At 43.6% G+C, this 279,667-nt stretch overlaps 1 protein-coding gene and 4 long non-coding RNA genes across 7 annotated transcripts; 3 read left to right on the top strand and 2 right to left on the bottom strand.

Annotated features, from left to right (window-relative positions):
• The first annotated feature begins 84,753 nt into the window (after positions 1-84,753).
• Positions 84,754-99,780, top strand: LOC138750268 (uncharacterized). The gene is made up of 3 exons (XR_011349215.1): positions 84,754-84,887; positions 89,917-89,983; positions 99,117-99,780. It is a non-coding gene; the product is annotated as an uncharacterized lncRNA (long non-coding RNA).
• Positions 99,781-125,819: 26,039 nt separating this feature from the next.
• On the bottom strand, positions 125,820-136,416 carry LOC138750277 (uncharacterized). The gene is made up of 3 exons (XR_011349224.1): positions 136,219-136,416; positions 135,635-135,935; positions 125,820-125,906 (listed from the first exon to the last, which is right to left on the bottom strand). It is a non-coding gene; the product is annotated as an uncharacterized lncRNA (long non-coding RNA).
• Positions 136,417-137,706: 1,290 nt separating this feature from the next.
• On the top strand, positions 137,707-190,502 carry LOC138750267 (uncharacterized). Its single transcript, XR_011349214.1, has 3 exons — positions 137,707-138,044; positions 164,654-164,774; positions 190,197-190,502. It is a non-coding gene; the product is annotated as an uncharacterized lncRNA (long non-coding RNA).
• Positions 190,503-205,559: 15,057 nt separating this feature from the next.
• On the bottom strand, positions 205,560-244,014 carry LOC138750279 (uncharacterized). Of its 2 annotated transcripts, none has more exons than XR_011349225.1 (3): positions 243,945-244,014; positions 233,851-233,970; positions 205,560-208,792 (listed from the first exon to the last, which is right to left on the bottom strand). It is a non-coding gene; the product is annotated as an uncharacterized lncRNA (long non-coding RNA). The 2 variants fall into 2 exon arrangements; XR_011349226.1 differs by lacking the exon at positions 243,945-244,014 and adding an exon at positions 243,849-243,900.
• LOC138750269 (ice nucleation protein-like) lies at positions 226,012-233,199 on the top strand. Of its 2 annotated transcripts, XM_069912376.1 has the most exons (3): positions 226,012-226,164; positions 227,899-228,174; positions 229,804-233,199. In XM_069912376.1, exon 3 carries the CDS (start codon positions 229,920-229,922, stop codon positions 230,910-230,912), a length of 993 nt encoding a protein of 330 aa, XP_069768477.1. In that variant the 5' UTR covers positions 226,012-226,164; positions 227,899-228,174; positions 229,804-229,919; the 3' UTR covers positions 230,913-233,199. The 2 variants fall into 2 exon arrangements, with proteins under 2 accessions (XP_069768477.1, XP_069768478.1); XM_069912377.1 differs by lacking the exon at positions 227,899-228,174.
• Positions 244,015-279,667: the final 35,653 nt, after the last annotated feature.

Below are 279,667 nucleotides of genomic sequence, written 5' to 3'. Positions count from 1 at the left end.
CTATTGCCATATCAGCTTCCTGAGGAGGTTTTCACATCCAACAGCCTGAGTCACCTGACTCCAGGTGCAGGATTCAGATAAAATCCTTGCTGACATCTGCTACATGACTGATGTAAAAACAATTATACTGAACTAATTTATATCTTGCATTGAGAGCCTTATATGGATCTCCCCATATTTGCCAATCAATTACAATATTCAGATCCATTTCCCACCTTTGTCTCAACTTATGAACTTCTCATTTAAAAGTTCCTACTTGTAATAAAGAGGACATCATCAAATAATTTTTTTAACAATTCCTCTTATAAGGAATTTCTATTTCAGTACAACATGGTTGGTCCTAACTTATCCTTCAAATATGCTCTTAGTTGGAAATAGCAAAAAAAAATTGCGATGAGTTATACGTTATTTATTTCTCAGTTGTTCAAATAACATTAATTGACCCCTTTCATAACAATCTTCAACATTTATAATCCCCTTACGAAACCCGCTATCCAGAAATTGATGATCCTTTGAAAAAATATATGAGGATTTTGAATCAAAGCCATTCTGTTTCAACAATTGTGTATCTTTATCACCAACCATTAATTTTGATTCCCACTTGTACATAAATTTTTGTGCTTTTCACTCTCCTATTTTATTTTATTTTATTTTTTTTAGTTTTTTATTTTTCACACCATAAATCACATTAACCATGACACACACTTTTTCCTGTTCACACATATACAGTGCCATTTTTTCCTCCCTCCTCCCATCCCACCCTCCCTACCTCCCCCCTCCCATCCATTTAAGGTATACAATCTAGGATACATTAAACCAGTCAGACAATGTTGTCATTCAAGAAAAATACACCAGAAATTCTACTGAGTCCATTCTTTTCATTTCCTTTTCCTTCCGTTAACTTAGGTAATGATTGTCCCCACTAGGTTTTCGCTATTGTATTTAATGTAAGGCTCCCATATTGTTCAAATATTTCAATATTATTTCTTGAACTATATGTTATTTTTTCTAATGGAATACATTTATTCATTTCTATATACCATTGTTGTATTTTCAAATTATCTTCCAATTTCCAGGTTGACATAATACATTTTTTTGATACGGCAAGAGCTATCTTAACAAATCTTTTTTGTGCATCCTCCAAATCAATTCCAAATTCTTTGTTTTTTATGTACTCTCCTATTTTATTTGATTCTATTTTAACCCTTTCAAAAAAGGAAGCAATAATTCTCATTTGAGCTGCTCCATAACAATTTTTAAAATGAGGAAGCTTCAGTCCTCTCAATGCAGAATTTGCATTGGGTCACTTGTAACATGGGATTCAATTGGAAATGGGTTCATGTGACATAAAACCATGATGCAGAATGTTTTCTAAGAATGGAATACATGAGGAGGGTTGTCTAGGTCTCCAGCAGGATATAGATCACAAGATATAGGAGCAGAAGTAGGCCCATCGAGTCTGCTCCACCATTCTTCCACTCACCCCCACTCCCCAGCTCTCTCCCCATTACCCTTAATTTCTTGATGTATCAAATACCTGTTAATCTCTGCCCTAAATACACCCAATGACCCACTGACAAAATCAATTTTTCCACATTTGTTTTAAATTGACACCCTTTTATCCTGAAATTATGCTCTCCTGTCCTAGAATCCCCTACCATGGGAAACATCTTTGCCATATGTACTCTGTCCAAGCCTTCCAGCATTTGAAATGCCTCTGAGGTCCCCCTTATCCTTCTGTACTCCAACTAGTACAGTCGAAGAGTCGACAATTGTTCCTCATACACTAACCCTTTCATTCCTGATATCATTCCAGTAAATCATCTCTGACCTTCTCCAACACCAACACATCTTTTCTCAAATACGGCACCAAAAACTCTAATTCTGATTGAATGGAAAGAGAATTCTCCAACGACACAAACACAACGGTTACATGATATTATGTCTTGTTGATATTTACCACTCGGGAAGGTTCTTGTTGGTTTTCAGATAGAGGTGTGTTGTTCAGGGAATCATTGGTGTTTTGGTGACTCAACGTACCAGCATCTGAAGTCCGTTATCTCTTCAGAAAAGCTCTGATAGCTTTAGCATAGAGCAGAGCTGAGCCACGACTTTGCAGGTATTTAAGGGAGTGTGTGGGCAGGGTTTGTTCTGGACCAACAATCTCACCAAATGACTCTGCTTGAAATCAAGATTCAAACCATTTTGAGGAATACAACAGGAAATGTTCAACAAGAGCCTGATGTTCCCTGAGGAGTTTTCTTTCAATAGTGGAAATGTTTTTTTTTAAAGCCCGTTAATATTCCTGATACATATCTTTGTATTTAACTTTCAGGTTGCTATCTGTTGTTAACTTGGAGGCCTTTAATGGGGTGACTGGGTGGAATCTTTGCTTTAACCAAGCAGTTCTCTTGCAATTTTCCAGCTGTAGGATGCGATTCAGTTGCTTGCAAGTTTAGCAAGTGGGATTTTGATGTGAAATTGCAAATCACAGTGTCATTTTTGTGTTTGAAAATGCCAATGTGAAAATTTTAACTTTAGTCTTCTTGGTTTGCTTAAGTTTACAGAGGAGACGTTGGGTAAAGTTGAGAAGACAGAGTGCCCATTTGGTGAATCGGCTGGGCAAAGCATAAAGCACAAAATGAGGGTCTGAAAAAATAATGAAGGAGACTGAAGTGCCGTTGAACCAAACCTAGGTTAAGAATTTAATTTTGTGCTATGTACTTAAGAGACCAAACGATTTGGGCTTTTAGTGGTGACGTATTAAAATGAACAAAATCTGATAAGAATAGAAGTTTTATGGAATGTTTGGAAGTTGTCACAAAAAAACGGAGATATAAATTAGATGTTGTAATTAAGATAAATGAACAATACAATGAGCTTGGTGTCACAGTATCTGCCTCCCTCTACCGTACATCACCGTTAAACCTTCTCCCCAATATGAACCTGATGTCAAAGTATCTGACACTGTTAATCGTACATCAATGTTAAACCTTCTCACGAATGTGAATCCTGTCTCAAAGTTTCTGCCTCAGTCTATCGTACATCAACGTTAAACTTTTTCCCCCTGTGAGCCTGGTGTAATAGAATCTGCCTCAGTCTACCGTCCATCACCGTTAAACCTTCTCCCTACTATGAACATGGTGTCTTGGTATATATCTCAATTTACCGTACATCACCGTTAAACCTTCTCACTACTGTGAACTTGGTGTCACAGTATTGGTCTCAGTCTACCGTACATCACTGATAAACCTCCTCCCCACTGTGCACCCAGTGTCACGGTATCCATTTCAATTTACCGTACATCACTGTTAAACGTTCTCCCCAATATGAACATGGTGTCACAGTATCTGACACAGTTTATAGTAAATCACTGTTAAACCTTCTTACTACTGTGGAATCCATCTCACATTTTCGGCCTCAGTCTACCGTTCATAAACATTAAACCTTTTCCTCCTGTGAACCTGGTGTTAAAGTACCTGCCTCAGTTTAACGCACATCACCATTAAGCCTTCTTACTGCCCTGAACTCAGCGTCACAGAATATGCCAAAGTCTACTGTACTCTACCGTTAAAACATCTCCCCACTCTAAAACTGGTGTCGCAGTATCTCACACAGTCTATCGTACATGACTGTTAAACCTTGTTAATGTTGTGAACCCATTGTCTCAGTATCTCTTATCAGTCTACCATACATCATCGTTAAATCTTTACACATCTGTGAATGGGTGTCACTGTATCTGACACAGTTTATGGTACATCACTGTTAAACCTTCTCCCCACTGCAAACCTGGTCTCACTGTATCTGACACAGTTCATCATAGATTACTGTTAAACCTTTTCACTGCTGTGAATCCAGCGTCACAGTAACTGTCTCAGTCTCCCATACATAATCGTTGAACCTTATCCCCACTGTGCACCTGGTGTCACATTATCTACCTCAACATACCGTACATCACCGTTAAACCTTCTCCCCATGTGAACCTGGTGTCACAGTATCTGACACAGTTTATCGTACATTACTGTTAAACCTTCTCCCCACTGTGAACCTGGTGTCACTGTATCTGACACAGTTTATCGTACATGACTGTTAAACCTTCTCCCCACTGTGAAACTGGTGTCACTGTATCTGACACAGTTTATCATACATTACTGTTAAACCTTCTCCCCACTGTGAACCTGGTGTCACATTATCTACCTCAACATACCGTACATCACCGTTAAACCTTCTCCCCATGTGAACCTGGTGTCACAGTATCTGACACAGTTTATCGTACATTACTGTTAAACCTTCTCCCCACTGTGAACCTGGTGTCACTGTATCTGACACAGTTTATCGTACATGACTGTTAAACCTTCTCCCCACTGTGAACCTGGTGTCACAGTATCTGACACAGTTTATCGTACATTACTGTTAAACCTTCTCCCCACTGTGAACCTGGTGTCACTGTATCTGACACAGTTTATCGTACATTACTGTTAAACCTTCTCACTGCTGTGAAGCCAATGTCACAGTAACGATCTCAGTCGTTCATACATCAGCATTAAAACACTCTCCACTGTGAATCTGGTGTCACTTTGCCTGCCACATTTTATTTTACATCACCGTTAAACCTTATTCCCATTGTGAACCTGGTGTCACAGTATCTGCCACAGTTTATTTTACATCACCGTTAAATCTTATTCAAATTGTGAACCTGGTGTCAGAGTATCTGACACAGTTTATCGGACATTACTGTTAAACATTCTCCCCAATGTGAACCTGGTGTCACAGTATCTGCTACAGTTTATTGTACATCATGTTAAACATTCTCCCCACTGTGAACCTGGAGTCACAGTATCTGACACAGTTTATCGTACATTACTGTTAAACATTCTCCCCACTATGAACCTGGTGTCACAGCATCTGACACAGTTTATTGTACATTACTGTTAAACCTTCTGACGACTGTGAATCTTGTCTCACAGTTTCTGCCTCAGTCGAGTGTACATCACGTTAAACATTCTCCCCAATGTGAACAATTTGTTTCTGTTTCTGCCACAGTTTATCGTACATCACAGTTAAACCTTCTCCCGACTGTGAACTCGGTTTTACTTTATCTCCAACAGTTTACCGTTAACCACCGTTAAACCTTTTCCCAATGTGAAAGTGGTTTTCACAGTATCTGACACAGTTTATAGAACATCACTGTTAAACCTTCTCATGACTGTGAATCCTGTCTCACAGTTTCTGCCTCAGTCAAGTGTATCAATTACCAAAACTAATATTGACGCAAAATAAGTTACTCCCTTTTACAATAGATAACCTTTCCTTTAGAGAATGGGAAAAAAAAGGGATTAAAAGAATAGAAAATTGTTTTTCAGGAAGTAGATTCATATCCTTTGAACAAATGAGAGATAAGTACAATATAACTGGAGATACAGCGCTGGCATATTACCAATTGAGATCCTACTTGAAGGATAAATTAAGAAGCAGTTTGAGTTTGCCAGAGGGAAGTAACCTTGAATATGTGATTACAGATACAATGTTAATCAAAAGATTTATAACAAATATGTATATTAAACTGCAAGAAAAGGAAAATGAGGAAACAAATGGTAAAACTAAACAAAAATGGGAACAAGATTTAAATATAAAGATAAAAAAGGAAACATGGGAGAAATTATGTTCTGGAATGATGAGAAATACAATAAATACGAGGCTACGTTTGATACAATATAACTGGTTACACAGACTATACATTATACCTCAAAAGTTAAATAAATGGGACCCAACAGTATCTGATAGATGTTTTCGATGTAAAAAAGAAATGGGAACAACAATTCATGCAAGCTGGACATGTGAGAAAGTAGAAAAATTTTGGGAAGATCTCAATCAGATATTAAATAAAATAACAGAAAACAATATACCAAAGAATCCAGAGATCTTTCTCCTAAGTAACATAAAGAACAAAGAATTTGGAATTGATTTGGAGGATGCACAAAAAAGATTTGTTAAGATAGCTCTAGCCGTAGCAAAAAAATGTATTATGTCAACCTGGAAATTGGAAGATAATCTGAAAATACAACAATGGTATATAGAAATGAATAAATGTATTCCATTAGAAAAAATTACATATAGTTTAAGAAATAATATTGAAATATTCGAACAAATATGGGAGCATTACATTAAATACAATAGCAAAAACCTACCGGGGACAATCATTACCTAAGTTGATGGAAGGAGAAGGAAAGAAAAGAATGGACTCAGTAGAATTTCTGGTGTATTTTTGTTGAATGACATTGTCTGACTGGTTTAATGTAACCTAGATTGTTTTCCTTAAATGGATGGGAGGGGGGGGGGGGTGGGGGGATGGGTTGGGAGGAGGGAGGGGGGGGGAGAAAATGTCACTGTGTATGTGTGAAAAGGAAAAAGTGTGTATCATGGCTAATGTGATTTATGGTGTGAAAAATAAAAAAATTAAAAAAAACATTAAACTTTCTCTTCCCTGTGAACCTGGTGTTACTTTCTTTCTTTGGCTTGGCTTCGCAGATGAAGATTTATGGAGGGGTAAATGTCCACGTCAGCTGCAAGCTCGTTGGTGATTGACAAGTCCGATGCGGGACAGGCAGGCATGGTTGCAGCGGTTGCAAGGGAAAATTGGTTGGTTGGGGTTGGGTGTTGGGTTTTTCCTCCTTTGTTTTTTGTCAGTGAGGTGGACTCTGCGGTCTTCTTCAAAGGAGGTTGCTGCCCGCCGAACTGTGAGGCACCAAGATGCACGGTTTGAGGCGATATCAGCCCACTGGCGGTGGTCAATGTCGCAGGCACCAAGAGATTTCTTTAGGCAGTCCTTGTACCTTTTCTTTGGTGCACCTCTGTCACGGTGGCCAGTGGAGAGCTCGCCATATAACACGATCTTGGGAAGGCGATGGTCCTCCATTCTGGAGACGTGACCCACCCAGTGCAGTTGGGTCTTCAGCAGCGTGGATTCGATGCTTGCAGACTCTGCCAGCTCGAGTAATTCGATATTGGTGATGAAGTCACTCCAATGAATGTTGAGGATGGAGCGGAGACAGCACTGATGGAAGCGTTCTAGGAGCTGTGGGTGATGCCGGTGTAGTACCCATGAATTGGAGCCGAACAGGAGCATGTGTATGACAACGGCTCTGTACACACTGATCTTTGTGTGCTTCTTCAGATGGTTGTTTTTCCAGACTCTTTTGTGTGGTCTTCCAAAGGTGCTATTTGCCTTGGCAAGTCTGTTGTCTATCTCGTTGTCGATCCTTGCATCAGATGAAATGGTGCAGCCGAGGTAGGTAAACTGGTTGAACGTTTTGAGTTCTGTGTGCCCGATGGAGATGTGGGGGGGGGGGGGGTGGGGGGCTGGTAGCCATGGTGGGCATCTGGCTGATGGAGGACCTCAGTTTTCTTCAGGCTGACTTCCAGGCCAAACATTTTGGCAGTTTCCGCAAAACAGGACGTCAAGCGCTGAAGAGCTGGCTCTGAATGGGCAACTAAAGCAGCATTATCTGCAAAGAATAGTTCACGGACAAGTTGCTTTTGTGTCTTGGTGTGAGCTTTCAGGCGCCTCAGATTGAAGAGACTGCCATCCGTGCGGTACCGGATGTAAACAGCGTCTTCATTGTTGAAGTCTTTCATGGCTTCTTTCAGCATCATGCTGAAGAAGATAGTAAAGATGATTTAACGATGATGTACGGTAAATTGAGATAGATACTGTGACATCTGGTGCACAGTGGGGAATAAGGTTTAATAGTGATGTACGGTAGACTGAGGCAGATACTGTGACACTGGTGTTACAGTACCTACCTAAGTCAACTGTTCATCACCGTTAAACATTCTCCCCACTGTGAACCTGGTGTCACAGTATTTGACACAGTTTATCGTATATTACTGTTAAACATTCTCACCAATGTGAACCTGGTGTCACAGTATCTGACACAGTTTATCGTACATTAAGTTAAATCTTCTCCCCCCTGTGAACCCGGTGTCACAGTACCTACCATAGTTCATTGAACCTCACTATTAAACTGTCTCACTAATGTGTACCCGGTTTCACAGTATCCATCACAGTCCACCGTACATCGCCGTTAAACCTTCTCACAACTGTGAACTCATTGTCACAATATCTGCCATATCTACCATACATTAAGTTAAACGTTCTCCCCAATGTGAACCATTTGTCACTGCTTCTGCCATAGTTTATCGTACATCACAGTTAAACCTTTTCACTGCTGTGAACCCATTGTCTCAGTATCTATCTCATTATCATTAAACCTTCTCCCGACTGTGAACTTGCTGTCACTTTATCTGACACAGTTTATCGTACATTAGTGTTAAACCTTCTCACTGCTGTTAACCCAGTGTCACAGTGTTTGTGACAGTTTTTCGTACATCTCTGTGAAACATTCTCCCCACTGTGAAGCTGGGGTCAGTTTACCTGCCTCAGACTGCCAGATACAGCACCAATTGCTCTCAGCCAAAGGTGCTGTAGTTGAGTCCGTGTGGCCAGAGGTGTCTGCTCAAGAAGGCCAGGGGCTGCCATTGCCCTTCAATGAATTGCTCCATTGCGCCCCCTACTGCTGTGCTGGAAGCACCTACTGTGAGAGTGGTGGGTGTCTCTGGCCTGGTGTCTACCAGAAGGATTGTGTTGGCCAGTGCATCTTTGGCCCTCTGGAACACCTCCAAATCCTCATTGTCCCAGGTAATGTCTTTACCTTTCTCCGCATGATGTGGGCCACTACTGGTATGAATTGGTTATAAAAATTAATTGTACTGGTGAATTTATGGTGTGTTTGGGTAAGCACTGAACAGCCTCTACCTTTTCAAGCAGGGGCTTAGTTCCGTGCCGGTTGATTTGATGCCCCAGGAAATCAAACATTTCCAGACTGAACTGGCACTAAGTAAGGTTTATAGTAAGTCCAAATTCCTGCAGCCGGGCGCACAGTTGCCTTAGGTGGTCTCTGTTTAGCTTCATTGCCACCAGCTTGATATCTTGTGGTTACTGCTACCCTCTGCTGTTGGAGAATATATTTCTTGGTCAATGTGACTAAGAGCCCCTTAAATGCCCTTAATGTTTTGGCCTTCACTCCTGGCAAGGCATTCCTGGCACCCACAACTCTGTGTAAAAACAAATACCTCTCATATTGCCCTAATCCTTCCTCCCTTTGCTTTTGTCAGATGCCTTCTAGTGTTTGCAACTCCCATTTGGGTTTCAGGCAGACCGAAGGACATCTTTCACTGAGTTTCTGGCCTTCCAGCAGTTCTGGATGTCTGTGTCTGGATGCTCTGCTCCGTGGACCACCCCGCAGTATCCCATCAAGTCCTGGAGTCTCTGTGTCAGCAATGCTCTGCTGACCACTGCCTGACAGCCTTGTGGTCAAAAGTATTTGTCTATGAAACCATTCCCAGGAAGGTAATGGGGCAAAGTCCTGCTGACTGGGTCATTGAGAGGCACCACAGCCAGACCAATCTTTTGCAATACCTGAGCCAGGTAGAATCTCAGCACATAGCACCATTTGGTGCCCTTGCACTTTGGTTTCACGCACAGCCACACACAATGATGGCCATGCTGGTTACACCCTTGCCCCCAGTGATTGACCACGTACGTGGTCCTTCTCCAGACTCTATCCATTTTGGACCCCTGCATGAATTCCCCTGGGAATTGCCAGGGTGGAGGTGTGGGGATGGGCCACACCTGCCCCACGTGCAGCAGTACTGAGAGTTCCTTGCACCTTTCAACTGATGATCAGGTTTTATCCGATTGACCCCTGATTGCATCTCTGAGTTTCTCCCTGTCTCCTGGATCTGGGGGATTCGGTACTGCTCCCCATCTCCTTGAGTTGGTGCTTTGTTCTCCACCAGCCCCACAAGACAACCAAGACCTTTGGATGGAGGGCAGAGGTGCAGAGAGATCAGTGAGAACACGGGTAGGGGTCCATCCAGGTGCCTGATAACAGGAGGAAACCAAGGGGGAAGGAGGATGCAGGACATTCATTAGCAGGACATTGCGAGAGAGTGGATTCTTCGAACTCTTGAGGGGAGAAGGTGCTGATCGATCCATCGGTTTAGGTGGGGCAGGGTATAGACATGGCAGCTGACTGGAATTGTCAGCGGGATACTGAGACTTGGGAGAGGAGGGGAGGGTGCAGTAGTGTTCTGACGAGAGAGTGCTGAGGGAGAGGCAACATGGGTGGAACCTCAAGGTAAGGGACCCCTGATTGTTTGCAGGGATGGGATTTGTAAATAGACTCATAGATATCCAGCACAGAGCATCTTTGTCCCCCTGCCATCAGGAAGGAGATATGGAGGTATAAAAGCCAGACAGCTTCTTCCCACAGGCCATGAGATTGACAAGGCAACATGAGCTGGCTGGGAGCAAAGAATGAAAAGGGGGAAAGGAATATGGACTGATTACAACAGCTCAGCCAGCAGGAGAGAGGGGCCAAAGGGCCAGTTTCTGTGTTGTCTATCTGGACCAGCCTTTTGAGTTCAAGCTTAAAAAAACCCAACCATTTTTTAATTTAATAATAACGGTACAGAATTAATCAAGAGACAAGATGTCTGTCCAGCAGCGAGCATCGAAGGCTCTTCCTGAAACGGAGGTTCTGAAACCACAGGGAGGTTCTGGCCGGAATGAGGCCCGACTTCTGCTAGAAGGAGGAGAGGAGAAGCAGGGATAATGTAGGGGAAGGGGTGGGGAAGGGAGGGTGTAGAGATACCTTCCTCCATTCACCTCCCCTTTTCTCCACCCCGTTCTCTGTCCTGGGTAAACTTGTACCTCTCTTTGTTCATTTTAGATTGGTCACAGTGTTCGAGCTACCAAAAGAAAATAGACACCCACACTGAGAGCAGTTCAGTTTAAACTAATTTTTATTACAAATTCAAAAGCTGATTTCAAACTACAATATGCAAACCCTTCCCAATTATACTTATCAACGCCTGCACTGGCCCCAAGTGCCAAAGCAAGGCAATGACTGCACACTTGTAATAGGTTGTCGGGGCGCCGGTTGCAGTTTCTCCACCTCCCTGACTGGGACATTAGCTGGACTCTAGAAGTTCTTCTTGCTGAAAGATGTTGCCACCTCTCGGAGAGTCTCAAACTTCAGCAGCGGGACCATGGCTTATATTACCCAAAAACTGCTTACCCAAGCATCTATTCCCAGCACAGTAAGAAAGATAAGCAAGCAAGCTAGCATGTTAGGCTTCTAACATAATTTTCAGCTTATCACTTTGAATACAATGGTTATTTTGCATCAAGGCTAGGCCTCTGACAGTCTGTGACCAAAACAAGCAGGAAGATTAAATGTTCTTGGTACACAGATGTCCTTTTGTCAGATAACTGCATCTCTGGCCCCTCAGTGGAATTTAGCTTAAGTATGCAGATTCTTAAAAAAACAAGCAGGTTCTCAGCCTTGCAGAAGCAAAGATTGCAAAAGTAAAAAAAAACACGGTTTAAATCTTCCATTACATTCCCCTCCCCATTCGCCTGCCCATTACCCTCCCCATTTCCTTCCCCCGCTCGCCTCCCGGTTCCCCTCCCCCTTCCCATTCCCCTACTCCTAACTCTAACCCCTAACAAACCCTAACCTTAACACTACCAATACCCCCATCAATACTCCACGTCCCCTAACTCTATCCCTATCCCATCCCCTAACTCTATCTCTACCCCTACGCCGTCCCCTAACCCCAACCCAAATACTACCCATCTTCCTCTAACCCAAACACTCACCCCACCTCTATCTCCTACTCCTACCCCCTTCCACTAAACCTAATACAAACCCACTTCCCCAAACTCTAAACCTAACCCTAACCTAGACCTAATTCTAGCCCATGTCTCCTAACCCTAACCTTGATGTTATCTCTATCCCCGCCCTAACCATTACTCTCACCCAACCCAAGCCTAAACCCTACCCCTATCCCCTACACATATCCCCTTCCCGAAACCATACCCCTTACCCCTATCCCATACCCACACCCCCAAGCCTACCCCTTACTCACCCCGCTTCCATTACCCCCTTTCTCCTATCCCCCTTCCCCTACCACTCCTTCCCCTAGGTTAGGGTAGGAAGGGGAAAGGGGGAGGGGGAAGGGGAGGTGAAGGGAGGAGGGCTGGGGTTAGGGCATAGGTGTGAGGTAAGGGGGTTGGGATGGAGGAGGTGTGGGAGAGAAAGGGGGCATGGAAGATGCAGGGAATGGGGTTGGCAGGGCCAGAGGGAGAAGAAGGGGAGAGATTCAGGCCATCATGATGTTGTCCATCCTCTGTTCAGCTGGGATGCGAGGTTCTTCAGTACTCGTGTCTTGTCTCTGAGATCACTCCTTCTGGGAAGAGAAATACGAGTGATAGAGATGCTGTCTCCGAGGCCTGATCATAATGATTTTGGAGGGTCCCAACTCTTCCCACATCACCACCCTCCCTACCCCTACACACTAGGGCCTTTCCACTTCCTCTGCTTTACCTGAGGAAGTGTGTTTTTGAGAAAAGCACAATCTATCTGTGCAGAGCTCAGAGCACCGTGTCCCCATCAGGCAACACCCTGGTTCACCACTACATGGCAGCAAGATGCTGGACAAATCATGGATGGATCAGTCGAGTCCCTTCAGCTGACCCATCTGAACCAACCCCACAACAATATTACCCTTCCCTCCCTCACACGAGTACCCTCTATTTTTCTTTTATTCCTGTCCCCATATTAAAATGTTTTATATGCCTTTTTTGGACCAGCCTTCTTTAAATCAAATATTATAACAATTAATATCAAATCACAATGTTACAGTGTTTACAAATATATGTTGATAACATATAAAAAAGAAAAGAAAGGAAAAGAAACTAAGATACGACTGTCGTGGTGGCTACTCTGTTTCTGAATGACCTCACAACCAGACGGGTTGAGTACAGTGAGCAAAAACTCCTTTATTCAGGTCTGCCTGGCTGGTCTTATGCTCCCATCCTGGACCTGGCTGAGAAGCACACCGGGGGCCCTGACTTCGTTGGGGGGTCATGTGGGCCGCAGGTTGCGGGCTTCTGAGTCTGGTGCCGAGGTCGGGGAGAATCCCCTGACAGTGCCATTTTGGCTGGCTGCCCCGCCATGTGCGTGACATGAGGGGCTAGATCGCCTGCTTCATGGCTTGCCGCCACACAGCCCCCCCAGAACCGGCGCCAATGGCCTTTTTTTGCCGGGCGGCCTCGCTTCTTGGGTTGAGCCGTGACCACTGGCTCGTTGGGTCGAGGTGTGCTGTCTTTAATCTGTTCACAGTAAACAGTTCCCTCTTACCACTGATGTCTGGTGTGAAGGTGGATCCGGAATGCTAGATGACTCTGTACGGCCCTTCATTTGGTCTTTGAAGGAGTGCTGTGGAAGGGCCTCATCTGATAAATACATCCTCTGCGGAATACAGCTCACTGAGGATGTAAGAGGCATGTGTGCCATGTCTGGGCGGTGATGAAGGTGTGAAGGAGTCCAACTGGGCCCGGAGGCGGAGAAGTAAACTGTGCAGTGACTGTTGCAGGTTGTTAGGTTCATTGATAAACTCACCAGGCAGGGCTAGTGGTTTACCGTAGACCAGATCAGCAGATGACATCTGCAGGTCTTCTTTGGGTGTCGAGCAGATTCCCAGGAGTACACAAGGCAGCTCATCCACCGAGTTGGGGCCGGTGAGGCAGGCCATAAGTGCCGACTTAAGGTGGCTCTGCAATCGTTCGACCAGTCCATTGGCAAGTGGGTGATAGGCCGTTGTGTGATGCAGCCCAATTCCCAGTCTGTTGGTGAGCTGTGCCCAGAGTGCAGAGGTGAACTGCGTGCCACATTCGCTGGTGAGGTGGGCCAGGACGCCGAACCAGGTAACCCAACTGACCAAAAGTGCTTGGGAGTAGGAGTCCGTAGAGGCATCTGGCATCAAGATCACCTCAGGCCAACGAGTGGTGCAGTCTACCACTGTGAAAAGGTAACAGTTACTTCAGGAAACGGGTAAGGGGCTGGCAATGTCCACATGTATGTGGCTGAAACGTTCTCGGACGTGTTCAAAATCCTGCACGGGCATTCTGGTGTGGCTGTGTGCCTTGGAAAGCTGGCAATGGGTGCAGGTTCTGGCCCAGTCCACAATCTCCTTTCGAAGCCCGTGCCAAACGAAGTATTCTGCCACCATATGAACCTTGGAGCTGATGGAAGGGTGGAAAAGGTCATGGATATGGTGAAGATTTGCCTGCGCCACTGCTGGGGAACCACTGGACGCAGGGTACTCATCACTGAGAGGATTCGGGAGGATCTGGAACCGCAGGCCCAAGATGGCAGTCCTGAAGGCCTGCATCTCCTCGTCGGACTTCTGATCTGGGCCAAGCAGGTCGTAGTCTAGGCTGGGTATCAGCGAGCAAATGGCCGGTTGGGAGACGGCTTCAGTGACCACATTGTCTTTCCCTGCCTTGTGCTGAATGTGGGTGGTGAACTCCGATACAAAGGACAGGTGATGGTGTAAGTGGGCCAACCAGGGATCTCTAGCTATAGCGACAGCTTGAGTGAGGGGCTTGTGGTCGGTATAAATGGTGAAAGGCTTTCTGGGAGGGGAAATGAGGCACAGCAAGGTACATGCCCAGCAACTCACGGTTGAAAGCACTATACTTGCGGTCTTGCGGATGAAGAAGTTGGCTAAAGAATTCCAGTGGTTTCCACTGTCCATTAACCTGCTGCTCCAAGACAGTACCAATGGCAGTGGCAGAGGCATCGATGGAGAGCACCATAGGAAGGTCGGTACGTGGGTGGAGGAGCAGGGTAGCCTTCACGAGGGCAACCTTCGTGGCTTTGAATGCCCTGGAGTCCAGGCGAGTATCTTGTCCTTGGCGAAGAGTGGCTGCATGATGTGTGCAGCTCCTGGAATGAATCGGTTATAGAAGTTGACCATACCTGCGAACTCTTGTAGCCCCTTGAGGTTGTCCGGGCAAGGACAATCACTGATTGCAGTGACCTTCATAGCAGTTGGTGTAACTCCTTCGGCCATGATGATGTGGGCCTGAAACTGCATGGACTGTTTCCGGAACTGGCATTTGGCCAGGTTGATTGTTAGGCCAGATTCGGCCAGTCGGGAGAAGAGGGTGTGCAGGTGAGACTTGATTTGTGCCCAGTCTCTGCTGGTGACAAGAATGTCATCCAGATAAATGAACATGAAATTCAAATCCCTGCGCACCGTATTCATGACGTGCTGGAAGGTCTGGGTGATGTTCTTGAGCTCGAAAGGCATGCGTAGAAATTTGAACTAGCTGAAGGGGGATGTCCTCAGGCTACGATGGGATTTGATGAAATATGCGCACCAGATCGACCTTGGAGAATACGCTCGCGCCATGCAGATTGGCCGTAAAATCCTGAATGAGAAGGATGGGGTGATGGTCAGGTACTGTCATGTCATTAAGCCATCGATAATCTCTGTAAGGGCACCAGCCACCAGAGGCTCTGGACCAGGTGGAGTGGCGAGGCCCCAGTTCCTGTAGATGCGAGAACTCCTCTTTCGCTATCTGGAGCTTATCCGGCAGGTTTAACAGTAATGTACAATAAGCTGTATCAGATATTATGACACGAGGTTCACAATGGGGAGAATATTTAACAGTGATATACGTTAGACTTTGGCAGATACTGTGACATCAAGTTCACAGTAGTAAGAAGGTGTAACAGTAGTGCACAATAAGCTGTGGTAGATACCGTGATACCAGGTACACAGTTAGAAGAAGGTTTTAAGGTGATGAAATATTAACTGTGGCAGATAAAGTGACACCAGGTTCACATTGGGGAGAAGTTTATGGTGATGTATGGAAGACTGACGCAGATACGGTGACACCACATTAACAATGAGGAGAAGGTATATCAGTGATGTACAAAAAACTGTGGAATATACTGTGACTCCAAGTTTACAGTGGGGAGAAGGTTGAACTCTGATGTACGATAAATGGTGGGAAAAACAGTGAAAAATTGGTCAACATGGGGAGAATGTTTAACGGTGATGTACAATCGACATTGGCAGATACTGTGACACCGTGTTCACAGTATTGAGAAGGGTTAACAGAGATGTGTGGTAGAATAAGGCAGATAATATAACTCCTGGTTTACAGTGGTGAGAAGGTTTTAAAATTATGTACAATAAACTGTGGCAGATACTGTGAAATCTGGTTCACAATGGGGAGGGGGTTAATGGTGATGTACGGGAGACTACATAGATACGTTGATACTGGGCTCAGAGTGGGAAAAGAAGGTTTATTGGTGATGTATGGGAAATTGAGGCAGTTACTGTGACACTGGGTTCATAGTGGGGAACTTTGGCAAACACAGTGACACCAGGTTCACATGGGGGAAAATGCTTAACGGTGATGTACAATAAATTGTGGCAGATACAATAACACCAGGCTCACATTGGGAAGAAGGTTTACTGATGATGTACAGTAGACTTTGGCAGGCTCTGTAACACCAAGTTCACAGTAGTGAGAAGGTATAATAGTTATTTACGATAAACTATGGCAGATACAGTTAAAACGGTCTCACACTGGGGAGAAGGTTTAATGGTGATGTGTCGTAAACTTAGGCTGATACTTTAACACCAAGTTAACAGGGGGAGAATGTTTAATGTTGATTAAAGGTAGACTGAGGCAGAAACTGAGAGACAGCATTCACAGTAATGTGAAGGTTTAACAGTGATATACTATAAACTGTGTCAGATACTGTGACAAGATGGCGCAGAGGGTAGACGTGTGGTTCGACCCTTCCCCAGTTAGACTATTAAATGCTCAATTTAAAAAGTTGTAAAAGTGATTAAAAATACTGTTTATAGACTTTTGAATAGTGGAGGATTGAAATAGCTGCAAATGTGAAAAAAAGTGAAAACTCAGTTACAGAAGAAATTACCTTACAAAAGTGTTGAAGAATCGAGGCCAAGTTCAAGTTGAAGCAATGGAGTCGTTGACTGGAGTCCCCAAACCACAGAAGACTCCTGCCCGGCTTAGTATTACAGCACCGCCATCTTGTGAAATCGCAAGATGGTGCAGGCTCAGCGATGACTTTGGCCGGTTTCAACTCATACACTCGTTAACTCGGGCATGAGGGCGGGCCAGCTGAGTGAGGACAGGCCTGCGTGCCTGCAGCTTTGCCTGGTGGTCCGGGGGTGCGCAGTGTAGCGTCGGAAGATGCACCTGCGCGGTGGGTGGCCCGACCAGGCATGCGCCATGCGTCGAAGGTCCACGAACCTTTGGAGAAGGTGTGGGCTATGGGGGAACCCGAACGATGGCCAGTTGACGAGGTAGGCATGCTGTTGTCGGGTGTCCAGACCCACAGCCGCACTGGAAGAGGACCTACGGCTTTGGAGGAAGAAGAGAGCTCAACTTCATTAGAGTTTGAAGAACTGGGGACTGAGGCAAAAGTCGGTCGGCCTCAAAGGGAGGTGATGGATCCTGGACTGGATTCTGTGTTTCCAATTCTGGAAGGGATTGCTCAGCTCATGGAAGATATGGCAAATAAATCAATGCAGATGACTCATCAGATGACTCAAGGATTTCTGGAAATGAAAACTCAAATGAACACTGTGTGTGAAGAAATAACTTTTATGAAGGAAGATATTAATGTCGTTAAGAGTGATGTTACAAGATGGACACGATCAGTGGATACTGTGCAAGATCATTTTAAAAAGATTGACGAGGCATTCTTTAATGCAAGAGTCAAGTGGAGCGTAATAGAGAAAAAATGGAAATAGTGGATGATCCTTTTGTAGATTGGGGGATTCAGAAGAAGGAATTATTGAAGAAGTTTGACTCATTAGAAAACTAAAGTCATAGAAATAATGTTAAGATAGTAGGTCTTCCGGAAGATATGCAAGGTTCGGATCCGGTGAAGGTTTTGAAGAAATGATTCCCAGAAGTGTTGGGCAGGTAATTCATTCCAGATGGACTGGAATTAGATCGAGCGAACAGAGCATTAAGGAAGAAACCGTTTCCAGGCCAATTACCACGAGCAGGTTTGATTCGCTGTTTTAAATATCAAGACAGAGAGATGATCCTCCGATTGGTGGTGCAGAAAACATGGCAAAATCGGGCTCCACTGATGGTTCAAAATAATAGGGTTTTTTAAAATGCAGATCTGAGTCAAGAAATTATCAGAAGAGACCGAGAATTTAATTCAGCCTAAGAAGTATTGTGGCAAAAGGGATATAAATTTGCTTTTCGTTATTCGGCAGTATTGAAAGATTTTTATGGGAATTTTTAATCTCAGTTTTTTGAAAATGACCATGATGCTTTAATATTTGCTAATTCATTGCCAGATGTACAAGGAAATGGGCGATCGTCACCATTGTCACCGAAGAGAAGGGTCAATGGGAATGGGATTGGAAAATATAGAAAGAATGAGAAAAAAGTTGAATTGATGCAAAGTCTTCTCGATATTGAAGATCCGGAACAATAATTGGGACTGGAATCATTGGGTTGAATGTTTTTGTTTCAGTACTTTGTGAAAGTCTGACGGGGTGGGTGACACTGAGTCCTTTAGTCACTTGTGGACTTCACCACACCCAGATTTTTAGGGGGATACTACTTTTGAGTAGCTTGTTTTGGGATTGATTTTTCTCTTTTTTTTTGGAATTTTTAAAATAGGTGGGGATTCGAATACAGCGAGACTTAGAAGGGAAGCATTATTTTATAGTAGGATTCACATTCGTGAGAAGGTTTAACAGTGATATACTATGAACTGTGTCAGATATTGTGACACCAGGTTCACAGGGGGATCAGATTTAACGGTGATGTATGGTATGTTGAGGGAGATAATGTGACTCCAGGTGCACAGTGTACACCTAGAATCAGGTGACTCACGCAGTTGGATATGAAAAGCACTCTAGGAAGCTGATTTGGCAATAGAGATCACCTGATCCAGGGGAGATGTATTAATTCACTTCAACTCAGCGGTCTGGAACTATTGACCAGAGTTCCACGCTGCAGCAGTGAGGAAGGAATTCACAACTAGTTTTTCTTCTACAGTTACTTCTTACACTAGAGAAATTGATTAGAATAAAATCAGAATTATCAGATCAATGTTTAAGGTGTGGTGAAGATGTAGCAACTTTCTTGCATTCAACTTATCTTTGTCCTAATGTAAGATCTTTTTAGGGAGAATTATAAATTTTTTGGAACAAGCCACAGGAGTTGTTTTTCTGCAAAATCAAACTTTATTTTTATTAGAAAATATTGAAGGAACAAGGCCCAAATTAAATCTATTAGTATATCAACTGAAATTTGTTAAATTAGCCTTAGTGGTGATGAGGAAATGTATTGCACTTACTTGGAAATCAGATATATTTTTAGGGATGCCAAGATGACATGCAAACATTCAAAGTTGTATTCTTTTGGAAAAAATTACGTATATCTTGAGAAATATATACTCTATGCTTTTGAAAATTTGGCACATGAATATTCAAATATTAGGCTTCAATTTCTAATAATGCCCTTTCCATCCCTCTAGACATGGGAGATTCTCCTCTAAGTTGTAAAATTTTAATTTAGATGTGTTAAATTTCCTCGGCACCGCAAACTCTAGGGAAGCGCAGGACTAGCGCAGGGCACCAGAAAACAAGAAGACCAAACCCCATCAACATCTTAGAAGCAGAGGAGTCAATCCACAGGTCAGTGACAATGGAATCAGACCAATGAGGGGTTCTGCAGCTGAAGGACCCACACAGGTGACAGGCTGTTGGTGACTTGAGGAGAGGAACCCATGCAGGCTGTGGGCTTCTGGATAAAGCAGTCAAGGAACTCACACCAGGCCGTGGATTCCTAGAGACTAGTTCAAGACTGGCTAAAAGGGTGTCAGACCTGGGATATGAGTGCTGAAGGGTTCCTAATCGTGTCAGAGTTTCAAAACTGGAGCTCGTATTACCAATGGCTTGGATTGGTCTGTGAGCATTGAAAGAGAATCCACAGACCCTCAGTGACTTGGCCCAGGATTCGGGATGGTGGGGGTGGGGGAGAGTGACTCTCTTTTCCTTCCTTCTCTGACTGCAAGAGGCATTTCAGGCAATTTCTGCCAATGGCGAATCTGTCTGTCTTTCAGCAAGAAAAAAGCAATTTTTTAATTGACACATTTTAAATACATGACAGTAAATTGTCTCCTGAAATAGAGAGAGAGGTTCAAGTTTCTAACTATTACAAACTCCACTCACCAGTTCTACCTGGATTATACCGCTTCCCACTTATTTTTTTGCAAGGACACCATTGATTTTATCACAACTCCTCTGCTGCATCTGTCCTGTGACAGATTATCTATATGTTATATTGTATGTAGATATGTTTTTGAAGGATAGATTGTAGGAGTCGTGTAGGTCAGAAACAAATACAAACACTTTGCAAAACAGCTCTTACTTAAAATGCAAGAGCTTTGCCAAGAGTGAGTCATGCAGGCGCCGAGAGCCGTCGAGAGCCTTTGCAAAGTCTGTTTTGCTAAATAATTTCAAAAGCAGGTGCAAAATGGAATATTGTTTTTAAAACAACATATTATTGTACTCAGAAGTTTACTGTTCTAAGAAGGTCATCTGCTTTTGCAGGCAGAGAGGAGACACCAAATAGGCTTTTTGCTAAAAGAGAGAGAGAGAGAGATGGCAAGCTGGCATCTTGTTGAAACCCCATTTTGAAGACGGGTTGTGAGTTCTCAGTTCAGCCTGTTGAAAAACCTTGTTCTACATACAAGAGGAAATGGCTGGCTAGAAATGGTGTTTCACCTGAAATAAGGGAAACAAAAGGAACTCAATGGTGACCTGCAGAAGAGGTTATCATTTGGAAAACTCTGATGGTGAAAGTTTCTTTGGCAAGACACCAAAGTGGCTGATCAGAGGGAATCAGTTTTTACTTGTCCAATGAGCAAGAAATCCCTCTCTGAAACCAACAAGAGCCTTCCTGGAGGGTAACCATTTACTTTTAAGCACCAGAGCTTGGTGAAAAGTCATAAATGTTGAATTCTGTGCAAAGTATAAGAATTGATAGATACCGGTAAACTTGTAGGAGTGTCAAAGAACTTTATACACATTAAATACACCTGTGCTTAGAATTAGAAAGGGTTAATGTTAGGCAGTTACATTAATAGTGATAGTTTAAAGTTTGATCCTGTTTTTTTGTTTCAAGGAAATTAAAAAGACATTTGTTGAAGTATCCATTTATCTTGGTGATTTTCTATTGCTGCTAGGTTTTGGGGTCCTCTGGGCCTGTAACAACCCCAAGTTTAGGTCCTCATACGAGGATACCCAAAATGTCTTATTTCTTCAATAATTGCTGATTCCCCCATACTGTCATTGATAAAACCTGCACCCATATCTCCAATTCTCTTTCTGCCTTTAACCCACCTCCTTTCCGGCAGAACACGGACAGAATCCCTCAGGTTTCTCACTTACCACCCATCAGCTGCCACATCTGACACGTTATCCTTGGACACTTCCAACTTCAGCACCATCCTCTAACCTGCTACATCTAACCCGCTCCACTCATATCCTTTTTTCATAGGTGCACGTCTTTCTGTGACTCCCTCAACGGCACTTCCCTCTCCACCCACCACCACCTAACGCACTCCCCATTGGAACTGCAGAAATTGCCAAACTTGTTCCTACATCTCCTCTCACTTCCATCCAAGGCCACAATCAGGCCTTCCAGGTGAGGCAGAGCTTCACGTGCACCCCATCCAACCTAATCTAATACATTTAGTAGACTCAGTTGACCTCAATATCAGCAAGACCAAATACAGACTGGGTGGCCATTTTGCTAAATACATGTGCTCTGTGGATCTAAACTTGAGCATCCTGTGACCTACCATATCAATTCTCGAACCCTTCCAGCAACATGTCTGTTGGCCCCATCCTTCGCCAGGGTGAGGGCAAACAAACTTATAGAAAACACATTATATTCCTCCTGGGCAGCCTTAAACTCTACAGCATGAACACGAATGTTTCTAATTTAAGCAGCCACTCACCTCTGTCTGATTTCACTGTTTCCATCTCTTGATCTACTGCCCATTTCAATATATTTACTCCTTTAAGGCGGAAGAGTTGACAGTGGTGTTTTCCCCATATAGCTTACATAGATACATAGAAGATAGGAGCAGGAGTGGGTCATTCAGCCCTTCGAGCCTGCTCCGCCGTTCAACGAGATCATGGCTGATCTTAAAGTTCAGTACCCCGTCCCTGCATTCTCTCCGAAACCTTTAATACCCTTATACTGAAGAAATATATCTAATTCCCTCTTAAATATATTCAATGAACCTGCCTCTACTGCCCTCTGTGGCAATGAATTCCACAGATTCACCACCCTCTTGGTAAATAAATTCCTTCTCATCTCGGTCATAAATGGTTTGCCTATTATCCTCGAACCATGGCCCCGGGTTCTGGGCTCCCCCACCATTTGAAACATCCCTTCCGCATCCATTCTGTCCAGTCCTGCCAGAATTTTATATGTCTCTATGAGATCCCCTCTCAATCTTCTAAACTCCAGCGAGTACAATCCCAAATTGCGCAATCTTTCCTCATAAGTTATTCCTGCCATTCCAGGTATCAGCCTGGTGAATCGCCTCTGCACTCCCTCCATTGCAAGAACATCCTTCCTTAGATAAGGTGACCAAAACTGCACACAATACTCCAGGTGCTGTCTCACCAAGGCTCTGTACAGCTGCAGTATGGTATCCTTATTCCTATACTCAAACCCTCTTGATAGGAAGGCCAACATACCATTTGCCTTTTTAACCACCTGCTGTACCTGCATGCTCACCTTCAGTGACTGGTGCACAAGAACCCCTAGGTCTCTCTGCACTTCCCCATCTCCCAATCTATTGCCATTCAAATAGTAATCTGCCCTCCGGTTTGTATTACCAAAGTGGATAACCTCACATTTATCCACATTGTAGTGCATTTCCCATGTAACTGCCCAGTCCCCAATTAATCCAAATCACACTGGAGCTTCCTGACCCCCTCTTCAGTGCACACTAGCTTGGAGTCGTCTGCAAATTTGGAGATATTACATCCAATCCCCTCATCTAGATCATTAATGTAAATTGTGAACAGTTGGGGTCCCAATACAGATCCCTGTGGCACCCCACTGGTCACCACCTGCCACTCAGAAAATGAGCCATTTATCCCAACTCTCTGTCTTCTATCTGCCAGCCAGTTCTCACTCCACATCAATACCTTTCCCCTAATCCCATGAGGCTTGATATTGCATGCCAGACATTTATGTGGGACCTTATCGAAGGCCTTTTGGAAGTCCAGGTACACCACATCCACTGGCTCTCCCCCATCTATATTACCTGTCACCATCTCAAAGAATTCCAATAGATTTGTCAAGCACGATTTACCTTTTGTAAATCCATGTTGATTCTGTCCGATCCCTTCTCTGCTAGTCATATGCTCCGCTATTACATCCTTAATAATGGATTCCATCATTTTGCCCACTACTGATGTAAGCCTCACTGGCCTATAATTCCCTGCTTTTTCTCTACCCCTCTTTTTAAATAGTGGGGTAACATTAGCTACCCTCCAATCCATGGGTACTGATCCTGAGTCTTCTGAGTTCTGTAAAATAATTCTTAAAGCATCTGCTATCTGAATGTCCACTTCCTTAAGAACCCTAGGATGTAGATTATCAGGCCCTTGGAATTTATCGGCCTTCAATCCCTTCAATTTCCCCAAGACCATGTCCTTAGAGATATTGATTTCTTTCAGCTCCTCCCTTCCTTCAGCTCTATGTTTCCCAACATCCTTGGGAGGTTATTTGTATCCTCTCTTGTGAAAACAGAACTAAAGTAAGAATTTAATTGGTCTGCCATTTCCTTATTCCCCATTATATATTCCCCTGATTCTGATTGCAAGGGACCTACTCTGGATTTCACCAATCTTTTCCTCTTGACATATCTATAAAAGCTTTTGCAGTTGGTTTTTATGTTTGCCGCAAGCTTACTTTCGTAATTTATTTTTGCCCTCTTGATTAATCCCTTTGTCCCCCTTTGCTGCATCTTGAACTGTTCCCAGTCTTCGGATTTGGTACTTTTTTGGCCAATTGATATGCTCTCTCTTTGGACCTAATGCTGTCTCTAATTTCCCTTGTTATACACGGTTGAGTCACCTTTTTTGGTTTATTTTTATGCCAAACTGGTATAAACGATTTCTGCAATTCTTCCATTAGATCTGTGAATGCTTTCCATTGTCTATCCACCGTCAATCCCCCCCCCCCCCCCCCAAAAACACCACCTAATCAATCTTACTCAACTCCCATCACATACCATCATAATTCCCTTTATTTAAATTCAGGACCTTAGTCTCGGTTTTAATTTCTTCACTCTCCATGTCGAGTGTGAATTCGATCATATTGTGATCGCTCCTACCCAAAGGACCTCGTACAACAAGATTGCTGATTAGCCCCTTTTCATTGCATAATACCCAGTCTAAAATGGCCTGCTCCCGAGCTGGTTCCTCGACATATTGGTCTAGATAACCGTCCCGTAAACATTCAAGGAACTCCTCCTCCTCAGTATTTTTACAAATTTGGCTAGTCCAATCAATATGTAAATTAAAGTCTCCGACAGCTGTTCCCTTATCTAATTTCTCTTTTTATGCCTTCCCTCACCTCTACATTACTATTTGGAGGCCTATATACCACCCTCACCAACGTTTTCCGCCCCTTGCTATTCCTCAGTTCTACCCATATAGATTCGGTATCTTCCGAGTTAATATCCTTTCTGTCAATCGTGTCGGTCCCTTCTCTCACCATCAATGCTACCCCACTCCCTTTTCTTTCTTGCCGATCCCTCCTAAATATTGTATACCCCGGGATGTTAAGTTCCCAGGCTTGCCCACCTTGCAGCCATGTTTTTGTAATCCCAATCAAATCGTATTTGTTTGTCTCAATTTCCACAGCCAATTCATCTACCTTGTTCCGAATGCTTCTTGAATTAAGAAATAAAGCCTTCAAATTTACTTTTTTTACCTTCCCTGCTCTTTCTGATATTTTTACTTTCACTGCCCAACCTAACTTTTCCTATTTTATCTTTCCTGTCCTTTGCCCTATCATACAGGTTCCCATCCCCCTGCCAAATTAGTTTAAACCACATCCGATGGCTGTACCAAACCTAGCTGCCAATATATTGACCCCTTTTGGGTTTAGGTGTAGCCCATCCTTCTTGTAAAGGTCATGCCTTCCCCAAAAGAGATCCCAATGATCCAAGAAGCCAAAACCCTGTCTTTTACACCAGCCCCTCAGCCACACATTCATTTATCTTAACCTTCCATTTTTGTCCTCAGTTGCACTTGACACAGGTAGCAATCCAGAGATCACCACCCTGGCATTCCTTTTTCTTAGGTTCCGTCCCAGCTTGCTGTAATCCTTTTTTAGTACCTCCTCCCTCTTTTTATCTATGTCATTGGTACCCAATGAGGCATGTACCAAGACATCAGGCTGCTTACCCTCTCCTTTCAGAATACTCTGGACCCGATTTGAGATATTCCCGTACCCTTGCACCAGGGAGGCAGCATGCCATGCGGGTATACCTATCTGGCTCACAGAATCTCTTGTCTATACCTCTGACAATGGAGTCCCCAATGACCACTGCATTCCTCCTCACCTTTTATCACCTTGATCCTGAATGTTGAATGTGTATGTTCATGTAATTTCCCCGTCTCTGTCGGTTTCTCCCTCCTAATTAGAAGTGTAGAGGCTTGCCTAACATATCAACCCTGTTGTCCTGTTTCCATCCCCGAAATAAATGTGTGCTTTGTACCTCCGCTTTGGTCTGGTTCTTAATCTGTGGGACCCACACGAATGTGACAACAATGGAGGAGGGGAAGCAAAGTATGTCAAAATGTGTTATTGCCGATGAACAGAGGCAATAAAATATTAAATTTATGTTATACAGAATATAAGGTATTTTGAAGTCGCTACATGGAAGAAATTCTTCAAACAATTAAACACAAATACAAAGAGGCAAGTGGGACCTTCTTCTGTTTTCTCCTGCTTAGATCATTCTTAAGAGAAAGATAGGGACCAACATTGACTGCACCTAAAATTAGTGAAATGGAACAAAGAGTTGGATGGGAAATACACCCAAAGTTATCAATGAAATGTACGATGCTCTCCAGAGAGAAAATCCAAAACCAGGATAGCAGAGATCAGGAAAAAGATGGGAGTCGGGCTTGGATGTGACGATTTCAGAAAGAAGCTGTTCAGAGTGGTGTGAAGATTGAAATATACAAATTCAATAAGAAATAGGGTCAGGATTGTGTCAAGAGTGTTACAAATATGATTAATGCCAGATATAAAAATTAAAATCTCCACATCAATTCTGCTATACTACATATAAATTAAATGGACTTATCTCCAATTATTCCGAGAAATGTTTTCAATGTAATCAGGTGATTGAGACTTTTCTTTCCATTCGGTTTGGACCTGTGTAAAAGTGGAAGAATTTCAGTATATTATTAGGACAAATTATGAAGATTAAAATACAAAAGGATGTGAGAATATTTCTGCTTGGTCAGAGATATGAAACAGATACAAAACTGAAGTTGAATAAATATCAAACACACTTTCTAAGTCCAGCCATAACAGCAGTGAAGAAATGTGCAGCATGAATGTGGAGAGCAGAGAGTTGTGTAACGAGAGATGGGACATTGAAATTAAAACTGTGTCACCATGTAACCATATAACCATTTACAGAGTGGAAACAGGCCATGTCGGCCTTTTGAGACCACTAGCTCAATCCTCCCGATTTCCGCCAATATCCCTCCAACCCCCTCACCTCCATGTACACATCCAACCTTCTCGTAAATGACAGGAGGGACCACTAGCTCAATCCTCCCGATTTCCGCCAATATCCCTCCAACCCCCTCACCTCCATGCACACAACCAACCTTCTCGTAAATGACAGGAGGGACCCTGCCGCAACTAGCTCATTTGGAAGATCATTCCATTCTGCCTCCACTCTCTGAGTGAAGAAGCATCCTCTAAAATTTCTCCAGAAGTTTTTCCTCCTTACCATTAACTCATGGCCTCTTGTTCCAACCTTCCCTTCCCTCACGGGAAAGTGTCTGTCCCTGTCTCGTCTATCTATTCCTTTCATAATTTTAAATACCTGTATTGTCCTCTCTCATTCGTCTATGTCCCAATGAATAAAGTCCCAGTCTCCTTAATCTCTCCCTGTAATCTAGATGCTGTAAGCCAGGCAACATTCTTATAAATCTTCTCTGCACCTTCTCCACCTTATCTATATTCTTCCTATAATTTGGAGACCAGAACGGAACACAATGCTTTAAAAAGCTGCACTCTAGCCTATGCTATGATTTATGAAGGCCAGCATGTCATATGCCTTCTTAACTACCCTGTCTACCTGGGAACCCACCTTCAGTGAACTCTGTACCATAACCCCAAGATCTCTTCATTCCTCGATCCCCTCCCCTTAACTGCATATGTTCTATTTATATTATTTTTTCCAGAATGCAGCACCTCACACTTGTCAACATTAAATTCCATCTGCCATGTTGACTCTGTCCCTTTTAAAATCTTGAACACCTCCATCAATCCCCCCTTCAATCTTCTATGCTCCAGAGAAAAAAGCCTCAGGCTGCTCAACCTTTCTCTGTAACTCAAACCCTGACATCCTGTCAACATTCTCGTGAACCTTCTCTGCACTCTCTCTATTTTGTTTATATCCTTCCTATAATTTGGTGACCAAAACTGCACACAGTATTCCAAACTTGGCCTCACCAATGCTTTGTACAATTTCATCATAACTTCCTAACTCTTGAATTCAATACTCCAATTTATGAAGGCCAACATTCCAAATGCCTTCTTCACCACTCTATCTACCCGAGTATCAACTTTGAGGGTACTATTTATCATAACTCCTAAATCCCTTTGTTGCTCTGCTCTCCTCAATTGTCTACCATTCAATGTATATGACCTATTTAGATTTGCCTTTCCAAAATGCAACACTTCACACTTATCTGTATTAAATTCCATCAGCCATTTCTCAGCTCATTCCTCTAGCTTTCCTACATCTCTTTTTAAGCTATGGTAATCTTCCTCACTGTCCACAATACCACTAATCTTTATATCATCTGCAAACTTACTTAGCCAATTCACCACCCCTCTTCCAGATCTTTAATATATATAACAAACAATAGTGGACCCAGGACCGATGCCTGAGGAACTCCACTAGTCACCGGCCTCCAATTTGACAAACAATTTTCTACCACTACTCTATGACACTTCCCATCCAACCATTGCTGAATCCATTTCACTACCTCCTTATTTATACCTAATGCCTCTACCTTTTCACCTAACCTCCTGTGGGGAACTTTGTCAAAAGCATTACTAAAGTCTAAGTAGACAACATCCACAGCTTTCCCTTCATCAACCTTTTTTGTAAGCCCCTAGAAAAACTCTATAAGGTTTGTTAAGCATGATCTACCCCTGTCAAAACCATGCTGACTACTACCTATCAATCCCTGTTTTTCCAAATATTTGTAAATGCCATCCCTCAGAACACTTACCATTAACTTACCCACCACAGACGTCAGAACTAAGTGGGAAGGAGGATGCAGGGCATTCGATAGCAGGACATTGTGAGAGAATGGATTCCTCGAACTCTTGAGGGGAGAAGGTGCGGATCGATCCATCAGTTTAGGTGGGGCAGGGTATAGACATGGCAGCTGACTGGAATTGTCAGCGGGTTACTGAGACCTGGGAGAGGAGGGGAAGGAGGGTGCAGTAGTATTCTGACGAGAGAGTGCTGAGGAAGAGGCAACATGGGTGGAACCTCAAGGCAAGGGACCCTTGATTGTTTGCAAGGATGGGATTTGTAAATAGATATCCAGCACAGAGCCTCTTTGTCCCCCTGCCATCAGGAAGGAGATATGGAGGAATAAAATCGGGACAGCCAGGCAGCTTCCTCCCACAGGCCATGAGATTGACAAGGCAACATGAGCTGGCTGGGAGCAAAGAATGAAAAGGGGGAGAGGAATATGGACTGATTACAACAGCTCAGCCAGCAGGAGAGAGGGGCTGAAGGGCCTGTTTCTGTGTTGTCTATCTGGACCAGCATTTTGAGTTCAAGCTTAAAAAACCCAACCATTTTTTAATTTAATAATAATGGTACAGAATGAATCAAGAGACAAGATGTCTGTCCAGCAGCAAGCATCGAAGGCACTTTCTGAAACGGAGGCTCTGAAACCACAGGGAGATTCTGGCTGGAATGAGGCCCGACTTCTGCTAGAAGGAGGAGAGGAGAAACAGGGATAATGTAGGGGAAGGGGTGGGGAAGGGAGGGGGTAGAGATACCTTCCTCCATTCACCTCCCCTTTCCTCCACCCTGTTCCCTGTCCTGGGTAAACTTGTACCTCTCACTTTGTTCGTTTGAGATTGGTCACAGTGTTTGAGCTACCATAAGAAAATAGACACCCACACTGAGAGCAGTTCAGTTTAAACAAATGTTTATTACAAATTCAAAAGCTGATTTCAAACTAAATTATGCAAGCCCTTCCCAATTATACTTATCAACGCCTGGACTGGTCCCAACTGCCGAAGCAAGGCAATGACTGCACACGTGTCATAGGTTGTCGGGGAACCGATAGCAGCTTCTCCACCTCCCTCGACCGGGACGTTAGCTGGACTCTAGAAGTTCTTCTTGCTGAAAGATGTTGCCACCTCTCGGAGAGTCTCTCTCTTCAGCAGCGGGACCATGGCTTATATTACCCAAAAACTGCTTACCCAAGCACCTATTCCCAGCACAGTAAGAAAGATAAGCGAGCAAGCTAGCATGCTAGGCTTCTAGCAAATAACATAATTTTCAGCTTATCACTTTGAATACAATGGTTATTTTGCATCAAGGCTAGGCCTCTGACAGTCTGTGACCAAAACAAGCAGGAAGATTAAATGTTCTTGGTCTACAGATGTCCTTTTGTCAGATAACTGCATCTCTGGCCCCTCGGTGGAATTTAGCTTAAGTCTGCTGATTCTAAAAAACAAGCAGGTTCTCAGTCTTGCAGAAGCAAAGGTTGCAAAAGTAAAAAAAAAAACACGGTTTAAATCTTCCATTACATTCCCCTCCCAATTCCCCTCCCCATTTCCTTCCCCCGCTCACCTCCCGGTTCCTCTCCCTCTTCCCATTCTCCTACTCCTAACTCTAACCCCTAACAAACCCTAACCTTAACACTACCGATACCCCCTATCACTACTCCACGTCCCTTAACTCTACCCCTACCCCGTCCCCTAACTCTATCTCTACCCCTACTCCGTCCCCTAACCCCAACCCTAATACTACCCACCTTCCTCTACCCCAAACACTCACCCCACCTCTACCTCCTACTCCTACCCCCTTCCCCTAAACCTAATACAAACCCACTTCCCTGAACTCTAAACCTAACCCTAAACCTAGACCTAATCCTAGCCCATGTCTCCTAACCCTAACCATGATGTTGTTAGAAATAGAAGTACCTTAACAGAAATTGCTCGAGACAAAAATTGAGAACAAAGAACATTTATTATAACAACAATGCAAAGTTGTGTGCTTCCCCTTATCCTGGGAATACACACACACACTGGGGCTCACCCAACTTTTATACAGTGAATTTCAGTATAGGAATACCCTCCCCCTTACATTCTTCTGCCCCCTGGATGGGTTTGGCATAAGGCAATCCTGCCTGCCTACGTGCTGTTTCTGTGCACTTGGAGTATCCTGTCAGTGTCTCATCATGTTATTGTCCTTATTCACACCTTCCTGATTCTCGGAGCTACAGTCCCTTCATATGCAGAGTTCGCTAATCCTGTCTAGGGTTGACTAATTTAATATGTATAACTTTGTAAATCTATGTAAGGTTAACTAATTATATATGTAGAACTTGGTACTTCTGTCTAGGGCTAGGAGACCCTTATCTCATCCAGACGACCTCTACTTCCTACATTCTATTATTCCTTACCTCTCCTTATCTTATTCATACGGTGGGCTCACTGATCCTGTCGAAAAGACTAGAAGATTCTTATCTGACAGAGGCTGACTCTGCTTCCTGCATTCTAATTTCCATGCTTAGCCTGTTCATACTGGTTTAATCCATCACTCCACATGTCTGCACTAGTTTCCCCATCTTTCATATTTTATGTCAAGTTTCCTCATCTCTCACAATGTTACCTCTATCCCGGTCCTTGCCCTTACTCTCATCCAACCCAAGCCTAAACCCTACCCCTATCCCCTACACCTAACTCCTTCCTCAAAACATACCCCTTACCCCTATCCCATACCCACACCCCCAAGCCTACCCCTTACTCACCCCACTTCCATTACCCCCTTTCTCCTACCCCCATTCCCCTACCACTCCTTCCCCTAGGTTAGGGTAGTGTGAGAGATGGGAAAATTGATCTAAAATTATGAACATGGAAGAAACTAAAATTCATCAGTTAATGGCTGTAACCAGTACAAACAGGATAAGCTTGGGGGTTAGGATGCAGGAAAGCAGAGTCAGCACGATTAACATAAGAATCTTCTAGTCTTTGTGACAAGAGCCACCATAAGACTAAGAAAAGGAGTGGTAAGGAACAATAGAATGTAGGAAGTTGAGGTAGTCTGGATCAGATAAAGGTCTCCTAGCCCTGGACAGAAGTACCAAGTCCTACATATCTAATTAGCTAACCATACACAGATTTATACATATGAAATTAGCCAACCCTAGATAGAATGAGTCAACTCCGCATACCAAGAGATTGTAGCCCCGAGAATCAGGAAGGTGTGAATAAGGACAATGACATGATGGGGCACCCACAGGATACCCCCTGGTCCTCCAAGTGTACTGAAACTGCACGTAGGCAGGAAGGATTACTTATGCCAAACCCATCCAGGGGGCAGAAGAATGTAAGGGGGAGGGCACTCTGATACTGAAATTGACTGTATAAAAGTTGGGTGAGCCCCAGTATGTGTGTGTATTCCCAGGGTAAGGGGAAGCACCCAACTTTGCATTGTTGTTGTAATAAATGTTCTTTGTTCTCAATTTTTGTCTCGAGCAATTTCTTTAAAGGTACTTTAATTTCTAACAAATGGGGGCTCGTCCGGGATCACACTCCCTCCACTGACAGAGTACCCCGACGACGAGAGTAGGTGCACCCCGGCTGATTCAGCTGGACTCACGGGCGACGGGTGGCTGGTCAGTGGAAGAAGCGAGTGATATCCGAGAAGAGGCATTGAGAACAAACGACGGAAGGAAGCGCGCTAGAGCATTGCTACTGGAACACGGTAAGAATAATTTTACTTGTTTATAAGTATGGGAATAATGAGTAGCAAGGAAGAGAGTCCTGGTTCAGGATGTGAACACCAGATAGCTACGTATAGACCGCTTGGGTTGATGTTATCTGAGTGGGGCACGGGAAAGACCCGTGGGAAAGACAAACTGACAATGGTCGGGTATTGTTGTATTGAATGGGTTAAATACCCGGTTAAAGGGAGCTCCGTGTACTGGCCAAAGTTCGGATCCGAGGATGAATGGATGCGTCAAGCTTTGAACATCTGGCTCTATCAAAACCAGAAAGACAATGTTGAGAGCAGGGAATATGCAGCCTGCTGGCTCAAGGGACCCATTGAACAACTGGTTTTGAATGAGAAAGAATTCATGGATAAGAGAGAGGAGGAACCTTTTGTCCCTGAATCACAGGGTTGGGATGTGTTACATTCCCTCCCTCCACCTTATGTTCCTCCTATGCCGGCTCCTATCTTTCCTTCCCCTCCTATGACCTACCCTTCTGCACCTCCCCCTCCTCCCCCACCACTAGAGAAGAAAGAGGAGAACCGGAGTGGTATGGTGACTCGCTCACAAAGCGCTCGATTACCACCTCCGTTGACAGTAGAGGTAGAACATTGTAATTCAGAACAGCGTGAGATCCCTCAGGAAGAAGTGGCAGAACCCTGCGATTCACTTCTCAGGGAACAGGAACACAAATCTAAGAAACCAGAAATTAGCTGGATGCGACCCCTGCGGGAGGTTCCCGTGGGAGAAGGTCTGGGGTTCGTAAATGTGCCCCTGACCAGCACTGAAGTACGTAATTTCAAGAAAGAATTAATCTCCCTGATAGAAGATCCCCAGGGGTGTGCCGAACAGTTAGACCAATTTTTGGGACCAAATATATATATAATATGGGGGTCTCGACATAGAATCCCCAGCAGGGGAACAATTGGTACTAACAGGTTTTGTTACCAACTCAGCCCCAGACATTAGGAGAAAATTACAAAAGACAGAAAATTGGCATGAGCAGGGAATAACCCAGCTTCTACAGATCACACAAAAAGCATTTGTCCAGACATCTGAGGATAAGCAGAAAGCAAAGGCTAACATTTTGATGCAAGCAGTTAAAGGAATAGTAGATGAGTAACATGAAAAAGGCAGGGACTGTGTGCCAGCTCCTCAATGTTGGGAGAAGCGTCGGGAGTGGGAGAGTAGAGACCAGAGATAATTTCATAAATCACGACTTCCCACTTCAGTCACTGACCAATATTGATTAAAATTCATGCTAAAAATTAAATGTCATAAATGATCGTTTTTCAATAGTGTAGAATTAGCGAATTTAACTACCAGTTAATTCCAATTTATGAAATAAATTGTATTCAAATGTGATTTTGCACAGGGAGTACCTGAGAGTTGAGTGATGTTATAACATTTGCAGGGAGAAATGTTTGCACAAATAGGATGAGTTCTATACATCTTAACTTTAAGTGTATGTGAGATAAAGAAAGGATCTGATGTGTAAAGTGGCTGGATCAGCCAGTTGAAGGGGGAGTGTGCATGTCCCTTTAAGTGCACTGTGGCACTTGAAACTGAGGCTCCAGGCTCTTGTCTTGCAGTTAGAGGTATTTCTTCTACACATTCAGCAGTCAAGGTCCGTGAGTTTAAAGATCACCCACCTCTGGAGAATAAAGATACCTCTGGGGATTCCTATGGGGATTCCTATAAGTTTAATCATTCATTTCTCTGGTGCATTTTCCTCCGGAGTGAAATTAATGCCTCAGCACAATTTCTCTGTATTGCCGCTGTTATTTAATTCATGATAACTTTCCCCATTCATCAGGTTTATATTTAAATCCGGTAGTGCGGAAGTTACATTGTAAATAATCACGGAGGTAAACCCTGCGCGACTGGATTCAGCTTAATGGAGAAATAAACCTGCGAACTGGTCTATGGTGGTGTGTGAGTACTGCAATAGGTGGAATATGATTTACATTGGTGGCATCGTTCAGAACAATTGGGCGCATAGGAATAATAATAGCATTAATTACTCACAGATCTTGTACCTGATACTATTCACTACGTCCCGGCTTCAGGACTGGGAAATTGGCATGGTACAGAGAAATTGGCATGGCACCAATATTTCTTGATTCACTAATGACTCCACAAGCTCCAGGATTCATGCAGCTAAACTTTAAGTGCAATATTATAGAAACTAGCCGGTACTTAAATGATTGTGTGTGCAATCAACATTGCAAAAATATGAAAGGTAATACAGGTGCTCCCCTACTTATGATTTTACGATGACACAATAGCATGACTGTCATTTACTTTCATATAATGTGTTAAAGGTCATCACAAGCATCATTGATTTTTCCAATAAACTTTGATAATTTCTCTAAGGTGAATTTTTCGTAGCCTCGTTGGTTAATCACATTTTCGGAAAGCTTACAGGGACTGTTGGGAGAGAGCAGGGTAGTGAGATCAGTATGAGGACTGATACAGTGCTGTTAATGTTAGACAAGGTACGTCTCCAATTAAGATTTTTTTTCAACTTAAGCTGGGTCTGCTGGAACGCAACCCTATCGTAAATTGAGGAGCACCTGTGATGTTCTTCTATCTACAGCCAGCTTTAGATAAACTCTTATCATTCTGACAAATCCAGGTCTAAGTCTAATTTTCCTCCAGCCTTTGAGCAAGCGCTTCCACTGCTGCATCTTACTGATCACCTCCTCACCAATGAATCAGGAGACCATGGTGTATGGCACTCACTGCACAAGCAGTCTGAAAATGTGTACAAGCCTGTTCAACTTCATTTTACAAAATCAACAATCGGTTCCAGGCTCCCCAATGCTCTCTGTGGAGAGAAAATTGCCAGATTTTTACCCTTTTAATGCCCTTGGTTATGTTTGCCTCTTCTCAAAGATTACATGGCTGCACAGAGGAGCAAGGCTGAAAATGCCTTGAAGTAATCTGTTGGCTGCACTTGTGACCTTTAGTCAGAAAATGCATGGGCTCTTGTCTCACTTTGGGTAGTGCAGCGGTTAGTTCAACTATATTACAGTGGCAGTGATGAGTAGATGGATGTGAGGGGGTTGGAGGGTTATGGTCAGGGAGTAGGTAGGTGGAACTAGTTGGAGTTTCATGTAAATCGGTGCGGACTAGAAGGGCCAATATGGCCTGTTTCCGTACTGTTATTGCTATATGGTTATTATATGGAATATGGTTGTGAGCTGTGGCACAAGGCATTTTACTTAAGGCAGAACTGAAGGTTGAATATGTTTCAAGTTCTCTTGCAGAGGCTCTTGTGCTACAATGTCTGTTATGTACTCTAACAAATTGGAGGGTTGTGCCCCATACAGACAAGCAGCTCCAACTGCATTTTAATAAGGTCTAACATATTCAAAACCCATGCAAATATGGTTTGTGTTTCATTTTACAATTTTTACACTAACACAAAGGAAAGTCAGATTGTTATTCATTTTATTAAAATCTAGTGATTGGTTATATGTAAAAGCATGGCAAGAGGATCAACTAAAACCTGCCTGGGATGGTCCCTTCTGTGTACTTTTAATTACAGACACCGCAGTACGAACAAGAGAAAAAGGCTGGACCCACATTCAAAGAATTAAACCAGCTTCTGAACCACAACATCACGACACACAGATTCAACCCTCAACCTGGCGTGCAGTTCCTCATCCTTCAGACCTGAAACTTACACTGCGCCGTGACAAAGTGCCGTAATGTTACATTTATTGTTGTATTTTTTTTAACTGTTTATACATTTATTGTTGTATTTTTAACTGTTTATTTTTTTAACTGTTTATTCATTTATTAGGGTATTGTTTGTTAACTGTTTATGTCACTTCATTACTCGCTATGTTTTAAGTCCTCCTGGAATAGGGGCAGCAGAGGTTACAATTGTGCTCCTTTAGAATGTAGACAGAGCATAGATTTAATGTATAGTCATAATGGGATATGGGTTAACAAGGGATTCCAATACGGACCAGGGGAACTGAACAGCTTTAGTGGAGTACATCTAATTTGTATCTTAGCCTACACAGGTATTAAAGACAGGAGTTTTAAAGCGATAGCACAAAGGACATGGTGGGACAAAGACAGACAGAATGGTAGTCAGGATTGTACATGTCGCAGAGAGAGAGAGTTAATACATATGCTAATGTTAGCAGACAAGCTGCAACACACAGTTAAATCACAAGAAACAATCCCCCCCCCCAGCTTGGTCTCTTTTCATCATCCCGTGAAGGGGAGCACCAGTTACCAACAACGTGAGCTGCTTGACACTTTAATATCAGGCTCCAGACAGCCTTCGGAGATCGGTGGCCCTAGGGTTCGGGGCTGAAGAGGACATCAGATACTAGCCACAATTCAACGGAACCGCCTGACTACTCGTTCGCTGCTGAAGGCAGCGTCTCTCACAGACTTCGTCAGGACAATGCTTACAAAAGTCGGGTGGTTAAAAGACACTGCTTCAATGTTTCAACGTGAATCTGCCCATGCCCATGTTCAGACGTGGCAACTTCGGACTGATGTGGGATGGACTAGACTCTTTACTGAGAACTGCAGCCTGATACTCGCAACCCTAATAAGCAGCTGGACTCGCTACTCTGACCTTCATGGTGCTCCCCTACCTAAAGACTTTACACAGGTATTACAATTCGGTTATTGACCAGCTGGGTAAAACTACACCTTACACTTGAAAGATCAGTATTACTGATCTAAAAGAAAAGTGAGGATTGTGAGAGATGGGAAAATTGATCTAAAATTATGAACATGGAAGAAACTAAAGTTCATCAGTTAATGGCTGTAACCAGTACAAACAGGATGAACTTGGGGATTAGGATGCAGGAAAGCAGAGTCAGCACGATTAACATAAGAATCTTCTAGTCTTTGTGACAAGACCATAAGACTAAGATAAGGAGTGGTAAGGAACAATAGAATGTAGGAAGTTGAGGTAGTCTGGATCAGATAAAGGTCTCCTAGCCCTGGACAGAAGTACCAAGTCCTACATATCTAATTAGCTAACCATACACAGATTTATACATATGAAATTAGCCAACCCTAGATAGAATGAGTCAACTCCGCATACCAAGAGATTGTGGCCCCGAGAATCAGGAAGGTGTGAATAAGGACAATGACATGATGGGACACCCACAGGATACCCCCTGGTCCTCCAAGTATACTGAAACTGCACGTAGGCAGGAAGGATTACCTATGCCAAACCCATCCAGGGGGCAGAAGAATGTAAGGGGGAGGGCACTCTGATACTGAAATTGACTGTATAAAAGTTGGGTGAGCCCCAGTGTATGTGTGTATTCCCAGGGTAAGGGGAAGCACCCAACTTTGCATTGTTGTTGTAATAAATGTTCTTTGTTCTCAATTTTTGTCTCGAGCAATTTCTTTAAAGGTACTTTAATTTCTAACAGTTTGAACAACCGAAAGAAAATAGACACCCACACCAAGAGCAGTTCAGATTATACAAAGGTTTATTACAAATTCAAAAGCTGATTTCACACTACAATATACAAGCCCTTCCCAACTATACTTATCAACGCCTAGACTGGTCCCAACTGCTGAAGCGAGGCAACGTCTGCACACTTGTAGTAGGTTGTCAGGACGCCGGTAGCAGCTTCTCCACCTCCCCTGACTGGGACGTTGGCTGGACTCCAGAAGTTCTTCTTCTTGCTGAGAGATGTTGCCACCTCTCGGAGAGTCTCAAACTTCAGCAGTGGGACCATGGCTTATATTAAACAAAAACTGCTTACCCAAGCACCTATTCCCAGCACAGCAAGAAAGATAAGCGAGTAAGCTAGCATGTTAGGTTAATTAACGAATAACATAATTTTCAGCTTATCATTTGTAATACAATGGTTTATTCTACATCAAGGCTAGGCCTCTGACAGTCTGTGACCAAAACAAACAGGAAGATTAAATGTTCTTGGTACACAGATGTCCTTTCTTCAGATAACAGCATCTCTGGCCCCTCGGTGGAATTTTGCTTATGTCTGCTGAGTCTAAAAACAATTAGGTTCTCAGCCTTGCAGAACCCAAAGCTGCAAGTTTTTAAAAAAAGGTTCTCAGCTCTGCAGAACCAAGAGCTGGAAATTAAGAAAAAAACAGGTTAAAAAATAGGTTAGAATCTTCCATTACAGTCCCATCATGTCATTGTCCTTATTCACACCTTCCCAACCCTCAGGGCTTACTAACTCTTATATGCAGAACTTGCTAATTCTGTCTAAGGCTTACTAATTACATATGCGGAACTTGCTGACTCTCTCTCAGGCTAGAAGACCCTTACCTTATTCAGACTAACTTTACTTCCCTACATTCTATTATCTACCCTTATCCTATTCATCCTGGCTTTATTCATTACACATATATCCATACTAGCTTTCTTCATCTCTCATATTTTCATATTAATTTTACTCATCTCTCACACGATGGTGAACCAGAGCTCCAAAGGTGGTCGCCGACCTCTGGGTCCATTCCCAATATTGTCCCCTGTCACCCACCAGGCCTATCCTCAAAGCCCCCATTTCCCACTAGGCCTGTCCCCAAACTCCTCCCCTGTTGAGATAATCTCCAAAACCCTGTTCACCGGGCCTGCCAAAAAAGACCCTGTTCACCGGGCCTGCCAAAAAAGACCCTCTCCCCCACCAATCCCATCCCCATAGCCTCTGTCCCCCACTGGGCCCTTCCCCAATGCTCTGCCCATTGCTTGGACCATCCCAAGAGCTCCTGCCTCCCACCAGGGTGTTCAACAAGCCCCTCTCCCCCAACATGCCCAGCCCAATGTCCCTGTCCGCACCCCCACCCCAATTGGCCTATACCCAAAGGCCCATCCCCATCAGGTCTGTCCTCTCACCAGACCCGCTCCCTCACTGGGACCCTCTCCAATCTATCACCCATCACAACTACTGTTGGAACCAAGGGGTTAAGTAGAAAATATGCCTATGTACTATTTGTTGTGTATTCATTAATCTAGTACTATGTAACAATTTACTATTTACTTCAATTTTTCTGTTTAAGGGAATTATTAATGCAATTAAGTAACAGCCACAGTATGTAGAAAAGTTGGCTGATTATAGTATGTGTAGAATTTGCTGCCTCCAAATACAAAGAGAGAAAATGTATGAACCAATTTAGAAGGAATGCTAAGACATGAGGAGGTGTTGAGTAGAAGAGAAGACGATGACCAGACAAGAACAAAGAAATAATTAGAAATATCTGGGGTATGAATTGATTTCTGATCAAGCCATCAGGATGTTCTGGCCTTGAGGATTAAGATGGGAGGTCTACACAATCGATAATTGCAGAGCAGGAAATTGGTTGAGATAAATCTTATGCAAGGAGACTATCAAAGAAAGCCAACTTTTTTTCAGTGTAATAATGTTGATCTATATAAACAGAAGAGACTGGACAGTAGGGGTCAGTCTTGGGGAATAGCTCACTGTGCAGGCGATCTATGAACTAACAACTGAACCAGAGCTCTGTTAAGCTTTATTCTTGTGCTGTGTAATAAACTGATTGTTGAACCAAATACCTTTTCCTACCACTTCATTTAACAAACACGTTGGACTCAGACGACACATAGACTAAATTAAGGGTAGGGTAAAGCCAGAGTCCGACACTACCCCACCTCGGTTCTTGAACCTCCCCTTACCCCACCTAAAGGCCTTGGAATCTGAGCTGCTCCTGGGACCCCCAGACAGTGGAGAAGTGGGGAGGGCAGTGGTCCATCTCCTTCCCGGTGGCAGTGTCCCATACCTTCACCAAGCTAGGGAATCCCCTGACCCTTGGCACAGGGATATCTGTCCCATCTGAGCCAGTCCTCTCTCTTCCCCCACCCCGGAGAATGTAGCCCAGTTCAGCTGGTTGCTACAGTACACACTGCCTTTCATCTCTTGCCCCAGGACTCCTGCTCCCACGTCCTTCAACGAGCTATGTGACCACAGCCAGGAGCTGCCCCCTCCTCATTCCCCTTGGCCCTGTGGATGAGTGGGTGGACATGACAAGGGGTTTTATTAGGTGGTGGAATTGGGGTATTAAAATTTGGGTGAGACCTGGGAAAGAGAGCGGTGATGATCCGGCCAGGGAGATGCACTGGGGACAGAGTCACTGGGCAGGGGTCAGAGCCTCAGGGAAACAAGGGCACTGGTATTGGAAGCAATCACAGCTCATGGAGAGTAGGATGAAGAACCCTGGGAATCATTGAGAGTGGCGAGGTTAGTGCCGCGGTTAGAACAACGCTGTTAAGGGGCCAGCGAGCCGGGTTCAAATTTGACACTGTTTGTGGGGAATTGTACGTTATTCCCATGTCTGCGTGGGTTTCCACCAGGTGCTCCTGGTCCTTCCACCATTTAAAACGTACCGGGGGTTGTAGGTCATTGGTGTAATTGAGTGGTTGTGGCTCAGAGGCTGAAAGGGCCTGTTCCCGGGCTGCATGTGTCAATCTAAAATCTCCATCTAAAATAATAGTCCAGCCTGTCATGAATTTTTTTAAGGATTCAAATCAAAAGTGTGGTCCAGATAGACAAGTCCAAAACAGTCCTTTCGGCCCTTCTTTTCTGATGGCCAAACTGCTTGCAAACAGTCCATATCCCTCTCAACCTTTTCATTCCAAGGACCCATTCAACTCACATTACATTGTCAATCTCACGGCCTGTGGGAAGAAGTTATTTCCCTGTCTGGCAGCCTGATTTTGTTCCTCCATATCTCCTTCCTGATGGTACTGGGTCAAAGATGCTGTGTGCTGGATGTCTGCGGGTCTATTTACAGGCCCCATCCCTGGACAATCAGAAGCCCCTTGTCTCGAAGTCCCATCCATGTGGCCCCTCACTCAGCAATCCCTCGTCGGAACACAAGTACCCCCTCCTTACCTACCTCTACCAGCCCTTAGTATCCTCAGCACCTGTTCCAGGCACCTGTTAAGTTGACCCTAGATGACCTGCGCCAGCTCTGATTTGGACCCTGCCTCACCTAAAATATTGGAATAACCAGCGCCTTCTACCCTCGAGAGCCCGAGGGAATCCGCACCCTCAGCAATGTCCTACTGGTGCACCATCGAATGCCCTCCATCCCCCTTCCACGGGTTCCCTGCTGTTATCAGGCTCCTGTATGGACCCCACCCTGACAAAACTACCCATATTTTCACTGATCCCTCTGTACCTCTACATTTCGTCCAAGTGTCATGGTTGTGTTGTGGGACTGGTAGAGAACAAAGCAGCAATATCAGGAGACAGGGAGCAGTGTAGAGACCCACAGCTCTGCGAGATGGGGAACAGTGCAGAGACCCCCAGCTCCAGGAGACATGGACCAGCACAGAGACCCCTAGTTCTTGGAGAACGGCTGAGTTGAACACAAGTCTGGAAGTGGCTGGGCCCGGAAGTATACAATGCTATGTTCCAGGGTAAACTGGAACAAAAGCGAGGAATGCACTTTGGTAAATCAGTCCGCTGTCCTCTTCACAGTCAGATCTGACTACCTGAAGGTGTCGGGGATCTGGCTTGGAGAGGTCGAGGCATGCAACAAAAAAATGGTCAGAGCCGATTGTAAAGGTCCACCAGAAACTGGGTCTGTGGGAATGACATTCCCTCTCAGTAATGGGGAAGAACCTGGTCATCAGGGGCAAGGTGCTCTCGGTACTGCTGCGTGTGATGCAGGCGTGGCCCATCCCACACACCTCTGCCCTGGCTATTACCAGAGCAGTTTCCCTCTTCATGTGGGGATCCAAAATGGATGGAGTGAGAAGGAGGTTCATGTACGTCACCAGACTATGGTGTTATGAGCCCAAAGGACCCCAAAACCCAGCAGCAATAGACATTCACCAGGACGAGTAGTTATATAAAGATAAGTTGTTTTTAATTATCTTTAAACATGAAAACAGAATGAAACTTTAACTTATCTCTATTAACTTAACTAACCTTAATCCCCTTCTAAGTCTAAGTGCACGTATATGATGTGTGTGTAAGTTTAAGAAAAGTTTTTTGGTTCACAGTTCAATCTCACTTCTCATTCTTCCAAATTCATTGGTTGTAGGCAATTGTGATACTGTGCGTGGAATTGAACATGTATAAAGTTCACCAGGCTTTGCCACTCAGGAAAGTTTTGTAGGGTTTGCAGAGAGAGATTTGTTGTTCCAGGATTTTCACAACTGAGCTACCACCATTAGTCAGCTCAATGTGTCGCTGATAAAACTTGGCCCATCAGGGTTCTCCAGATGATAACTTCTTTCTTTCAGGCTAGCATTGTGGTCCTTCCTGTTTCACTTATTCCGAGAGTAACATCAGGCAGCTAGCTCTTCCAGCGAGCACCTAGGATTAGGTGGAGGTTAAACATGTGGCTCAAGGGGTGGAGTCAGAGACTGGGTTTTAATTCTTGGACAACTGGGACCTTTTTTGGGGAAGCTGGGACCTATACCATAATGATGGGTGACATCTTAATCCCAGAGGGACCAGTCTCCTGGCGGGGGCATTTGCTAGGGCTGTCAGGAGGGGTTTAAACTAGTATGGTTGGGGACAGGGTTTCAAGTTAGGCAGGATGGTAGGGTGAGGGTTAGTAGGATAAGGAAAGAGACAAGTTTAGATAATTTGAGGGAGGAAAAGCAGGAAGTAGTAAACAGATACTGCAGTGAAAATTGTGAGAATGGTAGATAGGAGGATATGCAGAAGGTAGGATGTAGGAGATCCCTGAGTTGTATTTATTTTAATGCGAGGATTAATGTGGATTGACATGTGGCATTATGATGTGTGGCCATTAGCGAGACATGGTTGAAAGTAGGTTGTGACTGGCAGTTGAATGTTCCACGATTTTGCTGCTTCAGATGTGACAGAGTTGGTGGATTAAGAGGGGGAGGTGTGGCATTACATGTCAGGGAGGATATTACAGCAGTGCTGAGGCAAGATAGACTGGAGGGCTCGTCAAGAGAGGCAGTGCGGCTAGAGCTGAAAAATAAGAAGTCATGAGGATACTAAGGGCTGGTAGAGGTAGGTAAGGAGGGGGTAGTTGTGTTCCGACAAGGGATTGCTGAGTTTGAGGTTACTATTATGGGGGTATATTATAGGCCTCCAAATGGGGAAAGGGAACGAGGAGAGCAAATGTGCAAGGAAATAAGTGAGATATGCAGGTGAAATAGGGTGGTGTTGGTTGAGAATTTCAATTTTCCAAATATTGATTGGGAAAGTCAGTAAAATGGCAGGATGGCTTAGTATTTATGCATTGTGTTCAGGATTGCTTTTCGCTTCGATATGTTGAGACGCCAACTAGAGTGGGACCAGCGTTCGATCTGTTGTTTGGGAATGCAATGGAGCAGGTGACAGAGGTGAGCGTTAGGGAGAACTTCGGATCCAGTGATCATTTTGACATACTCTTAAGAACTTGAAGAGGGAAATTAGAAAGGCAAAAAGAAGGGATGACGTGTCCATAGCTAATAAGGCAAAGGTGAATCCTCAGGGTTTTTTCAGATATTTGAACTGAAAAAGGAAGGTTAAACATAGAATAGGTCCACTGGATGATGGGACTAGTGAACTATTTCAGGAACCGTATGAGATGGAGAAATATTGAACAATTTTTTCTCGTCTGTATTCACGAGGGAAAGGGACATTGGGCTGTACAAGATAAGAGAGGCAAAGGGCTTAGTTACAGAAAGGATAGGGATTAGTAAAGTGAGAGGTTTGGAGTTTCTTGGGTCAATTAAAGTGGATAAGTCTCCTGATCCTGATGGGATTTTTCCCAGGAATTTAAGGGAGGTCAGGGAACAAATAGCGGGGGCAGTGACAGCGATTTTTCAAAGATCACTGGAGGAGGGTGTGATGCCGTGGGATTGGAAGGTTGCAAATGTAGTTCTGTTGGTCAAAAAAGGCAGTAGGTGTAGGGCAAGTAATTATCGGCCAGTAAGTTTGACTTCCGAGTGGGGAAGATTATGGATGGTATACTTCGAGATAGTATCTGGATCGGCAGGGATAGATCAGTGACACCCAGCATGGGTTTGTGAAGGGAAAGTCATGTTTGACGAAACATGTTGATTTCTTTGAAGAGTTGACAAGAAAAGTGGATGAAAATAGGGTGGTTGATGAGATCTATTTGAATTTTAGTAAGGCTTTTGATAAGGTTCTGCATGTAAGGTTATTTAGGAAGGTTCAGTCATTAGGGATTAATAGATAGTGAGATGGGTTCAGAAGTGGCTGGGAGATAGACAGCAGAGAGTCATGGTGGACAACTATATGTCATGTTGGAAGCCTGTGACAAGTGAAGTGCCTCAGGGATCGATGCTGGGTCCCTTGTTGTTTATCATTAATATTTACAGGAGGGTGTGGTTAACTGGGTAAGCAAATATGCAAACGATACGAAAATAGGGGGAGAGGTGGATAGTGACGTAGATTTTCTTGGAATAAAGGATTTGGTTTGTTTGGAAAAGATGGCAGATGGAATTTAATGTTGACAAGTGTGAGGTGCTGCATTCCGGAAAAAATAATATAAATAGAACATATGCAGTTAACAGGAGGGGTTCGAGGAATGAAGAGGAACAGAGGGATCTTGGAGTTATGGTACAGAGTTTACTGAAGGTGGGTTCCCAGGTAGACAGGGTAGTTAAGAAGGCATATGACATGCTGGCCTTCATAAATCATAGCTTAGGCTAGAGAGTAGCTGTTTAAGGCATTGGTGAGGCCATGTTTGGAGAATTGTGTTCAGTTCTGGGCTCCAAATTATACGAAGAATATAGATAAGGTGGAGAAGGTGCAGAGAAGATTTATAAGAATGTTTCCTGGATTACATCATCTGGATTAGAGGGAGAGATTAAGGAGACTGGGACTTTATTCATTGGGACGTAGACGAATGAGAGGGGACGATATAGGTATTTAAAATTATGAAAGGAATAGATAGACGAGACATTGACAGACACTTTCCCATGAGGGAAGGGAAGGATGGAACAAGAGGCCATGAGTTAATGGTAAGGAGGCAAAACTTCTGGAGAAATTTTAGAAGATGCTTCTTCACTCAGAGAGTGGAGGAAGAATGGAATGATCTTCCAAATGAGATAGTGGCAGCAGGGTCCCTTCTGTCATTTAAGAGAAGGTTGGATATGTACATGGAAGTGAGAGAGTTGGAGGTATATTGGCGGAAATCAGGAGGATTGAGCTAGTGGAGTTGTTCTAGTGAACCGGTGCAGTCTCAAAAGGCCGGCATGGCCTGTTTCCGCTCTGTGAATGGTTATATGGTTACATGGTGACACAGTTTTCATTTCAATGTCCCATCTCTCGTTACACAACTCTCTGCTCTCCACGTTCATGCTGCACATTTCTTCACTGCTGTTATGGCTGGACACAGAAAGTGTATTTGATATTTATTCAACTTCAGTTTTGTATCTGCTTCATATCTCTGACCAAGCACAAATATTCTCACATCCTTTTGTATTTTAATCTTCATAATTTGTCCTAATAATAGACTGAAATCCTTCCACTTTTACACAGGTCCAAACCGAATGGAAAGAAAAGTCTCAATCACCTGATTACATTGAAAACATTTCTCGGAATAATTGGAGATAAGTCCATTTAATTTATATGTAGTATAGCAGAATTGATGTGGAGATTTTAATTTTTATATCTGGCATTAATTATATTTGTAACACTCTTGACACAATTCTGACCCTATTTCTTCTTGAATTTGTATATTTCAATCTTCACACCACTCTGAACAGCTTCTTTCTGAAATCGTCACATCCAAGCCCGACTCCCATCTTTCTCCTGACCTCTGCTATCCTGGTTTTGGATTTTCTCTCTGGAGAGCATCGTACATTTCATTGATAACTTTGGGTGTATTTCCCATCCAATTCTTTGTTCCGTTTCACTAATTTTAGGTGGAGTCAATGTTGGTCCCTATCTTTCTCTTAAGAATGATCTAAGCGGGAGAAAACAGAAGAAGGTCCCACTTGCCTCTCCGTATTTGTGTTTAATTGTTTGAAGAATTTCTCCATGTAGCATCTTCAAAATATCTTATACTATGTCATAACATAAATTTAATATTCTATTGCCTCTGTTCATAGGCAATAACACATTTTGACATACTTTGCTTTCCCTCCTCCATTGTTGTCAGATTCGTGTGGGTCCCACAGATTAAGAACCAGACCAAAGCGGAGGTACAAAGCACACATTTATTTCGGGGATGGAAACAGGACAACAGGGTTGATATGTTAGGCAAGCCTCTACACTTCTAATTAGGAGGGAGAAACCGACAGAGACGGGGAAATTACATGAACATACACATTCAACATTCAGGATCAAGGTGATAAAATGTGAAGAGGAATGCAGTGGTCATTGGGGACTCCATTGTCAGAGGTACAGACAAGAGATTCTGTGAGCCAGATAGGTATGCCCGCATGGTGTGCTGCCTCCCTGGTGCAAGGGTGCGGGATATCACAAATCGGGTCCAGGGTATTCTAAAAGGGGAAGGCGAACAGCCTAATGTCTTGGTACATGTGGGTACCAATGACATAGATAAAAAGAAGGAGGAAGTACTGAAAAAGGATTACAGAGAGCTAGGACAGAAACTAAGAAATAGGACAGCCAGGGTGGTGATCTCTGGTTTGCTACCTGTGCCAAGTGCAACTGAGGACAAAAATGGAAGGTTAAGACAAATGAATGTGTGGCTGAGGGGCTGGTGTAAAAGACAGGGTTTTGTCTTCTTGGATCATTGGGATCTCTTTTGGGGAAGGCATGACCTTTACAAGAAGGATGGGTTACACCTAGACCCAAAAGGGGTCAATATATTGGCAGCTAGGTTTGGTACAGCCGTCGGATGCGGTTTAAACTAACTTGGCAGGGGGATGGGAACCTGTATGATAGGGCAAAGGACAGGAAAGATAAAATAGGAAAAGTTAGGTTGGGCAGCGAAAGTAAAAAAATCAGAAATAGCAGGGAAGGTAAAAAAAGTAAATTTGAAGGCTTTATATCTTAATTTAAGAAGCATTCGGAACAAGGTAGATGAATTAGCTGTGGAAATTGAGACAAACAAATACGATTTGATTGGGATTACAGAAACATGGCTGTAAGGTGGGCAAGCCTGGGAATTTAACATCCCGGGGTATACAATATTTAGGAGGGATCGGCAAGAAAGAAAAGGGGGTGGGGTAGCATTGATGGTGAGAGAAAGGACCGACACAATTGACAGAAAGGATATTAACTCGGAAGATACCGAATCTATATGGGTAGAACTGAGGAATAGCAAGGGGCAGAAAACGTTAGTGGGGGTGGTATATAGGCCTCCAAATAGTAATGTAGAGGTGAGGGAAGGCATAAAAAGAGAAATTAGAGAAGTGTGCAATAAAGGAACAGCTGTCGGAGACTTTAATTTACATATTGATTGGACTAGCCAAATTTGTAAAAATACTGAGGAGGAGGAATTCCTTGAATATTAACGGGACGGTTATCTCGACCAATATGTCGAGGAACCAACTTGGGAGCAGGCCATTTTAGACTGGGTATTATGCAATGAAAAGGGGCTAATCAGCAATTTTGTTGTACGAGGTCCTTTGGGTAGCAGCGATCACAATATGATCGAATTCACACTCGACATGGAGAGTGAAGAAATTAAAACCGAGACTAAGGTCCTGAATTTAAATAAAGGGGATAATGATGGTATGTGATGGGAGTTGATTAAGATTTATTGGGTGGTGTTTATTGGGGGGGGGGGTTGACGGTGGATAGACAATGGAAAACATTCACAGATCTAATGGAAGAATTGCAGAAATTGTTTATACCTGTTTGGCATAAAAATAAACCAAAAAAGGTGACTCAACCGTGTATAACAAGGGAAATTTGAGACAGCATTAGGTCCAAAGAGAGAGCATATCAATTGGCCAAAAAAGTACCAAATCCGAAGACTGGGAACAGTTCAAGATGCAGCAAAGGAGGACAAAGGGATTAATCAAGAGGGTAAAAATAAATTACGAGAGTAAGCTTGCGGCAAACATAAAAACCAACTGCAAAAGCTTTTATAGATATGTCAAGAGGAAAAGATTGGTGAAATCCAGAGTAGGTCCCTTGCAGTCAGAATCAGGGGAATATATAATGGGGAATAAGGAAATGGCAGACCAATTAAATTCTTACTTTCGTTCTGTTTTCACAAGAGAGGATACAAATAACCTCCCAAGGATGTTGGGAAACATAGAGACTAATGTAAGGGAGGAGCTGAAAGAAATCAGTATCTCTAAGGACATGGTCTTGGGGAAATTGAAGGGATTGAAGGCCGATAAATTCCAAGGGCCTGATAATCTACATCGTAGGGTACTTAAGGAAGTGGACATTCAGATAGCAGATGCTTTAAGAATTATTTTCAGAACTCGATAGACTCAGGATCAGTACCCATGGATTGGAGGGTAGCTAATGTTACCTCACTATTTAAAAAGTGGGGTAGAGAAAAAGCAGGGAATTATAGGCCGGTGAGCCTTACATCAGTAGTGGGCAAAATGATGGAATCCATTATTAAGGATGTAATAGCGGAGCATATGACTAGCAGAGAAGGGATCGGACAGAGTCAACATGGATTTACAAAAGGAAAATCGTGCTTGACAAATCTATTGGAATTCTTTGAGATGGTGACAGGTAATATAGATGGGGTAGAGCCAGTGGATGTGGTGTACCTGGACTTCCAAAAGGCCTTCGATAAGGTCCCACATAAATGTCTGGCATGCAAAATCAAGGCTCATGGGATTAGGGGCAAGGTATTGATGTGGATTGGGAACTGGCTGGCAGATAGAAGACAGAGAGTTGGGATAAATGGCTCATTTTCTGAGTGGCAGGCGGTGACCAGTGGGGTGCCACAGGGATCTGTATTGGGACCCCAACTGTTCACAATTTACATTAATGATCTAGATGAGGGGATTGGATGTAATATCTCCAAATTTGCAGACGACACTAAGCTAGTGTGCACTGAAGAGGGGGTCAGGAAGCTCCAGTGTGATTTGAATAAATTGGGGGACTGGGCAGATACATGGCAAATGCACTACAATGTGGATAAATGTGAGGTTATCCACTTTGGTAATACAAACCGGAGGGCAGATTACTATTTGAATGGCAATAGATTGGGAGATGGGGAAGTGCAGAGAGACCTAGGGGTACTTGTACACCAGTCTCTGAAGGTGAGCATGCAGGTACAGCAGGCGGTTAAAAAGGCAAATGGTATGTTGACCTTCATATCAAGAGGGTTTGAGTATAGGAATAAGGAAACCTTACTGCAGCTGTACAGAGCCTTGGTGAGACCACACCTGGAGTATTGTGTGGAGTTTTGGTCACCTTATCTAAGGAAGGATGTTCTTGCAATGGAGGGAGTGCAGAGGCAATTCACCAGGCTGATACCTGGAATGGCAGGAATGACTTATGAGGAAAGATTGCACAAATTGGGATTGTACTCGCTGGAGTTTAGAAGATTGAGAGGGGATCTCATAGAGACATATAAAATTCTGGCAGGACTGGACAGAATGGATGCAGATGGGATTTTTCCAATGGTGGGAAAATCCAGAACCCAGGGCCATGGTTTGAGGATAATAGGCAAATCATTTAGGACCGAGATGAGGAGGAATTTCTTTACCCAGAGGGTGGTGAATCTGTGGAATTCATTGCCACAGAGGGCAGTAGAGACATGTTCATTAATTATATTTAAGAGGGAATTAGATATATTTCTTCAGTATTAGGGAATTAGGGGTTACGGAGATAAGGCGGGAACGGGGTACTGAACTTTAAGATCAGCCATGATCTCATTGAATGGCGGAGCAGGCTCGAAGGGTCGAATGACCTACTCCTGCTCCTAACTTCTATGTATCTATGTAAACTATATGGGGAAAACACCACTGTCAACTCTTCTGCCTTAAAGGAGTAATTATATTCAAATGGGCAGTAGATCAAGAGATGGAAACAGTGAAATCAGACAGAGGTGAGTGGCTGCTTGAATTAGAAACATTCGTGTTCATGCTATAGAGTTTAAGGCTGCCCAGGAGGAATATAATGTGTTTTCTTTAAGATTGTTTGCCCTCACCTTGGCGAAGGATGGGGCCAACAGACATGTTGCTGGAAGGGTTCGAGAATTGATATGGTAGGCCACAGGAAGCTCAAGTTTAGATCCATAGAGCGCATGTGTTTAGCAAAATGGCCACCCAGTCTGTATTTGGTCTTGCTGATATCGAGGTCAACTGAGTCTACCAAATGTATTAGATTAGGTTGGATGGGGGGCACGTGAAGCTCTGCCTCACCTGGAAGGCCTGATTGTGGCCTTGGATGGAGGTGAGAGGAGATGTAGGGACAAGTTTGTCAATTTCTGCAGTTCCAATGGGGAATGCGTCAGGTGGTGGTGGGTGGAGAGGGTAGTGCCATCGAGGGAATCACAGAAAGACGTGCGCCTATGAAAAAAGCATATGTGTGGAGTGGGTTAGATGTAACAGGTTAGAGGATGGTGCTGAAGTTGGAAGTGTCCAAGGATAACGTGTCAGATGTGGCAGCTGATGGGTGGTAAGTGAGAAATCTGCGGGATTCTGTCCGTGTTCTGCCGGAAGGGAGGTGGGGTAAAGGCAGAAAGATAATTGGAGATATGGGTGCAGGCTTTATCAATGACAGTATGGGGGAATCGGAAATTATTGAAGAAATAAGACATTTTGGGTATCCTGGTATGAGGACCTGAACTTGGGGTTGTTACAGGCCCAGAGGACCCCAAAACCTAGCAGCAATAGAAAATCACCAAGACAAATGGATACTTCAACAAATGTCTTTTTAATATCCTTGAAACAAAAAAAAACAGGATCAAACTTTAAACTATAACTATTAATGTAACTGCCTAACATTATCCCTTTCTAATTCTAAGCACAAGTGTATTTAATGTGTATAAAGTTCTTTGACACTCCTACAAGTTCACCGGTATCTATCAATTCTTATACTGTGCACAGAATTCAACATTTATGACTTTTCACCAAGCTCTGGTGCTTAAAAGTAAATGTTTACCCTCCAGGAAGGCTCTTGTTGGTTTCAGAGAGGGATTTCTTGCTCATTGGACACACAAAAACTGATTCCCTCTGATCAGCCACTTTGGTGTCTTGCCAAAGAAACTTTCACCATCAGAGTTTTCCAAATGATAACCTCTTCTGCAGGTCACCATTGAGTTCCTTTTGTTTCCCTTATTTCAGGTGAAACACCATTTCTAGCCAGCCATTTCCTCTTGTATGTAGAACAAGGTTTTTCAACAGGCTGAACTGAGAACTCACAACCCGTCTTCAAAATGGAGTTTCAACAGGATGCCAGCTTGCCATCTCTCTCTCTTTTAGCAAAAAAGCCTATTTGGTGTCTCCTCTCTGCTTGCAAAAGCACATGACCTTCTTAGAACAGTAAACTTATGAGTCCAATAACATGTTGTTTTAAAAACAATATTCCATTTTGCACCTGCTTTTGAAATAATTTAGTAAAACAGTCTTTGCAAAGGCTCTCGGCGGCTCTCAGCGCCTGCATGACTCACTCTCGGCAAAGCTCTTGCATTTTAAGTAAGAGCTGTTTTGCAAAGTGTTTGTATTTGTTTGTGACCTACACGACTCCTACAATCTATCCTTCAAAAACATAACGACATACAATATAAAATATAGATAATCTGTCACAGGACAGATGCAGCAGAGGAGTTGTGATAAAATCAATGGTGTCCTTGCAAAAAAATAAGTGGGAAGAGGTATAATCCAGGTAGCTCTAGTGAGTGGAGTTTATAATAGTTTGAAACTTGAACCTCTCTCTCTATTTCAGGAGACAATTTACTGTCATGTATTTAAAATGTGTCATATCACACAAAATTGCTATTTTCTTGCTGAAAGACAGACAGATTCGCCATTGGCAGAAATTGCCTGAAATGCCTCTTGCAGTCAGAGAAGGAAGGAAAAGAGAGTCACTCTCCCCCACTCCCACCATCCCGAATCCTGGGCCAAGTCACTGAGGGTCTGTGGATTCTCTTTCAATGCTCACAGACCAATCCAAGCCATTGGTAATGCGAGCTCCAGTTTTGAAACTCTGACACGATTAGGAACCCTTCAGCACTCATATCCCAGGTCTGACACCCTTTTAGCCAGTCTTGAACCAGTCTCTAGGAATCCACGGCCTGGTGTGAGTTCCTTGACTGCTTTATCCAGAAGCCCACAGCCTGCATGGGTTCCTCTCCTCAAGTCACCAACAGCCTGTCACCTGTGTGGGTCCTTCAGCTGCAGAACCCCTCATTGGTCTGATTCCATTGTCACTGACCTGTGGATTGACTCCTCTGCTTCTAAGATGTTGATGGGGTTTGGTCTTCTTGTTTTCTGGTGCCCTGCGCAAGTCCTGCGCTTCCCTAGAGTTTGCGGTGCCGAGCAAATTTAACACATCTAAATTAAAATTTTACAACTTAGAGGAGAATCTCCCATGTCTAGAGGGATGGAAAGGGCATTATTAGAAATTGAAGCCTAATATTTGAATATTCATGTGCCAAATTTTCAAAAGCATAGAGAATATATTTCTCAAGCTATATGTAATTTTTTCCAAAAGAATACAACTTTGAATGTTTGCATGTCATCTTGGCATCCCTAAAAATATATCTGATTTCCAAGTAAGTGCAATACATTTCCTCATCACCACTAAGGCTAATTTAACAAATTTCAGTTGATATACGAATAGATTTAATTTGGGCCTTGTTCCTTCAATATTTCCTAATAAAAATAAAGTTCGATTATGCAGAAAAACATCTCCTGTAACTTGTTCCAAAAAATTTATAATTCTCCCTAAAAAGATCTTACATTAGGACAAAGATAAGTTGAATGCAAAAAAGTTGCTACATCTTCACCACACCTAAAACATTGATCTGATAATTCTGATTCTATTCTAATCAATTTCTCTAGTGTAAGAAGTAACTAGAAAAAAAACTAGTTGTGAATTCCTTCCTCACTGCTGCAGCGTGGAACTCTGGTCAATAGTTCCAGACTGCTGAGTTGAAGTGAATTAATACATCTCCCCTGGATCAAGTGATCTCTATTGCCAAATCAGCTTCCTACAGTCCTTTTCATATCCAACTGCATGACTTACCTGATTCTAGGTGTAGCCTTCAGATAAAATTCTTGCTGACATCTGCTCCATGACTGATGTAAAAACAACTATACTGAACTAATTTATATCATACATTACTACAACATTCAAAACCATTTCCCACATTTGTCTAGACTTATGAACTCCTCATTTAAAAGTTCCTACTTGTAATAAAGAATACATTATCGAAGTAAACATTTTAACAATTCCTCTTTATAAGGAATTTCTATTTCAGTACAACATGGTTGGTCCTAACTTATCCTTCAAATATGTCCTTAGTTAGAAATAGCAAAAAAGATTGCGATGAGTTATACAATATTTATTTCTCAGTTGCTCAAATGACATTATTTGACCCCTTTCATAACAATCTTCAACATTTATAATCCCCTGACGAAACCAGCTATTCAGAAATTGACGATCCTTCGAAAAAGAGACGAGGATTTGTATATCCACTTACACCAATTTTATCATTAATTTTATTCCATATATTAATCAAATGTTTCAACAATGGTTTATCTTTATCACCAACCATTAATTTCAATTCCCACTTGGATATAAATTCTTCTGCTTTTCCTCTCTCCTATTTTATTCGATTCAATTTTTTCCCTTTCAAAAAAAGAAGCAAGAAATCTCATTTGAGCTGCTCGATACTAATTTTTAAAATGTTGAAGCTGTAGTCCTGTCAATGTAGAATTTGCATTAAGACAAACGCAGCTGTCTTTAGCTATCTTATTGAATTGGCTAAAATGGCATAACATGAGAACAAATGTCCCGGAGGAGTGTTGGTCACTTGTAACATGGGATTCAATCGGAAATGGTTTCCCATGACATAAACTCATGATGCAGACTGTTTTCTAAGAATGGAATACAAGAGGAAGGTTGTCTAGGTCTCCAGCAGGATATAGACCACAAGATATAGGAGCAGAAGTAGGCCCTTCGAGTCTGTTCCACTATTCTTCCACTCAGACCCACTGCCCAGCTCTCTCTCCATAACCCTTGATTTCTTAACTAATCAAATACCTGTCAATCTCTGTCTTAAATACATCCAATTACCTCAGTTCCACGGATTCATGACCCACTGACAAAATAATTTGTTCCACATTTGTTTTAAATTGACACCCTTATATCCTGAAATTATGTTCTCCTGTCCAAGAATCCCCTACCATGGGAAACATCTTTGCCATATGTACTCTGTCCAAGCCTTCCATTATTTGAAATGCCTCTGAGGTCCCCCTTATCCTTCTGTACCCCAACTAGTACAGTCAAAGAGTCGACAATTGTTTCAGAGAGAGGTGTGTTGTTCAGTGAAGTATTAGGGTGTTTTTTACTCAACATACCAGCATCTGAAGTCCGTTATCTGTTCAGAAAAACTCTGATAGCTTTAACATGGAGCAGAGCTGAGCCAGAACTTTGCAGGTATTTAAGGCAGTGTGTGGGCAGGGTTTGTTCTGGACCAACAATCTCACCAAATTACTCTGCTTGAAATCAAGATTCAAACCATTTTGAGGAATACAACAGGAATTGTTCAACAAGAGCCTGGTGTTCCCTGAGGAGTTTTCTTTCAATAGTGGAAATTATTTTATTTTAAAGTCCATTAATCTTGGGGGCGAGGCAAGATGGCGTAAGGATCAGACGTGCCTTCCAGTCTTCTCCTGACTCTATCTTATTGTTTTGTCTAGAAATGTCCGTTAAAACTCTTTAAAGGTTTAGATAATTTCAGTGCTGTTAATTTAACTTATGCTGGTACAATTGGTGGAAAAGAGCAAAAAAAAAAATGACAACAGATCATCAAAAAACTACATTTTCCAAAAGTTCAAGTTTTGGAGCCTATCTACAGGAAAGACACCGGGACTCAGCATGAAATGGATCCCAGGAGAAAGGTACAGTGTTCGGATGTAGAGCTCTCTGTTACATCGGTAGAGCCCCCTATAGAGGGCGCCAAACATCCTTTAGAACAAAGAGTTACTCAAAGGCATTTGTCAACTGTAGAGGTGGCGCTGCAAACTGCATCTTTTGAAATAGAAGAACCTATACAACTTGATGTTCTGGGAGAACTTAACACATTATGGACTGGGGAAAACCCCGGCCAGCGTCCTCCAGTCATTGCTGGAGAGGCTGTGGCTGGGGTTTCCACACGCAGTCATACTATAAGGAGGGCAACCAGAATGAAGGAAGGAACAGAAGATCCTTTGGTTATGCAGAAGAAGCAGGAATCTGTTGAGCCAAAATCTCTTCCAATTGAAAAGATTTTTGTGAATCATGAATCTAAATTATCTTATACAATGCAGGGATTATCCAAGATTATGAATGAACTTGGTACTAGGTTTAATACTCTGGTGAAAATACATTCTCAACAGATGGCTGAGTTTGGAGCTTTTAAGCTTGAAGTGAGAGATAAATTTAATTCGTGTGAAGAAGATGTAGACGAAATACGGGATTAAGTTTTTGATGTGACCAAAATGGTCGAAGACTTACAAACTCAAAATAAAAATTTGGTGAAAAAGATTGATTATTTGGAAAACCAATCCAGACGGAACAATATAAAGATTATTGGTTTGCCAGAAGGTATGGAGGGACCAGACCTAAGAAAATTTTTTACTGAATGGATTCCGCAGGTGCTGGGTCAAGAACATTTCCCGGAAGGTATAATACTGGAACGTGCTCACAGAGCCTTGCGTAGAAGATCTTTTTCAGGTCAAAGTCCAAGACCTGTTTTGGTTCGTTGCTTGAATTATTACGACAGAGAAATAATTTTACGAGTGGCTATTAGAAATGCACAACAGAGAAAATCACCCTTGATGATTCAAAATAATCGAGTTTTCTTCTATGCGGATTTGAGTCAAGAAGTTATGTTCCAACGACGGGAATTCAATCCTGCTAAAGAGTTGTTGTGGAAGAAAGGTTACAAGGCAACCTTTAGATATCCAGCTGTTTTGAAGGTTTTCCAAGATGTTTGCCAACCAAAGTTCTTTGATTCTCCAAAGGAAGCTATAGCATTTGCTCAAGAGCTGTCAATTACTCAGTTTCAACAGAGACGTAGTCGCCGCGATCTCTAAGGAGACAAGAGATGGAAGAAAAGAGCCGTGCTCCAAGAAGGAATGGTTGTAATGGTGACTCGGCAGTTGGAGCTGATTAAAAGAAGAGTTGTCCTTTTTTTCTAATTTTTTTTTAGAAAAGGGGATATTAAATAATGATGATGTTAGTTTAAGATGAAGTGAGAGTTGGGGGAGAGAACTGGATGGGCACTATTTCCTGAAAGTCATCTGCTACATGTGAGTTATCTCACACCCATTTTTTTTTGGGAGTTACCGCATTGCGCGGATTAGAAGGGAGGGGGTATTTTTAACCTCCTACCCATTTTTTTTTCCTTTTTTTGTATTATTAGATTAAAGAGTGAAGGGTTTTTTTTGTTTAAATATTAAAAAAAGCATAAGAAAGTATTTGATTGTTTAAAAAACTAAAAATTGATGTTGTTTTTTTTGTAAAGTTTATTCAGTAGATAAGGAATATTTGAAATTTAAATGTGAATGGGATGGATAAGGTTTTTTTAAATAATTTTTCTTTAACTTTAAGGTGAAAGGAGTGGTAATTCTGGTGTATATTATTTTGCTATTTTAGTTATAGAATGAAGGGAATAATGGTGAAAGTTATAAATTGAATTGTACAATTCTTAACGAGGCTTGAATTTTGTTTGTGGTTTATGCTCCATTTGTTGAAGATATAGATTTCATTGTAGATGTGTTTTTATTATTTGGATATCTGAATTTTAACGTAATGATTGGGGATATTTAAATGTGGTATTGGAGCTTTTATTGGATAACTATTCAAGAGTAAAATGGAAAAATGGTGGAAGAGTACTAAAATTGAATTGTACAATGTTTAATGAGGTTTGAATTTTGTTTTAAGATGGTGGTTTATGTGACTAATATGATGATAGATGTGAAGTTAGTTGATAGTTGGTGAAGGTTTATCTCTATAGAGAAAGATTTTTTTTCATCTTTTTTTTCCATGCTACAATTTTTTTTAAGGATTGATTATTGTTTAAGAATTTTTGATAGATAATGTTACTAACTTTACTAATTTTTTATATTAAGTTTGAGTTAAATATATGTTTCATCTTAACTCCATTTGTTAAATATATGCATTTAAGTTTGATTTAAATATGTTTTTTAAGTCTGATATCTTAGTATTAATTACTTTTCTTTTTGTTAGTATTTTAATCAGTTATGTTTTTGTTTTTTTTTGTAAGTGGGTTTTTTTCTCACATATATTATTAACTTTATTAATTCTTCACTCTTTATTTTGGGGGGAAAGGGGTGGTTGGACTAATTTGAGTTGGGTTATTAATGTGTAATAATTATTGGGGAGGGTATACTTTATTTCGATTACAGATACTGTATTGTAATTTTATTATTTTATTCTTAATTTTTTTAAATGTAATCCTATATGTTATTCATGTTATAAAATCTTAAATAAAGTTTTAAAAAAAAGTCCATTAATCTTCCTGATGCAGATCTTTGTATTTAACTTTCAGGTTGCTATCTGTTGTTAACTTGGAGGCCTTTAATGGGTGACTGGGTGGAATCTTTGCTTTAACCAAGCAGTTTGCTTGCAATTTTCCAGCTGTAGGATGCGGTGTAGTTGCTTGCAAGTTTAGCAAGTGGGATTATGATGTGAAACTGCAAGTCACAGCGTCAATTTTGTTTTTGAAAATGCCAAGGTGAAAATTTTAACTTTAGTCTTCTTGGTTTGCTTAAGTTTACAGAGGAGATGTTGGGTCAAGCTGAGAAGACAGAGTTGGATGCCCATTTGGCGAATCGGCTGGGCAAAGCAGAAAGCACAAAACGAGGGGCTGAAAAATTAATGAAGCAAACTGAAGTGCCGTTGAACCCAAACCCAGGTAAAGAATTTAATTTTGTGCAGCGTACAAGAGACCAAACGATTTGGGGTTTTAGTGGTGACCTATTTAAATGAACAAAATCTGATTAGAATTGAAGTTCATGGAATGTTTAGAAATTGCCTCAAAAAAAAATGAAGCATGTAAATTAGATGTTGTAATTAAGATAAATTTACAATACAATGAGCCTGGTGTTACAGTATCTGCCTCACGACCATACATCACCATTAAACCTTCTCCCCAATATGAACCTGATGTCAAAGTATATGCCAGAATTTATTGTGCATCACTGTTAAACCTTCTCACTACAGTGAATCCAGTGTTAGAAATATCTGTCTAAGTTAACCGTACATCACCTTCAACATTCTTCCCACTCTGAACCTGGGGTCACAGTATCTAACAGAGTTTATCGTACAACACTGATAAACCTTATTACCTCTGTGAACCTGGGGTCACAGTATCTTCCACAATTTATCGTACATCACTGCTAAACCTACTCCCCACTGTGAACCTGGGGTTACAGTATCTTCTACAGTTTAGCATACATCACTGATAAACCTTCTCCCCATTGTGAATTTGGTGTCACAGTATCTGCTTCAGTTTTCCGTACATCACCATTAAACCTCTCCCCAATGTGAACCTGATGTCACTTTATCTGCCACATTTTATTTTACATCACCGTTAAACCTTCTTCTTACTGTGAAACTTCTGTCACTTTATCCGCCACAGTTTATTTTTTTTATCACCGTTAAACCTTATTCCCATAGTAAACCTGCTTTCACAGTATCTGTCACAGTTTATTGTACATAACTTTTAAACCTTCTCACTACTGAAAACCCGGAGTAACAATATCTGACTCAGTCTACCGTACATCATCGTTAAACCTTATACCCACTGTGCACCTGGCGTCACAGTATCTGACACAGTTTATAGTACATCACTGTTAAACTTCTCACAAATGTGAATCCTGTCTCACAGTTTCTGCCTCAGTCTACCGTACATCACCTTAAAACATTATCCCCACTGTGAACCTGCTGTCACAGTATCTTCCACGGTTTATCATACATCAGTGATCAACCTCCCCCCATTGTGAACCATGTGTCAAAGTATCTGCCACAGCCTTCCATACATCACTGTTAAACCTGATTCCCACTGTGAATCTGGTGTCTCGTTAACTGACACAGTTTATTGTACATCACAGTTAAACCTTCTTACTTCTGTAAACTCGGTGTCACAGTATCTGCCAAAGTCTACCTTACATCACCATAAAACCTCCTCCCCGCTGTGAACCTGCTGTCACTGTATCTGCCTCAGTCTACAGTACATCACCATTAAACCTTATCCCCACTGTGCACCTGGTGTCACATTATCTATCTCAACATACCATACATCACCGTTAAACCTTATTCCCATGTGAACCTGGTGTCACAATATCTACCTCAGTCTACTGTACATGACCGTTAAACTTTCTCCCCACTGTGAACCTAGTGTCACAGTATCTGACACAGTTTATCGACATTACTATTCAACATTCTCATTGCTGTGAATCCAGTGTCACAGTATCTGTCTCAGTCTACTGTACATCATCGTTAAACCCTCTACAATTCTGAACCTGGTGTCACTGTATCTGCATCAGACTACAGTACATCACCATTAAACCTTATCCTCACTGTGCACCTGGAGTCACATTATCTCCCTCAACATACCATACATCACCGTTAAATCTGATCCCCCTGTGAACCTGGTGTCACAATATCTGACACAGTTTATCGACATTACTATTCAACATTCTCATTGCTGTGAACCCAGTGTCACAGTATCTGTCTCAGTCTACTGTACATCATCGTTAAACCCTCTACAATTCTGAACCTGGTGTCACTGTATCTGCATCAGTCTACAGTACATCAGCATTAAACCTTATCCTCACTGTGCACCTGGTGTCACATTATCTCCCTCAACATACCATACATCACCGTTAAATCTGATCCCCCTGTGAACCTGGTGTCACAGTATCTGACACAGTTCATAGTATATCACTGTTAAACATTCTCACAAATGTGAATCCTGCTATAAAATAATGCTCCCCTTCTAAGTCTCGCTGTATTCGAATCCCCACCTATTTTAAAAATTCCAAAAAAAAAAGAGAAAAATCAATCCCAAAACAAGCTACTCAAAAGTAGTAGCCCCCTAAAAATCTGGGTGTGGTAAAGTCCACAAGTGACGAAAGGACTCAGTGTCACCCACCCCCAGTCAGACTTTCACAAAGTACTGAAACAAAAACATTCAACCCACTGATTCCAGTACCAATTATTGTTCCAGATCTTCAATATCGAGAAGACTGCGTCAATTCAACTTTTTTCCCATTCTTTCCATATTTTCCAATCTTTCCATTTCCATTCCCAATGACCCTTCTCTTCGGTGACAATGGTGACGATCGCCCATTTCCTCGTCCATCTGGCAATGAATTAGCAAATATTAAAGCATCATGGTCATTTTCAAAAAACTGAGATTAAAAATTCCCATAAAAATCTTTCAATACTGCCGCATAACGAAAAGCAAATTTATATCCCTTTTGCCACAATACTTCTTAGGCTGAATTAAATTCTCAGTCTCTTCTGATAATTTCTTGACTCAGATCTGCATTAAAAAAACCCTATTATTTTGAACCATCAGTGGAGCCTGATTTTGCTGTGTTTTCTGCACCACCAATTGGAGGATCATCTCTCTGTCTTGATATTTAAAACAGCGAATCAAAACTGCTCGTGGTAATTGACCTGGAAACGGTTTCTTCCTTCACGCTCTGTTCGCTCGATCTAATTCCAGTCCATCCAGAATGAATTACCTGCCCTTCACTTCTAGGATCCATTTCTTCAAAACCTTCAGCGAATCCAAACCTTTCATATCTTCCAGAAGACCTACTACCTTAACATTATTTCTACGACATTGGTTTTCTAATGAGTCAAACTTCTTCAATAATTCCTTCTTCTGAATCCCCCAATCTACTAAAGGATCTTCCACTATTTCCATTTTATCTCTATTACGCTCCACTTGTCTCTTGCATTCAAGAAAGCCTCCTCAATCTTTTTAAAATGATCTTGCACAGTATCCACTGATCGTGTCCATCTCGTAACATCACTCTTAACTACATTAATATCTTGCTTCATAAAAGTTATTTCTTCACACACAGTGTTCATTTGAGTTTTCATTTCCAGAAATCGTTGAGTCATCTGATGAGTCATCTGCATTGACATATTTGACATATCTTCCATGAGTAGAGCAATCCCTTCCAGAATTGGAAACACAGAATCCAGTCCAGGATCCATCACCTCCCTTTGAGGCTGACCGTCTTTTGCCTCAGTCCCCAGTTCTTCAAACTCTAATGAAGTTGAGCTCTCTTCTTCCTCCAAAGCAGTAGGTTCTCTTCCAGTGCGGCTGCGGGTCTGGACACCCGACAACAGCATGCCTATCTCATCAACTGGCTATCGCTCGGGCTCCCCCATAGCCCACACCTTCTCCAAAGGTTCGCTGACCCTCGACGCATGGCGCATGCCTGGTCGGGCCACCCACCGCGCAGGTGCATCTTCCGACGCTACACCGCGCACCCCCGGACCACCGGGCAATGCTGCAGGCACGCAGGCCTGTCCTCACTCAGCTGGCCTGCCCTCGCGCCCGAGTTAACGAGTGTATGAGTTGAAACCGGCCGAAGTCATCGCTGAGCCTGCACCATCTTGCGATTGCACAAGATGGTGCCGGTGTAATACTTAGCCGGGCAGGAGTCCTCTGAGGCTTGGGGACTCCAGTCAACGACTCCGTTGCTTCAACTTGAACTAGGCCTCGATTCTTCAACACTTTTGTAAGGTAATTTCTTCTGTAACTGAGTTTTCACTTTTTTTCACATTTGCAGCTATTTCAATCCTCCACTATTCAAAAGTCTATAAACAGTATTTTTAATCACTTTTACAACTTTTAAAATTGAGCATTTAATAGTCTAACTGGGGAAGGGTGGAACCACACGTCTACCCTCTGCGCCATCTTGTCACAGTATCTGACACAGTTTATAGTAAATCACTGTTAAACCTTCACATAACTGAATCCTGTCTCTTAGTTTCTGCCTCAGTCTACCTTTAATCAACATTAAACATTCTCCCCCTGTTAACTTGGTGTTAAAGTATCAGCCTAAGTTTATGACACATCACCATTAAACCTTCTCCCCAGTGTGAGACCGTTTTTACTGTATCTGCCATAGTTTATTGTAAATCACTATTATACCTTCTCACTACTGTGAACTTGGTGTTACAGAGTCTGCCAAAATCTACCGTACATCACCAGTAAACCTTCTTCCCAATGTGAGCCTGGTTTTACTGTGTTCGCCAAAGGTTATCGTACAGCTCTGTTAAACATTTTCCCCACTATGAACCCAGTGTCACAGTAACTGTCTCAGTTTCCCATACATCACCAATAAACCTTCTTTTCCCACTCTGAGCCCAGTATCAACGTATCTATGTAGTCTCCCGTACATCACCATTAACCTCCTCCCCATTGTGAACCATATTTCACAGTATCTGCCACAGTTTATTGTACATCATTTTAAAACATTCTCACCACTGTAAACCAGGAGTCATATAATCTGCCTTATTCTACCACACATCTCTGTTAACCCTTCTCAATACTGTGAACACGGTGTCACAGTATCTGCCAATGTCGACTGTACATCACCGTTAAACATTCTCCCCACGTTGACCCATTTTTCACAGTTTTTCCCACCGTTTATCGTACATCAGAGTTCATCACTGATATACCTTCTCCTCATTGTGAATGTGGTGTCACCGTATCTGCGTCAGTCTTCCGTACATCACCATAAACTTTTCCCCAATGTGAACTTGGTGTCACTTTATCTGCCACAGTTAATATTACATCACCATAAAACCTTTTTCGAACTGTGTACCTGGTATCACGGTATCTACCACAGCTTAACTGTCTCAGTTTCCCATACATCACCAATAAACCTTCTTTTCCCACTCTGAGCCCAGTATCAACGTATCTATGTAGTCTCCCGTACATCACCATTAACCTCCTCCCCATTGTGAACCATATTTCACAGTATCTGCCACAGTTTATTGTACATCATTTTAAAACATTCTCACCACTGTAAACCAGGAGTCATATAATCTGCCTTATTCTACCACACATCTCTGTTAAACCTACTCACTACTGTGAACTTGATGTCACAGTATCTGCCAAACTCTACCGTATATCACTGTTAAATATTCACCCCATTGTGAACCTCGTGTCACAGTATCTGACACAGTTTATTGTACATTACTGTTAAACCTGCCGGATAAGCTCCAGATAGCGAAAGAGGGGTTCTCGCATCTGCAGGAACTGGGGCCTCGCCGCTCCACCTGGTCCAGAGCCTCTGGTGGCTGGCACCCCTGCAGAGATTAGCAATGGCTTATGACACGACAGTACCTGACCGCTACCCCATCCCTCTCCATCAGGATTTTACGGCCAATCTTCATGGCGCGTGGTTATTCTCCAAGGTCGATCTGGTGCGCGTGTGTCATCAAATCCCATTGTAGCCTGAGGACATCCCCAAAATGGCCATCATCACTCCCTTCAGCTTGTTCAAATTTCTACGCATGCCTTTCGAGCTCAAAAACATCACCCAGATTTTACAGCACCTCATGAATACGGTGCGCAGGGATTTGAATTTCATGTTCACTTATCTGGATGACATTCTTGTCGCTAGCAGAGACTGGGCACAAATCAAGTCTCACCTGCACACTCTCTTCTCCCGACTGGCCGAATGTGGCCAAACAATCAACCTGGCCAAATGCCAGTTCTGGAAAGAGTCCATGCTGTTTCTGGCCCACATCATCATGGCCGAAGGAGCTACACCAGCTGCTGTGAAGGTCACTGCAATCAGAGATTGTCCATGCCCGGACAACCTCAAGGGGCTACAAGAGTTTGCAGGTATGGTCAACTTCTATAACCGATTCATTCCGGGAGCTGCACACATCATGCAGCCATTCTTTGCCAAGGACAAGATACTCGCCTGGACTCCAGAGGCCAACAGGGCATTCAAAGCCACGAAGGTTGCCCTCGTGAAGGCTACCCTGCTCCTCCACCCACGCACCGACCTTCCTATGGTGCTCTCCATCGATGCCTCTGCCATTGCCATTGGTGCCGTCTTGGAGCAGCAGGTTTATGGACAGTGGAAACCACTGGAATTCTTTAGCCAACTTCTTCATCCGCTAGACTGCAAGTATAGTGCTTTCAACCGTGAGTTTCTGGGGATGTACCTTGCTGTGCCTCATTTTCGCTATTTCTTGGAGGGGAGGCCTTTCACAATTTATACCGACCACAAACCCCTCACTCAGGCTCTCGCTATAGCTAGAGATCCCTGGTCGGTCCTTTGTATCGGAGTTCACCACCCACATTCAGCACAAGGCAGGGAAAGACAATGTGGTCACTGAAGCACTCTCCCAACCGGCCATTTGCTCGCTGATACCCAGCCTAGACTACGACCAGCTTGGCCCGGATTAAAAGTCCGACGAGGAGATGCAGGCCTTCAGGACTGCCACCTTGGGCCTGCGGTTCCAGATCCTCCCTAATCCTCTCAGTGATGAGTACCCTGCGTCCAGTGGTTCCCCAGCAGTGGCGCAGGCAAATCTTCACCATATCCACGAACTTTTCCACCCTTCCATCAGGTCCAAGGTTCATATGGTGGCAGAATACTTCATCTTGCACGGGCTTCGAAAGGAGATTGTGGACTGGGCCAGAACCTGCACCCATTGCCAGCTTTACAAGGCACACAGCCACACCAGAATGCCCGTGCAGGATTTTGAAAACGTCCGAGAACGTTTCAGCCACATACATGTGGACATTGCCAGCCCCTTACCCATTTCCTGAAGTAACTGTTACCTTTTCACAGTGGTAGACTGCACCACTCGTTGGCCTGAGGTGATCTTGATGCCAGATGCCTCTACGGACTCCTACTCCCAAGCACTTTTGACCGGTTGGGTTACCTGGTTTCGCGTCCCAGCCCACCTCACCATCGAATGTGGCATGCAGTTCACCTCTGCACTCTGGGCACAGCTCACCAACAGATTGGGAATTGGGCTGCATCACACAACGGCCTATCACCCACTTGCCAATGGACTGGTCGAACAATTGCATCGCCACCTTAAGTCGGCACTTATGGCCTGCCTCACCGGCCACAACTCGGTGGATGAGCTGCCTTGGGCACTCCTGGGAATCTGCTCGACACCCAAAGAAGACCTGCAGATGTCATCTGCTGATCTGGTCTACGGTAAACCACTAGCCCTGCCTGGTGAGTTTATCAATGCACCCAACAACCTGCAACAGTCACCGCAGTTTACTTCTCCACCTCCGGGCCCAATTGGACTCCTTCACACCCCCATCACCGCCCAGTCATGGCACACAGGCCTCTTACATCCTCAGTGAGCTGTATTCCGCAGAGGATGTATTTATCAGATGAGGCCCTTCCACAGCACTCCTTCAAAGACCATATGAAGGGCCGTACAGAGTCATCCAGCATTCGGGATCCACCTTCACACCAGACATTAGTGGTAAGAGGGAACTGTTTACTGTGAACAGATTAAAGACAGCACACCTCGACCCAATGAGCCAGTGGTCACGGCTCAACCCAAGATGCGAGGCCGCCCGGCAAAAAAGGCCATTGGCACCGGTTCTGGGGGGGCTGCATGGCGGCAAGCTATGAGGCAGGCGATCTAGCCCCTCATGTCACGCACATGGTGGGGCAGCCAGCCAAAATGGCGCTGTCGGGGGTTTCTCCCCGACCTCGGCACCAGACTCAGAAGCCCACAACCTGCGGCCCACGTGACCCCCCAGCGCCGTCAGGGCCCCCAGTGTGCTTCTCAGCCAGGTCCGGGATGGGAGCATAAGACCAGCCAGACAGACCTGAATAAAGGAGTTTTTGCTCACTGAACTCAACCCGTCTGGTTGTGAGGTCATTCAGTAACAAGTAGCCGCCGCTAGTCGTATCTTAGTTTCTTTTCCTTTCTTTTCTTTTTTATATGTTATCAACATATATTTGTAAACACTGTAACATTGTGATTTGATATTAATTGTTATTATATTTGATTTAAAGGAGGCTGGTCCAAAAAAGGCATAAAAAATATTTTAATATGGGGACAGGAATAAAAGAAAAACAGAGGGTACTGGTGTGAGGGAGGGAAGAGTAATATTGCTGTGGGGTAGGTTCAGATGGGTCAGCTGAAGGGACTCGACTGATCCATCCATGATTTGTCCAGCATCTTGCTTCCATGTAGTGGTGAACCAGGGTGTTGCCTGATGGGGACACGGTGTTCTGAGCTCTGCACAGATAGATTGTGCTTTTCTCGAAAACACACTTCCTCAGGTAAAGCAGAGGAAGTGGAAAGGCCCTAGTGTGAAGGGGTAGGGAGGGGGGTGATGGGGGAAGAGTTGGGACCCTCCAAAATCATTATGATCAGGCCTCGGAGACAGTATCTCTATCACTCGTATTTCTCTTCCCAGAAGAAGAAACGATCTCAGAGACAAGACACGAGTCCAGAAGAACCTCACATCCCAGCTGAACAGAGGACGGACAACATCATGATGGCCTGAATCTCTCCCCTTCTTCACCCTCTGGCCCTGCCAACCCCATTCCCTGCACCTTCCACGCCCACTTTCTCCCCTACACCTCCTCCATCCGAACCCCCTTCCCTCACACCTATGCCCTAACCCCAGCCCTCCTCCCTTCACCTCCCCTTCCCCCTCCCCCTGTCCCCTTCCTACCCTAACCTAGGGGAAGGAATGGTAGGGGAAGTGGGGTAGGAGAAAGGGGGTAATGGAAGCGGGGTGAGTAAGAGGTAGGCTTGGGGGTGTGGGTATGGGATAGGGGTAAGGGGTATGGTTTGGGGAAGGGGATAGGTGTAGGGGATAGGGGTAAGGGTTAGGGCCGGGATAGAGATAACATCAAGGTTAGGGTTAGGAGACATGGGCTAGAATTAGGTCTAGGTTTAGGGTTAGGTTTAGAGTTTGGGGAAGTGGGTTTGTATTAGGTTTAGGGGAAGGGGGTAGGAGTAGGAGATAGAGGTGGGGTGAGTGTTTGGGTTAGAGGAAGATGGGTAGTATTAGGGTTGGGGTTAGGGGACGGCGTAGGGGTAGAGATAGTTAGGGGATGGGATAGGGGTAGAGTTAGGGGACGTGGAGTATTCATGGGGGTATTGGTAGTGTTAAGGTTAGGGTTTGTTAGGGGTTAGAGTTAGGAGTAGGGGAATGGGAAGGGGGAGGGGAACCGGGAGGCGAGCCGGGGAAGGAAATGGGGAGGGTAATGGGCAGGGGAATGGGGAGGGGAATGTAATGGAAGATTTAAACCGTGTTTTTTTTTTACCTTTTGCAACCTTTGCTTCTGCAAGGCTGAGAACCTGCTTGTTTTTTTAAGAATCAGCAGACTTAAGCTAAATTCCACCGAGGGGCCAGAGATGCTGTTATCTGACAAAAGGACATCTGTGTACCAAGAACATTTAATCTTCCTGCTTGTTTTTGTCACAGACTGTCAGAGGCCTAGCCTTGATGCAAAATAACCATTGTATTCAATGTGATAAGCTGAAAATTATGTTAGAAGCCTAACATGCTAGCTTGCTTGCTTATCTTTCTTGCTGTGCTGGGAATAGATGCTTGGTTAAGCAGTTTTTGGGTAATATAAGCCATGGTCCCGCTGCTGAAGTTTGAGACTCTCCGAGAGGTGGCAACATCTTTCAGCAAGAAGAACTTCTAGAGTCCAGCTAACGTCCCGGTCAAGGGAGGTGGAGAAGCTGCTACCGTCGCCCCGACAACCTATTACAAGTGTGCAGTCATTGCCTTGCTTTGGCACTTGGGGCCAGTCCAGGCGTTGATAAGTATAATTTTGAAGGGCTTGCATATTGTAGTTTGAAATCAGCTTTTGAATTTGTAATAAAAATTTGTTTTTCTGAACTGCTCTCGGTGCGGGTGTCTATTTTCTTTTGGTAACTCGAACACTGTGACCAATCTAAAATGAACAAAGTGAGAGGTACAAGTTTACCCAGGACAGGGAACGGGGTGGAGGAAAGGGGAGGTGAATGGAGGAAGGTATCTCTACCCCCTCCCTTCCCCACCCATTCCCCTACATTATCCCTGCTTCTCCTCTCCTCCTTCTAGCAGAAGTGGGGCCTCATTCCGGCCAGAATCTCCCTGTGGTTTCAGAGCCTCCGTTTCAGAAAGTGCCTTCGATGCTTGCTGCTGGACAGACATCTTGTCTCTTGATTCATTCTGTACCGTTATTATTAATTAAAAAATGGTTGGGTTTTTTAAGCTTGAACTCAAAAGGCTGGTCCAGATAGACAACACAGAAACAGGCCCTTTGGCCCCTCTCTCCTGCTGGCTGAGCTGTTGTAATCAGTCCATATTCCTCTCCCCCTTTTCATTCTTTGCTCCCAGCCAGCTCATGTTGCCTTGTCAATCTCATGGCCTGTGGGAAGAAGCTGTCTGGCTTTTATACCTCCATATCTCCTTCCTGATGGCAGGGGGACAAAGATGCTCTGTGCTGGATATCTATGAGTCTATTTACAAATCCCATCCCTGCAAACAATCAGGGGTCCCTTACCTTGAGGTTCCACCCATGTTGCCTCTCCCTCAGCACTCTCTCGTCAGAACACTACTGCACCCTCCCCTCCTCTCCCAAGTCTCAGTATCCCGCTGACAATTCCAGTCAGCTGCCATGTCTATACCCTGCCCCACCTAAACCGATGGATCGATCAGCACCTTCTCCCCTCAAGAGTTCGAGGAATCCACTCTCTCGCAATGTCCTGCTAATGAATGTCCTGCATCCTCCTTCCCCCTTGGTTTCCTCCTGTTATCAGGCACCTGGATGGACCCCTACCCGTGTTCTCACTGATCTCTCTGCACCTCTGCCCTCCATCCAAAGGTCTTGGTTGTCTTGTGGGGCTGGTGGAGAACAAAGCACCAACTCAAGGAGATGGGGAGCAGTACCGAATCCCCCAGATCCAGGAGACAGGGAGAAACTCAGGGATGCAATCAGGGGTCAATCGGATAAAACCTGATCATCAGTTGAAAGGTGCAAGGAACTCTCAGTACTGCTGCACGTGGGGCAGGTGTGGCCCATCCCCACACCTCCACCCTGGCAATTCACAAAACAGTTTCCCTATTCATGCGGGGGTCCAAAATGGATAGAGTCTGGAGAAGGACCATGTACGTGGTCAATCACTGGGGGCAAGGGTGTAACCAGCATGGCCATCATTGTGTGTGGCTGTGCGTGAAACCAAAGTGCAAGGGCACCAAATGGCGCTATGTGCTGAGATTCTACCTGGCTCAGGTATTGCAAAAGATTGGTCTGGCTGTGGTGCCTCTCAATGACCCAGTCAGCAGGACTTTGCCCCATTACCTTCCTGGGAATGGTTTCATAGACAAATACTTTTGACCACAAGGCTGTCAGGCAGTGGTCAGCAGAGCATTGCTGACACAGAGACTCCAGGACTTGATGGGATACTGCGGGGTGGTCCACGGAGCAGAGCATCCAGACACAGACATCCAGAACTGCTGGAAGGCCAGAAACTCAGTGAAAGATGTCCTTCGGTCTGCCTGAAACCCAAATGGGAGTTGCAAACACTAGAAGGCATCTGACAAAAGCAAAGGGAGGAAGGATTAGGGCAATATGAGAGGTACTTGTTTTTACACAGAGTTGTGGGTGCCAGGAATGCCTTGCCAGGAGTGAAGGCCAAAACATTAAGGGCATTTAAGGGGCTCTTATTCACATTGACCAAGAAATATATTCTCCAACAGCAGAGGGTAGCAGTAACCACAAGATATCAAGCTGGTGGCAATGAAGCTAAACAGAGACCACCTAAGGCAACTGTGCGCCCGGCTGCAGGAATTTGGACTTACTATAAACCTTACTTAGTGCCAGTTCAGTCTGGAAATGTTTGATTTCCTGGGGCATCAAATCAACCGGCACGGAACTAAGCCCCTGCTTGAAAAGGTAGAGGCTGTTCAGTGCTTACCCAAACACACCATAAATTCACCAGTACAATTAATTTTTATAACCAATTCATACCAGTAGTGGCCCACATCATGCGGAGAAAGGTAAAGACATTACCTGGGACAATGAGGATTTGGAGGTGTTCCAGAGGGCCAAAGATGCACTGGCCAACACAATCCTTCTGGTAGACACCAGGCCAGAGACACCCACCACTCTCACAGTAGGTGCTTCCAGCACAGCAGTAGGGGGCGCAATGGAGCAATTCATTGAAGGGCAATGGCAGCCCCTGGCCTTCTTGAGCAGACACCTCTGGCCACACGGACTCAACTACAGCACCTTTGGCTGAGAGCAATTGGTGCTGTATCTGGCAGTCTGAGGCAGGTAAACTGACCCCAGCTTCACAGTGGGGAGAATGTTTCACAGAGATGTACGAAAAACTGTCACAAACACTGTGACACTGGGTTAACAGCAGTGAGAAGGTTTAACACTAATGTACGATAAACTGTGTCAGATAAAGTGACAGCAAGTTCACAGTCGGGAGAAGGTTTAATGATAATGAGATAGATACTGAGACAATGGGTTCACAGCAGTGAAAAGGTTTAACTGTGATGTACGATAAACTATGGCAGAAGCAGTGACAAATGGTTCACATTGGGGAGAACGTTTAACTTAATGTATGGTAGATATGGCAGATATTGTGACAATGAGTTCACAGTTGTGAGATGGTTTAACGGCGATGTACGGTGGACTGTGATGGATACTGTGAAACCGGGTACACATTAGTGAGACAGTTTAATAGTGAGGTTCATTGAACTATGGTAGGTACTGTGACACCGGGTTCACAGGGGGGAGAAGATTTAACTTAATGTACGATAAACTGTGTCAGATACTGTGACACCAGGTTCACAGTGGGGAGAATGTTTAACGGTGATGAACAGTTGACTTAGGTAGGTACTGTAACACCAGTGTCACAGTGTCACAGTATCTGCCTCAGTCTACCGTACATCACTATTAAACCTTATTCCCCACTGTGCACCAGATGTCACAGTATCTATCTCAATTTACCGTACATCATCGTTAAATCATCTTTACTATCTTCTTCAGCATGATGCTGAAAGAAGCCATGAAAGACTTCAACAATGAAGACGCTGTTTACATCCGGTACCGCACGGATGGCAGTCTCTTCAATCTGAGGCGCCTGAAAGCTCACACCAAGACACAAAAGCAACTTGTCCGTGAACTACTCTTTGCAGATAATGCTGCTTTAGTTGCCCATTCAGAGCCAGCTCTTCAGCGCTTGACGTCCTGTTTTGCGGAAACTGCCAAAATGTTTGGCCTGGAAGTCAGCCTGAAGAAAACTGAGGTCCTCCATCAGCCAGATCCCCACAATGGCTACCAGCCCCCCACCCCCCCCCCCCCCACATCTCCATCGGGCACACAGAACTCAAAACGTTCAACCAGTTTACCTACCTCGGCTGCACCATTTCATCTGATGCAAGGATCGACAACGAGATAGACAACAGACTTGCCAAGGCAAATAGCACCTTTGGAAGACCACACAAAAGAGTCTGGAAAAACAACCATCTGAAGAAGCACACAAAGATCAGTGTGTACAGAGCCGTTGTCATACACATGCTCCTGTTCGGCTCCAATTCATGGGTACTACACCGGCATCACCCACAGCTCCTAGAACGCTTCCATCAGTGCTGTCTCCGCTCCATCCTCAACATTCATTGGAGTGACTTCATCACCAATATCGAATTACTCGAGCTGGCAGAGTCTGCAAGCATCGAATCCACGCTGCTGAAGACCCAACCTCACTGGGTGGGTCACGTCTCCAGAATGGAGGACCATCGCCTTCCCAAGATCGTGTTATATGGCGAGCTCTCCACTGGCCACCGTGACAGAGGTGCACCAAAGAAAAGGTACAAGGACTGCCTAAAGAAATCTCTTGGTGCCTGCGACATTGACCACCGCCAGTGGGCTGATATCGCCTCAAACCATGCATCTTGGTGCCTCATAGTTCGGCGGGCAGCAACCTCCTTTGAAGAAGACCGCAGAGTCCACCTCACTGACAAAAAACAAAGGAGGAAAAACCCAACACCCAACCCCAACCAACCAATTTTCCCTTGCAACCGCTGCAACCATGCCTGCCTGTCCCGCATCGGACTTGTCAATCACCAACGAGCTTGCAGCTGACGTGGACATTTACCCCTCCATAAATCTTCATCTGCGAAGCCAAGCCAAAGAAAGAAAGTAACACCAGGTTCACAGGGAAGAGAAAGTTCAATGTTTTTTTTAATTTTTTTTTAATTGTTTTATTTTTCACACCATAAATCACATTAGCCATGATACACACTTTTTCCTTTTCACACATACACAGTGACATTTTCTCCCCCCCCCCCATCCCTCCTCCCAACCCATCCCCCCACCCCCCCCTCCCATCCATTTAAGGTATACAATCTAGGTTACATTAAACCAGTCAGACAATGTCATTCAACAAAAATACACCAGAAATTCTACTGAGTCCATTCTTTTCTTTCCTTCTCCTTCCATCAACTTAGGTAATGATTGTCCCCGGTAGGTTTTCGCTATTGTATTTAATGTAATGCTCCCATATTTGTTCGAATATTTCAATATTATTTCTTAAACTATATGTAATTTTTTCTAATGGAATACATTTATTCATTTCTATATACCATTGTTGTATTTTCAGATTATCTTCCAATTTCCAGGTTGACATAATACATTTTTTTGCTACGGCTAGAGCTATCTTAACAAATCTTTTTTGTGCATCCTCCAAATCAATTCCAAATTCTTTGTTCTTTATGTTACTTAGGAGAAAGATCTCTGGATTCTTTGGTATATTGTTTTCTGTTATTTTATTTAATATCTCATTGAGATCTTCCCAAACTTTTTCTACTTTCTCACATGTCCAGCTTGCATGAATTGTTGTTCCCATTTCTTTTTTACATCGAAAACATCTATCAGATACTGTTGGGTCCCATTTATTTAACTTTTGAGGTATAATGTATAGTCTGTGTAACCAGTTATATTGTATCAAACGTAGCCTCGTATTTATTGTATTTCTCATCGTTCCAGAACATAATTTCTCCCATGTTTCCTTTTTTATCTTTATATTTAAATCTTGTTCCCTTTTTGTTTAGTTTTACCATTTGTTTCCTCATTTTCCTTTTCTTGCAGTTTAATATACATATTTGTTATAAATCTTTTGATTAACATTGTATCTGTAATCACATATTCAAGGTTACTTCCCTCTGGCAAACTCAAACTGCTTCCTAATTTATCCTTCAAGTAGGATCTCAATTGGTAATATGCCAGCGCTGTATCTCCAGTTATATTGTACTTATCTCTCATTTGTTCAAAGGATAAGAATCTACTTCCTGAAAAACAATTTTCTATTCTTTTAATCCCTTTTTTTTCCCATTCTCTAAAGGAAAGGTTATCTATTGTAAAAGGGAGTAACTTATTTTGCGTCAATTAGTTTTGGTAATTGATACACTTGACTGAGGCAGAAACTGTGAGACAGGATTCACAGTCATGAGAAGGTTTAACAGTGATGTTCTATAAACTGTGTCAGATACTGTGAAAACCACTTTCACATTGGGAGAAGGTTTAACGGTGGTATACGGTAAACTGTTGGAGATAAAGTAAAACCGAGTTCACAGTCGGGAGAAGGTTTAACTGTGATGTACGATAAACTGTGGCAGAAACAGAAACAAATGGTTCACATTGGGGAGAATGTTTAACGTGATGTACACTCGACTGAGGCAGAAACTGTGAGACAAGATTCACAGTCGTCAGAAGGTTTAACAGTAATGTACAATAAACTGTGTCAGATGCTGTGACACCAGGTTCATAGTGGGGAGAATGTTTAACTGTAATGTACGATAAACTGTGTCAGATACTGTGACTCCAGGTTCACAGTGGGGAGAATGTTTAACATGATGTACAATAAACTGTAGCAGATACTGTGACACCAGGTTCACATTAGGGAGAATGTTTAACAGTAATGTCCGATAAACTGTGTCAGATACTCTGACACCAGGTTCACAATTTGAATAAGATTTAACGGTGATGTAAAATAAACTGTGGCAGATACTGTGACACCAGGTTCACAATGGGAATAAGGTTTAACGGTGATGTAAAATAAAATGTGGCAGGCAAAGTGACACCAGATTCACAGTGGAGAGTGTTTTAATGCTGATGTATGGACGACTGAGATCGTTACTGTGACATTGGCTTCACAGCAGTGAGTAGGTTTAACAGTAATGTACGATAAACTGTGGCAGATACTGTGACACCAGGTTCACAGTGGGGAGAAGGTTTAACAGTGATGAACTGTGTCAGATACTGTTACACCAGGTTCTCAATGGGAATAAGGTTTAACGGTGATGTAAAATAAAATGTGGCAGGCAAAGTGACACCAGATTCACAGTGGAGAGAGGTTTAATGCTGATGTATGGACGACTGAGATCGTTACTGTGACATTGGCTTCACAGCAGTGAGAAGGTTTAACAGTAATGTACGATAAACTGTGTCAGATACTGTGACACCAGGTTCACAGTGGGGAGAATGTTTAACGAGATGTACATTAAACTGTGTCAGATGCTGTGACACCAGGTTCATAGTGGGGAGAATGTTTAACAGTAATGTACGATAAACTGTGTCAGATACTGTGACACGAGGTTCACAGTAGGGAGAATGTTTAACATGATGTACAATAAACTGTAGCAGATACTGTGACACCAGGTTCACATTGTGGAGAATGTTCAACAGTAATGTTCGATAAACTGTGTCAGATGGAGGAGTCACGTGATGGTGTAGTGGCCAATCGGGGAACTCCAGCCCTCTCCGGAAAAGTTTTAAAAAAACCAGAAAACACAAAGGCACAAACACGAAAATTAAAATAAAGTGAAAGTAAAGGTGTGAAGAAAATGGCAGCGAAGAGAGAAAAGTCAAAAGCAACGGGAAGAAGAGAAGAAGAAAAGAAGGTGAAGGCCTTACCTGTCCAAGGAAGCCCGCTGTGGAGAGATAAGCCCACTCTCTCAGGTCAGTCGAAGTCCCAAGCTCGGGAGTACAAAAATGGCTCGCGGAGCCAAGCAAAAGTGCGCAAGTCAAAAAAAAACACTGACGGGAGGGGGGACCAGCTGAGGAGTCAATCTCCACAGCTGAGAATGACAGCTGCAACACAGCAACAGGAAGAGAACACAGAAAACAATGAGAACAAGAAAGAAGAGAGTAAAAAGAAAACAAGGGAACAACAGATGACCAACCCAGAGGAAGAAGAAGAAGAAGAACATAGAGAAATGGAAGAAGAAGGGAAAGGCAAGACAATGGATATATATTTTTTTAAAGAATATATGGAATCAGTAAAAGAATGGCAATTACAAGAATTTAGTGAAATAAAAAGAAGAATTAAAAGTACAGAAGAAAAAATGAATAGATTAGAGATGGTCATGTCAGATATAGGAAAAAGAGTGGACAAGGTGGAAGAATGAGAAACAGCCATAGAAATGGAAGTAGAGGACTTAAAAAAGAAATTAGAAGAATCTAATAAAAAAGTTAAAGAGACACAAGAGCTGTTAGCTCAGAAGATAGATATAATGGAAAATTATCATAGAAGAAATAATATAAAGATAGTGGGCCTTAAGGAAGATGAAGAAGGCAAGAATATGAGAGAATTTATAAAAGATTGGATCCCCAGGGTCCTAGGAAGACCAGAATTACAGGAAGAAATGGAAATAGAAAGGGCACATAGAACATTAGCCCCTAAACCACAGCCACAACAAAAACCAAGATCCATTTTATTAAAATTCCTAAGATATACAAGAGAAAATATATTGGAGAAACCAATGAAGAAAATAAGAGAAGACAAAAAGCCATTGGATTACAAATGTCAATTTTTTTTTTTATCCAGACATAAGTTTTGAACTCCTGAAGAAGAGAAAGGAGTTTAATACAGCAAAAGCGATCCTATGGAAAAAAGGATATAAATTTATGCTAAAGTACCCAGCGGTACTTAAAATAGTTATTCCAGGGCAGCAAAATAGAGTATTCTCGGATCCGGAGGAAGCACAAAAATTTGCAGAACAACTACAAAATAGACAGAGAGATGAAGACATGTAACGAGAGCAAAAATGACCACAAACTATATGTATGCGTGTATGTGGGTAATATATATATATATATATATATATATATATATGTATATATAAATATATGTGTGTGTGTGTGAGTGTGTGTGTACATGAGTGTATGTGTATTTAAAAGAAAATATATAGAGTATAGATAAGAATTAATAAGGGAAAGAAAGGGAAGAGAGGAAGTAAAGAGGGAATTAAAAGAGTGACCTTTGCTGTAAATGAAAATTGAAGTCTTTTCTGGGGGGGGCTGGGTGGGGAGGAGATGCGGTCACTGCGAAATCAGTTGACGCTTGCGATTGAATTCGCAAATCCAAATGGAGAGGGGAGATGTGGTTGCCCGTCAAGGGATAAAGGGCAACTCAAGAAGGGGAGGGGATAGTGGGGTTGAAGAAATTTTAGATAGGAGAATAAGGGAAATGTTTGATGTTTTAGAAATGTTGTCTTATAAAGTGTTCAAAAAAAGAAAGCAGAAATGGATAAGAAGGAAAGGTGATGATGAGGAAACGGAAAGGGAAGATAAACAAAGTATGAAATGGCTATGTTGAACTATATGACTTTAAATATTAACGGAAAACATAACCAAATCAAAAGGAAGAAACTACTAAATTTACTGAAAAAAGAAAAAAATTGATATAGCATTCGTGCAAGAAACACACTTAACTGAAATGGAGCACAAGAAATTAAAGAGAGATTGGGTAGGACATGTAACAGCAATGTCATATAATTCAAAAGCTAGAGGAGTAGCTATATTAATCAGTAAAAATGTACGAATTAAAATAGAAGAGGAAAAAATAGATCCAGCAGGGAGATATGTAATGATAAAATGTTGGATATATTCGGAGTTTTGGAATTTACTCAATGTATATTCACCTAACGAAGAAGATCAAAAATTTATGCAAGATATTTTTTTGAAGATAGCAGACACGCAAGGGAACATACTAATAGAAAGGGATTTCAACCTTAATTTGGATTCAAACATGGATAAAACTGGGAAAAAAATTAACAGAAAAAACAAAGTAACCAAATTTATAATTAAATCGATGCAAGAAATGCAACTTTTGGATATATGGAGGAAACAACACCCAAAGGAAAAGGAATATTCATATTATTCGGGTAGACATAAAACATACTCAAGAATAGACCTATTCCTGTTATCAGTTCACATGCAAGACAGAGTTAGAAAAACAGAATATAAAGCTAGAATATTATCGGACCACTACCCCTGATATTGACAATAGAGTTAGATGACATCCCTGCAAGAATGTATAGATGGAGATTAAACTCCATGCTACTTAAAAGGCAGGATTTTAGAGAATTCATTGAAAGACAAATTAAAATGTACTTTGGAATAAATACGGAATCAGTGAAAGAAAAGTTTATACTATGGGACACAAAGAAATCGTTCATCAGAGGGCAAATAATAAGTTATGTAACCAAGATGAAGAAGGACTACAATCAGGAAACAGAGCAGTTGGAAAGGGAAATAGTAAATATAGAAAAAGAATTAGCAATGAAGGAAGACACAACTAAAAGAAAAGAATTGGCAGATAAAAAAAATAAAATATGAAACACTACAAACATATAAGGTGGAGAAGAACATAATGAAGACCAAACAGAAATATTATGGACTAGGGGAAAAAACGCACAAAATTCTAGCATGGCAGCTTAAGACAGAACAAGCTAAGAGAATAGTATTGGCATCAAGGAAAAAAGACAAACAAATCACATATAATCCAACAGAGATTAATGAAAACTTCAAAGAATTCTACGAACAATTATAACAAACTGAAAACGAAGGGAAAGAAGACAAAATAGATGAATTTTTAACTAAAATTGAACTACCGAAATTACAAATAGAGGAACAAAGTAAATTAACAGAACCATTTGAAATAGTAGAAATACAAGAGATAATAAAAAAACTACCAAATAATAAAACACCAGGAGAGGATGGATTCCCAATAGAATTCTAAAAAACATTTAAAGATTTATTAATTCCTCCCCTCCTGGAAGTAATCAACCAAATTTATAAAAAACAAAGCTTACCAGATTCATGCAAAACTGCTATAATTACAGTAATACCAAAGACAGGGAAAGATCCACTCGCACCAGCGTCATATAGACCAATATCTTTACTTAACACAGATTGTAAGATAATAGCTAAACTATTAGCAAACATATTAGCCGACTATGTACCAAAAATAGCAAATCTAGACCAAACTGGATCTATTAAAAAAAGACGAACAACAGACAATATTTGTAAATTTATTAACTTAATTCATGCAGTCGAAAGAAATAAAACTCCAACAGTAGCGGTTGCTTTAGACGCAGAGAAGGCCTTTGACAGAGTAGAATAAAATTATTTATTCAAAATATTACAAAAATTCAGTTTACCAGAGAAATATATTAATTGGATTAAAGCATTATATAAAGGACCATTGGCGAAAGTGACAGTAAATGGATATATATCAAAGCAATTTTACTTAAGCAGATCAACAAGGCAGGGATGCCCACTATCACCCTTATTGTTCGCGTTAGCTATAGAACCACTAGCAGAATTGATAAGAACAGAAAATAAAATAAAAGGGATAAAAATAAAAGACAAGGAATATAAAATCAGTTTATTTGCAGATGACGTTATAGTATACATAACAGAACCAGAAATATCAATAAAAGAATTACAGAAGAAATTGAAGGAATATGGAGAAGTGTCGGGTTACAAGATTAACGCAAACAAAAGTGAAGCAATGCCAATGAATAATGTGGATTTCTCAAAATTTAAGAAAGAATCACCATTCAGATGGCAAAATCAAGCAATACGATACCTAGGTATACAAATAAATAAAAACCTCGGCCATCTATATAAACTCAATTATTATCCACTAATGAAAAATTTACAGGACAACTCAGAGCATTGGAAAGACTTGCCACTAACACTAATTGGAAGGATAAACTGTATTAAAATGAACATTTTCCCAAGGGTACAATATCTATTTCAGGCATTGCCAATACACTTGATGGAGAAATTCTTCAAGGAGTTAAAGAAAATAATAAGGAAATTTTTATGGAAAGGGGGGAAACCGAGGATAGCACTAGATAAATTAACAGAATGGTATAAACAAGGAGGCTTACAACTGCCAAACTTTAAAAATTATTATAGAGCCACACAATTAAGATACCTATCAGATTTTTATCAAACAAGGTAAAAGCCAGATTGGACTAGATTAGAACTAGATAAAATAGGGGAGAAGATACCCGAACATATATTATATAAATGGGAATATAAATTGGTACAACTTAGGAATTCTCCAGTATTACATCATCTACTCAATATTTGGAAGAAGATTCATGTCGAAAGGAATAAAACAAATTACCAACTACCAAAACTAATACTGACGCAAAATCAGCTAATCCCTTTTACAATAGATAACCTTTCCTTTAGAGAATGGGAGAAAAAAGGGATCAAAAGAATAGAAAATTGCTTTTCAGGAAATAAATTATTATCCTTTGAACAAATGAAGGATAAATATAATATAACTCACGATACAGTGTTGGCATACTACCAACTGAAATCCTACTTGAAGGACAAATTGGGAAGCAGTCTGAAGTTACCAGAGGGAAGTAATTTTGAATATGTGATTACAGACACAATGATAATCAAAAAAATTATAACAAACATGTATATTAAATTACAAGAAAAGGAGAATGAGGAAACAAATGGTAAAACTAAACAAAAATGGGAACAAGATCTAAACATAAAGATAAAGAAGGAAACATGGGAGAAGTTATGCTTAGGAATTATGAGAAATACAATAAATACGAGGTTACGTATGATACAATATAACTGGATACACAGGCTATACATTACACCTCAAAAGTTAAATAAAGGGGACCCAACAGTATCTGACAGATATTTTCGCTGTAAAAAGGAAATGGGAACAACAATTCATGCAATCTGGACATGTGAAAAAGTGAAAACATTTTGGGAAGATCTAAACCAGATATTAAATAAAATCACAAAAAGCAATATACCAAAAAACCCAGAGATCTTCCTCCTAAGTAACATAAAAAAACAAAGAATTTGGACTTGATTTGGATGGTGCACAAAAAAGATTTGTTAGGATAGCCCTAGCTGTAGCAAAAAAATGTATTATGTCAGCCTGGAAATTAGAAGATAACTTGAGAATACAACAATGGTATATAGAAATTAATAAATGTATTCCATTAGAAAAAATAACATATAATTTAAGAAATAATATTACAATATTTGAACAAATATGGGAGCTATACATGAAACATAATAGAGAAAACATACAGGAGACAGAAGGAGAAGAGAATGAAAAGAATTGACTGAGTGGAATTTCTTGTTTATTTTTATTGAGTGACAACATTGTTTGACGGGTTTAATGTATCTTAGATTCTGAACTTTAAATGAATGGGAGGGGAGGTAGGGAGGGTGGGATGGAAAGAGGGAGGAGGGGGAGAAAACGACACTGTATATATTTGAAAAGGAAAATGTATGTATCTTGATCAATGTGGTTTATAGTGTGAAAAATAAAAAATTCAAAAAAAAACTCTGTCAGATACTGTGACACCAGGTTCACAGTGGGGAGAATGTTTAACATGATGTACAATAAACTGTAGCAGATACTGTGATACCAGGTTCACATTGGGGAGAATGCTTAACAGTAATGTGCAATAAACTGTAGCAGATACTGTGACACCAGGTTCACAATTTGAATAAGGTTTAACGGTGATGTAAAATAAAAAGTGGCAGGCAAAGTGACACCAGATTCAGAGTGGAGAGAGGTTTAATGCTGATGTATGGACGACTGAGATCGTTACTGTGACATTGGCTTCACAGCAGTGAAAAGGTTTAACAGTAATGTACGATAAACTGTGTCAGATATTGTGACACCAGGTTCACAGTTGGGAGAATGTTTAGCGAGATGTACGATAAACTATAGCAGATACTGTGACACCAGGTTCATATTGAGGAAAATGTTTAACAGTAATGTACAATAAACTGTGTCAGATACTGTGACACCAGGCTCATTGTATTGTTCATTTATCTTAATTACAACATCTAATTTATATGCTCCATTTTTTTGTGGTAACTTCCAAACATTCCATAAACTTCAATTCTAATCAGAGCTTTTTCATTTTAATAGGTCACCACTAAAAGCCCAAATCATTTGATCTCTTAAGTACACAGCACAAAATTAAATTCTTTACCTGGGTTTGGGTTCAATGTCACTTCAGTCTGCTTCATTATTTTTTCAGTCCCTTGTTTTGTGCTTTCTGCTTTGCCCAGCCGATTCGCCAAATGGGCATCCAACTCTGTCTTCTCAGCTTGACCCAACGTCTCCTCTGTAAACTTAAGGAAATTTTCACATCTGCATTTTCAAAAACAAAAATGACGCTGTGACTTGCAATTTCACATCATAATCCCACTTGCTAAACTTGCAAGCAACTGCAACGCATTCTACAGCTGGAAAATTGCAAGAGAACTGCTTGGTTCAAGCAAAGATTCCACTCAGTCACCCCATTAAAGGCCTCCAAGTTAACAACAGATAGCAACCTGCAAGTTAAATACAAAGATCTGTATCAGGAATATTATCGGGGTTTTTAAAAAAAAAATCATTTCAAGTATTGAAAGAAAACACCTCAGGGAACACCAGGCTCTTGTTGAACAATTCTTGTTGTATTCCTCAAAATGGTTTGAATCTTGATTTCAAGCAGTGTCATTTGGTGAGATTGTTGGTCCAGAACAAACTCTGCCCACACACTCCCTTAACTACCTGCAAAGTCCTGGTTCAGGTCTGCTCCATGCTAAAGCTATCAGAACTTTTTTGAAGAGATAATGGAATTCAGATGCAGGTACGTTGAGTCAAAAACACCGTAATACTTCCCTGAACAACACACCTCTCTCCGAAAACCAACAAGAACCTTCCTGAGTGGTAATCATTTACCTTTCGAGCACCAAACCCTGGTAAACTATATACATGTTCAATTCTGTCCACAGTATAAGAAAGGCCTGCAACAAGTGGACTTGGAGGAATGAGAAGTGAGATTGGACTATGAACCAAAGAACTTTTCTGAACTTAAACACACGTGCACTTAGAATTAGAAGTGGGGTAAGTTAAGTAAATTAAGTTAAAGTAGTAAAACAATGATAAGTTAAAATGTAAATCCGTGTTCACGTTTAAAGATAATTAAAATCAATTTTTGTTTCAGTAACCATTTGTCTTGGTGAATATCTATTGCTGGTTAGTTTTAGGATCCTCTGGTCTCGTAACACAGCACCAAGCTTCCGGTTATGATAATAGTCCAAAAAAGGACCCGGCATCTTTTACAAATTATTAATTGACTCTTCAATAATTTTTTGTAAATATCAACAAAACATAATATCATTTAACTGTTGTGTTTGTGTCGTTGGAGAATTCCCCTTCCATTCAATCAGAATTAGAGTTTTGGGTGCTGTATTTGAGAAAAGATGTGTTGGTGTTGGAGAAGGTCAGAGATGATTTATTGGAATGATATCAGGAATGAAAGGGTGAGTGTATGAGGACCAATTGTCGACTCTTTGACTGTACTAGTTGGAGTACAGAAGGATAAGGGGGACCTCAGAGGCATTTCAAATGCTGGAAGGCCTGGACAATTAAAAACAACATTTGTTAAAGTATCGCTTTGTCTTGGTGATTTCCTATTGCTGCTAGGTTTTGGGGTCCTCTGGGCCTGTAACAGTCCCAAGATGAGGTCTTCTACTCCAGGACACCCAAAATGTCTTATTTCTTCAATAAATGCAGTTTCCCCCATACTGTCTTTGATAAAATCTGCACCCGTACCTCCAATTCTCTTTCTGCCCTTACCCCACCTCCTCTCCAGCCAAACAAGGACAGAATCCCTCAGGTTTCTCACTTACCACCCATCAGCTGCCACATCTGACACGTTAACCTTGAACACTTCCAACTTCAGCACCATCCTCTAACCTGCTCCACTCAGATCCTCTTTTCACAGGGGCACATCTTTCTGTGACTCCCTCGACGGCACTTTCCTCTCCACCCACCACCACCTGATGCACTTCCCATTGAAACCGCAGAAATTGCCAAACTTGTCCCTTCCTATCCTCTCACCTCCATCCAAGGCCACAATCAGACCTTCCAGTTGAGGCAGTGTTTCACATGCACCCCATCCAACTTAATCTCCTACATTTGGTTGACTCAGTTGACCTCGATATCAGCAAGACCAAATACAGACTGGGAGGCCATTTTGCTGAACACATGCGCTCTGTGGATCTAAACTTGAGATTCCTGTGACCTACCATATCAATTCTCAAACCCTTCCAGCAACATGTCTGTTGGCCCCATCCTTCGCCAGGGTGAGGGTAAAAAATCTTAAAGAAAACACATTATATTCCTCCTGGGCAGCCTTAAACTCTATAGCATGAACACGAATGTTTCTAATTTTAAGCAGCGACTCACCTCTGACTGATTTCATTGTTTCCACTGCCCATTTGAATATAATCACTCCTTTAAGGTAGAAGAGTCGACATGGTGTTTTCCCCATATAGCTTGCCATTGAACAACTGGCAAAATTAAGCGGCAGTTATTGCAGAATGAATGGGGTTATTGATTAAAATCTGCCTGTGATTGAAAGTATTCTTGGACTGAATAGACATCTGGGACAAATGGCTATTTAAAGATAATCTGTACATGATTGTACATCCTAAAGTACAATGACTACTTCTATCCACTAAAGATTGTTAAAGAGCAAGAATAGACAATACAATCACGTAAAATTCCCATCCATACAGCACACGTATTAATACACAAAACAATCACACCTCCTTATTTGTCAGGAAGTGCCTACACTTCCCAAGGAGACTGAGGAAGTCTAGGCCAACAGCTCTCATCTTGAGATTTTACAGGAGCACAGTTGAGTCTCCTGTCTGGCTGCATCATTGGATGGTCCAGTAGCTGTAAAGCATCAGACAGGAATGATGCAAAGAGTTCTGAGGATTACTGGGGTATCCTTTTCTTCTGACGATGACATTAGTGGGAGTGTTGTTCAAATAGGGCTCACGGAATTGTGCAAAGACCATGACCATGCAGTGCACAGCATCTTTAACCATGTCCATCATCAAAATCAGGACTGCCAGGCTGGGGAATAGCTTCTTCCCACAGGGTGTGAGACGGGTATCTTGTAAGTGGGATAATCATCCAAAATATTTATATATGTAGCAGCTACTTTGATAGAGCTACTAAAGGAACACACATACACCAGATTAGTCAACACAAGACTGCTTTATACAGACTTTACAGGCTTGTTTTATTTACAGCTTGTCCCGGGCTCCATGGGTCAAGGTGGGACATCATTATGAGTTTGCTGCCGATCCACGGGACCCTGTGAATGTTCTGCGCCTTCCGGCAGGAGAATCCACAGATCAGCATTCCATTCTTTGGCACGCAGCACCACGCGAGGTTTGTCAATTAAATGGATGTGTACCCAGCTCTCTGCCTTATGATTTCACGCAACCGCCAAAGAACCTTGCCCACTCGGCCCACTAGTAGACAGCTGCTACACCAACCCCCCATCCTCACCCAGAACCGTCGCCAGAAACTAAACCACCAGCTGCATGCACCTTAGGTGGACCCCCTCGCCGTCTGGGCTGGGGGCACTGAAGAGGTGAAGCAGGCTTGAGTCTGTCCACACTAAACAGCTGTGAATGCCCACCAATGTCCAAAGTATAAAGAACCCATCTATCTTCACCACGTGGAAAGGGCCCTCATACGGTCATTGTAACGGGACTCCTGGGATAAAAACAAAATCAGTATCCAGGAGTGGTGGGGGAACATTCTGTTTAGGGGATCCAAGCCAGTGGTTAGGAAAAGGTTTGCTGATCGCGACACCATGTCGGATCTGCTGAAGGATGTTCAGATCAGAGTTGGTTGTGAAAGTCCAATGAAACTGTAAGGACCGTACCATAAACCATCTCTTCGGAAAATGCAGACCTATCTTCCTTTTGGAGCCGTGCGCACTCCCAATAGAACCCAGGGCAACTCATCAACCTAATTGAGACCGGTGAGTTGGGCCTTAAGTGCGGACTTCAGTTGCCGGTGGAAACATTCCACAAAGCCGTTGGACCGTGGGTGAATTGTGTTCCGCGATCTGAAGAAATGTGGGTCGGGAAACCAAATCTAGCCATCCAATTGACGATGAATGCTCTGGCCATTGTCTCAGTGTCACTGGATGTCAAAGGGACGGCCACTGGCCAGCGTGCGAAACGTTCTACGACTGTTAGAATGTTTCTCATGTTGTGAGATACTGGCAATGGTCCAAGCAGGTGCACATGCACGTGTTCCAACCGCCTGCGTACCGCCAGGAAAGGTTGAAGAGGTGCCTTAGTGTGCCGCTGAATTTTGGCAGTCTGGCAGGAGATACATGTGCAGACCCATTGTGTGACACCTTTTTTCAGACCGTGCCATACATATTTATTTGACATGAGCTTGAAAGATGTTCTGATGGATGGATGAGACAAGCTGTGTATCTGGTCAAAAAGACGTTGACTCAAAGATGGTGGAATCACTGGTCGAGTGTAGCCCAAAGACATGTCACAAAGTAAGGTTGACCACCCAGCTGTGTTGCCCCCTGCTGTATGTCCAGGTTAGTAATGGCCGTACTGTATTCCTGAACATCGGGGTCCATTGCCTGGACACTGGCTAATTCCGGAATATCAATGTCACCCTGAATATGATATACAGTCAATCTGGACAGAATATTCAGGATCCCATTGTTTTTACCAGAAATATAGAGCACATCCGTGGTAAATTCTGAAATATATGATAGTGACCCTGCTGTTTTGCCGACCATGGATCCATTATTTTGCTGAAGGCAAAAACGAGTGTCTGGTGGTCTGTGAACAGAGTGAAATGCCGACCCTCCAAAACTAATCAGAAGTGCCATGTGGCTTGATATAATGCACGATATTTCATCTCCAATGGCCAAAGATGTCAGGAAAAGAACACGAGGAGTTGGCAATGGCCATCGACGTACTACTCAAGAACCACACCCAGGGCCGTACTCGAGGCATCAGGACTAAATGTCAATGAAGTGTTGGAGTTAGGATGGGGGAAGCATTGCTGCATTGACTAAAGCGTCTTTGGCATTGCAAACTCAACCTCTGCCTCTGTTGTCCAGGGATCATCCCTGTGCTTTGTGGTGAGGATTGGAAACCATGGTCGAAGAATGTCAGCAGCTGCTGGAATGAATCGGTGACAGAAGTTTTTCATGCCCAAGAATTTCTGCAGGCCCTGAACCGTGGTAGGTGTTGGAAAAGCACAGACTGCCTCTACCTTGATGGTTAAGGGAAAGACACCATTGACCATGATCTTGTGTCCCAGGAAGTCGATGGTGGACTTGCCAAATTGACATTTGCTATGGTTGATTGGAATTCCTGCAGCCATTGGAACAGACAGCCCAAATGCAGTTGGTTATATCCTGTTCAGTTTGACTGGATTTGAGGACGTCATCCAAGTAGATGGAAGTGAACTCTGCCCAAAGCATCTATAAGATGTTGGAAAGTTTGAGCGGCATTCTTCAGCCCAAATGGTATCTTTAAGAAATTCAAAAAGCCTGAAAGGGGTAACAATGTCATCCTTATAGACCAGGATCTGACGGTATCCCTTGACAAGATCAACTTTGGAGAAAACATGGAAAATGTGCAGATGGGCAGCGAAATCTTGCATATGAGGGAGAGGGTAATGGGACACACCCTTGTCTGTTTTGGAGGTGTTGAAATTAGGAGATAATGATGGGAAATTCATTGAGCAGGACAGCATACGCATCTTTGTGCGGGGTATGCATCCCGAGGTAGGAAATTCTCCCTTTGCTGCATACCAGTGGGTATGGTTTCAAAGTGGTGGAAAGACCAATTTCCTCCACTTCACGTCTACTGGCAAATCATAGGACCTTCAAAAATTTGCACCCAAAATGACCTGTGCAACGGAAGACAATACGCAATTCCAACGGAATGTCACACCTCCTTTCCAAATCGTGACCTGTCCTTTGCTAAAGCAGGGAATTGTAGCCTCATTTGCTGCTTGAAGAGCCAGGTGTTGTTATTTATGTTTTTTTTTCAAAATAGGTTGGTTGGATATTTGCACTTACTAGCGTCGTCTTGAAGATACAATAGGCCGGTCAGTACTTGTGCCAGATGCTGAGGCCCCGACTGGCAGCCGGCCTTTTCATTTCCTGCCTTTTTTCTCTAATAGGTAAATGGCTTTTTATGGGCTTTTTTCCCCATTGGAGATGGTAAAAACACCATTCTTGGTGCCCATCAGTAGGTTAATCCTTCTTTGACGGAATTGCAGATATAGGAGGCTTGTAGGACACGGTAGATGGATCTACTGATCAAAGAGGCTGTTTGTGAGCAGACACTTGCGTTGGAGAATGATCGAGCCTGTCAGCCTCCCATGCTACATCATGGGGATGGCAGAAATCCATGTTAACGATTGGTATTGCGACACGACCTGGGAGTTTGGACAGGAATAGAGTCTCAAAAAGTAAACAATCAGAATGACCATCTGCTAATACGAGCATCTCATTCATTAGATTAGATGATCCCTGTCACTCAGGCCCTCCATATTTAAAAGCTCATGTCTAGTCAATTCCAGGAGAAATAGGCAGAACCTGGTTTAACTGCAGCCGTGGTGGCGGCATCTGCTGTCGTTGTGTCCATGATCACTGGAGATTCAAGCTTCGGCTGAATCTTGCATTCGGGGGGTCACCATTTCTGGCGGCAACTTTGGTACAGCTACTAAAGTCATATACATACCCACGTTAGTCAACACAAGACTGCTTTATTCAAACTTTACAGACTTCTTTTATAAACCGCATTACTTGTCAGGGAAGATATTACAGCGGTGCTCAGGCAAGAGACTGGAGGTCTCATCGAGGAAGGCAGTGTGGGTAAAACTAAAAAATAAGAAGGGTGAAGTTACTATTATAGGGGTATATTATGGGCCGCCAAATGGGAAGGGAGAACTTGAAGAGCAAATGTGCAAGGAATTAGCTGGAATGTGCAGTAGGAATAGGGTGGTGTTGGTTGGGGATTTCAATTCTCATAACATCAATTGGGAAACACAGTCAGTGGGAGGGCAGGATGGCTTAGAGTTCATACAACGTGTTCAGGACTGCTTTTTGCAGCAGTATGTGGAGATGCCCATAAGAGGGGGGGCAATGTTCGATCTGTGGTTGGGGAATGAAATGGGGCAGGTGGCTGAGTGAGTGTTGGGGAGAACTTCAGATCTTGTGATCATGGGTCCATTAGCTTTAGTTTAATTATAGAAGGGGATAGGTCAGGTTCAAAGTCGAAGGTCTTCGAGTGGGGGAAGGCCGTATTTGAAGAAATGAGATGAGATTTGCAGAGAGTTGTGTGGGCTGATTTTTTTGCCGGAAAGGATGTAGAGGAAAATTGGAGGGTATTAAAAGGTGAGATTTTGAGAGTACAGGATCATTATGTTCCAGTCTGGCCGAAAGGCAAGACCAAAAGTTCAAGGGTTTTCTTCGAGATAGTATGTACAAATATCTGGATAGGCAGGGATTGATCAGTAGCACCCAGCATGGGTTTGTGAAAGGAAATTCACGTTTGACAAACCTTGAGTTTTTTGAAGAGGTGACAAGAAAAATGGATAAAGGTAGGGCGGTTGACGTGATCTCTTTGGATCTTAGTTAGGCTTTTGATAAAGTTCCACACGCAAGGTTAGTTAGAAAGGTTCAGTCACTAGGGATTAATACAGAGATAGTGAGATGGGTTGAGAGGTGGCTGTAAGATAGACAGCAGAGAGTCAGGATGGAAGCCTGTGATGAGAGGTGTGCCTCAGGGATCGGTGCTGGGTCTCGTTGTTTATCATTTATATTCATGATTTGGATGAGGGGATGGTTAATTGGGTAAGCAAATATGCAGATGATACAAAAATAGGGGGAAAATGGATAGTGAGGAAGGTTTTCTTGGATTACAGGATTTGGTTTGTTTGGAAAAGTGGACTGAAAGATGGCAGATGAAATTTAATGTCGACAAGTGTGAGCTGCTGCATTCCGGAAAAAAATAACCAAAATAAGACATATGCAGTTTAGGGGAGGGCGTTGAGGAATGCAGAGGAACAGAGGGATCTTGGAGTTATGGTACAGAGTTCATTGAAGGTGGATTCCCAGGTAGACAGGGTGGTTAAGAAGGCATATGGCAAACTGGCCTTCATCCATGTGTACATGGATATGAGAGGGTTGGAGGGATATGGATGGAGAGTGGTGGGGGGGAACTAGTGAGTTGTTCAAGTGAACCAGCGCGAACTCAAAGGGCCGATATGGCCTGTTTCCATGCTGTAAACTGTTAAATGGTTAAATGTGCCTGGTTCCATGAGACATGGTGAGACATCATTAAGAGTTTGCTATCGATCCATGGGACCAGCAGGTTTAAATTAAGCCCTGTGAATGTCCTGTACCTACCTGCAGGCAACTCCACAGATCAACATGCCATTCCTCGGCATGCAGCACCATGTGCATGTGATCCATTAAGTGGGTGAGTACCCAGCTGTCTGTTTTATGGTTTTGCACGACGTCGGAGAACCGTGTCAGCGACGGTTCACAATGTGGGCTGTGCGCCCTCTTGGCCCACTACATTTATTTATTTAGATTATTCATGTGGTCATTACGTGCTGCATATTGTGTGTTTTTGTGCAGACACCATGGTAGTTTTGTCGGGTTGCAGATGTACGACCAAGTGCATCACTCCATAGATTCACAGAACATTACAGCACCGATACAGGCCCTTTAGCTTTTCTAGTCTGTGCCAAACTCTTATTCTGCCTCGTCCCACTGACAAGCATCCAGTTCATCGCCCTCCATCCCCCTTGTATCCCAAATTCTTCAATGCTAACATTGAGCTCACATTTCCTGATGCAGCTGGCAGCTTGTTCCACTCTCCCACCACCTTGCGTAGAGAAGTTCCCACTCCTGTTTCCCCTAAACTTTTCCCCATTCATCCTTTGCCCATGTATTAACGATTTCTCCAAGAGGTGGAGTCTCAAGAAAACAACCTCTACCCTCAAGGACCCTCACCACCCAGGCCAGGCATTCTTCACCCTGCTATCACTAGGGAAACAGGTCCAGGAGCCTCAAGATGAACGCCCAATTGTACAAAAGCAGCTTCTCTCCTTCTGCCATCAGATTTCTGAATGGACAAGGAACCACAGATACTCCCTCACTTACTCTTCATTTTGCACAAATGGATTTCTTTTTTTAAAATGTAATTTAGAACAATATTTGCCCCTATATTGCTGCCACAAAACGACAAATATTGTGACATATTCATCACAATAAATTTTTAATTCTGAACACTGCGCGTACATCAGATAACAATCATAGCTCAAAAAACAATTTCAAAAGATGAATTAACTATTTCCATGCACCCTTCCCTTTTATGTCTATTTTTCTCAACCCACTCCATGATCGAGACATCTCCACTTAACCCAACCCACATTTCTTCTCCTATTCAAAGAACTCAGTAATACACCAAGGCAATAACATAAAAACTCAATGCTGAAAATACTCAGCAGGTCATCTACTGTAAAAATAATTGGAGTTAAAACCTTCAGGTTGATAACCTTTCACTGGGATTCAGAAAGATGTTCAAATAAACCTGATTCTCTTTGCTGAGAAAAAGAAGAGGGGAAATAACAAAATGAATACGTGGGATGAAAAGCCCGAGCAGCAGAAATGGCAGTGGTGCTGGATGAGTGGATTCGACTCGTTGATCAACACATCTGTCTGGATGGAGGGGTAAAGGATAAACAAGACGAACATGATGTCGTCACTGTGAGGTTCAATACGACAGCTGCAGAGAATCTGAAATGAAGGAATGGTGAAAATACTTGTTTTTGGATCAATGTGACAAAATTTGACCTGACAAAAGAAAACAAAATTGTTTTGCTCTGCCAGAATTCTCTAGATCAAGGGGCACAATAAAATAGTTCAGAAGCCAACATTACGAAATTGAACAGTGAAGTTAAAGAAATCGGCAGCAAGGGATAAAGCAGAGTTACATAATTCCCTGAAAATGGTAATAAATATGAAGGAAAGTTTGATAATAAATAGTCTCCTTTGCAGTTGGGGTACAATGTGTTTCTTGAGATCAGAGGAATCCTGGAGCCAGGACCAAGAGATCTTATGAAACCCAAGGATTTGATTGAGTTGTTGGGCTAGTTGGATGTGGAAGGGCTGAAGGGTCTCCTGATCCTTCCACTGCCTCTGTTTTCTGTATTGCGATGCTGATTGGGTGCGCCTGTGTGTTTGCTCGCTCGCTGATTGGTTGCTTCAGTTGCGCAAGCCAATGGGTTGATTCGGTGTGTTCGCTATTGGATTGGACGCTGAAGTCAGGTTGGATTGATGGGCGGATTCATGGGCTGATTGGCTCTTGCTGTGAGGAGGCGGGATGTTGGCGGCGGCGTCGTCTGCTCGGAAGGAAGACAGGGTTCTAAAGACATCTTTTGTCATCTTGGCCTTTATTAATTAACATACTGAAAATAGGAGTTGGGAAGTTATGGTGAGGTTGTATAAGATGTTGGTGAGGCCACATTTGGAGTATTGTGTGCGGTTCTGGTCGCCTAGCTACAGGAAGGGTATTAGTAAGATTGAAAGAGTGCAGAGAAGATTTACTAAGACGCTGCCAGTTCTTCAGGAGTTGAGCTACAGGGAAAGGTTGAACAGGTTGGGACTTTATTCCTTGGGGTGTCAAAAAATGAGTAAGAAATTGCTTAAAGTGGAATATGAATGGGAAAAAGGCTGAGAAAGACTGCAGTGGACACAATTGTGAAGGAAATATTTTGCTTGAGAAAAATTGTCATTGGCCCATTTCCTCGGGAGTTATGAAACCATGCACAGAACAAGTCAATGAGGTACGATTAAAAAAGTGGTTTTCAAACTTTCTTTCCACTCACATCCCACTTTAAGTAATCCTCTACTAACAGAGCACTTCTGGCATAGGGATTAAGTAAAATATGAGCTGGGGAGGGTGGGGGGGGAGTTTGAAAATCACTTCTCTCGATGAAAAGGTTTCTCCATCTCCGTATTAAGCAGACATCCTTTTATTATGAGGTTGTGCCCACTGGTCCTAAACTCTCCCACTCCTGGCAAAATCCTCTCTATCCAGCCCTTTCACTATTCATAAGATTTCAATGAGGTCCTGCCTCATCCTTCTAAACTCAGGCAAGTCCAGGCCCAGAGCCATCAAATGCTCCTCAAACATTATTCCTCTAATCCACAGGATCCTTCTTGTAAACCACCTCTGGGCCATCACATCCTCTCTTAGAAATGGGGCCTAAAATTGCTAACAACACTTACAAGATCAGGACAACCAGAAGGTGGTCACGGGAGGGGAAGCCAGCTGCAGGACTGCCTAGAGTCCCTGGATTGGATCGTGTTCAAGAACTCACCTGAGCAACTGAATCACTGTACCAGGACCATAGCGAAATTTATCAAAACAGCTGTGGACGAGGGTGTCCCCACCAAATTGTTCAGGGGATTTTCTCAACCAGAAATCCTGGATGAACAACAATATCCAGAAATTGCTGAGAGCCAAATCACAGTTTGGAGATACAGATACACAAGGAGCCAATACGAACCATGGAAACCCATCTCGCAGATGGTGGAGATTCACACGAGAATGGAAACAACAAAGGATACCCGTCAGCTGTGACAGGGGCCTAAATGACATAAAGTGCTGCATAAACAAATCTGGTGCAGTGGGAGGCGGCAAAGCCTCACTCCACATGAACTCAATGCCTTCTACACCTGATATGACCACTAGTACAGGGAAGAACCACTGCACACCCCCCCCCCCACCTACATCTCTTGATGATCCGCTGCTATCAGTAACCAAAGATGACAACATGGGCTGCCTTCAGGAGAGTGAATCAAAGGAAAGGATCAAGCCTGGATGGAGAACCCAGACGAGGAATGATAACGTGTGTTAACCAACTGGCCATGGATATCTTCAACATCTCACTCAGACAGGGTGTGGCACCCACCTGTTTCAAATAGGCATCAAACATACCAGTTCCAAAGAATGGGGTAACCTGCCTAAATGATGATTGACGAGTGACACTCACATCCAGTGATGAGGTGGATTGAGGGGCTGGTGTTGAAGTACATCAGCTCCTGTCCAAGGGGCGACATGGATCGATTCCAATTTGGTTAATGCAGTACCAGACCTATGGCAGATGCCATCTTCACTGGCTCTGCCAAAACCCTGAAACACCCAGACGACAAAGGTGCATCCATCAGAATGCTCTTTATTGACTAGAGTCTGGCATTCCAAACCATCCTCCCATCAAAGATGATGAGCAAATTCCAAAGTCCTGGGACTCCATAACATACTGTGCAATTGGATCCAGAATTTCTTCATCTCCAGGCCCCAATTAGTGTGGATTGGCAAGAACAACTCTTCCAAAATCTCCATTAGCTCCCAAACACCAGAGGGTTGCATATTTCACCCCTGCTCGACTCGCTTTACATCTACAGCTCCATGGCTTGGTATGACGACACCATCTACAAATTCACTGACGATAGCACAGTCATGAGCTGCATGAGGAGGGCAACGAGTCAGCATTCAGGAGGGAGATTGAAAGCAGGGTTCAATCATGGACCAACAACAACTTCGCACTCAATGCCACCAAAACCAAGGAGATGATTGTCGACTGTAGGAAGAAAAAAAGATGGACACTGCCTGAATTGGAATGGTTTTGGTTTTGATACACACACACACACACACACACACACACACACACACACACACACACACACACACACACACACACACACACACACACACACACACACACACACACACACACACACACACACACACACATATATATTTGTGCAGAGTGGAGTTAGAGTGAAGTAAAAAGTGTTGTTATTAATCTTTACCAATTAAAATTATTGTTTGAAGATGCCATTGTCCTGTGAATTATCATGGACCATTTTGTGCGAATATTAATCTTTAAAGTTACAATAGTTTATATATATTATCAAGTTATTTTGTGGGTTGGATTCAGGGTCACACACACAATCCTTTGAGATGCCAGAAGGCAAGCCATGTACGCAGATGAAACGTCTGCTCATTCAGCATCTGAAACCGAAAGAGGAAAACCTTCATGATGGTCCTTGAGATACTGGAGTGTTTGCTTTATTAAAAACGGAAGAATTTGTGTAATCAGGAAAGACTGCTGATCAAATCGAGAGACCATCTGTTGATTATCTGTGTTCTTAAAATTGAAACTAAGTCAATAGAGTGCTGAGAGATGGCAACTGTTCGAATAAGCGAGTTCTTGATTCAAGGCTGGAGTCCATTGGCTCATGATTCATACTTTTGAAGAGGCTGAATGGACTTCAAAGGCAGAAATGATGGCACGTGTCATGGGATGAGCCATTCTGGAGAAACATTACAAATGAGAGGCAGAAGATGTTGTCCATGCTGTGGGGAAGAGAGGATTGAAGGTACAGTCATCAGAGAAGGTACAGATACATCGTCTTCTCCTTTCACCAGGAGTAACAAGTGGATTTTGAAGGAGGAAGACCATTTCTAACCATCTCTTTGAGATCAAGAGAGCAGCCTCGTTGAGACCGTGGAAATGGTCACTTTTGATGAATTAAGCCAAAGTAATCTTGCATTTGCAACATAACCATTTTTAAATGGAGACTTAGTTCAGCCCTTGACTGAGTTGATGAAATCTTGGTGGAAGAAAATAGCCACTCCACTGTCTCTTTGAAAAGACAACAGATTCATCATGTGGAACAGATTCTGAAACCTCCCTGCAAGAGAGGAAAATAAACTCTCGCAGAGTAAGTTTCAGAGCAATGATTTTTCAACCAAGAAATTCAGACGAGTTTGAAAGAGGACCGATGACGAGGTTTTGAAATCCTTCAGTTGCTTTTGCCACAATTTAAAGAAATCGACATGGTGTCAAACGACTCAAATCCAGATACAACCCTTCACAAATTGAGCTCTTCCAGTTCCATTGGGTTCAACCAGCGAAAGATGAGGGGGTAAAGCCACAGGGTTAGAGAGAGTCAGCAGGTCAAACAGACATAGAGCAAAGAGAAAGAGACATCAAACACATTATGGGTTTCTCCCTTCATCAAGGAAAGATGAGGAAGAGAAGGTCAGAAATGGGACCATTAAATTGTGGGGGTGGAGGGCAGGTGGAAGCCAACACACACAGAGAGGGGACTTGGGTACCTGGGGAAAACAGGCGGTTCCCTCCCCCTGCCCTTCTCCCCCCGCCCTTCTCCCCCCGCCCTTCTCCCCCCGCCCTTCTCCCCCCGCCCTTCTCCCCCCGCCCTTCTCCCCCCGCCCTTCTCCCCCCGCCCTTCTCCCCCCGCCCTTCTCCCCCCGCCCTTCTCCCCCCGCCCTTCTCCCCCCGCACTTCTCCCCCCGCCCTTTTCCCCCCGCCCTTCTCCCCCCGCCCTTCTCCCCCCGCTCTTCTCCCCCGCTCTTCTCCCCCCGCCCTTCTCCCACCGCCCTTCTCCCCCCGCCCTTCTCCCCCCGCCCTTCTCCCCCCGCCCTTCTCCCCCGCCCTTCTCCCCCTGCCCTTCTCCCCCTGCCCTCCCCCTCCTTGCCCAGCCTCCCCCTCGCCCTCCAACACCCACTTCACCCTCCCCCTTACCCCTGCCTGGCCCTGCCCCCTCCCCTCCTTGACCTGCCCCGCCCCCTCCGCTCCCGCCCCTCCCATCCCCCTCCCTCTCCCTCATCCCCCTCCCCTACCCGACCCCTGCACCGACGCCTCAGCTCCACCCAAACACCCCGCCGGTACCGGCCACTCCCGGGTGGGGCCCGGCGGGCTGCGGGTCGCCCGCTTTCCCTGGACCGTGTGGCTGAGGAAGGTCCAGGCGCCGCCGCCAACTTCATCCCATTCGCGCCCGCGGCGACGCGACGGACCCCGATCAGACGCCGCCGCCGCCAACGTCCCGCCTCCTCACAGCAAGAGCCAATCAGCCCGCGAACCCGCCCATCAATCCAACCTGACTTCAGCGTCCAATCCAATAGCGGCCTCACCGAATCAACCCATTGGCTCGCGCAACTGAAGCAACCAATCAGCAAGCGAGCGAACACACAGGAGAACCCAATCAGCATCGCAAGACAGAAAACAAAGGCAGTGGAAGGAGCAGGAGACCTTTCGGCCCTTCCACTTACAACTACCCCAACAACTCAATCAAATCCTTGGGAAACACAGGATCACTTTGTCTTGGCTCCAGGATTCCTCTGATCTCAAGAAATACATTGTACCCCAACTGCAAGGGAGACTATTTATTATCAAACTTTCCTTTATATTTATTACCGCTTCCAATTTAATGGAGGACACAAGTGGTAGTGTCAGCCAGCTGGACTGCCTCGGGGAACCTCATGGAGCAGGCAATCATGGTGAGACGGTAACTCATCCCGTGGGAGGCCGGTAGTGACCCTACAATGTCATTGTAGATATGGCTGAACCTATGTGGTGCTGGCTCGAATGTCTGGCATGGTGCCTTCACGTATGTCTGTATTTTGGTCATCTGGCAGAGTGTGCAGGCCTTGGCCCACTGACAACCTGTTTCTGGAGGCTCAGCAAGACCAACCGATTGACCATCATTTTGACAGTACTGATGGCCGGGTGCGTCAGATTTTGCACCTCATCATAAAACTGCCATCTCAATGCTGTCGGCACGATGAGGTGGGGTTTGCCATTGGAATGTCGCAGAGGAGCGTCTACTTACCAGGATCGATGTTAACATCCTCCAGCCTGAGCCTGGACATTGCTGTCTTGCTTGCAAGGATCTCAGGGTCATCCTGCTGTCCCCTGCCGAGGGCTAAGTAGTCTATTCACTGGGACAGGGCCTGGATAGACTTGATTGCGGGGATGAGGCAGTGCGTCACCCACGATGTGTTGAATGTCTGTAGTGAACTCAGACTCATATGAGAGGAGTCGCTGCTGCTTGGCCGACCACAGGTCTAACACTTTATGGAAGGCAAATATTAATGGCTTCTGGTCAATGAAGACACTGAATTGTCTACCTTCCAAAATTACCTTAAGTGCCTGACTGCCAGGTACAGCACCAATTGTTCTCAGTCAAAGACGCTGTATTTGAGTTCAGGTGGCCAGAGGTGTCTGCTAAAGAAGGACAGGGGCTGCCATTCCCCTTTGATGAATTGCTCCAGTGCACCCCCTACTGCTGTGCAGGAAGCATCTACTGTGAGAGTGGTGGGTGTCTCTGGCCTGGTGTGTACCACAAGGGTTGTGTTGGCCAGTGCGTCCTTGGCCTTCTGGACGCCTCCAAATCCTATTGTCCCAGGTAATGTCTTTACCTTTCTCCGCATGATGAGGGCCACGGGGGGCGTGGCAAGATGGCGTAAGGATCAGACGTGCCTTCCAGTCCTCTCCTGACTCTATCTTAATGTTTTGTCTAGAAATGCCCGTTAAAATTCTTTAAAAGTTTAGATAACTTCAGTGCTGTTAATTTAACTTATGATGGTAAAATTGGTGGAAAAGAGCAAAAAAAAACGACAACAGATTATCAAAAAACTACATTTTCCAAAAGTTCAAGTTTTGGAGCCTACCTACAGGAAAGACAGCGAAACTCAGCCTGAAATGGATCCCAGGAGAAAGGTACAGCTTTCGGATGTAGAGTTCAATATTACATCGGTAGAGCCCCCTAAAGAGGGCGCCAAACAGCCTTTAGAACAAATAGTTACTCAGGTTCGCACATGTGCAGTAACATCTGACGGCAATGTTATGAATGAACCACTTGTAGTAGCATCAGTTGAAGTACCGGCTGGGGAAAGGCATTTGTCAACTGTAGCGGTGGCACTGCAAACTGCACCTTTTGAGATAAAAGAACCTATACAACTTGATGGATGGGGAAAACCCCGGCCAGCGTCCTCCAGTCATTGCTGGAGAGGCTGTGGCTGGGGTTCCACACGCAGCTATACTACAAGGAAGGCAACCAGAATGAAGGAAGCAAAAGAAGACCCTTTGGTTATGCAGAAGAAGCAGGAATCTGTTGAACCAGAATCTCTTCCAATTGAAAAGATTCTTGTGAATCTTGAATCTAAATTATCTTATACAATGCAGGGATTATCCAAGATTATGACTGAACTTGGTACTAGGTTTAATACTCTGTGGTGAAAATACATTCTCAACAGATGGCTGAGTTTGGAGCTTTTAAGCTTGAAGTGAGAGATAAATTTAATTCGTGTGAAGAAGATATATACGAAATACGAGATCATGTTTCAGATGTGACCAAAATGGTCAAAGACTTACAAACTCAAAATAAAGATTTGGTGAAAAAGATTGATTATTTGGAAAACCAATCCAGACGGAACAATATAAAGATTATTGGTTTGCCGGAAGGAATGGAGGGACCAGACCCAAGAAAATTTTTTACTGAATGGATTCCGCAGGTGCTGGGTCAAGAACATTTCCCGGAAGATATAATACTGGAATGTGCTCACAGAGCCTTGCGTAGAAGACCTATTTCAGGTCAAAGTCCAAGACCTGTTTTGGTTCGTTGGTTGAATTATTACGACAGAGAAATAATTTTACGAGTGGCTATTAGAAATGCACAACAGAGAAAATCACCCTTGATGATTCAAAATAATCGAGTTTTCTTCTATGCAGATTTGAGTCAAGAAGTTATGTTCCAATGACGGGAATTCAATTCTGCTAAAGAGTTGTTGTGGAAGAAAGGTTATAAGGCAACCTTTAGATATCCAGCTGTTTTGAACGTTTTTCAAGGTGGTTGCCAACCAAAGTTCTTTGATTCTCCAAAGGAAGCTATAGCATTTGCTCAAGTGCTGCCAATTACTCGGTTTCAACAGAGACGTAGTCGCCGCGATCTCTAAGGAGACAAGAGATGGAAGAAAAGAGTCGTGCTCCAAGAAGGAATGGTTGTAATGGTGACTCGGCAGTTGGAGCTGATTAAAAGAAGAGTTGTTCTTTTTTTTTTATTTTTTTTTAAAAAATGAATATTAAATAATGATGATGTTAGTTTAAGATGAAGTGAGAGTTGGGGGAGAGAACTGGATGGGCACTATTTCCTGAAAGTCATCTGCTACGTGTGAGTTATCTCACACCCATTTTTTTTGGGAGTTACCGCATTGCGTGGTTTAGACGGGAGGGGGTATTTTTAACCTCCTACCTGTTTTTTTTTTCTTTTTTTGTATTATTAGATTAAATAGTTAAGGGTTTTCTTTTGTGTTGAAAAAAAAAGCATAAGAAAGTATTTGATTGTTTAAAAAACTAAAAATTCATGTGGTTTTTTTTGTAAAGTTTATTCAGTAGATCAGGAATTTTTGAAATTTAAATGTGAATGGGATGGATAAATTTTTTTTAAATATTTTTTCTTTAACTTTAAGGTGAAAGGAGTGGTAATTCTGGTGCATATTATTTTGCTATTTTAGTTATAAAACGAAGGGAATAATGGTGAAAGTTATAAATTAAATTGTACAATTCTTAATGAGGCTTGAATTTTGTTTGTGGCTTATGCTCTATTTGTTGAAGATATAGATTTCGTTGTAGATGTATTTTTATTATTTGGATATCTGAATTTTAACGTAATGATTGGGGATATTTAAATGTGGTATTGGAGCTTTTATTGGGTAATTATTCAAGGTTAAAAGGGAAAAATGGTGGAAGAGTACCAAATTTGAATTCTACAATGTTTAATGAGTTTGGAATTTTGTTTTAAGATGGCAGTTTATGTGACTAATATGATGTTAGATGTGAAGTTAGTTGATATTTGGTGAAGGTTTATCTCTATAGAGAAAGTTTTATTTTTCATCTTTTTTTTTCTCATGCTACAATTTTTTTTAAAGAATTGATTATTGTTTAAGAATTTTTGATAGACAATGTTACTAATTTTACTAATTTTTTATATTAAGTTTGTTAATTATATGTTTCATCTTAACTCTGTTAAATACATGCATTTAAGTTTGATTTAAATATGTTTTTTAAGTCTGATATCTTAGTATTAATTACTTTTCTTTTTGTTAGTATTTTAATCGGTTATGTTTTTGTTTTTTTTTGTAAGTGGGTTTTTTTCTCACATATATTATTAACTTTATTAATTCTTCACTCTCTATATTGGGGGGAAGGGGGGGTTGGAATTATTGGGGAGGGTATACTTTATTTAGATTACTGATACTGTATTGTAATTTTATTATTTTGTTCTTAATTTTTTAAATGTAATTCTATATGTTATTCATGTTATAAATACTTAAATAAAGTTTAAAAACAAAAAAATGATGTCGGCCACTACCGGTATGAATCGGTGATAAAAATTAATTGTACCAGTGAATTCTTGCAGCCCCTTCATTATGTGGGGTTTGAGGAAGCACTTAACAAACTCTACCTTTTCAAGCAGGGTTTAGTTCCGTGCCTGTTGATTTGACCCCCAAGGAAGTCGAACGTTTCCAACCTGAACTAGCACTTAGCAAGGTTTATATAGTAAGTCCAAATTCCCGCAGCCAGGCGCACAGTCACATTAGACGGTCTCTGTTTAGCTTCATTGCCACCACTTTGACATCTTGTGGTTACTGCCACCCTCTGCTGTTGGAGAATATCCTCCTTGGTCTCAGCCCCTCAATGTAACTAAGAACCCCTAAAATGCCCCTAATGTTTTGGCCTTCATCACTACTCCTGGCAAGGCATTCTTGACACCCACAACTCTGGGTAAAAGAAAATACCCCTGATATCTCCCCTAAATCTTCCTCCCTTTGCTTTGGACAGATGTCTTCTAGTGTTTGCTACTCCCATCTGGGTTTCAGGCAAACTGAAGGGCATCTTTCACCGAGTTTCTGGTCTTCCAGCAGTTCTGGATGTCTGTCTCTGGATGCTCTGCTCCGTGGACCACCCCGCAGTATCCCATCAAGTCCTAGAGTCTCTGTGTCAGACATTCTCTGCTGACCACTGCCTGATGGCTTTGTGGTCAAATGTGTTTGTCTATGAAACCGTTCCCAGGAAGGTAAAGGGGCAAAGTCTTGCTGACTGGAACATTGTGCAGCACCAGGGCCAGGCCAATCTTTCGCAACACCTGAGCCAGGTAGAACCTCAGCACATAGCAGCATTTGGTGCCCTTGCACTTTGGTTGCAAGCACAGCCACACACAATTATGGCCATGCTGGTTACACCCTTGTCCCCATTGATTGACGATGTACACGGTCCTTCTCCAGACTCTATCCATTTTGGACCCCCACATGAATAGGAAATTTGTTTTGGGAATTGACAGGGTGGTGGTGTGGGGATGGGCAACACCTGGCCCACGTGCAGCAGGACCGAAAGTTCCTTGCACATTGCACTTGATAATCAGGTTTTACCCGAATGACAGAGATGGGTATCTCTGTGGTTCTCCCTGTCTCCTGGACCTGGGGGTCTTTGTACTGCTCCCCATCTCCTTAAGTTGGTGCTTTGTTCTCCACCACCCCCACAAGAAATCCAAGACCCCTGGATGGAGGGCAGAGGCGCAGAGAGATCAGTGAGAACACGGGTAGTTTCAACAGGGTGGGGTCCATCCAGCCGCCTGATAACAGGAGGAACCAAATGGGAAGGAGGATGCAGGGCATTCGATAGCAGGACATTGCAAGAGAGTGGATTCCTCAAACTCTTGAGGGGAGAAGGCGCTGGTCGATCCATCGGTTTAGGTGGGGCAGGGTATAGACATGGCAGCTGACTGGAATTGTCAGCGGGTTACTGAGACCTGGGAAAGGAGGGGAAGGAGGGTGCAGTAGTGTTCTGAGAGTGCTGAGGGAGAGGGAACATGGGTGCCACCTCAAGGCAAGGGTCCCCTCATTGTTTGCTGATATGGGCTCTGTAAATAGACTCATAGATATCCAGCACAGAGCATCTTTGTCCCCCTGCCATCAGGAAGGAGATATGGAGGAATAAAAGCAGAGCAGCCAGGGAGGGAAATAGCTTCTTCCCACAGGCCGTGCGATTGACAAGGCAACATGAGCTGGATGGGAGCTAAGAATGAAAAGGGTGAGAGGAATATGGACTGATTACAACAGCTCAGCTAGCAGGAGAGAGGGGCTGAAGGGCCTGTTTCTGTTTTGTCTATCTGGACCAGCTTTTGAGTTCAAGCTTTAAAAAACCCAATCATTTTTAAATTTAATATCAACGGTACAGAATGAATCAAGAGACAAGTTGTCTGTCCAGCAGCAAGCGTCGAAGGCACTTCCTGAAACGGAGGCTCTGAAACCACAGGGAGGTTCTGGACGGAAAGAGGCCCAGCTTCTTCTGGAAGGAGGAGAGGAGAGGCAGGGGAAATGCGGGGGAAGGGAAGGGGAGGGGAGGGGCTAGGGATGCCGTCCACCGTTCACCTCCCCTTTCCTCTACCCCGTTCCCCTCCCCTTTCCACTGCCCGTTCCCCTCCCACATCCCCTCCCCCTTCCAGTCCCCAGTTCCCGTCCCCCGCTCGCCTCCCCCATTCCCCTCCCCCTTCCCTTCCTCCTACTCCTAACCCTAACCCCTAACAAAATCCTAAACCTAACCTTAACACTACCGATACCCCCTACCACCACTCCACGTCCCCTAACTCTACCCCCACCCCGTCCACTAAACCTAACTTTATTCCTACGCCTATGCCGCCCCCTAACCCCAACCCTAATGCTACCCACCATCCCCTAACCCCAAACCTCACTCCTCCTCTACCCCCCTGCTCCTACCCCCTTCCCCTATACCTAACACAAGCCCACTTCCCCGAACTATAGACCTAACCATAAACCAAGATATAGCCCTACCCCATGTCTCCTAACACTAACCCTAACTCTACCCAACTTCCCCAACCCTAAACTAAACCCTATCCCTATCCCTTACAACCTACCCCCTTCCCCTAACACTACCTCCTACCCCTTCCCCATACCCGCACCCCCTACAACTACCCCCTTCCCCTAACCATACCTCCTACCCCTTCCCCATACCCACACCCCCTACAACTACCCCCTACCCTATCCCTTACAACCTACCCCCTTCCCCTAACCCTACCTCCTACCCCTTCCCCATACCCGCACCACCTACCACTATCCCTACCCTATCCCTAACAACCTACCCACTTCCCCTAACCCTACCTCCTACCCCTTCCCCATCCCCGCACCCCCTACCACTACCCCCTACCCTACCCCTTACCACAACCCCTACCCTTACCCCCTTCCACTACCCCCTTTCTCCTACCCCCTTCCCCTCCCCCTCCTTCCCCTAGGTTAGGGGTAGGAAGGGGAAAGGGAAGGGGGAGGGGAAGGGGAGGAGGAGAAAGGGAGGGGAAGGGGGAGGGTTAGGGGAGGGGATGGGGAGGGGAAGGGGAGGGGGAAAGGGGAAGGGAAGGGCGGAGGGGAAGGGGGAGGTGAAGAGTGGAGGGCTGGGGTTAGGGCATAGGTGTGAGGGCAGGAGAAGGGGAAGGTGAGCAGGAGGGGGTTGGGATGGAGGAGGGATAGAGGAGAAGAGGGGAAGTGGGTGAAGGGACATGGAAGAGGCAGGGAATGGGGTTGGCAGGGCCAGAGGGATACGACGGGGAGGGGTTCAGGCCATCATGATGTTGTCCGTCCTCTGTTCAGCTGGGATGCGAGGTTCTCTGGACTCGTGTCTTGTCTCTGAGATCGCTCATTCTCCTGGGAAGAGAAATACGAGTGATAGAGATACTGTCTCTGAGGCCTGATCACAATGACTTTGGAGGGTCCCAACTCTTCCCCCATCATCCCCCCTACCCCTGAACACTGGAGCCTTTCCCCTTCCTCTGCTTTACCTGAGGAAGTCTGTTTTGGCGAAAACCACGATCTCTCTCTGCAGAGCTCAGAGCAACGTGTGTCCATCAGGCAACACCCTGGTTCTCCATGATATGGCAGCAAGATGTTAGACAATCATGGATGGATCAGTCGAGACCATTCAGCTGATCCATCTGAACCTACCCCACAACAATGTTACCCTCCCCTCCCTCACACCAGTACTCTCCATTTTTCTTGAATTCCTGTCCATATTAAAATCCTTTTCATGCCTTTTTTGGACCATCCTCCGCTACTACCCCGACAATGCATTCCAGCCACCCACTACATTCTGTGTGAATAAAATGTACCCCTCACGTCTTGCCTAAATTTCCCTCAGCTCACCTTATTTAGACGTCCTCTGGTATTCTCGCCCCAGGAATGCACACAATATTCCAAGTGTGGTCTGACGAGAATTTTATACATCTGCAACGATACCTCTTGGTTTTTGAACTCAATCCCCTGACTCCTGAAGGCCAGCACACAATACACCATCTTACACTCCCTCTCAATTTGCACAGCAACCTTGAGTGATATATGGAGCAGGATCTAAATATTTCTCTGTCCTGCACACTGTTCATAATCCTGCCATTAACCAAGTGCTCTGCCCACACATTCTTGTAATCCGCATTCAATGAAGATATTGGTCTATATGAAGCTACTTTTAATGGGTCTCCAACCTTCTTTGGAATAACAGTTATTCGTGCCCTTGAAAATGACTCTGGAAATAAACCTGGACCAGTTGCTTATTTAAGAACATCTGATTTACAGGATTGAACTCCATCTGTCACTTCTCTGCAAACTGGATGACCTATGACAACCTTCTACACTGTCTACAACATCTCTACCTCTGTGTCATCCCCTGACGTACCCACCCTTCCACTCCCATCATCATTCATAAAAATCACAAAGAGCAGGGGTCCCAGAGCAGATCCCTTTGGAGCGCCACTAGTCATTGTTCCATCTACTACTACCCTCTGTTTTCTGCAGACAAGCCATTTCTGAATCCACACAGCCAAGGGTCCATGGATCCCATGCCTCCAGACATTCTGAATGAGGCCTCCGTGGGGACCTTGTCAAGCACCTTACTAAAATCCTCGTGCAGCACATACAGACTTTGACCTTCATCTATTTCCGTTGACACCTCCTCGGAAAACTCAATTTGACTCGTGAAGCAGGACCTGCTCCTCACAAAACTATCCATGAGTTTCCCCAGCATGTCTGGGCATTGCCCTCGGCCCCAGCATCTGCAGACTTCCTGGCCAGTCCCTCCCTTACCCCTTCCCAGAGCTTCCGCATCCATTAGAACATCAAGCATTGCTGCCCAGTACAGGCCCTTTGGCCCATAAAGGCTGTACTGACCTTTGTAAATGTTCTCCACAACCTTTACCTGTACCACACCCATAGGAACATAGGAAGTGGGAACAGGAGTAGGACAAAAATGGCCTATCGAGCCTGCTCCGCCATTCAATATGATCATGGCTGATCTAATTTATGACCAAACTCGACCTACCCTGCCTTCTCGCCATATCCCCAAATTCCTCTATCATGTAAAAATTCTGTTCCCTTACATCCACATGCTCGTCTCAGAGACTTTAATATGTACCTATTCTACCAACCGCTACCACTTTCTCCGGTGACGCATTCAAAGCTCTCACAACTCTCTGCATAAAAAAAATCTCCCCTCACCTGAAGCGGATGCTCTCTGAGATTTGCACCTGACACTTTAGGAAAGGTTTCTGGCTGTTCATTCCATCTAAGCCCCCCACAATCTTATTTAGAATAAGTTATTAAGCTGTGGAAGGGGCAAGTTGGGAGAGGGAGGAGGGGAGAGAGCTGGTGGGGGAGGGGTGAGAGCTGATGGGGAGGGGACAAGGCCGTGTTGGGGAGAGGGATCAGCACCCCGTTGAGGTGGTGAACGGACAGACATGGGTGGATCTACCTGCCGAAATAAAGGAGCAATAAGAAGGCCATCTTGGGATCTACCAGCATCTTCTGGGGCTTGATGTCTCAATGGAAAACCCCCTGAGGATGGAAGTAGGCCATGCTCTGCTACAGCTGGTACATGAACATCTGGCAACACAACGATATAACATGACCAGCTCTGCCTCCACACTGGCCGGGTCTATATCCTGAGGGTAAGGGGAGGTGGGTGAAGGGCTCCTCCCTGCCAATCAACATCCATCCTCATCATCCTCTCCGCCCCTCTCCCCTCACTACCCTTTCTCTCCTCACCAATACCCATTGAGACCCTCATGCACCCTTCATCGATATCCAGTCCCCAGCGAGACTCAGCCAGTAAACTCCTTCATATCCTCCAACCCCACCATCCAAGCTTGCCCCAGTGGACAATTTGACCACCCAGACCCACAACCACCTTGATGTAGATCATGGGAATGGGCTGCTTGGCCTTGTTGAAGTGCTGGGCCATGCAGTGAACCGTCTCGGGAACATAGACCAGACCCAGATTCAAATAAACCTCCTCTTTCTCTTGGACACAATACAAACATGTCAGCTGGATTTACCCTCCAACACCCAGTGCCTCTCCCAACTGGAGTGCCAGCCCCTCCTGATCTCAGTAGGCCTGATGCCCCCACTGCTCAACACAACATGGCATGAATCCAAGGGCTCAGCGAGCAGAGCGTCAACAGGCCGTAGTGGACCCGTCCGCTGCCCCATCATTCGGCTTCTGGTGAGACTGCACAAAATGTGCAGCTCTGACCGCCCTCCCTCGTGAGGCAAGGATTCACCGGGAGAGAAAAACCATTGACGTTTCGAGATGAGAAATGTTTGCAGCCGGGTGTTGTCTGGGGTCGAACATGTGGAGGCTGAGTTGTTGGGACGATTCAGAGCAGGCGTTGATTTGGAAGGGCACCAAAAGGTTCTGGGGAAGTGAGTTATGGGGGAAAATACATTCGTGAAATGAATTGGGGAAACAGACTGGAGGGGCTGAGTGGCCGAATTTGGCGACCTTGTCTTGTGGTCTTGGCTGCTGCTGTCTGGAGTTGAAATGGCAAGAGGTCATGAGTTAATGGGTGAGGAGCAGGGCAGCCAGTGTCAAGGAGTCGGCACTGGTCAGAGGGGCAGGATGAAGGCAACAGAGAGGCTGCAGCGAGACAGATCAATTGAAGGAATGGGGAAGGTAGCAGCAAATGATATGCATCAGAGTGGGGGTGGGGTGGGTGCAGGTGGATCTTACCTTGACTACAGAGGAGTAGAAGTTGAGAAGAGGGACGATGACGGTGTGATCCAACTTTCGCACGATCTGCAGTTTGCGGTTCTATGGCGAGAGAGGAACATCAGCAAGGCTGGGCGATGATTCGGAGCCCTGAGGGGCGACTTGTCCAAGTTGAGGGGGGAGGCGGGGAGGAGATTCGTCAAGAGGTCAGAGGTGGTGAACTCCAAGGGAGGCCGAAATGGGGGACTCGTCGAGAGTCGGTGGGGGGGACTTTTTGTGTTGCTGGAGCGGGGACTCGTCAGGGGGTTCAATGAAGTATCACTTCCGTTTTTATGATTGTTTTCCCAGCTTCTACTAAACAATGAATTTGCAGAAAATCTTTGATATTTGCCAGGTGTGTGTGTGTGTGTGTGTGTGTGTGTGTGTGTGTGTGTGTGTGTGTGTGTGTGTGTGTGTGTGTGTGTGTGTGTGTGTGTGTGTGTGTGTGTGTGTGTGTGTGGGGTGGGGGGTTGTGTGTGGGGAGGGGGGCTGCTGTTGTGGGTTTGTGTGACTTTCTGTTTCCAAACCCCATGGCTGCTTTGGTCTCTGTCAGATGCTCCTCTTTCCACCCACCCTTCAAAAATGTGTTTAGGGTGTTTGTCAATTGGGTGTAATTGTGTGAAACGGGCTCATGTGTCGCAAGGGCCTGTGAACGTGGTGTAGGCCTAAAGTTAAATATCAGGGTGTTCCATTTCCACACAACTGCTCCTCCCCCTCACCTTGAATCTCTTGTCCTGCAAGATCTTCTTGATGGCAATCAGCTCTCCGGAGTCCACCAGCCTTGCCTGGTACACCACACCGAAAGATCCATTGTCGATGATTTTATCATCTGTGCAGGACACCACCTTGGGGACGTTGGGTCCATGACACAGAGTGGCCATCTCTGTTGTGACCTTATTGCCATGTCCTCTGGGGCAGAAGCAGCAGCATTTACACACCCAGAGGGTACACAACAGGTCATTTATCCCAACCCAGCCTTGCTGTCCTAGTTAGTCTCTCCCCCTCCCTCTAACTCCCTTCCAAGGGTCACCTAAATGTCAGAATTGATCCTCTGGTGGTTTGTTCCAGCCTCTCAGTAGAAATATTGCCACCCCAGGTTCCTCTTTGATCACTCTCCTCAGACTGAGGCCAGTTCCGCAGCCGTTCACTTTGTCTACGACCCTCCCTCCATGGGAGGATCGGGTCATCCTTGACCTTCAGCACGTCCCGGGGAGATGAACCACTCTGAACCCTACCACGGGTTTAGCAGAAGCCCTCCACATTCCCAGAAGCTCAGCAACACCGTGATCTTCCATGATGCAAGCGAGACCTCATCGCATGAGGGAGCAGGTGGGGCGGAGGTAGACCCATGCTTCATTGCTCAACTCTGCTGGGTCCACCGCAGCAGAAACACTTTCTAGCACCTTGATCCAGGTCCACTGGGAGAAAGAATCCTATCCCGGTTGGGGGGGTGTGGGGGTGTATGCAAGGGCGGAAGGGATCTTGTAACCACGCGGAGGAGGAGCGGTCCTGTCTCTCAGTGGACAGATCCCATTCCAGGTGGAGGGGGAGCTCTGTCCCATTTCTGTTGAAAGGTCTGCCTTCCATCCCCCTCGCAACTTCTCTTCTCTCTCAGACACCTCACACTCTCCCCTGCCCCGATTCCTCTACCACACTCTCATCCCCCACCCAACACCACCCCCATCGTTTCCCCAGTCCTTTCCGTCCCCTCGCACCCCATCCCCCCAGCTCAACCCTATGTCCCCTATCTCTGATCCAATCTCCCTTGACATTAGCCTGTGGTGCTACCCCGTTCCTTTGTTCTCCCCTCCACTCCTACAGACCCCATCCCTGTATCCCCTCACATGCCATTGTTCTCCCCTCCCCACTCCCCTCCAGCTGCCTCATAAAGTGCCCTGCACTCAGGGTGGGGAGAGGGGAAATTAAATGCAGCCTCCATTCTCTCTGCCCACACTGGGTGAAGGATGGTGCCAGAGGAGGTTCTGTCCCAGTCGGGGAGCCTGTAACAGGCTCTTTATCTCACCCATGGGCGCAGGGTGCTTCCAAACACAACCCTGTTGATCAGAGGGTCCCTGGGATGAGACAGCGTCCTACTCCGACACGTGGGCCAGAATCCCCTTCCAGGAGAGACATCTTTCTCTTGTTGCTGTGCCATGGCACAACTCAGCTATGGCTGCCCCATGCAGTGACATCATCACCCCCTCTGTGTCATCATCTCCCCCCTCTGTGATACCTCCCCTCTCTGTAACACCACTAGTGTAATGGGCAGGGACATCCAACCATTTAAATCCTCCTCAATTTCCCCAAGCAAGAGGAGAATAATTCAGCTGGTCTAAATTACTCGTTGTTATCTATTCTAACTCCTAGATATTTGATCCCATTTTGCTGCCACATTTGTTGACTATTTTCTTGACATTGGCTCTAATCCCCCTTCCTAAGTGACATGATTTTGCACATATCCCAAAAGAACTTATACCCAGAGATCTCCCCATAGTCCTCCAGGGTGGAGCACAACTTGGGCAATGAGTGTGTCGGGTCTGTCAGATATATCAGAACAACTTCTGCAAATAAATTGATTTCATGCTCTTCCTGGCCTGTTCTGAAACCTTTAATGCCTGAATCCTGGCAAATGGCCTCGGCTAATCGCTCCATGGCCAGTACAAACTCACTCACTGGGGGTGTGGGGGGTGGGGAGTCAGACCTTGATCGGCATGCCTGTTGGCTACCTCTGTCCCTCTCATCTCGACATCAGTGGCTCAGGTTGGGGAAGTCTGTGCTGGCTCCTGCAGTGCACAGCAGCGCTGCTGGACCACCTTTATCTCCTTATTTTCCTGGGCCCTCTCCAAATCTTTCCTTTCTATGACCTCACATTTCTTTCTCAGGAGAAACACTGGCAGCCAAAAGGCACCCTCTGATTCCCCTTAGATTTTGGGAACCCCGACTTCTTGAAGTGGGACAACACGTGGTGACATATTTTCTCAAAATGTGGATCCAGGAGCTTGGACCAGTCTACCAGTTCGCCGTGGTCTGCCAGCATGCTTGCCAAGCTCACCAATCCTGCACTCTCGTCAGTCCACCCGCAGATCTTGTTCTCCCTGCCTGCACTATAGTTCCTGTCCTGATTCCAAAGCATCTCCACTGCAGCTGTGTTCAGTCAGAACTCGAAGGACCCTGCTCACTGCACCAATTATTATATGTGTGAAACTGATTCGAGGGGTACCAAGGGTGGCGAATTTGAACACAGTTGTCTTTTATTGACACATGTAGTGAAGTCGCACGAGGAGTAAAAGACACACACAGACACAAACTCGCCGGATTAATCGATACACTTGCAACCATTCATGGATAGAAGACTTGACAATCAACTTGTCACATACGATGCCTTGAACAGGTCATTCATTCACTCATTGATCTTGGATGCCTGTGGGTGGTAGGGGTATGCAGGTGGCCCAAATACTTGGCATCACCACCCATTGCTGGTCGGACGTTACCCGATAGGGTATTCCTCATATGGAGCACACTTAAAATGTGCTTTATCGGCCCGCTGGCAGGACATCCGAGTATGTGCTGACCATCGTGAGAACATATCACTTTTTATTTTGGCAGGGGAGAGGCCTGATATGGTCAATTTATCAGACTTCGGCGGCTCCCGAACTCCAGCGAATGTGGCCCTTGGTTTTAATTGCTGACAAATAGGGCATTTGGTCATCACAGTTCTTGCAACATCATGAGACCCCCAGATCCTCTGTCCATCATAGTGCCCATATGCCCACATTTATGATGCACCAATGCTGCCAAGGCTTCAGGGTCACTCTGCTTGGGGAAAATAGTGGCAGAGCATATTTGAGCAGCTCAGTCCACAGTGGCATTGCGTCAGCTTCAGCGGTTTTCCTGGAGGTGTGTCCATCCACGTGGTGGACCCTGACTATTCTTTTGTTGTTCCACCTCTCAGAAGATCTGCCAGTGCTGTTGTCCTCAGAGCAGGCAGCCATGGATCTGCCTCCCTGTCTCCTGCCGCCGACCCATCCACACTGACGTTCTGTTTGGCACAGCCCAGAAATCCTGTGGCACTGATCGGAAAATAGGCTCCTGGGCCCGCCTGGTTGTCTCTTTTCGTATCAGTGCCACAGCTGCCAGCTTGGACATTTGGCTCTCCCTTCCACCACACCCTCTTCTGTCAGTACTTTATCTGTGGTGGGCTGGAGCGCTCCCACCTTACACCGCTGTTTTCTGCACCTCCACCAGCCCGAGCCGTCAGTAAACCAAGCTTTTTCCTGCTGTCCAGTATCAAGGGTGATGAACGGTTTGCCCCAGGCCATGGTGCCAAGCTCTTCTCGGGGGTCATTCAGGTGGGAGGCTGTCACTTTCGGGCAGGACATGATCTGTTCTTGCAAGTGGCTCAGCCCTTCGGGCCCGGCCTCTGTGTGGTCTGCCATGTACCACTTCTTCGGTCCGCTGTGAGTGGCATCCGCAGATTTAACCCATCACATGTTGGGGAGGTGTGGCTGGAGTGTGACTGTCTCTGCTGTCATCTGGTTCTCTGTGGTGAGCAGGCGAGCATCTGACACTCAGATGGGGAGTCGCGTGAGGCAGCTTCCAGGAGGGAATTGAACCAGAAGCTGTGTGGGACTCGGCAACCTTGCCTCTTTCGCTCGAGGCTCCACTAGGCCATTTTCTTCATGGCAGAGACAAGTAATTCAAAGGGTGTTCCAGTTTTGAGGGGTTGGGGGGTGCTTGTGTTCAGTGGCAGTGGTGTTCAACAGTGTGTTTTGCCATTTAAGAAGCCATTTGTTGTTCAGGTCATCAATGAAGCGGAGATTTTTTTTTCTGGGCAACATTGTACAGTAGATGGAGGGGCTGGGTGAGATGGGGAATATGTTGGCACCAGTAACCCAAAAGACCCACAAAACTTTGTGCCTCAACTTGTTGGTGGGCACCGCAATGAGGATTTTGCATTGAGCAACCATTGATATTTCTCTGCTGCCTGGATGCTCAGGAAAAGGACTGTTGGACTAGGACCCTGGACCTTTTCCAGGTGGTGCCTCCCTGGTGCCAGTGTCTGGGGTGTTGCTGCTGGTGTCCAAGACATCCTAAAGTGGGCCAGAGGGTGTTGTACATGGAGATACCAATGACATAGGGAGGAAGAGGGACGAGTTCCTGAAAAGTGGGTCCAGGGCGATGGTGAGAGCTGAAAAGAAATAGCACGAAGGGAGTCATGTTGGGATGACTGTCTGGGCCATGCGACAGTGAGAGCAGGAACAGAATGAGGTGGAGGATGAAGGCGTGGCCTGAAGGTGCGGGTTAAGAGCTCCTTGAGGGCATCCTATTTGCCTAGCTCGGGAGGCTGATGTCGGAAGTCGATGAGCCTTGTTTCATGAGATACATTCTCCAATCCAGGAAAGCTCCTCTGTACCCGTTCAAATTTAACCTGAGGAAACTGTGTTCATGGTGGAAATCTCTGCAAACACACAACCGGTGTCCTGATGAGCAAGAACATCATGGAGGAGTAATGGATGTCATCAGCGGTGATCTCTTGGAGGTGGAACTGTTCCTTGGCCTGTTTGAACCCCACGTGTGGCTGCGACATCCAGAACGTTGACAGCTTCAACCAAACCATCTGAAGAGCCACCAGGACCGTGATCTTCATGTCCAACTGAAGGGCTGGGTCCTGCTGAGGTCACCACTGTAGCAGGCGTGCTCCCGCGAAGTCTGGAAAGAATGACATGCACCCAAGTAGTGGAAGTGGAAGATAAGTTGCTTGAACATGCAGCTCCAGCCTTGGGTCGGAAGGCGATCCTCCTGTTGCTCATTGTTTCCCACCATGTGGGTCATCCCCTGGGATGAAGGGCATTGGCCCCAACGAGGTCTGCGCTGTCAGTGTGTTTGTCGGCTCTCTAGTGTAGTGGCTCATGTCTCGGTTAACAGGCCACTCCAACTCGATATGTCAGAAGAATATGGAGCCCATATTTACCAAGGGTGGGTGTGCATATTTACATGAAACCCTGACACTCCCTTTCACCTGAAGGCCTCTGTTAATTCAATGAAACTTTAAAGTAACAGACACTTCTGTTGAGGCGAGAAGGGGAGGGGTTAGGATATTGGGAATGGGGGTGGGGGGTGGTTTGTTTATTCTTTCTTTTATAGATGCCACACATTAGATGAGCATTATTATTAATTGTGTGAATTTGTTGTGGTTTTAAGTTTATAAATATATTTTAAAATGATCGGCAGGACCACGAGTGGCAGATAGGATCATGGGGACTCTCTCCCCCCAACCCACCCACCCAAAATATCAACCGGGTTCATTGTCGTTGTCAACGTCGTCGAGGATCCATTCCACCTGCCCACAGCATTTGGCAGCTCTTCTCATTAGGAAAGAGGTCGAGGAATTTCGGAGCCAGTAGCACCAGGCCCAGAAACAGATTCTTCCTGCGAGCAGTGAGAATGGAGAATGATGGATGACCGGCTCAGACAAAGACTCCATGACTCTGCGATTGATTCAACAGAATTTATTTCTTTTTTGGGAGGGACTGCACGTGTATCATTTGTCTCTCTGTGCGTAGGTCCCGTTGTGTGTTTGCAGAGGTTTCCACCATGAATACAGTTTCCTTGGGTTAAATTTGAATGGGTACAGAGGAGCTTTCCTGTATTGGAGAATGTATCTCATGAAACAAAGTTGACTGAGTTCGGGCTTTTCTCTTTTTAACCCCAAAATTAACTTTATTCTAAAATTATTGACCAAGAGGACAACTGTTCCATGTCTTTTCTCATCCTCGTGTTGCATGCCTATATTCCCTTCACTGCTCATGTTCTCTGTTTAACATCATTCAAGCACTTTGACACCTTGTGGTTACTCCCTGCACTCTGTGGTTGAAGGGGTTCCCCTTAGTCTCCGCCCCTCAAGACCCGGAGGATTAGAGTCCTTCCCCACAGCGCCCTCGTGTTTGCTGCGCCAAGCCTCAGTGCATCTCTCAGCAACCTGGAATAGGCTGGTGGGCAGCGTTCCCTCACCCACATCTCCATGTGGTAAAAGACCAGCAGGTTAACGTCGAACAGTTATGCCCTTCGGACCTCGATGTTGTGCTGACCTATCAATTCCAAGCAAAATAAAAACTAGACCCTTCCTCCTTCATAACCCTCCATTCTTGCAATGGAGGGAGTGCAGAGGCAATTCACCAGGCTGATACCTGGAATGGCAGGAATGACTTATGAGGAAAGATTGCACAAATTGGGATTGTACTCGCTGGAGTTTAGAAGATTGAGAGGGGATCTCATAGAGACATATAAAATTCTGGCAGGACTGGACAGAATGGATGCAGATGGGATGTTTCCAATGGGGGGAAAATCCAGAACCCGGGGCCATGGTTTGAGGACAAGAGGCAAACCATTTAGGACGGAGATGAGGAGGAATTTCTTTACCCAGAGGGTGGTGAATCTGTGGAATTCATTGCCACAGAGGGCAGTAGAGGCAGGTTCATTAAATATATTTAAGAGGGAATTAGATCTATTTCTTCAGTATAAGGGTATTAAAGGTTACAGAGAGAAGGCGGGGACGGGGTACTGAACTTTAAAATCAGCCATGATCTCGTTGAATGGCAGAGCAGGCTCGAAGGGTCGAATGACCTACTCCTGTTCCTATCTTCTATGTTTCCTTCATTCATGTGTCCAAGAAGCCCTTAAATGCCGCTAATATTTCAGCCTGCACCACCATTCCTGGCAAGGCAGTCCTGGCACCCACAACTCTGTGTAAAAACAAGTACCCCTGATATTGCCCCTAAACATTCCTCCCTTTGCTTTGGGCTTCTAGTGTTTGCTTCTCTTATCTGGGTTTCAGGCAGACCAAAGGGCATCTTTCACTGAGATTCTGGTCTTCCAGCAGTTCTGGATGTCTGTCTCTGGATGCTCTGCTCAGGGGACCACCCCACAGTATCTCATCAAGTCCTAGTCTCTGTGTCAGCAGGAATTCCATGCTGACCACTGCCTGATGGCCCTGTGGTCAATAGTGTTTGTCTATGCAACCATTCCCATGAAGGTGATGGGGCAAAGTCCTGCTGACTAGGACATTGTGTGGCATCAGGGCCAGACCAATCTTTCGCAACACCTGAGCCAGGTAGAACCTCAGCAAATAGTGGCTTTTCATGCCCTTGCACGTTGTTTCCAAGCACAGCCACACACAATAGCCATGCTGGTTAGGGTTATGCCCCCATTGATTGACGACGTACATGGTCCTCCAGACTCTATCCATTTTGGACCCCCACATGAATAGGAAATGTGTTTTGGGAATTGACAGGGTGGAGGTGTGGGGATGGGCCACACCTGCCTCACGTGCAGCAGTACCAAGAGCTCCTTGCACCTGATGACCAGGTTCTACCGGATTGAGAGAGTTGGGCATCTCTGTGGTTCTCCCTGTCTCCTGGAACTGGGGGTCTCCTTACTGCTCCCCATCTCCTTGAGTTGGTACTTTGTTCTCCACCATCACCACAAGACAACCAAGACCCCTGGATGGAGGGCAGACGTGCAGAGAGATCAGTGAGAATACGGGTAGTTTCAACAGGGTGGGGTCCATCCTGATGCCTGATAACAGGAGGAAACCAACGGGGAAGGAGGATGCAGGGCATTCGATAGCAGGTGGGGCAGGGTGTAGACATGGCAGCTGACTGGAATTGTCAGGGGGATACTGAGACCTGGGAGAGGAGGGGAAGGAGGGTGCAGTTGTGTTCTAACGAGAGAGTGCTGAGGGAGAGGCAACATGGGTGGAACCTCAAGGCAGGGGACCACTCAATTTTTTGCAGGGATGGGCTCTGTAAATAGAATCACAGGTATCCAGCAAAGAGCATCTTTGTTCCCCTGCCATCAGGAAAGAGATATAGAGGAATAAAAGCAGAGAAGCCAGGGAGGGAAATAGCTTCTTCCCACAGGCCATGAGATTGACAAGGCAACATGAGCTGGATGGGAGCTAAGAATGAAAAGGTGGAGAGGAATATGGACTGATTACAACAGCACAGCCAGCAGGAGAGTGGGGCTGAAGGGCCTGTTTCTGTGTTGTCTATCTGGACCAGCCTTTTGAGTTCAGCTTTAAAAGACCAAACCATTTTTAAATTTAATATCAACGGTATAGAATGAATCAAGAGACAAGATGTATGTCCAGCGGCAAGCGTCGAAGGCACTTCCTGAAACGGAGGCTCTGAAACCACAGGGAGGTTCTAGCCGGAATGAGGCCTGGCTTCCTCTGGAAGGAGGAGAGGAGGCAGGGATAATGTGGGGGAAGGGGTGGGGAGGGGAGGGGGTAGGGATGCCTGCCTCCGTTCACCTCCCATTTCCTCTACACTGTACCCCTCCTAATTCCCCTGCCCATTCCCCTCCCCCATCACCTCCCCATTTCCTGTGCCCCGCTCGCCTCCCCCGCTCCCCTCCCCAACCTAACCCTAACAAACCCTAACCTTAACGTTAACACTACCGATACCCTTAAACACTACACCACGTCCCCAACCCTAACTCTTATTTCCACCCTGTCCCCTAAACCTATACCTACGCTGTCCCCTAAACCCAGCCCTAATCCTACCCACCTTCCCCAAACCCCAACTCACACCCCACCTCTACCTCCTACTCCTACCCCCTTCCCCTAAACCTAAAACAAGCCCACTTCCCCAAACTCTAAACCTAACCCTAAACCTCGACCTAACCCGAGCCCACATCTCCTAACTCTAAACCTAACTGTACCTCTACCCGTGTGAGGGTAGGTGAAGGGGAAGGTGAGTGGGAGGGGGTTGGAATGGAGGAGAGGTAGGGGAGAAATGGGGGCTGGGGGGGAAGTGGGTGAAAGGATATGGAAGAGGTGGGGAATGGAGTTGGCAGTGTCAGAGGGAGAAGGGGAGGGGTTCAGGCCATCATGATGTTGTCCGTCCTCTGTTCAGCTGGGATGTAATGTTCTTCTGGATTCGTGTCTTGTCTCTGAGATCGCTCCTTCTCCTGGGAAGAGAAATACGAGTGATAGAGATGCCGTCTCCGAGGCCTGATCACGATGACTTTGGAGGGCCCCAACTCTTCCCCCATCACCCCCCTCCCTACCCCTGCACACTAGGGCCTTTCTCTTCCTCTGCTTCACCTAAGGAAGTGTGTTATGGAGAAAACCACAATCTATATCTGCAGAGCTCAGAGTACCGTGTCTCCATCAGGCAACACCCTGGTTCACCATGACATGGCAGCAAGATGCTGGACAAATCATGGATGGATCAGTTGAGTCCCTTCAGCTGACCCATCTGAACCTACCCCACAACAATATTACTCTTCCCTCCCTCTCACCAGTACCTTCTGTTTTTCTTTTATTCCTGTCCCTATATTAAAATCTTTTTTGTGCCTTTTTTGGATGAGCCTCCAGTACCACCCCTGGCAATGTATTCCAGCCACCCACTACATTCTGTGTGAATAAAATATCCCCCTCACATCTTGTCTAAAGTTCCCTCATCTCACCTTATTTAGACGTCCTCTGGTATTCTCGCCCCAGGAATGCACAAATATTCCAAGTGTGGTCTGACTAGAATTTTATACATCTGCAACATTACATCTCAGTTCTTGAACTCAATTCCCTGACTCCTGAAGGCCAGCACACAATACACCATCTTAAACTCCCTCTCAATTTGCACAGCAACCTTGAGCGATTTATGGCGCAGGATCTAAATATATCTCAGTCCTGCACACTGTTCATAATCCTGCCATTAACCAAGTGCTCTGCCCTCACGTTCTTGTAATCCGCATTCAATAAAGATATTGGTCTATTTGAAGCTAAGTTTAATGGGTCTCCAACCTTCTTTGGAATAACTTTTATTCATGCCCTTGAAAATGACTATGGAAATAAACCTGTACCAGTTGCTTGTTTAAGTACATCTGTATTTACAGGATTCAACTCTATCTGTCACTTCTCTGCAAACTGGATGACCTATGACAACCTTCTACACTGTCTACAACATCTCTACCTCTGTGTCATCCCCTGACGTACCCACCCTTCCACTCCCATCATCATTCATAAAAATCACAAAGAGCAGGGGTCCCAGAGCAGATCCCTTTGGAGCGCCACTAGTCATTGTTCCATCTACTACTACCCTCTGTTTTCTGCAGACAAGCCAATTCTGAATCCACACAGCCAAGGCTCCATGGATCCCATGCCTCCTGACGTTCTAAATGAGGCCACTGTGACGACCTTGTCAAGCACCTTACTAAAATCCACGTGCAGCACATACAGACCTTGACCTTCATCTATTTCCTTTGACACCTTCTCGAAATACTCAATTTGACTCGTGATGCAGGATCTGCTCCTCACAAAACTATTCATGAGTTTCCCCAGCATGTTTGTGCATTGCCCTCGGACCCAGCATCTGCAGACTTCCTGGCCAGTCCCTCCCTTACCCCTTCCCAGAGCTTCCGCATCCATTACAACATTAAGCATTGCTGCCCAGTATTGCCCAGTACAGACCTTTGTTAACGTTCTCCACAACCAACTAACCCTTACCCGTACCACACCCATAACTTTGGCTTGGCTTCGCGGACGAAGATTTATGGAGGGGGTAAAAAGTCACGTCAGCTGCAGGCTCGTTTGTGGCTGACCAGTCCGATGCGGGACAGGCAGACACGATTGCAGCGGTTGCAAGGGAAAATTGGTTGGTTGGGGTTGGGTGTTGGGTTTTTCCTCCTTTGCCTTTTGTCAGTGAGGTGGGCTCTGCGGTCTTCTTCAAAGGAGGCTGCTGCCCGCCAAACTGTGAGGCGCCAAGATGCACGGTTTGAGGCGTTATCAGCCCACTGGCGGTGGTCAATGTGGCAGGCACCAAGAGATTTCTTTAGGCAGTCCTTGTACCTTTTCTTTGGTGCACCTCTGTCACGGTGGCCAGTGGAGAGCTCGCCATATAATACGATCTTGGGAAGGCGATGGTCCTCCATTCTGGAGACGTGACCCATCCAGCGCAGCTGGATCTTCAGCAGCGTGGACTCGATGCTGTCGACCTCTGCCATCTCGAGTACCTCGACGTTAGGGGTGTGAGCGCTCCAATGGATGTTGAGGATGGAGCGGAGACAACGCTGGTGGAAGCGTTCTAGGAGCCGTAGGTGGTGCCGGTAGAGGACCCATGATTCGGAGCCGAACAGGAGTGTGGGTATGACAACGGCTCTGTATACGCTTATACATAACTATGGGTGGATTAAATATCCAATTAACTTCTTTCTGAATTAATGCATCAGGAATTTGATGTTGATTCCAATTTTGAATAACTTTTCATAATTCTCGTTCAGCTCCTTTCAATTTAGATCCATTATCAGAACATAATTCTTTTACTTGACCACGTCTAGGAATAAAACACCAAAGAACATTAATAAAAGAGTCTGTATCAAGCAATGACGCTGCTTCAATATGAATTGCTCTCATAGTCAAACAAGTGAAAATAACTCCATATCGTTTTTCAACACTTCGTCCTCACTTTACTTGCAAAGGACCAAAATAATCAATGTCCACGGATGTAAATGGGAATTCATCAGGTGAAACTCTGTCCTGTGGTAAATCTGCCATTTGTTGTTGTCCAGGTTTTCATTCTCTCTGTTAGTCACAAAGAGATGAAACCTCATGATTTCATTATTAATATATTTAAGCACTGATGTTCTATCAGTCCAAAACACAGGATCTGCTAACTCCATCTGTAATTCTCTTCTTAACATAGCGTCCATTTTGCTCACCACAGTAGCAACAGTCAATTCCATTCAAGGTCTTGTGACTGACTTTAATGGAGCCACTCTGGCTTTTCCCATTACAAATCCACCATCTACTCGCACCTGGTTATTTCACAGGACTCAGTAACTGACAGGATCAAAACCATCTTCACTTACATCAGAAAAATGGTGTAACTGAGCAAATGTGGCCACTCCAAAGTCTGTTGACGTCAAAACTTCCAAGTATTTGAAGACGCTCAATCTAATTTTTCCAATCTTGTGTAATGGATTCTGGATTAGTTTCATCCCATCCAAATTTTCTTCTGCACAAAACTGGTATTTGGCCAGGCTGATCATTAGGCTGAATTCGGCCAGTCGGGAGAAGAAGTTGTGCAGGTGAGACTTGTGTTGTGCCCAGTCTCTGCTGGCGACAAGAATGTCATCCAGATAAATGAACACGAAATTCAAATCCCTGCGCACCGTATTCATGAGGTGCTGGAAGGTCTGGGCGGTGTTCTTGAGCCTGAAAGGCATGCATAAAAATTCGAACAAGCCAAAGGGGGTGATGATGGCCGTTTTGGGGATGTCCTCGGGGTGCAATGGGATTTGATGATACACGCACACCAGATCGACCTTGGAGAATACTCTCACACCATGCAGATTGGCCATAAAGTCCTGAATGTGAGGGATGGGGTAACGGTCAGGTACTGTCGTGTCATTAAGCCGTCGATAATCTATGCAGGGTCGCCAGCCATCGGAGGCTTTTGGGAAAAGGTGGAGCAGCGAGGCCCAAGGACTGTCGGAGCGACGAATGATCCCCAGTTCCTGCAGATGCGAGAACTCCTCTTTCACTATCTGGAGCTTATCTGGCGGGTTCAACAGTAATGTACGATAAACTGTATCAGACACTGTTACACCAGGTTCACAGTTGGGAGAATATTTAACGGTGATATACAGTAGACTTTGGTAGATACTGTGACACCAAGTTTTCAGTAGTGAGAAGGTTTAACAGTGATGTACAATAAACTGTGGAATATACTGTGATTCCAAGTTTACAGCGGGGAGAAGGCTGAACTGTGATGTACGATAAATGGTGGCAAAAACAGTGAAAAATGGGTCAACGTGGGGAGAATGTTTAACGGTGATGTACAGTTGACTTTGGCAGATACTATGACACTGTGTTCACAGTCCTGAGAAGGTTAAACAGAGATGTATGGTAGAATAAGGCAGATTCTGTGACTCCAGGTTTACAGTGGTGAGAAGGTTTAAAAATGATGTACAATAAACTGTGGCAGATACTGTGAAACCTGGTTCACAGTGGGGAGGAGGTTAATGGTGATGTACAGGAGACTACGTAGATACATTGATATTGGGCTCAGAGTGGGAAAAAAAAGCTTTATTGGCGATGTATGGGAAACTGAGACAGTTACTGTACACCGGGTTCATAGTGGGGAAAATGTTTAACAGAGTTGTACGATAACCTTTGGCGAATAAAGTGACACCAGCTTCATATTGGGGAGAATTTTTAATGATGATGTACACTAAACAGTGGCAGATACAGTAACACCAGGCTCACATTGAGGAGAAGGTTTACTGGTGATGTACGGGAGACTGGCAGGCTCTGTAACACCGAGTTCACAGTAGTGAGAAGGTATAATAGTGATGTACGATAAACTGTGGCAGATACAGTAAAACTGGACTCACAATGGGGAGAAGGTTTAATGGTGATGTGTGGTAAACTTAGGCTGATACTTTAACACCAAGTTAACAGGGGGAGAAGGTTTAACGTTGATGAACGCTAGATTGATGCATAAGCTAAGAGACAGCATTCACAGTAATGTGAAGGTTTAACAGTGATTTACTATAAACTGTGTCAGATACTGTGACAAGATGGCGCAGAGGGTAGACGTGTGGTTCCACCCTTCCCTGTTAGACTATTAAATGCTCGATTTTAAAAGTTGTAAAAGTGATTAAAAATACTGTTTATAGGCTTTGGAATTGTGGAGGATCAAAATAGCTACAAATGTGAAAAAATCGAAAACTCAGTTCCAGAAGAAATTACCTTACAAAAGAGTTGAAGAATTGAGGCCGAATTCAAGTTGAAGCAACGGAGTTGTTGACTGGAGTCCCCAAGCCTCAGACGACTCCTGCCCGGCTAAGTATTTCGTCGGCGCCAGCTTAGCGATGAGTTCAGCGGTTTCGACTTGTGCACTCGTGAACACAGGCGTGAGGGCGAGCCAGCTGAATGAGGACAGGCACGTGAGCCTGCAGCATTGCCTGGTAGTCAGGAGAGGTACAGTGTAACATCAGAAGACGCACCTGTGCAGTCGGTGGCCCTACCGGGCATGCACAGTGTGTCGAGGGTCCACAAACCTTTGGAGAAGGTGTGGGATGTGGGGGAGCCTGAGCGACGGTGAACTGACGAGGTCGGCACACTGTGCCAGGTGTCCAGACCTGCAGCAGCTCCAGAAGAGGACCTATTGCTATGGAGGAAGAAGATGCTCAACTTCATTAGAATTTGAAGAACTGGGGACTGTGGCAAAAGAAGGTCAGCCTCAAATGGAGGTGATGGATCCTGGACTGGATTCTGTGTTTCCAATTCTGGAAGGGATTGCTCAGCTCATGGAAGATATGTCAAATATATCAATGCAAATGACTCATCAGATGACTCAAGGATTTTCAGAAATGAAAACTAAAATGAACACTGTGTGTGAAGAAATAACTTTTATGAAGCAAGATATTAATGTAGTTAAGAGTGATGTTACGAGATGGACACGATCAGTGGATACTGTGCAAAATCATTTTAAAAAGATTGAGGAGGCTTTCTTGAATGCAAGAGTCAAGTGGAGCGTAATAGAGAAAAAATGGAAATAGTGGAAGATCCTTTTGTAGATTGGGGGATTCAGAAGAAGGAATTATTGAAGAAGTTTGACTCATTAGAAAACCAAAGTCGTAGAAATAATGTTAAGATAGTAGGTTTTCCAGAAGATATGGAAGGTTCGGATCCAGTGAAGGTTTTGAAGAAATGGATCCCAGAAGTGTAGGGCAGCTAATTTGTTCCAGATGGACTGGAATTAGATCGAGCGAACAGAGAGTTAAGGAAGAAACCGTTTCCAGGCCAATTACCACGAGCAGTTTAGATTCGCTGTTTTAAATATCAAGACAGAGAGATGATCCTCCGATTGGTGGTGCAGAAAACACGGCAAAATCAGGCTCCAATAATGGTTCAAAATAATAGGGTTTTTTTAATGCAGATCTGAGTCAAGAAATTATCAGAAGAGATTGAGAATTTAATTCAGCCTAAGAAGTATTGTGGCGAAAGGGATAAAAATTTGCTTTTCGTTATGCGGCAGTATTGAAAGATTTTTATGGGAATTTTCAATCTCTGTTTTTTGATGATAACCATGATCCTTTAATATTTGCTAATTCATTGTCAGATGTTCGAGGAAATGGGTGATCGTCACCATTGTCACCGAAGAGAAGGGTCAATGGGAATGAAAATGAAAAGATTGGAAAATATGGAAAGAATGGGAAAAAAGTTGAATTGACGCAAAGTCTTCTCGATATTGAAGATCCTGAACAATCAGTGGGACTGGAATCACTGGGTTGAATGTTTTTGTTTCAGGACTTTGTGAAAGTCTGACTGGGGGTGGGTGACACTGAGTCCTTTAGTCACCTGCCACTTGTGGACTTTACCATACCCAGATTTTTAGGGGGCTACTACTTTTGAGTAACTTGTTTTGGGATTGATTTTTCTCTTTTTTTTGGAATTTTTAAAATAGGTGGGATTTGAATACAGCGAGACTTAGAAGGGGTGCATTATTTTATAGTAGGATTCACAATTGTGAGAAGGTTTTACAGTGATATACTATGAACTGTGTCAGATACTGTGACACCAGGTTCACATGAGAATAAGGTTTAATGGTGATGTACGGTATGTTGAGGTAGATAAAGTGATACCAGGTGCACAATGGGGATAATGTTTAACGGTGATGTATGGTAGACTGAGGCAGATACAGTGACACCAGGTTCACATTGGGGAGAAGGTTTAATGGTGATATACGGGAGACTGAGGCAGATACTCTGCCACCAGGTTCACAGCTGGAGAATGATCAACAATGATGTATGGTAGACTGAGACAGTTACTGTGACTCTGGGTTCACAGAAGTGAGAAAGTTGAAAAGTAATGTCCGATAAACTGTGTCAGATACTGTGATACCAGGTTCACATGGGGAGAAGGTTTAACGGTGATCTACGGTATGTTGAAGTAGATAATGTGACACCAGGTGCATAGTGGGGATAAAGTTCAACGATGATGTACGGTAGACTGAGACAGTTACTGTGACGCTGGGTTCACAGCAGTGAAAAGGTTTAACAGTAATCTACGATAAACTGTGTCAGATACAGTGACACCCATTCACAGATGTGTAAAGGTTTAACGATGATGTATGGTAGACTGATAAGAGATAATGAGACAATGGGTTCACAACATTAACAAGGTTCAACAGTCATGTACGATAAACTGTGTGAGATACTGCGACACCAGGTTCAGAGTGGGGAGATGTTTTAACGGTAAAGTACAGTAGACTTTGGCATATACTGTGACACTGAGTTCAGGGCAGTAAGAAGGCTTAATGGTCATGTACATTAAACTGAGGGAGATACTTTAACACCAGGTTCACAGGAGGAAAAGGTTTAATGTTTATGAACGGTAGACTGAGGCAGAAAATGTGAGATGGATTCCACAGGAGTAAGAAGGTTTAACAGTGATTGACTTAAAACTGTGTCAGATACTGTGACATCATGTTCACATTGGGGAGAATGTTTAACAGTGATGTACGGTAAATTGAGATGGATACCGTGACACCGGGTGCACAGTGGGGAAGAGGTTTATCAGTGATATACGATAGACTGAGATCAATACTGTGACACCAAGTTCACAATAGTGAGAAGGTTTAACGGTGATGTACGGTAGACTGAGGCAGATACTGTGACACCAGGTTTACGGGGAGAATGTTTAATGGTGATATACTGTAAATTGAGATATATACCGTGACACCAGGTTCACAGTGGGGAGAAGGTTTAACGGTGATGGACTGTAGACTGAGGACGATTCTATTACACCAGGTTCACAGGGGGGAGAAGGTTTAACGGTGATATACTGTAAATTCAGATATATACCGTGACACCAGGTTCACAGTGGGGAGAAGGTTTAACGGTGATGGACGGTAGACTGAGGCAGATTCTATTACACCAGGTTCACAGGGGGGAGAAAGTTTAACAGTGATGTACGATAGACTGAGGCAGAAACTTTGAGACAGGATTCACATTCGTGAGAAGGTTTAACATTGATGTACGATTAACAGTGTCAGATACTTTGACATCAGGTTCATATTGGGGAGAAGGTTTAACGGTGATGTACAGTAGAGAGAGGCAGATACTGTTATACCAGGCTCATTGATTGGTTCATTTATCGTAATTATAAACATTAACTTCCAAACATTCCATAAACTTCAATTCTAATCAGATTTTGTTCATTTAAATAGGTCACCACTAAAAGCCCAAATCGTTTGGTCTCTTAAGTAGACTGCACAAAATGAAATTCTTTACCTGGGTTTGGTTCAACGGCACTTCAGTCTGCTTCATTATTTTTTCAGCCCCTCGTTTTGTGTTTAATGCTTTGCCCACCCGATTCGCCAAATGGGCATCCAACTCTGTCTTCTCAGCTTGACCCAACGTCTCCTCTGTAAACTTAAGCAAACCAAGGAGACCAAAGTTAAAATTTTCACATTGGCATTTTCAAACACAAAAATGACGCTGTGAGTTGCAATTTCACATCAAAATCCCACTTGCTAAACTTGCAAGCAACTGAATTGCATCGAACAGCTGGAAAATTGCAAGAGATCTGCTTGGTTAAAGCAAAAATTCCACCCAGTCACCCCATTAAATGCCTCCAAGTTAACAACAGATAGCAACCTGAAAGTTAAATACAAAGATCTGTATCAGGAATATTAACAGGCTTTAAAAAAAAAATCATTTCCACTATTGAAAGAAAACTCCTCAGGGAACACCAGGCTCTTGTTGAACAATTCCTGTTGTATTCCTCAAAATGGTTTGAATCTTGATTTCAAGCAGAGTCATTTGGTGAGATTGTTGGTCCAGAACAAACCCTGCCCACACACTCCCTTAAATACCTGCAAAGTCGTGGCTCAGCTCTGCTCCATGCTAAAGCTATCAAGCTTTTCTGAAGAGATAACAGACTTCAGATGCTGGTACGTTGAATCACAAAAACATTAATTCTTCCCTGAACAACAAACCTCTATCTGAAAACCAACAAGAACCTTCCCGAGTGGTAAATATCAACAAGACATAATATCATGTAACCGTACATGTCTTTGACTGTACTAGTTGGAGTACAGAAGGATAAGGGGGACCTCAGAGGCATTTAAAATGCTGGAAGGCCTGGACAGAGTACATATGGCAAAGATGTTTCCATTGGTAGGGGATTCTAGGACAGGAGAGCATAATTTCTGGATAAAAGGGTGTCAATTTAAAATAAATGTGGAAAAATTGATTTTGTCAATGGGTCGTGAAACCCATGTGAGGTCATTGGATGTATTTAAGGCAGAGATTAACAGGTATTTGATATGTCAAAGAATTAAGGGTAACGGGGAGAGAGCTGGGCAGTGGGGCTGAGTGGAAGAATGGTGGAACAGACTCAACGGGCCTACTTCTGCTCCTATATCTTGTGATCTATATCCTGCTGGAGACCTAGACAACCCTCCTCTTGCATTCCATTCTTAGAAAACAGTCTGCATCGTGGTTTTATGTCACATGAACCCATTTCCGATTGAATCCCATGTTACAAATAACCCAATGGAAATTCTGCATTGAGAGGACTGCAGCTTCCTCATTTTAAAAATTGTTATGGAGCAGCTCAAATGAGATTTCTTGCTTCTTTATTTGAAAGGGTTAAAATAGAATCAAATAAAATAGGAGAGGGAAAAGCAGAAGAATTTATGTACAACTGGGAATCAAAATTAATGGTTGGTGATAAAGATACACAATTGTTGAAACATTTGATTAATATATGGAATAAAATAAATGATGTAATTGGTGTAAGTGGATGTACATCACCCAGAATTGCTTTGATTCAAAATCCTCATTTCTTTTTCAAAGGATCATCAATTTCTGGATAGCGGGTTTCGTAAGGGAATTATAAATGTTGAAGATTGTTATGAAAGGGGTCAATTAATGTCATTTGAGCAACTGAGAAATAAATATCGTATACTCATCGCAAGTTTTTTTGCTATTTCCAACTTAGAGCATATTTGAAGGATAAGTTAGGACCAACCATGTTGTACTGAAATAGAAATTCTTTATAAGAGGAATTGTTAAAAAAAAATATTTGATGATGTCATCTTTATTACAAGTAGGAACTTTTAAATGAGGAGTTCATAAGTTGAGACAAAGGTGGGAAATGGATCTGAATAATTTAATTGATTGGCAAATATGGGGACATCCGTATAAGGATCTCAATGCAAGACATAAATTAGTTCAGTATAATTGTTTTTACATCAGTCATGTCAGCAGATGACAGCAAGGATTTTATCTGAAAGCTGCACCTCGAGTCAGGTGATTCAGGCTATTGGATTTGAAAAGCTCCTCAGGAAGCTGATTTCCAATAGAGATCACATGATCCAGGGGAGTTGCATTAATTCACTTCAACTCAGCAGTCTGGAACTATTGATCAGAGTTCCACACTGCAGCAGTGAGGAAGGAATTCACAACTAGTTTTTTTTCCACAGTTACTTCTTTCACCAGTGAAATTGAATAGAATAAAATCAGAATTATCAGATCAATGTTTTAGGTGTGGTGAAGATGTTGCAACTTTCTTGCATTCAACTTATCTTTGTCCTAATGCAAGATCTTTTTGGGGAGAATTACAATATTAATGGAACAAGTTATAGGAGATATTTTTCCGCAGAATCTGACCTTATTTTTATTCGGAAATATTGAAGGAACAAGGTTCATCAGTGATGTACGATATACTGTGGCAGATACTGTAACACTGAGTTCACAGCAATGAGAAAGGTTAACAGTGATGTACAATAAACAACAGCAGATGCTGTGGCATCAAGTCAACAATGGGGAAAAGGTTTAATGGTGATGTACGATATAATATGGCAAATACAGTGTCACTGGATTAACAGTTGAGAGATAGATCAACGGTGATGTACGGTAGACTGAGCCAGATACTGTGACACCAGTTACACAGTGGGGAGAAAGTTTAACAGTGATATACAGTAGACAGAGGCAGGTACTGTGACACCGAGTTCACAGTAGTGAGAAGGTTTAAGAGTGATGTACAATAAACTGTGGCAGATACTGTGACAACAGGTTCACAGTGGGGAAGAAGTTTAACGATGATTCACGTCACACTGTTGCATATTCAGTGACACTGTGTTCACAGTGTGGAGAACGTTTAATGGTGATGTACGGTAGACTGGGACAGAAACTGTGACACTGGGTTCAGAGCAGTTAAAAGGTTTAACAGTGATGTATATACAGGATCACAGTGAGGTGTAGGTATAATGGGGATAGAAACATAGAAACATAGAAGATAGGAGCAGGAGTAGGTCATTCGACCCTTCGAGCCTGCTCCGCCATTCAACGAGATCATGGCTGATCTTAAAGTTCTGTACCCCGTCCCCGCTTTCTCTCCGTAACCTTTAATACCCTTATACTGAAGAAATATATCTAATTCCCTCTTAAATATATTTAATGAACCTGCCTCTACTGCCCTCTGTGGCAATGAATTCTACAGATTCACCACCATCTGGGTAAAGAAATTCCTCCACATCTCGGTCCTAAATGGTTTGCCTATTATCCTCAAACCATGGCCCCGGGTTCTGGATTTTCCCATCCTTGGAAACATCCCATCTGCATCCATTCTGTCCAGTCCTGCCAGAATTTTATATGTCTCTATGAGATCCCCTCTCAATCTTCTAAACTCCAGCAAGTACAATCTCAATTTGCTCAATCTTTCCTCATAAGTCTTTCCTGCCATTCCAGGAATCAGCCTGGCGAATCGCCTCTGCACTCCCTCCATTGCAAGAACATCCTTCCTTAGATAAGGTGACCAAAACTGCACACATTACTCCAGGTGGGGTATCACCAAGGCCCTGTACAGCTGCAGTAAGGTATCCTTGTTCCTGTACTCAAACCCTCTTTATATGAAGGCCACATACCATTTGCCTTTTTAACCGCCTGCTGTACCTGCATGCTCGCCTTCAGAGACTGGTGTACAAGTACCCCTAGGTCTCTCTGCACTTCCCCATCTCTTAATCTATTGCCATTCAAATAGTAATCTGTCCTCCGGTTTGTAATACCAAAGTGGATAACCTCACATTTATCCACATTATAGTGCATTTGCCATGTATCTGCCCAGTCCCTCAATTTATCCAAATCACACTGGAGCTTCCTGACCCCCTCTTCCGTGCACACAACCCCTCCTAGCTTAGTGTCATCTGCAAATTTGGAGATATTAAAACCAATCCCCTCATCCAGATCATTAATGTAAATTGTGAACAGCTGGGGTCCCAGTACAGATCCCTGTGGCACCCCACTGGTCACCGCCTGCCACTCAGAAAACAAGCCATTTATCCCAACTCTCTGTCTTCTACCTGCCAGCCAGTTCTCAATCCACATCAATACTTTGCCCCCAATCCCATGAGCCTTGATTTTGGAAGCCAGTCGTTTATGCGGGACCTTATTGAAGGCCTTTTGGAAGTCCAGGTACACCACATCCACTGGCTCTCCCCCATCTATTTTACCTGTCACCATCTCAAAGAATTCCAATAGATTTGTCAAACACGATTTACCTTTTGTAAATCCATGTTGACTCTGTCCGATCCCTTCTCTGCTAGTCATATGCTCCGCTATTACCTCCTTAATAATGGATTCCATAATTTTGCTCACTACTGAAGTAAGGCTCTACGGCCTATAATTCCCTGCTTTTTCTCTACCCCCCTTTTTAAATAGTGGGGTAACATTAGCTACCCTCCAATCCATGGGTACTGATCCTGAGTCTATTGAGTTCTGGAAAATAATTCTTAAAGCATCTGCTATCTGAATGGCCACTTCCTTAAGTACCCTAGGATGTAGATTATCAGGTCCTTGGGATTTATCTGCCTTCAATCCCATCAATTTCCCCAAGACCATGTCCTTAGAGATACTGATTTCTTTCAGTTCCTCCCTTGCATTAGTCTCTATGTTTCCCAACATCCTTGGGAGGTTATCTGTATCCTCTCTTTTGAAAACAGAATGATTTCTAGAATTGATTATTTTTTAATTTCAGCACATTTGCAGGATAGGGTTACATCTGTGGATTATAAGGCAAGACTGGTTTCGGACCATTCATTATTATTATTAGAATATCAGAGTTGACAGGATGTTCAGAGAGCTCCAAGATGGAGATTCAATACTATGTTACTGCAAAAAACGGAATTTATTAGTTATTTAAAACAACAAATTGAGGTTTTTATTAGTAATAATACTAATTCTGTTTCTAGTCAATTTGTTTTATGGGATGCAATGAAAGCTTTTTTACGAGGTCAAATTATTAGTTATGCTTCTAAAGTAAAGAAAGAGAGAATTAAAGAGATTGAAGATTTAGAGAAAAAGATAACTGTTACTGAAAAAGAATTTCAAAAAAAATGCTACTGAAACGCAAAAGAATCAGTTAACTAATTTAAAATTTAAATATAATGAATTACAAACTTATCGGTTTGAATGTTTAATGAACCGAACTAAACATAAATTTTATGAATGGGGTGAGAAATCTTATAAAGTTCTGTCATGGCAGTTAAAAAAGGAACAATTATGTAGAATTATACCAGTAATTAGAAAGAAATCGGGTATTAATTTTAGTCAAAAGGAAATTAATGAGGAATTTTGTAATTTTTATTAAAAATTATGTACTTCAGAATGTAAAGATGTAACTGAGGATGCTATAGATTCTTTTTTGAAAAATATTAAATTGCCACAATTGAATCAAGAAGATAGACAGGAGTTAGATAAATCCTTTACAGAAAAGGAAATAGAAACGGCCATAAGAGATATGCCAAATGGAAAGGCACCTGGTGAAGATGGGTTTTCTATAGAGTTTTATAAAACTTTTTATGCTGATATATTTCCTATATATAAGGATGTTTTACAACAAATTTATGACACTTTTCGATTACCCAAGTCTTGTTCCAATGCAATAATTACAGTTATACCAAAAAAAGATAAAGTTCCTTTACAGGTTTCTTCTTAGTTTTGCCAGGGTGGGGTCCATACAGGAGCCTGATAACAGCAGGGAACCCGTGGAAGGGGATGGAGGGCATTCGATTGTGCACCAGCAGGACACTGCTGAGGGTACGGATTCCCTCGGGCTCTCGAGGGTAGAAGGCGCTGGTTATTCCAATGGTTTAGGTGAGGCAGGGTCCAAATTAGAGCTGGCGCAGGTCATCAAGGGTCGACATAACAGGTGCCTGGAACTGTCATGAGGATACTAAGGGCTGGTAGAGGTAGGTAAGGAGGGGGTAGTTGTGTTCCGACGAGGGATTGCTGAGTGAGAGGCCACATGGATGGGACTTTGAGACAAGGGGCCTCTGACTGTCCAGGGATGGGGCCTGTAATTAGACCCGCAGACATCCAGCACACAGCATCTTTGACCCACTACCATCAGGAAGGAGATATGGAGGAACAAAATCAGGCTGACAGGCAGGGAAATAATTTCTTCCCACAGGCCGTGAGATTGACAAAGCAATGCGAGTTGAATGGGTCCGTGGAATGAAAAGGTTGAGAGGGATATGGACTGTTTGCAAGCAGCTTGGCCATCAGAAAAGATGGGCTGAAAGGACTGTTTCGGAGTTGTCTATCTGGACCAGTCTTTTGAATTGAATATTTAAAAAATTCATGACAGGCTGGACTATCATTTTAGATGGTGATTTTAGATTGACACATGCAGCCCGGAAACAGGCCTTTTCAGCCTATGAGCCACAACCACTCAATTACACCAATGACCTACAACCCCCGGTACATTTTAAATGGTGGAAGGACCAGGAGCAACTGGTGGAAATGCACGCAGACACAGGAAGAATGTAGAACTCCCCAGAGACAGTGTCAAATTTGAACCCGGCTTGCTGCCCCCTTAACAGCGTTGTTCTAACCGCGACGCTAACCTTGCCACACTCAATGATTCCCAGGATTCTTCCTCCTACTTTCCATGAGCTGTGATTGCTACCAAATCCAGGGCCCTTGTTTCCCTGAGGCTCTGACCCCTCCCCAGTGACTCTGTCCCCAATGCCTCTCATTGGCCGGATGATCATCACTCTCTTTCCTGGCTCTCACCCAAACTTTTTCACCCCAATTCCACCACCTACAACTCCCTTGTCATGTTCCACCCATTTACCCATAGGACCAAGTGTAACGAGGTGGGGGCAGGTCCAGGCTGTAGTCACATAGCTTGTCGAAGGACAAGTGAGAGCAGGAGTCCTGAGGCAAGAGGTGGAGAGCAGTGTGTACTGTGGCAGCCAGCTGTACAGGGGCACAGTCTCCAGGGTGTGGGGAGAGAGAGAGGACTCGCTCAGATGGGACAGATGTCCCAGTGCAAAGGTTTAGGGAACTCCCCAGCTCGGTGAAGGACTGGGATGCTGCCACTGGCAAGGAGATTGGACCTCTGCCCTCTCCATATCTCCACCGTCTTGGGGTCCTAGGAGTAGCACAGGTTCTAAGGCCTGTCGGTGGGGGAAGGGGAGGTGCAGGAACTGGGGTGAGGCAGTTCTGATGCGTGATCGATTTGAGATGGGCCAAGTGAGAGTATCGGTTCAGTGGGAGGACAGACATGATGGGGAATGGGCCTTTGGGACAGGCCCAGGGGAGGGCTGGGGCTTCAGGATGAGTCTTGTGGGGAGGCGGGGGCTTTGGGGACCAGCCAGTGAAGGACAATGGCTTTGGGAATGGACCTGGCGGGGGTCAGGGGCTTTGGGGAGGGAAAAGTGGGGAATAGGGTTTGTGGGAGGACCTGTTGGACAAAAGAATTAGTGACAGACCGAGTTGGGAATGGTATTGTGGACGGACTCAGAGGGAGATTGGATTTTGTTTGGACCCGGTGGTGATGCGATTGGTAACGGATCCAATGGGGGATGGTATTGGGGACTGATCCGGCGGTGGACGGTATTGGGGTTGGACCCAGTGGGGGAAGAGATTAGGGATGGATGCAGCGGGGGAATGGATTGGGGATGGACTTGTCGGGTGACGGGATTTTGGATGGACCCAGCGGGGACAGGATTGGGGATAGACCCGGCAGGGAACGGTATTTGGGACAGATCCGGCGGGGGACGGTATTGGGGTTGGACCCAGTGCAGACGTGATTGGGGATGGTCCCGGCGAGGGATAATATTGAGGATCGACCTGGTGGAGAGTTTTGGAGATGGACCCGGTGGGGAATGGACCCGGCAGGGGACTGCATTGACTCCGTCTTCAATGCCTGACACAATCTTTACCGGATGATCACAGCCGGCTGATCACCGATCCCTTTCCCAGGTTTCACCCAAACTTTCTTACCCCAATTCCATGACCTACAACCCCCTCGTCATGTCCCACCCACTCACCCACAGGGCCAAGGGTAATGAGGAGGGGGAAGCTCCTGGCTGTAGTCACACAGCTCATTGAAGGACAAGTGGGAGCAGGAGTCCTGAGACAAGAGTTGAAGGGCAGTGTGTACTGTAGCAGCCAACTGAATTGGGCCACATTCTCCAGGGTGGGGGGAGAGAGAGGCCTGGCTCAGATGGGTCAATTGACCCAGTGCCAAGGGTCAGGGGATTCCCCAATTTGGTGAAGGTATGGAATTCTGCCACCAGGAAGGAGATGGATCACTGCCCTCCCCACATCTCCACTGTCTGGGTGTCCCAGGAGCAGCTCTGATTCCAAGGCCTGTGGGTGGGGAAGGGGGAGGTTCAAGAACTGGGGTGGGGTAGTTGTGATGGGTGATCGATTGGAGAGGGTCCCAGTGAGGGAACCGGTCTGGTGGGAGGACAGACCTGATGGCGATGGGCCTTTGGTTGCAGATCAATTGGGGTGGGGGTGCGGGGACAGGCTGGGCATGTTGAGGGACAGTGGCTTGTTTAAGGCCTTGGTGGGAGACAGGAGCTCTGGGGACAGTCCAAGCAATGGGCGGAGCATTGGGGACAGGCCCAGTGGGGGACAGAGGCTTTGGGGACGGGACTGGTGGGGGATAGGGACTTTATTGACAGGATCGGGGGTGAACAGGGTTTTGGGGACGATCTCAGCAGGGGAGGGGTTTGGGGATGGGCCTGGTGGGAGATGGGGGATTTGGGGATGGGCCTGGTGGGTGACAGGGGACAGTATTGAGGATGGACCCAGAGGACGGAGACCACCCCTGGATCTCCGGTTCACCATCGGGTCACTCATCTTGGCCCACGGACCTGCTTTGATCTGCGGGAACCTGAATTCGATGCAGTTGAGGTTCATCTCCCAGATATGCTCCTCGGCTGAGAAACCACCTTCACCTCTGGCTCGGGGTGGGGGCAGCAGGAGGGTGACAAGGGGAGGGGATACAGTGTATGCCTACCAGGTCAGGGACATAGGATGAGCCCAAGAACTGGGGTGGTGGTGAAGGCTGAAACCTTCGGGGCATTTAAGAGTCTCTGAGTCACATGGATGAAAGAAGAATGGAGGGTTATGAGGGAGGAAGGGGTTAGTTATTTTTATTTTGGTTGGAATACATCGGTCGGCACAACATCGAGGGCCGAAATGCTTGTACTGTGCTCTCGTGTTCTACGTTAAACCTGTCAGTCTTTCAGCAAGCGGAGATGTTGGGGAGGGAACGCTGCCGACTGGCACATTCCAGGCTGCAGGAGTACATGCTGAGGGATGGATGGAGGCTTGGCACAGCCAAAACGAAGGCACTATGGGGATGGATCATAACCCTCTCATTACCGGGCATTGAGAGGCTGAGACCAAGGGGAACTCCTCCAACAGCAGAGGGGAGCTGTAGCCACACGGTATCAAAGTGGTGGCAATGAAGGTAAACAGAGACGTATGCAGCAATGTTCAGTGAAGGGAATATCTGGATACAACAGGAGGGGGAGAAAAGACTTGGAATGGTCTTCCTCTTTGGAAATAATTTGTGAATAAAGTCAATTTCGCTGAGTGGTGGGGGGTGGGTGGTGGTAGTGGGATGAGAAAAGCCCTACTCAGTCAACTTTACTTCATGAGATACTTTCTCCGATCCAGGAAATCTCTTCTGCACCCACTCCAAAGTACAACCTCAAATTTATTACCCTTGGATAGCACAAGTACGACCTGATAAAACAGAGTTCTTGGGGTAAACACACGCAAACACACAACCAAGCCCTCACACAACAGACAAATAATACATGTGGAGCATGTCCAGAAAAATAACTCACTATTGTTGAATATATAGCAGAGTGGAGGAGTATTTGTATGAGCAGCTCATCAATTGTTCCACGTTCTCCCTGTTTGGAGGAAGCAGCTGTTCCTGGGCCTCTTGGTACCAGCTCTAAAATTCCTGGATCTCTTTCCCAACAGGAATAGCTGGATGATGCTGTTGGCCGGGTGAAGGGGTCCTCGATGATTTTGTCAATGATCGTAGTGGATCACATTGATATTTGGGGTGGTGGGGGGGTGGGGGGCAGGAGGGTGTCCCCAGTGTTGCTCTAGGCCTCTTTAGGTCCAGTGGAATGACCTCTGATCATTTAAAAAAAATATTTATAAATCCACAAAGAATTCACACAATTAATAATAATACAAATCAAATATAAATACATGTTAAAAGAAAGAATAAAGAAATCCCCCCCCCCCATAAACCACCCCATCCCCCCTCTATCCCCGTGCCAAAAGAAAAAAGAAGAAAAATGAGGACAAGGGACCCCCCAAACAGGAGCGCCGATTACTTTAATGTTCCTTTTCATAAACTGAGGCCTTAAGGAGAAAGGGAATGTCAGAGTTTCATTTAAATATTCACACCCACCCTTTGTAAATATGGGCTCCATATTCTTCCACAATATATGGTTGTTGCGGCTCACTAACCGGGATGCAAACCAGTACACAAGATGGCTGACGAACGCAGTGACTGAGCAGATCCCACGAGAACCAACAACCTTCGTCCCAGGTGACATCCTGCACGGCGGGAAGCAATGAGCAATGGCAGGAACACCCACCAATCCGAGGCTGGCTCTGCCGTCTCAAAAGACCTGTCCTCAGCAGTGGGAGAGTATATAAGCAGAGCTGCCAGTTCAACAAACCAGTCTTCGAATTCGACTTCTTGGGTGTGTATCGTTCATTCCACACTTCACGGTAAGTGTGCTGGATATTGTTGCGAAGCAAGAGACTTTAACCATCGACCACCTCAAGCCAGCAAATTGGTCTCCACTCAGCCCCCATGACGCAGATATAGGCGATCAAAAGCAGCGAACAGCGCTCCAATCACTGGTTCTGGGGAGGTGGGGGATCATGCTAACTGGGATCCCCCCTGTGCACAAGATGACTGACGAACCTGATGACCACGCAGAGTCAACAGGGACCAACAACTTTCGACCCAGGGGACAACCCGCACAACAGTAATCAACAAGGACAGGAATACTGACTAATTGGAGGCCGGCGCTGATATGACATAATTCCAGTCGACAGCAGCAGGGAGAGAATAGAAGTAGAGCTGCCAGTGTAATAAAGGAGTCTTTAACTTTGATTTCTTGAGTGTGTGTCCTTCTTTCCACCCTTCACAGTAGCGCGCACACTCCAATTTCACATCGAATGGTCTTGCTCATCTTACATCGGGAGTCATGTGTCCAGTTTCCTTATCTGAAGAATGAGAAGTGCACAAAAATTATCAGATTTGTTTCTGGGATGTTTTAACCGGGTGATAGGAGGAACGTTTGAATATGGATCTCTTTCTCATTGGAAAAAAAGAAGATGGCCTTACAACATTATGAGGGGACACAGCAGCACGGATCGAGAGAGGATAATGCAAAGGAGCTGAACACCAAGTGTCACAATTTCCCAATAACTGATCAGCTGCTTGGACTTTAAGAAATGTCTTTAATGAAAATGTAATATCCTTGGAATTCTCTACCCTGTTGAAGGTTCATTTAAAATTGGGATCCATGGACATGTGATGAGTTTACTGTCATACACATTCGTAGAGGGATCAGATGCATCGAACTGAGATGCAGATACTTTGAAAAAAGTAACAGACATTAAATTGGAAGCAGTAATTAATTTGAAGGAAAGATTGAGAATAAATAGTCTCCCTTGTATTTCTTCAGATCAGAGGAATCCTGGAGCCAGGACAAAGTGATCTTATGAAATCTAAGGTTTTGATTGTTGTTGGGGTAGTTGTAAATGGATGGGCTGAAGGGGCTCCTGCTCCTTCGACTGCCTGTTTTCTGTCTTGCGAAGCTGATTGGGTGCACCTGTGTGTTCGCTCGCTCACTGATTGGTTGCTTCAGTTGCGCCAGCCAATGGGATGATTCGGAGGGGCTGCTATCTGATTGGACGCTGAAGTCGGGTTGGATTGATGGGCAGTTTCGCGGGCTGATTGGCTCGTGCAGTGGGGAGGCGGGACGTTGGCGGCGTCGTCGTCTGCTCGGGATCCATCGCGTCTCCGCGGGCGCTAAAGAGAAGAAGTTGGCGACGGCGCCGGGATCATCCTCAGCCGCGCGGTCCAGGGAAAACGGGCAACCAGCAGCCCGCTGGGCCCCACCTGGGAGTGGCCGGTACCGGCCAGGTGTTTGAGTGGAGCCGAGGCGTCGGTGCGAGGCCTGATGGCGCCGACAGGGCGAGGCCGCAGGCCGCGAGGTAACTTGCAGAGGGAGGGGGCGGGGGCAGGAGCTTGGCAAGTCTGGTTGGCGCATGCGTGGTGACTTCGCGCATGTGCGGCTGATTTGGATGTGCCGACGGGGCAACTAAGCGAACCGTTTGCGCAAGCGCATGCGCACAGAAATTAAGAAGGTTGCCCCCAGCAGATGGACCCCGAAGCGTTGAGTCGATCCGCACATTTTGGGTCTTTCGTGTCCTGTGTCTCTGTTCTCGTTTGTCAAATCATTTGATTTTAAAAATAGGCTCTAAGACTTCAGGGCTCCTCGCACTGGGTCAAAACCCCGACTTGCGACCATTGTGGAATCTGATGATCGTTTGGACTCCACTACGGTCGCAGGTCGGGGAGGACCTGTCGGGGTCATTGGGTCGCTAAGGAAAGGATGAAAAACCAATCTATTTTTCTTTGCTTCCCAATGCTCATAGAATGTGTCTGATTCCATCCGTTTTTCCTGTTGTAGCATCACATTCTTCATCAAGTTAGATGTTATTTTTTTAAAGTTGTGTCTCTTGAACAATAATGCTCCAACCCTTATGATCCTGACGTACCATGTGTCTAAAATATAATGTTTCTCAGTTACTTGTCCGAATGCCTTGAAAAATATAGGGACTTTGGTGTTAATAATACAGAGTCAAGATTTCACCAATCCTTTTGAATTTATGATCTCTGGGATTTCTGGTCATGTTTTCTGTTTAGTTTGGTGTATCTTGCAGACCTGTTTGGTTGCAGCAATAAGAAGTTATCGATTTGTAGCGTCCGCTGCAGCAGCGCTACCAAATAAAGAGACGTCCACACAAGGTGAGTGTAAAACAAAGACTGGCTTTACTGTTTTAAATTCCCTACGTCTGCTCGCTGGCCCGGCCACTTCTGGTGACGTACCCCTGACTTCCAGCAGTGACGTTGTTGCATCATTCTCTGGCCGGCTGGCAGCTACGCAGAAGTGAAGGGCTCCTAAGCCCATACACGGTGCTAGGCATGGTGCTGGGCATTGGGTCCTTCTCGGTCGTGAAGGGGAGTGCGTGCCATCTTGGACTGTCCAAGTGTTGCAGTGATTTGGCTTTTTTTCCTCGCCCCGTCACTTGGTACACTACAATCTCAATGTTTTAAAGGGGGAAATTCTTTCAATGTTTCATTCACCTTTATTACAGAATTCTTCCTTGATTATCTGTGTAACATTGAATGTTAGGGTTTTCATGAACAGGGATCATGATTTTACTCATAAGTTGGTGAGCAAATTGATGGGACATTTTTTACTAATGCCCCATGGGGATCAAAATAAAAATGAAGTTATATAATTAGGAAGGTTTGTTGACTCTTTTTTTTAAGCAGGATGTCAGAATGATTTTCATCTTGCTTGCTTAATTAAAATGTGATTTGTCAGTTCTTAATGGCAACTGCCATATTGGCATTGCAAGGAGAGATGGGAAATGGGTCAGGTCCTTGTTGGTCCCAGTAATGCAACGTAGAAAGATGTCATGGGACTGAATGTGGTTTAGGGAGGGAGAGGGCATTAATTTTTAGGAAATGTATGTGGCCAGCCACCTATCAATATTTTCCTGAAATAGAAACTCCTGCTGGTAGAAGCCATTTCCTACTTTGAACAGGCCCAATGTCATTATCCACGAAGATATTGTTACGAGTCCAAAGGTTCCCAAAACCGAGAAGCAATATTCATTCATCAAGAAAATTGGTTTTTAAAACAGAAGATATTTTTAATCAAATTTAATCATGAAAATAGAATCAAACTTTAACTTAACTCTATACTTAACAAACCCAAATTAACCCCCTTCTAATTGTAAGTGCACATGTTTGTAATGTGTTTAAATTTAAGAAAAGTTCTTTGGTTCACAGTTCAATCTCACTTCTCCTGCTTCCAAGTTTTCTGGATGCAGGCAATTCTGCTGTGCACAGAATGGAATGTGTATAAATTTCACCAGGATTTGGTGCTCGAAAGGTAAATGTTTACCACTCAGAATGGTTCTTGTAGGGTTTTTAGAGAGAGATTTGTTGTTCCAGGATTTCCACAACTGAAGAACCACCATTAGTCACCTCAGTGTCTCACTGATGAACCTTGCCCCGTTAGGGTTTTCCAGATGGTAACTTCTTTCTCAAAGCTACTACAGAGTTCTATTTCTCTTATTCGAAACAACAGGAGTTCTTTCTTCTGCTCAAGCTATTGTTGGATAAACAAAACCTAGGAATAACTTTCCTGTAAGCACCCTGCAGATATGCACTTGTAGTCATCGTGGCTCCATTTACAAACAATGGTCATTCATTTTATGACATCAGTTTGATTAACACCTACTTGTGAATGTGAATAACATTCTCCAGAGATCTTCAATATTTCTTCAGTCTTTCAAATAAGATGGATTAAAATGTATGTGTGTATGTATGTACCCTACTCTAAATCTTACTAAAATCCCAAATATTACCAAATTCTCCAAATATATTTATCTATTACAATATCACGAAAGGAGCATTTAAGAGACTCTGAGACAGGCATACAAGGGTGAAAGAAAAACAGGGTTGTAGCGAACGCATAGCGCGGTATTACGAACCACCACCATCAGTTCACAGACTTACCTGACACATCACGGGCTAACAATGCTGGGCCCAAAAGTACAGTCAATGGACAAGATGAAGCCCCTGCTGAAAGGCACGGGGCGCTATTGGCTCGTAGCTTTAACCAGCTGGTCCTGTGGACCAGAAAGTTTTCACTAATATTCTCATTGACAGGCAGGGAATAAAAGGTCTGTGTATGTCTGCAATAAACCAGCCTTGAGTTGACTACCTTTGTGTGTGTTTGCCTTTATTGAGTAGCATCTACTGCAGTAGCTGCTACAGGGTATTATTTTTTTCTTAGAAATATCAAGATCAACACATTGTAGGCCAAAGGGCTTGTACCGTGCTGTAATATCCTGTTATTTCTGTTATTGCTTGACTTTGAATATCTCTTGTAAGCTCTGTGAAACTTCAATAATGTAGCAAATGTGCACAGCAACATTGCAGTCAGGAGTTTGTATCTCCTGGTTGACTTGAGCTTTTCTCTTTTTTACACAATGCTTTATAGTTCTGGTCAGTAAGAAAAGAAATATTGTGCATGTTGAATATGTCATTATGTCTGCAAGTAACACTGGAAAAGAGTCAGTAACACCAAGGTAAATAGCACCCTGAAGTGGCTGGTGCAATTTTCTGATGGGCACAAGTTATCATTCAGTGGCTACAGTGATGTGAAAATGTGGGTAAATTATTTTGTATATGATTTATACATGGAAAAATTAGCTGTTGTTTCTTCCAATTTCAGGTAGGTGTAGTTGCAAAGTGGGTAAGGATAGAAAATAGTTGGGGATCAACAACTGGGGCTTGCATTTGATTGTGTGAAAGTAGAAATGGAAACTCAGAATAAGGCTAATCTGATTAAGCAAGCCATTGGCTCTTATATTTCCACCAGAAGTGAATTTCGAATTGAATTTTGAGTCATCTACACTGGTTAACTTCAAAGTCTTTTGATTGTAAGACTAAATTAAGAGCCCTTTTGCCTCTGGCTGTACTGAAAGATTGTTTTGTTTATTACATAAATCTTTCTGAGAGGGAGAATAGACTGAAGCTGCTTTCCTCGTCATTGGTGATGAATCTTGCAGTAAGATCTTTCAAATAATTACAGACTCCTAATTCCTCCCCATCCTCGGGCATTTTCTCCTGCAATCTACATCAGTTAACACCATCCAGGGATTCTCATGCAGGGTAAAGTTTCGAAGTCTCCTACTCCTACCATGTCCGTGCCCTCTGTGGCAAGAAACCCAATGCAGAGTAAATGACAGATTGGCTGAGCACCTCCACTTTGATCACAATGGCCATCTTGGCTCATGGTCACAAGCTGTTTTAAGTTCCATTCCATTCCATTCCCACACTGACCTTTGTCTTCTGCCTCCTCCATTGTCTGGGTGAGGTCAAATCCAGAGGAACCATCTCTTATTGCATTTGTGACTCGATGGTATGAATATGGAATTTTCCAAGTTCATGTAACCTGCCCACACCCCACCCCCCAAGTTTTTCTCTCTGACCTGTTGATCCACCCAGTTCCCCTCATATTATCCCTTCCAAACCAGATGACTTATAAATGTGGGCAGAGAAATGGCAGATGGAGTTTAATCTGGACAAGTGTCTTGCACTTTGAGAGGACTTGTAGTTGTGTTGCAATGAGGGATCTTGGGGTGCAAGCGCGAGCTCCTTGAAAATGGCAATTTCGATAGTTTTCTCTGGAGCTTTGGAGGCTGAGGGATGACCTGGTTGAAATTTATCCAATTATTGTAGTCCTGGAGAAGGTCAATGTCTTCTCCCCCCCCCCCCCCATAGGAAATGTAAAAATACTATGATACTTATATTGAACATGAGAGGGGAAAAGGAGAGAAGTGAGGCAGGTTTTTGCACAGTGCGGTGGGGGTCTGGCCCACGCTGCCAGGATAGTGGTGAAATCGCCACGATTTAAGAGGCATTTGTTTGGGCACATGAACAAGAGGGAATAGGTGATGTGTATGGACCATGTGCTGACAGATGGGATTAATTTAATGAGTATCATGGTCACCCCAGACATTGTTCACCAAATGGCCTATTCCTGGGCTGCTCTATGGGTGATGATTCATCTCTTTTCAAGGATTGTTGCCGATGGGCAGTAAACTTTTCACAGAGGTCTATCTCCAATGAATGTATTTAGAACATTTCCATGAGGTAATTCCCTGTAGAAACACCAATTTATCATTCAAGCAGTGTAGCCATAGCAATAATGAAAAATTTGAAGGCCATCGTTACTGAATCCACTTTAATCAGCCTTCACCTTGTACAATGTTCAGTTGAGACAAGAAAATCAAAATGCAACTTTTAACCTCTAGGAAAGATGAGTAATCTTCTGTACCACAGAATTATTGCTGAAAAAATATTTGGAAAATTTTGTGAATTCAACTTGCAAAGAGGGGATGAAGAGGAGCCACAACGAGATTTTAAAAAATTAAATCCAGAACATTTATTAGAAGATGTTTACCACAATAAACATGTTCAGGTTCAGTAATGATCAATTTTAGAATGGCATGTGGCCGTAATAAAAGGAATTCAGGATAGATATATTGCCAGGAAATATAAATTAATGATTTGGATTGTGGTTTAAATGGTTTTGTGGCGAAATTTGCGGAGGTCACCAAGATAGGGGACAAAGTAGGAAGTGTAGAAACTGTAAAGTTGCAAAAGGATATAGACAGATAAGGAAACTGGGTAAAATTATGGCAGATGAGATTTAACATTGAGAAATGCTTAGTTGTACATTTTGGCAGTGGAAATAAACAGGAAGCATACAATTTGGATGGGATGAAAATTCAGACCTTGGATGTGCAAAGGGACTTGGGTGTCCTTGTGCAAGGAAACCTAAAAGTTAATGACCAGGTGAAATTGGTAGTGAAGAATTCAGTGGAGTACAGGAAATTAAAGAAGTAATTTCATTGAGGCATTTTGTATATTGAAAGGTTTAGATAGGGTGGATGCGGGTAAGATGGTTCCCTTGGTGGGTGAATCGAGGACAAGAAAATTAGAGGTTATCCATATAAAACAGAGATTAGGAAGAACTTCTTTAGCCAGAGGGTCGTGGATCTGTGGAACCGCTGCCGCATACAGCAGTGGAAGCCAGATCACTGGGCATATTTAAACAAGAAATAGACAAGTATCTCATTAGTAAGGGCATTAAGGAATATGGGAAAAGTCCGGAAATTGGAAGGAGTGCAGAGTGGTTTCGTGTTGGTTTATGGAGCAGACTAGACGGGACTTGTGGCCTGGTTCTGTCCTTTGTCTTGAGATCTTGTTCTCATTTGAGAGAGTTTATTGAACGCAACTGAGAAAAATGGAAAAAATCTTGGCAGTTGTTAGAGTAGGTTATTAGTTTGACATCTCTATGTAAAACTCCAAAACTATCTGTCACTTTGGAGTGGTGCCTGTCCCTCCAACCCATGAGGAACATAGACTTTCTAATATGTCATGTGTTCTTTCAGTGACAAATGATTCTCTTATTCAAACATGGCCAGAGGTCACTCGCATTTGATTTCAGCTTCACAATCGTTTTGGGTGGGTTTTCAGTTGTAAATGTGGCAAATTCCTTTTCTTGTCACATTTTTCAGTGATGTATTTGGAAAAAAATGCTGTTGTGTGGACTGCAGCTCTTGAATGCAAGTGAGCTGCATTTGTTGTCCTTCCAATGCCATCTGCTGCTTGACAAGCCTTCAACCTGGCTCCTGCCCTTTCCAAGCCTTGCTCAAGTGTTTTCCTCACCTCGTGACCCCATCATAATGGTGTGCAGACATGCAATAAGCCACCATTTAAAGGCAGGGTCCATAAGACGCAGGCTTGTAAAACCCCCGGATTATCTTAAAATCGCAAAATTGGAATGGCAAGAATTGGGCATAGCCCACAGATCTGATGGCTGCTGGGCTTCAAGGTTGTAAATGGTTCTGAAAAAAACTAGGGATTGGCGGCCTTGCAGAGATAATTGTGCCCTGAACAATTCCACCATGCCTGACTGATACAATATTTCAAATTTACAAGACTTCTCAGCCAACCTCCACGGCAAATATGCATTTGTCAAAATAGATCTAGTACATGCTTACTATTAGATTCCATTTGAGTCTTCGGATGTCACGAAGACAGCAGTGATGCTCCCGTTCGGCATGTTTGAGTTTCTGAGAATACCATTCGGTCTATGGAATGCAGCTCAGACATTCCAGTGGTTCATGGACCACGAACTCACTGGCCTTGGATTTTTTAGTACTTAAGTTCATCCAGGAGATTCTGGTTGTAAGTGTGGATGAAGAGAAACACAAGAGCCACCTTATCTCATTGTTTCCGAGGCTTGAGGAATGTGGCATCGTGATCAATCCCAGGAAAGTGTTTCTGGTGCTTCTGATCTTGTATTTTTGGGACCTAGAGTTATGCAACATGGTATTTTGCCTGATGAATGGAAAGTGCATGGAATTTGATAATTTCCTCCCCGCGTTAGGAACGTTTGGCCAGTTGTGATGGTTTTTAGGTACGAGGAATTTTATTGTTATTCCCTGGTGAATACCGCAGCATCTCTATTACCTCTTGCTGAACGACTCAAAGGATATGATGTCTGCTTCAAAAAGACATTAACTTTGGGAGATGATGCTGTGTGAGCTTTCCATGATGTGAACACTGTTCTTACAAATGCTACTAAGCTTGTACATCAAATGCCCAAGGCCTTGCTCTCTTACCACAGATGCATCTTTCAGTGATGTGGGGACCAGTGTTCGAACAACGAGTCTGTGGGCAATTAGAACCTCTGGCATTTTTTTTTAAGCCAAGCGGTCACCGGCTCATGCAAAGTATAGTACAATTGGGCAAGAACTCTTAGCTATCTATCTCGCAGTGAAACATTTCAGCATTTAAAAAAAATATTTATAGTTTTGTATACAGTTCAATATAATAATAGAATCATATCCAAATGATACATACAATTATCAAAATAGAATAAAAAATAAATGTTGTACTGTACATAAAAGTGAGAAGAGAAAAAAGTATAAAAGAAAAAAATACAGATCTAGGTGCAAAGCTCCTGTGATAACTATTCCTTCCCAAAAGGAAAGGCAGGATATTAATAAAATATTAGAATTAGACCAACATGATAAGGTTCAACCATTAAGATTAATGAAAAGTGGTGGTGGGGTGGAGAAGTGAATACATTAGATATAGAAACCTATTTTTAAATATGGTTTCCATATTTTGAATTATGTAACATACCCAGTTCTAATATTATTAGTCATTTTTGCTAAGGGAATACAATTTTGCATTTCCCCACGATCAATTTTAAAATGGGATTCAGATTTCCATGGAATTGTTATACATCTCCAGGCCATTTCCAATGCAATTTATAAAAATAATTAATGTTTTTTTTTTAAGAACTTGAATTCGGCTTCCAAATCATATACATTTCCCAAAAGTAAAAGCTCAGGTGTTAATGATAAACATTATTATAATTTGTTCCAAAAACTTGGTCACATCTTTCCAAAATGATGTCATCTTGAGACATCTCCAGAGACAATGTATAAATGTACCAATTTCTGTGCCACATCTAAAACATGAATTTGAAAAATTAGGAATAAATTAATTGATGTTGCATTAAATATAATTGATGAATAAATTTGTAATTAACTAATCTATTGAAAACATTAATTACTGTCCCAACAAATGTCAGACAAGCAAAAAGGGTCAATTTCAGTTCCCAAATCCAATTCCCATCTTTCTTTTGATTTATTCAAGTCTGGGTTTGGAGATTCCTCTTGAAATAGAAGATACAATTTTGAAATAAATTTCTTTGTAATTCTCTCATGAATCCCAATTTCCAATTCGATATTTCAGCTTTTTATTGGAAGGTCAATCTTTGACCATTTGTACAGACCACCAGCCTCTTCTGCATACTGCAAGTAGAAGCACACATCTCTACTTGCCCAGAGAGATTCAGCACTTGGACTTCATCCTACAATTTTCATCAGACACACAGCACATCTGAGGATGCTGTGGCTGGTGCCCTATTCAGGCTCGACATTACATACAACTACTGCCATCGATTTCAGTGCCATGGCTCATGCACGGCACATTGATCCCGATTTCATCCGGTGAAAACAGATCAACTCTGGTCTCCATCTTCAAGTTGTGACGCTGGATGAATCGGGTGAAAAGTTGGTCTGTGATGTTTTTCCCCCAACAGGAAGGACTTGGCCGTTTGTGTGGTGGCTATGAGGCAGGAGATTTTCTCTTCACAATCTATCTCTTCCTGGTAGAAGAACATCAATCAAACTGGTTAAGGAACATTTTACCTGGCTTTATGTTAAACAGAATGTTGGAATATCGGCAAGGACTCGCTTGCTGAGTCAACACCCTAAAGTCTCCAGGCACATGAAATTCAAGCTGGGGGATTTTGTTGTTTTGGATTCCCATTTCCAGCACGTGCACCTTGTGGCTTGCAAGGTCCACTTCCGCCATCTCGGCAATGTACAAATCTGCTCACGTGTGAGGACTGGACTACCAGGTGGCAGGATGAAATTCCTAACATTGGCATCTCTGCGGAGACAAATGCCTGTGCTTTTGTGGATTCCATCTTTTGGTGTTCTGGGCACTATTACAACAGATCGAAGGTCTCAGTTCGAGTCGGTATAGGTCCGAGCTCTCACTGATCCTCTTGGCACAACCTGAATTACCGCTGAGCATTTCAGGCGAACAGCTTCTTTGAGCGTTTCCATTGACAATCGAAAGCAGGTGGTGATGCATCTCCATGGAGCGAACATTTGGCCATGGTTCTCCTTTGCATGCCTACTGCTGTTAGGGCAGATCTTGGATGTTTAGTGGTAGAGCTTGTCTATGGCTGTATGCTGACCTTGCCAGATGAGTTTGTGAATCTGAGTCCAGGCACAGTGCTCCATGAACAGGTTAGTTATCTTGATTGTCTTCAAGAAAATGACGTGGCAGAGAATGATTCCAACTGAAACGGTACCTTCTTATGAACCAAAGTAGCAACACCTCGAGCTTTCGAATTAAATGAAGATGAAAAACATGTCCGACCCAATCTCTTTTCAATGTCATATGTTCTTTCTCAGACAAATGAGTTTGTTGCAAAAAAGCAAGATCAACCTTCATTTTCTTTAATATTTCCTTCCTTTCAATCGGATTATTAAGTTGTTTAACATTAAAGATCACAAAATTTAAATGAGCCATAACTTAATTTCCTCCTGAGATTGACACTTCTCACAGCAATTACAACTATATATATAAAAAAATCCCAACATCCCCCCCCCACCTTTGAAACAATAAGAAAACACTATAAAAACAAGAGTACAAGAGTCAGACCCCCCCTCTGTGAACCAGGTGCAGTTAATTCCACAAGTGGCAGATGACTTTAGAAGTAGCAGAGACGACCATCACCCCCCAACCGATTATTAAAACCCATCAGTCATCCCAGTGATAACACCCACATTGAGCTTGAGCTTGATCTTCAACATCAATCACCGATTCTGATTCCAATTATTTTCCCCGTTCCCTTCCCAATCTTAACCTCAGGCATTTTCCCCATCGATTCCTTCAAATCAGGGAAGGAATTCACAAAAGTTAATGCACCATAAGGACTCTCAAAACATTGAGACTGATCTGGCCCATAAATCACCTTAAATACCGAAAGTAAACTTATACCCTTTCTTCCACAGCACTGCTTTGACCAGATTAAACTCTTTCCATCACTTAATAATCTCCTGACTTAAATCAGCATCAAATAAAACCCTATTTCCTTGATACATCGTAGGGCTTTGATCAAGGCGAGCTTTCTGAACCAAAAGCCGCAAATTCATTTCTCTATCCTGATATTGCAAACATCTTAAAAGAACCGCTCTTGGCATTTGATCTGGAAAAGGTTTTCTCCTTAAAGCCCTCTGAGCCCGATCTAAAAAAATTCAACTCCCAATATCTCTGGAATCCATTTCCAAAAATAATTTTACAGGATATGAACCTTCAATATCTTCCGGCAGACCAACTCTCTTAATGTTATTACGACAAATTTGATTTTCTAACGAATCAATGTTTATAACAAATCTCTCTTCTGGACATCCCAGCCTTGAAATAAATCCTCAATATGATCCATTCTCTCCGCATAATGGTCCTCACAGTCAATAAAAACTTCTATTCTCTTAAATTGAACTTGTTCAGTGTCTACTGCTGTTAAGCTCTTATTAATATCAACTTGAATAAATGTAATTTCTTCACACATACCAGCCATTTATTTCCTCCATAACAGCAAATTGATCATTTAAAGTTTCAAAACCTTAGTTCACAGAAGACATCATCTTTTCATTTGGTTGGATCAGTTCTATAGGCATGAGGTTGACTTCCATCCCTGTTACAGGTGCCTTGAAGTCTGGAGAAGGTGTCTGTGGTGAAACAACAGCTTTCATTGGAGAAGGAGATGTTCTTCAAGCCTTAGGCCTCCCTTCATTGAGTCCAACTGCAGCAAGTAGTAATTCTTGCTCTTCTTCTTCTTGAACCTCTAAGTTGTCCTCCTCCACCTCTTCTCTTCCACATCATACCTGGCAGCCGGACTGTAGATCGGATCCAGAATTTCCTGAAAGTGAGAACATCTCCAGATGCTCCGCTGCATACAGGCAGTCCCCTTCCCAGAAACGTGCTCGCATTCGGGCACTCACCCCCCCCCCCCCCCCCCACACTCTCCTTCGTCAAGCCCGGCTGGTGTCGAATTCCATGCTTGCACTCCTTCTGGCCCGGCCAAAGATCTCGGCACTATCTTGCATGTCCAGATTTGCAGAAAATGCAGACGTTTATTCCAGCTGGTCCTGACTGACATGTTGAGGCTTCAGATCCATGTCTAACTGATCCCGAGGTTCCTTCTGGGAGGTTGGCCTTGCTTCTTCTGCACTTTTCACAGGTTGAAAAACTAGGTTTTTTCTAAGTTGCTTGTTTTGATATGGTGTTGTATGTACTGACCAGTACAGGCATGGGCTGATCCCCCCCCCACCCCCTGATGTCATCCTCTCCTGGACTCCTCCCCTGTGACCCAGGCCATGAAGGTCGAGCCACATCTTCCATCCCTTCACTTCCCTCACTTGGACCCAGGTGCCTGCACTGTTGTGTTTAATAAAGCCTATCGTCCCCCTCAGTCTTTGTCTCCGTGATTATTGGGCCTTTGTCTCTGTGATTTTTGGGCCACCTGGTCGTGCCCAACACTGTTTTTTCCCTTTCTTCATTTCCAGAATCCTACTGTAGTAAATTACTGTTCAAAACATTGATAAAGTCAAAGAAGTCACTACAGTTCGAGTATTGAACAGTTCAGTCAGGGAAAGATGTCTTCTCATGTCTTTTTCCTACGCCATCTTGCCACAACCACCCTCCCTCCCCCCTCTCAGTTGACTCCTTGAACACCATCCAATCCACGGACTCTAGGCAGCCCTGCAGCTGTCTTCCCTCACGTGACCACCTTCTGGTTGTCCTGATCTCGTAAGTGTTGTGAGCAATTTTAGGCCCCATTTCTAAGAGAGGATGTGATGGCCCAGAGGTGGTTTACAAGAATGATCCTGGGGATGAGCGGAATAATGTTTGAGGAGCATTTGAAGGCTCTGGGCCTGTACTCACTTGAGTTTAGAATGATGACCTCATTGAAATCTGATGAATAGTGAAAGGACTGGATAGAGAGGATGTTGCCAGTAGTGGAAGAGTTTAGGACCAGTGGGCACAACCTCATAATAAAAGGATGTCTGCTTAAAACGGAGATGGAGAAACCTTTTCATCCAGAGCAGTGATTTTCAAACTCCTCCTCAACACCCCACTCCCACCCCCCGGATCATATTCTACTTAATCCCTGTGCCAGAAGTGCTCTGTTAGTAAGGGATTACTTGAGGTGGAATGTGATTGGAAAGAAAAAGTTTGAAAACCTCTGTTTTAATTGTACGTCATTGATATGTTCTGTGCATGGTTTCAAAACTCCAGAGGAAATGGACCATTGACAGTTTTTCTCAGGCAAAATATTTCCTTCACATTTGGGTCGACTGCAGTCTTTCTCAGCCTTTTTTCCCATTCATATGCCACTTTAAGCAATCTCTTACTCTTTTTTGACTCTCCAAGGAATAAAGTCCCAACCTGTTCAACCTTTCCCTGCAGCTCAACTCCTGAAGACCTGGCAGTGTCTAAGTAAATCTTCTCTGCACTCTTTCAATCTTACTAATACCCTTCCTGTAGCTAGGTGACCAGAACTGCACACAATACTCCAAATTTGGCCTGACCAACATCTTATTCAACCTCACCATAACTTCCCAACTCCTATTTTCTTTTTGTTAATTAATGAAGGCCAAGATGACAAAAGCTGTCTTTAGAACCTTGTCTTCCTGTGACACCACTTTCATGGAATTATGTAACTGTGTTTTATCTCTTGGTGCCGATTTCTATAACTTGGCTGTTCAATTTCATAATGTTGGCTTCTGGACTATTTTATTGTGCCCCTTGATCTAGAGAGTTCTGGCAGAGCAAAGCAATTTTGTTTTCTTTTGTCAGGTCAAATTTTGATCCAAAATTGATCCAAAAACAAGTATTGATCCAAAAACAAGTATTTTCACCATACCTTCATTTCAGATTCTCTGCAGCTGTCGTATTGAACCTCACAGTGACGGCATCATGTTTGTCTTGTTTATCCTTTCCCCCTCCATCCAGACAGATGTGCTGATCAACGAGTCGAATCCACTCATCCAGCACCACTGCCATTTCTGCTGCTTGGGCTTTTCATCCCACGTAGTCAGTTTGTTATTTCTCCTCTTCTTTTTCTTAGCAAAGAGAATCAGGTTTGTTAGATCATCTTTCTGAATCCCAGTGAAAGGTTATCGACCTGAAGGTTTTAACTCCGATTATTTTTCCAGTAGATGACCTGCTGAGTATTTCCAGCATTGAGTTTTTATTTTATTGCCTTGATGTATTACTGAGTGCTTTGAATGGGAGAAGAAATGTGGGTTGGGTTAAGTTGAGATGTCTCGATCATGGAGTGAATTTAGAAAAATAGACGTAAAAGTGGAGGGTGCATGGAAATTGTTAATTCATCTTTTGAAATTGTTTTCTGATGTACGCGCAGTGTTCAGAATTAAAAATTTATTTTGATGAACATGTCTCAAAATTTGTCATATTGTGGCAACAAAGCAGGTGCAAATTTTGTTCTAAATTACATTTTTAAAAAAGAAATCATTTGTGCAAAATGAAGAGTAAGTGAGAGTGACTGTGGTTCCTTGTCCATTTGGAAATCTGATGGCAGAGGGGGAGAAGCTGTGTTTGTACCATTGGGTGTTATCTTCAGGCTCCTGGATCTGTTTCCCTGGTGATAGCAGTGTGAAAAAAGGCCTGGCCGAGGTGGTGAGGGTCCTTGAGGATAGAGGTTGTTTTCTTGAGACTCCGCCTCTTCGAGAAGTCCTTGATGCATGGGCCAGAAAGCGCGGGATACTCACATGGCTTAATTTAAACCTGCTGGCAGCAAACTCTTAATGATGTCCCACCTTTTCCCGTGGAGCCTGGCACACTATACACATATGACAGTTTACAGCACGGTAGCAGGCCATATCGGCCCTTCGAGTCCGTGCCAGTTCACATGAACAACTCCACTAGTTTCCCCCCTCCCACACTCCGCCCATATCCCTCCAACCCCCTCATAGACATGTACACATCCATCCTTCTCTTAAGTGACAGAATGGACACTGCTGCAATTATCTCTTCTGGAAGATCATTCCATTTTGCCACCACTCTCTGAGTGAAGAAGCATTCTCCAACATTTCTCCTAAAGCTTTACCCCTTACCCTTAACTCATGCCCTCTTGTTCCAACCTCCCCTGCCCTCAGGGGAAAGACTCTACTCATATCTAGTCTATCTATTCCCTTCAAAATGTTAAATACCTCTATCATAACCCCCTTCAACCGTCTACATTCTAATGAATAAAGTTGCAATCTCCTTAATCTTTCTCTGTGCTCTTGATGTTGTAAGTCAGGCAACATTTTTGTAAATCTTCTCTGCACCCTCTCCACCTTATCTATATCCTTCCAATAAATGGAGATCAGAACTAAACACAATTCTCCAAACCTGGCCTCACCAATGCCTTAAACAGCTATACTCTAGTCGATGCTATGATTTATGAAGGCCAGCATGCCATATGCCTTCTTAACTACCCTGTCAACATGGGAATTCACCTTCAAGGAACTCAGTACCATAACTCCAAGATCCCTGTTCCTCTTCATTCCTCGACGCCCTCCCCTTAACTGCATAGGTCATATTTTGATTATTTTTTCCGGAATGCAGCACCTCACACTTGTCAAAATTAAATTCCATCTGGCATCTTTCAGTCGACTATTCCAAACAAACCAAGTCCTGTAATCCAAGAAAACCTTCCTCACTATTTTCATATCTTCTGCATATTTTCTCACCCAGTTAACCACCCCCTCATCCAAATCATGAATATAAATGATAAACAACAGGGGACTCAGCACCGATCCCTGAGGCACCCCGCTAGTCACAGGCTTGTATCCTGACAAGACAATTGTCCACCATGACTCTCTGCTGTCTGTTTCACAGCCACCTCTGTACCCATCTCACTATCTATTAATCCCTAGTGATTTAACCTTCCTAACTAACTTTACATGCGGAACATTATCAAAAGCCTTACTAAAATTCAAATAGATCTTGTCACCTGATCTACTTTTCTCATCACCTCTTCAAAAAATTCAACAAGATTCATCGAACATGATTTTCCCTTCACAAACCCATGCTGGGTGCCCGTGATCCATCCCTGCCTATCCAGATATTTGTACATACTATCTCGAAGAGTACCCTCCATAACTTTTGCCACCACCAAACTCAAACTTATTTGCTGATAATTACTTGGCCTACACCTTGTGCTCTTTTTAAAACAGCGGAACTACATTTGCAACTCTCCAATCCCACAACACCACACCTTATTCCTGTGATCTTTGTAAAATCACCGTCAGAGCCCCGGATATTTGCTCCCTGACCTCCTTTAATGTCCTGAGAAAAGTACCATCAGGACCAGGAGACTTATCCACCTCCATTGACCCTGGAAGATCCAAAACCCTCTCTTTAATAATCCTTATCCTTTCCATAACTAAAGCATTCATCTCATTTATCTCACGTAGTCCAGTCCCTTTCCCTCGTGAATACAGAAGAGAAAAAAATTGTTCAATATCTCCCCCATCTCATACAGCTCCTCACAAACAGATCGTCCACCGTTACCATTTTCCAGTGGACCTACTCTATCCTTCAACCTCCTTTTACTGTTCATGTATCTGTAAAAACCCTCAGAATTCACATTCACCTTATTAGCTATTGACACCTCATACCATCTTTTTGCCTTTCTATTTCCCTCTTGAGGTTCTTTCTGCAATCTAAGTAAGGATCAATCTTTTGCTTCTTGTATTTAGCATGGGCCTCCCCCTTATCATGAACCGTTCCTAATATTTCTAGAAAACCACGGCTTCCTTGAATTTTGAGTCTTGCCTTTCGGCCGATCTGTAACATAAAGATGCCTTACTCTCAAAATCTCACTTTTAAATACCCTCCAATTTTATTCTAGATCATTTTCGGCTAAAGAATCAGCCCACACAACTCTCTGCAAATCTCTTCTCATTTCTTCAAATCTGGCCTTCCCCCACTCGAAGATCTTCAACTTTGAACTCGACCTATCCCCTTCCATAATTAAGTTAATCTAAAGGACCCATGATCACTGGATCTGAAGTTCTCCCGAACGCTCACCTCTGCCACCTGCCCCATTTCATTCCCTTCCCACAGATCGAACACTGACCTCATCTCCTGGGCATCTCCACATACTGCTGCAAAAAGCAGTCCTGAACACGTTATCTAAACTCTAAACCATCCTGACCTCTCACTGACTCTGTTTCCCAATCGATGTTAGGACTTCACTTGCCTCCTTTCTGGACCCATCAACCTTGCGTATGACTTAATCAGGCTGAAACCTAGTTTTGTGTTGTGGCATAATGGCAGAGGACATGACATTCTGGTACATAGTAGGTGCATTGGATGCTGCTACAGCATCTCAAGTAAGAGAATTTGTTGCCAATCCCCTGGCGGAAAACCAGTACACCAGGTTTAGCCAATTTCTCCTGGACACACTGGAATTGATTAGACATGAGCGCAGCTTGCGGCTTTTAAATATGGAGGGCTCGGGTGAGAGGAATCTATCTGATCTAATGAATGAGATGGTTGCATTAGCAGATGGTCATTCTCATTGTATACTTTTTGAGACTCTATTCCTGTCCAAACTCCCAGGTCATGTCGCAATACCAATCATTAACATGGATTTCCATGTAGCGCGGGAGGCTGATAGACTCCATCATACTCCAATGCAAGAGTCTGCTCACGTCCAGACTGTTTTTGCAGCAGATCTATATCCCGTGTCCTATGAGCCTCCTGTATCTGCAGTTCAGTCAAAGAAGGATGAACACACTGACGGGCGGCAAGAATGCTGTTTTTACCATCGCCAATGGGGATAAAGGCCCATAAATGTGTCCTGCATGTACCTATTACAGAAAAAAGGTAGGAAATGAAAAACCCGGCTCCCATTAATGGCCTCAGCATCTGGCACAAGTACGGGCCCATTGTGTCTTCAAGACGACACTGGTAAGCACAAATTTCTTGTAGACACGAGTGCTGAGGTCCGTTTGCTCCCACCCAACCTATTTTGAAATAAGAACCACGTAAATAACAACACCTGGCTCTTCAAACAGCAAATGGGATGAAAATTCCCTGCTTTGGCACATGACGAGTCACAATTTGGATAGGAGGTGTGACATTCCATTGGAATTGTGTATTGGCTTCCATTACACGGCCCATTATGGGTGCAGATTTTTTAAGGTCCCATGACTTTCTAGTGGACGTGAGGTGGAGGAAATTGGTTCATGTTACCACTTTTCAAACATACCCACTGGTCTGCAGCAAAGGGAGTGTTTCCCATCTCGGGGTCCAGACCCTGCACAAAGATGCACATGCTGCTCTCCTCAATGAATTTCCCTGTACTCTCTCCCCAAATTCCAATCCCTCCTAAATGGCCCAGGGTGTGTCCCATTACAGAGACTCTTCAGGCCTGCCGAGTTACACCAGGACTCGCCCTCTTCCACCTGATAAACTGCGCAGGCTTTTTGAATTTCATAGGATGCCACTTGGGTTGAAGAATGCCGTTCAAACCTGCCAGCAGCTGATAGGCACTTTGGGCAGAGATTTAGAGTTCCCTGACATCTACTTGGATAATGTCCTCATAGCCAGTCAGGATATCACCAACTGCATTTACTCCGCCTGTTCCAAGGGCTGGGGGAATTTGGTCTTCCCATCAACCCTAGCATATGTCAATTTGGCAAATCCACCATCAGCTTCCTGGGACACAAGATCACAGCCAATGGTGTCTTTCCCTTATCCAGCAAGGTAAAGGCAGTCCCTGCTTTTCCAACACCTACCACGGATCAGGGCCTGCAGAAATTCTTGGGCAGGAGAAACTTCCATCACCGGTTCATTCCAGCAGCTGCTGACATTCTTTGCCCACGGTTTCCGATCCTCACCACAAAGCACAGGGACATTCCCTGGACAACAGAGGTTGAATTTGTGATGCTCAAGATGCTTTAGTCAATGCAGCAACGCTCCCCCATCCTAACCCCGACATTTCCTTGACATTTAGTTCTGATGCCTCGAGTACGGCCCTGGGTGTGGTTGTTGAGCAGTACGTCGATGGCCATTGCCAACCCCTCGCGTTCTTTAGCCGACATCTATAGCCATTGGAGATGAAATACAATGCATTGTATCAAGCGACACGGCACTTCCGATTTGTTTTGGAGGGTCAGTATTTCACTGTGTTCACAGACCACCAGCCACTCATTTTTGCCTTCATCAAAATAACGGATCCATGGTCGGCAAGACAGCAGGGTCACTGTCATACAATTCAGAATTTACCATGGATGTGCACTATATTTCTGGTAAAAACAATGGCGTCACGAATATGCTGATCAGACTGACTGTAAATCATATTCAGGGTGACGTTGATATTCCGGAATTAGCCAGTGTCCAGGCAATGGACCCCGATGTTCAGGCATAGAGTACGGCCATGATTAACCTGGACATACAGCAGGTGGCAGCACAACTGGGCTGCCAACCTTACTTTGTGACATGTCTTTGGGCTACACTAGACCAGTGATTCCGCCATCTTGGAGGCAATGCCTTTTTGACCAGATACACAGCTTGTCTCATCCGTCCATCAGAACATCTGTCAAGCTCATGTCAAATAAATATTTATGGCATGGTCTGAAAAAAGGCATTGCGCAATGTGTCTGCACATGTACCTCCTGCCAGACTGTCAAAATTCAGTGCCACACTAAGGCACCTCTTCAACCTTTCCTGGCGGTACACAGGTTGTTGTAACACGTGCAAGTGAACCTGCTCGGGCCATTGCCAGTATCTCAAAACATGAGATAGATTCTAACAGTCATAGAACGTTTCACGCGCTGGTCAGAGGCCATCCCATTGCCATCCAGTGTCACTGAGACAAGGGCCAGAACATTCATCATCAATTGGATGTCGAGATTTGGTTTCCCGACCCACAATTACATCAGTCCGCAGAACACAATTTACCCACAGTTCCTTGTGGAACATTTCCACCGGCAACTGAAGGCCCAATTCACCGGTCTAAATTAGGTCGATGAGTTGCCATGGGTCCCATTGGGAGTGCTCCCGGCTCCAAAGGAAGACATGTCTGCATTGTCCAAAGAGTTGGTTTATGGTACGGTCCTTACAGTTTCTTGGGACATTCATTTCACAACCAACTCTGATCTGAACGTTCTTCAGCAGCTTCGACGTGGTGTCGCGATCACCTTTTCCTACCCACTGGAATGGAACCTCTAAACAGAATGTGCCCCCATCACTCCTGGACACTGATTTTGTTTTTGTGTGCAGACAGGTCCCACGAATGCCGTTACGACCGTATGAGGGCCATTGTCGTGTGGTGAAGAAGGATGGGGTTGTGCATTGGGGGACATTGTAGCTGTTTCATGTGGACAGACTCAAGCCTGCCCATGTGGATCCCACTTCACCCATTCAGTGCCCCCTGCGCAGACGGCGAGGGCGTCCACCTAAGGTGCATGCAACAGGTGCTTTAGTTTCTGGTAACGGTTCTTGGGGGGCGGGTAGTAGCTGTATAATGGGCTGAGTGGGAACTGTTCTTTGGCGGGCATGTGAAATAATAAGACAAACAGGCGTCCATTTAATTGACCATCCTCGCATGGTGCTGCGTGCCGAGGAACGACACGTTGATCTGTGGATTCTCCTGACAGAAGGCGCGGGACACTCACAGGTCTTAATATAAACCTGCGGTCCCGTGGATCGGCAGCAAACACATAATGATGTCCCATGGAGCCCGGGACATGCTGTAAATAAAATAAGCCTGTAAAGTCTGAATAAAGCAATCTTGTGTTGACTAACCTGGTGTGTGTGTGTGTGTGTGTGTGTGTGTGTGTGTGTCTTGCTTTAGTAGCTCTATGGAAGTAGCTGCTACATATATAAATATTTTGGATGATTATTGCACTTACAGCATACTTTTCATCCATCTCACAGCCTGTGGGAAGAAACAATTACCCAGCATGGCGGTCCTGATTTTGATGAAGGACCTGGTACAAGATGCTGTGCATTAGATGGAAATGGTCTTTTTACAATTCCTTGAACCCTATTTGAACAACACTCCCAGTAAATGTCACATACAGGAGAAAGGGAGACCCCAGTGATACTCACAACTCTTTGCATCATTCCTGTCTGATGCTTGCCAGCTACTAGACCATCGAATGATGCAGCCAGACAGGAGACTCAACTGCACTCCTGTAAAATCTCAGGAATAGAGCTGTTGGCCTTGACCTCCTCAGCCTCCTTTGGAAGTGTAGGCACTTCCTGACCAATAAGGAGGTGTGCTGTATGGATGGGAATTTTATGTGATTATATTGTCTATTCTTGCTCTTTAACAATCTTTAGTGGATAGAAGTAGTCATTGTACTTTAGGATGTACAATCATGTACAGATTGTCCTTAAATAGCCATTTGGCCCAGATGTCTATTCAGTCCAAGAATACTTTCGATCACAGGCAGATTTTGAACAATAACACCATTCATTTTGCAACAACTGCCACTTAATTTTGCCAGTTGTTCAATGGTATGGGGAAAACACCACTGTCAACTCTTCTACCTTAAAGGAGTAATTATATTCAAATGGGCAGTAGATCAAGAGATGGAAACAGTGAAATCAGACAGAGGTGAGTGGCTGCTTAAATTAGAAACATTCGTGTTCATGCTATAGAGTTTAAGGCTGCCCAGGAGGAATATAATGTGTTTTCTTTAAGATTGTTTGCCCTCACCCTGGGGAAGGATGGGGCCAACAGACATGTTGCTGGAAGGGTTCGAGAATTGATATGGTAGGTCACAGGAAGCTCAAGTTTAGATCCACAGAGCGCATGTGTTTAGCAAAATGGCCACCCAGTCTGTATTGGTCTTGCTGATAATGAGGTCAGCTGAGTCTACCAAATGTAGTAGATTAGGTTGGATGGGGTGCATGTGAAACACTGCCTCACCTGGAAGGTCTGATTGTAGCCTTGGATAGAGGTGCCAGGAGATGTAGGGACAAGTTTGGCAATATCTGCAGTTCCAGTGGGGCTACATGAGGTGGTGATGGGTGGAGAGGGAAGTGCCGTCGATGGAGTCACAGAAAGACGTGTCCCTGTGAAAAGAGGATATGAGTGGAGCGGGTTAGATGTAACAGGTTAGAGGATGGTGCTGAAGTTGGAAGTATTCAAGGATAATATGTTAGATGTGGCAGCTGATGGGTGGTAAGTGAGAAACCTGAGGGATTCTGTCCTTGTTCTGCCAGTGAGGAGGTGGGGGAAGGGCAGAAAAAGAATTGGAGATAAGGGTGTAGGCTTTATCAAAGACAGTATGGGGGAATCTGCATTTATTGAAGAAATAAGACATTTTGGGTATCCTGGAGTAGAAGACCTCATCCTGGGACTGTTACAGGCCCTGAGGACCCCAAACCTTAGCAGCAATAGTAAATCATCAAGACAAATGGTTATTTAAACAAACGTTGTTTTTAAATTTCTTTAACCAAAAAAATAGATTCAAACTTTAACTTATCACTATTAACTTAACAGCCTTACATTGCCCCCTTCCAATTCTAAGCACAGGTTTATTTAATATGTATAAAGTTCTTTGACACAACTCCAAGTTCACCGGTGTCTATCAATTCTTATACTGTGCACAGATTCAACATTTATGAATTTTCACCAAGCTCTGGTGCTTAAAAGTAAATGTTTACCCTCCAGGAAGGTGCTTGTTGGTTTCAGAGAGGGATTTATTGCTCATTGGACACACAAAATCTCATTCCCTCTGATCATTCACTTTGGAGTCTTGCCAAAGAAACTAGCCCCATCAGGGTTTTCCAAATGATAACCTCTTCTGCATGTCACCATTGAGTTCCTTTTTTTTTTTCCCTTATTTCAGGTGAAACACCATTTCTAGCCAGCCATCTCCTCTTGTATGGGCCACAAGGTTTTTCAACAGGCTGAACTGAGAACTCACAACCCGTCTTCAAAATGGGGTTTCAACAAGATGTCAGCTTGCCATCTCTCCCTCTCTCTTTTAGAAAAAAAGCCTATTTGGCCTCTCCTCTCTGCTTGCAAAACCACATGACCTTCTTAGAACAGCAAACTGGAACCAGCCAGATGACTGCACCTGACCCAAACTTCTGAGTCCATTCATCTGTTGCTTTAAAAACAATAATCCATTTATACCTAATTTTGAAATTATAGCAAAGCAGTCTCCTTGTTTTGTCTTTGCAAAGGCTCTCGGTGCCTGCATGACTCACTCTCAGCAAAGCTCTTGCAATTTAAATAAGAGCTGTTTTGTGAAGTGTTTGTGTTTGTTTGTGACCTCCATGACTCCTACAATCCATCTCTTTCAAAAACATATCTATATACAATGTAAAATATATAATCTGTCACAGGACAGATGCAGCAGATGAGTTGTGATAAAATCAATGGTGTCCTTGCAAAAAAAAATGGGAAGAGGTATAATCCAGGTAGCTCTGGTGAGTGGAGTTTGTAATAGTTTGAAAGTTGAACCTCTCTATTTCAGGAGACAATTTACTGTCATGTAATTTAAAAGTGTCATATCACACAAAATTGTTTTTTTCCTGCTTTAAGGCAGACATTCGCCATTGGTAGGAATTGCCTGAAATGCCTCTTGCAGTGAGAGAAAGAAGCAAAAGAGAGTCGTGCTCTCTCTCTCCCAACCCCATCATCCCAAACCCTGGGCCAAGTCACTGAGGGTCTGTGGATTCTCTTTCAATGGTCACAGACCATCCAATTCATTGGCAATGTGAGCTCCAGTTTTGAACCTCTGACACAATTAGGAACCATTTAGCACCCATTTATCCCAAGTCTGATACCTGATACCCTTTTAGCCAGTTTTGAACCTGTCTCTAGCAATCCACAGCCTAGTGTGAGTTCCTTGACTGCTTTCTCCAGAAGCCCACAGCCTGCGTGGGTTTCTCTCCTCAAATTACCAACAGCCTATCAGATATGTGGGTCCTACAGATGCAGGACCCCTCACTGTTCTGCTTTCATGGTTACTGACCCGTGGAATGAATCCTCTGCTTCTCAGATGTTGATGGTGTGTGGTCTTCCTGTTTTCTGGTCCCCTGTGTTAGTCCTCCGCTTCACCAGAGTTCGTGGTGGCAAGGAAATCTAACACACCTAATTAAAAAATTTACAAATTAGAGGAGAATCTCGCATGTCTTGAGGGATGGAAAGGGCATTTTTACAAATTGAAGCCTAATATTTGAAAATTCAGGCGCCAAATTTGCAAAAGCAGAGAGTATATATTTCTCAAGCTTTAAGTAATTTTTTCTAAAGGAATACAACTTTGAATTTTTGCATGTCATCTTGGCATCCCTAAAATTATATCTGATATCCAATAAGTGCAATACATTTCCTCATCACCACTAACATTAATTAAACAAATTTCAATTGATACTTTAATAGTTTTAATTTGGGCCTTGTTCCTTCAATATTTCCTAATAAAATTAAGGTTGGATTTTATGGAAAAACAGCTCCTATAACTTGTTCCAAAAAAATTGTAATTCTCCCCAAAAAGATCTTGCATTAAGACAAACCTAAGTTGTATGCAAGAAAGTTGCTACATCTTCACCACACCTCAAACATTGATCTGATAATTCTGATTTTATTCTATTCAATTTCCCTGGTGTAAGAAGTAACTGCAGAAGAAAAACCAGTTGTGAATTCCTTCCTCACTGCTGCTGCAGTGGGGAACTCTGGTCAATCGATCCAAAATACTGAGTTGAAGTGAATTAATACAACTCCCCTGGATCACGTGATCTCTATTCCCAAATCAGCTACCTGTTGAGCTTTTTAAATCCAACTGCCTGAGTCACCTGACTCCAGATGCAGCTTTCAGATACAATCCTTTCTGACATATGCTACATTACGGATGTAAAGAGAATTATACTGAACTAATTTATATCTTACATTGAAATCCTTATATGGACCTGCCCTTATTTGCCAATCAATTAAAATATTCAGATCCATTTCCCACCTTTGTCTCGACTTCTGAACTCCTCGTTTAAAAGTTCCTACTTGTAATAAAGAGGACATCATCGAAGTAAATTTTTTAACAGTTCCTCTTGATAAGGAATTACTATTTCAGTACTACATTGATCCTAACTTATCCTTCAAATATGCTCTTAGTTGGAAATAGCAAAAAAGATTGCGATGAGTTATACGATATTTATTTCTCAGTTGCTCAAATGACATTAATTGACCCCTTTTATAACAATCTTCAACATTTATCATTCCCTTACGAAACCAGCTGTCCAGAAATTGATGATCCTTGGAAAAAGATACGAAGATTTTGAATCAAAGCCATTCTGGGTGATGTACATCCACTTACACCAATTTCATCATTTATTTTATTCCATATATTAATCATATGTTTCAACAATGGTGTATTTTTATCACCAAACTTTAATTTTGAATCCCACGTATAGAAATTCATCTGCTTTCTCTCTCCTATTTTATTTGATGGCAATTTTTCCCTTTCAAAAAAAGAAGCAAGCAATCTTATTTGAGCTGCTTGATAACAATTTTTAAAATGAGGAAGCTGTAGTCCTCTCAATGCAGAATTTGCATTGGATCACTTGTAACATGGGATTCAATAGGAAATGGGTTCACATGACATAAGCTCATGATGCAGACTGTTTTCTGATAATGGAATACAAGAGGAGGGTTGTCTTGGTCTTCCACAGGATATAGATCACAAGATACAGGGGCAGGTAGGCCCATTGACTCTGTTCATCCATTCTTCCACTCATCCCCACTGCCCAGCTCTCTCCCCTTAACCCTTGATTCCTTGACTAATCAAATGTCTGTCAATCTCTGCATTAAATACACCCAATGACCTCAGTTCCACAGATTGACGACCCACTGAGAAAATAAATTTTTCCACATCTGTTTTAAATTGACACCCTTTTATCCTGAAATTATGTCCCTTGTTCTAGAATCTCCTACCATGGGAAATATCTTTGCCATATGTACTATGTCCAGGCCTTCCAGCATTTGAAATACCGCTGAGGTCCCTCTTATCCTTCTGTACTCCAACTAGTACAGTCGAAGAATCGACAATTGTTCCTCATAAACTAACCCTTTCATTCCTGATATCATTCCAGTAAATCATCGCTGACCTTCTACAACACCAACACATCTTTTCTGAAATACCGCATCCAAAACTGTAATTCTGATTGAATGGAAAGGGAATTCTCCAATGACACAAACACAACAGTGGAATGATATTATGTCTTGTTAATATTTACAATAATTATTGAAGAGTCAATTAATAATTTTCAAAAGATGCCGGGTCCCTTTTTTGGACTATTATCATAACCTGAAGCTTGGTGCTGTGTTACGAGACCAGAGGATCCCAAAACACAGCAGCAATAGACATTCACCAAGACAAATGGTGACTTAAACAAAAGCTGATTTTAATTCTCTTTAAACATGAACACGGATTTGCACTTTAACTTATCACTATTTTACTACTTTAACTTAATTTACTTAACTTACCCCCCTTCTAATTCTAAGTGCACGTGTGTTTAATGTGTGTGTAAGTTCAGAAAAGTTCTTTGGTTCACAGTCCAATCTCACTTCTCATTCCTCCAAGTTCACTGGTTGCAGGCCATTCTTATACTGTGTACAGAATTTAACATATATATATATATATATATATATATATAGATATATTTATATATAAAAATATATGTATAAAGTTCACCAGGCTTTGGTGCTTGAAAGGTAAATGAGCACTGCTCAGGGAGGTTCTTTTTGTTTTTCAGAGAGAGGTGTGTTGTTCAGGGAAGCATTAGGGTGTTTTTGACTCAATGTACCAGGATCTGAAGTCCGTTATCTCTTCAGAAAAGTTCAGATAGCTTTAGCATGGAGCAAAGCTGAGCCAGGACTTTGCAAGTATTTAAGGGAGTGTACGGGCAGGCTTTGTTCTGGACCAAAAATCTCACCAAATGACTCTGCTTGAAATCAAGATTCAAACCATTTTGAGGAATACAACAGGAATTGTTCAACAAGAGCCTGGTGTTCCCTGAGGAGTTTTCTTTCAATAGTGGAAATGATTTTTTTTTAAACCCTGTTAATATTCCTGATACAGATCTTTGTATTTAACTTTCAGGTTGCTATCTGTTGTTAACTTTAATGGGGTGACTGGATGGCATCTTTGCTTTAACCAAGCAGTTCTCTTGAAATTTCCAGCTGTAGGATGCGGTGCAGTTGCTTGCAAGTTTAGCAAGTGGGATTATGATGTGAAACTGCAAGTCACAGTGTCATTTTGGTGTTTGAAAATGCAAATGTGAAAATTTTAACTTATGTCTCCTTGGTTTGTTTAAGTTTACAGAGAAGACAGAGTTGGATGCTCATTTGGCGAATCGGCTGGGCAAAGCAGAAAGCACAAAATGAGGGACTGAAAAAATAATGAAACAGACTGAAGTGCCGTTGAACCCAAACCCAGGTAAAGAATTTAATTTTGTGCAGTGTACTTTAGATACCAAACAATTTGGGCTTTTAGTGGTGACCTATTTAAATGAACAAAATCTGATTAGAATAGAAGTTTATGGAATGTTTGGGAGTTGCCACAAAAAAAAATGGAGATATAAATTAGATGTTGTTATTAAGATAAATGAACAATACAATGAGCTTGGTGTCACAGTATATGCCTCTCTCTACCGTACATCACCGTTAAACCTTCTCCCCAATATGAACCTGATGTCAAAGTATCTGACACAGTTAATCGTACATCACTGTTAAACCTTCTCACGAATGTGAATCCTGTCTCATAGTTTCTGCCTCAGTCTATAGTACATCAGTGTTAAACCTTCTCCCCACTGTGAACCTGGAGTAATAGTATTTGCTTCAATCTACCGTCCAGCACCGTTTAATTCTCCCCACTGTAAACCTAGTGTCACAGTATCTACCTCAGTCTCCCATACATCACCCTTAAATCTCCTCCCTACTCTGAACCCAGGGTAAATGTATCTGCAATAGTGTAATGTGGATCACTTTTAAACATTCTTCCCCCTGTGAACTTGGTTTCACAATATCTGCCACATTTTATTGTACATCACTTTTAAACATTCCCTGTACTGTAAACCCAGGGTCACAGTACCTGCCTCAGTCTACTGTACATCACCATTAAACTTTCTACGCACTGTGAACCTGGTGTAACAGCACGTGCCAGAGTTTATTGTACATCACTGTTAAACGTTCTCACTAATGTGAACTCAGTGTCACAGTATCTTCCACAGTTTAGCGTACACCACTGATAAACTTTCTCCCCTTTGTGAATCCAATGTCACAGTATCCGCCTCAGTCTTCGTACATCACCGTTAAATATTCTCCCCACTGTGATCCTGGTGTTACAGTACCTGCCACAGTTTATTGTACATTCTTTGGCTTGGCTTCGTGGATGAAGATTTATGGAGGGGTATGTCCACATCAGATGCTCGTTTGTGACTGACAAGTCCGAAGCAGGACAGTCAGACACGGTTGCAGCGGTTGCAAGGAAAAATTGGTTGGTTGGGGTTGGGTGTTGGGTTTTTCCTCCTTTGTCTTTTGTCAGTGAAGTGGGCTCTGCGGTCTTCTTCAACGGAGGTTGCTGCCCGCCGAACTGTGAGGCGCCAAGATGCACGGTTTGAGGCGATATCAGCCCACTGGCAGTGGTCAATGTGGCAGGCACCAAGAGATTTCTTTAGGCAGTCCTTGTACCTCTTCTTTAGTGCACCTCTGTCTCAGTGGCCAGTGGAGAGCTCGCCATATAATACGATCTTGGGAAGGCGATGGACCTCCATTCTGGAGACGTGACCTATCCAGCGCAGTTGGATCTTCAGCAGCGTGGATTCAATGCTTTCGGATTCTGCCACCTCGAGTGCTTCGATGTTGGTGATGAAGTCACTCCAATGAATGTTGAGGATGGAGCGGAGACAATGATTATGGAAGCGTTCTAGGATCCGTAGGTGATGCCGGTAGAGGACCCATGATTTGGAGCCGAACAGGAGTGTGGGTATGACAACGGCTCTGTACATGCTGATCTTTGTGGGGTTTTTCAGGTGGTTGTTTTTCCATACTCTTTTGTGTAGTCTTTCAAAGGCGCTATTTGCCTTGGCGATTCTGTTGTCTATCTCGTTGTTGATCCTTGCATCGGATGAAATGGTGCAGCCGAGATAGGTAAACTTGTTGACTGTTTTGAGTTCTGTGTACCTGATGGAGATGTGGGGAGGGGTGGGGGCTGGTAGTCATGGTGGGGAGCTGGGTGATGGAGGACCTCAGTTTTCTTCAGGCTGACTTTCAGGACAAACATTTTGTCAGTTTCCGCAAAACAGGACGTCATGCGCTGGAGACCTGGCTCTGAAAGGGCAACTAAAGCAGCATCGTCTGCAAACAGTAGTTTATGGAGAAGTTGCTCTTGTGTCTTGTTGTGAGCTTGCAGGTGCCTCAGATTGAAGAGACTGCCATCCGTGCGGTACCGGATGTAATCAGCGTCTTCGTTGTTGAGGTCTTTCATGGCTTGTTTCAGCATCATGTTGAAGAAGATAGTAAAGAGGGTTGGTGCAAGGACGCAGCCTTGCTTCACGCCGATGTCAACGGAGAAGGGTTCGGAGAGCTCATTGCTGTATCTGACCCGACCTTGTTGGTTTTTGTGCAGTTGGATAACCATGTTGAGGAACTTAGGGGGGCATCCGAGGCGCTCTAGTATTTGCCAAAGCCCTTTCCTACTCATGGTGTCGAATGCTTTGATGAGGTCAATGAAGGTGATGTAGATTCCTTTGTTTTGTTCTCTGCACTTTTCTTGGAGCTGTCTGAGGGCAAAGACCATGTCAGTCGTTCCTCTGTTTGTGCGAAAGCCACACTGTGATTCTGGGAGGACATTTTTGGCGAGACTGGGTATTATTCTATTAAGGAGAATCCTAGCGAAGATTTTGCCTGCAATGGAGAGCAGCGTGATTCCCCTGTAGTTTGAGCAGTCTGATTTCTCACCTTTGTTTTTGTACAGGGTGATGATGATGGCATCACGAAGGTCCTGGGGAAGCTTTCCTTGATCCCAGCAGAGCTTGAAAAACTCATGCAGTTTGGCATGCAGGGTTTTGCCGCCAGCCTTCCAGACCTCTGGGGGGATTCCGTCCATACCTGCACCTTTGCCACTTTTCAGTTTTTCAATTGCCTTACATGTCTCTTCCCGGGTAGGGACGTCATCCAGCTCTAGCCTTAAGGGCTGTTGAGGGAGCTGGAGCAGGGCAGATTCTTGGACTGAGTGGTTGGCACTGAAAAGAGATTGGAAATGTTCTGACCATCGGTTGAGGATGGAGATCTTGTCACTGAGGAGGACTTTGCCGTCTGAACTGCACAGTGGGCTTTGGGGTGAGGGGCCATACACAGCTTTAGAGCCTCATAAAAACCCCTGACGTTGCCAATGTCAGCGCTAAGCTGGGTTCGTTTCGCGAGGCTAGTCCACCACTCATTTTGGATCTCCTGGAGTTTGCGCTGAAGATGGCTGCATGCGAGACAGAAGGCTCATTTTTTCTCTGGCCAGGATGGCTTTGCAAGGTGAGTCTGTTGGGCAGCTCGCTTCTTTGCCAGCAGCTCCAGGATTTCCTGGTTGTTTTCGTCAAACCAGTCCTTGTTTTTCCTGGAGGAGAAGCCCAGTACCTCTTCAGTGGATTGCAGTATGGCCGTTTTCAGCTGATCCCAGAGGGTTTCAGGGGACGTGTCCGTGAGGCAGTTTGCACCCTCTAGCTTTGCTTGGAGGTTTGCCTGGAAGTTTCCTCTCACCTCGTCTGACTTCAGGTTTCCAACATTGAACCTCTTTCTGGGGGCTCTACTCTTCCTGAACTTTGGCTTGAAGCGAAGGTTGAGCTTGCAGCGGACAAGCCGGTGGTCAGTGTGACATTCCGTGCTGAGCATGACCCTGGTGTGGAGCACATCTTGTTTATCTCTTTCTCGCACCAGGACGTAGTCCAGGAGGTGCCAGTGTTTGGATCGGGGATGCATCCAGGTAGACTTCAGGCTGTCCCTCTGCTGGAAAAGGGTGTTTGTAATGACAAGCCACTGTTCTGCGCAGAGCTCCAACAGGAGGCGCTCGTTGTCATTGCACTTGACGACACTATGCTTGCCAAGGATTCCTGGCCAGGTTTCTGAGTCTTTGCCGATTCGAGCGTTGAAGTCGCCAAGGATGACAACCTTGTCGGCTGTCGGGGTGTGTTGGATGAGGTTGCGCAGATCAGTGTAGAACTTGTCCTTTTCTACTGGCTCCGCCTGGAGGGTTGGGGCATAGACCCCGATGAGGGTGATGCGTCACTTGTTTTGAAGGGGGAGTCGCATGGACCTGATCCAGTCAGAGTGGCCTGTCGGGAGGTTTTTGAGTTTGGAGGCAATGGAGTTCTTGACCATGAAGCCTACACCAGATAGGCGTCATTCAGCCATAGGCTTGCCTGACCAGTAGAGCGTGTAGCCCGTGCCGCGTTCTTGGAGGCTGCCTGCATCTGCAAGGCGGACTTCGCAAAGAGCGGCTATGTCAATGCCAAGTCTGAGGAGTTCTTGAGCGATGAGGGCAGACTGACATTCAGGTCGGTGGCTGTCAGCCTTGTCTAGCATGGTTCTGATGTTCCAGCATGCTAGCTTGAGCTTGTGTGCATCTTTTGAGGGGGAGGATGTGGACATGTCCTCGGGACTGCGCAAAAGAGCTTTTAGGTGGAGTGCAGTGTGCGCAATACTGGCCCCACCCTTTACACCCATGGTTCGATGGCGGCGCCCGTGCGGCCGTCCGTGCAGGTAAAGCAGTTTGTATGGCCTTAAAACCTTCCCTGTGCCGGGAAGGAGGCGACGGCCCCGGTCCGGGCGAAGAGTAGGAGGCGGCGGCCCCAGTCCGGGCACAGGGAAGGTGGCGGCCCCAATCTGGGAAGAGGGGAGGAGGAGGCGGCGGCCCTGGCCTCGGCAGAGGGAAAGCTGGCAGAGGCCCCGGTTCAGGCAGAGGGAAAGAGGCGGCAACCTTGGTCAGGGCAGAGGAAAGGCGGCGGCCGCAGTCCGGGCTGAGGGAAGGCGGCGGCCCTGGTCCAGGAAAAGGGGAGGAGGAGGCGATGGCCCCGGCCCCAGCAGAGAGGAAACAGGCGGAGGCTCCGGTCTGGGTGCAGTGAAAGGCGGCGGCCCAGGTCCGGGCAGAGGGAAGGTGGCGGCCCCAGTCCAGGCAGATGGGAGGTGGAGGCGATGGCCTCGGCCTCGGCAGAGAAGCAGGCGGAGGCCCCGGTCCGGGCAAAGAGAAGGAGGTGGCCCCGGTCCGGGTAGAGGGGAGGAGGAGGCGACGGCCCCGGCCTCGGCAGAGAGGAAACAGGCGGAGGCCCCGGTCCGGGTGCAGTGAAAAGCGGCGGCCCTGGTCCAGGCGCAGGGAAAGGCGCCGGCCCCGGTCCGGGTAGAGGGAAGGCAGCGGCCCCGGTCCAGGCAGAGGGGAGGTGGAGGCGGTGGCCTCGGCCTCGGCAGAGAGAAGCAGGCGGAGGCCCCGGTCCGGTGAAAGAGAAGGAGGTGGCCCCGGTCCGGGTAGAGGGGAGGAGGAGGCGGTGGCCCCGGCCTCGGCAGAGAGAAGCAGGCGAGGCCCCAGTCCGGGCAGAGAGAAGGAGGCGGCAGCCCCGGCCCTGCCATCTTGCTCATTTAATTCCTGGAACACGAAGCAGAGCCAATATAGATTGGAAGCATAGAGCAATCAGGCCGAGCCCAGGGCGCTCCACCCCATGACTGAGGATAGCGGCCGTGGATCTCCAGGTATGGTTCAGCCTAAGAGGGGAGGCAGGCCTCTCCAGCCCGGTCAAGCAACCTGCATAGGAGAAGGATACTCCGATATAAAACCTACGACCCAAGGATTGTACATTAATGTTAAACCTTCTCAGTGCTGTGTGCCCAGTGTCACAGTATCTTCCACAGTTTATTGTACATTACTGTTAAAACTTCTCACTGTTGTGAAGCCATTATCTTAGTATCTGCCTCAGTCTACCATACATCATTGTTAAACCTTCTCCCCCTTTAAACCACTAAACCTGGTGTCATAGTATCAAACAGCTTATCGTATATTACTGTTCAAATATCACAATATCTGACACAGTTTATCGTTCATCACTGTTAAACCTTATCCCCACTGTGAACCGTGTATAAGTGTATATGCCAGAGTTTATTTTGTATCACTGATAAACCTTCTCCCCATTTTAAACTGGTTTCACAGTATCTGCCACAGTTTATCGTACATCACTGTTAAACCTTTTCTTTGCACTGAACCCGGTGTCACAGTATTTGTCTCAGGACATAACGTTAAACCCTCTCCCCACTGTGAACCCGATGTAACTCTTTCAGCCTCAGTCCCCATTTTGATCCTGGTGTCACAGTATATGCCAAAGTTTTATGTTCATCACTGTTTAACCTTTGTATTGCTCTGAACCCGGTGTCACAGTTTCTGTCTCACTCTACCGTAAATCACTGATAAACCTTCTCCCCACTGTGAACACGGTGTAACAGTATCTGCCTCAGTCTGCCGTACATCACCATTTAACCATCTCCCCACCATGAACCTGAGTGTATCGTATCTGACACAGTTTTTCGTCAATTACTATTAAACCTTTCATTACTGTGAACCCAGGGTCACATTACCTGTCTCAGTCTACCGTATATCACCATTAAACCTTCTCTCCACTGTGTACCTGTTTTCACAGTATCTGATATAGTTTCTCATACAGCAATGTTATACCGTCTCACTACTGTGAACCCGATGTCACACTATTTGTCTCAATCTACTGTCACATCAAAAATAAAACTTCTACCCTCTATGAACCCGGTGTTACAGTACATGTCACAGTTTATTGTATATCACTGTTAAACCTTCACACTACTGTGAATCCTGTCTCACAGTATCTGCCTCAGTCTCCTGTGTATCACCGTTAAACCTCCTTCCCACTGTGAACCTGTTGTCACAGTATCTTCCCCTATTTATCTTCTTTCTTCTTTGGCTTGGCTTCGCGGACAAAGATTTATGGAGGGGGTAAAAAGTCCACGTCAGCTGCAGGCTCGTTTGTGGCTGACCAGTCCGATGCGGGACAGGCAGACACGATTGCAGCGGTTGCAAGGGAAAATTGGTTGGTTGGGGTTGGGTGTTGGGTTTTTCCTCCTTTGCCTTTTGTCAGTGAGGTGGGCTCTGCGGTCTTCTTCAAAGGAGGCTGCTGCCCGCCAAACTGTGAGGCGCCAAGATGCACGGTTTGAGGCGTTATCAGCCCACTGGCGGTGGTCAATGTGGCAGGCACCAAGAGATTTCTTTAGGCAGTCCTTGTACCTTTTCTTTGGTGCACCTCTGTCACGGTGGCCAGTGGAGAGCTTGCCATATAATACGATCTTGGGAAGGCGATGGTCCTCCATTCTGGAGACGTGACCCATCCAGCGCAGCTGGATCTTCAGCAGCGTGGACTCGATGCTGTCAACCTCTGCCATCTCGAGTACCTCGACGTTAGGGGTGTGAGCGCTCCAATGGATGTTGAGGATGGAGCGGAGACAACGCTGGTGGAAGCGTTCTAGGAGCCGTAGGTGGTGCCGGTAGAGGACCCATGATTCGGAGCCGAACAGGAGTGTGGGTATGACAACGGCTCTGTATACGCTTATCTTTGTGAGGTTTTTCATTTGGTTGTTTTTCCAGACTCTTTTGTGTAGTCTTCCAAAGGCGCTATTTGCCTTGGCGAGTCTGTTGTCTATCTCATTGTCGATCCTTGCATCTGATGAAATGGTGCAGCCGAGATAGGTAAACTGGTTGACCGTTTTGAGTTTTGTGTGCCCAATGGAGATGTGGGGGGGCTGGTAGTCATGGTGGGGAGCTGGCTGATGGACCTCAGTTTTCTTCAGGCTGACTTCCAGGCCAAACATTTTGGCAGTTTCCGCAAAGCAGGACGTCAAGCGCTGAAGAGCTGGCTCTGAATGGGCAACTAAAGCGGCATCATCTGCAAAGAGTAGTTCACGGACAAGTTTCTCTTGTGCCTTGGTGTGAGCTTGCAGGCGCCTTAGATTGAAGAGACTGCCATCCGTGCGGTACCGGATGTAAACAGCGTCTTCATTGTTGGGGTCTTTCATGGCTTGGTTCAGCATCATGCTGAAGAAGATTGAAAAGAGGGTTGGTGCGAGAACACAGCCTTGCTTCACGCCATTGTTAATGGAGAAGGGTTCAGAGAGCTCATTGCTGTGTCTGACCCGACCTTGTTGGTTTTCGTGCAGTTGGATAATCATGTTGAGGAACTTTGGGGGACATCCGATGCGCTCTAGTATTTGCCAAAGCCCTTTCCTGCTCACGGTGTCGAAGGCTTTGGTGAGGTCAACAAAGGTGATGTAGAGTCCTTTGTTTTGTTCTCTGCACTTTTCTTGGAGCTGTCTGAGGGCAAAGACCATGTCAGTGGTTCCTCTGTTTGCGCGAAAGCCGCACTGTGATTCTGGGAGAATATTCTCGGCGACACTAGGTATTATTCTATTTAGTAGAATCCTAGCGAAGATTTTGCCTGCAATGGAGAGCAACGTGATTCCCCTGTAGTTTGAGCAGTCTGATTTCTCGCCTTTGTTTTTGTACAGGGTGATGATGGTGGCATCACGAAGATCCTGAGGCAGTTTACCTTGGTCCCAACAAAGCTTGATAAACTCATGCAGTTTGGCATGCAGAGTTTTGCCGCCAGCCTTCCAGACTTCTGGGGGGATTCCATCCATACCTGCTGCTTTGCCACTTTTCAGTTGTTCGATTGCCTTATATGTCTCATCCAGGGTGGGAACCTCATCCAGCTCTAGCCTTAGGGGCTGTTGAGGGAGCTGGAGCAGGGCGGAATCTTGGACTGAGCGGTTGGTACTGAAAAGAGATTGGAAGTGTTCTGACCATCGGTTGCGGATGGAGATCTTGTCGCTGAGGAGGACTTTGCCGTCTGAGCTGCGCAACGGGCTTTGGACGGGGTGAGGGGCCGTACACAGCCTTTAGAGCCTCGTAGAAACCCCTGAAGTTGCCAATGTCCGCGCTGAGCTGTGTTCGTTTGGCGAGGCTAGTCCACCACTCATTTTGGATCTCCCGGAGTTTGCGCTGAAGATGGCTGCATGCGCGACGGAAGGCTTGTTTTTTCTCTGGACAGGATGATCTTACATCACTGATAAACCTTCTCCCAAACACGGTGTCACAATATCTACCTCAGTCTACTGTATATCACTGCTAAATCCTCTCCCCTCTGTTTACCCGGTTTCACAGTGTCTGCCTCATTCTACCATTCATCACCGTGAAACCTTCTCCCGACTGTGAACCCGGTCAAATAATATCTGCCTCAATCTCCCGAAATTCACCATTAAAATTTCTCCCCACTGTTAACTCCGTGTCTCCGTTTCTGCAACAATGTATCGTGTGTCACCTTAAATCTCCTCCGCACTGTGAACCTGGTGTCACAGTACCTGCCACAGTTCATTGAACCTCACTGTTAAACCGTCTCACTAATGTGTACCCGGTCTCACAGTATCCGTCTCAGTCTACCATACATCACGGTTAAACCTTCTCACTACTGTCAAACCGGTGTCACTGGTTCTGCAACAGTGTATCCTGTATCACCGTTAAACCTTCTGCCCACTTTGAACCTGGTGTCACAGTATATGCCAGTTTCGCGTACTTCACTGATAAGCCTCCCCACTATGAACCCGGTGTCGTACATCACCGTTGACCCTTCTCCCCACTCTAAACTTGGTGTCACAGTATCTGGCAAAGATTGCCGTACATCACCATTAAACATGCTCCCCACTCTGAACCTCGTGTCACAGTATCAGACTCAGTCTGCAGTCCATCTTCCCATTTTGTACCTCGTGTCACAGTCACTGCCGCACGGAGACCATAGCCTCTGACAAATTGTGTGGACTCATCTGATTGATCCTCAGGGAATCCATTGTGCTCTCCTCGGTCTCCTCAAGATCTCCATCATGGTGGTGTTCCTCCTCTGGATCCAAGGTTCAAGGTAGCTGCTCCCTCTGGGTGCACATGACATTCCTTCCTGGCTGACCTGAGGAAGAACCAGAGCTATCCTGCCGCCTATTTACATGACAATGTGTCTTGGTGGTCGCCCATGGGCTCCTGCAGACCCGAGCATAATGGCTTTGTTTTCTACATTTCGAGCAGTCCGCGTCTATTGCTGGGCAGCGTCCTAGGGGTGGGGGTTTTGGCCACAGAACTGGCATCTATAGGTCACATCTAGCTGAGCTGCCATTGCTGCAGCCGTTGTCATCTCCATATTCTCGGCCCGATCTTGGCGGGGTGTCAGCGAATCTAGCAGAGTTGGAATGATGTGCTTGGCGTTGTGGTTGGGAAGGTATTCCCCAAGGTTGTTTCTAGCCATCTCCCATTGCCTTTGCCACCCTAAAAGTCTCTTCCAGGGACACCGTGCTTTGTTCTAATAGCCGCTGGCGGATTTTGTTTGACCGGACCCCTGCCACCAGAGTGTCCCTCATCAGGTCCTGTGCTATTTGCTGTGCTATTCTAGCACAGAAGTTGTATGCCCGTGCTGGGGCTCTTACTGAGAGCATGAAATCCCGGAAGGACTCCCCTGGTTGCTGTCTTCTGGTTAGGAGACAGTGTCTCGTGTGAACTTCACCTCCCCCTTGGAGATAGTGGGACTGGAGCATGTCCATAGCCTCCCTGTATGAGGCGCAGTTCTGGACTAATGTGTACAGGAGGTCTCCCAGCTGGGCCACCAGCTGCATGAAAAGGTCTTCTGGGTGGGCAGTGGGCATCAGCACGTGACTGTGATTCAGGAAACAATGTCTGCAGTGACTGAAATGCGTGCGTATGCAAGGGTCTCAGGGGTCTAGTTCCAGGCTTTCCGGCCGTAGCATCCAGTGCTGCCGTTGATTCATTTCTAAGTGCCCCGATTGTGCTGGGGCTGGGGACTGTCGCTTCCACTGATGGATGTGGGACTCCCTGGTGACTGGCGTTACCTGGTAGATGTCCACTGAGGGTCTGGCGTCCTCACTCTCATCCCTGTGTCTGAGCCAAACTCCACCAGGTTTGGGGGAGGGGGGCTCGCACACATCTGAACCATGAAAGGCTTGACCTCCTCCTCGATCTCCTCGTCGTGCTTGGGTGTGATCACCCAAATTTTATGTGAGTGGAAAAAATTGTGGCAGGATGCATCAAAGGAAAACACAGGCACAATAGTGTTTGGGGCCACACAGCTTTATTTCACTCACATAAAGATGTAGTTGGCTGCTTGCTGTGTTTACAGTGGTCCCGGGGGTCGTGAGAGAGAGGGAGGGGGAGAGAGAGAGAGAGAGAGAGAGAGATGTATGTCATTAGGCCGGGTGCCGAGCCTCTACGCCACCTAGTGGCCGAGTTAGGTACTGCAGTGTATCATCAGACAGGTCACCACACTGTTCCTTTTGTGTTTCCCTTATTTCAAGTGTAACATTATACAGCCAGACATCTCCTCTTGTGTGGACCACAAGGGCTTTGACCAGGCTGAAGTCAGGACTCCCAACCCATCTTCCAAATGGGGTTTTCCACAAGCTGCCACCTTGTCCTGTTCCAGTCCCAGCTACTGCAGAACTGGAGAACTCAAATCTCTCTCTGTCTCTGTCTCTCTCTCTCACTCTCTCTCTCTCTCTCTCTCTCTCTCTCGCTCTCTCACTCTCTCTCTCTCTCTCTCTCTCTCTCTCTCTCTCTCTCACTCACACAGAGAAAACCACATGATCCTCTGGGAACAGCCAACTGCACTCAGACTGCGGCACCAGAGCTAATCCTCTGAGTTTGTTCATCTGCTGCTTTCCAAAACAAGAATCCATCACTCCACAGCAGGTCGAATTAACCCGTACTTGTGAAATCCTTATAGCCATTCTTCAAAGTTTTTGCAAAGGCACCCGAAGCCTGGACTGTCTGCCTTGAGGAGAGCTCTAGCATTTTAAATGAGATCTGTTTTGAAGTGTTTGTATGTGACCTCCACTAAAAAACCTGCCACAATTTATCTCATTTTAAAACATATCTATAACCAATATAAAATATAGCATAATCTCTCACAGTATAAACTTTTTGCAGATAGCACGTGATTTGAACCCTGGGCCCAATCGCTGGCGATGAAAAGAGTAGTGATAACTGCTAAGCCAACCATGGCACCCAAAGAATATCTAGATCCATCGCCCTCTGGGTTGTGGGCCCAGCACGCTTCCGCTGCACTGTTCTGCTTACATGGACACAGAATTCTGAGCGATGTAGATGGAACAAATGCAAGCAGGCTTTTTATCCACTGAGTTAAGGTGAGATAAGAACCAGAGGGCATGGGTCAAGAATGAAAGGTGAAATGTTGAAAGGGAACATTTGGGGGGAACTTCTTCACACAGAGAGTGGTGGGAGAATGGAACCAACTGCCAGCTGAAGTGGTGAATGCCGGCTTGATTTTAATAGTTAATAAAACTTTGGGCTTGTACCTTGATGAGAGGGCTATGTTCTAGGTGCAGGTCAGTTTGATCTGTATAAAATAATAGTTCGGCACAGACTAAAAGGACCAAAAGGCCTGTTGTTCTGCTGGAGTTTTCTATGGAAGAGATTGTGCAGTCACTGATATCAGAGACTCGTGGAATTGTAATCCACAGAGACCAACCCTTCAGACCAGCTCGACCCTGAAACCCAAGTTGTCTTCTTCAACTGTTTCCATTCACCTGCATTTAGCCCGTATCCGTCTGAATCTGTACCTGGGTAAATGTCCTTAAAACATTACAATAGTCCCCGGCTTTACCACTTCCTCTGGCAGCTCGTTCCACTTGCCCCGCCGCCCTCTGGGTGAAAATTATGCCCCTCAGGTCCTTTTTAAATCTTTCCCCTCTCAATTTAAATCTATGTCCTCTGATGTTACATGTTGGGGAAAAAGGTGAATTAACATAAGATTTCAAGATCTCTGAGGTCCCCCTCATCCTCCTACACTCGAAGGAGAACAGTCCCAGTCTATCCAACCTCTCCTTTAATTCAAAGCCCCAGTGTCAGGAACATTCAGATTTCAGAATTATTGTCCGAGTACATACATGACATCACATACAACCCTCAGATCATTTTTGTTGTGGGTCAGGCAGAATTACCACTTATTGGTCGTGCAAACACAACTGGACTCAATGTTCTCATGTAAAGAACTAAAGGTTGCAAAGAAAGTTTTGGCATTCTTGGCCTTCATAAATCAAAGTATTGATAGAGGAGTTGGGAAGTTATGATGAGGTTGTATAATATGTTGGCGAGGTCAAATCTGGAGTACTGTGTGCAGTTCTGGGTCGTCTAACTACAGGAAGGATATCAGTAAGATTGAAAGAAGGCAGAGAAGATTTACTAGGACGTTGCCAGGTCTTCAGGAGTTGAGTTATAGGGAAAGATTAAACAGGTTAGGACTTTATTGCTTGTAGCGTCGAAGAACGAGGAGAGATTTGATCGAGGTTTACAAAATTCTGGGGAATAGACAGTAAATGAGAGTCGGCTCTTTCCACAGATTAGGAGAAGACATGGCTTTAGGGTGAAAGGAGAAAGGAATTTGGGGAACATTAGGGAGAACTCAGAAAATGGTGGGAGTGTGGAATGAACTGCCATCTGTCATGGTGAATGCCTGCTCACTCTTGAATAAATTGAATAGATTCACAGATGGGAGAGATCTGGAGGGTTATGGACTGGGTGCAGGTCAATGGGACTAGCAGAATAATATTTTGGAACAGACTAGAGGGGCTGAACAGCCTGTTTTCTGTGCTGCAGTGTTCTATGTTTCTAACTGTAAGCAAATAATAAATGTAAACAAACTGCAATCCAGAGAGAATAAAAGAAAAACTCAATAAAGTGCACAATTAAGAATTCTTAAATGAGTCCCTGATTGAGTTTGTCGTTGAGGAGTCTGATAGTGGAGGGGGAGCAGCTGTTCCTGAACCTGGTGGTGTGGGGCTTGTGGCATCAATACCTCTTTCCTGATGGTAGCAGCGATTAAAGAGCGTGTGCTGGGTGGTGCGGATTCTTGATGATTACTGCTGTTCTGCGAATTAGGACAGATTAAAGCAAATCTCGTGCCATATTACAACAAAGGAATCTTGAATCTGAAATGGGACAGGAGAACTGTTTAATGAACAGAGGGATTGAGTGAGAGCAGCCACAAGTGTAAATGAAAGGACAGAGTGAAGAGTGACGTGGGCAGAGTTTGTGTTGTGTCCCCAGGTTAGGCTGTGAAGGGTTTGTATTTTCTCCCCATGACCTGTGTGACTTTTTGCCAGGTGCTCTGGTTTCCTCCCACCCTTCGAAACATTCAGGGTTGGCAGGTTAATTGGGTGTGATTGGAGTCAAGTGTGTCATGGGACACCAGACTGTAACGTTCATATTAATACATTACATTTCTCTATGCTTGGCACATGTCCTTTCTATTTTCTAAGCCTCTCTCAAGTCACCCCCCAGCCTCTGTCATTCCAGGGCGAACAGATCCTCTCGACCCAGCCTCTCTGTTGGCACAGCCCCAGTCCAGTCTAGAAATGATTTCCATTGACTGAAATGCAGCAGGAACTTCACAGCCTAAAGGGTAACAAAATCTCTCTGAAAATCAAAACAGAACTCCAGAATCTGGTAACTGCATGCATTAAATCTTATGGTCTAACCCTATCAAAGATATTCCCCAACTTCTACCCATCTCACTCCCAGATAAAGCATCCATGAAAGAGCTGACATGCCAGAAGCGCAGCCAGTTTCAGCTGCGGAAGAAAGGGACCCTAAGCATAAGTGCGTAAGGCCAGATCTTACCCTTCCAGTGCTTCATGTGAACAACGGCCATCGCCAACTTGGACTGTGTCACCTCTGGTCCCATTTCTAGTCGTGGAAAATAGCATAGTGGGGGCTCGAGCACGACGGATAGGGTTAACGTCAACTCCAACGGCGACTGCGTGCAAACCATGGGGATAGCCATTTTGGAAGTTGACGACACACATACAATAGCAACTGAGACAGACAACAAACTTACACTGGCATCCATCATTCGAGATCAGAGTAGTGTACAACAATAAGCAAAGTCCACCAGACACAAATGGAGCATGTATCTCTACTCTATTAATTAGACCTTGTTTTGGAACAATGCAGAATCCAGATCCGAATTTATTCTCATGAACATTTCACGCAATTTATTGTTCCACAGCAGTATCATAGGTGCAAATATTGCTATAAATTACATTTTCAAAAGAAGAGAATATGAGATCGTGTCTATGGTTCGTTGAACATTCGGAAATCTGATCACAATGTAAATGGACAGAAGCAGGTCATTAGGCCCATCGAGTCTGTTCCATGACTCTACACTCAGCAGAACACCTGATTTCCAGCCTTTTCCCCAGGTCCCTTGATACCCTTACTAATGAGATACATCTATTTCCTACTTAAATTCTCCTTGTGATCTGGCCTCCACTGCCTTGTGCGGCTGTGAGTTCCACAGATCCACGACCCTCTGACGAAAGAAGTTCCTCCTCTATGAATAATTTCTAATTTTAAGACGATGACCCTTGTCCTCAATTCACCTATCAAGGGAAACATCTAATCTGCATTCTCTCTGTCAAAATCTTTCAATATTCAAAAGATCTCTATGAGATTCACCTATACTCCAACGTATACAACCCTTGTGGTGCCAAATGTTCCTCATACGCCAGCCCCTGCATTCCAGGAATCATCCTAGTAAATCTCTGCACCATCTCCAACAACATCACATCCTTTCTGAGAAAGAATCTCATTAACACTTCTCTGTCTTCTGGTATTTGCCCCTCTCACCCCAGGAAAATGTTGCCGCCTGTCCACCCTACCAATGCCCTCATAATCTTGTAGGACTCTATTGTCACCACTTATCCTTCTTCACTCCAAAGGGAAAAGCCCTAGCTCTGTTAAGCTTGCCTCATTTTTCAGTTCAGGCAACCTCCTATAAATCTTCTCTGCACCCTAATAACCTGAATATGCCTGAGATTGCCTGATCTTGGAAGCAAAGCAGGCTCAGGACTGGTCAGGACTTGGAGGGGAGACTGCCTAGGGACACCCGGTGCTGTAGGATTCTGAGGGGCACTGGAGAAATGGGCAACACTCTGTCCGCCTTCTGGTAGAAAAAAGTTAAAGAATTTCATGTATGTTACATTCTAAATGTAGTGTTACATGATGATAGTGAAACATTTACATTTACCCTCTCCAAAGCTTCCAGTAATAAGGAAACCAGAACTGAACACAATATTCTAATTGTGGTCTAACCAGTTTTCTCGAGCTGTAACGTGACCTCTCAACTCTTGAGCTCAATCTCCAACTAATGAAGGCCAGAATACCATAAGCCTTCTGAACGATCCTATCAACCTGCAAGGGCAACCTTGAGAGATCTGGAATTGAGGGAACCACTCAGAAGTGGATGAAGTTGCATCCTGTAAAAATATGTATCAGGAGTCGGCAAGGCAGCCAGAAGGAACCAGAGGCTTTGAAATGATGCAGGCTCGCAATACTGTTGCCTTCTTCATAGATGTTATCAGTTTATTGCCTTGTTACACAGAATAAAACACTTTGAATATGCCAGCCACTGAGGTGACAACTGACAAACCTCTTCAAGAGTCAACTCTCCCTCATGCAGCATCTCTGTTTTGAGTAGAAGGCTGTTCTCACAAAAATAGCCATCACAGTCGGCACTTTGTTGCCCTTAGAATGCCTGGCACTGCTCCCAGCATGCACGGTGCTGCTCCCAGCATGCTCCAACCATGGCCAACCCCACGCCTGACAGCACTGGCACAGCGAGGGTCACAAGGCCATGTCTCAAGGTTGCAGGTGGTCGTAGTTCACAAACCTTCTGCCTGACACCACCTCCCCCCACCCCAAGCTTCAAGAACAGTGTTAATTAAATAGCTATCGGGCTCTTGTGAGCAGAGGGGAAGAAGCTGTCCTGTTCTGTTGGGTGTTCATCAGGCTTCTGTTCCTCCATCCCGATGGTAGCAGTGAGAAGATGGCATGGCCCAGGTGGTGGGGATCCTTGAGGATAGTGGCTGGTTTCTTGAGACACCGCCTCTTGTAAATGTCCTCGATGGAGTGGGGACTAATGCCCATGGTGGCACTGGCTGAGTTCACAACATTCTGTTGCCTTTTCTTGTCTTGTGTATTGGCAGCTCAGGTGATGCAAACGGTAGAAATTAGCAAGTCTTTGGTGACATCTCAAATCTCCTCAGACTCCTCACTCTGTTGCTCAGGCAGAGTTAACTCTTGGGGAGGGGGTCACCTGTTTTTCTTTAATTTTTATAATTAGACAAACAGCACTGTAACAGGCCACCAATTCGGTCCTACAAGTCCTTACACCCCATTGACCTACACCCCAGTATGTTTTTGAAGGGGACGTGTTATTCAGATGTCATGTGTTGTTCAGGGGTCACCCGTTGTTCCGAGGTCACCTGTTGGTCAGGGAGAGGTGATCTGTTCATCAGGGGTAACCTGTTATTCAGAGAGTGGTTGCCAGTTGGTCAGGTTGTCACCTGCTGGACAATGGTCATGAATTGGTTAGGGACAGGTCATCTGTTGGTCAAGTGGACATCTAGGTCAGGACAGGGCATGTTTGGTCAAGGAGTAGTTAGTTACCTGTTGGTCAAGGGTTACCTGCTGGTCAGGAAGAGGTGACCTGCAGGTCAGGGGTCACCTTTTGGCTAGGTAGAATTCTGTTTGGTGAAAAGTCACGTGTTAGTCAGGAAGGATTCATCTATTGATCAGGAAGGAATCACCTGTGGGTCAGGGCCACCTGTGGGTCAGCAAGATGTCTTCTATGAATCAGGAGTCACCTGTTGGTTATGGGCCACTTGTGGGTCAGGGCAGGCTCAAAGGTGGATCCGGCATCACCTGTTGGCAGGTTATAGTCACCTGTTGGACAGGGGCCCCGTTTGGGTGAGGGAAAGGTTTTCTCTTGGTTATGCAGTGGATCACTTGGTCAGGGGTTATCTGTTGGTCAAGGGTCACATATTGGTCAGGGAGAAGTCACCTGTTGGTCAAAAGTCACAATGACCATTTTTGGAGGACCTTAATGATTGCTCTGTTCAATTCTTAGTGCATGCCTCAACCCCTCCAAACCAGATCCCCAGTACCTTCAGGTAGTCCATTGTGACTGTAAAAGGGATGGGGGATAGGTTGGGCCAGTTAACCCTGGCGACCAACGTGGACTCAAATGGCCTGCATATGGTGGTCACCTATTGGTCAGAGAGAGATCTCCTGTTGGGCATGTGACAGAATATATAGAAATATTTTTGGGAGATAAATTGGGAAACATAGAGCAGGTTATGTACATACACACACTTTAAAGCAGATCTTATTTGAAATACTGAAGAATTTATATCCACAGTGACTTTGCAGAAGTTGTAAAGAACAGCACTGGAGATTTCACAAGTTGGTGTTTACTGAATTGACGTTAAGGTTGAATAGACTATTGTCTTTAAAGCAACAGCAAGAGACATACTGTCTCTTGATTCCTTTTGCAAGGCCTTTGAAGAGTGCACAAAAAAGTCATTAAAGGGTTCTTGCTTACCTAAAAACAACAGATGAACCGGCAGACGGACTTTGATGGTTTGCTGGAGAAGGTCAGTTGTTTTTATACATGAGAGAGGGACCACATATTGACCATGGGTTACCAATGGGTCAAGTGTCAACTGTTGGTCAGTGGTCAGATGTTGATGAGGGAGAAATGAACTGTTGGTCAGGGAGAGGTCTCCTGTTTGTTAAGGGTCACTTGTTGGTCAGAGATCAGCTGTTGTTCAAGGTCAGCTTTTGGTCAGGGGTCATCTTGTTCAGGAATCAACTGTTAGTCAGGTGTCACCTGTTAGCCTGGGGTGATCCATTGGTCAGAGAGAGTCACTTGTTGGTTAGGAAGGAGTCTACATTGGTCAGGAAGGAGTCTACATGTTAGTCAGGGAGACATCACCTGTTGGTCAGGGTCATATGTTGGTCAAGCAGTGGTCACTTGTTGGTCAAGTCACCTGTTAGTCAGGGGGTCATTTGTTGGTCAGGAAGGTGTTACCTGTGGTCGAGGGGTCTCCTGTGGGTCAGGGAGAGGTCTTCTTTTGGTCAGGAGGTCATCTATTAGTCATGGGTCACCTGTAGGTCAGGGAGATATCTCCTGCTGTTCAGAGGTCACCTGTTGGTTAGGGACAGGTAATTTTTGATCAGAGAGTGGTCACCTATTGGACAGGGGTCACACGTAGGTCAGGGTCGATTCACCTGTTGGTCCGAGAGAGATCACCTGTTGGTCAGGGAGTAATTAACCTCACTTTGATGTGACTGTGAGGATAGAGAACTGCAGATTCCATCCATCATCTGTCCCACCCCGTCTATCCCCATCTACCATCATCCATTATAGGAAGGATGTGGAAGCTATGAAGAGGGTGCAGAACAGAGTTCCCAGGAATTTGCCTGGATAGGAAAGTAAGTCTTAACCAGAGCTGACACTTTTCTCTTTGGAGTGAAGATGGATGAAAGGAGACTTAATAGAGGTCTACAAGATTCTAGGAGGCAGACCTAGGATGAATAATATTCCTCTCGCCCTTTCTGCCCCAAGATTCCAACTGTGCAGCCCCCACATATGCTGATGTCCTCAGCCACTAGGTTTGGCCACTGATTTCACTATCAGCTCTCTACAGTGTCTATCCCTTGTCTCTTGGGATCAGATATCACTGGCAAACTGTGTTGAGAAATGGCAACGTTGTCACTTGTACAAATCTAGCGTGTTCAGCCAGTGGAGACACAGTGCTCTCCCACATGGTACTGCTGCCTAGTCCTGCTACCAACTCCTCCGAGCTGTCTTTAAACAGTTTGTTAAAGGATGGCAGAATATAGTTTTCATGGGAAGACTCTTGGCAGGGTAGAGGATGAGAGGGATCTTGACGTCCGAGTCCATAGGAGACTCAAGCAGCTGTGCAGGTTGATTTTGTGATTAAGAAGCTGATCAGTGTATTGGCCTTGATTAATCGTGGAATTGGATTTAGGAGCCACGACGTAATGTTGCAGTGATATAGGGCCATGGTCAGACCCCAGTTGGAGTAGAGTGCTCAATTCTGGTCACCTCACTACTGGAAGGATGTGGAAACCATAGAAAGTGTGCAGAGGAGATTTCCAAGGATGTTCCCTAATTTAGAGAGCATGCCTAATGAAAGCAGGTGAGTCAATTCGGGCTTTTCACCTTGGACTGACAGAGGATGAGAGGACATGATGGAGGTGTTTAAGATGATGAGAGGCATTGATGATGTGAATAGTGAGAAGGTTTTTCCCAAGATGGGAATTATCGCAACAAGAGGACACGGGTTTGGAAATCTACTTACTGATCTGAGGTCGTCTAAAAGGTAACGCTGACACTAAAAAGAAGCTAAGGAATTATTCTGGACAGATTTCAATTCCAAATCTACCCAGAGTGGACGATCAAATTTATCCAAGTCATAAACCCAAAAAATCATACAGCGAATATTAAGTGCCCGATAGCAAAATCTCAAATTCCATAAGGCCAGACCTCCCTCCTTCTTAGGTTTCTGCAAGTGAAGCTGATTCAGTCTGATGCCCTCACCATTCGAAATATAATAGTGTGGTAAACCGCTGTCGTGCTGTGATTGGGTGCTGCTGACAGGAAATGCCTCCCGAGACCGATCCTACCCATAATTCTTTGTTTGCCTTGATCAGTCAATGAGGTTGACGGCTGTTCCAGTCTATAGTTAATAAAAGCCCATCAGTTTCATTAGTCATCAAAGATTAATTCTTCAAATCAATATCATCAAATTAAGATTTCGGAATAAAAATTGGGACAGCTGAAATAGGTATATGACAAAGTAATGTTATCATTTCAACAGCATTAATACGGCCAACCAAAGACAAAGTCAACAGGGTCCATCGAGTAAAAGATTGCTTCACAAAAGTGAATAAAGGAGCAAATTTTAATTTAAACAAATCTTTAAATTTCCTGGTGGTTTTAACACCTAAGTATGTACTATACTCTTTAACAATCTTAAATGGTATATTGTCATAAATAGGATCATGTGAGTTGATTGGGAATAATTCAGTTTGATGAAAATGTAGTTTATATCCAGAAAACCCTCCCAAAATGTGATAGAAAAGCGAGCATCGCAGGGATAGAACGAGCAGGATCTCAAATAGAGACTAGAAGATCATCTGCATCAAGATAGACGATGTCCTTTATCTCTTCCTTGAATCTCATTTGAATTACGGAGTGCAATTGCAAGGGGTTCTAACACCAGATTAAAAAGTGAAGTGTGAGGAGACGGCCTTGTCTAGTACATCGAAACAATGTGAGTGGCGAAGATTTGAGATCATTCGTAATAACTACTGCAGTTGGTTTAAAATAAAGTAACTTCATCCAGGAATTCAGTCCAAAACCAAAATTGAACCTTTCCAAAATTTCAAACAAGTATCTCCATTCAACTCTATCAAAAGTAAGGTGGACGAGCTGAAGGTGGGATAGACACTTGGCAATATGATGTGGTGGATATTAGTGAGATGTGTTTGTATGAGGGATGTGATTGGCACTTATATATTCCAGGATTTTGCTGCTTTAGATGTGAGAGAATTGGAGGGGTAGGGGGGGGGAGGGTTAAGGGGGTGTGTGGCATTACTTGTCAGGGAAAATATTACAGCAGTGGTGAGGCGTGATAGATTGAAGGGCTCGTCGAGGGAGGCGGTGTGGGTGGAATGAAAACATAGAAAAAATGAGGTTACAATTATAGGGGTGTATTATAGACCACCTAGTGGGGAGTGAGAACTAGAGGAGCAAATGTGGGAGGAAATAGCTGAGGTGTGCAATAAGCACAGAGTTGTGTTAGTTGGGGATTTTAATTTTCCTAATATAGATTGGGAGACGCCGTCAGTGAAAGGCCTGGGTGGCTTAGAATTTGTCAAATGTGTGCAGGATAGCTTGATGCAGCAATATGTTGAGGTATCCACGAGAGAGGGGGGAGTGTTGGACCTACTGTTGGGGAGCACTTTGGATCCAGTGATCATGGTACCATTAGTTTCCGCATAATTATGGAAAGGGATAGGTCTGGTCCGATGATGAAGGTCTTTGAGTGGGGGAAAGCCAGATTTGATGAAATGAGAAGGGATTTGGAGGGTGTGGTTTGGGCTGATTTGTTTTTTTTTGTGAAGGAGGTGGAGGAGAATTTAAAAGTGAGATTTTGAAGGTGTAGAATCTTTATGTTCCTGTAAGGATAGAAGACAGGGCCAGATGTTCAAGAGAGCTGTGGTTTTCAAGAGAGATTAGGAAGTTGGTTCAAGTCAAGAGGGAGGCTTACATTAAATACGGGAAGCAAGGGATGGACGAGATGCTTGAAAGATACAGAGATTGTAGAAAGAAGCTTAAGAAGGAAATTAGGAACGCGAAAAGAAGTTACAAGGTGGGAAAAGCAAATAGAGTGAAAGTAAATCCGAAGGGTTTATGCTATGTGAATAGCAAAAGGAGAGTGAAGGATAGAATTGGTCCACTGGAGAATCGGAGCATGTAAGGAGCCAAATGAGATTAGAGAGATATTGAATGAGTTCTTCTCATCGGTATTCACTAGGGAAAGGGCTATGGAATTGTGTAGGATAAGTGAGGCAAAAGGGGTAGTTATGGAAAACATAGGGATCAGCAAAGAGGGGGTGTTCGAACCTCTGAGGTATATAAAGCTGGATAGGTCTCCAGATCCCGATGGAATTTTCCCCAGGACCTTAAGGGAAGTCAGGGTGGAAATAGCAAAGGCTCTGACAGTGATTTTTCCACAGTCACTGGAGGAGGGTGTGGTGCTGTGGGATTGGTGTGTTGCAAATGTGGTTCCTCTGTTTAAAAAGGGCTTAAGGTGTAGGCCCAGCAATTATTGGCCAGTAATTTTGACATCGGTGGTGGGTAAACTAATGGAAAGTATTTTTAGGGATAATATGTATAAGTATCGAGAGGGGCAGGGATTGATCAGCGCCATCCAACATGGGTTTGTGATGGGAAGTCATGTTTGACAAATCTTGTTGAATTTTTTGAGGAAGTGAATAGAAAAGTTGATGAAGGTAGAGCAGTAGACGTGGTCTGTTTAGATTTCAGTAAGGCTTTCGATAAGGTTCCACATGGTGAGGTAGGTTCAGTCACTAGGGATAGATGTTGAGGTAGTCAGATGGGCACCAGAGAGTCATGGTGGACAACTGTCTGTGAGGATGGAAGTCAGTGACCAGCGGTGTGCCTCAGGGATCGGTTTTGGGTCCTTTATTGTTCATCATTTACATGAATGATTTGGATGATGGTGTGGTAAATTGGGTAGTAAATATGTGTATGATACAAAAGTGGGGGTGTTGTGGATAGTGAGGAGGGTTTTTGTGGACTGCAGAAGGATTTGGACGGCTTAGAAGAGAGGGCTGAATGGTGGCAGATGGAGTTTAATGTAGAGAAGAGAGATGTACTTCATTTTGGGAAAAATACACAAAATGAAGTGAAGGGGAGGGGGTGTTGATGAATGCAGAAGAACCAAGAGATCTTGGAATAACGGTTCAGCGTTCTTTGAGGGTGGCGACTCATGTAGATAGGCTGGTGAAGAAGGCTTTTGGTATGGTGGCCTTATAAATCGTAGCATAGAATATAGGAGGTGGGAGGAAATGTTGAGGCCAGGTTTGGAATATTGTGTGCAGTTCTTGTCTCCAAATTATAGGAAGGATATCAATAAGGTAGAGAGGGTGCAGAGAAGATTTACTAAAATGTTTCCTGGATTGCAGTATGTAGAATACGGAGAAAGTTTGAGTAGACTGGGTCTTTATTCATTGGAATGCAAAAGGTTGAGAGGCGATTTGATAGAGGTATATAAATTTATGAAGGAAATAGATAGAGTAGATGTGTATAGTCTCTTCTTTTTTAAATTTTTTAAAAATTTTTCACACCATAAACCACATTGACCAAGATACATACATTTTCCTTTTCAAATATATACAGTACCATTTTCTCCCCCCTCCCTCCTCCCATCCCTCCCTCCCTACCTCTACCCCCATCCATTTAAAGTACAAAATCTAAGATACATTATACCATTCAAACAATGTTGTCATTCAATAAAAATAAACAAGAAATTCCACTGAGTCAATTCTTTTCATTTCCTTCTCCTTTCGTTAATTTAGGTAGTGAATGTCCCCAGTAGGTTTTCTCTATTGTGTTTCATGTAAGGCTCGCATATTTGTTCAAATATTTCAATATTATTTCTTAAAATATATGTTATTTTTTTCTAATGGAATACATTTATTCATTTCTATATACCATTTTTTTTTTAAATTATCTTCCAATTTCCAGGTTGACATAATACATTTTTTTGCTACGGCTAGAGCTATCATAACAAGTCTTTTTTGTGCACCATCCAAATCAATTCCAAATTCTTTCTTCTTTATGTTACTTAGGAGGAAGATCTCTGGATTTTTTGGTATATTGTTTTCTGTAATTTTATTTAATATATGGTTTAGATCTTCCCAAAATTTTTCTACTTTCTCACATGCCCAGATTGCATGAATTGTTGTTCCCATTTCTCTTTTACATCGAAAACATCTGTCAGATACTGTTGGGTCCCATTTATTTAACTTTTGAGGTGTAATGTATAGCCTGTGTATCCAGTTATATTGTATCATACGTAACCTCGTATTTATTGTATTTCTCATCGTTCCAGAACATAACTTCTCCCATGTTTCCTTTTTTATTTTTATATATAAACCTTGTTCCCATTTTTGTTTAGTTTTACCATTTATTTCTTCATTCTACTGTTCTTGCAGTTTAATATACATATTTGTTATAAATCTTTTGATTATCATTGTATCTGTAATCACATATTCAAAGTTACTTCCCTCTGGTAACCTCAGACTGCTTCCTAATTTGTACTTCAAGTAGGATCTCAATTGGTAATATGCCAGCACTGTATCTTGAGTTATATTGTATTTATCTTTCATTTGTTCAAAGGATAATAATCTATTTCCTGAAAAACAATTTTCTATTCTTTTGATCCCTTTTTTCTCCCATTCTCTAAAGGAAAGGTTATCTATTGTAAAAGGGAGTAACTTATTTTGCGTCAATATTAGTTTTGGTAATTGGTAATTTGTTTTATTTCTTTCTACATGAATCTTTTTTCCAAATATTGAGTAGATGATGTAATACTGGAGAACTCCTACGTTGTACCAATTTTTCATCCCATTTATATAATATGTGTTCAGGTATCTTTTCCCCTATTTTATCTACTTCTAATCTAGTCCAATCTGGCTTTTCCCTTGTTTGATAAAAATCTGATAGGTATCTTAATTGTGCGGCTCTATAATAATATTTAAAGTTTGGCAGTTGTAAGCCTTCTTGTTTATACCATTCTGTTAATTTATCTAGTGCTATCCTCGGTTTCCCACCTTTCCATAAAAATTTCCTTATTATGTTCTTTAATTCCTTGAAGAATTTCTCTGTCAAGTGTATTGGCAATGCCTGAAATAGGTATAATATCCTTGGGAAAATGTTCATTTTAATACAATTTATCCTTCCTATTAGTGTTAATGGTAAATCTTTCCAATGCTCTAAATCGTCTTGTAATTTTTTCATTAGTGGATAATAATTGAGTTTATATAGATGGTTGAGAATTTTATTTATTTGTGTACCTAGGTATCATATTGCTTGCATTTGCCATCTGAATGGTGATTCCTTCTTAAATTTTGAGAAATCCGCATTATTCATTGGCATTGCTTCACTTTTATTTACGTTAATTTTGTAACCTTCAATTTCTTATATAATTCTTTTATTTATAATTCTGGTTCTGTTAAGTATACTATAATATCATTCGCAAATAAACTGATTTTATATTCCTTGTCTTTTATTTTTATCCCTTTTATTTTATTTTCTGTTCTTATCAATTCTGCTAGTGGTTCTACATCCTGGTGCGAGAAAGTGACAAACAAGATGTGCTCCACACCAGGGTCATGCCTAGCGCGGAATGCCACACTGACCACCGGCTGGTTCGCTGCAAGCTCAACCTTCACTTCAAGCCAAAGCCCAGGAACAATAAAGCCCCCAGAAAGAGGTTCAATGTTGGAAAACTGCAGTCAGACGAAGCGAGAGGAAACTTCCAGGCAAACCTCAAAGCATAGCTCGACGTTGCAACCCGCCTCACGGACCCGTCCCCTGAAACCCTCTGGGATCAGTTGAAGACTACCATACTGCAATCCACTGAAGAGGTACTGGGCTTCTCCTCCAGGAAAAACAAGGACTGGTTTGACGAAAACAGCCAGGAAATCCAGGAGCTGCTGGCAAAGAAGCGAGCTGCCCACCAGGCTCACCTTACAAAGCCGTCCTGTCCAGAGAAGAAACAAGCCTTCCGTCGCGCATGCAGCCATCTTCAGCGCAAACTCCGGGAGATCCAAAATGAGTGGTGGACTAGCCTCGCCAAACGAACACAGCTCAGCACGGACATTGGCGACTTCAGGGGTTTCTACGAGGCTCTAAAGGCTGTGTACGGCCCCTCACCCCAAGTCCAAAGCCCGCTGCGCAGCTCAGACGGCAAAGTCCTCCTCAGCGACAAGATCTCCATCCTCAACCGATGGTCAGAACACTTCCAATCTCTTTTCAGTACCAACCGCTCAGTCCAAGATTCCGCCCTGCTCCAGCTCCCTCAACAGCCCCTAAGGCTAGAGCTGGATGAGGTTCCCACCCTGGATGAGACATATAAGGCAATCGAACAACTGAAAAGTGGAAAAGCAGCAGGTATGGATGGAATCCCCCCAGAAGTCTGGAAGGCTGGCGGCAAAACTCTGCATGCCAAACTGCATGAGTTTTTCAAGCTTTGTTGGGACCAAGGTAAACTGCCTCAGGATCTTCGTGATGCCACCATCATCACCCTGTACAAAAACAAAGGCGAGAAATCAGACTGCTCAAACTACAGGGGAATCACGTTGCTCTCCATTGCAGGCAAAATCTTCGCTAGGATTCTACTAAATAGAATAATACCTAGTGTCGCTGAGAATATTCTCCCAGAATCACAGTGCGGCTTTTGCGCAAACAGAGGAACCACTGACATGGTCTTTGCCCTCAGACAGCTCCAAGAAAAGTGCAGAGAACAAAACAAAGGACTCTACATCACCTTTGTTGACCTCACCAAAGCCTTCGACACCGTGAGCAGGAAAGGGCTTTGGCAAATACTAGAGCGCATCGGATGTCCCCCAAAGTTCCTCAACATGATTATCCAACTGCACGAAAACCAACAAGGTCGGGTCAGATACAGCAATGAGCTCTCTGAACCCTTCTCCATTAACAATGGCGTGAAGCAAGGCTGTGTTCTCGCACCAACCCTCTTTTCAATCTTCTTCAGCATGATGCTGAACCAAGCCATGAAAGACCCCAACAATGAAGACGCTGTTTACATCCGGTACCGCACGGATGGCAGTCTCTTCAATCTGAGGCGCCTGCAAGCTCACACCAAGACACAAGAGAAACTTGTCCGTGAACTACTCTTTGCAGATGATGCCGCTTTAGTTGCCCATTCAGAGCCAGCTCTTCAGCGCTTGACGTCCTGCTTTGCGGAAACTGCCAAAATGTTTGGCCTGGAAGTCAGCCTGAAGAAAACTGAGGTCCTCCATCAGCCAGCTCCCCACCATGACTACCAGCCCCCCCACATCTCCATCGGGCACACAAAACTCAAAACAGTCAACCAGTTTACCTATCTCGGCTGCACCATTTCATCAGATGCAAGGATCGACAATGAGATAGACAACAGACTCGCCAAGGCAAATAGCGCCTTTGGAAGACTACACAAAAGAGTCTGGAAAAACAACCAACTGAAAAACCTCACAAAGATAAGCGTATACAGAGCCGTTGTCATACCCACACTCCTGTTCGGCTCCGAATCATGGGTCCTCTACCGGCACCACCTACGGCTCCTAGAACGCTTCCATCAGCGTTGTCTCCGCTCCATCCTCAACATCCATTGGAGCGCTCACACCCCTAACGTCGAGGTACTCGAGATGGCAGAGGTCGACAGCATCGAGTCCACGCTGCTGAAGATCCAGCTGCGCTGGATGGGTCACGTCTCCAGAATGGAGGACCATCGCCTTCCCAAGATCGTATTATATGGCGAGCTCTCCACTGGCCACCGTGACAGAGGTGCACCAAAGAAAAGGTACAAGGACTGCCTAAAGAAATCTCTTGGTGCCTGCCACATTGACCACCGCCAGTGGGCTGATAACGCCTCAAACCGTGCATCTTGGCGCCTCACAGTTTAGCGGGCAGCAGCCTCCTTTGAAGAAGACCGCAGAGCCCACCTCACTGACAAAAGGCAAAGGAGGAAAAACCCAACACCCAACCCCAACCAACCAATTTTCCCTTGCAACCGCTGCAATCGTGTCTGCCTGTCCCGCATCGGACTGGTCAGCCACAAACGAGCCTGCAGCTGACGTGGACTTTTTACCCCCTCCATAAATCTTCGTCCGCGAAGCCAAGCCAAAGAAAAAAGTGGTTCTATAGCTAATGCGAACAATAAGGGTGTTTGTGGGCATCCCTGCCATGTTGACCTGCTTAAGTTAAATTGCTTTGATATATATCCATTTACTGTCACTTTCGCCAATGGCCCCTTATATAATGCTTTAATCCAATTAATATACTTCTCTGGTAAACTGAATTTTTGCAATACTTTAAGTAAATAATTCCATTCTACTCTGTCAAAGGCCTTCTCTGCGTCTAAAGCAACTGCTACTGTTGGCGCTTTACTCCCTTCTACTGCATGAATTAAGTTAATAAATTTACAAATATTGTCTGTTGTGCGTCTTTTTTTAATAAATCCAGTTTGGTCTAGATTTACCATTTTAGGTACATACTCTGCCAATCTGTTTCCTAATAGTTTAGCTATTATCTTATAATCTGTGTTAAGTAATGATATTGGTCTATATGACACTGGTGCGAGTGGATCTTTCCCTTGCTTTAGTATTACTGTAATTATTGCTGTTTTACATGAATCTGGTAAGCTTTGTGTTTTATCAATCTGGTTGATTACTTCCAGGAGGGGAGGAATTAATAAATCTTTAAATGTTTTATAGAATTCTATTGGGAATCCATCCTCTCCTGGTGTTTTATTATTTGGTAATTTTTTTATTATCTCTTGTATTTCTACTATTTCAAATGGTTCTGTTAATTTATTTTGTTCCTCTATTTGTAATTTTGGTAGTTCAATTTTAGTTAAAAATTCATCTATTTTCCCTTCTTTCCCTTCATTTTCAGTTTGGTATAATTGTTCATAGAATTCTCTAAAGTTTTCATTGATCTCCGTTGGATTATATGTGATTTGTTTGTCTTTTTTCCTTGATGCCAATACCATTTTCTTAGCTTGTTCTGTCTTAAGCTGTCATGCTAGAATTTTGTGCGTTTTTTCCCCTAGTTCATAATATTTCTGTTTTGTCTTCATTATGTTCTTCTCCACCTTATACGTTTGTAGTGTTTCATATTTTATTTTTTTTATCTGCCACTTATCTTCTTTTAGTTGTATCTTCCTTCATTGCTAATTCTTTTTCTATATTTACTATTTCCCTTTCCAACTGCTCTGTTTACTGATTATAGTCCTTCTTCATCTTGGTTACATAACTTATTATTTGCCTTCTGATGAATGCTTTCATTGCATCCCATAGTATAAACTTATCTTTCACTGATTTCGTATTTATTTCAAAATACATTTTAATTTGTCTTTCAATGAATTCTCTAAAATCCTGCATTTTAAGTAGCATGGGGTTTAATCTCCCTCTGTACATTCTTGGAGGGATGTCCTCTAACTCTATTGTCAATATCAAGGGTGAATGGTCCGATAATATTCTAGCTTTATATTCTGTTTTTCTTACTCTATCTCGCATACGAGCTGATAACAAAAATAGGTCTATTCTTGAGTATGTTTTATGTCTAGCCGAGTAACATGAATATTCCTTTTCATTTGGGTGTTGTTTCCTCCATATATCCAAAAGTTGCATTTCTTCCATCGATTTAATTATGAATTTGGTTACTTTGTTCTTTCTGTTAATTTTTTTCCCAGTTTTGTCCATGTTTGAATCCAAATTCAGGTTGAAATCCCCTCCTATTAATATGTTCCCTTGCGTATCTGCTATCTTCAAAAAATATCTTGCATAAACTTTTGATCTTCTTCGTTAGGTGAATATACATTGAGTAGATTCCAAAACTCCGAATATATCTGACATTTTATCATTACATATCTCCCTGCTGGATCTATTATTTCCTCTTCTATTTTAATTGGCACATTTTTACTAATTAATATAGCTACTCCTCTTGCGTTTGAATTATATGACGCTGCTGTTACATGTCCTACCCAATCTCTCTTTAATTTCTTGTGCTCCAATTCAGTTAAATGTGTTTCTTGCAGAAATGCAATATCAATTTTTTCTTTTTTCAGTAAATTTAGCAGTTTCTTCCTTTTAATTTGGTTATGTATTCCGTTAATATTTAAAGTCATATCGTTCAGCGTTGCCATTTTATACTTTGTTTATCTTCCCTTTCCGTTTCTCCATCATCACCTTTCCTTCTTATCCATTTCTGCTTTCTTGTTTTGAACACTTTATAAGACAACATTTCTAAAACATCAAACATTTTCATTATTCTCCTATTTAAAACTTCTTTAACCCCATTCTCCCCTCCCCCTCCTGAGTTGTCCTTTATCCCTTGTCGGACAACCACATCTCCCCTCTCCATTTGGATTTGCGAATTCACTCGCAAACGTCAGCTGATTTTGCAGTGACCGTAATTCCTCCCCACCCAGCCCCCCCCAGAAAAGATTTCAATTTTCATATGTAACAAAGGTCACTCTTTTAATTCCCTCCTTATTCCCTCTATTCCATTTCCCTCCCTTATTAATTCTTGTCTATACTCTATATATTTTCTTCTAAATAAGGATACATTCATGTATGCACACTATATATATACACACATATACCCCTTTACACACATACATATAGATCGTGGTCATTTTTACTCTTATTAAATGTCTTCATCTCTCTGCTTGTTTTGTAGTTGTTCTGCAAATTTCCTTGCTTCCTCTGGATCCGAGAATAGTCTGTTTTGTTGCCCTGGAATAACTATTTTAAGTACCGCTGGGTATTTTAACATAAATTTATATCCTTTTTTCCATAAGATCGTTTTTGCTGTATTGAACTCCATCCTCTTCTTCAGGAGTTCAAAACTTATGTCTGGATAGAAAAAAAAATTTTGACCTTTATATTCCAGTGGCTTTTTGTCTTCTGTTACTTTCTTCATTGCTTTCTCCAATATATTTTCTCTTGTTGTATATCTTAAGAATTTTACTAAAATGGATCTTGGTTTTTGCTGCGGTTGTGGTTTCGGGGCTAGTGTTCTATGTGCCCTCTCTATTTCCATTTCTTCCTGTAATTCTGGTCGTCCTAGGACCCTGGGGATCCAATCTTTTATAAATTCTCTCATATTCTTGCCTTCTTCATCTTCCTTAAGGCCCACTATCTTTATATTATTTCTTCTAATATAGTTTTCCATTATATCTATCTTCTGAGCTAACAGCTCCTGTGCTTCTTTAGCTTTTTTATTAGATTCTTCTAATTTCTCTTCTAATTCTTTTACTTCCATGTCTACAAATGTTTCACATTTTTCCATATTTTCCACTCTTTTTGCCAATTCTGATATGACCACTTCCATTTTAATTATTCTTTCTTCTGCGTTTTTATTCTTCTTTTTATCTCATCAAATTCTTGTAATTGTCATTCTTTCACTGATTCCATATATTCTTTAAAAAAAGGTTCATCCATTGTCTTGCTTTTCTCTTCTTCTTCCACTTCTTTCTCTTCTTCTTCTTCTTCCTCTGGATTGACCATCTGTTGTTTCCTTGTTTTCTTTTTACCCTCTTCTTTCTTGTTGTCGTTATTGTCTGTGTTCTGCACCTGTTGCTGTGTTGCAGGTGTCTCTCTCAGCTGTGGAGATCGACTCCGCAGCTGTTCCCCCCTCCCGTCAGTGTGTTTTTTTGCATGCGGGGTTGCGCACTTTTACTCGGCTCTGCAAGCCATTTTTGTAGTCCCGAGCACGGGACCTCCACTGACCTGAAGGAGCGGGCTTCTCTCTCTGCGGCGGGCCTCCTCGGACAGGTAAGGCCTTCACCTTCTTCTTCCGACATTCTTTCTTCCTCTTCTTCCCGTTGTTTTCGAGTTTTCTCTCTTCGCTGCCATTTTCTTCTAACCTTTATTTTTACTTTATTGTAAATTTTAATCTTGTACCTTTGTGTTTTGTGTGTTTTTTTTAAACTTTTCCGGAGAGGGCTGGAATTCCCTGACCGGCCACAACTCCATCACGTGACTCCTCCACCATTTAAGATTGTTAAAGAGCATTTTATTTATTTAGGTGTTAAAATCACCAGAAATTTTAAAGATTTGGTTAAATTAAATTTTGCTCCTTTATTTGCTGGGTGGGGAGGAGTTACAGTCATTGCGAAATCACTTGATGCTTGCGAGTGAATTCGCAAATCCAAATGGAGAGGGGAGATGTGGTTGCCCGAAAAGGGATAAAGGGCAACTCAGGAAGGGGAGGGGATAGAGGGGTTAAAGAAATTTTAGATAGGAGAATAAGGGAAATGTTTGATGTTTTAGAAATGTTCTCTTATAAAGTGTTCAAAACAAGAAAGCAGAAATGGATAAGAAGGAAAGGTGATGATGAGGAAACGGAAAGGGAAGATAAACAAAGTATGAAATGGCTACGTTGAACTATATGACTTTAAATATTAACGGAATACATAACCAAATCAAAAGGAAGAAACTGCTAAATTTACTGAAAAAAGAAAAAATTGATATAGCATTCGTGCAAGAAACACATTTAACTGAAATGGAGCATAAGAAATTAAAGAGAGATTGGGTAGGACATGTAACATCAGCGTCATATAATTCAAAAGCTAGAGGGGTAGCTATATTAATCAGTAAAAATGTACCAATTTTAATCGAAGAGGAAATAATAGATCCAGCAGGGAGATATGTAATGATAAAATGTCAGATATACTCGGAGTTTTGGAATTTACTCAATGTATATTCACCTAACGAAGAAGATCAAAAATCTATGCAAGATATTTTTTTGAAGATAGCAGACACGCAAGGGAACACATTAATAGGAGGGGATTTCAACTTTAATTTGGATTCAAATATGGATAAAACTGGGAAAAAAATTAACAGAAAGAACAAAGTAACCAAATTTATAATTAAATCGATGCAAGAAATGCAACTTTTGGATATATGGAGGAAACAACACCCAAAGGAAAAGGAATATTCATATTATTCGGGTAGACATAAAACATACTCAGCTCGTATGGAAGACAGAGTAAGAAAAACAGAATATAAAGCTAGAATATTATTGGACCATTCACCCTTGATATTGACAATATCCAAGAATGTATAGATGGAGATTAAACTCCATGCTACTTAAAAGGCAAGATTTTAGAGAATTCATTGAAAGACAAATTAAAATGTACTTTGAAATAAATACAGAATCAGTGAAAGATAAGTTTATACTATGGGACGCAATGAAAGCATTCATCAGAGGGCAAATAATAAGTTATGTAACCAAGATGAAGAAGGACTACAATCAGGAAACAGAGCAGTTGGAAAGAGAAATAGTAAATATAGAAAAAGAATTAACAATGAAGGAAGACACAACTAAAAGAAAAGAATTGGCAGATAAAAAAAATAAAATATGAAACACTACAAACATATAAGGTGGAGAAGAACATAATGAAGACAAAACAGAAATATTATGAACTAGGGGAAAAAAACGCACAAAATTCTAGCATGGCAGCTTAAGACAGAACAAACTAAGATAATGGTATTGGCATCAAGGAAAAAAGACAAACAAATCACATAAAATCCAACGGAGATTAATGAAAACTTCAGAGAATTCTATGAACAATTATACCAAACTGAAAACGAAGGGAAAGAAGGGAAAATAGATGAATTTTTAACTAAAATTGAACTACCAAAATTACAAATAGAGGAACAAAATAAATTAACAGAACCATTTGAAATAGTAGAAATACAAGAAATAATTAAAAAACTACCAAATAATAAAACACCAGGAGATGATGGATTCCCAATAAAATTCTATAAAACATTTAAAGATTTATTAATTCCTCCCCTCCTGGAAATAATCAACCAGATTGATAAAACACAAAGCTTACCAGATTCATGCAAAACAGCAATAATTACAGTAATACCAAAGATAGGGAAAGATCCACTCGCACCAGCATCATATAGACCAATATCATTACTTAACACAGATTATAAGATAATAGCTAAACTATTAGAAAACAGATTAGCCGATTATGTACCTAAAATGGTAAATCTAGACCAAACTGGATTTATTAAAAAAAGACGAACAACAGACAATATTTGTAAATTTATTAACTTAATTCATGCAGTAGAAGGGAGTAAAGTGCCAACAGTAGCAGTTGCTTTAGACGCAGAGAAGGCCTTTGACAGAGTAGAATGGAATTATTTATTCAAAGCATTGCAAAAATTCAGTTTACCGGAGAAGTATATTAATTGGATTAAAGCATTATATAAGGGGCCATTGGCGAAAGTGACAGTAAATGGATATATATCAAAGTAATTTAATTTAAGCAAATCAACAAGGCAGGGATGCCCACTATCACCCTTATTGTTCGCGTTAGCTGTAGAACTACTAGCAGAATTGATAAGAACAGAAAATAAAATAAAAGGGATAAAAATAAAAGACAAGGAATATAAAATCAGTTTATTTGCAGATGATGTTATAGTATACTTAACAGAACCAGAATTGTCAATAAAAGAATTACATAAGAAATTGAAGGAATATGGAGAAGTGTTGGGTTACAAGATTAACGCAAATAAAAGTGAAGCAATGCCAATGAATAATGCCGATTTCTCAAAATTTAAGAAGGAATCACCATTCAGATGGCAAATGCAAGCAATAAGATACCTAGGTATACAAATAAATTAAAACCTCGGCCATCTATATAAACTCAATTATTATCCACTAATGAAAAAATTACAGGACGATTTAGAGCATTGGAAAGATTTACCACTAACACTAATAGGAAGGATAAACTGTATTAAAATGAACATTTTCCCAAGGATACAATACCTATTTCAGGCATTGCCAATATACTTGACAGAGAAATTCTTCAAGGAGTTAAAGAAAATAATAAGGAATTTTTTTATGGAAAGGTGGGAAACCGAGGATAGTACTAGATAAATTAACAGAATGGTGTAAACAAGGAGGCTTACAACTGCCAAACTTTAAAAATTATTATAGAGCCGCACAATTAAGATACCTATCAGATTTTTATCAAACAAGGGAAAAGCCAGATTGGACTAGATTAGAACTAGATAAAATAGGGGAGAAGATACCTGAACATATATAAATGGGATGAAAAATTGGTACAATGTAGGAGTTCTCCAGTATTACATCATCTGCTCAATATTTGGAAGAAGATTCATGTAGAAAGAAATAAAACAAATTTCCAATTACCAAAACTAATACTGATGCAAAATCAGTTAATCCCTTTTACAATAGATAACCTTTCCTTGAAAGAATGGGAGAAAAAAGGGATCAAAAGAATAGAAAATTGTTTTTCAGGAAATAAATTACTATCCTTTGAACAAATGAAGGATAAATATAACATAACTCAAGATACAGTGTTGGCATATTACCAACTGAGATCCTACTTGAAGGACAAATTGGGAAGCAGTCTGAGGTTACCAGAGGGAAGTAATTTTGAATATGTGATTACAGATACAATGATAATCAAAAAATGTATAACAAATATGAATATTAAACTGCAAGAAAAGGAGAATGAGGAAACAAATGGTAAAACTAAACAAAAATGGGAACAAGATTTAAACATAAAGATAAAGAAGGAAACATGGGAGAATTTATGCTCTGGAACTATGAGAAATACAATAAACACGAGGTTACGTATGATACAATATAACTGGATACACATTACACTGGATACACATTACACCTCAAAAGTTAAATAAATGGGACCCAACAGTATCTGACAGATGTTTTCGTTGTTAAAAAGAAATGGGAACAACAATTCATGCAATCTGGACATGTGAGAAAGTTGAAAAATTTGGGGAAGATCTAAACCAGATATTAAATAAAATTACAGAAAACAATATACCAAAAAACCCAGAGATCTTCCTCCTAAGTAACATAAAAAACAAACAATTTGGAATTGATTTGGAGGATGCACAAAAAAGATTTGTTAAGATAGCTCTAGCCATAGCAAAAAAATGTATTATGTCAACCTGGAAATTAGAAGATAATTTGTGAATACAACAATGGTATATAGAAATGAATAAATGTATTCCATTAGAAAAAATAACATATAGTTTAAGAAATAATATTGAAATATTTGGACAAATATGGGAGCCATACATGAAACATAATAGAGAAAACCTACCGGGGACATCTACCACCTAAATTAACGAAAGGAGAAGGAAATGAAAAGAATTGACTCAGTGGAATTTCTTGTTTATTTTTATTGAATGACTACATTGTTTGACTGGTTTAATGTATCTTAGATTCTGTACTTTAAATGAATGGGGGGGAGGTAGGGAGGGTGGGATGGGAGGAGGGAGGGGTGGGGTAGAAAATGACACTATATATTTGAAAAGGAAAATGTATGTATCTTGGTCAATGTGGTTTATGGTGTGAAAAATAAAAAAATTTAAAAAAAAACAATCTTAAATGGTATATTGTCATATATAGGATCATGTGAGTTGATTGGGAATAATTCAATTTTATGAAAATGTAGATTCAGAGGAAAGTTTAGTGGTGATAACAGAGGCCAGATGTTATTTTCCACAGAGTGTGGTGGGTGCCTGGAATGCATTGCCAAGGGTGGTGATGGAGGCTGGAACAAGAGGGACATTCAAAAGACAACATGGAATGTCCAGGGAAGTTCTAATTTATTCATCACAATCCCACCTGAAATCACCATTATTGACGGATTGCGATGAAGGCCATTGGTCATCCTGATGAGTTCTAGAACATTCCATTCTGTTATAAACAGGGTGAATGCGATGTTGGGATTCATTTCCAGAGAGACAGCAGGCAAGAGCAGGGGTGTGATGTTGAGACTCCATCAAGCTCAGGTAAGGCCTCTCTTGGAGTATTGGGGACAGTTTTGGTGCCTTATTTGAGAAACAAAGTGCTGGCTTCGGAGAGGGTTGAGAGAAGATTTGCTGGAATGTGACCAGGATTGAAAGGGTTAACATTATGAGGAATGGTTTTCAGCTGGATTGCAGAGGATGAGGGGAAACATATCGAGGCAGTTCAAATGCTAAAGGCCTGGCCAGAGTAAATGGGGAAAGGATGTTTCCCATGGCCTGGATTTTAGGACGAGGGTATAATTTCTGGAGAAAAGATGCCAATTTAAAAGAGAGATTCAGAAAAATTTCTTTAGCCAGAGGTTCATGATCTGTGGAGCTTGATCCCACAGGCGGCTGTGGAAGCGAGGTCTTTGGGAGTATTTAAGGCAGAGATTGCTATGCTTTGTATTAGTCTGGGAATCTTGGTTTAAGGGAAGAAGCCAGGGAATGTGTTAAATATTCGACCAGCAGCAATAGAAATTCACAAAGGCAAGGGTATCTTCACAACAATCATTTATTTATTAATAATCTCTTACTTCACTTGAAACTTAAATCTAACTTATCCACATGATGTGCAAATGTGTGTGCATGCGCGCATGGGGCAAAACCCAAACTATTAAATTATAAGCTTAATTCTGAAGAGTTGATTTTAATGTTCAGTCTCAGAAGTTTTTGTGTTGAAAATAGTCTTTACTGCTGTTCAAAAGCAATTATGGAGGAAGCGTGAGCCATCAGACCTCAAAACTCACAAATTTCTTGTCAAGTTGTTTCCAAAGAATTGTTTCTTCATATGACTGATTTTCCACTCTTGCATGGAAATTTCAGGACGTTTTTCTTCCCCAATGATTTAAAAAACCCAAGCAAGGGTTACACGAAGTCCCATGAAGAAACAGACGCAATAGAACTGCCCTTGTATCATTGTGCCTCCTGTGAGGTTCAAAAATCCCAACAGAACCACAAAGTACAAGACACGGCTTTAATTCGAGTCACACCAGCGGGAATAAGTAGTATTAATGTCAGGTGGACACTGTCACCTGGCTAATACAAGAATCTCATTGGAATTTTACCATGGGGAGGTACAATATTTAAGGCATATTCTTGAATACAAATTTGATGGACATCCCTTTAAACTTGTTTGAGGTACATTGTTTCATGTCTCAGCTTTTCACATTTCTGGATGCACTTTCTTAAGAAATGGAAATGATAGACGTCAAACAAGACTTCACATGAACAAGTCATCTTGAATAGATGTCATTTCTCATGTACAAGTGAGTTGCTGTTGAGATGCTGGATTCCAATCAGTTTAACATCCACGTTTTGTATGCCTTGGGCTTTGAAGACTTCCTCACTGTGCTGTAGGTTTGGAACGGGCCACGATTTGAACTGAACAGGAGTCTGGCAGAGGCTGCGGGAGCATCGGAGACAAATCCACGGTCACCCAATGACTGTGAAGGGACTCTCTTTGACCTCTCTTTGCCTGACTGTAAGGGGAGCCAGTCAATGTTCAGGCTCACAGTGAATCTTTGTCTGCATTATTGTCAGACTGAGGGCAATAATTTCAGATTCAGATTTATAGTCAAGGTACATGAATGATCGCACATACAACCCTGAGATTTGTTATCTTGTGGGCCAGGCCAAATGACCACTTCTTGGAATTGCAAGAAAAAACTGGACACTGCGGAAACAAATAAAGAAATGGAAACAAACTGTGCAATAAAGAGAAGTGGGAAAAATCAATAAAGTGGCAAAGTAAAGTCCTTAAATGAAGCCCTGATTGAGTTTGTTGTTGAAGAGTCTGATGGTGGAGGGGGAGCGGCTGTTCCTGAACCTAGTGGTGTGAGTCTTGTGGCCCCTACACCCTATCCAGCGAGAACAGAACATGTGCTGTGTGGTGTGGATCCTTGATGATAGCTGCTGTAATATTGTTGATGATGTGTAATATTACATTTCTGTTTGATGACATGACATAAATCGTATCTAATCTGATCCGAAAGCAAGTATTTACCACTCAGCTTTGGGGAGTGTGGGGCTGAACTGCCTTCTTGAACTGCAGCCATCTTTCTGGTGAAGCTGCTTTTAGGCAGGAGGGTGGGGGAGGGGGGTCTTCCAGGATTAAAATCCAGGGATGATGAAGGACCAGCAATATATTTCCAAGTAGGAATGGTGCAGGACTTGGAAGCTGTGGGAAAACTAACAGCCTGGTGCTACAAGTGTGTGGGATACATGGCATGAGGAACGTTTGCTGGCTCTTGGCCTGGACTCATTAGAATTTAGGAGAATATGTGAGGGGGAAGGTCCTCATTGAAATATTTTGAATGTTGACAGGCATAGTCAGAGTGGATGTAGAACAGTTGTTTCCTATGGTGGAAGAGTTGAAGAGAAGGAACAACTTCAGGATTGAAGGAATTCCACTTAGAGCAGAAATGTGGAGGAATTTCTGTAGCCAGAGGGTGGTGAATCTGTGGAATTTGTTGTCACAGGCAGTTATGGAGCCAGGTCATCGGCAGAGATTCTTGATTAGTCAGAGCATCAAGGGGGGAAGGCCAGGTAGTGGGGCTGAATAGACTATTTCTCCTCCATAGTCTTGCATTCACCTGGAGAGGAGCGATGTTTTCTTATTTTAATTATCTAAACCTTGGTGAGACACCAGGATTGCTTTGATCTCCTTACCATCACATTTTAAAATTGGAGCCAGTTTGAGGTGTGTGGTTTGCTGCAGGTGTTCATCCCACTTTTCTTTGTTCTTTTGGCTGATTATATTCCCTATTTCTTGCCAATCCAGCTGAAAGTTGTTAACCATGAGGACCGAGCAATTCTGGCCTCTCGGTGATATAGAGGGGCAACTGATTCGATTGATCCTTGTACTTAACGTGTACATTGCACTTGGCAAGAACTTGTATTTCCTCCCCCATAACTGTTTTTAAGATGGAGCATCTGTGTGTGGTAGCTGGCCCTCCTTCATTGTTCTGGGCCTGAGGGAAACTGCTCCTCCTGTATTGAGTTCCATCCATATCAGTTTGCTGTTCATGTGGACGTGGATGTAAAAATTTGGCTCTTTGTGGCCCACGGATGGGGATTACTTGGATAACATGTTCACTTTGGTTTGGTTCCACTTCTGATTCATTGGTATCCGGATTTCAGTGTCTGACTTTTCCCGTCTCTTGGTCAAAATGTACTTTTCAGGAGGCTGGCTGGTAATCTTTCCTCAGTTTAATCAATGGCCATCTTGCTTTGATGTGCCCCTTCACATTGCATTTGTGGCATTTGGCTTTTTGAAGTAGCAAATATTGGGACTTTGATTCGTCTTCCCACAGCAAAAACATTTTTGACGGGCAGGTTCCTGGCGGGAAGAATCTTGGCGCCAAGATTTATTGATAGCCAAGTCTCTCGGACAGACATCTGCATTGCTTCCCACTGTCTCGGCGGCAGTAGCAATGTCTAACGCCAGTTCAGGTGTCAGATTTTGTGCTGCAATTTGTTTTCCTCGGGTCGTTTGTTCAGCTAAACCCATTATGAATCGATCTCTTGACGTCTTTGATCTGCCCAACTGCATTGTATCTAGACAGTTTACATGAAATTGGGGACAGACTCTCTGTGTTGTTTACATCAGTAAAATTTATGACTTTCTGTCATCGCTGGAGGTGGGGTGTTAAGGTGCTGAGCGATCACTTGACAGATTTCAGCAGATGTTTTCGTTGAAGGCATGTGTGAGCTAGTCAGCGATCTTAAGAGCTCAGGTGCCTCCTCCCATTAGGGTTAAAAACAATGCCCGTTTTTATTGGATGTAGGATTTTCAGTCATATCTTGTACAATACAATGATGGTCAAAACCTTCTACAGATGCTTCCCACGTGTCTTCATCTTCATTGGATTAGTCTAAGGGAGCTGCAGGAACTGCTGCCGTCATCTCACTGTCTTCTGGAGTTAGAAATGATAAATGTGTCATGGTTGAGTGAGTTCTTGAATCCTCGTCGCCTGTTATGTTCGAGCCCCCCATTGTAAATAATGACAGTCACATCGTCAATGCCAACTAACTCAATGCTTTATTCATTACATACTACAGAAATGACTACCAAATATTCAGTATAAATCATTTCATACACGTCATGGTGTCATATCCAACAGAGAGGTGAGCATTGATGATGTCTGTGGGAAAGGAGAAAGGGAAAGGGGAGAGAGACAGATCTCGGGGAAGGTGATGGGAGAAGAATTGAAGTGGGGAGCTTAACGACAGGCAGAGAAGTCAATATTAATGTTGTTCAGTTTCAGCAAAATTTGTGACACATATTCTTGTCAATCTCTGATTCCAAGCATGAGATTCAGCTCCCTTCCCAGCACAGGACATGTTGGACCAGGCCTTGATCCTGCTGACACAGTGATGGAGATAAGTGGGGGTGTAGGAGCAGATTTGTTCAAAAGTGGCATGTATTTTTGAACTGTAAGACCACGACATCATCAAGACATTCTACAAGTGGGTGAAGAGCAAGAGGATAAGACGTGAAAGAATAGGACCTATCAAGTGTAACAATGGGAAAGTGAGGAAATAGCAGAGGGGTTGATGAAGACTTGACGATGGAACAGGATCTTGGTGATTGAAGTGATGACCTGCAGCAAACTGAAAAGCTTGAGCCTGGAGATAAAAGAGAGAGGATGTGGTGGAGCTTTTGGAAAGCATCAAGTTGGAGAAGTGGCTGGGACCAGATGAGATGGATCCCAGGCGACTGGAGGAGGTGAGGGAGGAGATCGCTGAACCTCTGGCAACGATCTTCGAATCATCGATGGGACGGGAGAGGTTCCGGAGGATGTTGATTCTTTATTCAGGAAAGTGAGTCGAGGTAGCCCAGGAAATGATCGAGCAGTGGTTGGTCAATTGATGGAGAAGATGATGAGGGGCAGGATTTATGAACATTTGGAGAGGTCGACTATGATGAAGAAGAGTCAAGGTGACTTTGTCCAGGGCAGGTTGAGCCTTACGAGCCTGATTGAATTTCTTTGAGGCTGGGACTGAACCCATTGATGAAGGAAGAGCAGGAGATGTTGGGTATATGAATTTCTGCAAGGCATTTGATAAGGTTCCCTATGCAAGTGTTATTGAGAAGGTATGGAGGCAAAGCAACCAAAGGGGCATTACATTGTGGATGCAGAATGAGCTTGACCACAGATGGGAGAGAGTGGTTGTGGACGGGTCCTATTCTGCATGGAGGTAGGTGCCCAGTGGTGTTCCTCAGGGATCTGTTCTGGGAACCATTGTGATTTGGATCAATGACCTGGATGAGGAAGTGAAGGGATGGGTTAGTCAGTTTGCAGATGACACAGTGATTGGGGGTGTTGTGGATAGTGTGGAGGCCTGTCAGAGGTTACAGCAGGACATTGTTTGGAAGCAAAACCCCGGCTGAGTAGTGGCAGTTGGAATTCAATCCAAAGAAATGCGAACTGGTTCATTTTGGTAGGTCAGATATGATGGCAGAATTTAGTTTTAATGGTAAGACTCTTGGCAGTGTGGAGGATCAGAGGGATCTTGTGGTTTGAGTCTATAGGGGTTTCCAAAAAGCTGTTCAGGTTGATTCTGTGATTAACAAGGCATACTGTCTATTGGACCATTAATCGTAGAATTGCATTTAGGAGACGAGAGGGTTAAGAGATGATTGACTGGAATGATACCAGGATTGAAAGGGTTAGCATTTGAGGAATCGTTTTAAGCTTTTCGGCTGTTCTTGATAGAGTACAGAGGATGAGGGGAAATTTATCAAGGCAGTTCAAATGCTGGAAGGCCGAGCCAGAGTAGATGTGGCAAGGATGTTTCCCATGACAGTGGATTGTAGGATAAGAGGGCATAATGTCAGGATAAAAGGGTGTCAATTTAAAACAGAGATGCAAAATATTTCTTTAGTCCGGGGCTCACGAGTCTGTGAAGCTTGTTGCTAAAGACGATTGTGGAAGTGAGGTCATTGGGAGTAATTAAGGCAGAGATTGAGATGTATAGGATTAGTCAGGGAATCATGGTTTATAGGAAGAAAGCCAGGGAATGTGTTAAATACGAGACCAGCAGCAATAGAAATTCACAAAGAAAACAATATCTTCCAAACAATCGTTTTTTTTATTTATAGTTTATCATTTGTTCCTTAACTCTAAACATAAATGTAACTTAACCCCACAATGCGCAAATGAATGTGTGCGTGCGTGCGTGCGTGCGTGCGTGCGTGCGTGCGTGCGTGTGAGGAGGGGGTGCCCATTATAGTTTAAGCTAAATTCTGAAGAGATGATTTTGTTCCATTTTTTTTTCTCTCACTCTTCTCTGAACTTTTTAGTGAAGAAGTCTAACATATGCTTTCTGATTCAGAATCAGAATTTATTGTCAAGAACAAGTAATGAATTTCAGTGATTTGGAGTAGCAGAATAGTGCAAACATTCATGTTATAACCATCTTTTAACATTGCTTTAAAAAATGAAGTTAACAGTGGAAAAAAACAAGGCAGTGTCTTTGGCTCATTGATTATTCAAGAATTTGGTGGCATCGGAGAAGAAGCTGTCCTCGTGGCATGCGCTGCTTGTCCTTAGGCTCAAGTACCTTTCTCCTAAGGGTAGCAGAGTGAAGACATTATGGTCTGGGTGGTGGGGGTCTTTGCTGAAACAGGATTCTTTTTTAATATAACGCCTCACATAGATGTTGTCGATGAAGTGAATTCTGCCGCCGATGATGTGGCAGGGTGAACTTCCTGAGAGTTGGCACCTCTATACCAGGCAGTGATGAAACCAGCCAGAATGCTCTCCAAAGTTCACCTGTGGAGGTTAACTGGTGTCTTGGATGAAATACCAAAGCACCTAATACACCTCAGAAAGTATAGCCACTGGCGAGCCTTCTTTCTGAATAGATTCTTGATCATCTCCACTGCTGAATCCTCCATGAAGATCGAATCGTGGTCTACAGACTTCACCCTGATATCCATAATTATCTCCTCTGTTTTGGTGTAATTGAGGGAAAGGATGTCGTTGTTACACAGTAGCCGAGCTGATCTATGTCCCTCCTGTACACTTTGTCATTCCATTTGTTATTTGGCCGAGATTTGTCCTGTCATCGGGAAACACGCAGAAAGCAATGGAAATGTGCCTCGCCACATGGTCATGTGTTAACAATAATGAGAGCGATGTGGGCAAAGCACAAATTCTTAGAGTGGGCCTGTGCTGAGAAACTGTGGGGAGGAGACGTAGTTTCCGATTCATACTGGCTGTTGTCTTTGGTTGAGAGAGTTAAGTATCCAATTGCAGAGTGAGGTACAGGGGGGTGAGAGATTTTACTTCTTGACCAGCTCTGAGTTGATAGCAGTTTTGAAGGACAAGCTGTAGTCAATGAAGAGCACACTTTAGTTCTCAGGGTCAATCTGATATTTACAATAGACAATAGGAGCTGGAGTGGGCCCTTCGGCCCGTCGAGCCAGCACCACCATTTTACAAATCCTGGCTGATCACTACCATCAATACCCCTTTCCAGCCTTATCCCCATAACCCTTAACTCCTTTGCCCTATGATTTCCCTTTTTGGATCAAAAGAGACGACCTAAATGAATTGAATTATGAATTAACCACATGTCGTCTCTTTTGCCTCCCTTGTTGCTCGACGTTCAATATTAATGAATTGGAAAGATGCTGTTGCCCCTAAAAACACTCAATTACTCCGTGATATGGTGGCAGGCCTAACTTTGAATTAATCAGATGTTCTTCCACAGATTCACATTTAAACATTCTATGTCCATGGGCACCTTTAATTCAACATTTTGGTAACAATTAATCACTTGGGCCTTGCTTTATATGTTTGTTTTCTTTAATGGTAATGAAATTTTATGTACTCACAAAAGAACTTCAGAAGGGAAGGTGAAGGAATTTGGAGTATCGTATACTCTTTAAATCATGTTCTATTAGACATATGTTATAATTGTTTAAATGTTTATCACTTTATTTCTGTTTGTTATGATATAATGGTTAGAAATGATCAATTATTTTTATAATTTGTATTTTATCTGAATCTTCCTTTTTATGTATTACCATTGATTAATGGCTTCTGTTTGTTTCCTGTTTCTTAAAGGCCACTGAAAATATTTTAAAAGAGAGCCTCATGCCTTTGAAGCAATGGGCCTCCTGCCGGGTACCGGATATGAAAGGGGCCACCAGCCGGATGTGGAATGGGCCTCCTGCCAGATGCCGGATGTGGCTTAGTCCTCCTGCCGGATGTGGAATGGGCCTCCATCCGGATGCCGGATGTGAAATGGGCCTCCTGCCGGATGTGGAATGGGACTCCTGCCGGATGCTGGATGTGGAATAGTCCTCCTGCCGGATGTGGAAAGAGCCTCAATCCGGATGCCGGATGTGCAGTGTGCCTCCTGCTGGGAAGGTAATTGTTTATATATTTTTTGGTCTCATGCACCTATTTCCACTTTTTGTGAAGATACCTTTCATATCTTGTCAGGTTCAGAATCAGGATTTATTGTCAAGAACATGTCCTAATATTTGGTGATTTGGGGCAGCAGGATGGAGCAAACATTCATCTTATAACCATCGTTCAGAACTAGACTTAAAAATAAAGTTAACAGTGCACAAAAAAGCAAGGCTGTGTCTTTGGCTCATTGATTTTACAGGATCTGGTGGCATCAGGGAAGAAACTGACATTGTGGCATTGACCTCTATTCCTCAGGCTCCAGTACCTTACCCAATGATAGTAGAGTGAGGAAGTTATGGTCTGGATGGTGGAGGTTTTCCATGATAGAGACTTTTATTTTAAGACAGCATGTCATGTATAGATTCTGACTGGAGTGAATTCTAGTGCCTGTGATGTTACAGGGAGAGCTAAAATCCCTCTCGAAATTATGATTTTCCTGAGATATGGCACCTCCAAGCCAGGCAGTGATGCAACCTACCAGAATGATCTGCATAGTACACCTGTGGAGGTTAAGGTGTGTCTTCATTGCGATAATGAATCTCCTCAGGCACATCACACAATAGAGCCAATGGTGAGGCTTTTTTGTGAAAGCATCACCATGGACGCTCCATGACAGATCTTCAGAGTTTTAATGCTTAGGAATTTGACGTTCGTGAACATCTGCACTCCTGAGACCTCCATGAAGACTGGGTCGTGTTCTTTTGACTTCCTGCAGAATCCAAAATCTTGTCCTTTGTTTTCTTGACATTGAGTGAAAAGTTTGATTTGTTAGCATTCAACCAGCTGATCTATGTCCTTCCTTCCTCGCTTCATCATTGCCATTTATTGTTTGCTGACAATTGTGGTGTCATCCGCCAACATGTCGATAGCAATGGAATTATGGCTCACCACACACAGTCATGGGTTTACAGAGAGTAGAGCAGGGGCTAAGCACACATCCTTGGACTGCACCTGTTTTGATGATCAGTGGGGAAGAGACCTTGTTTCCAATTCGTCCTGACTGTGGTCTTCCAATGAGAATGTCAAAGATCCAATTGCAGAGTGAGGTACAGAGGGATAGAGTTAGTTGCTTTTTGACCAGCACTGAGGGAACAATGGTATTGAAGGATGTCCTGAAGTGGATAACTAATCTAATATTGCTCCTTTTGGATCAACAGAGACAACCTAAATGAATTGAACTATGAATTAACCACATGTCATCTCTTTTGCCTCCCTTGTTGATCGACGTTCAATATTGATGAGTTGGAAAGATGCTGTTGCCCCTAAAAGCACCCAATTCCTCTGTGATATGGTGGCAGGCCTAACTTTGAATTAATCAGATGTTCTTCCACAGATTCACATTTAAACATTCTGTGTCCATGGGCACCTTTAATTCAACATTTTTGTAACATTTAATCACTGGGACCTTGCTTTATATGTTTGTTTTCTTTAATGGTAATGAAATTTTATGTACTCACAAAAGAACTTCAGAAGGGAAGGTGAAGGAATTTGGAGTATCGTATACTCTTTAAATCATGTTCTATTAGACATATGTTATAATTGTTTAAATGTTTATCACTTTATTTCTGTTTGTTATGATATAATGGTTAGACATGATCAATTATTTTTATAATTTGTATTTTATCTGAATCTTCCTTTTTATGTATTACCATTGATTAATGGCTTCTGTTTGTTTCCTGTTTCTTAAAGGCCACTGAAAATATTTTAAAAGAGAGCCTCATGCCTTTGAAGCAATGGGCCTCCTGCCGGGTACCGGATATGAAAGGGGCCACCAGCCGGATGTGGAATGGGCCTCCTGCCAGATGCCGGATGTGGTATAGTCCTCCTGCCGGATGTGGAATGGGCCTCCATCCGGATGCCAGATGTGAAATGGGCCTCCTGCCGGATGTGGAATGGGACTCCTGCCGGATGCTGGATGTGGAATAGTCCTCCTGCCGGATGTGGAAAGAGCCTCAATCCGGATGCCGGATGTGCAGTGTGCCTCCTGCTGGGAAGGTAATTGTTTATATATTTTTTGGTCTCATGCACCTATTTCCACTTTTTGTGAAGATACCTTTCATATCTTGTCAGGTTCAGAATCAGGATTTATTGTCAAGAACATGTCCTAATATTTGGTGATTTGGGGCAGCAGGATGGAGCAAACATTCATCTTATAACCATCGTTCAGAACTAGACTTAAAAATAAAGTTAACAGTGCACAAAAAAGCAAGGCTGTGTCTTTGGCTCATTGATTTTACAGGATCTGGTGGCATCAGGGAAGAAACTGACATTGTGGCATTGACCTCTATTCCTCAGGCTCCAGTACCTTACCCAATGATAGTAGAGTGAGGAAGTTATGGTCTGGATGGTGGAGGTTTTCCATGATAGAGACTTTTATTTTAAGACAGCATGTCATGTATAGATTCTGACTGGAGTGAATTCTAGTGCCTGTGATGTTACAGGGAGAGCTAAAAACCCTCTCGAAATTATGATTTTCCTGAGATATGGCACCTCCAAGCCAGGCAGTGATGCAACCTACCAGAATGATCTGCATAGTACACCTGTGGAGGTTAAGGTGTGTCTTCATTGCGATAATGAATCTCCTCAGGCACATCACACAATAGAGCCAATGGTGAGGCTTTTTTGTGAAAGCATCACCATGGACGCTCCATGACAGATCTTCAGAGTTTTAATGCTTAGGAATTTGACGTTCGTGAACATCTGCACTCCTGAGACCTCCATGAAGACTGGGTCGTGTTCTTTTGACTTCCTGCAGAATCCAAAATCTTGTCCTTTGTTTTCTTGACATTGAGTGAAAAGTTTGATTTGTTAGCATTCAACCAGCTGATCTATGTCCTTCCTTCCTCGCTTCATCATTGCCATTTATTGTTTGCTGACAATTGTGGTGTCATCCGCCAACATGTCGATAGCAATGGAATTATGGCTCACCACACACAGTCATGGGTTTACAGAGAGTAGAGCAGGGGCTAAGCACACATCCTTGGACTGCACCTGTTTTGATGATCAGTGGGGAAGAGACCTTGTTTCCAATTCGTCCTGACTGTGGTCTTCCAATGAGAATGTCAAAGATCCAATTGCAGAGTGAGGTACAGAGGGATAGAGTTAGTTGCTTTTTGACCAGCACTGAGGGAACAATGGTATTGAAGGATGTCCTGAAGTGGATAACTAATCTAATATTGCTCCTTTTGGATCAACAGAGACAACCTAAATGAATTGAACTATGAATTAACCACATGTCATCTCTTTTGCCTCCCTTGTTGATCGACGTTCAATATTGATGAGTTGGAAAGATGCTGTTGCCCCTAAAAGCACCCAATTCCTCTGTGATATGGTGGCAGGCCTAACTTTGAATTAATCAGATGTTCTTCCACAGATTCACATTTAAACATTCTGTGTCCATGGGCACCTTTAATTCAACATTTTTGTAACATTTAATCACTGGGACCTTGCTTTATATGTTTGTTTTCTTTAATGGTAGTGAAATTTTATGTCCTCACAAAAGAACTTCAGAAGCGAAGGTGAAGGAATTTGGAGTATCGTATACTCTTTAAATCATGTTCTATTAGACATATGTTATAATTGTTTAAATGTTTATCACTTTATTTCTGTTTGTTATGATATAATGGTTAGACATGATCAATTATTTTTATAATTTGTATTTTATCTGAATCTTCCTTTTTATGTATTACCATTGATTAATGGCTTCTGTTTGTTTCCTGTTTCTTAAAGGCCACTGAAAATATTTTAAAAGAGAGCCTCATGCCTTTGAAGCAATGGGCCTCCTGCCGGGTACCGGATATGAAAGGGGCCACCAGCCGGATGTGGAATGGGCCTCCTGCCAGATGCCGGATGTGGTATAGTCCTCCTGCCGGATGTGGAATGGGCCTCCATCCGGATGCCGGATGTGAAATGGGCCTCCTGCCGGATGTGGAATGGGACTCCTGCCGGATGCTGGATGTGGAATAGTCCTCCTGCCGGATGTGGAAAGAGCCTCAATCTGGATGCCGGATGTGCAGTGTGCCTCCTGCTGGGAAGGTAATTGTTTACATATTTTTTGGTCTCATGCACCTATTTCCACTTTTTGTGAAGATACCTTTCATATCTTGTCAGGTTCAGAATCAGGATTTATTGTCAAGAACATGTACTAATATTTGGTGATTTGGGGCAGCAGGATGGAGCAAACATTCATCTTATAACCATCGTTCAGAACTACTCTTAAAAATAAAGTTAACAGTGCACAAAAAAGCAAGGCTGTGTCTTTGGCTCATTGATTATACAGGATCTGGTGGCATCAGGGAAGAAACTGACATTGTGGCATTGACCTCTATTCCTCAGGCTCCAGTACCTTATCCAATGATAGTAGAGTGAGGAAGTTATGGTCTGGGTGGTGGAGATTTTCCATGATAGAGACTTTTATTTTAAGACAGCATGTCATGTATAGATTCTGACTGGAGTGAATTCTAGTGCCTGTGATGTTACAGGGAGAGCTAAAAACCCTCTCGAAATTATGATTTTCCTGAGATATGGCACCTCCAGACCAGGCAGTGATGCAACCTACCAGAATGATCTGCATAGTACACCTGTGGAGGTTAAGGAGTGTCTTCATTGCGATAATGAATCTCCTCAGGCACATCACACAGTATAGCCAATGGTGAGGTTTTTTTGTGAAAGCATCATGATGGAGGTTCCATCACAGATCCTCAGAGTTTTAATGCTTAGGAATTTGACATTCGCGAACATCTGCACTCCTGAGACCTCCATGAAGACTGGGTCGTGTTCTTTTGACTTCCTGCAGAATCCAAAATCTTATCCATTGTTTTGTTGACATTGAGTGAAAAGTTTGATTTGTTAGCATTCAATCAGCTGGTCTATGTCCTTCCTTCTTCGCTTCATCATTGCCATTTATTGTTTGCTGACAATTGTAGTGTCATCCGCCAACATGTTGTTAGCAATGGAATTATGGCTCACCATACACAGTCATGGGTTTACAGAGAGTAGAGCAGGGGGCTAAGCACACATCCTTGGACTGCACCTGTGTTGATGATCAGTGGGGAAGAGACCTTGTTTCCAATTCGTCCTGACTGTAGTCTTCCAATGAGAATGTCAAAGATCCAATTGCAGAGTGAGGTACAGAGGGATAGAGTTAGTTGCTTTTTGACCAGCACTGAGGAAACAATGGTATTGAAGGATGTCCTGAAGTGGATAACTAATCTAATATTGCTCCTTTTGGATCAACAGAGACAACCTAAATGAATTGAACTATGAATTAACCACATGTCATCTCTTTTGCCTCCCTTGTTGATCGACGTTCAATATTGATGAGTTGGAAAGATGCTGTTGCCCCTAAAAACACTCAATTACGCTGTAATATGGTGGCAGGCCTTACTTTGAATTAATCAGATGTTCTTCCACAGATTCACATTTAAACATTCTGTGTCCATGGGCACCTTTAATTCAACATTTTTGTAACATTTAATCACTGGGACCTTGCTTTATATGTTTGTTTTCTTTAATGGTAGTGAAATTTTATGTCCTCACAAAAGAACTTCAGAAGGGAAGGTGAAGGAATTTGGAGTATCGTATACTCTTTAAATCATGTTCTATTAGACATATGTTATAATTGTTTAAATGTTTATCATTTTATTTCTGTTTGTTATGATATAATGGTTAGAAATGATCAATTATTTTTATAATTTGTATTTTATCTGAATCTTCCTTTTTATGTATTACCATTGATTAATGGCTTCTGTTTGTTTCCTGTTTCTTAAAGGCCACTGAAAATATTTTAAAAGAGAGCCTCATGCCTTTGAAGCAATGGGCCTCCTGCCGGGTACCGGATATGAAAGGGGCCACCAGCCGGATGTGGAATGGGCCTCCTGCCAGATGCCGGATGTGGTATAGTCCTCCTGCCGGATGTGGAATGGGCCTCCATCCGGATGCCGGATGTGAAATGGGCCTCCTGCCGGATGTGGAATGGGACTCCTGCCGGATGCTGGATGTGGAATAGTCCTCCTGCCGGATGTGGAAAGAGCCTCAATCCGGATGCCGGATGTGCAGTGTGCCTCCTGCTGGGAAGGTAATTATTTACATATTTTTTGGTCTCATGCACCTATTTCCACTTTTTGTGAAGATACCTTTCATATCTTGTCAGGTTCAGAATCAGGATTTATTGTCAAGAACATGTCCTAATATTTGGTGATTTGAAGCAGAAGGATGGAGAAAACATTCATCTTATAACCATCGTTCAGAACTAGACTTAAAAATAAAGTTAACAGTGCACAAAAAAGCAAGGCTGTGTCTTTGGCTCATTGATTATACAGGATTTGGTGGCATCAGGGAAGAAACTGACATTGTGGCATTGACCTCTATTCCTCAGGCTCCAGTACCTTATCCAATGATAGTAGAGTGAGGAAGTTATGGTCTGGATGGTGGAGGTTTTCCATGATAGAGACTTTTATTTTAAGACAGCATGTCATGTATAGATTCTGACTGGAGTGAATTCTAGTGCCTGTGATGTTACAGGGAGAGCTAAAAACCCTCTCGAAATTATGATTTTCCTGAGATATGGCACCTCCAAGCCAGGCAGTGATGCAACCTACCAGAATGATCTGCATAGTACACCTGTGGAGGTTAAGGTGTGTCTTCATTGCGATAATGAATCTCCTCAGGCACATCACACAATAGAGCCAATGGTGAGGCTTTTTTGTGAAAGCATCACCATGGACGCTCCATGACAGATCTTCAGAGTTTTAATGCTTAGGAATTTGACGTTCGTGAACATCTGCACTCCTGAGACCTCCATGAAGACTGGGTCGTGTTCTTTTGACTTCCTGCAGAATCCAAAATCTTGTCCTTTGTTTTCTTGACATTGAGTGAAAAGTTTGATTTGTTAGCATTCAACCAGCTGATCTATGTCCTTCCTTCCTCGCTTCATCATTGCCATTTATTGTTTGCTGACAATTGTGGTGTCATCCGCCAACATGTCGATAGCAATGGAATTATGGCTCACCACACACAGTCATGGGTTTACAGAGAGTAGAGCAGGGGCTAAGCACACATCCTTGGACTGCACCTGTTTTGATGATCAGTGGGGAAGAGACCTTGTTTCCAATTCGTCCTGACTGTGGTCTTCCAATGAGAATGTCAAAGATCCAATTGCAGAGTGAGGTACAGAGGGATAGAGTTAGTTGCTTTTTGACCAGCACTGAGGGAACAATGGTATTGAAGGATGTCCTGAAGTGGATAACTAATCTAATATTGCTCCTTTTGGATCAACAGAGACAACCTAAATGAATTGAACTATGAATTAACCACATGTCATCTCTTTTGCCTCCCTTGTTGATCGACGTTCAATATTGATGAGTTGGAAAGATGCTGTTGCCCCTAAAAGCACCCAATTCCTCTGTGATATGGTGGCAGGCCTAACTTTGAATTAATCAGATGTTCTTCCACAGATTCACATTTAAACATTCTGTGTCCATGGGCACCTTTAATTCAACATTTTTGTAACATTTAATCACTGGGACCTTGCTTTATATGTTTGTTTTCTTTAATGGTAGTGAAATTTTATGTCCTCACAAAAGAACTTCAGAAGCGAAGGTGAAGGAATTTGGAGTATCGTATACTCTTTAAATCATGTTCTATTAGACATATGTTATAATTGTTTAAATGTTTATCACTTTATTTCTGTTTGTTATGATATAATGGTTAGACATGATCAATTATTTTTATAATTTGTATTTTATCTGAATCTTCCTTTTTATGTATTACCATTGATTAATGGCTTCTGTTTGTTTCCTGTTTCTTAAAGGCCACTGAAAATATTTTAAAAGAGAGCCTCATGCCTTTGAAGCAATGGGCCTCCTGCCGGGTACCGGATATGAAAGGGGCCACCAGCCGGATGTGGAATGGGCCTCCTGCCAGATGCCGGATGTGGTATAGTCCTCCTGCCGGATGTGGAATGGGCCTCCATCCGGATGCCGGATGTGAAATGGGCCTCCTGCCGGATGTGGAATGGGACTCCTGCCGGATGCTGGATGTGGAATAGTCCTCCTGCCGGATGTGGAAAGAGCCTCAATCTGGATGCCGGATGTGCAGTGTGCCTCCTGCTGGGAAGGTAATTGTTTACATATTTTTTGGTCTCATGCACCTATTTCCACTTTTTGTGAAGATACCTTTCATATCTTGTCAGGTTCAGAATCAGGATTTATTGTCAAGAACATGTACTAATATTTGGTGATTTGGGGCAGCAGGATGGAGCAAACATTCATCTTATAACCATCGTTCAGAACTACTCTTAAAAATAAAGTTAACAGTGCACAAAAAAGCAAGGCTGTGTCTTTGGCTCATTGATTATACAGGATCTGGTGGCATCAGGGAAGAAACTGACATTGTGGCATTGACCTCTATTCCTCAGGCTCCAGTACCTTATCCAATGATAGTAGAGTGAGGAAGTTATGGTCTGGGTGGTGGAGATTTTCCATGATAGAGACTTTTATTTTAAGACAGCATGTCATGTATAGATTCTGACTGGAGTGAATTCTAGTGCCTGTGATGTTACAGGGAGAGATAAAAACCCTCTCGAAATTATGATTTTCCTGAGATATGGCACCTCCAGACCAGGCAGTGATGCAACCTACCAGAATGATCTGCATAGTACACCTGTGGAGGTTAAGGAGTGTCTTCATTGCGATAATGAATCTCCTCAGGCACATCACACAGTATAGCCAATGGTGAGGTTTTTTTGTGAAAGCATCATGATGGAGGTTCCATCACAGATCCTCAGAGTTTTAATGCTTAGGAATTTGACATTCGCGAACATCTGCACTCCTGAGACCTCCATGAAGACTGGGTCGTGTTCTTTTGACTTCCTGCAGAATCCAAAATCTTGTCCTTTGTTTTCTTGACATTGAGTGAAAAGTTTGATTTGTTAGCATTCAACCAGCTGATCTATGTCCTTCCTTCCTCGCTTCATCATTGCCATTTATTGTTTGCTGACAATTGTGGTGTCATCCGCCAACATGTCGATAGCAATGGAATTATGGCTCACCACACACAGTCATGGGTTTACAGAGAGTAGAGCAGGGGCTAAGCACACATCCTTGGACTGCACCTGTTTTGATGATCAGTGGGGAAGAGACCTTGTTTCCAATTCGTCCTGACTGTGGTCTTCCAATGAGAATGTCAAAGATCCAATTGCAGAGTGAGGTACAGAGGGATAGAGTTAGTTGCTTTTTGACCAGCACTGAGGGAACAATGGTATTGAAGGATGTCCTGAAGTGGATAACTAATCTAATATTGCTCCTTTTGGATCAACAGAGACAACCTAAATGAATTGAACTATGAATTAACCACATGTCATCTCTTTTGCCTCCCTTGTTGATCGACGTTCAATATTGATGAGTTGGAAAGATGCTGTTGCCCCTAAAAGCACCCAATTCCTCTGTGATATGGTGGCAGGCCTAACTTTGAATTAATCAGATGTTCTTCCACAGATTCACATTTAAACATTCTGTGTCCATGGGCACCTTTAATTCAACATTTTTGTAACATTTAATCACTGGGACCTTGCTTTATATGTTTGTTTTCTTTAATGGTAATGAAATTTTATGTACTCACAAAAGAACTTCAGAAGGGAAGGTGAAGGAATTTGGAGTATCGTATACTCTTTAAATCATGTTCTATTAGACATATGTTATAATTGTTTAAATGTTTATCACTTTATTTCTGTTTGTTATGATATAATGGTTAGACATGATCAATTATTTTTATAATTTGTATTTTATCTGAATCTTCCTTTTTATGTATTACCATTGATTAATGGCTTCTGTTTGTTTCCTGTTTCTTAAAGGCCACTGAAAATATTTTAAAAGAGAGCCTCATGCCTTTGAAGCAATGGGCCTCCTGCCGGGTACCGGATATGAAAGGGGCCACCAGCCGGATGTGGAATGGGCCTCCTGCCAGATGCCGGATGTGGTATAGTCCTCCTGCCGGATGTGGAATGGGCCTCCATCCGGATGCCAGATGTGAAATGGGCCTCCTGCCGGATGTGGAATGGGACTCCTGCCGGATGCTGGATGTGGAATAGTCCTCCTGCCGGATGTGGAAAGAGCCTCAATCCGGATGCCGGATGTGCAGTGTGCCTCCTGCTGGGAAGGTAATTGTTTATATATTTTTTGGTCTCATGCACCTATTTCCACTTTTTGTGAAGATACCTTTCATATCTTGTCAGGTTCAGAATCAGGATTTATTGTCAAGAACATGTCCTAATATTTGGTGATTTGGGGCAGCAGGATGGAGCAAACATTCATCTTATAACCATCGTTCAGAACTAGACTTAAAAATAAAGTTAACAGTGCACAAAAAAGCAAGGCTGTGTCTTTGGCTCATTGATTTTACAGGATCTGGTGGCATCAGGGAAGAAACTGACATTGTGGCATTGACCTCTATTCCTCAGGCTCCAGTACCTTACCCAATGATAGTAGAGTGAGGAAGTTATGGTCTGGATGGTGGAGGTTTTCCATGATAGAGACTTTTATTTTAAGACAGCATGTCATGTATAGATTCTGACTGGAGTGAATTCTAGTGCCTGTGATGTTACAGGGAGAGCTAAAAACCCTCTCGAAATTATGATTTTCCTGAGATATGGCACCTCCAAGCCAGGCAGTGATGCAACCTACCAGAATGATCTGCATAGTACACCTGTGGAGGTTAAGGTGTGTCTTCATTGCGATAATGAATCTCCTCAGGCACATCACACAATAGAGCCAATGGTGAGGCTTTTTTGTGAAAGCATCACCATGGACGCTCCATGACAGATCTTCAGAGTTTTAATGCTTAGGAATTTGACGTTCGTGAACATCTGCACTCCTGAGACCTCCATGAAGACTGGGTCGTGTTCTTTTGACTTCCTGCAGAATCCAAAATCTTGTCCTTTGTTTTCTTGACATTGAGTGAAAAGTTTGATTTGTTAGCATTCAACCAGCTGATCTATGTCCTTCCTTCCTCGCTTCATCATTGCCATTTATTGTTTGCTGACAATTGTGGTGTCATCCGCCAACATGTCGATAGCAATGGAATTATGGCTCACCACACACAGTCATGGGTTTACAGAGAGTAGAGCAGGGGCTAAGCACACATCCTTGGACTGCACCTGTTTTGATGATCAGTGGGGAAGAGACCTTGTTTCCAATTCGTCCTGACTGTGGTCTTCCAATGAGAATGTCAAAGATCCAATTGCAGAGTGAGGTACAGAGGGATAGAGTTAGTTGCTTTTTGACCAGCACTGAGGGAACAATGGTATTGAAGGATGTCCTGAAGTGGATAACTAATCTAATATTGCTCCTTTTGGATCAACAGAGACAACCTAAATGAATTGAACTATGAATTAACCACATGTCATCTCTTTTGCCTCCCTTGTTGATCGACGTTCAATATTGATGAGTTGGAAAGATGCTGTTGCCCCTAAAAGCACCCAATTCCTCTGTGATATGGTGGCAGGCCTAACTTTGAATTAATCAGATGTTCTTCCACAGATTCACATTTAAACATTCTGTGTCCATGGGCACCTTTAATTCAACATTTTTGTAACATTTAATCACTGGGACCTTGCTTTATATGTTTGTTTTCTTTAATGGTAGTGAAATTTTATGTCCTCACAAAAGAACTTCAGAAGCGAAGGTGAAGGAATTTGGAGTATCGTATACTCTTTAAATCATGTTCTATTAGACATATGTTATAATTGTTTAAATGTTTATCACTTTATTTCTGTTTGTTATGATATAATGGTTAGACATGATCAATTATTTTTATAATTTGTATTTTATCTGAATCTTCCTTTTTATGTATTACCATTGATTAATGGCTTCTGTTTGTTTCCTGTTTCTTAAAGGCCACTGAAAATATTTTAAAAGAGAGCCTCATGCCTTTGAAGCAATGGGCCTCCTGCCGGGTACCGGATATGAAAGGGGCCACCAGCCGGATGTGGAATGGGCCTCCTGCCAGATGCCGGATGTGGTATAGTCCTCCTGCCGGATGTGGAATGGGCCTCCATCCGGATGCCGGATGTGAAATGGGCCTCCTGCCGGATGTGGAATGGGACTCCTGCCGGATGCTGGATGTGGAATAGTCCTCCTGCCGGATGTGGAAAGAGCCTCAATCTGGATGCCGGATGTGCAGTGTGCCTCCTGCTGGGAAGGTAATTGTTTACATATTTTTTGGTCTCATGCACCTATTTCCACTTTTTGTGAAGATACCTTTCATATCTTGTCAGGTTCAGAATCAGGATTTATTGTCAAGAACATGTACTAATATTTGGTGATTTGGGGCAGCAGGATGGAGCAAACATTCATCTTATAACCATCGTTCAGAACTACTCTTAAAAATAAAGTTAACAGTGCACAAAAAAGCAAGGCTGTGTCTTTGGCTCATTGATTATACAGGATCTGGTGGCATCAGGGAAGAAACTGACATTGTGGCATTGACCTCTATTCCTCAGGCTCCAGTACCTTATCCAATGATAGTAGAGTGAGGAAGTTATGGTCTGGGTGGTGGAGATTTTCCATGATAGAGACTTTTATTTTAAGACAGCATGTCATGTATAGATTCTGACTGGAGTGAATTCTAGTGCCTGTGATGTTACAGGGAGAGATAAAAACCCTCTCGAAATTATGATTTTCCTGAGATATGGCACCTCCAGACCAGGCAGTGATGCAACCTACCAGAATGATCTGCATAGTACACCTGTGGAGGTTAAGGAGTGTCTTCATTGCGATAATGAATCTCCTCAGGCACATCACACAGTATAGCCAATGGTGAGGTTTTTTTGTGAAAGCATCATGATGGAGGTTCCATCACAGATCCTCAGAGTTTTAATGCTTAGGAATTTGACATTCGCGAACATCTGCACTCCTGAGACCTCCATGAAGACTGGGTCGTGTTCTTTTGACTTCCTGCAGAATCCAAAATCTTATCCATTGTTTTGTTGACATTGAGTGAAAAGTTTGATTTGTTAGCATTCAATCAGCTGGTCTATGTCCTTCCTTCTTCGCTTCATCATTGCCATTTATTGTTTGCTGACAATTGTAGTGTCATCCGCCAACATGTTGTTAGCAATGGAATTATGGCTCACCATACACAGTCATGGGTTTACAGAGAGTAGAGCAGGGGGCTAAGCACACATCCTTGGACTGCACCTGTGTTGATGATCAGTGGGGAAGAGACCTTGTTTCCAATTCGTCCTGACTGTAGTCTTCCAATGAGAATGTCAAAGATCCAATTGCAGAGTGAGGTACAGAGGGATAGAGTTAGTTGCTTTTTGACCAGCACTGAGGAAACAATGGTATTGAAGGATGTCCTGAAGTGGATAACTAATCTAATATTGCTCCTTTTGGATCAACAGAGACAACCTAAATGAATTGAACTATGAATTAACCACATGTCATCTCTTTTGCCTCCCTTGTTGATCGACGTTCAATATTGATGAGTTGGAAAGATGCTGTTGCCCCTAAAAACACTCAATTACGCTGTAATATGGTGGCAGGCCTTACTTTGAATTAATCAGATGTTCTTCCACAGATTCACATTTAAACATTCTGTGTCCATGGGCACCTTTAATTCAACATTTTTGTAACATTTAATCACTGGGACCTTGCTTTATATGTTTGTTTTCTTTAATGGTAGTGAAATTTTATGTCCTCACAAAAGAACTTCAGAAGGGAAGGTGAAGGAATTTGGAGTATCGTATACTCTTTAAATCATGTTCTATTAGACATATGTTATAATTGTTTAAATGTTTATCATTTTATTTCTGTTTGTTATGATATAATGGTTAGAAATGATCAATTATTTTTATAATTTGTATTTTATCTGAATCTTCCTTTTTATGTATTACCATTGATTAATGGCTTCTGTTTGTTTCCTGTTTCTTAAAGGCCACTGAAAATATTTTAAAAGAGAGCCTCATGCCTTTGAAGCAATGGGCCTCCTGCCGGGTACCGGATATGAAAGGGGCCACCAGCCGGATGTGGAATGGGCCTCCTGCCAGATGCCGGATGTGGTATAGTCCTCCTGCCGGATGTGGAATGGGCCTCCATCCGGATGCCGGATGTGAAATGGGCCTCCTGCCGGATGTGGAATGGGACTCCTGCCGGATGCTGGATGTGGAATAGTCCTCCTGCCGGATGTGGAAAGAGCCTCAATCCGGATGCCGGATGTGCAGTGTGCCTCCTGCTGGGAAGGTAATTATTTACATATTTTTTGGTCTCATGCACCTATTTCCACTTTTTGTGAAGATACCTTTCATATCTTGTCAGGTTCAGAATCAGGATTTATTGTCAAGAACATGTCCTAATATTTGGTGATTTGAAGCAGAAGGATGGAGAAAACATTCATCTTATAACCATCGTTCAGAACTAGACTTAAAAATAAAGTTAACAGTGCACAAAAAAGCAAGGCTGTGTCTTTGGCTCATTGATTATACAGGATTTGGTGGCATCAGGGAAGAAACTGACATTGTGGCATTGACCTCTATTCCTCAGGCTCCAGTACCTTATCCAATGATAGTAGAGTGAGGAAGTTATGGTCTGGATGGTGGAGGTTTTCCATGATAGAGACTTTTATTTTAAGACAGCATGTCATGTATAGATTCTGACTGGAGTGAATTCTAGTGCCTGTGATGTTACAGGGAGAGCTAAAAACCCTCTCGAAATTATGATTTTCCTGAGATATGGCACCTCCAAGCCAGGCAGTGATGCAACCTACCAGAATGATCTGCATAGTACACCTGTGGAGGTTAAGGTGTGTCTTCATTGCGATAATGAATCTCCTCAGGCACATCACACAATAGAGCCAATGGTGAGGCCTTTTTGTGAAAGCATCACCATGGACGCTCCATGATAGATCCTCAGAGTTTTAATGCTTAGGAATTTGACGTTCGTGAACATCTGCACTCCTGAGACCTCCATGAAGACTGGGTCGTGTTCTTTTGACTTCCTGCAGAATCCAAAATCTTGTCCTTTGTTTTGTTGACATTGAGTGAAAAGTTTGATTTGTTAGCATTCAACCAGCTGATCTATGTCCTTCCTTCTTCGCTTCATCATTGCCATTTATTGTTTGCTGACAATTGTGGTGTCATCCGCCAACATGTCGATAGCAATGGAATTATGGCTCACCACACACAGTCATGGGTTTACAGAGAGTAGAGCAGGGGGCTAAGCACACATCCTTGGACTGCGCCTGTGTTGATGATCAGTGGGGAAGAGCCCTTGTTTCCAATTCGTCCTGACTGTGGTCTTCCAATGAGAATGTCAAAGATCCAATTGCAGAGTAAGGTACAGAGGGATAGAGTTAGTTGATTTTTGACCAGAACTGAGGAAACAATGGTATTGAAGGACGTCCTGATGTTGATAACTCATCCAAAATTGCTCCTTTTGAATCAACAGAGACAACCTAAATGAATTGAACTATGAATTAACCACATGTCGTCTCTTTTGCCTCCCTTGTTGCTCGACGTTCAATATTGATGAGTTGGAAAGATGCTGTTGCCCCTAAAAACACTCAATTCCTCTGTGATATGGTGGCAGGCCTAACTTTGAATTAATCAGATGTTCTTCCACAGATTCACATTTAAACATTCTGTGTCCATGGGCACCTTTATTTCAACATTTTTGTAACATTTAATCACTGGGACCTTGCTTTATATGTTTGTGTTTCTTTAATGGTAGAGAAATTTTATGTACTCACTAAAGAACTTCAGAAGGGAAGGGGAAGGAATTTGGAGTATCGTATACTCTTTAAATCATGTTCTATTAGACATATGTTATAATTGTTTAAATATTTATCACTTTATTTCTGTATGTTATGATATAATGTTTAGACATGATCAATTTATTTTTATAATTTGTATTTTATCTGAATCTTCCTTTTTATGTATTACCATTGATTAATGGCTTCTGTTTGTTTCCTGTTTCTTAAAGGCCACTGAAAATATTTTAAAAGAGAGCCTCATGCCTTTGAAGCAATGGGCCTCCTGCCGGGTACCGGATATGAAATGGGCCACCAGCCGGATGTGGAAAGGGCCTCCTGCCAGATGCCGGATGTGGCTTAGTCCTCCTGCCGGATGTGGAATGGGCCTCCATCCGGATGCCGGATGTGAAATGGGCCTCCTGCCGGATGTGGAATGGGACTCCTGCCGGATGCTGGATGTGGAATAGTCCTCCTGCCGGATGTGGAAAGAGTCTCAATCCGGATGCCGGATGTGCAGTGTGCCTCCTGCTGGGAAGGTAATTGTTTACATATTTTTTGGTCTCATGCACCTATTTCCACTTTTTGTGAAGATACCTTTCATATCTTGTCAGGTTCAGAATCAGGATTTATTGTCAAGAACATTTCCTAATATTTGGTGATTTGGGGCAGCAGGATGGAGCAAACATTCATCTTATAACCATCGTTCAGAACTAGACTTAAAAATAAAGTTAACAGTGCACAAAAAAGCAAGGCTGTGTCTTTGGCTCATTGATTATACAGGATCTGGTGGCATCAGGGAAGAAACTGACATGGTGGCATTGACCTCTATTCCTCAGGCTCCAGTACCTTATCCAATGATAGTAGAGTGAGGAAGTTATGGTCTGGATGGTGGAGGTTTTCCATGATAGAGACTTTTATTTTAAGACAGCATGTCATGTATAGATTCTGACTGGAGTGAATTCTCATGCCTGTGATGTTACAGGGAGAGATAAAAACCCTCTCGAAATTATGATTTTCCTGAGATATGGCACCTCCAAGCCAGGCAGTGATGCAACCTACCAGAATGATCTGCATAGTACACCTGTGGAGGTTAAGGAGTGTCTTCATTGCGATAATGAATCTCCTCAGGCACATCACACAGTATAGCCAATGGTGAGGTTTTTTTGTGAAAGCATCACCATGGAGGTTCCATGACAGATCCTCAGAGTTTTAATGCTTAGGAATTTGACATTCGCGAACATCTGCACTCCTGAGACCTCCATGAAGACTGGGTCGTGTTCTTTTGACTTCCTGCAGAATCCAAAAGCTTATCCATTGTTTTGTTGACATTGAGTGAATGGTTTGATTTGTTAGCATTCAACCAGCTGGTCTATGTCCTTCCTTCTTCGCTTCATCATTGCCATTTATTGTTTGCTGACCATTGTAGTGTCATCCGCCAACATGTTGTTAGCAATGGAATTATGGCTCACCATACACAGTCATGGGTTTACAGAGAGTAGAGCAGGGGCTAAGCACACATCCTTGGACTGCACCTGTGTTGATGATCAGTGGGGAAGAGACCTTGTTTCCAATTCGTCCTGACTGTGGTCTTCCAATGAGAATGTCAAAGATCCAATTGCAGAGTAAAGTACAGAGGGATAGAGTTAGTTGATTTTTGACCAGAACTGAGGAAACAATGGTATTGAAGGATGTCCTGAAGTGGATAACTAATCTAATATTGCTCCTTTTGGATCAACAGAGACAACCTAAATGAATTGAACTATGAATTAACCACATGTCGTCTCTTTTGCCTCCCTTGTTGCTCGACGTTCAATATTGATGAGTTGGAAAGATGCTGTTGCCCCTAAAAACACTCAATTCCTCTGTGATATGGTGGCAGGCCTAACTTTGAATTAATCAGATGTTCTTCCACAGATTCACATTTAAACATTCTGTGTCCATGGGCACCTTTAATTCAACATTTTTGTAACATTTAATCACTGGGACCTTGCTTTATATGTTTGTTTTCTTTAATGGTAGAGAAATTTTATGTACTCACAAAAGAACTTCAGAAGGGAAGGTGAAGGAATTTGGAGTATCGTATACTATTTAAATCATGTTCTATTAGACATATGTTATAATTGTTTAAATGTTTATCACTTTATTTCTGTTTGTTATGATATAATGGTTAGACATGATCAATTATTTTTATAATTTGTATTTTATCTGAATCTTCCTTTTTATGTATTACCATTGATTAATGGCTTCTGTTTGTTTCCTGTTTCTTAAAGGCCACTGAAAATATTTTAAAAGAGAGCCTCATGCCTTTGAAGCAATGGGCCTCCTGCCGGGTACCGGATATGAAAGGGGCCACCAGCCGGATGTGGTATAGTCCTCCTGCCGGATGTGGAATGGGCCTCCATCCGGATGCCGGATGTAAAATAGGCCTCATGCCGGATGTGGAATGGGACTCCTGCCGGATGCTGGATGTGGAATAGTCCTCCTGCCGGATGTGGAACGAGCCTCAATCCGGATGCCGGATGTGCAGTGTGCCTCCTGCTGGGAAGGTAATTGTTTACATATTTTTTGGTCTCATGCACCTATTTCCACTTTTTGTGAAGATACCTTTCATATCTTGTCAGGTTCAGAATCAGGATTTATTGTCAAGAACATGTCCTAATATTTGGTGATTTGGGGCAGCAGGATGGAGTAAACATTCATCTTATAACCATCGTTCAGAACTAGACTTAAAAATAAAGTTAACAGTGCACAAAAAAGCAAGGCTGTGTCTTTGGCTCATTGATTATACAGGATCTGGTGGCATCAGGGAAGAAACTGACATGGTGGCATTGACCTCTATTCCTCAGGCTCCAGTACCTTATCCAATGATAGTAGAGTGAGGAAGTTATGGTCTGGGTGGTGGAGATTTTCCATGATAGAGACTTTTATTTTAAGACAGCATGTCATGTATAGATTCTGACTGGAGTGAATTCTGGTGCCTGTGATGTTACAGGGAGAGATAAACCCCCTCTCGAAATTATGATTTTCCTGAGATATGGCACCTCCAGACCAGGCAGTGATGCAACCTACCAGAATGATCTGCATAGTACACCTGTGGAGGTTAAGGTGTGTCTTCATTGCGATAATGAATCTCCTCAGGCATATCACACAGTATAACCAATAGCCCTTTTTTTGAATGCATCACCATGGAGACTCCATGACAGATCCTCAGAATTTTAATGCTTAGGAATTTGACATTCGTGAAAATCTGCAGCCTTCTTTGTTTATTTGGTGTTGCTTCTGGTATGTGTGAGTTGGTCATTTCCCCAGTAGTCTCTTCCTCCTGCTTGATGTGGAATCCTCCAAATCCCAGATGCCGGATGTGGAATGTTTCTGCTGCAAGATGCCGGATGTGGAATGGTCGGCCTGCCAGATGTGGAATAGTCCACCTTTCAGGTGCCGAACGTGGAATGTTCCTGCTGCTAGATGCCAGATGTGGAATAGCTTTGCTGCCATATGACAGATGTGGGATGGTCCTCCTGCCAGATGCCAGATGTGGAATTGTCCGCCTACCAGTTGCCAGATGTGGAATGGTCCGCCTGCCAGGTGCCAGATGTGGGATGGTCTGCCTGCGAGATGTGGAATGGTCTGCCTGCTAGATGTGGAATGGTCCACCTGCCAGGTGCCAGGTGTGGATAGTCCATCTCCCAGATGCCAGATGAGGATTGGTCAGGTGCCTGTTGTGGGATGGTCTGTCTGACAGGTGCCGGATTTGGACTGCGCCTCCTGGCGGATGTCAGCTGTGTAATAGTCCTTCTGGATGTGGAAAGGGCCTGCTAAAGGAAAAGATACTTTGGGGAATCTCCAATGTTCTTCTACCTTGATCACATTTAATCTATCTCTGCTTATGGGCTCCTTTTATTCAATATTTTCCTAATTTATGAGATCACTAGAAACTTGCTTTATTATTTTGTGTTTTACTTTAAAGGTAGTGAAATGATTTGTACTTACCCGAGAAGTTCAGAAGGTGAGAGGATAGAATTTGTCGTATTATATAATTTTGTGACTTTTTACAATTCGCCATGTTATAATTGTTGAAGTAATTTACAACCTTGTTGTCATTTGACTGTTATGATATTGTGTTTATATAATAGTTTGATTTCTCTTCTCTAACTCTTTCTTCTTTCTGTTTCCAGGTGCTCAATCATTTATCCAACATCCTGTGGACCAGACACTTTCAGAATTTGGAATTTTTTAGAATGTAATATAATAATATCAGTGGTATTTATAAGTACATTTAAGCTGTTTTCAAATGATCAAAAACAAAGGCACGTCCCAACTAGAAATGCCACTGCACAGGGTGGGGTTACAGTGGCCCTGGGTAGTGGGGTTACAGTGGCTCTGGGTAGTGGGGGTTACGGTGGCTCTGGGTAGTGGGGTTACGGCAGCTCTGGGTAGTGGGGTTACGGCGGCTCTGGGTAGTGGGGTTACGGCGGCTCTGTGTAGTGGGGATATGGCGGCTCTGGGTAGTGGGGTTACGGCAGCTCTGGGTAGTGGGGTTACGGCGGCTCTGGGTAGTCGGGTTGAGGCGGCTCTGGCTAGTGGGATTACGGCGGCTCTGGCTAGTGGGGTTACGGCGGCTCTGGGTCGTGGGGTTACGGCGGCTCTGGGTCGTGGGTTTACGGCGGCTCTGGATCGTGGGGTCACTGTGGCTCTGGGTCATGAGGTTATGGCGGCTCTCAGTCGTGGGGTTACGGTGGCTCTGGGTCATGGGGTTACGGCGGCTCTGGGTCGTGGGATTATGGCGGCTCAGGGTTGTGGGGTTACGGCGGCTCTGGGTAGTGGGGTTACGGCGGCTCAGGGTAGAAGGGTTACGGCGGCTCTGGCTAGTGGGGTACGGCGGCTCTGGGTCGTGGGGTTACGGCGGCTCTGGGTCGTGGGGTTACGGCGGCTCTGGTTCGTGGGGTTACGGCGGCTCTGGGTCGTGGGGTTACGGCGGCTCTGGCTAGTGGGGTTACGGCGGCTCTGGCTAGTGGGGTTACGGCGGCTCTGGGTCGTGGGGTTACGGCGGCTCTGGGTCGTGGGGTTACGGCGGCTCTGGATCGTGGGGTCACTGTGGCTCTGGGTCATGAGGTTATGGCGGCTCTCAGTCGTGGGGTTACGGTGGCTCTGGGTCATGGGGTTACGGCGGCTATGGGTCGTGGGATTATGGCGGCTCAGGGTTGTGGGGTTACGGCGGCTCTGGGTAGAGGGGTTACGGCGACTCTGGGTAGTGGGGTTACGGAGGCTCTGGGTAGTTGGGTAAGGGCGGCTCTGGGTTGTGGGGTTATGGCGGCTCTGGGTATTGGGGTTACGGCGGCTCTAGGTCGTGGGGTTATGGCGGCTGTGGGTAGCAGGGTTACGGCGGCTCTGGATCATGGGGTCACAGTGGCTCTGGGTCATGAGGTTATGGCGGTTCTCAGTCGTGGGGTTACGGTGGCTCTGGCTCGTGGGGTTACGGCGGCTCTGGGTCATGGGGTTATGGCAGCTCAGGGTTGTGGGGTTACGGTGGCTCTGGGTAGAGGGGTTACGGCAACTCTGGGTAGTGGGGTTACGGCGGCTCTGGGTAGTTGGGTAAGGGCGGCTCTGGGTTGTGGGGTTACGGCGGCATTGGGTATTGGGGTTACGGTGGCTCTGGGTAATGGGGTTACGGCGGCTCTGGGTCATTGAGTTAAGGCAGCTCTGGGTCGTGGGGTGACGGCGCCACTGGGTGGTGGAGTTACGGCGCCTCAGGGTGGTGGGGTTACGGCAGCTCAGGTTAGTGGGGTTATGGCGGCTCTGGGGAGTGGGGTTACGGTGGCTCTGGGTAGTGGGGTTATGATGTCTCAGAGTCGTGGGGTTACAGTGGCACTCGGTAGTGGGGTTACGGTGGCTCTGGGCCATGGGGGTTACGGTGGCTCTGGGATGTGGGATTATGGTGGCTCTGGGTCGTGGTGTTTCGGTGGCTCTGTGTAGTGTGATTAAGGTGGCTCTGGGTAGTGGGGTTACGGTGGCTCTGGGTAGTGAGGGTTACGGTGGCTCTGGTTAGTGGGATTACGGTGGCTCTGGTTAGTGGGGTTACGGTGGCTCTGGGTCGTGGGCTTACGGTGGCTCTGGGTTGTCGGGTTACAGTGTCTCTGGGTTGTGGGGTTATGGCGGCTATGAGTGGTGGGGTTACGACACCTCTCGGTGGTAGGGTTATGGCGGCTCTGGTTAGTGGGTTTACGGCGGCTCTGGGTCGTGGGGGTTACGGTGGCTCCGTGTCGTGGGATTTTGGTGGATCTGGGTCGTAGGGTTACAGTGGCTCTAGTTAGGGGGATTAAGGTGGCTCTGGGTAGTGGGGTTACGGTGGCTCTGGGTAGTCGGGCTACGGTGACCCTGGGTAGTGGGGTTACGGTGGCTCTGGTAGTGGGGGTTACGGTGCCTCTGGATAGTGGGGTTACGGTGGCTCTGGGTCATGGGGTTACAGTGGCTCTGGGTCGTGGGGTTACGGTGGCTCTGGGTAGTGGGGTTACGGCGGCTCTGGATTGTGGAGTTACGGCGGCTCTGGGTCGTGGAGTTACGGTGGCTCTGGGTAGTTGGATTACGGTGGCTCTGGGTAGTGTGGGTACGGTGGTTCTGGGTAGTTTGGTTACGGTGGATCTGGGTAGTCAGGTCACGATGACTCTGGGCATTCGGGTTATTGTGGCTCCGGGTAGTGGGGTTACGGTGGCTCTGGAGAGTGGGTTTACGGTTGCTCTGGGTGGTGGGGTTATGGTGGGTCTGGGTAGTGGGGTTATGGTGGCTAGGGTAGTGGGGTTACGGTGGCTCTGGGTAGTGGGGTTACGTTGGCGCTGGGTAGTGGGGATTACTGTGGCTTTGGTTAGTGGGGTTACGATGGCTCTGGATAGTGGGGTTATGGTGGCTCTGTTTAGTGGGGTTATGGTGGCCTGGGTAGTCGGGTTACGCTGGCTCTGGGTAGTGGGGTTAAGGTGATTCTGGGTAGTTTGGATATGGTGGGTCTGTGTAGTGGGGTTATGGTAGCTCTGGGTAGTGGGGTTATGGTGGCTCAGGGTGGTGGGGTTGCGGCAGCTCTGGATGGTGGGGTTATGGCGTGGTGGGGTTACGGTACCTCTGGGTGGCGGTGTTATGGCGGTCTGGGTCATGGGGTTAAGGCAGCTGTGAGTAGTGGGGTTACGTTGGCTCTGGGTCGTGGGGTTACGGTGGCTCTGGGTAGTGGGGTTACGGCACCTCTCGGTGGTAGGGTTATGGCGGCTCTGGTTAGTGGGTTTACGGCGGCTCTGGGTGGCGGTGTTATGGCGGCTCTGGGTAGTGGGGTTAAGGCAGCTGTGGGTAGTGGGGTTACGTCGGCTCTGGGTAGTTGGCTTACGGGACTCATTTAAGGATTCTTATGTTTAGACTTTAACGATTTTTTTCCAATGTATTGTACACTTTGTTTACAGTTCTTCATGTGTTTACATGTGTATGTTGTGTACAGTTTTTTAGACCTCCAATAAGTGGTATTTGTGTCTGTCCAGAGGAAAAATGAATCTCTGAGTTTTTATGTGTGTACTTGTCAATAAATCGGAATCTATATGGCACCATTTGTTCCCAGTTGTTCTTTATTTGTTTCCCTGCGTAGGTTGAGTTGGTTCTTTTTGGCATGACCAAGAAGTGGTAACTCTGCCTCGCCTACAGGAACAAGAATCTCAGGGTTGAATGTGACGTCATGCACTGAACTCTGACAGTCAATCTGTAGTTGGCCCAAAGGGCCTGTTTCTAAGCTGGGAAACTTTATGACTCTGTGAAAAGATCTAAGTGGCGGGAAATAATTTTTTTCAGGGAATGCCACAGTAAAGTCTGGAAATTCAAACTGCGTTTAATTGTAATGATTCAGCAAAAATATGAGGAGAATTAGGATCAGTTGTTGGGAGAGAACAGGGAAGCAGAGCTCAAGTCCCCTCCTTTCCTGTCACAAGGAAATACAAGACCACGAGAGAAGGTCCCACGGACATTGAGCCATGTACACGGTGCACAGGCTTTGTTGGGAAGAGTTGGAGCTGAAGCAGGGGCCCTCACCAAAGCCACATCTGTCCCCATCTTTATCACCATCCTGACTGGGACTGTTGGAACCCTCCTTATTTGCTCAACAGCATTGAACACAGAACATTCCAGCACAGACCGGCCGTTCAGTCCACAATGTTGTGCTGACCGACGTAAACCTACTCCATAACAATCTAACCTACCTTACACCCGTCACCCTTTATTATCCTTACATCCATCTGCCTGTCAAAGAGTCTTCAATGTCCCGGTTGTCCCAGCCTCGATCACCACCCTCGCCAATACATTCCAGGCAGCACCACTCTCTGTGTGGACAAATGAAAGAGTCAGATCTCTCTCACATTTCCAAGAGTTAAGATTCAATTTATTGCCATGTAATAAAGACATTGCAACATTACACAAAATTTGTTTTTCATCTGCTGTAGGGCAGACAGATTTGACATTGGCAGAAATTGCTTGAAGCACCTCTTTACAGTCAGAGAAAGAGAAGCAAATGAGACCTTCCCAGAGTCACTGAGCGTCCGTCAATTTGCCTCCAACCCTCCCATAGCCCCTGTCACCACACAGAATCTAGTCCAAACCATCAGCAGCTTGAGCTCCAGATCTGAGCCCCCATCATGATGAGGAACCCTTCAGGGACCTCGGCCCCCTCTCTCATCCTGCTTCAGATCCCTGGACCCACTTCGGCCAATCTTGAGCCAGTCTCCTGCAGTCCTGTGAATCCCTCAACTGCACTTGTCAGCAGCTTCCCTCGAATCGCCCCCGCCCCCCTGCCTGTGGGTTCAACGACAGAACCCCTCTCTGGGCTGCCGCTGTGATCCTGTCCCAGGGGTCACCTCCTCTGCATCTCCTTCTTAAACCGGGGTGGGCTCCCCATTTCCTGGTGCCCTGAGCCAGTCCTCTGCTTCCCCGAAGTCTCTCACCTCTCCTGGCTGCTGCCAATCATAGGCCCTGCTATCCTGGAGGCGGCCCCCACGGCTGCAGTATTTTTCAAATAAAACCAGCGTCAGGTCAATGTACAGGTTTTTAAAGCCTGTCCGGATCCAACAGCATTCAGACTGGATGGTAGGAGCCCACAACGGAGCCCTGGGTTTCCGCTCTCCATGGGTCTGCAGTTCTGCCAGTGCTGCCATGTTCTCCCAGTCCCAGCTCTCTGAACAGTCAGGGTACCAAGGCTGTGTGGAGAAGCAGGGGAGTGGGGCGGTGGGAGAATGGATCAGTTCATGATGAAATGGGGGAGCGGACTCGATGGTCTGAATGGCCGACCTGCTCCTAGGTCTCATTGTCTCATCTTTTGCAAAGTACAGACATGATTTTTAAACTAAAACACACAATTTGTAAATCACAGTTTGGGCTTTTTAAATGAAAACTGCCCAGATTTTGGCCCTGCAAAGTTGTGGTTTTTGACCCCAAAACACCACACATTTTGTCAAATACAACCTTATCTTTTGGAAAAAAAAATCACTGTGCACTTTCCTGCAAAACACAGCACAGGCCCTTCGGCCCTCGACATTGTGCTGACCCATATATTCCAATACAAACATTTCCCGACCCACTACCAGTGAATCCCAATTCACTGCATTCACCCCTTCTTGTAGAATTTAGGGTCTGTGAATGAAGACAGAGATCATGGGTTCAGAAGAAAAGTTGAAAAATATACATTTACAAATTTACAGAATTAAGCGATGCGGGGACCTGGAGATCCTGGTGGAGCACCTTAGCACTGGGGGGGAGGGGCCTTAGGCTCCTTGGGTCTCCTGGTCCCCTTGTGAGGGAGGAGAGGTGGGCTGGTCCTCTGGCTCAATGGTGGAGGGGGATGCACTTTCCTCCTGAACTGGATCCCCCGAGGCCCTAACTGGGGGCTGTGAGAATGAGCTCCGTGATTTGCAGGGCACCTGAGGCAACAGACCCTTTGATCTGGTGGTTGACAGGTCCTGATGTAGACCGTGTTCTCCCTCCCATCCGGGTATCCACAAAGGCATACGTGGGATTGGTGTGGAGCAGGTTCGCCCTTTCCACCAGGGGGTCGGTTCTTGCTTCTCCTCACATGCTTCCTGAGAAGGACTGGACCCGGAGTGGTGATCCAGGTTGGGAGTGTTGTTCTCGATCTCGACCTACTTTCCAAATTGAGTAAGAGCTTGTGACGAGTAGTGTTGGTCATGGTACATAGTAGCGACTGGATGGAATGGAGCGCCATAGGGAGGACTTCCTGTTACCCCTCACCAGCAGGTGGCTCGTCACTCATAAAGGATGAATATAGCTGGGACACCTGAATTGTGCTCTAACAAACCTTTTCTAATTGATCTCCCAAAAACATATCTATATACTCTGTCACACATTGCTGAAGTCCACAATCAGCTCTTTGACGCAGACAGTGGGTGTTATATTGCTTCAGCCAAGATTTCTGTCTCCGTCCTGTGTGCTGACCCATTGACCCTTTTTATACAGTGCACTGCTGTGGTATCATTTGCTAATAAGTGATTGGAAAATGTAATTTCTGAATCAGTCATAGGTGCAAAGAGAATAGAGCAGGAGATGGAATTGGCCACCCTGTGACTCTCCGCTCCTGATTGTGGAGGAGATGAGTTTACCAATCCGTACTCTTTGGGGTCTGAAGGGAAGGAAATCCAAGTGGTCAAGTCACCTTTATTTATCATTCAAACCATTGCCATTAATATCACAGGAAAGATGAGAGAGGGTTTCTCCAGGAACAAGGAGCATATTGACATAAATCGGAATGAACTATTAAGTCATAAGACATTTTTTTAAAAAACCCACGAAAACAAACCCATGATATACGAGTACACATATGTTCTCGGAATAGAGGAGCCTGATGGCTTGCGGATAAAAGCTGTTACACAATCTGGATGAGTGGGCCCGAACGCTCCTTCCAGATGGAAGAATGGAGACCATTTCCAAGAAGGGTGTGTGAAGTCTTTCACCATATTATTTGCCTTCCACGTGGATCTTGCCTTGTAGATGTCCATCATGGCAGGAAGAGAGACCTCAATGATATTCTCTGCTGATTCCACTATCCTCTGGAGGGTTTTAAGGTCTGAGGTGGTACAGTTTCCAAACCAGAGTGTGATGCAATGGCTCCGAATCCTCTCAATACATCCTCTGTAGGATGTCGTGTGGATGGAGGGTGGGAGATGAACTTTCCTCTGCCTTCAGAGGATGAAGAGATGCTACTGGGCTTTCTCGATAATGGAGCTGGTGTTGAGGACCAGGGGAGATTCTCCACCCAACGCACACCAAGAAACCTGGTCCTTTTCACAACCTCAACGGTGGAGCCGTCAGTGGTCAGTGAACAGTGATCCTTCGGGCCTCCCTGAAGTGGACAACCATCTCTTTGGTTTTATTAACATTCAGATATAGACTGTTGGCTCTGCACTAGTCTGTTAGCAACTGCACCTCAACACTGAGTCATCATTCTTGCTGATAAGGCCCACCACGGTCGCATCATCAATGGACTTGAGGATATGGTTTGAGCTGAGTCTAGTTGCACAGCCATGGGTCAGCAGAGTCGACAGCAATGGACAAGCCCACAGCCCGGGGGAGGTGGGGAGGGGTGATGATCTGGGAAGTCCTGATTGTGACCCAGAATGCTTAAGATCTCCCCCACAGGATGTCAAGAATCTAACTGCAGAGGGAAGTGTTTAGGCCCAGCAGGTTCAACGTCTCCATCAGGTACTGAGGTCTGATTGGGTTGAAGGCTGAAGTGAAGTCAATGAACAACATTCCAACAGACCTGTGTTTGCTTCCAGATGGGTGAGGCTAAATGGAGGGAGGTGGTGATGGCATAATCCATAGAGCAGTTTGATCAATATACGAATGGCAGGGGGTCCAGTGAGGGGAGCAACAGGAGGTTGATGTGCCCCATGATGAGACTCTCAAAGCACTTCATGATGGTAGATGTAAGTGGGGCAGGGCAGCCGTCACTGAGGAAAGAACTGATGACTTCTTCGGCCCAGGGACGATGGTGGCGGCTTTGAAGAAGTAGGAACTGTGCCCCTGTAGAAGCACAAGGTCGACTGGTGCTCCTCCGTCTTCTGTCTGGGCTGTGGTCATTCAGGCACAGGGCTTGTGACCTGGTTTATGGTGGCCTCGTTCTCTCATTGTCCGCCAAACACATCGGCATGGGCTGCGACTGTCCTGGGATTTGAGAAGTCCTCGTCTGCTTGCAGGAACGGGATGTCCTCTGGCATTTGTTCGAGGTAGGCTTGCTCAAGCATCAGGCAGGGTCTGTGACCTTCTATCAGTGCAAGCATCTCGTCCATCAAGGCCAATTTTATCAATACAGTCATCTGTTCTAGGAATAATATAACCATCTGTTTTAGTTACTGAATTAACCTTCCTGTAATCTGTACAGAATCTAATAATTCCATCTGGTTTCGGTACCAGAATACAAGAGAAAAAACCTTCTGAGTTTGAAGGTCTAATAATGTAATTTCTCAACATATATTCCACCTCCTGATCCATGATTTTACTCCTTAATGTATATACTATATAGGTCTGTCCCCCAGGCCATTGAGGTGCATCAGCCTGGCTGCGTGCTGCCGACAGGAGAGTCTTTCTTTTCTTTTTCAATCTTTTTTATTATTATTATAATTTATAAACACATACAGTTCAAAGAGATATAAAAAAATACATAGTAAGTAATGAATTAATACAGAGATATTAAACAATAATATTACAGAATAAAAATATATCATAAAAAAAAATTTGATCAGTTTAGGGTGTGAACTATCTCTAAAAAAAAGATATAATTAATAACAATATATGAAAAAAGAGAAAAAAAAAACCCAAAAAAGAAGAAAAAACAAATCTGAATTTTAAAAAAACTTAAAAAAAAAACCTACAGATATAGCTAAACCATGCCGATCACTCCGATCTCATCTTACAGCCCAATTATCATACATAATCATAAAAAGAAAACAGAGCCAGATCAACTCACCACAAATGAAAATATTGAATAAATGGTCGCCAGGTTAACTCAAACTTAGAAGGGGATTCATAGACAGAGTTTCTAATTTTCTCTAAATTTAAACATAGTATGGTTTGGGTAAACCATTGGAAAACAGTGGGAGGATTTACCTCTTTCCAATTTAATAGTATAGATCTTCTAGCCATTAGTGTAAGAAAAGCAATCATACGATCCGCAGGAAGAGATAAATAAGTCAAATCTATCATAGGTAATCCAAAAATTGCAGTAATGGGATGTGGTTGTAAATCAATATTCAAAACAGTAGATATAATGGAAAAAATTTCCTTCCAATAATTCTGTAAAGAGGGACAGGACCAAAACATATGTGTAAGGGAAACTATTTCCAATTGACATTTATCACATATAGGATCGATATGAGAATAAAAGCGATGGAGTTTATCTTTAGACATATGAGCTCTATGAACAACTTTAAACTGTATTAGTGAATGTTTTGCACATAGAGAAGAAGAGTTTACCAGTCGCAGAATTTTATTCCAATTTTCATTAGAAATATGAAGGTTGAGTTCTCTTTCCCAATCATTTTTAAACTTTTCAAAAGTCCCAGAATTTATTTTTGTAATTATAATTTAGATATCACACCTTTTGGAGGGAATTTTGAATATAGTATATCCTCTAAAACAGTCGTAGTCTCCCGATTGGGAAAAGAGGGTAAAGTCGAAACTAAGAAACTCCTAATCTGCAAATATCGAAAGAAATGAGATCGAGGTAAATCATATTTCATGGATAATTGTTCAAATGATATGAAAGAGTTATCCAAGAATAAATCCGAAAAGCATGTTATACCTTTAACTTTCCAGAGTAAATAAGCTTGATCAATTAGAGAGGGATGAAAAAGGAAATTTAGTACAATAGGAGTTTCCAAGATAAAATGACTTAGGCCAAAAAATCTCCGGAATTGAAACCATATACGTAGTGTATGTTTAGCCATTGGATTATCAATTTGTTTATATAATTTAGTAAGAGGAAAAGGGAGAGCAGCTCCCAAAATAGAGCTAATTGAGAAATTTTGCATCAGTTTAATTTCTAAATTTACCCATTGGGGATTTAGAGATAATTCTGAATAATTCAACCAATACCTTAAGTAACTAATATTAATTGCCCAGTAATAAATTCTAAAGTTGGGTAATGCCAACCCTCCCTCTAGTTTGGATTTCTGTAAATATATTTTCCCCAATCTAGGATTCTTGTTTTGCCAGATATACGAGGACAATTTAGAATCGACCTTATCAAAAAAAGATTTAGGAACAAAAATAGGTATAGCTTGGAATATATATAAAAATTTAGGTAAGATCATCATCTTAATAGCATTAAATCGGCCTATCATGGATAGGGATAATGGTGACCAAGGAGAGTCTAAAGATGCTGAGGAGGAGGGTTTTGAGGGCGATGTACTTGTCCTCCTCAGAGGGATCATGGATCAGATCATCAACTCTGGCTGCTGTTTCCTTGTTGAGGACACTCACCATGTGGTAGAACACACATGGTGATCTGCCGGAGTTGAAGCTCCGCCTCCACCTGCCTGATCCATGTGCGGGGCCGGTGGGTCCAGAATGGGGGAGCTTCACAGAGACAGTGCTGATCGCCGAGGAATCCATGATTTGAGACCAGATGTCATCTGGGCTCTGCAGGGTCACCAATGTCATGGCCGCTACACACAGAAAACACCACAGGACTTGATGGAATTTCCAGGACAATTGTTTAATTGAATTTGGAGCGCCCCAATTTAAGGCCAACGTTTGTTCTGCCCCACGCAGTGGTGACGTCATTAAGTGGCCCGGGACACAAACTGAGGCCACGAGGCAATAAGCAAGCCCTGACAGCGCCATCTTCTTCAGCTGCCCCGCCAGCGCAGCGGTACAAACAGGGCCGGTTCATTCGCAGAGATGTGCACCACCACCAAACCTTATGATGAGGATAAGGGGAGTGGAGAACCATCTGTTTCAGAGGTGTTTGCTGTTGAGAGGGTTGAAGAAGTTATCGATCATAAGATTATGGCAACAAAATCTTGTGAGGGTAACCTTAAAGAAACCATGGTTCCTGAGCGCCTGTCGAACTCAGCAATTTTGGAAAATTTGGAGGAAAAGTTAGGTCATCTTAAATCACAAGAAACAGATGCAATTGAAGGAAGTAATTTTGAAATTTACAGATTTGTTCCTGATGTGCCAAAATAAACATATCAGTGATTTATCATGATGTAGACGTGGGAGAAGCAAGTCCCATGAATAAACACCCATATAGTATATACATTAAGGAGTAAAATCATGGATCAGGAGATGGAATTTACGTTGAGAAATGACATTATTAGACCTTCAAACTCAGAAAGATTTTTTTTCTTGTATTCTGGTACCGAAACCAGATGGAATTATTAGGTTCAGTTCAGATTACAGGAAGGTTAATTCAGTAACTAAAACAGATGCTTATCCTATTCAGAGAACAGATGACTGTATTGATAAAATTGGCAAAGCTAAATTTCTTACTAAGTTGGATTTGTTGAAAGGTTACTAGTGTCTGTCTTTAACTGGGAGAGGAAAGAATATTTCGGCTTTTGTAACTCCATCCGGTTTATATGAGTATAACGTGTTACCTTTTGGCATGAAAAATGCCCCTGCTACATTCCAAAGGATGATTAATTTGGTAATCCAAGGGTTAACTCATACAGATGCTTATATTGACAAAGGGGGTGATGTGGCCATCTTGGGTCTGTCCTCAGGGTGCACCGGGATCTGGTGATATCCGCACACCAGGTCAACTTTGGAGAAAGCCCTCGCACCGTGCAGGTTGGCCATAAAGTTCTGGATGTGAGGGATGGGGTAACGGTCAGGAATGGTTGCCTCGTTGAGTCGTCGATAGTCTCCGCAGGGACGCCAGCCGCCGGAGACTCACTAACCTGACAGATTGACACTGTGGAATCCTTGATGAAATTGAAACTTAAATGCAAATTTCCCTAACTACATTCTGGTTTCTGGTTGAAAAGTACATATTTCAACTTCTTTAACTGTTTTACAAGTGCTATTAATATTTAAACATGACAGTTCATAGATGTCAAAACAATGTTTAATCATTTCCCAAAAAAGCATTTATTTTAATGTTTGTAGTTTCATTTTAGCATTTATATTATGTTTTTTTAAAATAGAAATGAGGATGTGAATTTCCTGATCTACATTTTGTTTCTTGAAGAAAAGTATTTTTTTCCAACCTCTGAGAACGTTTCACATATGAAATTAATTTATATACAACACAGTTCATAGCTTGTGAAAACAAAGATAAAACTTTTCCCAAAATAGCATTTATTTTAGTGTTTGTAGTTCCTTTCCATTTTAACATCCCAATTTTATACTCTGAGACTCAAGAACTTTACAGGTTGACACTGTGGAGTTCACTTCCATAAAAATGTCACACTTTGAAACTCACTCACATCACCAGGTCACACTGTGCAAATCTCTCAGTTATCAAGTTTACTCTGTGGGACTCACTCACATGACATTTTCAATGTGGGATTCACTAAGTAAACAAGATTATACTGTGCAAATCTCTCACATACCAAGTTTACACTGTGGAACTCACTCACATAACATTTACAATGTGGGATTCACTAAGTAAACAAGAATATACCGTGCAAATCTCTCACATACCAAGTTTACACTGTGGAACTCACTCACATAACATTTACAATGTGGGATTCACTAAGTAAACAAGAATATACCGTGCAAATCTCTCACAGCCCAAGTTTACACTGTGGAACTCACTCACATAACATGTACAATGTGGGATTCACTAAGTAAACAAGATTATACTATGCAAATCTCTCACATAACACGTTTACACTTTGGGACTCACTCACATAACATGTACAATGTGGGATTCACTAAGTAAACAAGATTATACTATGCAAATCTCTCACATAACACGTTTACACTGTGGGACTCACTCACATAACATGTACAATGTGGGATTCACTAAGTAAACAAGATTATACTATGCAAATCTCTCACATACCAAGTTTACTCTGTGGGACTCACTCACATAACATTTACAATGTGGGATTCACTAAGTAAACAAGATTATACCGTGCAAATCTCTCACATAACACGTTTACACTGTGGGACTCACTCACATAACATTTACAATGTGGGATTCACTAAGTAAACAAGATTATACCGTGCAAATCTCTCACATAACACGTTTACACTGTGGGACTCACTCACATAACATTTACAATGTGGGATTCACTAAGTAAACAAGATTATACCGTGCAAATCTCTCACATAACACGTTTACACTGTGGGACTCACTCACATAACATTTACAATGTGGGATTCACTATGTAAACAAGATTATACCGTGCAAATCTCTCACATAACACGTTTACACTGTGGGACTCACTCACATAACATTTACAATGTGGGATTCACTAAGTAAACAAGATTATACCGTGCAAATCTCTCACATAACACGTTTACACTGTGGGACTCACTCACATAACATTTACAATGTGGGATTCACTAAGTAAACAAGATTATACCGTGCAAATCTCTCACATAACACGTTTACACTGTGGGACTCACTCACATAACATTTACAATGTGGGATTCACTAAGTAAACAAGATTATACTGTGCAAATCTCTCACATAACACGTTTACACTGTGGGACTCACTCACATAACATGTACAATGTGGGATTCACAAAGTAAACAAGATTATACTGTACAAATCTCCCACATAACAAGTTTACACTGTGGGACTCACTCACATAACATTTACAATGTGGGATTCACTAAGTAAACAAGATTATACTGTGCAAATCTCTCACATACCAAGTTTACACTGTGAAACTCACTCACATAACATTTACAATGTGGGATTCACAAAGTAAACAAGATTATACCGTGCAAATCTCTCACATACCAAGTTTACACTGTGGGACTCACTCACATAACATTTACAATGTGGGATTCACAAAGTAAACAAGATTATACTGTGCAAATCTCTCACATCCCAAATTTACACTGTGGAACTCACTCATATAACATTTACAATGTGGGATTCACAAAGTAAACAAGATTATACCGTGCAAATCTCTCACATACCAAGTTTACTCTGTGGGACTCACTCACATAACATTTACAATATGGGATTCACAAAGAAAACATGATTATTCTTTGGAACTCACTCACATCACAAGGTTACACTGTGGAACTCACTAACAAAACATTTTCAATGTCGAACTCCAATGAGAAAACAAGGTCAAAAGGTGGGACTCACTCACTTACAAGGTTAGACGGCGGGTAAAAATCACATCACATGTTCATTCTGATGAACTCATTCAAATAACAAAGTTACATTGTGGAATCCGCCTCAATAAGAAAGATAAACTGGAAGAGTCATGTAATGGAGTAGTGGCCGGTAGGAGAATACCAGCCCTCTCCAGAAAAAAAGGAAATAAGTGAAGAAAAAGCAAAGCCCCTGTCTTGGGTAAACTTATACCTCTCATTTTGTTCATTTTAGATTGGTCACAGTGTTTGAGCCACCGAAAGAAAATAGACACACACACACCGAGAGCAGTTCAGTTTATACAAATGTTTATTACTAATTCAAAAGCTGATTTCACACTACAATATGCAAGCCCTTCCCAACTATACTTATCAACGCTTGGACTGGTCCCACCTGCCGAAGCGTGGCAACGACTGCACACTTGTAGTAGGTTGTCAGGGCGCCGGTAGCAGCTTCTCCACCTCCCCCGACCGGGACGTTGCTCAGACTCTGGCTGTTCTTCCTTCTTGACAAGGGGTGTTCCCACCCCTCGGAGAGTCTAAACTTAAGCAGCAGGACCACAGGCTTATATACCCCAAAAACAATTAATCATGCGCCTCCTCCTTCTAACATTTGTCAGTCAAAATCAAAACTGAACATTATATTCTACAATTTAGAAGATTAATTATTATGGAACCAGGATGTTATGATTTCCTCGTTTATCTCGTAGATACAAAGACTTATTAAAACTTCTCGAGCAAGACAGGTTGTGACCAATTCGTCAATTTCAGAGTGTTGCATTTGACAACTGCTTTCCCTGGGCCTCACAGTGGAATTCCATTTCAAAGTCTATCTTCAGATAAATCCCCATGGCTGAGTTTAATTACATCTGCTAGTTCTGAAAGTAAGGTGACCTGCGTGTGGACCCAGTGTCATCAGTTCCTCATAAGCAAAAAGCATCTGGGCACATGGTTTTAATCCTCCATTACAGCTCCAGACACACAAATCATAACAAATAAAAAATAAAGGTGTGGAGGAAATGGCTCCTCAGAAAGAAAAGCCAAAACAACAGGAAGAAAAGAATAAAGACAACAGAAGAGAAAGTGAAGGCCTTACCTGCACGAAAAAGCAGGGACCCACCGTGGAAAGAGGAGCCTGCTCCCCGAGGTGAGTGGAGACCCCGCAGGGTCGTGACCCACCAACTGTGGGACAGCAAAAATGGCTCACGGAGCCAAACAGGGGTGCACCACTGCGGATACGTGAAGAATCGTGCATGCACGATGCGCACGACAAGGAGAATACTGACGGGAGGGGGACCAGCTGTGGAGTTAAACTCCACAGCACCAACAGCTGTGAGATGCCCGACAGCAGGGCTCCCAGCTGGAAGATAAAGAAAGCAAATGGAAAGGGAGGGATCTGAAAGAAAAAAGGAAGCAAGAGACACAACAGATAAACAGCCCAGAAGAAGAGGACCAACATCAAGAAACCATGGAAAAAAAACCCAACAAACTGAGACACGCAGCTCAACCAGAAAGTCCGAAGAGACACAGATACAAGGAAGAGAAATAGAAGACACAAACACAAGAGCAGACACAGAAGAAGAAGAAGGAGAACACCAAGCTCTGCACAGAGGAATAGGAGGTAAAATGAATGGAGAGTACAAAAAGAAAAATTATTTTTCAAGAACAAATGAAAGCATTAAAAGAATGGCTGACACTAGAATTTAGTGAAATGAAAAGTACAGAAGAAAAAGTGAGTAGAATAGAGCTGGTCATAACAGATGTAGGGAAAGGATCAGATAATGTGGAAGAACGTGTAATGGTGGTAAAAATGGAAGTGAACAACCTAAAAAGAAAATTGGAAGAAAGTGACAAAAAAGTTAAAGAAACACAGGAGTTGTTAGCGCAGAAGTTGGATATAATGGAAAACTATAGTAGGTGAAACAATATAAAGATAGTGGGCCTTAAGGAAGATGAAGAAGGCAAAGATATGAAAGAATTTATAAAAGAATGGATCCCAAAGGTACTGGGAATGCCAGAAAAGCAGGAAGGAATGGAAATAGAAAGGGCACACAGAACATTAGCCCCGAAACCACAGTCACAACAAAAAACAAGATCCGTTTTAGTAAAATTCCTGAGATACATGACAAGAGAAAATATATTGGAGAAGGCAATGAATAAAATTGGAGAAGACAAAAAACCACTGGAATACAAAGGTCAATTTTTTTTCTACCCCAACTTAAGTTTGGAGCTCCTAAAGAAGAGGAAGGAGTTTAATGCAGCAAAATCGATCCTATGGTAGAAAGCTGATTTCACACTACAATATGCAAGCCCTTCCCAACTATACTTATCAATTTATGTTAAGATATCCAGCGGTGCTTAAAATAGTTACCCGGGGCAGCAAAACGGACTGTTCTCGGATCCGGAGAATGCACGAGAATTTGCAGAACACCTGCAAGACAGACAGAGAGATGAAGAGATGTAACAAGAACAAAGAACAACAATAAACTATATATAAAGATGTAAAAATAATGTATAAGTAAGAACTAAAGGAGGGAAGAAAAGGGAAGTCAGGGAGTAGGGGGAAAGTAAGAGGAGGAGTTAACAAATAAATAAATAAAACATAAAAAGAAAAAGAGAAGAAACGAGTAGGAGCTTTGTTATAATGTGAAGATAAAAGTCTTTTCTGGAGGGGGTTGGGTGGGAGACAATAACAGTTACTGCGAAATCAGTTGACACTTGCGAACGGGTTCGCAGTCTGAATGGAGAGGGAAGTTGTGGTTGCCCAGCAAGGGACAAGGGGTGACTCAGAGATGGGGGACAGTTGGGGTTAAGGGAATTATAGATGTGGGAATGGTGGAAATATTTTATGTTTTAGAAGTGTTGTCATACAGTGCGTTCAAAAAAAGAAAACTGAGAAATGGAAATGGGGAAAAGGGGAAAGGTGGTGGTGAGGAAGCGGAAATGAGATGTAAACAAAGTATGAGATGGCTATGTTGAACTATATGACTATAAATATTAATGGAATACATAACCAAATCAAAAGGAAGAGGATATTAAATTTACTGAAAAAATAGATATAGCATTCGTACAGGAAACACATCTAACTGAAGTGGAACAGAAGAGATTAAGGAGAGAGTGGGTAGGGCATGTAACAGCACCATCATATTAATTCAAAAGCCAGAGGTGTAGCTATATTAATCAATAAAAATGTACCAATCAAAACAAAGGAGGAAATAATAGATCCAGCAGGGAGATATGTAATGATAAAGTGTCAGATATATTCAGAACTCTGGAATTTGGTCAATATATATGCACCTAATGAAGAGGATCAAAAGTTTATGCAAAATATTTTTTTGAAGATTGTCAAAACACAGGGGAATATATTGATAGGAGGGGACTTTAACCTTAATTTGGATTCAAAGATGGATAAAACTGGACAAAAGACTAGCAGAAAGTACAAAATAGCCAAATTTATGGTTAAATCAATGCAGGAAATGCAACTTTTGGATCTATGGAGGAAGCAACACCCAAAGGAGAAGGACTACTCACATTATTCGAGTAGACATAAAACATGCTCAAGGATTGACCTGTTCCTGTTGTCAGCCCATATCCAAGGGAGATTTAGGATAATGGAATATAAAGCTAGATTGTTATCTGAACGCTCACCCCTGTTATTAGCAATAGAACTGGAGGACATCCCAACAAGAACATATAGATGGAGATTAAACTCCATGCTACTTAAAAGACAGGGGTTTAGACAATTTATTGAGTGCCAAATTAAAATGTACTTTGAAATAAATATGGAATCAGTGAAAGACAAATTTATATTATGGGATGCAATGAAAGCCTTCATCAGAGGGCAGATAATAAGTTATGTAACTAAGATGAAAAAGGACTACAATTGGGAAATAGAACAGCTGGAAAGGGAAATAGTAAGTACAGAAAAAGATCTAGCATCAAGGGAAGATACAACAAAAAGAAGGGAATTGGCAGACAAAAAAAAATATGAAAAACTACAAATGTATAAGGTGGAGAAGAACATAATGAAAATAAAGCAGAAGTATTACGAGTGAGGAGAAAAAAAACACACAAAAGACTAGCTGGGCAGCTTAAAACAAAACAAGCTAAAAGAACGGTTTTGGCATCAAGGAAAAAAGACAAACAAATTACATAAAACCCAACAGAGATCAATGAAAACTTTAAGGAATTCTAGGACCAATTATACCGAACTGAGATTGAAGGGAAAGAAGACAAAATAGATGTTTCTCGCTAAAATTGAACTACCAAAATTGCAAGAGGAGAAAACAATCATAGCTCAAAAAACAATTTGAAAAGATGAATTAACTATTTCCATGCACCCTCCCCTTTTACGTCTATTTTTCTAAATCCACTCCATGATCGAAACATCTCCACTTAACCCAACCCACATTTCTTCTCCCATTCAAGCACTCAGTAATACACCAAGGCAATAAAATAAAATCTCAATGCTGGAAATACTCAGCAGATCATCCACTGGAAAAATAATCGGAGTTAAAATCATCAGGTCAATAACCTTTCACTGGGATTCAGAAAGATGATCAAATAAACCTGATTCTATTTGCTGTGAAAAAGAAGAGGGGAAATAACAAACTGAATACATGGGATGAAAAGCCCGAGCAGCAGAAATGGCAGTGGTGCTGGATGAGTGGAGTCGACTCGTTGATCAGCACATCTGTCTGGATGGAGGGGTAAAGGATAAATAAGACAAACATGATGCCGTCACTGTGAGGTACAATACGACAGCTGCAGAGAATCTGAAATGAAGGAATGGTGAAAATACTTGTTTTTGGATCAATGTGACAAAATTTGAGCTGACAAAAGAAAACAAAATTGTTTTGCTCTGCCAGAACTCTCTAGATCAAGGGGCGCAATAAAATAGTCCAGAAGCCAACATTATGAAATTGAACAGCCCAGTTATAGAAATCGGCAGCAAGAGATCTTACATAATTCCATGAAAGTGGTGTCACAGGACGACCGGGTTCTAAAGACAGCTTTTGTCATCTTGGTCTTCATTAATTAACATATTGAAAATAGGAGTTGGGAAGTTATGGTGAGGTTGGATAAGATGATGGTGAGGCTGAATTTGGAGTATTGTGTGCAGTTCTGGTCACCTAGCTACAGGAAAGGTATTAGTAAGATGAAAGAGTGCAGAGAAGATTTACTAAGAAGCTGCCAGGTCTTCAGGAGTTGAGCTACAGGGAAAGGTTGAACAGGTTGGGACTTTATTCCTTGGAGTGTCGAAAAATGAGTAGGAGATTGCTTAAAGTGGCATATGAATGGGAAGAAAGGCTGAGAAAGACTGCAGTGGACCCAATTGTAAAGGAAAATTTTGCTTGAGAAAAATTGTCATTGGCCCATTTCCTCTGGAGTTATGAAACCACGCACAGAACAAGTCAATGAGGTACGATTAAAAAAGTGGTTTTTGAAATTTTTCTTTTCAATTACATTCCTCCTTAAGTAATCCCTTATTAACAGAGCACTTCTGGCAAAGGGATTAAGTGGAATATGATCTGGGGGGTGGGGGTGGGGGTGAGGAGGAGGAGTTTGAAAATCACTGTTCTTGATGAAAAGGTTTCTCCATCTCCGTGTTAAGCAGACATCCTTTTATTCTGAGGTTGTTCCCACTGGTCCTAAACTCTCCCAGTACTGGCAAAATCCTCTCTATCCAGCCCTTTCACTATTCATCAGATTTCAATGAGGTCCTGCCTCATCCTTCTAAGCTCAGGCGAGTACAGGCCCAGAACCATCAAATGTTCCTCAAGCATTATTCCGCTCTTCCCCAGGATCATTCTTGTAAACCACCTCTGGGCCATCACATCCTCTCTTAGAAATGGGGCCTAAAATTGCTCATAACACTTATGAGATCAGGACAACCAGAAGGTGGTCACAGGAGGGAAGACAGCTGCAGGGCTGCCTCGAGTCCATGGATTGGATGGTGTTCAAGGAGTCAACTGAGGGGAGGTGGGGGGGGGGGTGTCGTGGAAAGATGGCATCAATAAAAGACGTGAGAAGACACCTCACCCTGACTGAACTGTTCAATACTCGAACTGTAGTGACTTTTTTGACTTTATCAATGTTTTGAACAATAATTTTCTACTGTAGGATTCTGGAAATGAAGAAGGGAAAAAAATAGTGTTGGGCACGACCAGTTGCCCCAATAATCACAGAGACAAAGACTGAGGGGAACGATAGGCTTTATTACACACAAGACTGCAGGCCCGCGTCCAAGTGAGGGAAGTGAAGGGAAGGAAGAGGTGGCTCGACCTTTATGCCCTGGGTCACAGGGGAGGAGTCCAGGAGAGGATGACATCAGGTGCGGCAGGGGTGGGGGAGGGGGAGCAGCCCGTGCCTGTACTGGTCAGTACATACAACATTTCATTACAAGCAACTTTGAAAAAACCTAGGTTTTCAACCTGTGAAAAGTGCAGAAGAAGCAAGGCTGACCTTCCAGAAGGAATCTCAGCAACAGTTATATATAGATCCGAATCCTCAACTTAGAACTCGGGAGAAGCTGGAAGAAACGTCCGCATCCTCTGCGCCTCCAGAGACGCAAGATGTCGCCAAGATCTTTGGCCTGGCGGCAGGCCAGGAGGAGTGCGAGCGTGGTATCTGACCCGAGCCTGGCTTGACTAAGGAGAGTGGGGGGTGGGTGCCCAAATGAGAGCACAAGTTAGCAGGAAGGTGGCTGACAGTATGCAGCGGCTCATCTGGAGATACTCCCCTGCGTGCTACTGAGCTTCTCAGTATGGATGGATGTTCTCACATGCAGGAAATTCTGGATCAGATCCGCAGTAGGGCTGCCAGGTATGAGGTGAAGGAGAACAACTTAGAGGTTCGAGGCGAAGAAGAACAAGAATGACTACTTGCTGCAGTTGGACTCATTGAAGGGTTGCCTAAGACTTTAATAACATCTCCTTCTCCAATGAAAACTGTTGGTTCACCACAGACACCTTCCCCAGTCTTCAAGGCCCCTGCAACAAGGATGGAAGTCAACTTCATGTCTACAGAACTGATCCAACCAAATGAAAAGATTATGTCTTTTATGACCTAAAATTTTGAAACTTTAAATGATCAATTTGCTGGTATAAAGGAAATAATGGCTGGTATGTGTGAAGAAATTACATTTATTCAAGTTGATATTAATAAGAGTTTAACTGCAATGGATACTGGACAAGATCAATTGCAGAAGATAGAAGACATTTTTATTGACTGTAAGGACCTTGTGGAACATTATGCAGAGAGAATGGATTATATTGAGGATTTGTTTACAGAAGAGAGATTTGTTAAAAAACATTGATTCATTAGAAAATCAAAGTTGTCTAATAATATTAAGATAGTTGTTCTGCCAGAAGATATTGATGGTTCAGATCCTGTAAAATTATTTTTGTAAATGGATTCCAGAGTTGTTGGGAGTCGAGTCTTTTTAGATAGGGCTCATAGGGCGTGAAGAAGAAAACCTTTTCTGTGTCAAATGTCAAGAGTGGTTCTTTTAAGATGTTTGTGATATCAGGATAGAGAAATTATATTGCGGCTTGCAGATCAGAAAGCTCGCCTTGATCAAAGCCCTACGATGTATCAAGGCAATAGGGTTTTATTTTATGCTAATTTAAGTCAGGAGATTATTAAGTGATGGAAAGAGTTTAATCTGGTCAAAGCAGTTCTGTGGAAGAAAGGGTATAAGTTTACTTTTCAGTATCCGATGATATTTAAGGTGATTTATGGGCGAGATCAGTCTCAATGTTTTGAGAGTCCTTATGGTGCATTATCTTTTGCAAATTCCTTTGAAGATTTGAAGGAATCGATGGGGAAAATGTCCGAGGATGAGATTGGGAAGGGAACGGGAAAAAGAAGTTGGAATCAGAATTGGTGAGTGATATTGAAGATGAAGCTCAAGCTCAATGTGGGTGTTATCACTGGGATGACTGATGGGTCTTAATGTTCGGTTGTGGGGTGGTGGTTGACTCTACTACTTCTAAAGCCATCTGCCATTTGCGGTATTGACTGCACCTGGTCCACAGAGGGGGGTCCGACTCTTAGGCTCTTAGGTTTTTACATTTTTTACAGAGGTTTCTTATTGTTTGAAAGGGGGGTTTGGGTTTTTTAAAAAATTTATATCTAATTGTAATTGCTGTGTGAAGTGTCAATCTGAGGAGGAAATTAAGTTATGGCTCATTTAAATTTTGTGACCTTTAATGTTAAATGACTTAATAATCCAATGAAAAGGAAGGGAATATTGGCATATATAAAGAAAATGACAGTTGATGTTGCTTTTTTGCAAGAAACTCATTTGTCTGAGAAAGAACATATGAAATTGAAGAGAGATTGGGTCGGACATGTTTTTCATCTCCATTTAATTCGAAAGCTAGAGGTGTTGATACTTTGGTTCATAAGAAGATACCGTTTCAGTTGGAATCATTCTCTGCCACATTGGGTCGAGAGCTGTTGGTGAATTGTAAAATTTTTGCTGAAGCATGGACTTTGATGAATGTTTATCCACCCAATGAAAATGATGAAGACGCTATTTCTGAAACTTTTTGGAATCTGGGTCAAGCTAATGAAAATATTTTGGTTGGTGGGGATTTTAATTGTGTGTTGGATAAATTTCCAAAAACTTTACAAAGAACCAAAATGGCAAAATGGATGTTAGACTCAATGAAAGATTTGAATTTGTTGGAAATCTAGAGGAAGTTAATACTGACAGAAAAAGAATTTTCTTTTTATTCACCCAGACATGATTCTTTTTTGAGAATCGACTTTTGCTTCATGTCAGCACAATTACAGGGTAGATTTATACATGCAGAGTATAAGAGTAGGATTTTGTCTGATCATTCCTCATTGTTAAGTAGAAGTACACAATCCTTTATCTGGACATCTAAAATCCAGAAAGTTCCAAAGTGGGGAGAGAGACGACAGCGCGAGGAAGGCGGGAGAGGGGTGGGGGGAAAATGGCAGCGTGACTGGAAGGGAGTGAGGGTGGATACAGCAGCATAATTTGGGTGGGCTTAAATCTGGCTTTCCAAAATCGAAAAAAATCTGAAATTCAGAAAACAGTGACCCCACCCCCCCCCCCCAAAGGGTTCTGGATAAAGGATTGTGCACCTGCACATGTTCTGGTTTGTATAATGTAGACACCCCTTATCGCTGAAGATTTAATGGGATGTTATTGAAGCAACCAAAATTTCTAAGTTATATCAAAGACCATATTCAGTCTTATTTGCCAATTAATACATATTCAGTACAAAGTAAATTTGTTTTGTGGGATGCTTCAAAAACCTATTTAAGATGTCTGATAATCAATTATTTTACAAGAATTAAGACGCAGCATTTGGCAGAGAGGCAAAATTTGGAGAAGGAAATAACAATGTTAGAAAAGGAATTCCAACGAAATTCGACTGTAGATTAAAAGACTTTTTTGATTCAGTTGAAACTGTTATAATATAATGCAAACATATTAATATGAAAAATTAATACAATGATCCAAATTGTGTTACTATGAGTAAGGAGAAAGAGTGTATAAGGTTTTCGCTCGGCAATTAAAGACTGAACAGGCATCAAGGACAATAAATGCGATAAGAAATAATTCAGGAGTTACTTTTAAACCTCAGGAAATGAATGATGAATTTCACTCATTTTACCAGAATTTATATCCTTTTGATGTAAGTCAGGATGAGGAACGTGTTGAGTCTTTTTTAGGTAGTTTGGAGTTATCGGTTTTGGACGATAAAGATAGGACAGAATTGGAAGTTCCTTTCAGTAATTTAGAAATTGAAGAAGCGATATTGAATATCACCTGGAGAAGATGGGTTTACAGGAGGGTTTTATAAAGAATTTTATGAAGTCTTGTCTCCTGTTTTGATGGATGTTCTTAAACAAGCTACAGAAGAGCAAAAGCATTTCCAGAATCCTTTTCTAGAGCTAGAATTAGTTATTGGAAAAAAGGAAGAGCCCCATTGAATGTTACCTCATATCGACCAATATCTTTATTAAATGTAGATTATAAGTTAGTAGCTAATAGACTTGTGAAGTATTTACCATGTTTAATACATGTTGATCAAGCAGGTTTCATTAAGAATAGATTTTCTTCTGAAAATATTGTTAGACTGTTGATGTTGATTCATGTGTCAAGACATTGTTTGAATCAATCGATGATAGTGGCATTAGATGCAGAAAAAGCCTTTGATCGAGTTGAAAGGTACTTTTTATTTAAAGTACTTGAAGATTTAAGTTTGGACCTTTTTTAACTGGTTGAGTTAAACCCTTGTATAAAAATCCTTTGGCGAGGATGGTGACAAATGGACAAATTTCAGATACCTTTAATTTAACATGCTCCACAAGGGAAGTTTGTCCTTTGTCAACCTTGGTGATAGAACTGCTAGCCCAAGCTATAAGACAAAATGATAAAATTAGTGGGATTAAAATAAATGAAGAGAATATAAGGTTCCTTTGTACCAATATATTTAACAAATCCTCAGTAATCGTTATGACATCTGCAAACCTGTTTGGTACAATATGGAGAAATGTCTGGTTGTAAGGTTAATTGGGATAAGAGGAACATATTACCAATGACAGAGGAAGATTATCCTGCTTGTAAACAGATTACACAGCTTAGATGGACGAAGAAAATTAAATATTTAGGGGTAATGTTTGATGCAGATTATCAACATTTGTGTAAGTTTAACTATGTTTCTCTATTGATAAAATTAAAGCTGATTTAATTAAATGGAAAGATCTTCCTTTGACATGAATGGCACATGTGAATTGTATTAAAAATGAATATTTTTCCTTGAATTCAATATCTTTTTCAATCAATTCCATGTTCGTGTCCAAACATATTTTTTAAAGAGTTATGCAGCAATCAGAATATTTTTATAGAAAGGTTAATTGGCTAGAGTATTGTTGAAAACATTAACATGGAAATATGCATTAGGGACGACAATGGCCTCATTTTCAGAATTATTCATTAAATTATTAGTTTATTATCAGTTAAAATTTATTAATAGGATGTTCAATGTTAATTAACCTCCACACTGGGCTAAAATGTTATTAGCACAGATTTCTCATTCTATTATACATCAATGTATATTTAGATGGACTCCTCGTCTTTTTCTTTATTATAATGTGCCAGTATTATGACATTTATGTGATACTTGGTATAAAAAAAATCTGTCAATAGGAACTGGAGATAAGGTTTCATTACAAATTCCATGATATCAGGATAAATACATCTCCTTCTCGATGAATAATCTCAGTATTTAAAGATTTGCCAGATGAAATGTATTCAAGTGTTAGCAGATTGTTTTGAAGATGGGATATTTTTTTCTTATGTTAGGCTTCAGGAAAAAATTGAGGTACTGTTAAATTCTTTGCTTGCATATTTTCAAGTACATTCTCCAGTAGTGAAGAGTTTTGGGCGGGAATCGAACATGCCTAAGTTAACTAAATTTAAAAGGGATTTATTTCAGAAATGTATTCTTTGTTGCAAGAGAAAATGGCTAAACTGGATTGAGATAAATCAAAGCTTAAAGGGGAGAAAGATTTATCCTTAGAATTGTCCCAAGAAGGATGGACTACTCTGTGTGAAGATATTGTGACTAAATTTGGTGAACTACAATTTTCTACATCAGTTGAATTAAACACCAGAAAAGTTAAAAAGATATGGATTTAGTCATTCAGATTTATGTATTCATTGTGGGACTCAAATTGGTACTTTTTTTTTTCAATTCTGTCTGGTTGTGTGATAAAGTAAATCTTTTTGGATAAAAATGAAACAGTTTAAGGTGGATTTATTAGAGACTACTTTAATGTTAGATCTACTGCTTTTTTTAAATGTGGTATATTCCAACTTTAACAATGGGTTTAAGAATGGATAAATCTCTAATTGAGTTTATTCGGTTCGCATTAGCATTGGTTGGGGAATGTATTTGTATTACGTGGAAAAGTGATGTGGATTTAAATATGAATTGTTGGCAAAATGAAAGCTTGTATTTGTTTGGAAAAGATAACATAATTTTCATAATAATTTTTTTATGTGAAGACATGGTCTAAAATTTACAGTCTTTTGCCTCTCTTCCTTCTTAAAGAGTGGAGTAACATTTACAATTTTCCAGTCCAGACTTAGCAGACAAGGATAGATGGACATTAAACATTAACATGGTGAGTAATTAGTGAAGCTATTCATTCAGATATACTCCTCACAACAAGGTAATTCCAAAACACCCAAGTTATAGGGTTCCACATGAGAGACGAGGCCAATAGCCGCAGAGATCAAGACAAAGCAGAATCATACACACCATTACTACTAAGATTTACATTAGTGACATATCAGAGTCAATGCGATACTTTAAGATTAGTTACAGCACAGTAACAGACCCTTTAGGCCCACAAACCTGTGCCTCCCAATTCACCTTCAAGCCCCCCCATACTTTTTGAACAGTGGGAAAAATCTGGAGCCCCCTCCCCCACCCTGGGGAAAACCTAAGCACACACAGGGAGAACATAGAAACTCCTCACAGAGAGAGCAGGATTTGAACCCCATCCCTATCAATGGCAGCGCAACAGAGTTGCGATTGTGCCATCCACTGTCGAACCACGTTGGATGGGAAGAAACTCAAATCAAGAAAGTCAATAAATGGAGAGCATCAATATTTTGTGAATTGGTACGGATTCGTCCAGATTTTGAGAAAATATGGATGGGCAGTACTTTGCAACAACATAATGACAGTCAATACAAAAGAAGCCACAGCGAGCTTGCATGGGAGCCAGGAAGGGAAAGTAGCCACTTTATTGAAATGGAAGCAAGAGAATGGTCTCAGGAGCACGAATCCATGTGAGAGAAATTCCGGTTCACGAGCAAGTCACTAAAACCCAATGACGCCTTCCAAAGTGCATTCCGATTTGGGAATACAACGCATTCATCTCGACCTGCTTCTCCACTTTGGGCATTTTAGATCATTAATATTCCCCAGTATTATTCAACATCTGATGATGAGGTGTTACATGTGTTGTTAAGAGGTGTAACAATGCAGCTCGCAGTATTTGCACAGCAGATATAATAAGGGATCCACCCTTCTCCCTCTCCTGCATAGTGTCTATTTAAGACAAACATTTTTTCTCTCAATTTGCCCATAATCTGCAAAGAAATGATGATGAGATCACAAGATGTTGCAGTAGAACTTCATTCATCTTTTGATTTGATCGTCTAAACAAGCTTAAAAAAAATTACAGAGCAGTGAGGGTCTGGGATGCATTGCTGGGGTGGAGATCGGGGCTGGTACAATAAGGACATTCAAAACACTCTAAGATACATGGATGGAAAAATAATAGAGGGTAATGAATGTGAGGTAGGGAAGGGTTAGATTTGTAATGGCACTGATACACCACCATTTACAAACAATTAAAGAATACCCTCACTTGTTTCTTCCAGAAGGCAATCCTCCTTAGACACAACATTGCATTCTTCAACTCCCCAAACACCACCCAGCCAAACCTCTCATTGGATCAGTGCCACATGGTGATCCTGACACTCTCTCTCTACTCCTCCTGCATCCGAGATCCATCACCCATTTTTTTTTTTTTTTCTTTGGCTTGGCTTCGCGGACGAAGATTTATGGAGGGGGTAAAAAGTCCACGTCAGCTGCAGGCTCGTTTGTGGCTGACCAATCCGATGCGGGACAGGCAGACACGATTGCAGCGGTTGCAAGGGAAAGTTGGTTGGTTGGGGTTGGGTGTTGGGTTTTTCCTCCTTTGCCTTTTGTCAGTGAGGTGGGCTCTGCGGTCTTCTTCAAAGGAGGCTGCTGCCCGCCAAACTGTGAGGCGCCAAGATGCACGGTTTGAGGCGTTATCAGCCCACTGGCGGTGGTCAATGTGGCAGGCACTAAGAGATTTCTTTAGGCAGTCCTTGTACCTTTTCTTTGGTGCACCTCTGTCACGGTGGCCAGTGGAGAGCTCGCCATATAATACGATCTTGGGAAGGCGATGGTCCTCCATTCTGGAGACGTGACCCATCCAGCGCAGCTGGATCTTCAGCAGCGTGGACTCGATGCTGTCGACCTCTGCCATCTCGAGTACCTCGACGTTAGGGGTGTGAGCGCTCCAATGGATGTTGAGGATGGAGCGGAGACAACGCTGGTGGAAGCATTCTAGGAGCCGTAGGTGGTGCCGGTAGAGGACCCATGATTCGGAGCCGAACAGGAGTGTGGGTATGACAACGGCTCTGTATACGCTTATCTTTGTGAGGTTTTTCAGTTGGTTGTTTTTCCAGACTCTTTTGTGTAGTCTTCCAAAGGCGCTATTTGCCTTGGCGAGTCTGTTGTCTATCTCATTGTCGATCCTTGCATCTGATGAAATGGTGCAGCCGAGATAGGTAAACTGGTTGACCGTTTTGAGTTTTGTGTGCCCGATGGAGATGTGGGGGGGCTGGTAGTCATGGTGGGGAGCTGGCTGATGGAGGACCTCAGTTTTCTTCAGGCTGACTTCCAGGCCAAACATTTTGGTAGTTTCCGCAAAACAGGACGTCAAGCGCTGAAGAGCTGGCTCTGAATGGGCAACTAAAGCGGCATCATCTGCAAAGAGTAGTTCACGGACAAGTTTCTCTTGTGTCTTGGTGTGAGCTTGCAGGCGCCTCAGATTGAAGAGACTGCCATCCGTGCGGTACCGGATGTAAACAGCGTCTTCATTGTTGGGGTCTTTCATGGCTTGGTTCAGCATCATGCTGAAGAAGATTGAAAAGAGGGTTGGTGCGAGAACACAGCCTTGCTTCACGCCATTGTTAATGGAGAAGGGTTCAGAGAGCTCATTGCTGTATCTGACCCGACCTTGTTGGTTTTCGTGCAGTTGGATAATCATGTTGAGGAACTTTGGGGGACATCCGATGCGCTCTAGTATTTGCCAAAGCCCTTTCCTGCTCACGGTGTCGAAGGCTTTGGTGAGGTCAACAAAGGTGATGTAGAGTCCTTTGTTTTGTTCTCTGCACTTTTCTTGGAGCTGTCTGAGGGCAAAGACCATGTCAGTGGTTCCTCTGTTTGCGCGAAAGCCGCACTGTGATTCTGGGAGGATATTCTCAGCGACACTAGGTATTATTCTATTTAGTAGAATCCTAGCGAAGATTTTGCCTGCAATGGAGAGCAACGTGATTCCCCTGTAGTTTGAGCAGTCTGATTTCTCGCCTTTGTTTTTGTACAGGGTGATGATGGTGGCATCACGAAGATCCTGAGGCAGTTTACCTTGGTCCCAACAAAGCTTGAAAAACTCATGCAGTTTGGCATGCAGAGTTTTGCCGCCAGCCTTCCAGACTTCTGGGGGGATTCCATCCATACCTGCTGCTTTGCCACTTTTCAGTTGTTCGATTGCCTTATATGTCTCATCCAGGGTGGGAACCTCATCCAGCTCTAGCCTTAGGGGCTGTTGAGGGAGCTGGAGCAGGGCGGAATCTTGGACTGAGCGGTTGGTACTGAAAAGAGATTGGAAGTGTTCTGACCATCGGTTGAGGATGGAGATCTTGTCGCTGAGGAGGACTTTGCCGTCTGAGCTGCGCAGCGGGCTTTGGACTTGGGGTGAGGGGCCGTACACAGCCTTTAGAGCCTCGTAGAAACCCCTGAAGTCGCCAATGTCCGCGCTGAGCTGTGTTCGTTTGGCGAGGCTAGTCCACCACTCATTTTGGATCTCCCGGAGTTTGCGCTGAAGATGGCTGCATGCGCGACGGAAGGCTTGTTTCTTCTCTGGACAGGACGGCTTTGTAAGGTGAGCCTGGTGGGCAGCTCGCTTCTTTGCCAGCAGCTCCTGGATTTCCTGGCTGTTTTCGTCAAACCAGTCCTTGTTTTTCCTGGAGGAGAAGCCCAGTACCTCTTCAGTGGATTGCAGTATGGTAGCCTTCAACTGATCCCAGAGGGTTTCAGGGGACGGGTCCGTGAGGCGGGTTGCAACGTCGAGCTTTGCTTTGAGGTTTGCCTGGAAGTTTCCTCTCGCTTCGTCTGACTGCAGTTTTCCAACATTGAACCTCTTTCTGGGGGCTTTATTGTTCCTGGGCTTTGGCTTGAAGTGAAGGTTGAGCTTGCAGCGAACCAGCCGGTGGTCAGTGTGGCATTCCGCGCTAGGCATGACCCTGGTGTGGAGCACATCTTGTTTGTCACTTTCTCGCACCAGGATGTAGTCCAGGAGGTGCCAGTGTTTGGATCGGGGATGCATCCAGGTGGTCTTAAGGCTGTCCCTCTGCTGAAAAAGGGTGTTTGTAATGACAAGTCGCTGTTCTGCGCAGAGCTCCAACAGGAGGCGCCCATTGTCATTGCACTTGCCGACGCCATGCTTGCCCAGGATTCCTGGCCAGGTTTCTGAGTCTTTGCCGACACGAGCGTTGAAGTCGCCCAGGATGACAACCTTGTCGGCTGTAGGGGTGCGTTGGATGAGGTTGCGCAGGTCGGTGTAGAACTTGTCCTTTTCTGCTGGTTCCGCCGGGAGTGTTGGAGCATAGACACTGATGAGGGTGATGTGACGCTTGTTTTGAAGTGGGAGTCGCATGGACATGATTCGGTCCGAGAGGCCTGTCGGAAGGTTTTCGAGTTTGGAGGCAATGAAGCTCTTGACCATGAAGCCTACACCAGATAGGCGTCGTTCATCCGAAGGCTTGCCAGACCAGTAGAGTGTGTAGCCCGCGCCGCGTTCTTGGAGGCTGCCTACATCTGCCAGGCGGACTTCACTGAGAGCGGCTATGTCGATGTCAAGTCTGAGGAGTTCATGTGCAATGAGGGCAGACCGACGTTCAGGTCGGTGGCTGTCAGTCTTGTCTAGCATGGTTCTGATGTTCCAGCATGCTAGCTTGAGTTTGTGAGCATCTTTTGAGGGGGAGGACGTGGAGGGGGAGGACATGGAGGGGGAGGACGTGGAGGGGGAGGACGTTGAGGGGGAGGACGTGGACCTGTCCTCGGGCCTGCGCAAAGGAGCTTTTAGGTGGAGTGCAGTGCGCGCAGTACTGGCCCCACCCTTTACACCCATGGTTCGTGTGCCGTGGCCAAGCAAGCTGGGACGTGGCAGCGAGGTCCTTGGGTCGTAGGTTTTATATCGGAGTGGCCTTCTCCTATGCAGGTTTCGTACCCGGGCTGGAGGGGTCTGCCTCCCCTCCTAGGTCGGTCCATACTGCCCGGACCAGGGCCGAGGCCGCCGCAGTTCACCCTGTGCCTGGACTGGGGCCACCGCCTCCCACTCCCTGCCCGGACCGGGGCCTCCGTCTGCCTCACTCGACCGAGGCCGGGGCTGCCGTCTCCCCCTTGCTCCTGCCCGTATCGGGGCCACCGCCGTCTACCCTTCGCCCGGACCGGGGCCGGGGCCGCTGCTGCTCTCGCTGTGCCTGGACTGGGGCCGCCACCTCCCACTCCCTGTCCGGACCGGGGCCTCCGCCTGCCTCACTCGACCGAGGCCGGGGCCGCCGTCTCCCCCTTGCTCCTGCCCGTATCGTGGCCGCCGCCGTCTACCCTTCGCCCGGACCGGGGCCGGGGCCGCTGCTGCTCTCCCTGTGCCCGGACTGGGGCCGCCGTCTCCCCCTTGCTCCTGCCCGGATCGGGGCCGCCGCCGTCTACCCTTCGCCCGGACCGGGGCCGGGGCCGCTGCTGCTCTCCCTGTGCCCACTAAAAAAAAACAAAAAAAAAACCATCACCCATATACTGATGTTTAACACACCCGCGCACATTGGCTAATCCTCCAGCGTGATGCTTCAATTACATCATCAGCGGCAATTGGCACCGTTCCCAAAGCAGGCAGATTCATCACCGTGACAGCCCCCTCCCCCCACCCCCACCTCCAGCCTCCGAGCCATGCAAGGAGGCGACTGAATGGAACTGTCCCCAGTGTAGCGGTCTGGAAGGTTGACAGTTCAGCCTGATCTCGTATGATACTGCAAGACAGGCGATGCAGGGGTATGACTGGTCCTTTCGCTCTGGCCCTGATGCAGAATGTGGACATTCGAAATACACTGGCTTCAACCTGTTGATGGAAACAGTGTTACCTTTTCCATTCCTGTCAATAACAAAACACTATGGATGGTGCCATAAGACCTGGAAAGAACCATTGTTAATGGGCTAAAGTGGTTTACGAACAACATCATGTCAAAGAAATACACGAGAACACTGTTGTCAATCATTTGGCACATCCACTGGAGATGATGCTGCCACATAGGAGAACGTCAGAGTTTTATCATTTTCTCGAAGACGGTCAAGACAACTGACCTGTTCATGGAGCACTGTGTCTGGACTCAGATTCACAAACTCACCTGGCAAGGTCAGCATAGAGCCATAGAATAGCTCTGCCGCTAAACATCCGTGATCTGCCCTAAGGGCTGTAGTCACGCAAAGGAGAACCATGGGCAAACGTTCGCTCCATGTCGATGATTTGCCACCTGCTGTCAATGGTGCTTTCGATTGTCAATGAAAATGCTCAAAGACGCTGTTGGCCCTGAAATGCTTAGCCATAATTCAGGTAGTGCCCAGAGGATCAATGAGAGCTCGGACCAATGCTGACTCGAACTGAGACCCTCGATCTGTTGTAATAGTGCCCAGAACACCAAAAGGTGGAATCCAATGATCCACAAAAGCCCTAGCAATTGTCTCTGCAGAGATGCCGATGATAGGAATTTCATCCTTCCACCTGGTAGTCCTGTCCTCACCCGTGAGCAGAGAAGTACATTGCCGAGATGGCGGAAGTGGACCTTCCAAGCCACAAGGTGCACGTGCTGGAAATAGGAATCCAAAACAACAAAATGCCCCAGCTTGAATTTCATGTGCCTGGAGACTTTAGGGCGTTGACCCAGCAAGCAAGTCCTTGCCCATAATCCAACATTCTGTTTAACACGAAGCCAGGTAAGATGTTCCTTCACCAGTTTGATTGATGCTCTTCTACCAGGAAGAGATAGATTGTGAAGAGAAAATCTCCTGCCTCATAGCCGCCCACACAAACAGCCTAGTCCTTCCTGTTGGGGAAAAAAAAAATCAGACCAACTTTTCAGCCGATTCATCCAGGGTCACATCTTGAAGATGGAGACCAGATTTGGTTACACCGGATGAAATCGGGATCAGTGCACCGTGCATGAGCCATGGCATTGAAATTGATGTCAGTAGTTGTATGTAATGTCGCACCTGGATTGGGCACCAATCACAGCATTCACTTTCTCTCAGATGTCATGTGTGTCCGATGAAAATTGAAGGATGAAGTGCAAGTGCCAAATCTCCCTTGGCAAGTAGAGATACAGTATGCATAAGAGGCTGGTGGTCTGTACAAATGGTCAAAGGATGACCTTCCAATAAAAAAGCTGAAATATTGCATTGGAAATTGGGATTCATGAGGGAATTACAAAGAAACATTTCCAAATTATATCTTCTACTTCAACAGTTATCTCCAAACCCAGACTTGAATAATTTAAAAGAAAGATGGGAATTGGATTTGGGAACTGAAATTGACCCTTTTTGCTGGTCTGACATTTATTGGCACAGTAATTAATGTTTTTGATGGATTAGTTAATTATAACTTATTCATCAATTATATTTAATAAAAAATCAATTAATTTATTCCTAATTTTTCAAATTCATGTTTTAGATCTGAATCCCAGCTTAAAATTGATTGTGGGAAAATGCAAAATTGTATTCTCTTAGCAAAGGTGACTTATAATATTAGAACTGGGTATGATACATACTTCAAAATATGGAAACCAGATTTAGATATGGGTTGGGATATCTAATGTATTCACTTTTCCACCCCACCACCACTTTTCTTTAATCTTAATGGTTGAACCTTATCATGTTGGTTTAATTCTACTATTTTATTAATATCCTGCCTTTCCTTTTGGGAGGGAATAGTTATCACAGGAGCTTTGCACCTAGATCTGCATTTTTTATCTTTTATACTTTTTTCTCTTCTCACTTTTATGTACAGTACAACATTTATTTTTTTATTCTATTTTGATCATTGTAAGTATCATTTGGATATGATTCTATTATTATATTGAACTGTATATAAAACTATAAATATATTTTTTTAAACTGAAATGTTTCACTGCGAGATAGATAGATAAGAGTTATTGCCAAATGTCCTGAGCTGGTGACCACTTGGCTGGAACAAAAAATGCCAAAGTTTCCAATTGCCCACAGACTCGTTGTTCGAACACTGGTCCCACAGCACTGACCGATGCATCTGTGGTAAGAGAGCAAGGCCTTGGGCATTTGATGTACAACTTTAGTGGCATTTGTAAGAACAGTGTTCACATCATGGAAAGCACACACGGCATCGTCTTTCAAAGTTAAGGTCTTTTTGAAACAGACATCAGATCCTTTGAGTCATTCAGTAAGAGGTAATAGAGATGCTGTGGCATTCACCAGAGAACAGCAATAAAAATTCCTCACACCTAAAACCCATCACAACTGGCCAACCTTAAAGGGGGGAGGAAATTCTCAAAATTCACGCACTTCCCATTCATCAGGCAAAATACCATGTTGCATAACTCTAGGTCTCAAAAATACAAGATCAGAAGCACCAGAAACACTTGTTTGGGATTGATCACGATGCCACATTCCTCAAGCCTTGGAAACAATGAGATAAGGTGGCTCTTGTGCTCCTCTTCATCCACACTTACAACCAGAATCTCCTCGATCAACACAAGCACCAAACAAACCCAAGGCCAGTGAGTTTGTGGTCCATGAACCACTGGAATGTCTGAGCTGCATTCCATAGACCGAATGGTATTCTCAGAAACTCAAACATGCCGAACGGGAGCAGCACAGCTGTCTTCGTGACATCCAGAGACTCAAATGGAATCTAATAGTAAGCACGTTCTAGATCTATTTTAGCAAATGCATATTTGCCGTGTAGGTTTGCTGAGAAGGCTTGTAAATTTGGAATATTGTATCAGTCAGGCACGGTGGAATTGTTCAGGGGACGATCATCTCTGCAAGGCCGCCAATCCCTAGTTTTTTTTTTAGAACCATATGCAACCGTGAAGCCCAGCAGCTGTCAGATCTGTGGACTACGCCCAACTCTTGCCAATCCAATCTTGCGATTTTAAGATAATCCAGGGGTATTTCGAGTCTGCGTCTCAGACTCTGCCTTTATATGGTGGCTTATTGCATGTCTGTACACCGTTACGATGAGGTCACGAGGCGAGGAAAACACGAGCAAGGCTTGGAAAGGGCAGGAATCAGGTTGAAGGCTTGTCAGGCAGCAGATGGCATTGGAAGGACAACAAATGCAGCTCACTTGCATTCAAGAGCTGCAGTCCACACAAGAACGTTTTTTCAAATACATCACGGAAAAATGTGACAAGAAATCCACTCCCAAAATGGAATTTGCCATATTTACAACTGAAAAACCACCCAAAAAGATTGCAAGACAGAAATGAAGCACGAGTAACCTGTGGCCATGTTTGAAAAAGAGAATCATTTGTAGCTGAAGGAACACATGACATATTAGAAAGACTATGTTCCTCAGGGATTTGAGGGACCAGCACCAATCCAAAGTGACAGATAATTTTGGAGTTTTACATAGAGATGGCAAACAAATAACCTACTCCAACAATTGCCTCGAATTGTTTTCATTTTTCTCAGTTGCCTTCGATAATCTCTCTCAAATGAGAACAAGATCCCAAGACAAAAGAACAGAACCAGGCCACCAGGTCCATTGAGTCTGCTCCGTAAATACACACTGAGCTACTCTACACTCCTTCCAATTTCCAGCCTTTTCCTCATATCCCTTCATGCCCTCACTAACGAGATACTTGTCTATTTCTGTTTTAAATACTCCCAGTGATCTGCCTTCCACTGCTGTATGAGGCAATAAGTTCCACAGCTCCATGACACTCTGGTGAAAGAAGTTCTTCCCAATCTCTGTTTTGGATGGATAACCTCTAATTTTTTTGTCCTCGATTCACCCACCAAGGGAACCATCTTACCCGCATCCACCCTATCTAAACCTTTCAAAATACAAAATGTCTCCATGAGCTTTCTTCTTTAATTTCCGATACCCCAATGAATACAACCCAAGAGCTGTCAAACACTCCTCGTACATTATATTTTGCATTCTGGCAATCATCCTCGTCATTCTCCTCTGCACCCTCTCCAACAACATCACCTCCTTTCTCAGATAGGGGGCCAATAACTGCACCCAGTGCTCGAAATGAGGTCTCACCAGTGCCCCATAGAGCTTCATTAACACCTCTTTACTCTTGTACACTATTTCTCTTGGTATGAATGCCAACATAGCATTTGCTTTCTTCATTACCAATTTCACCTGGTCATTAACTTTTAGGTTTCCTTGCACAAGGACACCCAGGTCCCTTTCCACATCCAAGTCTGAATTTTCATCCCATCCAAATAGTATGCTTCCTGTTTATTTCCACTGCCAAAATGTACAACTGTACATTTCTCGGTTTTAAACCTCATCTGCCATCATTTTGCCCAGTTTCCTAATCTGTTGATATCCTTCTGCAACTTTATGGTTTCTACACTTCCTACTCTGTCCCCTATCTTGGTGACCTCCGCAAATTTGGCCACAAAACCCTTTAAACCACAATCCAAATCTTTAATTTCTTTTTCCTTGGGATATATCTATCCTGCATTCCTTTTATTACTGCCACATGCCATTCCAGAATCGATCATTACTGAACCTGAACATGTTTATTGTGATAAACATCTTCTAATAAATATTCTGGATTTAAATTTGTTTTAAATCCCGTTGTGGTTCCTCTTCATCACCTCTTTGGAAGTTGAATTCACAAAATTTTCCATATATTTTTTCAACAATAATTCTGTGGTACAGAGGATTACTCATCTTTCCTCGAGGTTAAATGTTGCATTTTGATTTTGTTGACTCAACTGAACATTGTACAAGGTGAAGGCTGATTAAAATGGATTCAGTAATGATGGCCTTCAACTTTGCATTATTGCTGTGGCTACACAGCTTGAATGATAAACTGCTGTTTCTACAGGGAATTAACTCATGGAAATGTTCTAAATACATTCATTGGAGATAGACCTCTGTGAAAATTTTACTGCCCATGGGCAACAATCCTTGAAAAGAGATGAATCATCACCCAACAGAGCAGCCCAGGAATAGGCCATTTGGTGAACAATGTCTATGGTGACCATGATGCTCATTTAAATTAATCCCATCTATCAGCACATGGTCCATACACATCACCCATTCCATCTTGTTCATGTACCCAACCAAATGCCTCTTAAATCGTGGTGATTTCACCACTATCCTGGCAGCGAGAGCCAGACCCCCACCGCACTGTGCAAAAACCTGCTTCACTTCTCTCCTTTTCCCCTCTCATGTTCAATATGGGCATCGTAGTATTTTTACATCTCCCACGGGGGCGGGGGAAGAAGAAATCTACCTTCTCCAGGACCACAATAATTGGATAAATTTCAACCAGGTCATCACTCAGCTTCCAATGTTCCAGAGAAAACTATCCAAATTTGTCCAACCTCTCCTCAGAGCCAATGCTCTACCCCAAGCAACCCCCTGATGAACTCTTTTTGACATGCAGCAACTAGAATTGCAGAAAACACTCGAAATGTGTTATAACCACATTTATACTTAATGCCCTGCTCAATGAAGAATACTTTCTTTAACACCCTACACTTTTGTTGCCACTTTCAAGGAGCTCGCGCTTGCACCCCAAGATCCCTCATTGCAACACTACTACAAGTCCTCTCCAAGTGCAAGACACTTGTCCAGATTAAACTCCATCCGCCATTTCTCTGCCCACATTTATAAGTCATCTGGTTTGGAAGGGAAAATATGAGGGGAACTGGGTGGATCAACAGGACAGAGAGAAAAACTTGGGGGGGGGGGTGTGCGCAGGTTACATGAACTTGGAAAATTCCATATTCATACCATCAATTTACAAATTCAATAAGAGATGGTTCCTCTGTCTTCTGCCTCCTCCATTGTCTGGGTGAGGTGAAATACAAAGATCAGTGTGGGAATGGAATGGAACTTAAAACAGCTTGTGACCATGAGCCAAGATGGCCATTGTGATCCAAGTGGAGGTGCTCAGTCAATCTGTCATTTACTCTTGATTGGGTTTCCTGCCACAAAGGGCACGGACATGGTTGGAGGAAGTGAATTTGAAACTTTACCCTGCATGAGAATTCCTGGATGGTGGTAACTGTTGTAGATTGCAGGGGAAAATGCCCGAGGACTGGGAGGAATTAGGAATATGTAATTATTTGAAAGATCTTACTGGAAGATTCATCACCAACGAGTAGGAAAGCAGCTTCACTCTATTCTCCCTCTCAGAAATATTTAGTTAATGAACAAAACAATCTTTCAGCACAGCCAGGGGCAAAAGGGCTCTTAATTTAGACTTACAATCAACAGACTTTGAAGTTACCTACCATAAATGACTCAAAATTCAATTCTAGATTCACTTCTGGTGGAAGTATGAGAGCCAGTGGCTTGCTTAATCAGATGAGCCTATTCTGAGTTTCCATTTTAACTTTCACACCATCAAATGCAAGCCCCAGTTGTTGATCCCCAAGTATTTTCTACCCTTACCCACTTTGCAACCACACCGACCTGAAATTGGAAGAAACAACAACTAATTTTTCCATGTATAAATCATATACAAAATAATTTACCCACATTTTCACATCTCTTCAGCATGATGCTGAACCAAGCCATGAAAGACCCCAACAATGAAGACGCTGTTTACATCCGGTACCGCACGGATGGCAGTCTCTTCAATCTGAGGCGCCTGCAAGCTCACACCAAGACACAAGAGAAACTTGTCCGTGAACTACTCTTTGCAGATGATGCCGCTTTAGTTGCCCATTCAGAGCCAGCTCTTCAGCGCTTGACGTCCTGCTTTGCGGAAACTGCCAAAATGTTTGGCCTGGAAGTCAGCCTGAAGAAAACTGAGGTCCTCCATCAGCCAGCTCCCCACCATGACTACCAGCCCCCCCACATCTCCATCGGGCACACAAAACTCAAAACGGTCAACCAGTTTACCTATCTCGGCTGCACCATTTCATCAGATGCAAGGATCGACAATGAGATAGACAACAGACTCGCCAAGGCAAATAGCGCCTTTGGAAGACTACACAAAAGAGTCTGGAAAAACAACCAACTGAAAAACCTCACAAAGATAAGCGTATACAGAGCCGTTGTCATACCCACACTCCTGTTCGGCTCCGAATCATGGGTCCTCTACCGGCACCACCTACGGCTCCTAGAACGCTTCCACCAGCGTTGTCTCCGCTCCATCCTCAACATCCATTGGAGCGCTCACACCCCTAACGTCGAGGTACTCGAGATGGCAGAGGTCGACAGCATCGAGTCCACGCTGCTGAAGATCCAGCTGCGCTGGATGGGTCACGTCTCCAGAATGGAGGACCATCGCCTTCCCAAGATCGTATTATATGGCGAGCTCTCCACTGGCCACCGTGACAGAGGTGCACCAAAGAAAAGGTACAAGGACTGCCTAAAGAAATCTCTTGGTGCCTGCCACATTGACCACCGCCAGTGGGCTGATAACGCCTCAAACCGTGCATCTTGGCGCCTCACAGTTTGGCGGGCAGCAGCCTCCTTTGAAGAAGACCGCAGAGCCCACCTCACTGACAAAAGGCAAAGGAGGAAAAACCCAACACCCAACCCCAACCAACCAATTTTCCCTTGCAACCGCTGCAATCGTGTCTGCCTGTCCCGCATCGGACTGGTCAGCCACAAACGAGCCTGCAGCTGACGTGGACTTTTTACCCCCTCCATAAATCTTCGTCCGCGAAGCCAAGCCAAAGAAAAGAAAGAAAAAACTGACTCTTTTCCAGTGTTACTTTCAGACATAATGACATATTCAACATGCACAATATTTATTTTCTTACTGACCAGAACTATAAAGCATTGTGTAAAAAAGAGAAAAGCTCGTCAACCAGGAGATACAAACTCCTGACTGCAATGTTGCTGTGCAAATTTGCTACATTATTGAAGTCTCACAGAGCTTTCAACAGATATTCAAAGTCAAGCAATAACAGAAATAACAGAATATTACAGCACGGTACAAGCCCTTTGGCCCACGATGTTGTGCTGTTCTAGATATTTCTAACAAAAAAAAAATACCCTGTAGCAGCTACTGCGGTAGATGCTGCTAAATAAAGGCAAACACATACAAAGGTAGTCATCTCAAGACTGGTTTATTGCAGACATCCACAGACCTTTTTTTCCCTGCCTGTCAATGAGAATATTAGTGAACACCTTCTGGTCCACAGTACCAGCTGGTTAAAGCTACGAGCCATTAGTGCCCCATGCCTTTAGGCAGGGGCTTCATCTGATCCAATCACTGTAATTTGGTACCCAGCACTGTTAGCCCGCGACGTGTCAGGTAAGTCTGTGAACTGATGAACGTGGTTTGTAATACCGCGCTGTGCATCCGCTACAACCTTGTTTTTCTTTCACCCATGTATGCCAGTCTAAGAGTCTCTTAAATGCTCCTTATGTGATATTGTAATGGATAAATATATTTGGAGAATTTGGTAATATTTTGGATTTTGGTAAGATTTAGAGTAGGGTACATACATACACACACATACATTATAAAACATCTTATTTGAAAGACTGAAGAAATATTGAAGATCTCTGGAGAAAGTTATTCACATTCACAAGTTGGTGTTAATCAAACTGATGTCATAAAATGAATGACCATTGTTTGGAAATGGAGCCAGGATGGCTACAAGTACTTTTCTGCAGGGTGCTTAGAGGAAAGTCACACCTGGGTTTTGTTTATCTAACAACAGCTTGAGCAGAAGAAAGAACTCCTGTTGTTTGGAATAAGAGGAATGGAACTCTGTAGTAGCTTGCAGAAATAATTACCATCTGGAAAACCCTAACGGGGCAAGGTTCATCAGTGAGACATTGAGGTGACTAATGGTGGTACCTCAGATGTGGAAATCCTGGAACAACAAATCTCTCTCTAAAAACCCTACAAGAACTATCCTGAGCGGTAAACATTTACCTTTCGAGCACCAAATCCTGGTGAAATTTGTACACATTCCATTCTGTGCACAGCAGAATTGCCTGCATCCAGAGAACTTGGAAGAAGGAATAGTAAGATTGATCTGTGAACCAAATCACTTTTCTTAAATTTAAACACATTACAAACATGTGCACTTAGAATTGAAAGGGGGTTAATTTGGGTTTGTTAAGTATAGAGTTAAGTGAAAGTTTAATTCTATTTTCATGATTAAATTTGATTAAAAATAACTTCTGTTTTAAAAACCACTTGTCTTGGTGAATGTCTCATGCTGCTGGGTTTTGGGATCTTTTGGGCTCTTAACAATATCTGTTTGGATAATGACATTGGGCCTGTTCAAAGTAGGAAATGGCTTCTCCCAGCAGGAGTTTCTATTTGACAAAAAAATATTGATAGGTGTCTGGCCACATACGTTTCCTAAAAATTAATACCCTCTCCCTCCCTAAACCACATTCAGCCCTGTGACATCTTTCTACGTTGCATTACTGGGACCACCAAGGACCTGACCCATTTCCCATCTCTCCTTGCAATGCCAATATGGCAGCTGCCATTAAGAACTGTCAAATCACATTTTAATTCAGCAAGTAACATGAAGGTTATCCTGACATCCTGCTTAAAAGGAAGGGTCAACAAACCTTCCTAATTTTGTCACTTCATTTTTATTTTGCTTCCCATGGGACATTAGCAAAAATGTCCCATCCATTTGCTCACCAAATTATGAGTAAAATCATGATCCCTGTTCATGAAAACCCAGAATTTTCAATGTTACACAGATAATCAAGGAAGAATTCTGTAATAAAAGTGAATAAAGCATTGAAAGAATTTCCCCCTTATCAACGCTGAGATTGTAGTGCACCAGGTGACCGGGCAAGCAAAAAAGGCTAAATGACTGCAACACTTGGACAGTCCAAGATGGCACAGAGTCCCCTTTACCACTGAGAAGGAGCCTGGGTCTAGCACCATGTGCAGGCTGAGATACCCTTCACTTCCACGTAGCGACCAGCCAGCTGGAGAGTGATGCCACAACGCAATGACGTCACTGCTGGAAGTCAGGGGCACATCACCAGAAGTGGGTGGGCCAGTGAGCACACGTGGGGAATTTAAACCAGTAAAGCCAGTCTTTGTTTTACACTCACCTTGTGGGGACGTCTCTTTATTTGGTAGCACTGCTGCAGTGGATGCTACAAATCGATAACTTCTTACTTGCTGCAACCAAACAGGTCTGCAAGAAACACCAACCTAAATAGAAAACATGACCGGAAATCCCAGAGATCATAAATTCAAAAGGATTTGTGAAATCTTTACTCTCTATTGTTAACACCAAAGTCCCTCTTTTTTTCCCAAGGCATTTGGACAAGTAACTGAGAAACATTACATTTTAGACACATGGTACGTCAGGATCAGAAGGATTGGAGCATTATTGTTCAAGTGACACAACTTTAAATAATAACATCTAACTTTATGAAGAATGTGATGCTACGACAGGAAAAACGGATGGAATCAGACACATTCTATGAGCATTGGGAAGCAAAGAAAAATGGATTGGTTTTCCATCCCTTCCTCAGCGACCCAATGACCCCGACAGGTCCTCCCCAACTTGCGGCCGTAATGGAGTCAGATCCCATAATGGACGCAAGTCGGAGTTTTGCCCTCGTGCGAGGAGCCCTGAAGTCTTAGAGCCTATTTTTAAAATGAAATGATTTGATAAACGAGAACACAGACACAATGCACAAAAGACCAAGGGTCCATTGGCTGGGGGTAGCCATCTTAATTTCTGTGCGCATGCGCCTGTCGTCAGTTGGCACTTGCGCAAATGTTTCACTTCGTAGCCCACAATCGGCACATGCGTATCTGCAACATATGCGCGAACTCACCACGCATGCGCCAACCAGACTTGCCAATCTCCTGCCCCCGCCCCCTCCAGCTGCGAGTTACCCCGCGGACCGCGCGGCTGAGGAAGGTCACAGCGCTGCCACTAACTTCTTCCATTTTGAGCTTGCGGCGACGCGACGGACTCCGAGCAGGCGAGGCCCCCGCCAACGTCCCGCCTCCTCACAGCACGAGCCAATCAGCCCGCGAATCCGCCTATCAATCCAACACGACTTCAGCGTCCAATCCAATAGCGGCCTCACCGAATCTGCCCATTGGCTCGTACAACTGAAGCAACCAATCAGCAAGCGTGCGAACACAAAGGCGCACCCAATCAGCATCGCAAGACAGAAGACAGGCAGTCGAAGGAGCAGGAGACCCTTCGGCCCTTCCATTTCCAGCTACCCCAACAACTCAATCAAATCCTTAGATTTCATAGGATCACTTTGTCCTGGCTCCAAGATTCCTCTGATCTCAAGAAATACATTGTACCCCAACTGCAAGGGAGACTATTTATTCTCAATCTTTCCTTCAAATTTATTACTGCTTCCAATTTAATGTCTGTTACTTTTTTCAAAGTATCTGCATCTAAATTAAATGCATATGATCCCACTAGAAATGTGTACAGCAATAAATTCATCATAAGTCCATGGATCCCAATTTCAAATTAACCTTCAATACGGGAGAGAATTCCAAGGATATTTCATTTTCATTGAAGACATTTCTTAAAGTCTAAGCAGCCGATCGGTTATTGGGAAATTGTGACACTTGGTGTTCGGCTCCTTTGCATTATCCTCTCTCGATCCCTGCTGCTGTGTCCTCTCATAATGTTGTAAGGTCATCTCCCTTTTTTCCAATGACAAAGAGATGCATATTCAAACTTTCCTTCTATCACCCGGTTAAAACATCCCAGAAACAAATTTGACAATATGTGTGCACTTCTCATTCTTCATATCAGGAAAATGGACACATGACTCCCGATGTGAAATTGGAGCGTGCGCGCTGCTGTGAAGGGTGGAAAGAAGGACACACGCCCAAGAAATCAAAGTCAAAGATGCTTCATTGCACTGACAGCTCTACTTCTATTCTCTCCCTGCTGCTGTCGACAGGAGTTATGTCATATCATTGCCGGCCTCCGATTGGTCAGTATTCCTGTCCTTGTTGATTCCTTCCTTACGGGTTGTCCCCTGGGATGAAAGTTGTTGGTCCCCATGGACTCTGCGTGGTCACCACGTTCGTCAGCCATCTTGTGCATAGGGTAGATTCTGAGTTAGCATGATCCCCACCTCCCCAGAACCAGTGATTGGAGTGCTGTTCGCTGCTTTCTGTCACCTATATCTGTGTCGTGGGGGCTGAGTGGAGGCCAGTTTGCTCATGTCCAGATGGACGGGGGATGAGGTGGTTTATGGGGGGATTTCTTTATTCTTTCTTTTATAAATGCCACGTATATTTGTATTTCATTTGTATTATTATTAATTGTGTTAATTTTTGTGCATTTAATTTATAATTAATATATTTTTAAAATGATCAGAGATCAATCCACGGGACCTAAAGAGGCCTAGAGCAACACTGGGGACACCATCCTGCCCCCCACCACCCCAAATATCAATGTGATCCACTACGATCATTGACTAAATCATCGAGGACCCCTTCACCCGGCCAACAGCATCATCCAGCTATTCCCGTCGGGAAAGAGATCCAGGAATTTCAGAGCCAGTACCACCAGGCCCAGGAACAGCCTCTTCCTCCAGGCACAGAGAACGTGGAATGATTGATGAGCTGCTCATACAAATACTCCTCGACTCTGCTATTTATTCAACAATATGGAGTTATTTTTCTGGACGTGCTGCACATGTATCATTTGTCTGTTGTGTGAGGGCTTGGTTGTGTGTTTACGTATGTTTTATCAGGTCGTACTTGTGCTATCCAATGGTAATAAATTTGTCCTTGTACTTTGGAGCAGGTGCAGAAGAGATTTCCTGGATCGGAGAATGTATCTCATGAAGCAAAGTTGATTGAGTAGGGCTTTTCTCTTCCCCATACCCCCATCCACCCCACACAATTGACATTATTCACAAACTATTTCCAAAGAGAAAGACCGTTGTATTCAGATATTCCCTTCACTGCACATTGCTGCATACGTCTCTGTTTACCTTCATTGCCACCACTTTGATACCGTGTGACTACTGCCCCCCTCTGCTGTTGGAGGAGTTCCCTTTGGTCTCAGCCTCTCAATGCCCGGTAATGAGAGGGTTATGATCCATCCCCATAGTGCCTTAGTTTTGGCTGTGCCAAGCCTCCATCCATCCCTCAGCATGTACTCCTGCAGCATGGAATGTGCCAGTCGGCAGCGTTGCCGCCCTGACATCTCCACTTGCTGAAAGACCGACAGGTTTAACGTACAACACGAGAGCACAGTACAAGCACTTCGGCCCTCGATATTGTGCCGACCGATGTATTCCTACCAAAATAAAAATAACTAACCCCTTCCTCCCTCATAGCCCTCCATTTTTCTTTCATCCACGTGACTCAGAGCCTCTTAAAGGCCCCTAACGTTTCAGCCTTCACCACCACCCCAGTTCTAGGGCTCGTCCCATGTCCCTGACCTGGTACACATACACTGCATCCCCTCCCCTTGTCACCCTCCTGCTGCCCCACCCTGAGGCAGTGGTGAAGGTGGTTTCTGTCCCAACAGGTGTTGGGGACCTCAACCAGGGAGCAGATCTGGGAGATGAACCGAAACTGCTCTGAATTCACATTCCCGCAGATCAATACATGACCGTGGGCCGAGGTGAGTGACCCTATGGTGAACCGGAGCTCCAGGGGTTGTCTCCGTCCTCTGGGTCCATCCCCAATACTGTCCCCTGTCACCCACCAGACCCATCCCCAAAGCCCCCATCTCCCACCAGGCCCGTCCCCATAACCTTCCCCCTGCTGAGATCATCCCTAAAACCCTGTTCACCACCGGGCCTGTCAACAAAGCACCTATCCCCCACCGGTCCCATCTCCAAAGCCTCTGACCCCCAATGGGCCCGTCCCCAATGCTCCACCCATTGCTTGGACTGTTCCCAGAGCTCCTGACTCCCACCAGGGCCTTCACCTAGCCCCTGTCCCCCAACATGCCCAGCCCAAAGTCCCCATCCCCACCCCCCTCCCTTATTTGCCTGTACCCAAAGGCCCATCCCCCATCAGGTCTGTCCTCCCTCACTGGGACCCTCTCCAATCGATCACCCATCACAACTACCCCACCCCAGTTCTTGAACCTCCCCCTTCTGCCACCCACAGGCCTTGGAATCTGAGCTGTTCCTGGGACCCCCAGACAATGGAGATGTGGGGAGGGCAGAGAGGTCCATCTCCTTCCTGGTGGCAGCGTCCCATACCTTCACCAAGCTGGGGAATCCCTTGACCCTTTGCACAGGGATATCTGTCCCATCTGAGCCAGTCCTCTCTCTCCCCCCACCCTGGAGAATGTGGCCCAGTTCAGCTGGCTGCTACAGTACACACTGCCCTTCACCTCTTGCCCCAGGAATCCTGCTCCCACTTGTCCTTCAATGAGCTATGTGACCACAGCCAGGAGCTTCCCCCTCCTCATTACCCTGTGGGTGAGTGGGTGGGACATGACGACGAGGTAGTAGGTGGTTGAATTGGGGTAGGAAAGTTCGGGTGAGTCCTGGGAAAGAGAGCGGTGATCATCCGGCTGTGATCATCCGGCAAAGATGGTGTGAGGCATTGAAGATAGAGTCAGTGGGAAGTCCCCTGCTGGGTCCATCCCCCACTGGGTCCATCTCCAAAACTTTCCTCTGCCAGGTCCATCCACAATATTATCCCTCGCCGGGTCCATCTCCAATCACGTCCCCACTGGGTCCAACCCAAATACCATACCCCGCCGGGTCCATCGCCAATCCTGTTCCCACCGGTTCCATCCAAAATCCTGTCTCCCGACGAGTCCGTCCCCAATCCCACCCCCCACCGGGTCCGTCCCCAATCCTGTCCCTGCCGATTTCATCCAAAATCCCGTCTCCAGACGAATCTGTCCCAATCCCATCCCCCGCTGCGTCCATCCCCTCTCTTGATCACGTGATCCAGGGGAGTTGTATTAATTCACTTCAATGCAGCATTTTGGATCTAATGACCAGAGTTCCACACTGCAGCAGTGAGGAAGGAATTCACAACTAGTTTTTCTTCTACAGTTACTTCTTACACCAGTGAAATTGAATAGAATAAAATCAGAATTATCAGATCAATGTTTTAGGTGTGGTGAAGATGTCGCAACTTTCCTGCATTCAACTTATCTTCGTCCTAATGCAAGATCTTTTTGGGGAGAATTACAATATTTATGGAACAAGTTATAGGAGATGTTTTTCCACAGAATCTGACCTTATTTTTATTAAGAAATATGGAAGGAAGAAGGACCAAATTAAATCTATTAATATATCAATTGAAATTTGTTAAATTAACGTTAGCGGTGATGAGGACATGTATTGAACTTACTTGGAAATCCCATATATTTTTAGGGATGCCAAGATGACATGCAAAAATTCAAAGTTGTATTTCTTTGGAAAAAATTAAATATATACTCTATGCTTTTGCAAATTTGGCACCTGAATATTCAAATGTCAGGCTTCAATTTGTAATAATGCCCTTTCCATCCCTCTAGACATGTGAGATTCTCCTCTTAGTTAATTTTTTTTAATTTAGATTTGTTAGATTTCTTCGCCACCGTGAACTCTGGGGAAGCGGACGACTAGTGCAGGGCACCAGAAAACTGAAAGACCACACCCCACCAACATCTCAGAAGCAGAGGATTCAATCCACAGGTCAGTGACCAAGGCAGCAGACCAGTGGGGGGTTCTGCAGCTGAAAGACCCACATAGGTGGCAGGCTGTTGGTGACTTGAGGAGAGGAACCCACGCAGGCTGTGGGCTTCTGGACAAAGCAGTCAAGGAACTCACACCAGGCTGTGGATTGCTAGAGACTGGGTCAAAACTGGCTAAAAGGGTGTCAGGTATCAGACCTGGGATACAAGTAAAATGGTTCCTAATTATGTCAGAGGTTCAAAACTGGAGCATACATCTGTGAGCATTAAAAGAGAATCCACAGACCCTCAGCGACTTGGCCCAGGGTTTGGGGTGGTGGTGGGGGGGAGCACACAGTCTTTCTCTGACTGCAAGAAGCATTTCAGGAAATTTCTGCCAGAGGTAAGTCTGTCTGCCTTATGGCAAGAAAAAAGCAATTTTGTGTGACATGACACTTTTTAATTACATGACAGTAAATTGTCTCCTGAAATAGAGAGAGGTTCAAGTTTCAAACTATTACAAACTCCACTCAACAGATTATACCTCTTCCCACTTTTTGTTTTTGCAAGGACACCACTGATTTGATCACAACTCCTCTGCTGCGTCTGTCCTGTGACAGATTATGTATTTTACATTGTATATAGAGATGTTTTTGAAAGAGATGGATTGGAGGAGTCGTTTAGGTCACAAACAAACACATACACTGCACAAAACAGCTCTTATTGAAAATACAAGAGCTTTGTTGAGAGTGAGTCATTCAGGCGCCGAGAGTCTTTACAAAGACAAAACAAGGAGACTGTTTTGCTAAAGAATTTCAAAAGCAGGTGTAAATGATTATTGTTTTAAAGCAACAGATTAATGGACTCAGAAGTTTGAGTCCAGTGCAGTCATCTGGATGATACCAGTTTGCTATTCTAAGAAGATCATGTGGTTTTGCAAGCAGAGAAGAGAGACCAAATAGGCTTTTTCTAAAAGAGAGAGAGAGAGAGAGATGGCAAGCCAGCATCTTGTTTTTAAGACGGGTCGTGAGTTCTCAGTTCAGCCTGTTGAAAAACAGGAAATGGCTGGCTAGAAATGATGTTTTACCTGAAATAAGGGAAACAAAAGGAAATCAATGGTGACCTGCAGAAGAGGTTATCATTTGGAAAACCCTTATGGGTCAAGGTTCTTTGGCAAGACACCAAAGTGGCTGATCAGAGGGAATCAGTTTATGTGTGTCCAATGAGCAGGAAATCCCTCTCTGAAACCAACAAGAGCCTACCTGGAGGGTAAACATTTACTTTTAAGCACCAGAGCTTGGTGAAAATTCATAAATTGTGAATTCTATGCACAGTATAAGAATTGATAGACACCGGTGAACTTGGAGTTGTGTCAAAGAACTTTATGCACATTAAATACACCAGCACTTCGAATTAGAAGGGGGTAATGGAAGGCTGTTAATAGTGATAATTTAAAGTTTGATCCCGCTTTTTTTTTAAAAAGGAAATTAAAAACAATGTTTGTTTAAGTATGAATGGTGTTATTGCTTAAAATCTGCCTGTGATGGAAAGTATTCTTGCACTGAATAGACATCTGGGCCAAATGGCTATTTAAAGACAATCTGTACATGATTGTACATCCTAAAGTACAATGACTACTTCTATCCACTAAAGATTGTTAAAGAGCAAGAATAGACAATACAATCACGTAAAATTCCCATCCATACAGCACACGTATTAATACACAGAACGATCACACCTCCTTATCGGTCAGGAAGGGCCTACACTTCCCAAGGAGCCTGAGAAAGTCAAGGCTAATGGCTCTCATCCTGAGATTTTACAGGAGTGCAGTTGAGTCTCGACCTTTGGATGGTCTAGTTGCTGTATAGCATCAGACAGCAATGATGCAGAGTAGTGAGGATCACTGGGGTCTCCCTTTTTCTGTGGATGACATTTACTGGGAATGTTGTTCAAATTGGGCTCAAGGAATAGTACAAAGACCATTTTGATCTAGTGAACAGCATCTTTAACCACGTCCATCATCAAAATCAGGACTTACAT

The sequence above is a fragment of the Narcine bancroftii genome, unplaced genomic scaffold (assembly GCF_036971445.1).
Source record: "Narcine bancroftii isolate sNarBan1 unplaced genomic scaffold, sNarBan1.hap1 Scaffold_111, whole genome shotgun sequence".
Taxonomy (NCBI): Eukaryota; Metazoa; Chordata; class Chondrichthyes; order Torpediniformes; family Narcinidae; genus Narcine; species Narcine bancroftii.
This window is presented reverse-complemented; position numbering and strand designations above follow the sequence as displayed.

What these genes read in the sequence shown, in the direction of transcription:
- LOC138750269 (XM_069912377.1), top strand. Translation starts at nt 229,920, where the DNA reads ATGATCAAAAACAAAGGCACGTCCCAACTAGAAATGCCACTGCACAGG.